This window comes from Rhinoraja longicauda, chromosome 1 (assembly GCF_053455715.1).
Source record: "Rhinoraja longicauda isolate Sanriku21f chromosome 1, sRhiLon1.1, whole genome shotgun sequence".
Taxonomy (NCBI): domain Eukaryota; kingdom Metazoa; phylum Chordata; class Chondrichthyes; order Rajiformes; family Arhynchobatidae; genus Rhinoraja; species Rhinoraja longicauda.
In genome coordinates, this window is record NC_135953.1 from 81,182,722 (window position 1) to 81,466,405 (window position 283,684).

Sequence of the window (283,684 nt, forward strand, 5' to 3'; positions counted from 1 at the left end):
CTATCATATTTGCCTCCACCATCACCCCTGTTCCAGGCACCCACCACTCTCCATGTAAAACACTTGCCCAACACACCTTCTTTAAACTTTTTCTCTCTGACCGTAAAGCTATACCCTCTAATCTTCGAAATTTCCACATTGGGAAAATGGTTCTGACTGTCTATCCTGTCTATGCCTCTCATCATATATAATAATAATAATAATAATAATGCATTTTATTTATATAGCGCTTTTCATATACTCAAAGACGCTTTACAGGGATTTTGAGAACATAGGTAAATGAATAAATAGATAAATAAGTAAATAAATAAATGAACAGAGAAAGGAGACAGAAGGTGAGGTGACCTTCAGTGGTTGAAGGCAGTACTGAACAGGTGAGACTTCAGCGATGTTTTGAATGTGGTGAGTGTGGGGGAGTCTCTAACGGTTTGGGGTAGTGAGTTCCATAGGGTGGGAGCAGTCTCTCCTCAACCTCTGACGTATTAGAGAAAACAATTCAAGTTTGTCCAACCTTTCCCTGTAGCTCATATAGTCCAATCCATGCACCAAACTGGTGAACATCTTCTGCACCCTCTCCAAAGCCTCAGCATCCTTCCAGTAATGAGGCAGCAAGGAGAGCACATAATACTCAAAATGAAGGGCCTAACCAAAGTTTTACACAACTGCAATATTACTTCCCAACTTTAATAGTGTCCTGTCTGACGAAGACAAGCATGACGTTCACTTTTTTAACACTATATGTGCTTGTGTCGTCTCATTCAGGGAGCTCCTGACATTTACTTTAAACTTTCTTCTTACATTTGACCTACAAAATGCAACACCTAATACTTGTTGTGGTTGTACTCCATCTGCCATTTCTTCACCCAAATTTACAACTGATCTATATCCTACTGTGAGAACATTCCTTGCTCTCCACAACTCCATCAATTTTCATGATATCTGCAAACCTACTAAGCAGATGACCTACATTTTCATCCACACCATTGATATACATTACAAGCAACAGAGGTCCCAGAGTGATTCTTGTGGAACACCACTAGTCACAGACCTCTAGTCAGATCTCTCCTCCACGATCCTCTCTTTTCTCTAACAAAGGCAGTTTTGAATCCAGTTTACCAATTCACCTTGGATCCAATGTGAGTTAGACTTCTGGACCAGCCTACCATGAGGGACTTTACCAAATGCTATATTGAAGTCTTTTTGGACAGCATCCTTTGCTTTACCTTCAACAATCATTTTTGTAACTTCCTCCAATAACTCATTTGTGAGATAGGACCTCCACTGCACAAAATCACGCTAACTATTCATAATAAGTCCATGCTTTTCCAAATGCGAGTAAGTCTTTTCCTTAACAATCTTCTCCAGTAATTTCCCTACCACTGACTATATAATTTCCTATAATTTCCTGGCACGTCCCCATTGCACTTCCTAGACAAAAGAACAACATAGGTTATTTTTCAGTTTTCTAGCATCATGCCTGTGGCTAAAGATCTCTGTCAAGGCCTCAGCCATCTCCTGCCATGCTTCCCTCAATATCCTGGGATAGATCCCACCAAGTTCTGAGATCTTATTTCAATGCTTTTCAAGACAGCCAATGCTTCCTTTTTAACAGTGACATGCCCCAAAATATCAACTTACCCCTCCCTGATTGCACTGTCATCCATGTCCATCTTCTTTGTGAATATCAAAATGGTAATTAAGGATCTTACTTTCTACCTCTAGCTCCACGCATAGATTTCTTGCTTTGTCTTTGAGTGGACTTATCCAAGCAACCTATTTGCTCTTAATATATGTATGAAATGCCTTGGAATTCTCTTAATCCTATTTGATGAGGACATTTCGTGGCCCTTTTTAGTCCTCCTGATGTCCTGTTTCTTATTTCCCATTTCCTTTATATTTCTCAAAGGCCTTTTCTGATTTCAGCTTCCAGAACCTTCCATATACTTCCTTTTCCTCTTTGACTATATTTACAATATCTTTTTTTTTATCCAAGGTTCCCGAACCTTGCTATTCTTGTCTTTCATCTTCACTGGAACATGTTGGTCCTGAACTCTAATCTACTGACCTTTAAAAGATCCTTCCATATTATTTGTGGATGTACCCTCCAATAGCTTCTCTTCTTCTGGAGTCTATTTCCTCCAGTTGCTATCTAATACTGTTGTAAGTAGCTTTCCCCCCAATGTAACACTTTTAGCAGATGATCAGTCTTATTCTCATCCATAACCATCTTGAAAACCCAGGGGATTATGGACACTGCTCGCTAAATGCTCCCTCACTGAAAGTCTGGGGCAGGCTCATTCTCCAACCGAAGGTCAATTATGGTCCCATCACATGTTGGTCTATCTAGATATTGTTCAAATAAACCCTCCTGCATGCACCTAACAAGTTCTGCATCATCTAAGATCCTGGCAGTGAAGGGAGTCCCAGTCAATATCAGGGTAGTTAAAATCACCCATCACAATAATCAATTCTTTACTTCTTCCCATAATCTGTCTGTATGTCTGTTGCTCTAGATCCTGATTCTTATTCAGAGGCCTCTAGTATAACTTCATCATAGTGATTGCACCTTCCATATCCCTATCTATGTGGCCTTGCTGGATTATCCCACCAAAATATCCTCTTTTAATGCAACTGAAGCATGGCTTGAACTTATCTTCCTCTAAAGTCCCTCTCTATTTTGTTTCTATGTTCTCTGGCAACATAGAAGGAGGCTATTTGGCTCTTTGAGTCTATGCTGCAGTTGGAACAATTGCATCAGTCCACTTTTTTTCCCTGTAATCTATTCTCTCTCATGTGCCGGTGAGCTCCATCATCCTTATTCAACCACCAACCTACGCCAAGCATCCTTGGAATTTTGGAGGAAACTGGAGCACGACAGAAAGTCCATGCAGTCACTGAGAAAATGAGCAAACTCCAGACAATAGGTCAGGTTTGAATCTGGTTTCTGGGAAGTATAAGTGAGTAGAAGTACTTTCCGCTGAGCTATTGTGCCACCCTTGTTGAGATGTTTAGGCTATGTGATTATTCCTCCACTGGGAGTAAATTAATTGTATTTTACTGAAAAACATGACAGAAATCTGCAAACATTATTGCAGCTGGGCCATCCAGTATTTGTGAGGATCTGCTTGTTTTTGTTTAGCACCACCCCACAGCAATAAGACTGAGATTGGTGATTTTGTTTATGTAGGACGACATTCATTAACCCGTGTTTCACTGCTGCACAATGACAGTTATTTTAAGACAATTACGATCGAATAATTCTAGTTTTCAGCTGCAAGTGGTTATTCATTGGTAAGAAACAAAACAAGTCATTTTTACAGTTTGTTGACTCACACAAGGCACATCTTCGGTTGTATAGAGTGAATATTTTCTCACTGCTCTTGCCTATTTGTGTGCAGCTGTTAAATAATTGATAAGCTAACACTGAAATCCAAAATGCTTAATGAGTCAATGTACAACACCTTGGCCCACGGCCAAGCAGCTAGTTCAAAAGTTGCAGCAGCAGAAATCTGCTTTCAGTTAGTCTGCCTCCCTTCCTGTCTGCATGGACTTAGTGGAGACAGGGAGAGAGTATAATGAATTATCCTAAAGCAGGCAAATGGATTCTATATGCAGATGACATCAGACAGCTAATTGTAATCCTTCAGTAACTATTAGTGTACTCAATATCACAGCTTCAAGGTACCCAACAAGTTAGGGGAGGCATGGTGGTGCAGCGCTAGAGTTACTGCCTTATAGCGCCAGAGACCTAGGTTCAATCCTGACCACGAGTGCTGTATGTATGGAGTTTGTATGTTCTCCCTGTGACCTGCATGGGTTTTCTCTGAATGAATGAATGAATGAATGAATGAATGAATGAATGAATGAATGAATGAATGAATGAATGAATGAATGAATGAATGAATGAATGAATGAATGAATAAGTTTATTGGCCAAGTATGCATATACAAGGACTGTGCCTTGGTGCTCCGCTCACAAATGACAACACAAACATGCAGTTAACAATTAAGAATAAAGCATAACCACATCAAAACAATAAGGATACAACATTACGGTCTAAACATGTGGGTGAAAATAAACCAGAGCAAAAAAGAGACTACAGACTTTGGTTATTGAGTAGAACTATCACTCGTGGGAAAAAAAGCTGTTTTTATGTCTGGCTGTGGCTGCTTTGACAGTCTGGAGTCACCTTCCAGAGGGAAGTGTTTCGAAGAGTTTGTGGCCAGGGTGAGAGGGGTCAGAGATGATCTTGCCCGCTGGCTTCCTGGCCCTTGCAGTGTACAGTTCGTCAATGGGGGGAAGGGTGAGTGCTCGAGTTACCTCCCACACTCCAAAGACGTACAGGTTTGTAGGTTAATTGGCTTTGGTAAGAATTGTAAATTGTTCCTAGTATGTGTATGATAGTGTTAGTGTGCGGGGTTTGCTGGTCGGCACAGACTCGGGGGGGGGGGGCAAGAGCCCAGTTCTGCGCTGCTCTCTAAACTAAACTAAACTAAACTGAGGAAGCTTTTATATCATTTTCATCCTTCTCTGATCTCTACCTTCCTATACCACAAAGATTATTTTAATCAAAATTACCAATTACATTTTCTGTTGCTGTGATATGCTAATCATTCTCATCCTCTAAGAATTGGACATGACATTTGTACAATGTCAATCACACCATCATCTCTGCTACATTGCACAAGTTGGCTTTGTCCTACCGTTAGCTCTTATGAAAGCACAACTTCTCCATTGCTCTTCTCTTCAAATGTGCTCTTGGGACTGTGGCATACAAAAGGTTAAAAAAGAATAGTTAATTGATGGAAAAACATGTTTAGCAGCCATGCAAAATAAGTCAGACTTTGATGAGAGGATGGTGTGAGGATAGTGGTTACAAAGAGCTGGAGTTAGTCAGAAGTGAAAACATGAAAGGAATATCTTCATTAAATCGCTATTTAATCGGGGTTTAATCTCCCCATCGGAGGGGAAATTGCACTGTGAACACAATATGTTCAGACACTTTGGAGCTCTGGGACTGCTCTATTTCAGATACTGCCATGGGACGTTTGAGTTCCATCTGAGTCACAGGGAAAGTAAGATGATGGAACTTTGAAAAGTCAACATTTACAAAATACACTGTTTCCTCAAAACAATATTTCAGTGTTACAGAGGAAAACAAACAAATACGACTTTCTTGAGAAATACCAACAGTTACTAAAGTAGTAACTTCCATGTAAATGTGTATGATAATGCATGTTTTGAACTTCCTTAGAGATGACAACAGTAAGCCTTTTGACTGCATTGCACCTGAGGATTCCTACCACTAACTTCCTGTAGTTTTCCAGCAATTACATTCATATTGAACTTGCATCAAATTAGATCTGATGCAGGATTAGCAACTCCATTTGTTCTACTGGAGAGAAATGCGCCGAAAGAGTTAAGAAAATTGCAAGAAATTAACAGCTTTAAAATGTTTTTAGTTATATTTAATTAAATATAATTAATTGTTGATGCATTTTACAATGAAGTGATAGTGAATTTCAGAGACATTCACAACCATTCAAGCTGTTTGGGGAGGAATGGGTGACGTTTCAGTCTGAAGAAGGGTCTCGACCCGAAACGTCACCCATTCCTTCTCTCCAGAGATGCTGCCTGTCCCGCTGAATTACTCCAGCATTTTGTGTCTACTTTCGATTTAACTAGGCATCTGCAGTTATTTCTTACACATTCAAGCTGTTTCACAGCTTTAATTGCTCATTCAGCTATGACCTGCCCAAAACACTTCTGTGAAATTTACATTCACAAGATATTGTGCCGTGCAGGTTTTCACTGATTGGGTTGGACCCTGCTTTATTCAAGAAGTGTGATTAAGCAGACATAACAGTTAGATAGATGGTTTGGTGTTGTCTGGAGATTCTACATCAATATATATTCAGTTTGCATAATCATGCACATTTATGTGGAAGTAGCTGTTGCCATTTTTTCAGAAAAGTCAGATTTGTTTGTTTTTCTCTGTAACACCGAAATGTTGTTTTGAGGCAAAATTGTAATTTGTAACTGTTGGCTCTTCAAAGTTCCATCAAACTTACATTCCCAATGACTCAGGTGGGGCTCAGGTGATATGTTGAAGGTGTTGTATACACTCTTATCTTTAAGCCCTTGTCCCACTTAGACGATTTTATAGGCGACTACAGGCGACTAGGCTGTCGCCACACGGTCGTCAGGGTGTCACCTGTATGGTCGTGAGTAGTCTCCAAACAGTCGTAGCATTTTTCTGGTTGCCGCTGGATTTTGAAATGTTTAAAAAATTTCGGCAACTGTTGGTTTGACGCCAATGATCGTAGCTTGATGTCTCCTGACATAGGAGCTGTCGTAGGTCGTCGCCAGGTTGTCGCCGATGTTGACTTCGGTGAATTCTATTGGCGACTACCCACGTCAACCGGCGACAGGTACCGGCGTCAAAACCGGAGGCCAAAATGAAATGAATTGTCTTCAGTTGTTGCCGACAGGGTCATAGCTTGTCGTAGCTTGTCGCGGGTTGTCGCCTGTGTGGTCGTAGGTTGTCGTAGGCGTGGTCATAGGTGGACGTCCTAAGTCGTGACGATGGTAGCTTGCCATAGCTTGACGTCGCCTAGGTGGTAAATTGTTGTAGCTTGTCATAGACATTGTCGTAGGGAGGGTCCAGTCGCTGGTTTTTCAGCGACCTGCTACGACTATGACAGTTGCCGGCAGTCGCCTAAAAAATCGCCTAAGTGGGACAGGCCCTTTAGGCTCTAAAAGTTTAATTTAAGAATTATCATATTAAATAGTTTTATTTTGTTTTCTAAGGTAAATAATTTTTAGAATTAAGGTCTTGCCCATTTAAGATGAAGGTAATTTATTTTCTTAAAGTGCTGTGAAAGCAGTCATTCGATATATCCATAGCAGAGACTAACAAACAAGGAATATTGAGAGGGAGCAGTATTTAAGCTAAGGCTAGATCAATCATATTTCCATTGAATGATTTAGCTCACTTCTGCTATTCTTACATTAACTTTTTTGAATATTTGGAAAATAGAGGATGGACCTGTGAATTTAAACTAATGGATTGGCCTCTACTTTTGTTAAATAGAATTAATATAATTACCAGAATAGTTAATTAATGGAAACCAATATTCAGCCTAAGTATCTCATGCTGCTGGTTATGTTCACTCATAACCTTCAATCTGCCTTTTCTCTTCTAGCTCTGTTAGCAAGATCCTCTATTGTCATCTAAAGCAGTATTCCTCATATGTTAATTCCCCCTCTTTAAGTTGTTCCACCACTTGATAGTAACTTTCACATCCTTATCGCTGAGTTTTTCCTCTGAAAGCCATAAACAATATTAATATGATTAATGATGTTTCTACTTTGGCACTTCTGCATATGTGGAAAAACTTGCTTTATGTTTATTCAATCAAAACGTCTTACGTTTCAATAACTTCCATCACATTAACCCTCGCTTTTTTTGTAATAAATAAGTATATCTAATTTCTCCATCTTGTCCTTACAAGTACAGCCTCACATTTTGGGCACCATGCTGGTAAATCATTTTTACACCTTTCCAGTGTCTCTGGCGAGTTCTTTTAAAAATGTGTCCAGAACTTTATGTGACACTCCAACAGTGGTGTGACCAACAACTGATATGTGTTTGGCATCATTTCTTCACTTTTCAAATTTTCCTCCCAAATAATGCTTAGCTTATTTTATTAATGTATTGATATTTCCAGCAAATTTATACTCTCTTATTCCTCCTAGATGCATATTTTTTTTAAAAATTATCATTCTGCTTACTTACCACCATAAATTTAACTGTTGAAATTTTGTAGTCAGTTTTGTACCAAAATATTGTTACATATTGAAATTACAGTTACATTTGAAAATATTGTCACATTTTGTTATAGTTGACCCTGGTATTAAGAATCTCCCATTTTGGTGTTATCTGCAAATTTAGAAAATGATAGTTTATAGGGTAGCACAGAAAAATGCCATTTGGCTCATCGTATTCATGCTGGCTGGAAATTTTCCATAGCTCCTTAGCCACCATATTCTCCAGAGCCTTAAAAACATCAAGCATCAAAGCCGTAAAAAACATCAAACATCGAAGCCTTTGTCATAAAGAACCAACTAAGATGGAGCTGTCATGTTGTTCGGATGGAAGATGAGCGTCTACCAAGCAAATCATCTCCTCCCAGCTTAAAGAAGGCAAACGTAAAAGAGGCGGACAAAACAAGAGATTCAAAGACGCCTTAAAAGCCAGCATGAAGAAATGTGAAATCGACATCGACAATTGGGAAACCATTGCCAAGGACAGGAAACTCTGGCGAATCATCATCCAAAAAGGAACAGCGACCTTTGAAGCTAACAAATGGGCAGAATTAGAAGAAAAGAGAAGTAAATGGAAAGAGAGGCAGCGACAACCAAAGCCCGATCTGACATCTGGAATTATCTGCCCTGAATGCCAAAGAACTTTCAAAGCCAGGATTGGACTCATAAACCACCTGAGAGTTCATAAAAAGAACAGAACGTAGACCATCATCCTCGACTCCGAGGGATAGCCACAACGATTAAGAACCTCCCATTTTGGTGTTACCTGCAAATTTAGAAAATGATAGTTTATCCGGTAGCATAGGAAAAGGCCATTTGGCTCATCATATCCATGCCAGCTCTCTATATGAGCAACTCTTAATTTCCATTTCCTGGAAATTTTCCGTAGCTCCTTAGCCACCATTTTCTCCGTAGCCTTGCAAATATTTAATCACCATATAGTATCCAATTCCCGCTTTAAGGCTACAGTGGGAACTATTCCATCAGATTATAATGCTACAAACAAAAGTTTCCTCGTTCTTGCTCTTACTTCATTTTCCTTTTACTTTCTATTTATGATCTTGAGTCCTCTCACCTTTTCACAAAAGGGAACAGCCTTTCACTATGCATTCATTCAGAACTATCATCATTTTATATACCTCTATATCTAGATTTATCCCTTGAACTTTCCTCATAAATCTTTTCTGGTCCCTCTCTAATGTCTTCAATTCTTTCTTATCGTGTAGCAACCAGAATTAAACACCATACTCCATTTGGGACTGGGCCAATGCTTTTATACACTCTGTCTCTATGATAAAGCCCTTAATTGTATATGTCATTAACCCATTTCTCAGCCTATCCTGCCAATTTCAATGATTTGTGCATCCAGACTTCTGGATCCCTCTGTTCCGGCATTCCTTTCAGAAAGTATCATTTCTTCTATATATTCTCTTCTCAAAGCTGGAGTAACTCAGCGGGTCAGACAGCATGTCTAGAGAAAACGAATAGATGACGTTTTGGGCCAAGACCCATCTTCAGACCCTCTTCTCAATCTTCCTTCCAAAATACATCATCTCTGAATTAAATTTTATCCGTCATCTTACTACTCATTCCACTAAGCTGTTCATATCCTGCTGTGATGTATTGCCAGCCTTTTTGCAGTATTTCCTACTGTTGGGTTTTATAACATCGCAGTTTTATAAATTGTGGCATGTACCCTCAAGACCAGATCATTAATTTACATTTAAAAAAGGCTATTATACTGATCCAGGCACTGTTCACTTCGATTTTCAATCCGGTCCAAATAAAACAGCCATTCACTATAACTCTTTGTGGTATGTTCTTCAGCCAATTTCCATTCTGTGCCATCAATGTCCCTTTTATGACATATGCTTCAACCATGGTTATCAACGCCTTCTGGAAGTCCATGTACATGATATTTACTGCAATGCCTGTAACTCAATCTATTTATTTCATCTAAAATTACTGTCAAATTGGCTAAGCATGATTTTATTTCAACAAACCCATGCTGGCTTGCCTTAATTAACCAATTTACCCCCAGATGACTATTAATCCTATTCCAATTTTTGTAAAAGCTTTCCCACCACCGAGGTTAAATTGCCTAGCCTGTAAATCCCAAACTTATCTATAGCTGGTTTTATGAACAAGGGATTAACATTCATTGGTCTTTGTCATCACTCCCATATCCAAAGACCATTGAATGATAACGCTCAGTTCCCCCCATGATTTCCTCCTCTACCAATCAAACAAACTCCGAGGATACGTCTCACCCAGAGATTCACTAATTTTAAATGCAGCCAACTCTTTTAATACCACCATGGTCTCATTTCTGTAACAAAGCCAATGTTTCAATTTTCTTCTTTTCAGTATATTGAAAACATCCTCTTCCCTGGCGAAGAGAGATGCAAAGTTTTCTTTTAGTTCTATAACAGTACCTTCACCATCCTTGCACATTGCCATTTTTGCCCTTAATGGGCAGCACTTTTACCATAAGTGTACTTGTGGAGCACTTTGGGGTTCCCATTAAAGTTGGGAACTATTCTTTTCACATCTGCTCTCTTTGCCTCTCTATTTTAATTTTAACTTTCCCTCTGATTATTTTGTAATCAATCTGGTTCTTGCAGGCATTTACAACCCAACACTTATCGTACAACCAGTTTTTGCTTTTTCTTGGGAGCTATAGATTTTGTTCTTCTTCCTTTGTCCTTCATGGGAATGTGTTCGAACATCTTTACTTTAAGTCAGCCCATTGTTCCATACAGTTTTACCTGTCAACCTTTAGTTCCAGTTTACCAAGAGCAGAACCAGTTTCATCTTATTGAAATTGGGTTCTTCTAATTATTTATTTTATAGTGGATTGTCCTTTTTTACAGCTAATCCACATTTTATGAAGTTACGATCAATGCCTCCTAAATGTTCCCCAACCTAAGTTTAGTACAACTGACCCATTTCATTCCCCACAAAAAAAGATCTAATGTCTCCTTCTTTTTTGGATCAAGAATTCTGGAAAATTGATCTGGACACATTTCAGAAACACTTCACACTCTTTGCCCTGACAATATTACCATCCCAGTTTATATTTTGGGAATTATATCCCTTAATATAATGCCCCTTATTTTTATACCTTTCTGTAATTACCCTGTAAATTTGCTCCTTTAGGTCTCTCCCTCTCATTGGTGATCAGTACAATACATCCAGCAAAGTGTCTTGGTTCTAAGCAAATAGGTTCTGTCTTTGACTCTGATGCACCAGCCTTTTTATCCTGCACTGTATATTTTTTCAATCAATATTGCCATCCTTTATATTGCCATCAATATTGCCATCCTTTCCTTTTCCTATAATTCCAGAATACCTTTTCAGGAATAATTAACGTCAAATCCTGCCCATCTTTTCAGCCAAGTTTAATTAATCGCTAGCACATCATATTCCAAGCAATGAGCAAAATGCTGGAGGAACTCAGCGGGTCAGGCAATATCAGTGAAGGCAGAGTCCACATGTTGGGTTGAGACCCTGCATAAGGATCTCAACTTACTTCTCTTTCACCGTTACTTTGAAGGCACTCTCTTCCCTGGTGAAGCTAGATGCAAGGTCTCGACCCAAAATGCCAGCTATTCCTTTGCTTCCACAGATGCCGCCTTACTGGCTGAGTTCCCCCAGCAGTTAGTTTTCTGTTCCAGATTCCTGTATCTGCAATCCCTGTGACTACATTATATTCCTATAAGGTAACTGTAGTTCATCAACTTTATTTACCACATTTACACATGGTAAATCAAATTTACTTGCTATTTGACGGCTTGACAGGCAAGATGGAGGTAGTTGAGGCAGGTACATGAAAAAGACATTTGGGTGGATTGGAAAGATTTAGAGGGATATGGACTATGGGATATAGAGGCAGTTGGTGTAGATGGGGGATATTCGTTGACATAGGTAAGTTGGGCTGCAGGGCCTGTTTCCTCGCTGTATGGCTCTTTGACTTGTCAGCCTCACTAGTGCACCACTCTGACTGCAGCCATTGTTCCAGCTCTGAAACCCAGAGAACTTGCTGCTTCACCAGGAGATTTACTGCACACGTGGTTTTCTAGGAAATATCCATGCCTCCCCACATTGCACAATCCAGTTTGCCAGATGCATTACCACTCCTTCACTTTGCAACTTGTATTTGTAAAACAGAAATTGGACAACAGAACATGCTCACCAACTACTTGACAACCAGTAACCTGTCTTCTGCCTGCATCACATCAGAACTCTACATAACACTTTGAATAAGTTAAATGCACGAGCAACTCAGCATGTCAGGATGTATCCCCGGAGAACATGGATAGAAGCATCCCGATCCAAAAGATTACCTATCCATGTTCTCCAGAGATGCTGCCTGAGCTGCTGAGTTATTCCAGCTCTTTTTCTAAACTTCTGTCTATTTTTCTAAACCAGAACCTGCAGTTCCTTGTGTCAACATTAAATGTGCTATTTGAACTCTCACGGGCTCCCTTCCAGCTGGATCTACACTCATAAATTTAAGTTGTGAACGACTGCAACATTGATCTGCAATGCTCCAAGCAGGTTTTAAGGATTTGGATCAATGATGGAGAAGTACACTTCAAGGTTACAAAAAAATCGATGTTTTGTTAAAGTACAGTGAAATACTGTGAAAGGATTAGTAACGCTACAAGCCTCATGCTCTTCTGTCTCTCCAGCGGGGAATCCACAGATGAAGATGGTAGCTACGAGTCTCACACTCTTCTGCCCATTGGATACTCTACGAATGACAGCAAGCCTGTCTCTGTCCTGGCGCTGTTTGGGATCACGGTCGGCAGAGAAGTTCAAAGAATCTTAACAAGGATCTACCCTTATACACCAATACTACACGAAGAAAACAATGTCTCATAACCATATACAAAGCATAGGCATTGAACTGTACAGCACAAGAAGAGGCCCTCCAGCCCACAATGACCATGCCGAGCATGCTGCCAGGTTAAAATAATCACCTATGCTTGCACATGATCCATACACCAAGGGATGTCTCCTCTGGTACTGCATCTATTCCTTATAATTTATTAAATTAAGTTCAATGTTACATGTGTCATCTCTTCTAAAGATTATTTTAATATGTGTGAATTTAAGTCACCCAGACTTGGTTCTTTAACCTCCTTTATTTAAATTAATTTTATATTTCTTCCCTTAATTGCCCGATGTTATGTCTACTTGATGTTTCATCAAGATACTGATCTTAATGTTCAATCACATTCTGAACCGTCTGAGAAAAATGAGTAAAAAGAGTAATATTATTTTTAATGCATTTAGACTTTTTGAATGCGATATTTGTAACAATAAAGAGCGTGTTCTATGCACTTGTTATACTGAACATGTTTTTATAAATTTGTATCCAGATGGGGTTGTTACATCTCCAATAATTGTGCATATTTATTCAGCAAGCATTATCTTGTAGCTTTCACAATAGCAAAATATTTTTAATCTGCAACATACACACGGAGGCTTATGCTCAGTGGACACCTGCTGATAAATATTTTTATAAAATATAAATTCCAATTATATTTGGAAAAAAAAGCTGCGGTTCAAAACAAGAAACAAAAGCATGTACTGGAAGCACTGCTGGATCACCCGGTTGCTAACCATTTTAACTTCCCATTCTGACCTTTCTGTCCTGGGCCTCCTCTATTGCCAGAGTGAGCCTGCACATCACATTCTGGATGGGTAGCTTACAACTTAATGGTATGAACATTGAATTCTCCAATTTCAAGTAATACCTCCCCACAACGCCCCTGCTCTCCCCTTCCCCCATCCACTCACGTGCACATACATTTCTCTACTATCTACCACTCCCCAGTCACCCTGTTCCTTTCCCCTCCTTTGTACACTCACCTTCCATCCCCTAATCTCTTCTCTATATATCTGACACCCTTGTGTTTCCTTTTCACTACGAGCCTTTGTCAAACACTGAATCCATCTGCCAATTACCCCGTCCCTCTCACGTATATCCATCTATCACTTGGCATGCTTTGCCCTGCCCCATCTTTTTTTTTACACAGTTTTCTGCCAACTACTCAATCATCTAAAGAAAAATCCAAAACATCGTCTGTCCATTCCCTTCATTAATGCTCCCTAACCTGTTGAATTACTCCATCACTTTGTTTTTTGTTCAAATATTGGAATGATATTTCTGGAATGATGTGCCTTTGTTGGGTCACAATAACCAATGGCTATCAAGAATGTGATTATGGCAGCTGATCAAAAGATTGGTTTCATCAACTGTGCTGTTATCAGGCAACTGAATCACCCTCCCACAATCAGAGAGCAGTGCTGAATTACTGAATTACTGTCTACTTCTTTGGGGCCTTCAGACTATCCTTGATCGGGCTTTGCTGGCTTGACCTTGCACTGAATGTTATTCCCTTGTCATGTATTTTTATACACTGAACAGCTCGATTGTAATAATGTATTGTCTTTCTGCTGAACTAAACTAAACTAAAGGACAAAAGTAGAGTTCAAGAGGTTTAGGGAGGTAAATTCAGAACTTAGCATTTTACTAGGTTAAATTCCAACTACCATGTGATGGGAGGGCATTACAGAGAGAGGGAGGGCTGAAGCCAAGAGGGTAAATGAAAACAAGGAAAAAAACTTTCAAAATTAGTTGTCATCTAAATTATGCCAATATAAGCACACTGGTGAAGGGTGAATGTGACGATCAGACAGGACATAGGTAATCGAAGATAGACACAAAAAGCTGGAGTGATGCTGGGTCAGGCAGCATCTCTGTTAGACACAAAACGTCACCTATTCCTTTTCTCCAGAGATGCTGTCTGTCCCGCTGTTACTCTAGCTTTTTGTGCCTATTTTCTGTTTAAACCAGGAAATAGGCACAAAAAGCTAGAGTAACCCCCACACATAGGTAATTGACTTGATTTAAATGCCCAAGTAGGTTGAGTGAAGTCTAACTGGAGTGCAGTGGAATGTTAGAGTCTTGAGGCAACAGAGATAGTGAGTGAGGATTTCAGAATAGAGCAGCAGACGCAGGGATCAGGTATTGCAGATATGTACATTGATGGCCTTGTAAATGGTGTGGATATATGATCCAGGGATCAATTTGTGACTGAATTTACATCCAAAGTTTTGAACAGTGTGTAATTTCAGACATTTGCCAAGAAGGATGAATTTGTGCTGCAGATCAAATACAATGATAAATAAAAGAAATATCTGTTCATGCAGTACTGATGCCTGGCAGTGTGAAATAATGAAATTCATTGACAATTTACAATTCATTAAAACAAATTTGCAGTTTCAAATTTTTTTCCAGAAAAATGGGCAGGATCTTCTGCTCGTGAGCCATCCAAGATCATCCTGCATTGAGCTGGGCAGGATCTTCCAGCATGGGCAGCAATGCTGTTCTGCTGGGAAGCAGCTCCCTAAGGGGCAGCAGTTAACTGGAGTTGCCGTTGCTTTTGAATGGAAGTAGTGGTCCAATAATTCACTGCAGCCACGTAAATGTGCTCTCAGACCCCCCGAGGTCGGGACGAAATCCTGTCGGTCTAAGTCAGCGTTTCTCAACCGGGGTTCCCAGGAACCCTGGGGTTCCGCGAGAGGTCGCTAGGGGTTCCGAGAGAAATAGTGATAAATAGGCTAATCATATGTAAATGCATTTTTGAGTCATTTTTGTGTTTTGCATTGTCAATCAACTTGAGGAAAAACGTGTTATTTTTTGCTTAAACCAGTTATCAGAAAAATATATTATGTTTGCCTTATGAACTTTAAGTTTATGAAAGAGAAAGAGGTTAATAAAGATATATAATAATTTTTATGTAGGGGTTCCCTGAGACATGAAAATGATTTCAAGGGTTCCGCAAGGGTAAAAAGTTGGGAAATGTTAGTCTAAGTATTTCACTTGAGATTTCGAACCGTGCTTGTTTCTGTGTATAGGTGCAGCAGGCAGGTGTGGAAGTTGAAACAGGTGGTGTTCTAGCCATTAATGATCTTTCGATCACCTTTGCTGATTAAAAAAATTACAATTACATTATCGGAGGGACATTATCAGAGTGCTTCTAGTGCGAGCTTGGAGTGTACAATTTCGCTAACTTGTTTTCTGCAACATTGCAACAATGTTTAGATTTCAAAAAGTAGTTCATTTGCTCTGGAGGCTAAGAGAGATGTTTAAAAGCGACGTGAAAGGCACGGTGCAAATGAAAGGTTCTCACACTCGAAGCCTTTACACTCCTGGGACCCTCGTGGACTGCTGTGCGTGTGACGTCACCCGCCGGCGGTGGGGTCCGCGGAGGTGCGCGCGGCGCAGATTGGAATTCGGTGCTGGGAGTGCGCGGCGCAGATTGGAATTCGGCACCGGGCGCGCGAGGCTGGATAGACGGACGGACGGACCGGCAGGTGGAGGGCGTGCTGGCTGGGGAGTGAGTATCATCCGCGGCGGCTGCTCTTCCTACATTGCACAAGGATTTCCCAGGAGTTTTGTTTCTGACCATTTTAGAAGATTTAATGAAGAGAGTGGAGTTGAAAAGCAATCTTGCGGGGTCTCGGATCGAGAGGCAGCTAGGAGGCAGTTAGTTGGAGGGTCTGTTTTGCACCGTTGTTAGTTTGCAGCATAAAAAGTCGAGTGAGTATGAAATGAGAGAAAGAAACACAGATAGATGGTGAGTTCACCCGAGAGCCAGAATCGATGCCGGTGAAGCTCGGTTGTCCGCAAATCAATAATTTGTTGAATGTTGCAGTTTCAGTGTTGCAATTTTATTTTGCATTTACAATTTAACTATAGAAGTGGCGTGTTCAGGTTGGAAATTCTCAAATGCAATGAAGCATTCTAACACTACTGGTAAAATTCACTTTTGAGTGCTGAAATATTGGCTGAAATCCCAGCAGCTAGGTCATTTACGGAGATTAGACGATTCCCGCAGTTAGTACGTGTTGGATAGATTCGACAACCCAGAAGTGGGTCATTTGGCTCAGTCTGCCCAGTTGGCACATATGTTCCAGTTGTGCCACCTCAAATTCATTAACTTCATCATCCGTGACCTTCGAATACCTCCCAGTGTTTATGTAGAATTTCCTTAAATTAATAAAAGCACACCCACACCACTTCGTGGCGGCGAGTTCCATATTCCCATTACTCTGGGTAAAAGGAGGCTCGTTGTTAATCCCTCGTTGTTTGTTTTTTTATCTGTCGTCAAATTCCGGAATAATTTTGAGGCAAACATCAGTGAAGAGAGAAACTGGTACTGTTTCAGATTGACTTTTCATTGGAACCAATCAAACTTGGAAATACCATTTTTAGGTAGCAAAGAATGGGGAGGAATAGTGGGAGGTACTGTGGGAATTTCAGGGATAAAATGAGGCTGATGCAGGACATAGCCCACGATGTCAGTGCAGAATATGGTGTCAAGTTAAACTAATCTCTGTGTTCATGATCAATATACCCCGATTCCCTGCATATCCACGTGACTATCCAAAAGCTTCTAAAAGGAGGTTTGTCAAAGCTTGTTTGTGACCTGCCTCAGCATATGTAAATCGGAAACAAATGAAGATGGATTGGGTTTGGAAGTAATTTTTATTTTTTAAACCCAAATGAAATTGGAAGACAACATTGGAGGGACAAAGCACTGTAGATGCTACAAATCTGAATCTAATCTGAAGATTTCCACATCAAACAGTTAATGTTTCATGCTGGATAATATTTCACCAGAACTTACTAGTTTGCTTACAAACTGGAAAGGCTGGTTATCTGAAACTGTTGAATTCAATGTTAAGACCTGGGGCTAGAATTGACCAGATTCTACGATGAGGTGATTCTTGGAGCTTGCACTGGGAATAATTGGTACAGTTTAAAGGCCTAAAGGCAGAGGCCATTGAGAGTGGGTTGAAGAATTCAAGTTTGAGCATTTGGGGCCACAGTTGAGAACTGAACTGGGGTATTAAGCAAAGCAGTGACCCAATTTATATTTGGTGATGCAGCAATTCATTTGCGACACTTCCAGTTTGGAAAACTGCACTGGCTGCTCATGATATGGTGTCTTCCACATCAGTAAAGAGAGAAACTATAGCAGGGGTTGAAATTTGAATCGATCTGTTGGTTTTGAGATTTCTAGTTCTGTTGTATGATGTTTTTGCCATAAATATTGTTGACAATGTTGTCTATTTTCAGTCTCACCAAATTGGCTTTCCTTTTAATTTGTTGCCCTGACATTTTCATTGTACTTGTGTTTTCAGTTATTAAACTTATTGTTTAATGTTTGCTGTCACCTAGATGTCCCCACATTTTCATTCCCTATTACAGAGTGCAGCATGAAGTTCTTTATACATACTGGAAACACTTGGTATGTCTTCCAAGAGAATATCTGTGTATAGGAAAACATTACATGCATATTAAGGACTATATTCCATTTTATAGTTGCCTGTTCAAGGCAATCAATTTTGGTGACATGGATTTTTTGGTAGGTGATCTGTAAAGAACCTTGTTAGTGAGATTGATCCTTTACCATCTCGTATCTGGATTCCATTTCGCATTTGTTTAATGTTCCTTATTACTTCTGTCATTGATATATTTATTCAATATAGCCATATTGTCTCTTTATGTAGGAAAGAGCTGCAGATGCTGGTTTAAATCGAAGGTAGACACAAAATGCTGGAGTAACTCAGCGGGACAGGCAGCATCTCTGGAGAGGAATGGGTGACGTTTTAGGTTGAAACCCGTTCGACTGATGTCAGGGGAGTGGGCGGGACAGAGATGGAATGTAGTCAGAGACAGTAAGACTGGTGGGAGAACTGGGGAGGGGGATGGGATGGAGAAAAGGAAAGCAAGGGCTATTTGAAGTTGGAGAAGTCGATGTTCATACCGCTGGGGTGTAAGCTACTCAAGCAAAATGAGGTTCTGTTCCTCCAATTTGCACTGGGCCTCACTCTGACAATGGAGGAGGCCCAGGACAGAAAGGTCAGATTGGGAATGAGAGGGGGAGTTAAAGTGCTGAGCATCCGTGAGATCAGGTAGGTTAAGGCAGACTGAGCGAAGGTGTTCAACGAAACGATCGCCGAGCCTGTGCTTGGTCTCGCCAATATATAGAAGTTGACACCTGGAACAGCAGAGACAGTAGATGAGGTTGGAAGAGGTGCAAGTGAACCTCTGCCTCACCTGAAAAGACTGTTGGGGTCCTTGGATGGAGTCGGGGGGGGGGGGGGGAGGTAAAGGGACAGGTGTTGCATATCCTGCAGTTGCAGGGGAAAGTACCTGGAGAGGGGGTGGTTTGGGTGGGAAGCGACGAGTTGTTCAGGGAGTTGCGGAGAGAACGGTCTCAGCGGAAAGTAGAAAGAGGTGGAGATGGGAAGATGTGGCCAGTGGTGGAATCCTGTTGGAGATGGCGAAAATGTTGGAAAATTATTTGCTGTATGCAACGGCTGATGGGGTGGAAGGTGAGGACAAGGGGGACTCTGTCCTTGTTATGAATGGGGGGAGAGGGGGAGCAGGAGCGGAGCTGTGGGATACCTAGTGAGAGCCTCATCTATAATGGAAGGGGGGGAACCCCTGTTTCCTAAAGAATGAGGGCATCTCCGATGACTTGGTATGGAAAACCTCATCCTGGCAGCTGATGCGACGTAGACGGAGGAATTGGGAGTAGGGGATAGTCTACAGGAAGCAGGGTAGGAAGAAGTGTTGTAATAGATAGCTACGGGAAAACGAAAGTCATTGAAGAATAAAGTGTCTCTTTATTGTACCTTGCAATATTTTTCACTTCCAGCCTTGATTTTTTTTCCTGGTCATATCTTTGCAATCTAAATGCTGTTCATTGCAATGTATTCTTAAATTAATTCCTCTGCCAATCAAGGTTGGTTCCCTGATTGCAATTAGAAGTAGATCAATTTTATGCACATAATTCATTGGTTATGTACATCTGACTTATGGGCACCCTTAGTTATGAGCGAGCTTCTATAATACTAACATCAAAAGTCCGATGTACATGAATGCAAAGAGTACTACAAATGGCAGACCTAGTTTCCTCTATCTCTTCACTTTTTTAGTAATTGTTCTTCAGTCTTGTGTGCTTTTGATGCCAAAGGCTGTGGCGGTATGGTTATCATGTCAAGTGAATTAAAAAAAATAATCCAAGTTGTGGGGGTGAAAAAAAACCCCCAACGGGGACTGTCGCATATGAAAATTTCCATCACCCACTAATTTTCTGGAGAAACTGTTCATTTACTAGGAGAAGTTGTATTTTGTTTTATTTGCTCCTTCATAGACTGCTTATTGATTAAATTGGCTTTTTGCTGCATAAAAAGGTTATCGGCACCACCTCCAACTCGTCCACTGACGCAGTAACAGCAATGGACTGTTGTAGCTGGTCTTTTACACATTAGCGCTACAACTCCATTCTTGCTCCTTTGTGTGGTACTGTTTTTTGGCTTTGCTTAAATTAAGGCATGTTCTATTTCTTTTGAATCCTATTACATCTGAAAATGAAGATGCCATTTAATTTCTAGTATTCTCTGATTGTGCTGTTCAAACCAGTTACATGAAGTTTTCTTTAAAATAGTACACTTATTTTTTAGCAAAGGCTTCCCTTGTTTTGTTGGAAGTTCACTGGCAGAGTTGGAGGTGCGATGTGCTGTCAACTGACGTTCTCATTTTCAAACTGCAATGGATAGACATGGAGGTTGAGAACAAGCTGAAACTTATGCTGAAGCCAACCTATGGATCTGGCTAATAAAGATGTTTAGTTTGGGCAATCTCATCAGTCAATGAATTTCCCTCCTGGAAATAAATAAAGTTCTATCATATCGCATCATTCAATGATTTATTATCTATAAATGCATGCACTTCGGTATATTTTTCATGACTGTTTCTTTTGTGATGTTTTTTCAAATGATAATCTGACAGATTAGCAATGGTGTTAGTGTGGGCCTGTTGCAGTGACAAAATGCTCACTAATAGTTCTCTGTAAGAGATTACTTCAATTCAGAGTTGTGGGATGGACAACAAACTTTCGAGGATGAGAAACTAGTTATGTGAGGTGAATGGCTGAGATGGCGTGCTTTAGAACCTGGTGCTGAGATTGTTGCTGTTATTAAATGAAAATCTGGATTCTGAAACACCAAGATGTCAGATTTGTGGATAATACAGCTGGGCTGGGTAGTGGAATTGGAGAAGGCACCATTCGGATTACAAAATGAGTTGACAATACCTGTGTAAGTATGTGGAATAAAGCTATTTGTAATTTAATCCAGTGACATGCTACGCATAAAGGAAAATGAATAATGCAGCATAGTATAGTTGAGACTGAAAGAGAGGAGAGACTTTCAATGTTTTGGTGTCTTCCTAATCGGCAAAGCGAAATGTAATTTTTGAATGGATAAACCAGAACAGTATAGTCTAAGTTATAACTGCAGAGTTCCTGGGTTGCCAGAAAATGGAATGAGTCATGGGAGAGTTGCCACACTGATTTGATGTTTTTTTTCTTTCATTAAGAAGAAGGAGAAACATTGTAAATTTGGTGATTGTAAAGGATTATGCATGCTAAATTGCAATCTATTTTCAATTAAAAATAAAGTTAAACTGCATGAGTAGAATCAGAGAGTGTGATCAAGCTGGAAATGGGTAACTTGTACAACTGGAAAATTAGTTGCCTTCATGGTTAAACTCCCTCTACATTGTGGGTATCACAGAGATATGGCTGCAGGAGGATGGGGACTGGGAACTGAATATTCAGGGTTATACGTCCTATAGAAAGGACAGACGGGTGGGCAGAGGAGGTGGGGTAGCTCTGGTGAGGGATGAAATTCAGTCGATGACGATGTAGAGTCACTGTGGATGAAATTGTAAAGGTAAGAAGACACTAATGGGGGTTATCTACAGGCCCCTAAACAGTAGCCAGGATATAGGGTTGTAAGTTGCAGCAGGAGTTAAAATTGGCCTGTAATAAAGGTAATGCCACTGTAGTTAGGGGAGATTTCAATAGGCAGATAGTCCGGGAAAATCAGGTTGGTTCTGGACCCCAAGAAAGGGAGTTTGTAGAGTACCTCCGAGATGGATTCTTAGAGCAGCTTGTACTGGAGCCTACCAGAAAGAAGGCAATTCTGGATTTAGTGTTGTCCAATGAACCAGATTCAACAGGGGAGCGCGCAAGGTAAAGGAGCCGCTAGGAGGTAGTGACCATAATATGATTAGTTTTAATCTGCAATTTGAGAGGGAGAAGGTTAAATCAGAAGTATTAGTGTTGCAGTTGAACAAAGGGGACTATGAAGGCATGAGAGAGGAGCTGGCCAAGGTAAACTGGAAAAGGATCCTAGAAGGAATGATGGTGGAACAGCAATGGCAGGAATTTCTGGGCATAATCCAGAAGATGCAGGATCATTTCATTCCAAAGAGGAAGAAAGATTCTAAGGGGAGCAAGAGGCAACCGTGGCTGACAAGGGAAGTTAGGGATGGAATAAAACTAAAAGAAAAGATGTATAACACAGCAAAGAGTAGCGGGAAGCCAGTGGATTGGGGGGCTTTCAAAGGACAACAGAAGGTAACAAAAAGGGCTATACGAGGTGAAAGATGAAGTATGAGGGTAAGCTGGCCATGAATATAAAGAAGGATAGTAAAAGCTTCTTTAGGTTTGTTAAGAGAAAAAGATTAGTAAAGCCAAATGTGGGTCCCTTGAAGGCAGAAACAGCTGCAATTATTGTGGGTAATAAGGAAATGGCAGAAGAGTTGAACAGGTACTTTGGTGTGTCTTCCTTAGTGAAGACAGAACCGATCTCCCAGATGTACTAGACGACGGAGGATTTAGGGAGACGGAGGAACTGAAAGAAATTTGCATTAGGCGAGAAATAGTATTGGGTAGACTGATGGGACTGAAGGCTGATAAATCCCCAGGGCCTGATGATCTACATCCCAGGGTACTCAAGGAGGTGGCTCTAGAAATCGTGAACGCATTGGTGATCATTTTCCAATGTTCTATAGATTCAGGATCAGTTCCTGTGGATTGGAGGGTAGCTAATGTTATCCCACCTTTCAAGAAAGGAGGTGGTGGGGAAGATGCTGGAGTCAATTATTAACGAGGTAATAACGGTGCATTTAGTGGTAAAAGGATTGGTTCAAGTCAGCATGAATTTATGAAGGGGAAATCCTCCTTGACTAATCTTCTGGAATTTTTTGAGGATGTACCAAATAAAACGGATGAGGGAGAGCCAGTGGATGTGGTGTGTCTGGAGTTTCAGAAAGCCTTTAAGGTTCCACACAGGAGATTAGTGGGCAAAATTAAAGCACATGGTTTTGGGGGTAGGGTGTTAGCATGGATAGAAAATTGGTTGGCAGACAGGAAGCAAAGAGTAGGAATAAACGGGTACTTTTCAGAATGGCAGACAGTGGCGAGTGAAGTAATGCAAGGTTTGGTGCTAGGGCCGATTGATAAAATACATCTCTTGATGCTCCTGAACACATCATCAGTGACGTAACCTGGGGTCATTGGGTGTTTCGGGTCTTTCAACATCAGCATATATTAATGATTTGGATGATGGAATTAGAAGTAACACTAGCAAGTTTGCAGATGACACAAAGCTGAGTGGCAGTGTGAACTGCGAAGAGGATGTTAGGAGATTGCAGGGTGACTTGGACAGGTTGAGTGAGTGGGTAGATGCATGGCAGATGAAGTTTAATGTAGATAAATGTGAGGTTATCCACTTTGCCGGCAAAAACAAGGAGGCGATTATTATCTCAATGGTGTCAGATTAGGTAAAGGGAAGTGCAACGAGACCTGGGTGTCCTTGTACACCAGTCACTGAAAGTAAGCGTGCAGGTACAACAGGCAGTGAAGAAAGCTAATGGCATGTTGGCCTTCATAACGAGAGGATTTGAGATCCTTCTGCTGTTGTTTAGGGCCCTGGTGAGACCACATCTGGAGTATTGTGTGCAGTTTTGGTCTCCTAATTTGAGGAAGGACATCCTTGCTATTGAGCCAGCGCTGCGTAGGTTCACGAGGTTAATCCCAGGGATGGCGGGACTGTCATATGAGGAAAGTTTGGAAAGACTGGGCTTGTATTCACTGGAGTTTAGAAGGATGAGAGGGGATCTTATAGAGACGTATAAAATTATAAAAGGACTGGACAAGCTAGATGCAGGAAAAATGTTTCCAATATTGGGAGAGTCCAGAACCGGGAGCCACAGTCTAAGAATAAAGGGGAGGCCATTTAAAACTGAGGTGAGAAGCTTTTTCACCCAGAGAGTTGTGGAATTATCTGCCACAGGGGACAGTGGAAGCCAATTCACTGGATGAATTCAAAAGAGAGTTAGATAGAGCTCTAGGGGCTAGTGGAATCAAGGGATATGGGGAGACGGTAGGCACAGGTTATTGATTGTGGATGATCAGCCATGATCACAATGAATGACGGTGCTGGCTCAAAGGGCTAAATGGACTTCTCTTGCTCCTATTTTCTATGTTTCTATTTCATTAAGTAATGATTCGATTCTGCTGTAGCGTTTTGGATAGAAGTTTGGCGATTTCTGGATTGTTGGAACAACTGACCACAACTGTTATTTTGTAAAAATAATAAAATAATGAATGTCAACAGAAAGTTGACCTCTATGTTTTGCTTATCATTCTTGGATGTTGCGTTGTGAAGAGCACCTGTAGCTGAGATTTATGAATGAAAAGTGGCTTCTTTCCCAGTTGTGTATTCTGCATTGATTTTTGAGTTGTATGAAAAATGAGTAGTTGTAACGATCATCAAGAAACAAGTTTAAAATATCAAGTAAAGCTCTACTCCATGAAATGCGTAATGTGTCATATTTGCTAATGTTTCACGTTTGTGTGATGGCCTGGAGCTGTTCCCAAACCAAGCTGTGATGCATCTGTTAAAAATAAATCCCGATTAAAATAAAATGTAGCCGATCCAATCTTGATTATCTGTGCTTTTGTAAACCATCCACTTATTAAATACTTCAAATCAGAATAATGTTCCAATAACCCCTCTATCTTTGACTTTCATTTTATGCTTTAAAAATGAGCACGTATTTCTGCTTTGTATGTGATTGAAGAGTTTTGAGGTGAAAAAGAGGTGGGCTTTTCAATTAATTTATCTTGTGAAATTTGCACGAGATGCCTGTTTTTGGTTCGGTCGCACAAAACATTGCTTGGAGAGAGATGCTTCAGTTTGGATTGGAACAATGTAAAGAGTGGGTTTACTTGTTGGCTTTAGTTCCAGAGTATCAACTATCTGAAACACTAAGCACTAAAGTCTGGCAGCAAAAATATTGTGTGCAAAATAGAGAAAATTGTACCTGTGAACTATGAATGTTCACATGTTGCATGCATCATGAATTAATTGATGATAAAGCTCCATTTTGTTGAATTTGAATGTGTTGGGGGCAAAGATGTTTATTTAAATTGCCCGCATGAACATTAGATCACTGGTATTCTTGCTAATGAATTGGATGGCTGTAAGTTTAAGTCAATTTCAAAGATCGAACACACAATCTTGGCTCACACTGCACTACTAAAGGAGTTTTTGGATGTGATGTAAACTAAAGCCTTTCCTGGATGCAAGCCATCCTTCAGCATATTTCAAAGGGCAGGGATGTTCTCTATATGTGCTGGCCAACACTCAACAGCAGATAAACAGACTCTTTACTTTTGGATTTCACTGACTAAACTATTTGGTGCATTTCCTTCATTGTCTTTTATTGAGAAGGTTTGGTCAACCTGAGAATGTGAAATAGCCTTTATCGTCTTCCTCCTTGGATTCTTAGAATGAGGGGAAAATAAGTTGTAAATGTAACTGCTAGGGGAGCAATATTAAAATGTGGACTTGCTGAGAAAGATTGAATGATTTTAAGAATCTTTTTTAAAAAGATTGATTTGGGAAGTAAAATATTGAAGTTCCTTGTTGGGGATGGTCAGATAACAAGATTTTGTGAAACTGGACTTGAATTGTAGGTGTGCTTGGTTTAAGTTTTAATTTTGCACCTGAACAGATCTCAAAGTTGTAATGCCATGTTGATCTTTATTTTTCCACCCCTTGTGGAGCATGCGCACCATTTACCAAGGGGATGAAAAGAGCAATTGGAAAAATGGCAGGTGTAAGGATCATGAACCGTGAAGAAAAACTGGGATTTGTGCATTGTTGAGGGTGATTTTTATTAAAGTGTTCAGTAAACAGAATTGGGTGAATCCTGAAGCTTAGTTTGGTCTTTCAAACCCTGAGATATGGTATGGGTTTATGGAAGCTAGTAAAAGGGTACACTTTCAAATGGATGTTACAGAATCATTACTTGGTGAGATGAAATAGACCAGTGTACGTAGGGTTTTGCATTTAATATTTTTGCAAAACAGCTTGTCATTTGCAATGTGTGTCTGACACTGCTAGGGGAGGTGATAGAAGCAGATGAGACCACTCACGAATGAAGCTTATAAAATGTGATCGTCACTGCTTGGTCTATCAATTCCTGCTGTTGAGGGAGTGCAGTGTAGTTTCACCAGGTTAATTCCCGGGATGGCGGGGCTGACATATGAGGAAAGAATGGGTCGACTTGTATTCACTGGAATCTAGAAGGATGAGAGGGGATCTTATAGAAACATATAAAATTCTTAGAGGATTGGACGGGGTTGATGCAGGAAAAATGTTCCTGATGTTGGGGAAGTCCAGAACCAGGGGTCACAGTTTAAGAATAAGGGGTAGGCCGTTTAGGACTGAGATGAGGCAAAACCTTTTTTACCCAGAGAGTTGTGAATCTGTGGAATTCTCTGCCACAGAGGGCAGTGGTGGCCAATTCACTGGAGGTTTTCAAGAAAGAGTTAGATTTAGCTCTTGGGGCTAACAGAATCAAGGGACATGGAGAAAAAGCAGGAACGGAGTACTGATTTTGGATGATCAGCCATGATCATATTGAATGGTGGTGCTGGCTCAAAGGGCTGAAAGGCCTACTCCTGCACCTATTTTCTATGGTCCATCACAGATAGAAGGTATCTACAAGTGAGCTGCCCCAAAGGCTGGTAGGATTAACTTAAATGTACGGTGGACCAAAAGGCTTATTCCTGTATTGTTTGATGTTCTATAGCCTTATCCTGGCATGTAAGAGCGGCAGTTTAATTTGAGGTCTGTGCATAAATTGGGATGAGTTTGACATCGCTTTTGGCTCTAGAAGAGCAATGTGTGTTGGGTGCAATTATGATAATTTATGATTTACTATCTAAATTTTAGCCCTGCTTCAAGGTATTATCATTGCTTTTTCAATACTCATCGAACAGAAATCGAGAATTTGGTTTCCCCGCTGTTAGCTTTGTGGGTAAGTCTTGCACTGCACACCATTATAACTTGATCTGACTTTCATGTGGTACTGCATATAATATGACCATTATACTTTGCAAATACATGCTCAAAATGGTGGTGTTGTATTGGCTTTGTGTGAGGAGGCCTTTGACTGCTTGCAATTGCAAGGTTGTGTGGGGTAGCTTTTTGATTTTACCCCATGGGGTAGCTTTTTGATTTTAATTTTAAAGTTGTTTTAATTTTAAACTCTTATTCATTTTAAAACTTAAAAAATAAAATGCTGCCTTTATGCAGGCTTGAACAATAGCTTGAAGACTTTTTGTGCAAGTTTTGAAAGAACCTATTGGGAATGCATCTGATGTGTATTTTTTTATGGCCATCCAAGTGGCATCATTGACAGTGCAGCAAAATAGTAGAGCCAAGTGCCTGATGCAGTTTTCCTTTTACAATCTACAGGAAGTTGATGATGCATATAGGTACTTGTATTTGTTCATTAAAAATGCACACGTTTTAGATTTTGCCGGAAAGTTAGTTGGCCACGAGCATCTGTTTTTAATCGTACTGACATTAAAAGCACTTAATGCTAGTGTTGGGATGGGAGCAAAAAAACTAGCTCCGGTTTCTGAGCAAGCTCTCCCAGTGTTTAATTGTCATTTGTACTCTTAATGGAACTATAAAGTTCTTGCTTCAGCTTTACAGGTCCATTAGCACAATAATAAATACATAAATGCACAATAATCAATGATCTCTGCACCACTTCTTAATGCAAGTGGTGAGATGAGAACAAGATATGAGGATCTGATTTAATTTTGATCTGCTTTTTATTTAAAGGCAGTACTTCCTGTCGAGCCCTTTGGGGATTTCGGTACCCGAAATGGACTGGGCAATGTGTACCATACTACAGCTGCCTTTGCTCCTGAGTGTTTGTTACCAAAACAACTTGTGATTCAATCATGATCACCAAATGGCAGAGATGGAGAAACTGCATGAAAGGGGTGGCATTCTTGCAATAGACAGAGTGGGAGGATGTGTCATCAAGGTAACTGTCGGAGCTGGTGGGTTTGTTGTCAATCCTTGAAAATGGATCATTTGGCTGTTCTGTGAAAGGGAGACTGAGATCAAGGATAGAGATTGAGGTGTCAGATTGTCCAAGTGAATTTGAAGGCAAGTTGGATGTTGGTGGTGAAGTTGGAAGACATTGAATCATCATCATGAGATGACTGGACTTATTGCCACAGTAGGAAGGTGTTTGCTTGCACAAATTCAATTTCTCCAACACTGCTAAATTTGTCGGCCCTCTGTTGATCTGCTAACATTTTGGAAGGCTTGCATGTTTTTAAAATTTTTATATTGCACCTTGCTGTCTGGCTTCTGCCAAATGGTTCTCCCCTCATTAATCACCCCATTTCATATTCCATAACTGAATAGTGTGAATAGGAATATGAAGTGAGGCGAAGTCATGCCATTTGTGCTTGTACTGCAGCAATCTCGAAGCTGACATTACATTTTTCAAAGGTTTTACCCTGTGAACACTGCCTTTTTATCCCAATATATTTTCCATCTTAACTCTGCAGCATTCTCCTTCAGTGCAGCAACAAGATACTTTGTTTAACATTCTAGGTCACTTCTGCTTTCTGTCCTTCTGAAAATGTTACAAGCAGGAACATTAAGTTCACAGACTTGTCTGACCTTGAGCCAATTTTTTAATGTAGGTGGTGTAGCACTCCACTCCGCATTAATTAATCAATTAATTTCTGATTTGGAATGTTTTAATTGCCATATCTAATCCTGATTCCTAAGCGTTTGTTTGTTGGAATCTTACTTTTAATACCACCCTCTGCTCTGGTTTCCTTTTTCAGCTTCTTCCAACCCTTTGTTTGGCTTTGCTTTCTGCATATTTGTCCATTCTCTCCCAGCTTCATATCCTCTGCACTTAGTTTACACTCCTGTCCCATGGGAGTTTCTTTCCAGTGAAGATATTAGCTCAGGTCATGCACAGATGAAGCTCAAAGTGATTGTAATATGATCAGAATTGAAATCTTTAATTTAAGAATGGTCCCGACCTGAAATGTCACTTACCTATTCCCTCCACAGATGCTGCCTGACCTACTGAGTTCCTCCAACATTTTGTTTTGCTCAAGATCAGAGCAGTATCATGTGTTTCCTTTAACTTCACACTATTTTGCCAGATTATTTTCCAGTTGTTATCAAAATGGGAGATGGTTTTGTGAATATTTTCTATGCATCGAAAACATACCAATGACAACACAAACATACAGTTAACAATTAAGAATAAAGCATAAACACATCAAAACAATAAGGATACACCATTAAACATGTGGGTGAAAATAAACCAGAGCAAAAAAGAGACTACAGACTTTGGTTATTGAGTAGAACTATCACTTGTGGAAAAAAAGCTGTTTTTATGTCTGGTTGTGGCTGCTTTGACAGTCCGGAGTCGCCTTCCAGAGGGAAGTACTTCGAAGAGTTTGTGGCCAGGGTGAGAGGGATCAGAGATGATCTTGCCCGCTCACTTCCTGGCCCTTGCAGTGTACAGTTCGTCAATGGGGGGAAGGTTGCAGCCAACAACCTTCTCAGCTTTTCGAAAGATCCGTTGCAGCCTCCGGACGTCGTGCTTGGTGGCTGAGCCAAACCAGACCATGATGGGGAAGGTGAGGATGGACTCAATGATAGCAGTATAGAATTGGACGATCATTGCCTGTGGCAGATTGTGTTTCTTCAGTTGCCTCAGGAAGTACATCCTCTATCATATCATCATATATATATACAGCCGGAAACAGGCCTTTTCGGCCCTCCAAGTCCGTGCCGCCCAGTGATCCCTGTACATTAACACTATCCTACACCCACTAGGGACAATTTTTACATTTACCCAGCCAATTAACATACATACCTGTACGTCTTTGGAGTGTGGGAGGAAACCGAAGATCTCGGAGAAAACCCACGCAGGTCACGGGGAGAACGTACAAACTCCTTACAGTGCAGCACCCGTAGTCAGGATCGAACCTGAGTCTCCGGCGCTGCATTCGCTGTAAAGCAGCAACTCTACCGCTGCGCCACCGTGCCGGTAGAGCTCGGTTGGGCCTTTTTGAATGTGGAGTCGATGGTGGCCCCCCATTTAAGGTCCCCGGAGATGATGGTTCCAAGGAACTTGAATGACTCCACAGATGTGACTATGGTGTTGTTGATGGTGAGTGGGGGAGGGGAGGGGGATCTCTTTGAAAGTCTACAATTAGTTCCACTGTCTTGAGAGCATTGAGCTCCAGGTTGTTGCGATGGCATCAGGACGCTGTGTCACTTTGGCCAGTCTTTGCAAACTCCAGCCAGTCTCTGAGTAGGTGTGAATTGCTGCTTGGGGAGGAGTGGGTGGGGACGGATCCAGTCTTTGCAAACTGAAGTCAGTCTTTGGGTACGTGTGAAGTGGTGATTGGGGTTGGGGGGGAGGAGGTCCCAGGGTTATGTTTCTGTTTCTCGAACCTGCAGTAGAACTCGTTCAGGTCGTTGGTCAGCTGATGATTGTCCAAGGAGCGTGGGGTTTTCCTCTTGTATCTGGTGATTTCTTGCAAGCCCTTCCAAACTGAAGAGGAGTCATTAGCTGAGAACTCACTCCAGAGAGAGAGAGAGAGGGAATGCCAGGACTACCTGAAGTGAGAGAAATCGAATTCATACCATTGAGCTGTAAGCTGCTCAAGCGAAATATGAGATACTGTTCCTCCAATTTGCATGGCATATCTTTCATTTGTTGTTCTTTATCTCTGGCAAAACTGCTGAATTGCTTGTATTTGATTTGAATGGTTGACCTCTACTTGGTTGCACAGCTTCTAATCTGGGATTTTTGTGTATCTCAAAGAATGTTGACAGTTTTTTTATCGTTATATGTATTGAGTGGAAGAAGCTTTTTTTATAGCCTGACATTATGAATAAGCAATTGCATGTTGCAAATTTCTTGCCAGTCTTAGCGTCCTCCAACCTAACTTTGATTGCGCACCTTTCCCGGTACTCCCAAAAATGCTTCCGATTCCTCTGAGCTCAAATCTTAGCACCATTTTTTTCACTCCACTTTGTATTAAGTATAAAGTAATTATTGGATAATTCTAAACTTGCAACAGGATGCCAGAGTCTGATAATGTTTCAGCTTTCTTCACTTGTGAAGGATTATAACAACATCTGTAGGAAAAAAAAAACTGCAGATGCTGGTTGAAATCGAAGGTAGACACAAGATGCTGGAGTAACTCAGCGGGTCAGGCAGCATTTCAGGAGAGAAGGAATGAGGTAAACGTTTCGGGTCAGTAGATGGGTCTCGACCTGAAACATCACCCATTCCTTCTCTCCTGAGATGCTGCATGACCCGCTGAATTACTCCAACATTTTGTGTCTACCAACAACATCTGTGATATGTTAAAATAAGTTGAAGGCCATTTGAGCAAAAGCTCATTAAAATGAAAATCATCAGGATGCATCATACGTCTGGTGTTTGAGGTACCCTTCTGACTTCATTGATTTAAAATTGTTCCTGAGAATCTAGATGCTGTAGTTCATGGAAAGAATATCAGTATTTGATCTGGAAATAGGTGAAATTGTAGAGGAAGAGATTGCAGACAACACTGGTGCTTGCTATTGACTTTAAAAAACCTTTGCAGTAAGGATTTCACTATTTATATATTTTTTTGTTGAGCATCCTTTCTAATGGAAAGTAAACAACATCAAGCAAATTGAGCACCTAGCCATAGTGAATTCTCAGATAGATCAAATAAATGCTCTTGAGTTTCTCCTTGGAACTTAAAACTGAGGTTTAGAATTGGCTAAGAGGTACAGTGTTGATTTTCCTTTTGTAAAACATGTTTTCTTTGCATTTGAGCAATTGTACATCTGAATTTCTGTATCGTCGAAATAAAACCAATTATTTTGAGGTGCAATCAATGCAGTTTTTGGAGCAGTAACACTACCAACCCTCCTACTATTCTAACAATCGTTGTTCACAGATCAATAGTTTTGCAGTTGCACAATACAGATAACACTGCAATTGAATTGTTACTTGCAAATCCATCTGTCATCTCCAACGGGATCCCACTACTGGCCACATCTTCCCATCTCCTCCCCTTTCTGCAGAGACTGTTCCCTCCTTAACTCCTTGGTCCACTCGTCCCTTCCCACCCAAACCACCTCCTCCCCAGGTACTTTCCCCTGCAACTGCAGGAAATGCTACACCTGTTTCTTTACCTCCCCCCTCGACTCCATCCAAGGACCCAAACTGTCCTTCCAGATGAGGCACCTCCTCCAACCTCATCTATTGTGTCCGCTGTTCCAGATGTCAACTTCTCTACAACGATGAGACCAAATGCAGGCTCGGCTATCGTTTTTCTCAACACCTTCGCTCAGTCCGCCTTAACCAACCTGATCTCCCGGTGGCTCAGCACTTCAACTCCCACTCCCAGTCTGACCTTTCTGTCATGGACCTCCTCCATTGTCATAGTGAGGCCCACCGGAAATTGGAGGAACAGTACCTCATATTTTGCTTGGGCAGCTTACACCCCAGCGGTATGAACATTGACTTCTTTAACTTTAGATAGCTCCTCTGTCCCTCTCTTTCCCCTCCCTCTTCCCAGTTCTCCCACTGTCTTCCTGTCTCCAACTACATTCTTTGTCCTGCCCCCCTGACATCAGTCTGAAGAAGGGTCTCGACCCGAAACGTCACCCATTCCTTCTGTCCTGAGATGCTGCCTGACCTGCCGAGTTACTCCAACTTTTTGTGATACCTTCGACTGATACCTCTTATGAAAATTTGTGTATTCGTACTTAGTACAAATAGCGTTGCTGAAGATGGATACTGACAATCATTTTGCTTTTGGCTCATTGTCAATGACAGTTGTTTATAATGTCTTCACTTTTGTTCCTTTATGCGTGATGTTACTATTTTGGCATCATTAGTCGAGGTCATTGCATAGAAATTTTGCTGGAATTGTACATTGCATTTAAGTAATTTGCCTTTTCAATTAATGTGAAGCATTGGTGATTTCATCATCCAGGTTGCATTGTCCTTTGAGATTAATCCCATTTTATCGGTATTCTGAAAAACTAAGTTGAGCTTGTCTTTATTTATGAAAATCTTTGTTTCCCTTTATGATTTCTCTGTTGGGTCATCTGTATATATTGCTCAGACGATGGGAAGGCAGAAGTTATGATCTAACCTGCTGAGTTACTCCAGCTTTTTGTCTTATCCCACTGCTTTCAGAGCTCAGTTTCAGGGTTTTATCCTGTTTTGTTAGGGTTTAAGATGTTAAGGCTGAATCATGACTAAAATGAAAATGTATTGAACCCATTCCATCATACTGCAATTCATTGGTGTTCCAATATTGCTGATATGTTTAACTCATTCTGTAATCCCGTTGTTACATGGGAATGTTAATTCACAAAATGCTGGAGTAACTCAGCAGGTCAGGCAGCATCTCAGGAGAGAAGGAATGGGTGACGTTTCGGGTCGAGACCCTTCTTCAGACCGATGTCAGGGGGGCGGGACAAAGAAAGGATATAGGTGGAGACAGGATGTTAGAGGGAGAACTGGGGAGGAAGAAGGGGGGGGGGGGGGAGAGAGGGACAGAGGAACTATCTAAAGTTGGAGGTCAATGTTCATAACCCTGGGCTGTAAGCTGCCCAAGCGAAATATGAGGTGCTGTTCCTCCAATTTCTGGTGGGCCTCACTATGGCACTGGAGGAGGCCCATGACAGAAAGGTCAGACTGGGAGTGGGAGGGGGAGTTGAAGTGCTCAGCCACCGGGAGATCAGGTTGGTTAAGGCAGACTGAGCAAAGTTGTTGAGCGAAACGATTGCCGAGCCTGCGTTTGGATTCGCTGATGTAAAGAAGTTGACATCTAGAGCAGTGGATACAATAGATGAGGTTGGAGGAGGTGCAGGTGAATCTCTGTCTCACCTGGAAAGACTGTTTGGGTCCTTGGATGGAGTTGAGGGGGGAGGTAAAGGGTCAGGTGTTGCATCTCCTGCGGTTGCAGGGGAAAGTGCCCGGGATGGGGTGGTTTGGTGTAGGAAGGGTCGAGTGGACCAGGGAGTTACGGAGGGAACGGTCTCTGCGGAACGCAGAAAGAGGAGGGGATGGGAAGATGTGGCCAGTGGTGGGGTCCCGTTGTAGGTGACGGAAATGTTGGAGGATGATTTGTTGGATACGCTGGCTGGTGGGGTGGAAGGTGAGAACGAGGGGGATTCTGTCCTTGTTACGAATGGGGGGAGGGGGAGCAAGAGCGGGGCTGCGGGATGTAGAAGAGGCCCTAGTGAGAGCCTCATCTATAATGGAAGAGGGGAAGCCCAGTTTCCTGAAGAATGAGGACATCTCTGATGCCCTTGTGTGAAACGCCTCATCCCAGGCATAGATGCGACGTAGACAGAGGAATTGGGAGTAGGGGACAGCTTTTTTGCAGGAGACAGGGTGGGAAGAAGTGTAGTCCAGATAGCTGTGCGAGTCAGTGGGTTTATAGTAGATGTCAGTCACTAGTCTGTCTCCTGTGATGGAGATGGTGAGGTCCAGAAACGGGAGGGAGATGTCGGAGATAGTCCAAGTATATTTAAGGGCAGGATGGAAATTGGAAGTGAAGTGTATGAAGTCAGTGAGTTCTGCATGGGTACAAGAGGTAGCACCAATGCAGTCGTCGATGTAGCGGAGGTAGAGTTCGGGGATGGGGCCAGTGTACATCCGGAACAGGGATTGTTCGACGTACCCGACAAAGAGGCAGGCGTAGCTAGGGCCCATGAGAGTGCACATAGCTATGCCTCTGGTTTGGAGGAAGTGGGAGGAGTCGAAGGAGAAGTTGTTAAGGGTAAGAACCAGCTCTGCTAGGCGGAGGAGAGTGTTAGTAGATGGGGATTGGCTAGTTCTACGGTCGAGGAAGAAACGGAGGGCTTCAAGACCATCCTTGTGGGGGATGGAAGTGTAGAGTGACTGGACATCCATGGTAAAGATGAGGGAGTGGGGGCCTGGAAAAAGGAAGTTATCGAGGAGATGGGAGAGCATGTGAGGTGTTTTGGACGTAGGTGGGGAGGGATTTGACAGGGGGGGATAGGATGGAACAAGGAGATGGCGAGGTCTTAGCACAAATCGCTACATTGTGGGATGAGAGGTTTGGAACAAGGGACTGAAGTTCTTGAGAGCAATTCCTTTCAATTTGATTTGTGTGTAGATTAGTATTTATGGATGATTCAAAAGCAGGTAAGGGGGGGAAAAAGATAGTTTGCCAACTTTAATTGTCTTTCTTCAAATGAAACCATCTGTCTGCATAGATGCATGATATTCCCTTGTTTCTGCATGTGATTTCTCTCAAAACAATGTGTTCATGGTAACGATATGAACTTTTTTTGATCTGTGTTGCGTTACCTTGGTACCTACAATTAAAAGTGAGTGACCAGTTCATTCTGATTTTCACTCTGCTATTTACCTTGTGAGCCAGTGAGAGCTGGTGGGGATTAACATGATGGGAGCAAAGTCCTTGGGTTAGAGATACAGCATGGAAAAATGGCCCCCCTTGGTCCACCGAGTGCACACCGACCTTCAATCACCCATTCACGCTAGTTTTATCCACTTCACTCTCTCGCTTTAATTCCTGCCTAACAAATGTATTCCACTGGGCCAGGGGTAGTATTAAACTCATTTTAGGTCCCGGGCCGGAATGGGCAAAATGCATCTTCATGTGGTTGTGCAAGTATGAGCGCATCTGCTCCCATAGCTTTCGGTGCCTTCATTTTTGCAACCTGCTCTCATGTGTCTCAGTCTCTGCTATAACTACAAAGTGTTTCACTTTACGAATTTTGTTTCTTATGAAGAAGATTGCCTAGCAAGCATTACTTTTATGATTAGTATTAACTTACAGTCGTAGGCTACAAGAAAGTTGTGATGAGAGAGAGAGAGAAAAAACAATGATATTTTGGCTAAGATTGTTTCGGGAGCAACACCATTAATAAACAATTTGAAATCGAACATTAGCAGGCACAAATGTAGACCTAAGGAAAGAAATTGTAAATGTAGGCTACACAACTGCACCTAATTTTTATTTGCCTGCTTCCAGCAATCAAACTCAGGCAATGAACACAGTTAGCCTCTAATTTTTATTGAAGTGATCACATTTACGATAATAGAACAGTCAGAAAACGAATGAATCACAATACTATGACACTCAATATTTCAATAGACAATAGGTGCAGGAGGAGGCCATTCGGCCCTTCGAGCCAGCACCACCATTCAATGTGATCATGGCTGATCATTCTCAATCAGTACCCCGTTCCTGCCTTCTCCCCATACCCCCTGACTCCGATATCCTTAAGAGCTCTATCTAGCTCTCTCTTGAATGCATTCAGAGAATTGGCCTCCACTGCCTTCTGAGGCAGAGAATTCCACAGATTCACAACTCTCTGACTGAAAAAGTTTTTCCTCATCTCAGTTCTAAATGGCCTACCCCTTATTCTTAAACTGTTGCCCCTTGTTCTGGATTCCACCAACATTGGGAACATGTTTCCTGCCTCTAACGCGTCCAACCCCTTAATAATCTTATACCTTTCGATAGGATTCCCTCTCATCCGTCTAAATTCCAGTGTATACAAGCCTAGTCGCACCAGTCTTGCACCATATGACAGTCCCGCCATTCCGGGAATTAACCTAGTAAACCTACCCTGCACGCCCTCAATAGCAAGAATATCCTTCCTCAAATTTGGAGACCAAAACTGCACACAGTACTCCAGGTGCGGTCTCACTAGGGCCTTGTACAACTGCAGAAGAACCTCTTTGCTCCTATGCTCAACTCCTCTTGTTATGAAGGCCAACATTCCATTGGCTTTCTTCACTGCCTGCTGTACCTGCATGCTTCCTTTCAGTGACTGATGCACTAGGACACCCAGATCTCGTTGTACGTCCCTTTTCCTAACTTGACACCGTTCAGATAATACTCTGCCATCCTATTCTTACCTTTCATAATGCATTTTGCTTACAAGTCGCATTGCATCGAACAGTGTCATTCATTTTTCACTTGGTGCTTCTAGACACCTGACATCTCTTGGCTTTAACCAGCCTGTCAACATCAGGGACTTGTTTCTGGGCAGTTATGATTTTGAAAGGCACGAATGCTGTTGTAGTATTCCGTAACAAGTTTGTTGCGGCCCTGCATGTTGACATTAAGCACATTTAAGTGCTCTGTTTCCACCAACAATGCAAGATCATGAAGCCAGTCTGGGTCATCCAACTCTGCCACTGGCTTCCCTTTCTCGTTCATGAATAGTCCAATTTCCGCAAGTAATTGAAAAAGATGTTTGAGCACATCCCCTCTGCTCAATCAGCGGACTTCAGTGTGGTAGGGTAGGCTGTGTCCAAAATTACTTTTGGACAAAAAAAGTGTCAAATTGCCGATGGTTGAGTCCCTTGGCTCTAATAAAATTAACTGTTTTTATTACTACATCCATGACATTGTTCATTTTCAAGCTCCTGCTACATAACGCCTCGGTGTATAATACAGTGAAAATTCCAGAATTCCTGCTCTGAATTCTCTGTCTGAACTTTCTCTGAGTTTCGCAACAACACCTGCCTTTTTCCCGACCATGGACGGTGCTCCATCTGTTCTCACGCTGACAGCGTGACTCCAGTCAACCCCCAGTCTGTCCAAGGCCTCGACGAGGCTGGAGAAAACATCGTTCGGCGCTGTGATGTTTGTAGCGGAAGTGGCGGCGCCTAACGGCTGCGGCTCGCTAGCAGTCTGTTCGTCTTTTTTCCTTTTTTTTTTGTTGTGTGTCGGTGTTGGGATGGTTTTTGTATTTTTTTTGGTTGTGTATGTGTGGGGGGTGGGGGGGGGGGGTGGGGGAAACTTTTCTCTTCCTCACGGCGCGCGGTGCGGCTCGGCTGCGGGGCCTAACATCGCCCGGTGCGGCTCGGCCGCTGGACTTTACATCGCCCGGTGCGGCTTGGCCGCGGGACTTTACATCGCTGGTGCGGCTTGGCCGCGGGACTTTACATCGCTGGTGCGGCTCGGCCGCTGGACTTAACAGTGCCCGGTGCAGCTCGGCTGCGGGGCCTAACATCGCCCGGTGCGGCTCGGCCGCGGGACTTTACATCGCCCGGTGCAGCTCGGCCGCGGGACTTTTCATCGCTGGTGCGGCTCGGCCGCGGGACTTAACATCGCCCGGTGCGGCTCGGCCGCGGGACTTAGCTGCGCAAGGCTTGGTCGCGGGGCCTTTCATCACCCGGCTCGGCCGCGAGACGTTTCAGCACCCAGTGCGATTCGGCCGCGGGGACTTCCACCCCCTTGCGGGGACTGTGCGGGTCGGTCGGGGACGAGCTGTCTGTCCGTGGGCGTGGGGCAGAGAGTGGAAGTTTTGTTGCCTCCATCACAGTGAGGGGGTGTTTGGAGTCACTGTGATGGACGTTTGTGTTGGGGTTATGTGTCTTGTGTTCTTTTTTTTTTGTATGACTGTTATGTAGTTTCGTTCGGTACCGAATGACAAATAAAGCTCTGTTATACTGTTATACTGTTATCTCCACAAACTCCTCGGTGACGGTCATCAACACCACAAAATAAATATTCCCAATTGAATATTTTATCACGTCGGTGCTCTCATCAATTGCAGTAGATGACTTCACTTTGTCTTTTAGTTGACTGTTCAAATCTCCTGCAAGGTCCCTGATTCTCTCTGCCATAGTATTTCTTGACAAGCTGTAATTACAAAAAGCCTGTCTCTTCTCAGGGCACACCAGCTCAGCCGCCGACAGCATGCGTGCATTGATGAATTCCCCCTCTGAGTATGGCTTTGACGCAGCAGCTAATTTGTTGGCAATAATATAGCTGGCCTTGACAGTTCCATCATGAGTCTCTCGACTTTTGGTGAACACTGCTGTTTTTTCAGAGCTGCTTCAAGCTCGTTTACCTTTTGCGTTTTGAGTTGTCCTGCGTACTTGTCATATTTTTCACCGTGTGACGTTTCATAGTGTCGTTTGATATTGTACTCTTTTGCCACAGCCACTTGTTGCGAGCATATCAGACACACAGGTTTGCCGTTGACCTCGCAGAAGAAAAAAAGATCTTTCCAATTATCGTTGAATATCCGACCTTCGATGTCAACTTTTCTTTTCTTGGAAAGCATTTTGAACCACAGCAGTAATCAATCTCAGCCTTGCTACAGGTGTTACTTACCTGAGTACTCTGTGTTTATACTGTGTCTGCCAATGTAAGTGGGGCCCTATTGGTCTACAGTGCATGGCGTTAGGTGCATATGCACAGCGGGTGGTTAACTGCCGCCTATTGTTTTCTAAGTACACACAACAAGCTGCCGGCTGTGGAATTCTGTGGAATTCTCTGCCTCAGAAGGCAGTGGAGGCCAATTCTCTGAATGCATCCAAGAGAGAGAACTAGATAGAGCTCTTAAGGATAGCGGAGTCGGGGGGTATGGGGAGAAGGCAGGAATGGGGTACTGATTGAGAATGATCAGCTATGATCACATTGAATGGCGGTGCTGGCTCGCAGGGCCGAATGGCCTCCTCCTGCACCTATTGTCTATGGCACAGACAGTGGTTGGAGAGAGAGTGACGAGAGAGAGCGGCTGTTGTACAGATACATAATAAATGGTCATGAATATACTTTTTGTTCCCCCAAAGCATCCCGCGGGCCGGATTGGACTCCTTCGCGGGCCGGATGCGGCCCGCGGGCCGGTTGTTTTGACACCCCTGCACTAGACCTATCTTCAGTCCCCTTTGGTTCAAACTATAGCTGTTGAAAGGAATTGTACTCCAGACTGTCATACCTGCTGACATTGTGCTGGTATTATCCTTGCATTTAGAAATACAATTGACATAATCTCTTCAAATTGCCCGACGTTAACACTGGAGTCAATGGCCTTTAATTGCCAAATGTACCAGGAATGAAACGATGAAATTATTGTTTGCTGCAGCTTTGCAGGTTTATTAATACAATAGCACAATAAATAAATATGTGATAATCAATAATACAATAAATTACTAATTGGTAACCAAACCATAATAGTGCAGAACCAAAGTACCTAGTGTAACCAAAACCAAGTTCATCGTAGATTGTTGCTGAGATAGGGTTGTGGTTGATGTTGTGCAGTGTGGTACAGGATCCTGATGGTTATTGGGAAAGAGCTGTTATGATACGATAGAACTTTATTTATCCCTGGAGGGGATTATTTATCCGGGAGTTCCTGGAGGGGATTATTTATCCGGGGTTCCTGACCCCTGAGGTCATTATTCTTTGGCTCCTGTACCTTCCCGCTAGTAGCAGCAAGATGAGTGTGACTGTGGTGTGGTCTTTTTGAGGAAGCTCTTCCTGTACATCCCTTTGATGTGGGGAGGTCAATACTTGTGATTGACTGCAATATCTATCATTATCAGCAGCCGCCTCTTTGTTCCTGGCGTTTGAGTTATTTGTTTACTCTATTACTATTTTATCTCCAATCTTCCTTTTCTGGTTATGTTCTCTCTATATTCTGACCTGTCAATGCTAAGCTCAACTTTTTTACGATTTCTGTAAAATGTTGCAAGCAATATTGGAAAAAGTCGCAAGCAATATTGTTAGAACAAGTTGGCTTCTATCTCAGCAATGATCCACTGTGGACTCGCTCATGATACCCAGCCACAGGCCTTCATCATTTCCTTTGGCTGCATAGAGCAGCTGTTTAGTTGAACTGATTGAATCATCTCTATTCGCATGGGTAATGTACTCAATAACTTGTATTTTCATAGGACTGTGGATGTGGGAAGAGCTCGCTGTTTCACAAACAGTTTGTGAAGGAACTGCAAGGTGATAGTGGGGCATATGACCATTTAATTGTGTTTTAAGGAACTTCTTAAAGGGGAAGTGAGGGTGCAACGATTGGAGAGTATTAAGGAGGCAATTCAGGCAAGGAGTTTTGGTAACTGAAGGCATGAATGCCACCAGTGAGGCAATTTTAATAATGTGAGGATGCCTGAAAGATCCTAATGGAAGAATATGTATTTTAGGTTTAGTTTAGAGGTGCAGCATGGAAACAGGCCCTTGGGCCCATCCTGTCCACGCCGACCAATGATCCCTGCACATTAACACTATCCTACATATATTAAGGGCAATTTACATTCTTACCAAGCCAATTAACCTACAAACTTGTACGAAATGGCAGAAGAGTTGAACAGGTACTTCGGATCTGTCTTCACTAAGGAAGACACAAACAATCTCCCAGATGTACTGGAGGACAGGATCTAGGGGGATAGAGGAACTGAAAGAAATTTTCATTAGGCGAGAAATAGTGTTGGGTAGACTGATGGGACTGAAGGATGATAAATCCCCTGGGCCTGATGGTCTGCATTCAAGGGTCCTCAGGGAGGTGGCTCTAGAAATAGTGGACGCATTGGTGATCATTTTCCAATGTTCAATAGATTCAGGATCAGTTCCTGTGGATTGGAGGATAGAAAATGTTATCCCACTTATCAAGAAAGGAGCGAGAGAGAAAACGGGGAATTATAGACCAGTTACCCTGACATCGGTGGTGGGGAAGATGCTGGAGTCAATTATTAAAGAGGTAATAACGGTGCATTTAGATAGCAGTAAAAGGATAAGTCCAAGTCAGCATGGATTTATGAAAGGGAAATGATGCTTGACTAATCTTCTGGAATTTTTTGAGGACGTGACAAGTAAAATGGATGAAGGGGGGCCAGTGGATGTAGTGTATCTAGACTTCCAGAAAGCCTTTGATAAGGTCCCGCACGGGAGATTGGTGACCAAAATTAGAGCACATGGTATTGGGGGTAGGGTGTTGACATGGATAGAAAATTGTTTGGCAGACAGGAAGCAAAGAGTAGGAGTAAACGGGTCTTTTTCAGAATGGCAGACAGTGGCGAGTGGAGTGCCGCAAGGCTCGGTGTTGGGGCCGCAACTGTTTACCATATATATTAATGATTTGGAAGAGGGAATTAGAAGCAACACTAGCAAGTTTGTGGATGACACAAAGCTGGGTGGCAGTGTAAACTGTGAAGAGGATGTTAGGAGGTTGCATGGTGACCTGGACAGGTTGAGTGATTGGGCAGATGCGTGGCAGATGCAATGTAAAATAGATAAATGTGAGGTTATCCACTTTGGCGGCAAAAACAAGGAGGCAGATTATTATCTCAATGGAGTTAGGTTGGGTAAGGGGGAGGTGCAGCGAGACCTGGGTGTCCTTGTACACCAGTCACTGAAAGCTGGCGTGCAGGTACAGCAGGCAGTGAAGAAAGCTAATGGGATATAACAAGAGGATTTCAGTATAGAAGTAAAGAGGTTCTTCTGCAGTTGTATAGGGCCCTGGTAAGACCACATCTGGAGTATTGTGTACAGTTTTGGTCTCCTAATTTGAGGAAGGACATCCTTGTAATTGAGGCAGTGCAGTGTAGGTTCATGGGATTGATCCCTGGGATGGCGGGACTGACGTATGAAGAAAGATTGAAAAGACTAGGCTTGTATTCACTGGAGTTTAGAAGGATGAGAGGGGATCTTATAGAAACAGAAAATTATAAAAGGACTGGACAAGCTAGATGCAGGACAAATGTTCCCAATGTTGGGCGAGTCCAGAACCAGGGGCCACAGTCTTAGAATAAAGGGGAGGCCATTTAAGACTGAGGTGAGAAAAAACTTTTTCACCCAGAGAGTTGTGAATTTGTGGAATTCTCTGCCACCGAGGGCAGTGGCAATGTTTTGATGGCCTCCACTTTAGGAGTGTAAAATGAGCAGGATTGACCAGATGATTGATTGAAATTATAATTTAGAAGTAGTGGGCAAGTAGGAGGTTGGCAATGGAAGAAATGGATCTAGTGTTTATAGCTACTCTGTCCTTCCTTAGTACTTAACTCTTGTAGTCCACCACTTTTTTTTACACTATATGCATTGTAGCCATTAATATAATCTAGCGTTTTATTTTTGAAGTATACAAAATTATTTTGTTGGTGAAATTATTTTGTTGGTGACAGCATCACCTGAGGTTATTGCGCATTTTATTTCATTTTAGTGTTGGGGCACTGATTCCTTTGCATCGTACTTCCAGAGGGACATGGTTGAGCAATCGCACATGTACATTAGTGCAATTTTTGTTGATGTAAACATGAATATTTGTACCTTCCCATTTCCTAGATGGTGCATCAATAGGGTTAGATGATTAATCCATAATAAATTAGGTGATTAATCCAAAAATGTTGCTTTTGTTGCTCCCTTGGTGGGAATTTTATTCTGACAAAGGCATAAAGCCATAATGAAATGGCATAGAAATGGGACCTTCAGCCAACCAGTCATTCCATGCCATCAATCAAGTACTCCACTAATCCCACTTTCCAGCATATAGTCCATAGCCAAATGCACTTTGGCAGTGCATTCCAGATTGCTCTGTATAGTAAAAGAAAGTTATTTCTCTGATCTTTTATTCTGTACTTTAAAACTAGTTTTGGATAGCTCATTTCAGAGGATAAGTTTCTTATCTGTGATCCGCTCTCATTTTCTATCAGATTCCTATTTTACTAACTGATTTATATCATCGTATGGCCATCCTCCACACAATCACTCTGTAACAGGCCTAAGATGGCTGTGCTGATCATAAAGCCAAATTGAACTGACTCCCTCTGTCTGCACATGATCCACACCCCTCCATTCCCTGCAGGTTCATGTGTTTGGCTAAATGCCTGCTAAATGGCAATATCCATCTGCTTCAAGAAGCCTTGTGGCCCCTGTAATCTATTATATAATGTATATACACGACTTGCCCTGCACTTTAAACATACTCCATCTCCCCTTTTTATAACTATGTAAGCCATCCAGCATTGGACACTTCCACCATGTCAAAAAGGTTCTCGCAGTTTGAACCTGTCTATGCCTGTCATAATTTTATAAATTTCTTTCAGGTTGCCCCTCAGCTTCTGATACTCCAGGTAAAACAATCCAAGTTTGATTAACTTCTCCCTTATAGGTAATACTTTAATCCAGACCATATCATATTGAAGTTCTCCTGCACCCTCTCCAAAGGTACTTCATGTTTAGTGGTGACCAGATTGCGCACCAAGTTGTAGTGTGAATTTGCAACTGTGATCTTTCACTAAACTGCTGCCACATTGTTCACACGTGATCTTTTATCTATTTTAGGTAATTGAAGAAACAAGAACAACTTGGCGTTCAAGTGAGTAAATCTTCCTTTTTCTGAGATAAATTATGGTAGTGAAATCATTCCTGATAGGAATTTTCTTTCCTTCAAGTTGCTTGTGTAGTATTTTAAGATGCAATAGTTATTTAGTGCACAACCACATCTTTTGGTCCAGCCTGTCCCTACCAACCAGGGTTTACAACTGGGGGGTCCCATTTTCATGAGTTTGGCTTATATCCCTCTAAATCTTTCCTGTCCATGTATCTGCCTAAATGTCTTTTAAACATCATTGTACTCTTCTAGTTTTTTTCTGGAAGCTTGTTCCATTTATGCACCACCCTCTAGTAAAGAAACTGCCCTTTGGGTCTCCTTTTAAATCTTTTCCTTCTCACTGTAAATCTTTACCTTCTAGTTCAGGACTCCTCTACCCTATAAAAAAAACAACTCTCTATTCACCTTATCTATGCCTCTCATGATTTTGTATAGGGTTAGCTCTTGGCCTACTGTTCTCCAAGGAGAAAAGTACCGGCTAATCCAGCCTCTTTATAACTTGATCCCGAGTCTATATCCTTTCCAGTTTAATGACATCTTTCCTATAGCAGGATGACCAGAAGTGCACACGATACCCTTAATGTCTCATTAATATCTTGTACAGCTATACAAAACGTCCTAACTCTTGCACTTGGTACCCTTGTCATGAACGCAAGTATTGCCAAACGCTACCTGCACCACACTGTCGATCTGTGTTGTCTTTTTTGAGGTAACTGTGTATCCATATCCCTAGGTTTACTGCCTCTATAGTACTCTCCAGGCCCCTACCATTTGCTGTCTCAAGTCCTGCCCTAGTTTGATTGACTCGACTGCATCACCTCACACCTCAGAGTTGAATCCCATCTAGTTTATCCAGATCATTTGTGCCCATTTAACCCTATAAATATTTGAAATGTAACATAATTTACAATAAAATTACAATCTACAAGAATCCCACTTATCGTTAAAAAGGTTTATTATATTTCGGGTGACATTTTAATTTGTTGAATGTAAATGGAACATTCTAGAATTTTAATGTTATGGTTTACAGCTGATTATTTTAATAAGTTTTTTACTTAAACTGAAAATGATCACAAAAATATATTCTAAGTTGCTGTATTTTCTGTTACAGATAAGCATCTATAAAGGCATTTTCTGTGTGCTTGTGCAAGCTAATACTCAACAGTGGGCGGATTAACCTACTCATTGCTATACAGATGCAGCTTCCTACTGAGCATTAGTTCAGGGAGCTCAGACGGCAGGATCTTTAACCACCTTTCCTGCTGTTACTTTCTGCTATGCCAGAGATGGTGCACTAAATCAGTTTCTGAAGAAGGCTTGTCGTAATTTGCTTGGAATTGGAGTGCTGTCTGAAGACTCGATGAAGAATTGAGCGATCGCGATGCTTTGTTACTTGAACAGCTTGAAATGATGCTGACACAGAGGCAGAGAGACTGAAGTGGTTCACCAGTCTCCTGGTTGCCTTGAACTGCTCTGCCTTCAAGATTGTTCTTTCTCTCTAAATTTGGAAAAATAGAACTCCTGAGATTTTCTTCTCCGAATTGAGAGTTTGCAATCATGGTCATCATGGTAACAATGCTTTTATTGATGCTTTGTAGTAGCGCTGGAAGTAACGGTCAGCCATGGGGCTACACAGCTGAAATGAAAGCATTGGAGTTTGGGGCTGTACCTGCTGGCAACTATGTGACTCAGGTATATTACGATCCAGGATTTATAGGAATCCTGTTCCAGCTGGCACGTACATTTCTACATCTCGTACAACCAAATCCTTTTCCTCGAGGCAAGTATGATTATCCAATTACCACATTGTGCAGAAATCTATATCGCTGAAATTGTTTGAACATTCTACTAATTACTGCTTTCATCAATACTGTAATTGTCTCATTCATTCAGGTTAGGCTTTTTTTTAGAAAAAAACTTCTGAATTGCTTTGTCTATATCTAGCTCTAGTTATTTGTTTTCATTCAAAACATTTATTTTTGCAGACTTGTTACATATTTGATTGCAGGTGTAGTATTTTCACTACATGTTGTTATTTGCATGGATATTCTCGTACTAGAAAGGCACCCGTTGTTTCTGTTTATTCTCTTTTCAGAACTTTGAAAGTAAGCTGTTTTAACAAAAATAGCTGCAATACCCAAGTTATACATTAACTATATTGCAAATCTGAATCTTTTTTCTTCATGTACTGTATGTTCACCCATACCTATACAGGTTATTTTAGTAGATGACTAAAACTCTTGCTTCTGCAAATGATCGATAAATCCAAGGATCAGGTGAGGTATGGCCTGTTGAATCATCTGATCTAATTAGTAAATCCTATAAGCTCTTCCACCATATGTTGCTTTAGTTGTAATGAATATCTTAGCTGGAATCTTCAGACTGACAAATGACAAAGAGCCTTCCTCTGAGAAATAAGCTGTTGGTTCACTTTACTGTAACACACAGATTTGCACCATTGTAATGACAAAAATTGTGTAAAATGCTACTTTAATGTAATCTATGAAAGACTAGTACTAGTTACAAAGAACTGCAGTGAAGGCACATGGACAGTAGTAAATGCTTGCCATTGTGTGAATTATGAATGCAGGATAATGCATTTATAAAATGTTACATGCCTAACAAGCATCTATTTATGGGATCAAGGGAAAATCAGAATATTATTCTTCTCTCTTATTATGGTAGTTTATCTGCTGTTTCATCTAAATAAAAATTAGTGGGGTAAATTGCAAATGCTGTAAGTTGGACAAAAGCAGAATGTTGGCAACACTCAGAGTCAGGCAGTACCTTTGGAAAGAGTAATTTGAGCTTGACTGTTTCAATTCAGGGTTTTAATTTATTGTTTCAGTCACTTGAAGTAAAATATAGAAAAGGGGTACATTTTAATGGCCTGAAGCAAATGATAAAATTACTTCCCTCCCCTTTTCTGTCCTCTACTGTAACCATTTGCTATGGAGGCCAAGCATTGAAGAGTTATATCTTGAATTCCACTTGGGTTGATTATAACTCAGTTGGAAATATGCAATTTCAGGTAACCCATTCTCCCTGGTGTTATTCACTTGCACGCACTCACCTGTTCACCTGGATGGCTTCTCTCTTTGTTCATCTTTGCGATCCTCTCCAAACAATAAAGAATATTATCAATTAAACATTATCCCTTCCCCATCTGGTTCCACCCATCACCTCGCACCAGATTCAGGAACAGCATCTTCCCCTCCTATCAGGCTTCTGAGCAGTCCTCCCATATGCTATGGTTTGATTTGATTCACCTCTACTCCATTGTAGGCATTGGACATGTCATACAATCATAAAAACATGAACAGGCCTTTTAGCCCAACTTGCCCACATTGACTAATATGCCCCGTCTAAACTAGTCCCACCTGCCTGCTTTTGGCCCACATCCTTCTAAACCTATCATAACAATGTACGTATACAAATGACTTTTAAACATTGCGATTGTACCTGCTTCAACTACTTTCTCTGGCAGCTTGTTCCATATACCCTTCGCCTTTTGTGTTTAAAAAAAAAAAAAAAAAAAGTTGGCTCTGTGGTTCCTATTAAAACTTTCCCCATCTGATCTTAAACCTATGGCCTCTGTCTCTTGATTCCCCAACTCAGGCCAAATGCAGTCTTTTACCCAATCTATTTCATCTCTTTGTCTATGGAACTGATGCACTACAATGCTGAGAACTATATTCTGCGCTCTGCATCTTCCCCTTTTGGTCTACTCTGAGTTTGACGATTGTATGTATGTGTAGTATATCTGATTTTGGCTAGCATGTAAAGCAAGGGTTTTCACTGTACCTCAGTGCATGTGACAATAATAAACTTAAACCAGCCTCTGTTACATATCCCCCTTGTGGTGTTACGGACTGTCAATCATCCCTGTCAGTCCCCATGCAGAGTCTCAACCTGAAAGAAAAATCCTCGGGCATTGAATTATTTCGACTATCCACGACTTCTGTGCTTTCTAAATTATTAGGATTCTCCTGTCCACTATTCCAGCCTATGTAATGTTTGAACTGCCACTTTGTATCAAGTGAGCCGAGTGTTTAATTGTCATATGTACCCACAGTGGCACTGAAATTCTTTCTTGCTGCAGCTCAACAAGCCCATAAATGCATTAAACAGATAATACTATCAAAAAATCGATAAATTAATGACTTTGGGTGCTTTTGATTGTTTGATCTGGGGAAGAAATATGAAACCCCTTTTGTATGGTAATATTTCTTTTATATTTGTGAGTTACCATGATATGGGACTAAAGGCGTTTTCCAATTTATATGCACATGACTTCTGCATTTTCTCTGTCATGAATTATTGGAAAGAAGAAGCCACTCCATTTCTGGATTGGTAGAAAAATGTTGTGTGTCCTCTTTTAGGCTGCACTTTTTTTAGAAGTATAAACAGCAGTCGACTGCATACTCTACATGGCCAGGTCTCCTCAAGTCATGGTTTCAGAAATCCAGGACCACCTGCATGTCAATCAATTTCTAACGGACATTTATTTCATAGTATTTCAGAATGCATTTATTTCATAGTATCGACCTTCAGGAAGGATGTCCACACCCCCTGAGGACTGAAAAAAGCTTTGACAGTGTGTGAATAGGTGGATGCCATTCTAAGAAAATCTGTGTGCCAAGATATTGAATCTTCAAACAGCAGAAACTGTTTCTATCCATCCTGTTACTTCCTAACAATATTTGGGAAAAATTCAATCCAATCCATTAACTTTGTAAATTTCAGGAAATGTACCTCTGATTGTAGTCTTTCTCATCATTTAAACTGTTGTCACTATTAAATGTGTGTGTTCTCTCCAAAGCCAATGATATATCCTACCTAAAAAAAAAAAAGGTTCCCCAGAACTGCAGTGTTTCAGGTGTAGGCTGCATAGGGGTTTGTCTACATGCGATGGGGGTTCTGATGTAAAGTAACTGAGACCATTACATTTAAGCTCTTCCCTCCAGAGGCCATTTTTTTTCGTAAGTTGCAAAGTCTTGATTTTTTTTTCTCTTTCTGGCATTGAGGGGAGAATATAACATGTAACACGTTCTGTGTTTGCACTACAGTGGTTTGATATCTGAATAAATCTGATTTAAAATGTAGTATTATGCAAATAGAGCAGTGAGCCCAATATGGTCATTCTGAACATTGGACGCTGTGCTGTTGACACCTGGAATTATGCCACAATCTGAGATGACACAGAAACGGTCCATCAGCCCACCATGGCTGTACTACTGTCAAGAACCCATTTAGACTAATCCTGCCCTGACCCATTTAATTCTCTTCATCCCACCAGTTGCTCCCAGAATCCATCACTCACTCATGCATAGTGGTGCAATAGCCAATTAACATACCAATCTGCATGTCATAGCGTATGTTTGTTATTCATCACAACTCCCAGTGATTTTACTTTCTATAAGGTAATCTTAAGAGAAGCTTGTAAATCGTGCATGATATTAATAGACAAATTAATTGTAGGGCTTTGAGTATGCCCTGCATGCAAAATAATTGTACGTAGTCAGAAATATGGTGCAATTCTCACCTTATCTTGTGACTTTTGAGAATGGGACAAGTGGGATGATGGCTTCATACGTTTGTTCTTCAGATGAGTAGTAAGCCATGAATTAGAATAATGCATCTGAAAAGAGCAGTAAACTCTTTTGAAAGACAGGGTGATACTCTGGTTATCCTCAAGCAGTCAGTTACTAAACTTGCGTAACTAGGTTCATTTTAAATGGGACAAGATTGCCGTAATGGGCCAAGGAAACCATTTTTGCATCCATTTACAAAAAAATCGAAAGATTTCAGGATCCGACACTATTTGATAGCCTCTGACTATCCTTGTGTATCCCAAACAACTTTGCAGTTGAAATATTTTGAACATATTTTTAGCAGAAAAGATGAAACTGAGAAAGCGATCTGTCTCCTACCTTCTCTACCTGATTTATTCCAAAAGCATTTTAGCTACATGTGGGTTCTTGCAGATATTTATTTGTATCAAATGCTTAAGATGTTTGAATTTATTTGTACCAAATGCTTAAGACGTTTTTTCTTAACACTCTTATTTATAACATTTTATTTTCTATCGCCAACTTGATTAGACCAATCATAGTGTAGGCCATAGATCAGCATGGCTTTGTGTTAGGGTGACATTGTGGATACATTGGTTTTTCAGTCTGGTTTTACCATTTCCATGAGCAAAGCTTCCAATTCATGTTTTTGATTTGTTTTAAAATATTAATGTGATAAGTTGGTGTAGTGAAATCTCTCGGCCGCTTATTTAAAATCTACTATGGGATCCCCTACTCAACAAGTGTGATTGGATATTGCTGATGTTGCACCATATGTGGTTGCTTCATTATCAAGAGTATTTTGACATCTGTTTGGTTGTGAGCTCAGCTGTGACCAGATGGAGAAGAATTAGTATTTTGTTTGCTGCAGGTTGCTGAGAGTAGCTTATTTATAGAGTTTTCTGTCTGTTGCTGTGGAGACCAGGTGTTAGTTTCAGTAAGCTGATAATCTGGGATTCATTGGTTAGCTTGATGTGCACAGCAAATCTTGAGCTTTATTGACTGCATCTCGCAGCTGAGTCCAATGTTCCAGTAGATTAAGCAGAGCTGTGCATATACAAAAGTGAGGCAAGACTATCACTACATTCCAGCCACTGCAAAGGCTGGAATGTCAAGCTGTGGCAGAGAAGTCTGCATTATTACCTGCCGTGAACTCGTGTTTGAACATTTCACTAATGATGACAAGAAGCGCTTACTTATTGTAACTTCCTCATGTGGATTGGTACTATGTGCATGTACTTCAGAAGCGGGTACCAAACTGATGCTGCAAGTGTATTTTGGAGCTTGCAAACTTGGTTGAGCAGATGGGTCCTTTTTTCATTTTAAATTGTACAGAAATTTAGGAAGGTATTTTGAAAGAATAAATAACAGCTGCAGGAAGAGCAAGCCAGCAAAGGGCACTGATGTTTCGGAAGAAGCCTACCTTATAAGGGCTAAAGTGGAGCAGCAGTCATTTTGATCTAATTAAGTGTTATTGTTTAAGATATGAAAATTTTCAGCAGGTCTTCTGAAACAATTCAATCTGGTGTTAAACTGGTAGTCTTAGAAATTTGGAGGTTATTGTCAAAGATGGTTTGCAGCAGTATGAATTTTGATGTTGCAGTATCACAGCTGACTGGGCATGTGCTCGATGTTGCTAGGTCTGGCCTACCCTATTCTAAATAGCCCTTTTGCCTTTCAAATATTGATGTAATTTATTTTCTAAAGGTTACTGCCAAATCTGCTTCGATAATCATTCAGTGCATTCCAGGTTATCATTTTTAACCCAAACATTTCGTACTGTTATCAGCATTCAAACTTTTATTCTGTTTTTGCTTATCACTGACCCAAAATGTACTAAATCACACATTTTCATTATTGGTTTATTATTGTCATATGTACCTAGATATAAATCTTTGTTACTTGTGATATATAGTCAAATAATGCCATATAGGCGTAGAAAATGTGTCTAGATTTTGACTTTCGTGACCCATCTCTGGTATCTACTTGAAATTTGGCACAGATTTAGATAAAAAATCATTGAGAAGGAATTCATAACTCGTCACTGCAAATAGTTGCACACTAATTAAGCTAATTAGACAAAGTCAGCCACCGGTTCTGTTGATCCGCAAGAGCCCGCTCTGGCCTACTCCGGTCCCGGCTTCTCCGTGGCTTTCCGGAAGCTCAGAGAAAATTCCGATCACGCACTGCAGGGTTTTGCCAGGATTTGCTGGAGAGATATTTTGTTTGTTGATATGAAAACTAAATTGGACAGAGAACTTCTTAATCTGTGAATTTGCGTTCTTAAATTGGTATCAGTGAATGCACTCTTTATTTAAAACATTCATTCGAGGGATGTGAGCATCACAGACTGTGCAAGCATTGAATTACTCATCTCTGGATGTTCTTTAGAAGGTGCAGGTGAGCTGCCGCCTTGAATCGCTGCAATCCTTGTGTTGTTTGTGAGTGAGTTCCAGGACTTTGACCCATCAACAGTGAAGGAACAGCGACACATTTCCAAGTGGGGATGGTGTCTGGCTAGCAGGGCAACTTCCAGGCGGTGGTGTCCCCATGCTTTGGCTGCCCTAGTCCTTCTTATGGATTTGGAAGGTGCCTTCTCAAGAGTTTCAATGACTTGCTCCAAAGCATCCTGTAGGTAGTGCAATCTGCTGCCACTCTGTGTCGGGGATGGGGTGAGTGGATGAATGTTAATGGGTGTCAATTAAGAGAACCACTGTGCCCTGTTTGGTATCAAGGCTCTTGAGTATTGTTGATGATGCGCTCATCTGTTGCAAAACATACTTGGCTAATAAAGTTTTATTGTGATTGTGATCTGGACAAATGGAGAGTATTCCATCACTTCCTGACGAGCTTTGTCGATGGGGGACGGATTTTGGGGAGTTAGGAGGGGAGTTGCTTGCTTTTAGTTTAGTTTAGAGATACAGTGTGGAAACGGGCTCTTCGGCCCACAGAGTCTGCACCGACCAGCGGTCCTCACTCCTCAACACCATCCTACACATACGAGGGACAATTTACATTTATACCAAACCATTAACACTATCCTACACATACAAGAGATAATTTACATTTATACCAAGCCAAGTAACCGACAAACCTGTACGTCTTTGGAGCGTGGGAAGGAACCAAAGTCAGAGTTATTTAGATGACTGGAAATTGTGAAAGAAGGATAGGTGTACACTGCATGTCAGATGAAAAACTTCAGTGAGAGCCAGGTTGAAGATAGTGAGCTGAGGGGTGAAAAAGAAAACAAAACTACCAAGAGAGAATATGAGGAATTAATGGCAGTTTATGAAAGGAAATTCAAAATTCTTCTACAGGTGTGTAAAAATTACATGGTGCCACGGGATAAGTGATTGATGAAACGGTACCATATGTGGCTGGATTCCTTAGAATTTCCTTTGTTTTACTCTTCACTGTGAAAGAGAATATTGCAAAATATCAGCAGTAGACAGGAAAGTATCGCTGTAATGGATGTGGTAAAAATTGAGGAAGTATAACTTGTCGAAAGGCTCGCCATGCATAAAGCAAACAAGTCAGCAAGCCAGGGTTGGAATTGTCCCAAGTCGCACAGAAAAATGAATGTGGAGATTTCTGAAAGACTTGCTATAATCTTCCAATCCTCTGTTCCATCATGGCCTCGGGGCATTGTGAAAGGACAAATGCAGCACATGCATTGTACACTTGTTCAAAGGACAGGTAATTCTGTGTGGATTTTCGTAAGTTGCCTTGGTAAAAGTCCCATAAAGAACATGGAAGGTGCAAACAAAACTAAAGGGTCACGACGAGCATGGTTAGGATATGATGAAAGCAGAGTAGGGGTAAATGGTTGTTTCGAGAACGGAGGATGAGGGAGGATAGTGTTCCCTGTTTCCCTGAGGCTAATGCTTGAATATTTAACAGCAAGCATGGGTGTTCAGGTAAAATTTCCCAAATTTTGTGGATGTAGCAAAGCGTGGAAAGGAATTTAGTCACGTGGAATTGTAATAAACTTCACAAGGAAACCAACCAGGCTGCATGGGAAGATAAGTGTGGGGTAAAAGTGGATGCAGAAAGGTGTGAAATGATGCACGTTAACAAAGAATGAGTCCAATACAAGAATAATGTAGTGTAAGAATAATGTACATTCAATTATAGAATTCCAAAATAATGCTTGAACAGAGTGGCTGGGATTTATTTGGATTTAATCCCTGAAAATCGCTATTAAAGGCTATGGAATGTGACTTGTAAGGATGAGGTTCTGAGGAGATGCAGCAAAAATGTTTTTTGAATGGTCCTTGAGATAATGAATTTTAATCACAAGATTAGACTGGAGAAGCAGGAGGCCATGCCTGAAACGAGAAATTTTGAGAGCAGGATTGATAAGGGCATACAGCATCACAATTGCTTTAGATATGCCAACTGGACCTCTGTTTGGTTATTTTACTTTTCTTTGCACTACTTCAGATTGCACTGTAATCTTTGCATTCTTCTGTTTATTGTTTTACCCATCGATATTGCATGAGGTTTATGGAGTTATGTGAACAAGGAATTTCATTGTAGCTTTGTGTGTATGACAGAAATCAAATCTAGAAGGAAGCTCCTCTTATCGGTCACATTCAAATAGTGGGGAAGCATTTTGAAATTCTAGACTAAAGGTGTTGTGAAGGAAAATTCTTTATCTAGACCAGTTAAGATTTGGAAATCACTGCCTGCAAGACTGGTGGAAACAAATATGGTTCTTGACAAAGGAAATGGTGGGTACTTTAGTGAAAGTATGTGGTATTGGGAAAAGAACGTGGGATGGGACAGACTGAGGATCCAGTATAGACTTGAGAGGCTTGGCCTCCTTTCATCTGTAACAGTTCCATGGACTTGTTACATTTGTTGTTTCAGCCTAAACGTCACAGCCAAAGGAAAAGCTGCCCACTTGGTGGTTTCCCTAAGTCCTGCACTACTTGAAATATAAAATTATTTTCCAGCTCTCTAAAAGTAATTGGAAGATTGTATAGTTTTCAAAGGTGATCTATCATTTTATTGAAAATCCTCCAGCAAGTAGCTATGCATGAGTGGGTTTTTATTCCTGATTTTTTAAAAAGTTGGTGTAATTAAGTTGCAACCTTTTTGGATAAACTCTAATTAGCATAACAAATACTTCTGAAGAAATAATTTGTAACTACGATGCAATAAATGTGATTTAAAAAAACAAGTTGGGCCTGTAACCAAGCTTTAAGTAGACTGTCTGCATCAGTTCTATAAATGAATTTCTTCTGAAGAGGATGCAGAAATTGTTCAGTGATTAAATTGTGCACATCAAATGTTTTGTTCAAATCAATGACAGGGTGAGCACGGGTGAATTAACAAGCCTAATCATTGATAGAAGTAATGTTGATAAGTTGGCCTGCTTTTAGTAAGTGGGTGTTTGATAGCAGTGTTTGTACACTACTAGTTGGGTTCCTGGCTGACTCTACCTCTTAAGCTTATGACGGTTGGCCTTTTTATAATCCCTTTTACTGTAGATGCACTTAAAACTAGACTTTGATTCCTTTGTTGCTAAAAAAGAGCCTGTTCTGTGACATTGCAATTGAGTGCTAGTGAGTGTTTCGAACTGTCGATGCAGGTATATCAGACCCACATTTAACTCGCATTTGGAAAGAGAACAGTGATGTGAGTTGGCATAGGGAGTTACTTGGATTTGCGTTACAACATGATGTTCTTTTATTCCTGTCTTCAGAATTTGAGATATTACCTTAGTGACTTGGAATTGCTTTAACTATGTACTGGCAAATTTAGTATGTGCTATTTGGGGACTTGAAGTTCCCCAACCTCATTAATGTGTCATCTTAATGTTCTGGTCCTCTAAACAGAAGTGCTGACAGTTGAAAGCTGCAACTGGCAGAATATCTAATTAGACTTGAGGGTCACTAAATTTGGCTTGTTCACCACAATTTATGTTCAAACAATTGATTCATGTGGATAGAACTTTTTTTGCCTGTCACTACGTCAGAGGAACCAGTTACAACCTAACATGCCCTAGAATTTGAGCATTGGAGTCTTTGAAATTGAAATTTGAAATTGGTTGTTTGCTTTCTCCTTCTTTCCTTCCTTCCCTCTTTGATAAAGCTCTGAGTAAAAATCCTTCTCATTGCCCTTCCTCTGACCCAATGTCACTACAATTATCATAATTCTTGGAAATCTGGTTTTATTGTAGCTACCAATGCATTAGACAATTATTTTCAATGTTATGCATGTCTTGTGTGCTGTATTGTTCCATAGAAACATAGAAACAGAAAATAGCTGTGGGAGGAGGCCATTCGGCCCTTTGAACCAGCACCGCCATTCATTGTGACCATGGCTGATCGTTCCCAATCAATAACCTGTGCCTGCCTTCTCCCCAAATCCCTTGATTTCACTATTCCATAGAGCTCTATCTAACTCTCTCTTAAATCCATCCAGTGATTTGTCTTCCACTGCCCTCTGGCAGAGAATTCCACAAATTCACAACTCTCTGGGTGAGGTGAAAAAGTTTTTTCTCACCTCAGTTTTAAATCCATAACATTTCATGGAAAACAATTTGTGCCTAGACACCTGCAAGCTCTAATTTACTATCCAATGTAAAGCAGCGGTGGATTTGTGCAAGTGTGATTGTAGTTTATTTAGAAATAGAGTGCGAAAACAGGCCCTTGGGCTCACCACTTCTGTCCTGACCAGCAATCCCCAAACATTAACACCATTCTACACACACTTGGGACAATTTACAATTATACCAAGCCAATTGACAAACCTGTACTTTGGAGTGTGGGAAGAAACTGGAGAAAACCCACGCTAGTCATGGGGAGAACATACGAACTCCACATAGACAAGCACCTGTAATCAGGATTGAACCCAGGTCTCTGGTGCTGTAAGGCAGCAACTCTATTGCTGCACCACCGTTTTACTCATACAGGGCATACTTGGGTACCACATGGTAGAGTGACTATTTGTGTGTAAACAGAAAGCAGTTCCTACCCTTGCTGTGTTATTGGATGAGTGTGCCTCCTAGACTCTACCTGGATGCTGTGGCCAACTTTGTGCATTGGATAGCACTTGTTATGAGCAGAATCCTTGGAATTTATTTTGACCAGATACAAGTCCAGGACTTCTGAAGCACATTGACATACTAAAGCCAGTACAAACAAGATCACAAGTTAGGGACAGAGTCCTATAAAACTGCTGTTCTGCAGCCAGGGTATGTACAGTGCCCTCCATAATATTTGGGACAAAGACCCATCATTTATTTATTTGCCTCTGTACTCCACAATTTGAGATTTGTAATAGAAAATCACATGCGGTTAAAGTGCACATTAATAAAGGCCATTTTTATACATTTTGTTTTCACCATGAAGAAATTACAGCAGTGTTTATACATTTCAGGGCATCATAATGTTTGGGACACATGGCTTCACAGGTGTTTGTAATTGCTCAGGTGTGTTTAATTGCCTCCTTAATACAGGTATAAGAGAGCTCTCAGCACCTAATCTTTTCTCCAGGCTTTCCATCACCTTTGGAAACTTTTATTGCTGTTTATCAACATGAGGACCAAAGTTATGCCAATGAAAGTCAAAGAAGCCATTATGAGACTGAGAAACAAGAATAAAACTGTTACAGACATCAGTCAAACCTTAGGCTTACCAAAATCAACTGCTTGGAACATCATTAAGATGAAAGAGAGCACTGGTGAGGTTACTAATCGCAAAGGGACTGGCAGGCTAAGGAAGACCTCCACAGCTGATGACAGAAGAATTCTCTCTATAATAAAGAAAAATCCCCAAACACCTGTCTGACAAATCAGAAACACTCTTCAGGAGTCGGGTGTGGATTTGTCAATGACCACTGTCCGCAGAAGACTTCATGAACAGAAATAAAGAGGCTACACTGCAAGATGAAAACCACTGGTTAGCCGCAAAAATAGGATGGCCAGGTTGTCAAGAAGTTTGTCAAGAAGTACTCGAAAGAGCAACCACAGTTCTGGAAAAAGGTCTTGTGGACAGATGAGACGACGTTTAACTTTTTTCAGAGTGATGGCAAGAGCAGAGTATGGAGGAGAGAAGGAACTGCCCAAGATCCAAAGCATACCACCTCATCTGTGAAACACTGGTGGGGGTGTTATGGCAGGGGCGTGTATGGCTGCTGAAGGTTCTGGCTCACTTATCTTCATTGATGATACAACTGCTGCTGGTCGTAGCATAATGAATTCTGAAGTGTATAGACACATCCTATCTACTCGCGTTCAAACAAATGGCTCAAAACTCATTGACCGGCGGTTCATTCTACAGCAAGACAATGATCCCAAACATACTGCTAAAGCAACAAAGGAGTTTATCAAAGCTAACAAATGGTCAATTCTTGAGTGGCCAAGGCAATCACCAGATCTGAACCCAATTGAGCATGCCTTTTATATGCTGAAGAGAAAACTGAAGCGGACTAGCCCCCAAAACAAGCATAAGCTAAAGATGGCTGCCATACAGGCCTGGCAGAGTACCACAAAAGAAGATACCCAGCAACAGGTTATGTCCATGAATCACAGACTTCTAGCATTCTTTGCATGCAAAGGATATGCAACAAAATACTAAACTTGGGGGTGGGGGTGAGGAGAGACGGAACGGGGTGCTGATTTTGGATGATGAGCCATGATCATATTGAATGGTGGTGCTGACTCGAAGAGCCGAATGGCCTACTCCTGCATCTATTTTTCTGTTTCTATGGAAGGGCATGCATTAATTGATGTGTTGAACGGTAATCTGTATTAGACATGGATGGACTTTGATGTGCTTGCTTTCATGGCTGTGATTTATTGATCAGCATGGCACTAATAGTATTATAGATTTTCTTGAAACACTATTCAAAATCACTTTAATGAAAGATCAGCATACATATCGTTTTAATTTTGATGTTCACACTGCCGCTCTTCCTTCTGCTTACACTTTTTTGTTATTTTACACCATGTTTTAGTTTTTTCCCCCCTATATTTAAGATGTCCTGGGCACTTTACAAAAAGGTGTTCTGTAATTTTAAAGTAGGCAAGAAAACATTCTGGAATGGTTCCAATCATTTGATCTCTTACAGATCCTTGAACAATCCACAGCCGATCCTTGACTCACGATCCATGGCCAACACTGAATCCTCTTCAGCAACAATTTTATGTATCATAAATAGTTCATTTTCAGATTGAGAAAACAGCTTTTGATTATAAAATGCAAGTTTTGTGATTCAATTATTTATTGGGAATTTAAGTACAATTATTTTGTAGATTTTAATTTTCCACTAGATCAAGTGGACCCGTTTGGCCCAAACCTCCCCTGCATTGGTGCACCACCCTCTCCTCCCCCTCCCCTCCCCCTCCTCCCCTTTTTTCATTTTGCTGTTTGGAATCCTATTTTTGGTTGTTAAAATTATCTCTGTCTCCACTGTCCCTCATGCTACCATCCTCTTGATTATAAAATGGGCACAGGGTACACCATCAAATGTTATGCCATGAAAATGGTGCAAAGCTTCTACTTGGCATCTGCTGTTTGACATTCTCCTATGAACTTACGACGACCACGATCTATTAGAATTTTGAGTATCTTTGAATCTAATTTTAAAGATGGCGGACGGTGCGGATCATGGATTTGCAGCTCCTGGTTTTAACCACCGGCCTCGAGAAAAACCTACAATCTACAAAACTGTTGACGATCAAGTTATTGTAGAGGATGAGTTCCTTAATTTCCTTGCGGTTAAAATTAGGACAATGACCCAGGACGAACTAGTCCTTGTATCCTCGAACACCTTTGGCTCTGAGTGGATTGAGTCTTCTAAAAAGGTGTTGTTTGATCTTTGTCCTGATACTAAACAACGGTACGTGGTCTCCAAAGGCAACCATAAGGACGCGAACAATGTTAAAAGCTGCTTAAAACTGCTGAATGAGTGTGGAGAAAATATCCCCCATTTTGTTTCCCATTACTTGGACGAGCTGCCACCTGTGACGTTTAACAACCTGGATGTCTCAAACCTGCTCAGCAAGATGGAGCGGCTGCACAGTGAGGTTTGCGTGCTAAGGCATGCCGTTAAACTACAGGCGGCTGTCGGCGAGGACCTGCGTTCTGTGGCTGTGACCATGGGCTGCAGAGTTGCTGCTGTTGAGAGCCGGCTGGAACCGAGTAGTGGTGGAGGGCTGGTTGTCTCGACTGATGCTGGAATGACCTTCGGGATCGCACTGCGCGATCCCCCGGCTGGGGGGAATGGTGTGGTGCTGGCTAATACGAGTGCCCCAGGCTCTTCTGATGGTGGTGATTCCAACTGTGGGTTCCTGGCTCCTGCATCATCTCGCACGGAGTTGATCCTGGGCGTTTCTGACGGGGCAGGTGCGGGGAGTGGGGTTGGGCATGTTGGTCTGACTCCTGGAGGAACTGTGGAAAACTCCACGAAATTGGAGCCATGTGGTGAAACATGGCCAAGTTCGAAAGAATCATGCCGAGGGCCAGCCTGCCTTGTCCAAACAGCGTGCTGGAAAACCTGTACGGAGGGTGTCCAAGCCTATTGTTGGTATTCGTGCGCAAGGGAATATAAGAGTGGTTCAAACGAAGTTGGTGAGTGTTTTTGCTACCAGATTCTCACCAGACCTTGATGCAGAGACGTTGTCTATCTACTTGGCTGCTCAACTTGGCCGTGTCGTTAGATGTGAACGTATTGTCACTGCGAGCACCAGATATAGCTCGTTTAAAGTGTGTGCTGAGTGCAATGAAGTTGCGGACATGTATAACCCAGAACTCTGGCCTGAAGGCTCTGTTGTGAGGCGATATTATGAACCACGTAAAGCGGGAGAGACGGGAGCAAGAGTGCTGAATGGGGCTGCCACCCTGCCCAGTTAAACTTTATGCGGGTTGGATCATACAACTGCCGCGGGCTATGCCTGGGTAACAACGCAGGAGACAGAGCCCGACGTATAGTAGTTGACAACCTGCTGAAAAGCTGTGACATTTTATGTTTACAAGAAACGTTTTTATCGAAACAGGACTTGGGAAAATTGAACTCTTTTAATGACGATTTCCACGGGGCTGGTGAGTCCACTACTGACCTATCTATGGGAATAGTGAGAGGAAGGATAGCAGGGGGAGTGGTCATCCTTTGGCAGAAAAGGATGGACTCTGCTATTAATGTCATTAGGCTAGAAGTTGACTGGTGTATCGCAATACAGATAAAAATGAATAACAAAGAGGTTACTATCCTCAATGTATACACACCGTATGAGTCGCAACAAAATGAAGACGAATATCTGATTAGATTAGCTTTTATAAATTCTTTTATTTCTGATAATCATTCCACAAGTATCTATGTAGTGGGTGACATGAATGCTGACCTATCAGACAAAAGTTCCTTGTTTGCAAAGCATATGCTGCAGTTTTGTGTCGATAACACTCTTATATTATCCAGCCAAAAGCTCCTACCTGCAGATAGTTATTCTTACATAAGTGAGGCCTGGCACTCTACATCATGGCTTGACCACTGCATTAGCACTGCTGATGCTCATGATATTCTAAGATCTATGGAGATTGTGTATGAGGCATCTATGTCTGATCATGTTCCTTTTGTTATGGCACTCGATTGGGGCAGTCTCCCGGAGATATCTCAGGAGGTTAATAGTGCCTGTAAGGCTAAACTGGATTGGTCTAAGCTCTCAGATGAGGATGTGATGTTATACTATGGGAGAACTGATGTCCTTCTAAGTAATGTATATCTACCTAGAGATGCGATTATGTGTACTGATGTGAATTGTAATAACAGCGCTCACTGTAAGGACCTCTGTGCTATGTATAATTGTATTGTGGGTGCTGTGTATGAAGCTAGTAGGCCATGCTTTACTCACTCTGATAAAAGACACAGCATTAAGCCAGGGTGGAATAAACATGTGGCTGCTCATCATGCTGAAGCTAAGGATGCCTTTAAGGCTTGGGTCCTGGCAGGTAGGCCCAGAGAGGGGCCTGTCCTGGATCACAAAAAGCTTAGTAATGCTCGGTATAAATATGCAGTTCGTTATATCAGCAAACACGAACAATTAATGAGAGCAGACTCTATGGCTGATAAGCTCCTTGGTAACGATGTTACTGGCTTCTGGAAGGAGGTGAGAGCTCTGAACAGAGGCAGTACATCGTTACCATGTACCATAGAAGGAGTCTCAGGAGCCGACAACATAGCTGATTTGTGGAGGCAACATTACTCTGAGCTATTCAATTGTATTAAAAGTGATCCCTACAAAGTGGGCAACATTGCCAACAGTGACAAAGTGGGAATCACAGCCAATAAGGTCTATCAAGCAATCACACAGCTAGCTGATAACAAAGCTAGCGGCTTAGATCAGATCACTGCAGAGCACCTCAAACTTGCAAGCCCGAGGGTTGCTGTCCTTCTTGCAATCTGTTTTACTGGCCTTATGAATCATGGTCTGTTACCGGACTCCATGTTGACCGTTACTCTGGTGCCTGTCATCAAGGACAAAGCGGGCAAGGTGGGGAGCTTGGATAATTACAGACCGATTGCTCTAGCCAGTGTGTTATCCAAAGTCCTGGAAAGAATTTTATTAGATAGATTATGTTTTTATTTGGGTACTACAGACAACCAGTTTGGCTTCAAGGCTAAGCATGGTACTGATTTATGTATCTATGCCCTGAAGGAAATGGTTGAAATGTATAGAAGGCAGAATTCCTCTGTGTTAATTGGTTTTATTGATGCCTCTAAAGCTTTTGATCGAGTCAACCATCATAAGCTGTTCCAAAAACTGAGTCAAAGAGGAGTGCCTAACAGTATAATTAGGGTCCTGGCATATTGGTACGCCAACCAGAGCATGCAGGTCAAATGGGGTAATGCAGTCTCTGTAACATTTGGTGTTGGTAATGGGGTTCGCCAGGGGGGGGCTACTCTCACCAGCCCTCTTTAATGTGTACATGAATGATTTATCTGAACAGCTTAGAGGCTGTAAAACAGGATGTATGATTGGTAACACCCTGGTAAACCATTTTATGTATGCCGATGATCTGGCGGTTTTTTCTCCTAGCAGTGCTGGGTTTCAGCAGATGTTGAATATATGCTCTGAGTATGGTGTCCAATTTGACGTGAAATACAATGCTAAAAAGAGCGTTGTCATGATTTGTAAAGTAAAAGGGGACAAAGATCTAGTCTTCCCATCATTTTACCTGTCAGGGCAGGTTCTATCTGTCTGCTGTAAAGCTAAGTATCTGGGACATGTCATCACAGATCAAATGTCTGATGATGAGGACATGTATAGACAGCGCCGCATGTTGTATGCACAAGCTAACATGTTGGTTAGGAAATTCCACTGGTGCTCAGGAAATGTCAAGATAAACCTGTTTAGAGCGTATTGTACTCCTCTTTACACTGCTCCTTTGTGGATAAAGTTTAATAAGTCAAGCATCCATAAACTTACGGTTGCCTATAATGACTGCATGCGCATATTGCTTAGAAAGCCAAGGTGGTGCAGTGCAAGTGAACTGTTTTGTAGTGCAGGAGTCGATACGTTTCATGCCCTGTTGAGGAATCTCATGTTTAAATTTATATGCCGATTGAATGGTTCTCAGAATTCCAACATTGTGCTGCTGGTAAATCCTGGTTTCAGTGCCATGAGATACCTATCACCTATGTGGAAACATTGGTATTGTTGCCTTTTCTAATTTAATTTAATTTTATATGTATATACTGTGTACTGTATGTGTATTCTAATGGACCATGAGTCTGCTTAATAAATTTAATAATAATAATAACTGACTTTCTAGCATTTTGTTATTTCAGATTTGCAACATCACTTGCCACGTTACTAACCCTTGTAAGCTGCGTTAATCATAGGTAAACTAGTGCCAGATTTTAATCGTAAAGTTGCCTTTCAACTTGATTTTGTAATTTGGTGAAACCCCTTTCATTATGCATTTGTGCACAAGTCCTATGCATAACCTTGTGGTTCGATCAAAGATTAAAATAAACTTCTATTTGATGCACAAGGACTGATTTAAATAAGTTGGAAAAGATATGCATACTTTGCAATTTCCTTTGAGACCCACACTGCTCTGTGGCACTTCATTTAGTGCCCTTGCTGATAAAACCCACAGTTTGTGGATAGAGTACATTGGGACATAAAATGTTGCCAGCAATATAAATTCCTGAATTTCCTTTCCTGAAGTCCCAGAATTTCCTGTCTCAAGAGTCTGCGGATATGTTGCCAGCAACGCCTCTAGGATATCCTTTGGTTTAACAAGGAAAATGTCCACACCATGGCCAGTTTCTTCTCTGAAGCTAATACAACCAGCTGCTTCTCAGGCACCATCTCTGTTGGGCAGGTCAGTGTGTGTGGATGGCAAGTTCTCATCTCCCTAACACCTTGTACTGATAAATAACCAAAGTTGCCAATTCTGTGATGGTCTCAAGAAAACATGTGAATATCCACCAGTTGGAAAACGCAAAGCATGCACTATTGGGACGTAGCTACTTCAAGGAGAAATATTCTGCCTTCACAGCTGAAAATGAGGTAATAACGGAAAGATCCCACGCAGTAGAAAATGGGCGTGCAAGGAGCTGTCTCTACTGTGGGTGTCTTACAGGTTCCACGATTGGATTCCTGAATCATCACTGTAATTTTCTTGCAGAGATGGTCCTCTGATAGATCATCAACAAAGATGCCATGTGTCTCTGAACTGTCTGAAACTGGTATTTTTAATGGATTGGGATTTTGCATTGCAGCAAGATGTGAAGAAACCAAATGTGTCGAGCAATGATTCTGTTTATTGTTATATGCACTATGATGTAATGAAATTTGATAGATACAACAAATGTACTGAAGAATGCAAAGGTAGAATGGTGCATAGATTGTAGTGCAATAAAAATTGAGTACAATGACAGAATAACTGATTTAAAGCTATGAGAATCTCTTCACATTTGTGCAAGTGAATGTGACAGCCAATCTGTGTACATCAATGTCCACAAATTGCAAATTAGATTAATTGCAATATGATTATTTCACAATTGTGGGATGCCTGTCTCCCCCAGCACTTGTAACGAAGTTCAACACAAGCTGAAGTCTCATGCAGCAGGAAGCCGATTGGAGGCACTTTGGTCTTGTGGATGTTGGATGAAAGGCTATTCCCCTTGCATGCTTCGTTTGAATGAGTTGATTGCATCTTGGAGTGTGGCCTCGGAGTGTGCCGAAAGCTTTGTTTATTTTCTGCAGCTTGTGATTCTTGAGTAGTTGGTAGTTGAACAGCTTCCTATTAGTTCTGAAACTTTGTTCCACTCCAAGGGATATTAGTTGGAGGTGGGGTGCAATACTATGGGGAGGAAGATTTGAAAACAATCTGGGGAATGAAGCGATATTGGCTGACTAATTCTGAGGATGTTTCTTTTCCAGACCTGCTGGTTGATATCATGACTTGCATATTGTCAAGGAGCAAAGTGAAAGGGGAGACTCATTGCTCTGGATAGCTAAATCTGAGGGTGTTCCACAGTAATAGCTGATTTTAAAGTCTGGGACTTTAGTGAGGCAAAGTAGTTAATGTATAATAAGTGATGGTACACTTTTTTTGAAGTTGTCATGTGGGGCATTCATATCTGTTGTCTCCAGATGGATGGAATTTGTTCAGACTGGGCTGTAGCTTTCTTGCAGATGGTCGCGATTGTAGCATCTTTCAAGTTCCAGGTGCACATTCCTCTTTCCCAGATATGAGTAATGAGATTGTGGGTTGCAAATCAAGCTTGGTGATTGGTAATTTTGGTGATTTCAGTACTGATGCCGCCTGCTTAAGAGTCCCTGTTACTATTAAGTTTCTTGTAACTGAAACTGACTTGTAGGTTGAGGTAGCAGCACATGTGGCCTTGGGATGGAGTTCAGGGTACCTGTGAAAAGACCAGTTGTAGTTATGAAGGCCAAGAAATGCTTTTTCTTCCCACTGTGTCTCCTGCAAAAAATCTATCCCCTCCTCCCAATTCCTTCCAGGATGAGATGTTTCGCACTAGGGCATCAGAGATGTCCTCATTCTTTAGGAATGGGGGCTTCCCCTCTTCCATTATAGATGAGGCTCTCACTAGGACCTCTTCTATATCCCGCAGCTCTGCTCTTGCTCCCCCCCCCCCCCCCCCCCATTCGTAACAAGGATAGAGTCCCCCTTGTCCTCGCCTTCCACCCCATCAGCCAGCGTATACAACAAATTATCCTCCAACACTTCCGTCACCTCCAACGGGATCCCACTACTGGCCGCATCTTCCCATCTCCTCCCCTTTCTGCTTTCCGCAGAGACCGTTCCTTCCGTAACTCCCTGGTCCACTCGTCCCTTCCTACCCAAACCACTCCATCCCCGGGCACTTTCCCCTGCAACCGCAGGAGATGCAATACCTGTCCCTTTATCTCCCCCCTCGACTCCATCCAAGGACCCAAACAGTCTTTCCAGGTGAGGCAGAGGTTCACCTGCTCCTCCAACCTCATCTATTGTATCCGCTGTTCCAGATGCCAACTTCTCTACATCGGCGAGACCAAATGCAGGCTCGGCGATCGTTTCGCTCAACACTTTCGCTCAGTCCACCTTAACCAACCTGATCTGGTGGCTGAGCACTTCAACTCCCCATCCCACTCCCTGTCTGACCTTTCTGTCATGGGCCTCCTCCAGTGTCACAGTGAGGCCTACCGTAAATTGGAGGAACAGCACCTCTTATTTCGCTTGGGCAGCTTACAGCCCAGTGGTATGAACATTGACCTCTAACTTTAGATAGTGCCTCTGTCCCTCTCTTCCCTCCCCCTTCCCAGTTCTCCCACTGTCTTCCTGTCTCCACCTATATCCTTTCTTTGTCCCCCCCCCGACATCAGTCTGAAGAAGGGTCTCGATCCGAAACGTCACCCATTCCTTCTCTCCTGAGATGCAGCCTGACCCGCTGAGTTACTCCAGCATTTTGGGTCTACCTTCTTCCAGCAGGTGTCCTTTATCTTGTGTCCTGATGAGTTCAACCCATTGGGTCAGTAGGAAAAGGCCATGGGAGTTTGGACCCTTGAGAGCTTTAATTTTGCTTTTGCAGCAATGTTCCAGCTGATATCTTGGGGCCAACTCTGGAGGTTGAAGTGGATTAGGTGATGGCCAGACACCACTTGTGGCATGGGTAATGCAGATTTTTGTAGTCCCTTGTTTAGACAATGATGCAACATAATAAGTGTGAGGGCTTGTACTGTGGGTGCTGCCATGATCTTATCACGCCTAAAGGTGATCCTACTGGGCCATTACTGCAGGCCAGCATTGAACAAATCTATTCTGTCCGTATGTTGACTTGCATGTGGCACTGGAAACAATCCTGAGATTACTACTTTTGAGGTCCTGCTCATTAAGCAACAACTAGCTACCTGAACTAGTCCCATCACATCTACTTCTGTCATTGATAAGTAGTTTTAGATTGTTGTACGGCTACTTGAAGACAGATTGCAGTTTCAGGAAGGTGGAGCACCTGAACTGTAATTGAACCTGGAAGTGACAAAAATAATTTGAAGAGTTCAGGGGCAAAAATGAACAATATTGCATGTTACCAATCTCTTGCTAGCTGGCATTCAGCTTTGCTCTGGTTGTTGAGAAGCAAGAATCATCGATGAAATGTTTTGCGAGAATGAACATGGATGGCTTGGTTACAAAGAATCTGTTCCTTTAATTTTTCCATTGTTGACCTGAAAAATATAGCTGCTTCAATGATTGAGTAAAATGAAGGGCAACCGCAGGGCTTCATTGTGTGTGTGTGTGTGTGTGAAAACTGTTTTGATGTTTGAATAGTATGGAGAAATGTGGATAGGAAGGGGGGTTGGGGGTAGTTCAGTCCAAGGATTAGTTGCAGAAGCAAAAAGGAAACCCCTGCTGCATTTGGCTGGTCAGGAATGCTATTGCACAAATAGTCTCGCAGAACAATGATTTGAAGGAGACAGTGCAGCATGGTTCATCAGTTGTCTAGTTCCATTGAAATTACAGGATTAATGGCAAAGAACGAGAAATATGACTCGTTCACAGAACTTGCAGGGCGCTGTCTTTAGGAGAAAGCACAATAGTTGGAGAAAACATGAAGATACTGGGAGAGTTTTGAGAATGGATTAAAGCAGTTTTTGAAGGAAAGTGCAACATGAATCATGTCAGCTGGCATGGGAATTGGGGAAGGGAGTTTATTTTGTAATTGAGGTCACCTGAGTAAAATTAGATTGACAATGGATTTTTGTCTTCATCTAATTACTTTTTATATATGAGCAGAGGATGCTTGAATAATATACATAGGTTTAGTAAACTAGTGAGAGGATTCCTTGTGTTTTTCACATTGCAGTGTATGCTTTTTATTGTTTTGGAGGTATTTGAAAAATTTGCTTTTATTTGAGAATCCTATCTCGTATTCTTATTGGTCATATTGTTCAACCTGATTTTCATTTTTTTTACTATAGCTTCCTTGTTCATCCCAGAGGAATGTGGTTTAATTTGGCAGCATGAGCAGGACAGTGCATTGGTAATTATGCAAGCTTAATATTGAAAAGAAGATTGCTCTTCGAGAAGATGTGCTCGGCATTACAATTTTAAGGGGCATTTTTCTTCTCCAAAGCCCTTTGATATTTGAATATATTGAGGGAGGGGGGGGGGGGGTGTGTTGAAGGGAAGAGTAAATTTAATTTCATCAGGACTTCGCAAGAATTTTTTTTGCTTTAGAAAACATTTGTATTGGAAGAAGTAAATTTAATTGCAGAGTTCAAGAGACTGGAGTTTTGTGCAGCTGAATATTTGGTACAAAGAGCTTGACACACTCGTGGCTAATCTTAGTTGTTTGGTCCTGCAGCTTAATGCAGTTGTCATGGTAATTCTGAGAGAGAATGTTGTTGCTTCATGAAAACAATATGCTTTTTTTTTAGGAGTGAATGATGCCCAAGATGGTTTAGCTGTATCAAATTATGGAATAAAACTTTATTCTCCAGCATGCTGTACCCTGCACCATGTACAACCTCACCAGAGGCCTTCTGAGAGAAATTTAGGGGGAAAAGAGACACTGTTGCAAAATGCTTATAATGGTTTAAAAACTGCAATTCACTGGATGTTTAGGCAAGTTATTTGTTTCATCCATTTTGTTGGCACCAGATCATATTTTTAACTTCATTTTTTTTCTTCCTTTGCCACCAGTACCAGTTACTTTTTTCTGTTGCACAGTCCCTTGCATCTCGTCTGCCTAGTTGTGCAGATATTAGTCAGTCAAGCTATCCTCTCCGTTTATTGTCATTAGCACAGGTATGCCAAGGTACAGGTACAATTGGAATCTAGCTTGTACCATCACAGATGCAGAGACTAAGACAGCACACAAAATACATAAATTATACATGACACAAATTCTACAAGATTGTGAAAAGAAAAATGCTGTGCCAAAGTAAAGACATTAGTGCAAATGTACTCAATTGGAAAATAGGTCATTGGTAGTGCAAGAGGTGTTCTGTTGTCGAGTTAGGATTCAGGTTGTTCAGGTCTGTTCAAGAACCTGACATGGTAGGAATGTCATTCCTGAGCTTGGTGATATGGGACCTCTGGTTTCTGCACCTCCTGCCCGATGGTAGCAGCGAGAAGAGGGTGTGGTGCAGATAGTGGGGATTATGACAGATGACACCTTGAGGCAGTGCCTCATGCAGATGCTTGCGAAGATAGGGAGCATAGTGCCTGTGATAGATGGGGCTGTCCTCCACTCTCTGCAGCCTCTTGCATTACTGTACTTTGGAATTGCTATGGAGCCCTTGCACGGTTGGTCATAAGGTCAAAGGGCGTGATGCACGGAGTCGCTCAAGCGTTCTGGAGGACAAGCAAGCTTCTGGCGTACACTCGTCACAACCTCAACACGTACGTTCTTGCCTGGAAAATATTGTCAAAATGGTAAGTTTTTGTGCTGCCTGTCCCGCTGAGTTACTTCAGCATTTTGTTTACCTTCGATTTAAACCAGCATCTGCACTTTCCTACACATTTTGTCCGTTCCGCTGCAAAATCTCCTCAAGGTATGTCTACTCTGAAGAAGTTCTTCTCCTCTCTCCGACGAGAGTTAGACAAGACAATAGGTGCAGGAGGAGGCCATTCGGCCCTATGAGCCAGCACCACCATTCAATGTAATCATGGCTGATCATTCTCACTCAATCAGTACCCCGTTCCTTCCTTCTCCCCATACCTCCTGACTCCGCTATCCTTAAGAGCTCTATCTAGCTCTCTCTTGAATGCATTCAGAGAATTGGCCTCCACTGCCTTCTGAGGTAGAGAATTCCACAGATTCACAACTCTCTGACTGAAAGTTTTTTCTCATCTCAGTTCTAAATGGCCTACCCCTTATTCTTAAACTGTGGCCCCTTGTTCTGGCCTCCCCAACATTGGGAAAATGTTTCCTGCCTCTAATGTGTCCAACCCCTTAATAATCTTATACGTTTCGATAAGATCTCCTCTCATCCTTCTAAATTCCAGTGTATACAAGCCTAGTCGCTCCAGTCTTTCAACATATGACAGTCCCGCCATTCCGGGAATTAACCTAGTAAACCTACGCTGCACGCCCTCAATAGCAAGAATATCCTTATTCAAATTTGGAGACCGAAACTGCACACAGTACTCCAGATGAGGTCTCACTAGGGCCCTGTACAACTGCAGAAGGACCTCTTTGCTCCTATACTCAACTCCTCTTGTTATGAAGGCCAACGTTCCATTGGCTTTCTTCACTGCCTGCTGTACCTGCATGCTTCCTTTCAGTGACTGATGCACTAGGACACCCAGATCTCAGCAACATCCTCTCTCACTGGTCCCCCTCTGTGATTCCGCTGTATTATTTTGTCAGGCCAAACCCTTGGCCATCCTTTTCTCCTTAACTTCATCCAGCCTGGCTACACTCCCTGTCTCCATTGTCTTCCAATTCCAGCATTTAAGTGAGCTGATTTAAATCCCTGCACCACTGGTATCCATAACCTCAAAGGCTTTGCAGGAATATCTTTTGAAATCTAACCAGAGGCACTGCAATTGGTCTCCTGGGTACCAAAGCAAGAAAAAGGAACTGTAAAATATAAGTAAGCTCTTTTTCATTAAGCCCTAAGGAAAGACACAAAGTGCTGGACTAACTCGGCAGGTCAGGCAGCAACCCTGGAGAACATGGACAGGTGATGTTTTGAGCTGGGACCTTTTCAGATCAGTCAGAAGAAAGGTTCCAACCCAAAACGTTGCCTACCCATGTTCTTCAGGGATGCTACCTGACCTGCTGAATTATTCTGGCATACGTGTCTTTCTCTTGTATAAACCAGCATCTGCAGTTCCTTGTTATTACAAGCCCCAAGGAACAGTGATTTGTGAGTTTTGCAGCTGGTGTCTGGCTTATCATCTGTCATCAAAAAAGCATCTTAAACTTAAATATCATCTTCATAATAGAAAGAAGTCCCAAAGAACACTACGACAAATGGCACAAAGTAGCACAAGGACAAATTAGTCCACCCAATCAATGAGTAATGGTACAGAGAATATAGGAAAGAAGTTGATGGGGGTATGGAGAAAATACCAGAGCTCAGAGCCAGAGCTCAGAACCAGAGCAGAGAGAACCATATTCCATAAGTCATTTCCAGAAAGGTGGAAACAAAATAGAAAAATGGAATGAAAAAAGGTCTGCTTCACGAGGAGAGAAATATTGTGGAATATATCCTGTCTATTTTCAGCTATGAGATGAATTATTTACTTTGATAGGAAGAATTAAGACAAAAACAGATTTATTTAGAAAAATGTTAACATTCTGCTAAATATCACTAAAGAGTTACAAGAGTGCCGATGCATAAAACATAAAAAATTAAAATGCTGTATGTCAAACGTTGTTTTGGCCTTTATTTCTAAAAGGTAAAAGAAGAAAAACAGAATTTGAAACAAGAAATAAAAAATAGTGAGAACACTCTTCAGTTAAGTAGCATTTCATAGAATCATAGAGGAATATAGCACCAAACAGGCCCTTTGGCCCATGTCCTGCTGATCATCCACAACTTAGCTATATTAATCTCATCTATGGTCTTTTATACCATGGCAATTCAAATGTTCATCCAGCCCTGTCTAATGTCTCTCTGACAATGACCAACATTGTATCCTCCATGAGGGTCAGGCCCTGCAGGAAAGTCTCTCCCATTTTCATTAGTTCTTGCTACCTCTAATTTCAGAAACTTGTCTTCTACAAGAATGAGGAAGTGTCGTGGATTATACTGGGGTGGTGAGATTGACATGGTTGAACAGGCAGTGTATGCATGTTGTGGTATGTAACGTGAGGTTTGCAGCTGTACTAAGTTTATTGGGATGAAGTTAAGCAGCCTGATGTGATTAAGCACTGTAATTATGTGGTGCCATTCATAAATATTTTTGGTTGGGACTGAGGTGTTGCAAGTTTAGTGGTGATTTTGGCTTCAGTCTCTGGCAGAATTCTAGCTGCTGTGACCGGAGACGGCCCCGCTGGACTGGTAGCCATATTTAGTGCTTGCCTCCAGTACACCGCTTGTCCTCCAGAAAGCGTTGCGTGGCAACATTACGGGTCAGGGGTCGTGACCTCGCCTGCTCCATACAAGGCCATGATGCAACCTGTTCTGATTTCTAAATTGCCTCTAGATATCTGTTGAAATATTTGGTGATTTGCTGAAGCTCTTTAAACTACTTTTTAAAAAAAGATATTGGTTTGCAGCTATCATCCTCTTTCATGCCTATCAATTTTTTTATTCCAAGAAACAGTATTGGTTACGTCTCCATATCCTGTGCACCATCTTCATACCCGCATGCGATTTATAGGGAAAGAAAGATTATGTTGACAGTAACGTCACAAAACAAGCATTTTCCGAAGATCTAAACATAATGCAAATCTGAAGGGCTTGGACTACTCTTTGCCAGTACTGAAGTTGTTGTTTAGCAGTAAGATGCCATAGTAACAAATATTTTGGAACAGTTTGAGTGCATAGGTCCTATTGAGTAAGTGCTGCAACTACAGCCATTTGATAATTGGTTCTCTTGATGAAATTTGGATGGAGCAATTGCCTTCATGGTCAGAGCATCTTGAACCACCATTTTCTTTTGCTGTTTATCCATGCCTACGTTTGTGCTGAAAATTGCTATCTAGTTTACAATAAGGTGTTGGGCTTGTTGCTAGTCCCACAGCAAATGGCAGTGCTTGGAGATTTCCATGAAAATTATCTGTTTACGTTTGTTTACATGATGCATATGAGGAGCATGTGAACTGTTCTGTTGTGGATATTGGATCTCTAGGGGGTTATTTTTGCCACTACACAATTAATTTTCTCCAATGCATGCTTATTATTTTCTGAAGGTGAGCAGATGAAGTGCTTGAAGCATTTCGCTGTCAACTGGGCCAGCCACTGGGACCAGTTGGCATGACACTGGGTAACTAAGTCGTGTTCTCCCTTTTTACCTGAATGCACGAGACCGGAGATGTTTTGAAATTTAGTCTTGATCGCCAGTTTTTCCTCTAGAATGCTGACTCACCACAGCTCGAATCTATTTAAGCCGCTCCATTGAACTTGGCATCCAAAAATAAATCTGTATGATTACTTGTTATTTGACATGTTTAATTTGTCTTTTTGTTTGGTTCCCTTTTAAGAGCCTGCTTGCGTTGAGCAAAAGGCATGAATAGTCATTTTTTGGATTCCAAGACGAGCTTGTACTTCTCTCTGGAGCCTACCAATTCTGGATTTAGTGTCTGGATTTAGTGTTGTTCAATGAACCAGATTTAATAAGGGAACTCAAGGTAGAGGAACCACTATGAGGGAGTGACCATAATATGATAAGTTTTAATCTGCAATTTGAGAGGGAGAAGGTTAAATCAGAAGTGTCAGTGTTGCAGTTGAACAAAGGGGAACTATGAAGGCATGAGAGAGTAACTGGCCAAGGTCGACTGGAAAAGGATCCTAGCAGGAATGACGGTGGAACAGCAATGGCAGGAATTTCTGGGCACAATCCACAAGATGCAGGATCATTTCATTCCAAAGAGGAAGAAAGATTCTAAGGGGAGCAAGAGGCAACTGTGGCTGACAAGGGAAGTTAGGGATGGAATAAATCTAAAGGAAAAGATGTAGAAAGATGTAGCATAGCAGGAAGCCAGAGGATTGGGGAAATTTCAAAGGACAACAGAAGGTAACAAAAAGGGCAATATGGGCTGAAAAGATGAAGTACGAGGGTAAGCTGGCAAGAATATAAAGAAGGTTAGTAAAAGCAGGTAAAATTATTATGGGCAACAAGGTAATGGCAGAAGACTTGAACAGGTGCTTTGATTCTAAGGAAGACACAAACAATCTCCCGGATGCACTAGAGGACAGAGGATCTAGGGAGACGGAGGAACTGAAAGAAATTTGCATTGGGCGAGAAGTAGTATTGGGTAGATTGGTGGGACTGAAGACTAATAAATCCCCAGGGTCTGATGGTTTGCATCCCAGGGTACTCAAGGAGGTTGCTCAATAAATTGTGTAGGCATTGGTGATCATTTTCCAATGTTCCACAGATTCAGGATCAGTTCCTGTGGATTAGAGGGTAGCTAATGTTATCCTACTTTTCAAGTTGGGAGCGAGAGAGAAAATGGTGGATTATAGACCAGTTAGCTTGACATCAGTGGTGGGGAAGACGCTGGAGTCAATTATTAAAGAAGTAATAGCGGCGCATTTGGATAGCAGTAAAAGGATTGGTCCAAGTCGGCATGGATTTATAAAGGGGAAATCCTGCTTGACTAATCTTTTGGAATTTTTTGAGGATATGACAAGTAAAATGGATGAAGGAGAGCCAGTGGATGTAGTGTATCTGGGCTTTCAGGAAACCTTTAAGGTCCCACATGCGAGATTGGTGAGCAAAATTTTGGGGATAGGGTATTGACATGGATAGAGAATTGGTTGGTAGACAGGAAGCAAAGAGTAGGAATAAATGGGTCCTTTTCAGAGCACACGGTTTTGGGGGTAGGGTATTGACATGGATAGAGAATTGGTTGGTAGACAGGAAGCAAAGAGTAGGAATAAATGGGTCCTTTTCAGAATGGCAGGCAGTGGCGAGTGGAGTGCCGCAAGGCTCTTTGCTGGGTCCGCAACTATTTACAATATATATTAATGATTTGGAAGATGGAATTAAAAGTAACACTAGCAAATTTGCAGATGACACAAAGCTGGGTGGCAGTGTGAACTGCAAAGAGGATGTTAGGAGGTTGCAGGGTGACTTGCAGGTTGAATGAGTGGGCAGATGCATGGTAGATGCAGTATAATAATGTAGATAAATGTGAGGTTATCCACTTTGGCGGCAAGAACAAGGAGGCAGATTATTATCTCAATGGTGTCAGATTAGGAAAAAGGGAAGTGCAACGAGACCTGGGTGTCCTTGTACACCAGTCACTGAAAATAAACATGCAGGTACAGCAGGCAGTGAAGAAAGTTAATGGCATGTTGGCCTTCATATCGAGAGGATTTGAGTATAGGAGTAAAGGGGTCATTTTTGCAGTTGTACAGGTCCCCGGTGAGACCACATCTGGAGTATTGTGTGCAGTTTTGGTCTCCTAATTTGAGGAAGGACATACTTGCTATTGAGCCAGTGTAAGTTCATGAGGTTAATCCCTTGGATGGTGGGACTGTCATATGAGGAAAGATTGGAAAGACTGGGTTTGTATTCACTGCAATTTAGAAGGATGAGAGGGGATCTTGTAGAAACGTATAAAATTATAAAAGGACAGGACAAACTAGATGCCGGAAAAATGTTCCCAATGTTGGGGGAGTCCAGAACCAGGGGCCACAGTCTAAGAATAAAGGGGAGGCCATTTAAAACTGAGATAAGAAAAATCTTTTTCACCCTGAGAGTTGTGAATTTGTGGAATTCTCTGCCACAGAAGGCAGTAGAAGCCAATTCACTGGATAAATTTAAAAGGGAGTTGGATGGAGCTCTAGGGGCTAGTGGAATCAAGGGATACGGGGAGAAGGCAGGCACGGGTTACTGATTGTGGATGAGCAGCCATGATCACAATGAATGACGGTGCCGGCTCGAAGGGCCAGATGGCCGCCCCCTTCATGTATTTTCTAGGTTTCTATGAAAAACTCCTTTGTTGCTTTAGCAGTATGTTTGGGATCATTGTCTTGCTGTAGAATGAACTGCCGGCCAATGAGTTTTGAGGCATTTGTTTGAACTTGAGCCGATCGGATGTGTCTATACACGTCAGAATTGATTATGCTACTACCATCAGCAGTTGTGTCATCAATGAAGGTAATTGAGCCAGTACCTTCAGCAGCCATGCATGCCCAGGCCATAACACCCCCACCATCGTGTTTCACAGATGAGATGGTATGCTTTGGATCTTGGGCAGTTCCTACTCTCCTCTATGCCATCACTCTGATATTAGTTAATCTTTGTCTCATCTGCCCAGAAGACCTTTTTTCCGGAACTGTGGTTGCTCTTTTAAGTACTTCTTGGCAAACTGTAACCCAGCCATCCTATTTTTGCGGCTAACCAGTGGTTTGCATCTTACAGTGTAGCCTCTGTATTTCTGTTCATGAAGTCTTCTGTGGACAATGGTCATTGACAAATCCACACCTGACTCCTGAAGAGTGTCTCTGATCTGTCCGACAGGTGTTTGGGAGTTTTTCTTTATTATAGAGCGAATTCTGTCATCAGCTGTGGCGGTCTTCCTTGGCGTGCCAATCCCTTCGCGATTAGTAAGCTCAGCAGTGCTCTTTCTTATTAATGACGTTCCAAACAGTTGATTTTGGTAAGCCTAAGCTTTGGCTGATGTCTAACAGTTTTATTCTTGTTTCTCAGTCTCATACTGGATTCTTTGACTTTCATTGGCACAACTTTGGTCCTCATGTTGATCAATGGCAATGAAAGTTTCTAAAGGTGATGGAAAGACTGGACGAAAGACTGGGTGCTGAGAGCTCTCTTACACCTGCATTTAGGAGGCAATGAAACACACCTGAGCATTTACAAACGACTGTGAAGCCATGTGTCCCAAACATTATGGTGCCCTGAAATGGGTGGACTGTATATAAACACAGCTGTAATTTCTACATGGTGAAGCCAAAATGTATAAAAATACCCTTTAATAAAATCTGACAATGTGCACTTTAACCACATGTGATTTAAATTTTTTTTTTGCAAATCTCAAATTGTGGAGTACAGAGGCAAATAAATAAATGATGGGGCTTTGTCCCAAACATTACTGTACGTCTTGGGGCTAACTGAATCAAGGGATATGGGGAGAAAGCAGGCACGGGGTACTGATTCTGGATGATCAGCCATGATCATATTGAAGGACGGTACTGGTTCAAAGGGCCGAATGGCTTACTCCTATTTTCTATGTTTCCATTGTCAGAGTGAGACTAATCACAAATTGGAGGAACAACATTTCGCTTGGGCAGCTTACTACCCAGTGGCATGCGTATTGATTTCTCTAACTTCAAGTAACCCCTGCACTCCCTCTCCCTCCATCCCTCTCTCTCCATCCCTCCCCAGTCAAGTCGCACCAGGTTCCCATTCTCACCTAGTAAACAGCTAACAATGGCCTGTTTCCTTTATCATAGTTACTTTTTTGCATAAGTTTCAATCATTTGTTCGATATCTCTCTTCCTCACTGTCTATCTTGTTTCCCTTTCCTCTGACTAGTCTGATGAAGGGTTTCGACCCCCCAAACGTCACCCACTCCTTCTCTCTAGAGATACTGCCTGTCCCGCTGAGTTACTCCAGCATTTTGTGTCTATCTGAGGAAGTTCTGGTCTTGACCATTATGCCTTGCCCTAGTCACAATCAAGTTAACTATTTCTAGTATGTTGTATATGACTAACCATATTTATTTTGTAGCATAATTTTTTTAGTGTTTAAAATGCATCCATTTAATTCAATGCAAGAATTCAAGATTGATTTCCTGTGAAAAAGAAATGTTCTGCAAAAGAAAGGAATGGTTGGTGCCAGACTCTGTTCATGCTCTGTCATATTACATGTTTTCCTGATTGCAAAGAACCAACCTTTGATCAGGATTGTTTGAAGGTGCTCCAGTTTGTCTTTTTATCTGAAGAAGGGTCTCGACCCAAAACGTCACCCATTCCTTCTCTCCAGAGATGCTGCCTGACCTGCTGAGTTACTCCAGCATTTTGTGTCTTCGATTGCAACTTCTGTTTATCCATCATTTGTAAAATGCCACCATCTCATATCTTAACCCCAGTAATCCAGCTGTGATTCTGTATCCCTTAATAATGTGGAAAATGTTACAAGGGGGTGAAATGGTGATAAATGTACACCATAAAAGAGAAGATGTATCCGGAGGTTTGTGACAAGGGAAATGGCAAGACGACCATGTGCTGTAAACGAGGCAGAAAATAGAACATAATTATTTTCCCATGCTCCTACCTTGAAAAATAGATATGAACAGTATGAGGAAAGAACTGCAGATGCTAATTGAAATCGAAGGTAGACACAAAATGCTGGAGTAACTTAGCGGGACAGGCAGCATCTCTGGAGAGAAGGAATGGGCGACGTTTTGGGTCGAGACCCTTCGGTCTGAAGAAGGGTCTCGACCCAAAACGTCGCCCATTCCTCTCCAGAGATGCTGAGTTCCTCCAGCATTTTATGAACAGGAGTAGACCATTTGCATCCTTGTAGCTGCTCTTCAATAGAGTTGTGGCTGATCTGTCGATGGTGTCACTTTCCTGCACTAACTTTGACCCTTTGATATCCTTAATATCTTAGAACCTCATTATCCATCTTGAGTATACTTGGTAACTGTTTCTCTCTAGCCCGCGTTTTGAAAAATCAAAAAATTTGCAGTGCTTTGGATGAGAAATTCTTCTGTCTGCCCCGATCCCATATTTTGAAGCTGTCCCTTTGTTCTAGACACTCCTGATGGTAAACAGCGACTCTACATCTACTCTGTCAATCCCACAAGAGTTCAGTTTCTTAAACTACAGGCCAACTCTGCACAATCTTTCCTCGTTTGATAACTATCCAACCCAGGAAATTATCTTATGAACTTTTGCAGTCCCTTTTACAATCCATCCTTAAATGGGAAGATTACACAGTAATCCAAATCTGGCCACAAAAAGGCTTAATTGGAGCAAGATGGCTCAACTTTTCTAATGAAGGCAGTTTAACTTCCTAGTTGCTCACTGAATCTACACTAGCAATCAGTAATTTATTTAAAAAGATGTAAAACTACTTCCGAAAACCAATCTCTTGCCAATTAAAATACTTTGTCTTTTGTATTTTTGTTCCAGGAGATGCATTTTCTACACAAAATATTTGCTCATTCTTTTGTCTGCATCCATTTGTCTATCTTCCTCCTCGTATCATAGCCACACTGCTCCTTTGCTTTGTCTATCTTCCTGGTATCATGGCCCACACTGCTCCCTAGCTTTGTCACCAAACAACTTGGATATATTACACTCTGTCCCCTCCATTGAAATGAAAATGGGAATAGCTGACATGGCAACACTGGTCCCTGTTTATTATAGTTCCAACTGATTCCAAGTTCCCAACCAATTACATCAACTTTTCTATTTCCAAGGAAGATCGCCACTGAGTTGACCCATCTCTAGATTCTCATTTTTGTACTTTTAGTTGGAAATGCATTGTTTTGGTTTTTAAAAATAATAAATTAGAGGATACATAGCTTCCTGGCAAGGGCTCCTATTTATTGCTAATCTGGTTTCCAAGTTTACTAATTGAGAAAGTAAATGCATAAGAATTGAACAGAGCGATATTATTATGCATTGAGCTTCCGCTTCTTTGAGAAATCATTCACGGGAGAATCGTTAACTTGTTTTGACCTTTTTTGTGTGGTCCTCTGGTAGGAGTTAGACCAGAATACATCCTTCACATTACTTGGGCTTTTCAAGAATACGATAAACCCTCGTTTTAATAGACCCTAAGGGGAGGACGGGGGGTGGGGTGGGAAATGGTATCCGTTATTGCTGAGTATCCACTATAACAGAGTAAGGGATTATCATTGTGTAAGTAGTAAAAACAAACAACTGCAGATGCTGGTTAATATGCAAAAGAACACAATGTGCTGAATTAACTCAACAGGTCAAGCAGCATCTCTGGAGATCATTGGTAGGTGATGTTTCATTTTGAGACCCTTCAGTCAGGAAATGGGCCTAAAATCTAGGTGAGTTGATCTAGGCTGCGGGGGGAGGTGAGAATCCACAGATTCGATGGTCACCACCCACGGGCTGCTAGTATGCAGGCAAGGGTCAGGGGTGGTGGCGGCAGCAGGCCAAGGCAGCTCTGTGGGCCGGCGGATGCGGCCAGGGAGGCGATGCGGACAGGCGTCTGCTGCCTGGTGTTGAAGTGGCTGGGGAGGTGGTGTGGGCCGCTGATGGCATTAGCAGCCTGCCCTGGCAGTGGCAGGAAAGGCAGTAGGGGCATTGGCAGCCGTCGGTAGGTCAGCATGTTATAAGCAAAATCTAGAATAGAAGTCCATTAAAATGACGGGAGACATTTCTTGGTTCTTGGTCCTCCCAAATATTCCAAATGGAATTTAAACTGGAGGTGGCGGAGTATGGACTTAAGCAAGAAGGGCTTCTTGGAAAATTTCAACACATTATCCTCGGTTGTGGGGTCCATTGCTGGAACTGCTTGCTGGTACGTCCTTGAGTAATGTGCATACTGTTCCTTCCCCCGCACATTTCATTGACTTGTTCCCTTTTGCGTTCTTTATTGGATGAATGTGGGATAGACCCAGAAACATTTATTGAAGATGGTTTTCAATAACGATTGGCATTTCTTGATGCTGGCAGGCAGCTGTGAAGGGAACATTGAGGTTAAATATTGCAGATCATGTTTAAATGATGATGAAAATGTTGAAAGAAATTTTTGAATGGGAAAACTGAGCATACCACATTATTAAGTTGTATGAAGCTGCACATTTTCTTAATTGTTAAACTGCAAAGTAGAATTCCTGCTGCATTCTAGATTTATGTGTGGTTGATCAATTTTGGGATGGAATAGGTATTAAATATTAAACAACTACATGTATGGAAAAGTCAATTATACTGTTTAAACCTGAAAAGGGAATCAGTTGAACATAGAATTTTGTAGCAGTTTCATTTTAATGATTCAGCAGAAGTACTGAATTTATTAAATCTATAATATGATGCACATTGCATAATGAATTGCTGATGTGTACATTCAAAGTGTTCTCTTTTAGACAAAATATGAATCTAAGATGACTGAAGCAAATGGATTTTGTACTTCTATGAAGTTTACCCTTAAATCAGTTCTTCCTCCCCCTTCTTTAGTTATTTTGAAGGAAGAACTGCCCTCTTATTAATACCAACTTGCCCAAATGGGAGTAGTAATGTGACATCTTCTGATGCGATAAAACAATTAAGAGTTAGAATTGCAGAATGCAATCTGATTTAGAGATAGTTTGGTAAATGTACTGCAAAATACAAAGTAATCTTAGATACACGAAACAATGCAAATACTAGAATCTTGAGTTTAAAGTGCTAAACTAAATGACCTTGGATTAACCCATAAATTGCATTTTTCCAGTTTAAATGGTTAGTTTGAATCCAATGGGTAGGAAAAGATAATGCTGAATGTATAATGTTATTTGAACACAAAACTAGTCATTGTTATACAGCACAGAAATGAGCCCTTTCGTCCATTGTTCACCAAGCTGCCTTCCTTGACGAACATTTGCCTGTATTGGTCAAATGACTCAAAGCATTTCCTATCCATGTATTTCAAATGTTTTTAAACATTGCAATAGCACCCACCACTACCACATACAACCACACTGTGAAAAAAATTGCCTCTTTGGTCTCCTTTAGATTTTTCCATTCCCGCCTTAAATCAATGCCCTCTAGTTTTACACTTGTCTGATCTGGGAAAAAGACTGATATTCTATCATGTACATGCCCTTCATGATGTGTGATCTCCATAAGATTACCTTCCAGCCTCCTTGGTTCAAGGAAAAACAATCCTATCCTTTCCAGTCACTCCTTATCTTGTACACATCCATGTAAATATTTCTCTGCACTCCAGCTTAATCACAATTTTCCTATTTGATTATGGCCAGAATTGCACACAATACTTAAGTATACTCGCCAATGTCTCGTATGGTTGTAACAACGTTCTGCCTTTTGCACTCTATGCCCTTATCAATGAAAGCCAGTATATGCTTCACGTTGTCTACCTGTGTCACCAATTTCAGGGAGCTATGTAGTTTTAGGGGTCTCTGTGCTACAGCACTCCCCAAGGCCATGCCCTATGTGTGTCCTACAACAGTTTAACTGATCAAAATACATCAGTTCACATTGAGTTAAATCCATCGGCCATTTCTTGGCCCACTTTCCCGATTGAACTAGATCCGATTGTAACTTAAGACAAATTTCTTTGTAAGTTACAGGGCCTGAAGTTGAGAGACAAAGGACTGAGGAAAGATTCAATGGCTCCACATAGACTGCCCCTCTGGAACTTAGTAGAAACATTGTTGCAACCCAGAGAGCAGGTAGTTCATGACAAACCTGTAACATTATTGTGCACAACCAATATTGCATGTGTGTGCTGCATATTGATAGTCAAAGGGAAATACAAATGTTTAGGTACTGGAGTAGTCTGAGAATATTTTTGAGCTTTTTGTTACAGTGGTGTAACTGAATGCCTCCAACATTTCCATCTGGACAATGTACCTCTCTGGTCTAGTCTCAAGTGTCTCTACGTGCTCCTGCTTGGTATACAATGCCATTCTCAAACTTGGTACTCAAAACAACATTGGCTTCTCTTTTTAACCTTCCTAATCCTTGTTGATTTCTTAATCTTTACTGAGACCAAATTGTGCATAGAGAATTAAGGAATCGGTTTGTGGGCGAGGGGTGGGATTAGCAGTCCTAATGCTCAATTACAGCGTGATGGATATAATAAAACTTAACTGAGAGTGACCATGGGCAAACCAAACTGACCCGACCTTGGGACTTGCAATTCTTTCAAACCAGACCCGAATCCCCTGTAAATGTAATATCAACCATAAAATTGATTATTTAAGGGTGAAACACTAATTTATCAGGAGTCTCTAATACAGAGCAAATTATCCTGATGTGTGTGACACTGAGCCAGATCAGGGCTGAGCATGGCACCATTCCTAAGCTTGCGTTTTGCCAATCGAATTGAAGCAGTAATCCGATGAATCATAACGGGCCACACATTTCAGAGCAGCAGCATTAAGTTGGTGGGGGTTGGGCTGGTTTTCTTTAAACATTGCTCCACAGGAATCAAGGCCAGCAAGTTGCGGAGTAGCTGAGCGGTAGGCAGTTAGGTTGGGATACTGGTGAGGAGAGAAGCCCAATGTTTGCCGATAGCTGGGGATTAGAGGTGTAAAGGCCCTTCAAGGAAAAATTGATGTAGAACAATAAACATGAGCTGTACTGGGAGAGGATGGTGCTGTAAGCATAGATTTCAATACCTCAAAGCAGCAGATGGCCAGAATTACTTCAGCATAAGCTGGCCCTTTGGTTAGCAGGTGTATTTAATAGTTTTGTTTTAGTTTAGTGATAGTGTGGAAACAGGCCCTTCGGCCCACCGAGTCTGCACCAACCAGCTATCCCTGCATATCAACACTATCCTACACACACTTGAGACAATTTACACTTACACCAAGCCAATTAACCTGCAAACCTGTGGGAGGAAACCGAATATCTTGGAGAAGCCCCACGTGGTCACGGAGATCATACAAACTCCGTACAGACAGCACCTGTAGTCGGGATCGAACCTGGGTCTCCAGCACTGCAAGCGCTGTAAGGCAGCAACTATACTGCTGTGCCATCGTGGCCTCGAGGGAATTATGGCAGGCAGAGAAACTCATGGAAATTTATGGCAGCTGAGGCTTGTCTGCTGTACATGGAATGTGGGAGAGAACGTGCTTAAAAAGGCAGAACGTGATCGCTTGCTGGGTAGATTTTCGGATGTGGGCAGTTCACAAGTTATAGGAGTAGAATTAGGCTGTAGAATTAGGCCATTTGGCCCATCTAGTCTACTCCACCATTCATTCATGGCTGATCTCTGCCTCCTAATCCCATTTTCCTGCCTTCTTCCCATAACCCTTGACACCTGTTCTAATCAAGAATTTGTCTATCTCTGCCTTAAAAATATCCACTGACTTGGCCTCCACAGACTGCTGTTCCACAGATGAACTATCCTCTGACTCAAGAAGTTCCTCCTCACCTCCTTTCTAAAAGAGTGCCCTTTAATTCTGAAGCTATGGCCTCTGGTCCTAGACTCTCCCACCAGTGGAAACATTCTTTCCACATCCACTCTATCTATGCCTTTCATTATTCTGTAAGTTTCAATAAAGTCCCCCCTCAACCTAAACTCCAGCGAGTAGAGGCCCAGTGCTGTCAAGCGCTCATCATATACTAACCCTCTCATTCTTGGAATCATTCTTGTAAACCTCCTCTGGACCCTCTCCAGAGCCAGCACATCCTTCCTCAGATATGGGACCAAATTTGCTCACAATACTCCAAATGCAGCCTGACCAGCGCCTTGCAGAGCCTCAGCATTACATCTCAGTCCTCTTGATATAAATGCTAGCATTGAATTTGCCTTCCTTACTACCGATTTGACTTGCAAATTAATCTTCCACCAGCACTCCCAAGTCCCTTTGCTCCTCCGACTTCTGGATTCTCTCTCCATTTAGAAAATAATCTACTCCTTTATTCTTATTACTAAAATGCATGACTCCGCACTTCGCGAAACTGAATTTCATCTGCCACTTCTAACATGTCCAAGTCCTTCTGCAGAGTCATTGCTTCCTCTACACTGCCTGCCCCTCCACCTATCTTAGCATCATCTGCAAACCTGGTCACAAAGCCTTCAATCCTCTTATCCAAATCATTAATATACAACATGAAGAGAAGCGGCCCCATCACCGACCCTTGCGGAACTCCACTAGTCACTGGCAGCCAACCTGAAAAAGTGCCTTTTATTGCAACTCTTTGCCTTCTGCCACCCAGCCAACCCGCTATCCATGATTGTATCTTCCCTTTAAAACCATGGGCTTCCATCTTCCCCGACAGCCTGATTGAAGGGTTTCTGAAAATCTAGGTAAACAACATCTATAGCCTCCCCTCTGTCTGTCCTGCTATTAACTTCCTCAAAGAACTCCAGCAGATTTGTCAGGCAAGATTTTCCCTTCACAAAACCATGCTGACTTGTTAGTATGGCACCGGCCTATTTTATCGTGAACTTCTAAGCACTGCGTAACCTCATCCTTTATAATTGACTAAAATATAGATATTTTTAAAGTCTTTTTTTGGACCCTTCACGGGCTAGCAAATATTTCAGGAACATTTTATTTGCTTGCCCGTGAAGTATCTGAAATAAATCTAACAGGTTAAACAGCTCATGTTGATGAATGCACCATTAAAGTTTTAGTATCATTGAGAGATTGAGAGATTTCCATTGAATTGCCTGCCTCATTCATGCACGAGATGATCAATTGGTGCACTACTCCAGTTGTCAAAACTCTGGAATACACCAAGATCTTTGTATATTCCCCTCTTTAGATCAATTTCAAGTACACAATTGAGGGTGCTTCTCGCTCTACAGTTTGATAAGCTTGTAAGCTTCAATGTCAATCTCCGTGCTGTTGGCCTGGGCTGTGCAATGCTGTTTGTAGACTTCACTCGTTGCTTCTTCTCTGGTCATCCTCATTAGGTCCCATGGTTTTGGAAACTTCATTTATGCACCGATCCTGGCTGAATTTATGTTGGCTAAAATTGTTTCTAGATTTCAGCCGTGGTGGAATTAATGAAACTGGATAATCCTTTGCAGGACATTTCAAAGATCCTGTACAGGCATGATGGGCCACTGGTGCTGAGGCATTCTTTCTGTTGTGCATTATCAATGCCTTCAATCGAAATGCATTCATTTTGTTATAATCATTAGTGAAAAGTGAAGCTAATAGACACAAGGCCACACTTTGTTAAACGAAACATCATAGGCAGTTCTATTAGCTTCACTTTTCATAATTAGTTGGCACATTTGGTTTACATTTTTCATTAAAACCAAGTATTTCGACAGCAAGTTATCAATTATATACAAATACAATGAGCTAAAGTTATTAAACAACAATTTAAGTCTGGATTACAAAAAAGTGATATTTAATTCTAAACAACTGAAACTGTATGAAGAACATTTGCATGTTCATCCTGACTACATGGGGGCTCTGGTTTCCTCCCACCTCCCAAAGTAATGCAAATTGGCAGGTTATTTGGCCAATGCAAATTGCCCCGAGTATGTAGGCGAGTTGTACAAACTGGGGAGAATGTGAAGGGAGTGTGAGATTCATGTAGGAATAGTATAAATGGATGGGCTGAAGGACCTGTTTCCCTGTTGTATACCTGCCTTCCTGCATTTGAAATAGCGCCCAGCAATCAGAATTTACTAACATAACACTTTATTGTTCTTTAAATTTTGGCCAAAATTGTTATAGATACACAAAAACCCTAATCTTGTACTATTTTAGGCCTTGATTCCCAAGTAACATGTAGGATGAGTTTAATTCCCTGGAGCCCCTGAAGTGAAATTTGGTGTTGGCTGTAAAGTATAATTTTCATCTCTAGCATGAGCTTGGTTATCTTCATTTTCCAGACTGGGAATATTTCGAAAGCAGAGATTAACACACTGACCAAAAGCTTTGTTTTGCTGCTCTGTGTTGCCTAAATTAATTGGTCACCCTGTAGTTCATCATTTAATGTATCAGTAAATCATGTTATGATTAAAAGGGGAGAGTAAATACATGTTTCCATGTTACTTTCATTTTGCACCGCCGTCTTTTCTGTCATCGTTTTTTGCAAAACGGAGCCCATTTCATGTGTGCTCTGGGCAATCCCAGGTTAAGTTTTAGAATATGTTGTCATCCCTTTTTATATGCGAAGTAGTAACAATGTTCTCTATGAAACATCACGAGGTTTATAGTGATGAGACTGCCTGCTATGCCATTGACTTGGCTAGTTAGCTTTTCTCTGCTTCTTGGAGACTTCTCCCTCTGTCATACATACCATCTTAAAACGGATTCTTGAATTACAGGTGGTTTAACATTTTTTTGAAGCTCTCATGGGCTTATTTAAAAGGTGAATTCTCATTTTGTCACTGCTCCTAATTTTAAAATGTGAAATAATGAAAAAGTTGAATGTCGTCTTTGGACTGTGAAGTATGTAAATTGTGTATCATCTCTTAGCGCTAGGGAATTCCATTGTTGTTTTACCCCAAGAGTTAAACATGTTTTCTACCATATTTGTGTTAAGGAAGGCTAGTATTAGCTTCAAAAGCTGTAGAGCAGTATCATCTATCCGCTCTAGTTCATCGTTCTTGAGTATCGCAGTTGTCTTTGGTTGTTCCATTTGCATGTAGAAGTAGCCATTGTATATTCTCCAAAGAATCAGTGATTACAGATCACTGCTCTAGTCTTCAGTGTTCCTTTGGTCATGGTGAATGAAATCTGTTGGAGCAGTTTGACAAACTGCTATTTGTTTATATATTGCTCAGAAATCAAATTTGATCAAAGTGCAAGGATTTCTGTTTCAGGATTAAATTTGTTGAAATTTAGATTTATTTTGTTCTGTGTTTTGATTTACATCAGCCTTACCCCTCCTCACCCACCCAAGCACACAAACTCTTCAGTGCCATTTTGGGTATAGGCTGAACATTCCATATGTTGTTGAACTTTCCTTATTCATGCTTATTTTTCTGGCCATGATTTATTCTTATAATTATGCATTCTATTGTTCCATGAGCGCAAATGTGTAAGGGTCATCTCGTCAAAAAACTTCCAATGCGAGAGCCATGTTAACATGGACGCCTTTCGCAAACTATTACTTAACATCTTGCATGTTTATTCATTGTCCCCTTTCCACCTCTTTTATTCTCTCCCCCTCAGCCTCTCTTCAATCCTTTCTCCCTTTCATTCTGCCTTCCTCTCTTCCCTTCCTCTTTACTCTATCCCCAGGAGAAAGTGAGTCCATGTGTTTCTGTGCAGTTTTTCTTTCCAACTCGCCATGACTATCTGCATATCTTATCTTTTGTTTCTCAGCTCTTAGCATTTGTAGTTGCCTGCTTTTCTGTCTTTTTTTTTCTCTGCCCCCATGACTTCATTCTTTGCTTCACTTTTGCTTGCTCTCCAGAGTCATGCTGCATGGAAAAAGGCCTTTTGACCCAACTTGTCTATGCCGTACATCTAAGCTAGTGCTTTTGCATGCTTTGGTCCATACCCCTCTAAAACTTTCCTGTCCATGCACCAGTCTAAATTTCTTTTTGAAATATTGTGATTATACCTGTCTCCTCTGGCAGCTCATTCCATATGCCCCCTACCCTCTGAGTGGAAAAAGTTGCCCTTCAGGTTCATATTAAATCTTTCCAATTTCACCTTAAACCTATGTCTTCGGGATGTTGAATACCCACCCATGGTAAAAAAAAAAAACCCTCTGTGTTAATCCTATGAATTTTCTTCCTGTTTTTATACATTGAAGAAATTAACTATATGGCAAGTCATAGTTTGCCCAATCTCTCTTGAGTCCTGGTAATATCTTCTAAAATCCTTTCTGCACTCTTTCCAGCTTAAAGACACCTTCCTATAGTAGGGTGACCAAGACTGAATGCATTACTCCAAATGTAGCCTCACCAACGTCTTGTACAACTGTTACAACCTCCCAACTTCTATACTCACTAGCCTGACTAATGAAGGCCAATGTGCCAAAAGTCACCTTAACTACCCAATCTACTTGTGACACCACTTTCGGGGAACTGCGCAACTGTACTCCTAGATCCCTCTGCTCTCCATCCCTCTTCCGGGTCATTGTAAAGGTTTTGCCCTGGTTTGACTTCCAAAAACGCAACACCTCACACTTGCCTGCATTAACCTCCATTAGCCATTTTTCAGCCCACCTGCCAAACTGGTCAAGATCCAAGTGCATATCTCTTGTATCCCTCAGAATCTTCTTCCGTAACTTAGCTACTCCAGTTGTTTGGCTTGCTGATCTATAGCTCCCGGGGTTTTCGTTGCTGCCCTTCTTAAAATAGAGGGTCAACACCCTTCTGGCACCTCATAAGTGCCTAACGATGATTCATATCTCCCTGTCGGGGCTCCTGCAATTTCCTCTGATATTTCTGATCAGGCCCAGGGGATTTGTCTATCTCCAGCTTGATTGCACCTCGCCAAATACTTTGCTGTTCTCTCTGTCCCTTTCACTCCACTGTTATTCTGCATCTCATTTCTTGTTTCCTCATTCTCTGGTTGTTTTTCTTGCTCTCTCACGTGCACGTGCTACTTGGATAGGAATTTGCAGTGTTCTTCCCCCGTGCACCTTGCCCGTGCCGAAAATGGTGCAGATAAACTCTACGCTCATGAATTATTGTTATGATATTACCAGTTTGTATTAATTGATGATTTTAACATTTTTCTAATCTTTTTGTGTTAGTTTTTGTGTGCTAAACAATTCTTTTCGTCAAGGAGTAAAATGGCGCCTCAGTTATACTTTCAAGTGCTTGCATTATAATTGTATACTTCATCTTGCCGCCATATGGGTTTCTAAATGTACCCATGTTTAGAAAATGTTTGTTTAGAAATTAATTTAACAAAATACAACATTTTCAAGGGAACAAAAGATTTGATATTTAAAATTACACAATTCTTTGTTGCAGAATTGATCATTGAGGTAATAAAGCAGAACTACCAACAAGTTCTACAGCAGTATCAAGAGGTAATGTTTAATGAGGCAGTCTAACCCATTCTACAATATTTGACCATGCTACTTCTTCGTTGTATTTATACTGGTTTTAAATCTTTTTTTTTGCATTGTGACAATTCTTGGGTCGGAAATTGTGTTTTGATTGGTTGTCATTGTCCCGTTTTTGTTTGTTTTTTAAACTATTTCCTTAGCAGATTTGCGTTTGTGTCCATGCAGTGCACTTATAGTTGGATATTTGAATTTTGCTTGTTTCTTTTTGTTCTGCATGCATCATTACACCTGTTTACATGCATCTACTTTGGCTGCACAGCCAGAAAATGTTGTTCTGACGCTACAGGTACATTTATTCCTTTGTGAATTTGTTTTTTAAATAGATGGTAGATGGATTTAAAAAAACAGTATACTGATCCCTCTCTATTTTGACATGAAGTGTTGTGATAAATTTTACTATTATTTAACTGACCTGCTTATTTTCAGATTGATTTAAGTCATTGATTTTTTTTTTGTGTATAAACTGGAGAAATAACTGGTGAACGGTGTGGATACTGGGATATCTTGAGGGAAATTAGTATTAATCTGTTGGACCACAAGTCTCCAAGGTCTGACCAAGTAAGTTCTCTGACATTGTAGGACGCTAGGGAAGAAATTTCTGGGACCCTGGCAGAGATTTTTAATCATATTTTGTCATCTGGAAATACTTGAAGATTGGGGATTAGCCAATGTTGTTACTTATATTTAAGAAGGGCTGCGAGGACAAGTGTGGAACTATAGGTCAGTGAGCCAGAGACATCATTGGTGGACAAGTCACTGGAGGGGATTCTGACAGGTAAGATTTACCAGCACTTGGATAGGTGGGGATTGATTAGGGATTTTTCAGCATGGCTTTTTGCAAAGGAAATCATGTCTCACAAATTTGATAGTTTTTATAAGAGATCACTGAGATAATTAAGGACAGGGTGGTGGGGGTTGTCTTTTTTGGACAAGCAAGATCTTAAAGTTCTTGTGTGATAGGCTAGTCTAGAAGGATGGATCACATGAGATGAAGGCTAAGCTAGCCAATTGGATTCAAAATTGGCTTGGTGGAAGGAGTCAGAGGGTTGCAGTGGAGTGTTGTGTTTTCTGATTTGGGTTGTAGTGGAGTGTTTTGTTTTCTTAGTTGCGTTGCAGTGCGGGAGGAGTGTTTTTCTGAATCGAGTCCAGTGACCAATTGTATGGCACAGGAATCTGTGCTGGGTGCCCTGTTTGTCATCGATATTAGCAATTTGGTTGACATAATTAATGTGGTTAGTAAATTTTCAGATGACACCCAAACCGTTGGTGTCGTGGACAGTGAAGAAGGCTATCAAGTTTACCAAAGGATCTGGATCAATGGGGGAGGTGGGCCAAGGAATAGCAGATGGATTTTAACTTTGACAACTGTGGAGTGATGCATTTTGGTAAGTTAAACCAGGGCAGATTGCATAGTAAATCGTAGGGGACTGGAAAGAGACTGATGGTTGCAGTTATACACTTAACTGATAGTGGCAACATAGATAGACAGTGTGGTGAAGAAGGCATTTGGCATACCAGTTGTTGGGCTTGGACTCTTCCCCTGGAGCTAAGGATGATCAGGGTGACCTTTACAGAGGAATACAAAATCACGAGGGGTATAGGTAAGGTGCAAGGTCACATTAGGATAGATGAGCCCAGTACTAGAGAGCATAGGTTTAAGATGAGAGGACAAAGACTTAAAAGACCCAAGGGACAATTTGTTCTTAGGGTGCTGTGCAAATGGAATGCGCTGCCAGAGGGAGCTGTGGAGGGGTGTAAATTGACAATGTTTAAAAAAAATGTTACTACAGGTACATGGATAGGATAGGTTTGCTAGGTTAATACCCAAATTAGTCAAATGGGCCAGCTCAGTTGCAATACAGTCTATTTGAATGAATTGGTCTGAAGGACATGTTTTTGTGCTCCAACTCTAGTACGCTTGCTTCTATTATGGTAACCGCTGCTTAAGCCCATGAACTGTGTGATCGCTCATTTAAGACCAAGAGGAGGGGAAATACTTTTTTTTCTGAGGTTCTAGAATCTTTGAAACGCTCTTCCTGGAAGAGCAGTGAGCGCAGAAGTAGAAATGTACTGATCAGGGGATGAAAAGGTCATGACTTGGATGAAGGGATTAAAAGTACCATTAGCAAATTTGCAGATGATACAAAGCTGGGTGGTAGTGTGAGCTGTGAGGAAGATGCTATGATGTTGCAGGGTGACTTGGACAGGTTGTGTTAGTGGGCGGATGCATGACAGATGCAGTTTAATGTGGATAAGTGTGAGGTTATCCACTTTGGTGGTAAGAATAAGAATGGTGTCAAGTTAGGAAAAGGGGACGTACAACGAGATCTGGGTGTCCTAGTGCATCAGTCATTGAAAGGAAGCATGCAGGTACAGCAGGCTGTGAAGAAAGCTAATGGAATGTTGGCCTTCATAACAAGAGAAGTTGAGTATAGGAGCAAAGAGGTCCTTCTGCAGTTGTATAGGGCCCTAGTGAGACCGCACCTGGAGTACTTTGTGCAGTTTTGGTCTCCAAATTTGAGGAAGGATATTCTTGCTATTGAGGGCGTGCAGCGAAGGTTTACTAGGTTAATTCCCGGAATGGCGGGACTGTCATATGTTTAAAGACTGGAGCGGCTAGGCTTGTATACACTGGAATTTAGTAGGATGTGAGGGGATCTTATCGAAACATATAAGATTATTAAGGGGTTGGACACGTTAGAGGCAGGAAACATGTTCCCAATGTTGGGGGAGTCCAGAACCAGGGGCCTCAGTTTAAGAATAAGGGGTACTCCATTTAGAACGGAGATGAGGAAAAACTTTTTCAGTCAGAGAGTTGTAAATCTGTGGAATTCACTGCCTCAGAAGGCAGTGGAGGCCAATTCTCTGAATGCATTCAAGAGAGAGCTAGATAGAGCTCTTAAGGATAGCGGAGTCAGGGGGTATGGGGAGAAGGCAGGAATGGGGTACTGATTGAGAATGATCAGTCATGATCACATGGAATGGTGGTGCTGGCTCGAAGGGCCGAATGGCCTACTCCTGCACCTATTGCCTATTGTCTGTCATTGAGGATAGCTAGGAATGCATAGTTGAAGTTACAATCAGACCATCTTAATGGCTAAATAGGCTCGAATAGTCTCTTAAATTTAAGAGATCTATCAAAAATATGGTTAAATGAAGATGAGATGTCTATTAGCTGCAATCCACTAAAATAACAGGAAACCATGGAAAGAGACAAAGTGCTGGAGTAACTCAATGGGCCAGGCAACAGTTCTGGAGAATGATCAGAGGTGAAAAGACAAAACATATGAGATAACGAGAGAATGTGAAATGAGGCCAGAGGAAAGAATATATTTGGAATGCGTGTTGGCAAGGGGAGGGGAAAGGGAGAAATGGGTGCAAATGGGCACAGGTAAGCGGGAGAATAAACTGGGGTGTGGACGGGGAAGGTGTTTGTTGGTTACCTAAAATTGGAGATTTTGATGTTCATGGGTTATTTTCCTCCATTCCTATCTTTGCATTACATGGTATTGAATAATTGCTCTTCTCATTTGTTTATAATGAAGTGCATATTATTTAATATTGGTAACAAGCTTCTTTGACATATTGAATCTAATTGATGTGCCCTGTGCATTTATTACATACACAATTTTAAGTGTATTCTTCAACTTCCAGCTAAGATAAAGGTTTAAGTGTTCTATGATTGTTGATGTGACTTGTCTATCAAGATAAACCTGTCAATATTTTCTTTCTGAAACAGATAATCTACTATGAGATTGGTTTCATCATCTGTGCAGCTTTGGGAATTGTGTTTATATTGCTCATGCCTATTTTGGGCCTGTGTTTCTGCATGTGCCGTTGCTGTGACAACTGTGGAGGAGAGCTGCACCAGCGGCAGAAGAAAAATGCAGATTGCAAAAGAAGCTGCTATGCAACATCCTTGCTGCTCGTAACTGTAATCATAACGTAAGTTCAAATGTCAACACGGTCTTGTGGAGAATGTTGATCTTTGCATTGATGGGACTTGGTTGCTAAGTCGGAAACCCAAGTGGAGCAGTTGATGCTCTTTCCCCTCTGGTATCAACTTAAAGAATAGCACCAGGAGTAGGCCCTGTGCCTCTTCAAATCTCCTGTGCTATCCGTTAGATCACGGGCTCAACTACAAAAACCTCTCAATTATTCAATGATTCAGGCTCTGCATTTCTGGAATAGAGAATATCAGATTCATAACCCTAAATGAAAACAAAATCACCCTGATCTCTGCAATCTGATATTCTCACCTTTGGTGGAATGATGGAAAACATCCATTTCACATCTTTTTCTATTTAGTCCACTCAGAATCATGTATGTCTCAATAAGATTTTTCGACAGATTGAATGACGTGTTCTTCCAAAGCTAAGTGAGAATAGGCTTAACCTGCTCATTTCCTCTTCATGGCAATCCATTAAATCCAGGAATGAACTAGTGAACGTTCTCTGATCTGATATCAATCCAAGTAAATCCCTCTAAGGAAACCGAACTCTGCACGATTTACTAGGGGTGAAAGGTTGCAGTTAGACATCCCAAGTCCAGAGAACTTGTTTGCTATTTGCACCATCAATTTGTTAATATTTAAAGTGTAGGAAGGAACTGCAGATGCTGGTTTAAATCAAAGATAGACACAAAATGCTGGAGTAACTCAGCAGGACAGGCAGAATCTCTGGAGAGAAGGAATTGGTGATGTTTTGGGCCGAGACCCTTCTTCAGACTGATTCGGGCTGAGACCCTTCAGACTGATAATTAATTCAGACTGATGATTAAATAGTTAATATTTTAGGTTTTTTTTCCCATCCCCTCATTATATATTGATTTTTATCCAGGTATGCTTTTAGTTTTCTAAATTTTTATTAGCTTTACGAAATCCTTCCTATTTCAGTAATAATTTCTTTACCAATGCAGAAACTAGAGGTTGAAGCTTGATGCTTTGTGCCAGAGCTGCACATTGTTACAATGTGATGTGCAATATCACCTTCCCCTCGGCTAACAATGTACCATTCTACATTTCCTTGGTCATCATCCCCTTTGATCTATGCTTTCACACCCTACTCTTCCATATTTGTCCTCCTTTTCCCTAACTCTCAGTCCGAAGAAAGGTCTCGACCCAAAACATAACTCATTCCTTCTCTCCAGAGATGGTGCCTGAGTTACTCCAGCATTTTGTGTCTGTCTTCAATAGAAAAACTAAAGCTTCCCCGAGCAATACAAAAATGTGAAATGGGAGCAAGATGAGACTACTTGAGCCTGTTGAGTCATTCAGATGATCTGATTGTAACCTCAACTATGCATTCCTACCTGTCCTCAGTGACCTTTTCATCCTCTTATCAATATCTTTCCACTCTGCGATTCTGCTCTTGGGTTCTACTTCCACTGCCCTTCCAGGAAGAGTGTTTCAAAGATTCCAGACCCTGTGAGAGAAAAATATCTCCCCTTGTCTTGGTCCTAAATGAGTGATTTATTTTCTTAACATTGTGGCCGTTGGTTGTAGATTCTCTCTCCACGTTCACCCTGACTAACGACCATGGATCTTTCTTTCAATCAGGGTGCCTCTCATTCTGCTAACTTGCAGTGCTAGCATTTATTTTGAAAGGACTAGAATACAAAACCAGTGGCTTTAGGTTCTGATCAGACCGCATTTGGAGTATGGTGAGCAATTTTAAGCTCCGTGCCTCGTGACCTTCTTTGAACTGCTTCCTTATAAAAGTGACCAGTGCTGTAAATCGTACACACTATGGTCTCACTAGTACACTATTTAACAAAAGCACAGTCTCCAATTTGGGTGTTCAATTTCCATTGCAAAGAACACTATTTTGGTTTTCTCATTTGCTCAGCCTGCATTCCAGTCTTTTGCAAATCATGCATTGGTGGACCCAGATCCCTTTGTATCCCACAGCTTTGCCATCTCTCAACATTTAAGTAATGTATCTTTTCCTGTCAAAACACATTTTCACACTTTTCCACATAATCCTCCATCTGCCAAATCTTTGCCCACATATTTAATATGCCAACACTTTTGTGAACTATTTGTGTGTTCCTCAGGACTTGTTTTCCTACCAATCTTTGTCCAGCAAATTTAGCAACTATACTTTTGGTGCCATAATCTAATACGTTTATAAGTCGTAAAAGTTGAGGCTGCATCTTTTTTATCTTGCCAACCTTTAAAGACCTATTTATGCATACTCTTTTCCTATTAGCTAGCTAATCTTCTACTTTTGCCAACTTGAGCATTCACTTTCCACAATAATTTGAAGTGGCACCTTATCAAATACCTTTTGGAAATTGGTATGCACACCAGTTCCTTTTTCACCTCGGTATGTTACTTCAAAGAACGCCAATAAATGGATCAAACACCATTTCCTTTCCATAAAACAATGTTGATTTTGCTTGCAGTTTTCCATGAGCCTTATTCCAGCATCTCTAATAATAGTTTCTAACTGCAGTTTCCTGCTTTTCTTGAACAAAAGAGTTCCATTTATTATTTTTCATCTAACGGAACCTTTCCCAGAGTTCTAACGGAACCTTTCCCAGGAAGAATATTCTTGCTATTGAGGGCGTGCAGCGTAGGTTTACTAGGTTAATTCCCGGAACGGCGGGACTGTCGTATGTTGAAAGATTGGAGCGGCTAGGCTTGTATACACTGGAATTTAGAAGGATGAGAGGGGATCTTATCGAAACATATAAGATTATTAAGGGGTTGGACACGTTAGAGGCAGGAAACATGTTCCCAATGTTGGGGGAGTCCAGTACCAGGGGCCACAGTTTAAGAATAAGGGGTAGGCCATTTAGAACGGAGATGAGGAAAAACTTTTTCAGTCAGAGAGTTGTAAATCTGTGGAATTCACTGCCTCAGAAGGCAGTGGAGGCCAAGTCTCTGAATGCATTCAAGAAAGAACTAGATAGAGCTCTTAATGATAGCGGAGTCAGGGGGTATGGGGAGAAGGCAGGAACGGGATACTGATTGAGAATGATCAGCCATGATCACATTGAATGGTGGTGCTGGCTCGAAGGGCCGAATGGCCTACTCCTGCACCTATTGTCTATTGTCTATTAAGGAAGTTTGGTAAATTAAAACTAATGCATCAACTATCTCATCTAGCCACAAGATTATTTGAAGAAGTCCAGAAGGGCCCAGGGACTTATTAGCTCAGTACCATTTCCCTAATAATTTGATTTTTTTCCCCTCCCCACGCTTCCTTGTCTTCCAATTACTGATTGAGAGCTAATTCTGGGATATTGCCTGTATCCTCTCTAGTGAAGGCTGATGCAAAATACCTGTTTAATTCATTGCCAGCTCCTTATTTTCCAGATTGGCCATTATTGTAATGGTGATGGAATTTTGTTAGAACATACATGTTGTTGGTGAGGCCACGCTTGGGGCAGTGTGCACAGTTTTAATCTCCTTAACGTTAAGGATCTAATGGATTTGGAGGCAGTCGAAAGAAGATTTATCAGGTTCATTCCTGGAATGAGAGTGTTGCCCTATCAAGAGAGGCTAAACTGATTGGGTACACATTGTTTGGAATTTAGAAGATTTAGCATTGATCTTAATGAAACGTACAGGATCCTAAGGGAGTTTGGTGCAGTAGTGGTTGAGTGTTTTTCACGAGTGGGAGTGTCTTGAATGAAGGGACATGGTTTCAAGATAAGAGGTCATTTAGGGTAGAAACCTCTTGCAGATAGTAGTGCATTTCAGCCCCAGTATGTGATGGGGAGCAGATCATTAGATATATTTAAGATGGAGATAGATAAATGTTTGTAAAATTGAGGACCACGAGGAATTGGCACAGAAGAGTTGAGGCCAGCATTGATCGGCCTTAAGGGCTGATATAACACTCCCCAGGGTCCTATTGTTCACTGTTATTATCCTTCCCTGGTTTGACTTCCCAAAATCCAATGCTTCTCACATTTGAATTAATATCCATTAGCCAATACTTCAGTCCAGCTGATCAAAATCCTGCTATAATTTTTGATAACATCTTCACTGTCTATGATACTACCTATTTTAGTATCCTCTTTAAACTTGCGGATCATGCCTGTTACATTCTCATAAAAATTGTTGATATAGATTATGAACAGCAATGGACCCAGCACTGATCCTGAATCGCAGAACAAGTCACAGGCCTCCAGTCTGCAAAACAACCTTTCACCACCACTCTCCCTCCTACCCTAAAGCCAATTCTGTATCCAGTTAGCTAGCAGTTCCCTGGATCCCATGCAATCTGTCCTTACAGAGCAGCATACCATATGGAACCTTCTCAAAGGCCTTGCTCAAATCCATGTTGAATACTGTACATCTGCAGCCTTGTTCTCATTGCCTCAAAATTCAATAACATTTGTAAGACACAATCTCTCATGTACTTAACCATGCTTACTATCCCTAATAACCTGTCCTTCCTATTGCATGTATATCTTATCCCTTTATCACCAGTTACCTTCCTACCACAAATGTCAGGCTCATTGGTCTAGATTCCCAGATTTTTCTTTGCAGCCCATGGGGGTACAAAATTAGCCACCCTACAGTCTTCTAATACCGTGCTGTTGTCTAATGATGATCCGTGTATCTCAGCCAGGACTCTGGCAATTCCTCTTTTAGCTTTCCACAGAGTCCTTCGATATATCAGATTTATCTGCCCTTCATGCATCTTCAGATGTCCAGCATCTCCCCTACTGTCATCTGGACTGTCCTCGAGATAACTCCATTAGCTTTCCCAGATTCCTTAGTTTTCATGCCTTTCTCCATGGTAAAAACAGAAAAAATATTCTTTGATATTTGTCATGTAAATCATGTTGGCTGCTTACCACTTTCTTGTACACAGTGTAGCTTATTATTTAATTATAAGACCATTTAGTTGCATTTAAAATTGTGAAATTCCTTGCATCTGGTGTATAAATATTGTATTGGAGATTGCACCATAATAAGGAACGAAGGAGGATCCGGCATGGGGGACCGTCGTGAGGGAGGGGAAGAACAATGGGGACCTGACATGGGTGGTGGGGGAGAACAAAGGGGGACCTGGCGTGGATACTGTGTTTACTTTGTAACTTTGTCAGTGCCCTAATGTGGCAACTATTTGCATACCTTCTGTATGCAAGCAAAGGATTTCACTGTGACTTGTCGTATGTGACTCAGTATTCATTCAATATCTTAGAAACATAGAAAATAGGTGCAAGAGTAGGCCATTTGTCCCTTTGAGCCAGCACTGCCATTCAATATGATCATGGCTGATCGTCCAAAATCAGTACCCCGTTCTTGCTTTTTGCCCCCCATATCCCTTGATTCTTTGAGCCCTATGAGCTAAATCTAACTCTCTTGAAAACATCCAGTGAATTGGCCTCCACTGTCTTCTGTGGCAGAGAATTCCACAGATTCCCAACTCTCGGGGTGAAAAGGTTTTTCCTCATCTCAGTCCTAAATGGCCTACCCCTTATTCTTAAACTGTGACCCCTGGTTCTGGACTCCCCCAACATGGAGAACATTTTTCCTGCCTCCAGCTTAGTCCAATCCCGTAAGAATTTTATGACTCCAGTTCCTTTGTACTCGTGTGCTTCATTAATATGAAACATGATTTGTTCCCCTTTCCAACGCCGTCACGCATTCTTAGTATCACATACATGCAAGAATTTTCAATTTGTTTTTTCAACCCAGGTGAATGATATTTGCGGTTTTTGGCATGCTAACTAGTAATTTGCCAATGTTCTTACTAAAACGGTCAAACATGTTTGATTTGCTTAAATTTGAAATAGGATTAAGTGATTTGGATGTTGACCATTTGGCAAGTATGTGGCATGTATTAAAAAAATTGCACTTTTCTTATTTTTAAAACCAACCCAGTTATATCCCAACTTTGCCTATCCAGTTTGAGTGTATAATTTTTCTGGTTATAAGTGAGATTTGTTTGGCTGGTCCGTGTACCCAACACCCACTTTTCACTATCGATTGCATGAGAATGGCAATCTAAAAATAAATAGTTTTTGCTGTTCTGTGTTTCGTATTAGATTTCTTATTGATATGATACTTTTGCGGTTAACATTGGTTACTGTGGGTGTTCTGCAAAACTGAGGTTGCGTTTAACTTGTCTTTAATCGTGTAAAGAGTGGCGCACATTGTTATTTTAAGTGATTTCTAAGTATGGAAATTGGATAGGAAATCAGCCGGCATCTGGATAAGGTAAATGAGAGGCCAGACAATTTTTTGTTGCAGTTGTTTCAGGCAGGATGTTGTCCCAAATACTGTATTAGGAGAATGCAATTTAAAGAAAAATCAGCTTTTGACCTTTGAAATCTCTCAACAAATACACTATTCCCTGCTAAAGTGTCCCTAACTTCACTAGCTTGTTTTAAATTTTAATGATTGGGTGCTTTATTTGACCCTAGCTAGTTTTGAGCAATGGCTTCTCTTCCCATTGACAATAATTTATGCTCTCCTGTGTTTCAACCTTGTCGTCTTTCTCATCCGTCCTATATTCTACATGTGCAGTCTATTGGATGTGTACCATGATGACACCTCTGTGCACTACCTATGTCAACACATCGGCCCTTGTGTTGTTTGATGTCTAATTCTAGGCAACATTTAACCACTGGCCAAACAGTGATGCACTGACCTGACCCAAATCTGCTGTCATTCCTGCCAGCTTTGAGCTTCTAACCTGACATCTTCGATATTACAGGCTACTTAATTCTAGCTCAATAAAATTATCTGTCTGGTTCCATGCCGATCTCAGCACAACTTTCAAAATGTTGAACTTTGTTTTTTCTCTGGGCTCTTGTATTCCACTGCTCCCAAGGCTGCTCTCCCATTCTTCACCTTGCAGCTCATCAAAAACTGCTTGCTGGCAGCATTATTTTTGCCTGTTGTTCCCTATTATTTTTAGCCTTTGCTAGACCAAGTGGACCCGTTGGCCCCAAACCTCTCCTGCATTGGTGCAGTACCCTCTCCTCCCCCTCCCCTCCCCCTTTCCCCCCTCCCCTACTCCATCCCCCTCAACTCCCCTTATCCTCCCTCCCTCCATCCCCTCCCTCCCTTCCTCTCCCCTCCCTCGGAGATAGATTTAAACCTTAAAATGTGAATAACTTTATATAACACCGATTTCAATGAAACTTCCATTAGCACCAAAGAGATGTTAGTGAGTAAGGTGGGCATAAAATTGCCATGCTATCGTGTACCGTTTTGGCTGCAGTTCAGGAACAAACAAACAAACAAGAGTTTTAGTATATAGATTTCAATATCTTACCAAGGCAAGAGATTGCAGGTGCTGAAATCTGGAACAAATCGGCAGGGTCAAGAAACATTTGTGGAGGCAAAATGTATATGTCAATGTTTTGGGTGCAGATCCAGCATCAGGACTGAGGAAATAGTGCCTGCTTATAGGAGTACGGCAGAGGGGTGGGCCAGAGGCTGGTAAGTGGAATTAGATTGGTGTTTGGGGAAGAGATGGTCAGCAATTGTTAGCTCATTTACTCTTTGTGTGTCCATTCATTAACTCTGATGCCACCTCCAGCAGTAAATGCACGCCACAATGGAATCATTTAATTCTCATCTTTCACCCTTCCCTTGTTGCCTCTCCTTTTTTGATGTATACAAGAGAGTTGGATATAGCTCTTGGGGATAATGGAATCCAGGGATGGGGAGAAGACAGGAACGGGGTACTGATTTTGGACGATCAGCCATGATCATATTGAATGGTGGTGCTGGCTCGAAGGGCCTACTCCTGCACCTATTTCCTATGTTTCTAGTTTCCTTTAATCTAGATTATCTTCCGAAATTTAAGTGGTCTCTCTCCTCTCCAACAAGACTTCAGTTGCAATAACCAAAATGTCCTAAAACCTTAATTTTTGAAATGGTTGTGGAAGAAAGTAAGCCAAGCATTTTGATTTTCATTTAATTTTAAAAAAAATGGATTTTGTATGACCGTGTAAATTTAATGCTTCCTTGGGCAATGGCAAAAGAATAACTTGGTAGCTAATCGAAAAGTTAAATGCATTCAGAGCACAAGAAGCAGGTGTGTTTTCTGTATTAAGCAAAAGTTATTGCTACGGCAAAATAATTTAATACAGAATACATGGGAATTTTAATTTCTCTGAAAGAGCCTTTGTTGTTTTTACATCTCTCTTGTCTTCAAAGACCCTTTGTCTGTTCCAATGGTGCAGATGACCTTGAGAGCCCATGGATACTGTCGATCCTTGCTTTACAAAACGGGAACAAAGAGGTCTTTCTAAGAATTTAGAATTGATTATGATTTACCTAATTTTAATCTCATTGCGCGAAGCTCATTGAATTAACAGTGCAAGCATTGTATCCATCCATTTATACCCAACTATCAGTTTCCCTTTGAGGAGGTTAAATAACATATTAAGAAAAGCATATAATTTGATGCTGATCCTCCGGGCATTGAACTGGAAATGGAGCACACTGTTCAGAAGCGAAGATAAATGCAACTAGGGTAAGATGTCCCTTGGTAGAAAAGATGATTAATTTTTTCCAGGAATGATTAACATTTGTATGTTTGACATTGTATCATCTCATGGTCAGATTGGCTGAACCATGGAATTATGGTTTAAATAGTAATTATACATTTTACTGCTTGGGAAACTTATTTGAAGGGAAACATGCATTTTGTAAATGGCAACATGTTTGGTATACACGTAGATTCAAAGGCATGTGTGTGGTGTATGTTTGCAGAGTGATGCTAAACATTTGTCCACCATGACGAAGGATTTCTCTATTCCCCTATCCCACCACCAATTACTTTGCTTGGCTTGAAGTCTTTTGTGTTTTTTTTAATGTGGCAAACAGTGGAACAACTCTGAATATTTCAGCTGCATAACTCTGAAATAAGGGGAAAAGGGAGAGAGAGCTTGAGGTGTGCATTGCTGTTGCCATGGTAATTTGTAAACTACTGGAACGTTGTTTTGGAGTGCGAGAGTACAAAAGTATGGAAAAATGCTGATGCTGTCTGAACGATAAGCTCCATCGGTTTTGCTGTGGCTCAAAGTTGCAATACTCATACTTGTAGTCAAATTGATAATATGATCATTCTTCAGATTAAAACAGCATCTGCAATTCCAACCCACACAGCAATATGATTGTTGTATTGTAAGGAAATTGAGAATATCTAAGGTAGATAATTGAAAATGTATAAGACAGAAATGATTGTACACAGCTGAATAAGTGTGCATACTTTGTTTTACACCACGAGTGTAGGCCAAGTATATTACTGCTTGTCTCCAGAGGATGAAAGCAGTGCTGTGATAATTCAAGGCATCTTTGTGTTCCTTGTTGCAGTGCATCACATACCTTCTTGTTCAAAAGCATGAAGGAGTTGTTTATGTGGTGTGGTTGATGTTGCCTTAGAATGTTAATTTTTTGAGGCCAAGGATGTGTTAAAATGGATTCCTCAAATGAATAATGCAAATAGAGTTTTGTTCCAAAACGTGAGAAAGCTGTTGAATTGGAACTGCTCTTACCACTCCATGTTCAATTCATCCTATTCCTCATCACAATACCTTGGCTCGATGCACTTTTGAATGCCACCATCTACAGTTTTTATTAAGCATGGAACGGAGATGAATTGAGCTGTTCTTGCCTGCACCCTATTAAATTGGGGTTGTTCATTATGCCTGTCCACTGATCTTGCTGCTAGGATTGAGGTGGCATTGCAGAATTCTGCAGGGCTACTTTGAGGAATAACCAATTTGAGGAATAACCACAAAAAGCTGGAGTAACTCAGCGAGACTGGCAGCATCTCTGGAGAGAAGGAATGAGTGACGTTTCGGTCGACACCCTTCAGACTAAGTCAGGATATTTTCAATTGGCACTAGTTATCCTTAATGAGTTTCAACATGGTACCAGTCGAAACATTATACTTTCAAATGCCACAACTGGACATCGTTTAGGTTCAACCTTGTTCAAATGTCTCAACACTAAATCCATAATGATTGTGGGTGGGAGTGGAGGAAGTGAGTGACACAGTCTTTTTTTCCCCCCAGGACAAGGCATATCCAGGGCATTCATTGGGTGAGGTGGTGAATAGGACAGTTGCATTATCTGAGAGGAGGTAGAAGTGTTGGTTATGTGAGAATGGGGAACATGCTTCTCAAATTTAGGAAAAGATAGAGGGGGACACAAGTCATATTTCTGTTTAAAAACATGCATATCAGGATTAAGGGGATTTAGTATAATCTTTTCTTGCTTCCACTGAGCACCATTTGGTAAAACTAGCAAAATACTCCACTAACAGTGACCTAGTTTGGTTTTGTGTGTGTGCATTAAGCTATACGCGTGCAACATTTAAACATATTAGCTATCACTGAACTACTTCAATCTGCTGAAATAACTATTTTGGGAAGCGTTAATACTGATTTCAGAAGTGCACTTTTATTCTATTTCTCAGTGCTCTTAGTTATGGAAATATCATTCATTAGAAAAAGAGCTGATGTATGTATATTTTCCAATTCGTAGCAGTTATTTTGTGGAGACCCAAGTGTAATGTATCCAGCTGTTAATCTGGCTTGCAGTCTGGAATGAGGATGATGAAAAGAGCATTAAAGAGAAAATAATGAATGACCAAATCTGTGACTGGTAGAATACAATATGGAAAAATTCTATCCATTACTGAAAGGCAGAATACAAGATAAAGACATTTATTCACTCAAGGGATATAGTGCATTGAAGAATGAACCAGCAAATCTCCATGCCCTAGAGAAGATGGTGGTGAACTGCCTCCGTGAAATGCTGCAGGCCGTGAAGTGTGGGTAATATTATCATTCGGCAATGTAAAGGTGGCTGCACTGGTATGAAGTGAAGGATTGGTGAATGATATTGGAGCAGCGAGTTGAGTTAACTTTGACCAGCAGTTTGCAGACTAGTAACCTTCAAGAGTAATAGCAGGGCTGGCACTTACACAGATTTATGCACTGATTAATTTGAGTAAAAGGGAAGTCTCGCCCACCTCTTTTGATAACATGCATTAAAACCAGTGTTGGACAAACTATTATTGGGCGTGAGTTGCACAGCTGATATTATCACGGGTTACTCACCTGTGATGCCATGAGGGAGGGAGGTCAGGCTTTTGACCCAGTGGTGAAGAAAGGATGATATATTTCCAAATCAGGATAGTGTGTGACTTGGAGGGCAGCTTTGAAGTGATATTCCCATGCTTTTGCTTCTTTTATCCTAGCTGGATCTTATCTAAAGAGTTTTGCTGAGTTGCCGCAGTGCATTCTGTAGTCAGCACCATTGCTGATTCTGTGCATTGGTGGAGTGAGGGAATGTGTTTATTAAGCAGGCTACTATGTCTAGGAAATTAACTGCAGATGCTGGTACAAATCAAAGGTATCACAAAATGCTGGAGTAACTCAGCGGGTCAGGCAGCATCTCAGGAAAGAAGGAATGGGTGATGTTTCGGGTCGAGACCCTTCTTCAGACTGATGTCAGAGGAGGGGGCGGGACAAACAAAGTACCTGTTCAACTCTTCTGCCATTACCTTGCTCCCCATAATAACTCTACCTGTTTCTGCCTTCAAGGGACCCACATTTGTCTTTACTAATCTTTTTCTCTTAACATACCTAAAGAAGCTTTTACTATCCATCTTTATATTCTTGGCCAGCTTACCCTCGTACTTCATCTTTTCAGCCCATATTTCCTTTTTTGTTACCTTCTGTTGTCCTATGAAATTTCCCCAATCCTCTGGCTTCCTGCTCTGCTATGCTATGTTCTACATCTTATAGATTTATTCCATCCCTAACTTCCCTTGTCAGCCACAGTTGCCTCTTGCTCCCCTTAGAATCTTTCTTCCTCTTTGGAATGAAATGATCCTGCATCTTGTGGATTATGCCCAGAAATTCCAGCCATTGCTGTTCCACCGTCATTCCTGCTAGGATCCTTTTCCAGTCGACCTTGGCCAGCTCCTCTCTCATGCCTTCATAGTTCCCATTTGTTCAACTGCAACACTGACACTTCTGATTTAACATTCTCCCTTTCAAATTGCAGATTAAAACATCATATTATGGTCACTCCCTCATAGTGGTTCCTTTACGTTGAGTTCCCTTATTAAATCTGGTTCATTGGACAATGCTAAAACCAGACACTAAATCCAGAATTGCCTTCTCTCTGGTATATTGAAATCTCCCATAACCACAGTGGCATTACCATTGTTACATGCCAGTTTTTACAAACTGCAGAGGCATCTCCCTCTTCAACAACTACAGAGGCAACAACTGCAGAGGCATCTCCCTCTTCAACATCCTCGGCAAGGTCTTTGCTCGGGTCATCTTGATCCGCCTGCAGAAGCTGGCAGAACGTGTCTATCCAGAGTCACAGTGCGGTTTCCAAGCTGGAAGGTCAACAGTAGACATGATTTTCTCCCTTCGCCAGCTCCAGGAGAAGTGCAGAAAACAGCGGATGCCCCTGTATATTGCTTTCATTGACCTCACCAAGGCGTTCGACTTTGTCAGCAGAGATGACCTATTCAAGGCTCTACCAAAGATTGGCTGCCCACCAAAACTGCAGAGCATGATAGAATCCTTCCACATCAACACGAAGGGGACAGTGCAGTTCAATGGCAGTTTCGACATCCGCAGTGGCGTCAAACAAGGCTGCGTCCTCGCTCCCACACTCTTTGGGATTTTCTTCGCTCTCCTCCTGAAACATGCCTTCAGCACCGCTACAGAGGGGATCTACCTGCGTACTAGATCAGACAGGAAGCTCTTCAATCTCACCCGCCTCAGAGCCACGACAAAAGTACGTGAAACTCTCATCAGAAACATGTTGTTCGCCGATGACGCAGCAGTTGTGTCCCACACCCAGCAGGATCTACTGTCACTGATGGACCGCTTCTATCGGGCTTGCAAGGACTTTGGGCTGACCATCAGCCTGAAGAAGACGAACGTCCTGGGACAGGATGCAGAGGCACCGCCTGTCATCACCATCGACGACTACGAACTGGATGCCGTCCATCAGTTCACGTACCTCGGGTCCACAATCGACAACTTCTCCTTGGACACAGAGGTTGACAAGAGGATCGGGAAGACAGCTACAACTCTCGCTCGCCTCACAACTCGATTGTGGACCAATCCAAAGCTGACAGTGAAGGCAAAGATAGCAGTCTACAACGCTTGTGTCAACAGCACGCTGCTGTACGGCAGTGAGACATGGACTACATATGCCAGACTGGAGAGAAGACTCAACACCTTCCAGCTTGGAAGCATCTGCCGTATCCTGGGTATATCCTGGCAAGACAGTGTCCCACGCCGCGATTCTGTCGCAAGCTGGCCTTCCCAGTATGTACACTCTACTCAGACAGCGCAGGCTGTGGTGGCTGGGCCATGTCCACCACATGGAGGATGGCTGTATTCCAAAAGACATCCTATATAGAGAGCTGACATCTGGGAGGAGAACCATCGGCCGCCCCCAGCTACGTTACAAAGATGTCTGCAAGAAAGAATTGAAGGTGCTCGACATCAACGTGGAGTCCTGGGAGTGCCTTGCAGCTGACCATAAGAGGTGGAGAGGTACCCTGAACCAACATCTCAAAATGGGAGAAGAGAAACTGATGAACGCAGCGGCAGACAAGCGGGCACGCAGAAAGGAGCGCAGCAACTTCAACAGACCAGAGACTGTCACTCCCGCTTTGGTCTCTTCAGACACAAGCAACGCTGCTCTTGCCGAGGTGTGGAGCAAGCAGCCAACTAGGATGCATCACCCATGGTCAGCCATGACCGAGGGGGCCTAAGTAGGAATTTCTACATGGTGAAACCAAAATGTATAAAAATGGCCTTTATTAAAATCTGACAATGTGCACTTTAACCACATGCGATTTTTTGTTCTCTATTACAAATCTCAAATTGTGGAGTACAGAGGCAAATAAATAAATGATGGGTCTTCGTCACAAACATTATGGAGGGCACCGTATGAGGCTGCAGGATGACTTGGATAGGTTGGGTGAGTGGGCAGATGCATGGCAGATGCAGTATAATGTGGATAATTGTGTGGTTATCCACTTTGATGGCAAGAACAAGAAGGCAGATTATTATCTGAATGTTGTCAGATCAGGAAAAGTGGATGTGCAACGAGACCTGGGTGTGCTTGTACATCAATCACTGAAAGTAAGCATGTAGGTACAGCAGGCAGTGAAGAAAGTCTCATTGCGAGAGGATTTGAGTTTAGGAGCAAGGAGGTCCTATAGCAGTTGTACAGGGCCCTGGTGAGACCGCACCTGGAATATTGTGTGCAATTTTAATCTCCTTGAGGAAGGACATTCTTGCTATTGAGGGAGTGCAGCGTAGGTTCACCAGGTTAATTCCCGGGATGGCGGGACTGACATTTGATGAAAGAATGGGTTGACTGGGCTTGTATTCACTGGAATTTAGACAGATAAGAGGGAATCTTATAGAAACATATAACATTTTTAAAAGGTTGGACTGGCTAGATGCAGGAAAAATATTCCCGATGTTGGGGGAGTCCGGAACCAGGGGTCACAGTTTAAGAATAAGGGGTAGGCCATTTAGGACTGAGATGAGGAAACATTTTTTCATCCAGAGTTGGGAATCTGTGGAATTCTCTGCTACTGAAGGCAGTGGAGGCCAATTCACTGAATGTTTTCAAGAGAGAGTTAGATTTCGTTCGTGGGGTTAAAGGAATCAAGGGATATGGGGGAAAAAGCAGGAACGGGGTACTGATTTTAGATGATCAGCCATGAATCAGCTATGATCAGCTACTGAATGGCGGTGCTGGCTCAAAGGGCCGAGTGGCCTACTCCTGCACCTATTTTTCTGTCTCTAATACTAGCTAAGCATAATAGTGCAAAGCAAAAGTCCCATAGTGCAACCAAAAACGGTCCATTGCAGGGTGTAGTTGCTGAAATAGTGGTTATAGTTGTGCAGTGGCAAAAACATGATGGTTGCTGGGAACAAGCTGTTCTTCGTGATTTTCATGCTCCTGTACCATTTCCCGATAGTAGTAGCAAGAAGAATGTGGCCAGTGTGCTTTGTGTCTTTTTGAAGCAGCTAGTTTTCTTTATGATGGGAGATCGATACCTGTGATGGACCAGTAGAATGTTTTCTACTCTCTGTAGCTTCCTTTAGTCTTGGGCGTTCGAGCTGATCAGTTATCTCTACCATGCCGAGAGTATTTGGCAACATACTGAATATTTTCCATCTCCGAAGGAAGTGAAGATGGTGATAAACTTTCTTTGTGATTACATCAATGTGTGTGCCCCATGCTGGATCCTCAGAGAGAAGCTTGAGACTGTTGACACTTTCCACTGCCACCCTGTTGATGAAGACTGGTTCATGGATTGACAGTCATAAATATTATTGGTGGAATGGTGTTATGGCCCATTGCATTTACCTCATCCTTTGTATTTAGACATTTCTTCATCTTATGGAATGAATCTATTATGTTGGGCACCATTGGAATTTGTTGAGATGCACCATCTATGTGGCACTTATGGCTGCAGATACTTGCAAGTGCTTCATCTTTCTCTTCTGCACTGATTGCCGAGTTCCCTTCCTCCCACCCAACTAAGAATAGTGCAATATATGGAACCTGCTCCTGCAGCAAGTTGTTTAATTGTCCATCACTATTCATGACTGGATGTGGCAAGACTAAACAATGGTAGACCAGGGGACATGCCAATTTCAGTTGAGTGCAATTTTGTTGCTGATGGTCCACAGAGGCTCAGCGATGCTGAGTCCTGAGTTGCATACAGACTTTATGGAGATTAAATCCTGTCTTTGGTGAAAATGCATTTAATGTTGCAAGGCACTACTACCATGCTGAATAGAACTATTTGCAGCCCCCCCCCCCCCCCCATTCAGCATGGTGGTGGTGCCTTGCAACATGAAATGTATCTTCACCGAAGACAGGATTTAATTTCCATAAGGTGTGTATGCAACTCGGGACTAGGCATCTCTGAGGCACTGTGGGCCATTAGCAACAAAATTGCACTCAACTGGAATTGGCAACCTCACAGGAAATGTATTTTCACTGAAGGCAGGATTTAATCTCCATAAAGTGTTTGGGGTCACTCCTACTGCGATTTACGTGGACAGATTCATCTGAGGTGGGTAGTTATGCAAATAAAAGATCAAATGGGCTTGTCCCCTCTTTTGGTACCCCCTCCACCTACCGCCGTGGCAATATATCTTGGCCCTTGATCAGTTGTTCTACAGAGCCACTGGGGATGGATGTTTGGTCCCCCCCACCCAGAGAACATTCTGTGCATTTGCTGTCTCCGTGCTTCTTCCAGCTGGTTAATGGAAGGAAGGTTCTGATTGTCTATCCTATCTATGCCGCTTATGATTTTATGTACTTCTATTAGGTCTTCCATTCTTCAGAGAAGACAATTCAAGCTTGTCCAACCTCTCCTTATAGTTAATATCCTTTAATCCAGGCAGCATCCTGGTGAATTTCTTCTACACCTTCCCCAAAGCCTCAATCCTTGACACGGGGTGACAACTGCACAGTGCTCCAAATGCAGCCTAATCAAAGTCCTATAAAGTCGCAACATGACTTCCCGACTATCGTTCTCGATGCCCGTTCTGATTGTAGGCAAGCATACCATACGCCGCCTTTACCACTCTTACCTAGGGTGAAGAAGGTCCAGGCAGGAAATGTCATCTTTCCTTTTCCCTTCTCTTCATTTGGCACGTTCAATAAATGGTAGTTGTAAAGCAAACTATTTCTGTTTCATGGAAGGGAATAGCATGTTGATGTATGTTACTCATGAGAGAGTACGGCCGTGACATCTGGCCTATAGCGTAGCAATGTGTAGAGGGTGACTGATTACATTAGTTTTGGGTTAGAAAGCTCGTTCCCCTGGGGTGACAGGTGTAGGGATGCTGTAGCATTAGTGCTGCTTGTTTATCGAGATTCTCACATGAGCGAGGACTGCATTTTCTGCGTGATGGTCCAATGCTTGTTGTTTTCTGTGATATGTGTCAATGTTGAAACTCTTCAGGGATGTCCTTTGAATCTCATGTTCTGCCTATCGCGTGCTTGTTTTCCCTCTATCAGCTCTCCTTAAAGTAGCTGCTTTGTTATTCTGACTTCTGACATGTCCATGCCACCTGATCTGTGATACTTTTAGCAATTTGTAAATTCTGGGGAGGTTTGTTTGGGACAGAATCTGTGTTTCAGGAATTTTGTCTTACCACATGAAATGAAGTATTCTGGCATGTCGGCTGCACACTGTCTATGTCTCTGGCATTGTGGAAACAACAGCACAGTATACCTTGGACTTTCGGCTGATTTCGCTTCTTCCCCATGCTTTTCAGTCTTCCAGATGCAGAGCTGGCTTGTGCTATCCTCTTGTTAGCACATAATCACACAATCACACTTTGGATACGAGTCACATTACCCATGCTTTTAAAATTGTGGAATTTTGCTGCTAATTAATATTTTAAAATTCCTTCAGCTTTTTGGAATGCTAATTGGTTTAAAAAGCTTCAATAAAATAGGAATGAATAAATATTTGATCCTGAAGTGTAATTTACATTTAATCACTGTAATTCATGTTGATAAACTTAGAAATGCATCATTCAACAGATTTTGTCGCATTGGTAATTTATGCATATAATTAATTTTGGCATAATTATCTCTGGAAACACATAGCCATTTGTTTATTTTAAAACAATGTCTTTGTATCTTTATAATAGGGCAGGGACCCTATGCATGTTTGCAGCAAATCAAAATCTTACCAACCATGTTAAAGGTGTTAAGAAGCTGGTCAACAACAACTTCCAGGATCTACACACTTTGCTCAATCAAGCACCAACTGTAAGAAAGATTTTGGCTGAATAGAGAAGGAAAGCTTAAAATGTAGTGAACTTCAGCAAATGTTTTTTTTTCTTTCAGCAAATAAATTATATCATACACCAATATGATACAACCAAGAACCGAGCATTTTCTGATCTTAACAGTAAGTAATCCTTTCTTCGTTTAATTTACTTCAGATATGTAGGTTAATTGGCTGGGTAAATGTAAAAATTGTCCCTAGTGGGTGTAGGATAGTGTTAATGTGCGGGGATCGCTGGGCGGCACGGACTTGGTGGGCCGAAAAGGCCTGTTTCCGGCTGTATATATATGATATGATATATGATATAAACACGTGTATATTGGCTATTACCAATCACTTACCCCGTCAAGCAATGGACAATGACAGCTGGGCAAGGTGCTTCACAAGAAGGCATAAGAGACAAAATGCTGTCATCTGGAGCAAATAACGCTGCTGGTGGAATGGTAGTTACCTGGCAACACATATGGAGGGAGAGGGATAGCAGGCATTTCAAGTCCCTACAATGGGAACATTCTTCTACCTCCACAGATGCTGCTTGACCTGCTGGATTTTCCAGCAGTTTGGAACACAAACTGACGAATGTATGTGTTTCAAGTAATTTATGGTTGCTGCAACTGTCCGTGCCGCTGAAGAGGAAAATAGCCAAGAAATGTACTAAATTGTCAGAGGTATTTCTGTGTGGAACCTGGTTAGGTGGGGGAATGATGGGTAGATGGAACCAGGTAGGGAAGTGTAACAAATCCAGGTAACTGGGTGGAGGGGGAGAGGGAAGGTGAATGGGGTGGTAGAAATGGGAGATGGACACTGGGTATAGGTTTCTTGAAATTGGAAAATTCAATGTTCATATCATTTAGGTTGTGGGGTAGCCAAGTGGAAAATTAGGTTATTTTACGAGTTTGCTTTTGGCTTCAACATTGCAGAAGAGAAGATGAGGACAGACAGCTTGGTGTTGAAGCAATTGAAATGATGTACACCAGGAAGCTCTAGTTGTGCATTGTAGATGGAGGGCAGGTGCTCTGCAAAACATGCACCTGGTCTACATTTAATTTTGCCGGCATAGGTTGGCGGGGGGAGGGGGACACACATTGAGCATGGAATACAATAGATGAGGTTGGAGGAGGTGCAGATGATTCTCTGCCTCTCTGCTTAGTTTCCTGGATGGTGATTGATGTGGGGAGGTGTAGGGACAAATGCCAGTGGATGAGGGGCAATCGGAGAGTCACAGAATGAGTTGTCCCCGGAGAGAGCAGAAAGTGGAGAGTAGAAGAGATCCTGAATTTAGGTCTAACAATCTATTGATAATTAAGGCATGTTTTACACCAAAACGTAATTATTTAGCATTCAGCTTAAAATTATAAGGGAATCTGGAATTCTCTGCAACAAAATGGAAATATTAGGTAACCAAATGAATAGAATACCCAAACATCTTATTTTCCCTTGCAAATGCTGCCTGGTCTGTTGCATTTCCATCTAATTGTAATTTTTATTTTTTTGTCTTTACTAATCAGTACACATTGATTGGCAAACATCCAGCAGTATATGTTGAGGTTCAAAATGTCTATATTGCACCTTTTTAGTACTGTGTGCAATAGGATCAAAGGATACTTAAAAACAATTTTATTACTTGCATTTCTTTTTGATCACTTAATTGTGCCTGTTGCTTCTGTTAAAATTGACCTAATCAATTGAGGTGTTTAAAAATAAAATGAATTATATTGCAAAGCGAAGCATGGGGAGTGGGATTATCTTGAGGTATATTGAACTTTACATCATTATAATCTGCTTTATTTCATATCATTTAATATTACAAATTAAAATTTTAACTCATTCCCAAGAGATCCATCACTTAAAAATGACCTATTTCTGTTCAAGGAGACTTTAGTCTATTCTTGAGATACTCCGATTATAAGTTTTGGGAAATGGGCTCTCCCTTACCCGACACTTGCATGACTTGAATGCCAAGTGACTCCAGAATGCTTTCCTCCATTTACTATGGATATCTTGTATTCCATGACATTATTACTGGATGTGACTGGGGTGGGGGGTCATTGGAAAGAAACATTTTGCCAGCACTTGTGGAACCTGTGGGCTGTTTTTCTGCACAAAAGCATTTAAAATTTGGCCACAACCAAGATGATGACAATAGATCACTTTTAAAGTTTTATGGAGCGCAACCTAAAGATTGGAACATGAACATAATTAATAACTACAATTCAACGGACCATATTCTCTGGATGCCTTTGCTCCAGCATCTGTAGTTAGACTGAAGCCAACACACTCACAGCTGATCACCAAATGCCAGAATGATCTGGTAACCTCCAGCAGGAAATTTTCTTTTTCCAGCTTCTGTTGCTGCCAACTACTTCATTTCTGACATGTGGCATCCTCTGTCATGAAACTGGTTGAATAAGCTCTTGCATCAAATCAGGCAGCACTACATTTGTGTGGAAAAGGGTGGATTGACAAGCCAAAGGTCATGTTTAATTTGTGCAAAATGTAGTGCTGATGTATTTAGATGTTATTGTTTGTTAGCCTTAACTGGCAGTTAATACTGTTTGTTGAAAATGATCCTGCAGCCCAAAAGCAAATCGTTCTAAAGAGTCCACATATCAAACTTGGATCAAACGTGTCTCTCCTCATTCTTGCACAATTGCATTCATGACTTCCTCATCAGCACACTACAATCACTGGAAATTGGCAACAATGCCTACTTCTCAATGATCATCATCATCATCATCATCATCATCACAAGCGCACTGAAGGTTGTGTGTGCAGTCCTCTGCTCGATTCATGCTGTGCCAATGACTGTAGCCAGACACTGCTCCAGCACCAGTTTTAAATTCACTGACTATACCATTGTTGTTGGATGAATAACAGATAACAATGAGTCGGAGAGCAGTAGGGAGAGTGACAATCTAATGGAATGATATCAGAACAACAATCTTGCTCTCAACATTAACAAGAATAAGGAACTAATTGTTGACTTTAGAAGTGGAGTGCTGAAGATCCATGAACCTGTCTTTATTGACATGATGGCAGTGGAGACAGTCAACAACCTTAGATTTCTGGCCATTCATATTTCTGAAGATCTGTCTGGGAGCTCAGTATATTGATGCAATCACTAAGAAAGCTCATCAATGCTTCTAATAAATTGAGGAGATTTGGCATGTCGATGAAGACTCTATTGAACTTGTACAGGTGTCTGATAGAGAGCTGACTGATGGGTTGTATCACAGGTTTTTTAAAATTCCGGCAAAAATAACTTGGGTGTAATTGCATTTCTTAGAACTGTCTCATTCTTTCTCCCATGCAGATATTGACCGTGTACTTGGTGGTAAAGTTAAAGCTCGCTTTGCAAAGGATGTTATTCCTGCACTGGATGCTTACTTCCACATGGCCAAAGGTTCGTTGAGTGCATGATGTAATGCTTACGTGTAGAGTAACGAGTGTCATGCTTCATTATAATGTATTTTAAATGGTAACCGAATAGTACAAATCTCTATACTCTGTATTGGTGGGGAGGTGGGGTGCAGGAAGTGTGATTGGAAGATGCACAGATTTCATAACTTGCAGAGAACATTCTATGCTTGGCAAACACCATGTGCAATTTGGAATTTAGGATGAAGCATCATATGATGAACTGGAGTCCTCGTTATTCTAAATGAAGATATTAAATGAAAATCTGCTGTAAATTAGACTGATTATACACTAATAGCTGGACTTCTGCAAGATACACACCTATTGACAAAGATGCACGGAAATGTAATTGTGTTGCAGATTTTATTCAAAGAAAATTCAAATCTCTTTTTGGATACATTTTATTAATGCTCCTACTTTAATTATTAAAGTTATTGCTATAAGCTTCCACATTTGTATTATAACCATGTAATTTGAAAGAAAACAAATTGAGTGCTGAAAAAAATTTCTGATTAGTTTTATTATATCTCTTGGAGAAGTGAAACAGTTTAAAGAACAATATGTAATGAACATCTTTAAAGCAGGGGTTAAAACGTATTTGAGAAACATTTGAAATGTTATTGTTCGTTTCATTCATTTTAAATAAACACTAAATCTCTGTAGAAAATTGCAGCGTGCTTGAATTTCTGGCTATCCTAACCATGACCACTGTTGGCAGTCAGTTGAAAAGGCAACCAGTTTGGGTGGCAAGTGTGCCATGACTGGATTTTCTGTAATTAAGCTGTTTTATTTGCCTCCATGTATGATCTGAATTTTCTACGTTCACCATTGCTTTTATTATTCTTCTAAATCCTGTAACTTTTACTGTTTTTAATTCTATTCTTGGATACCATGCCCAGCTTCCTGTTTCATGGATAGTGTGTTTGGCCAGTCTATTAAAATGTGGAGGGGAGGGTGTGACAGTTAATCTCAACCCCATCCTTGTACATTGTCCACACTATCCAACAAAGTTTGTAAGAGCTTTAGGTGCAAAAGTTGTCAACAGATTAGATTTCTTCCTTCATATTATTCTGCCTGGGAACAGTTGACATAATGATCTGATCTGGAATCATATGGGTCAGCATCATGTGAGAAACTGGATGAAGGATGTGCTTTAGTTTAAGCACTGTAATGTGAAACTGTTTACCAATAACCAGAGTTCATTTTATGTAATGTAGTGTACCCACGCTAAAAAAAAAATCAAAAAAAGGTTTAGCAAGATCTTTCTTCCTCCTATGTTCTGCACTTTTCTATTATCTTTCTTTGCTTTATTTCTTGCAATGAAGCCACAGTGAAAAGGGCTATTAAAGGTAACTTTGGCATCAGTGATGTGAAGTCTTGTTTGTTCATGATCTTTTTGTTTAAATTCAAATTTAATCGTTGTACTTGGCCTTGTTGTGGATTTTACTCATTGGATTGTCATACATTTATTTAATTTATCTTGGAAATTATTTAATTGCACAGAATCCACCAGTCTGCAAGAGTTCTTTGATCATGTTATTGAAATAAAAATTATATTTTAATAAATTTGAACAATATTTCTGGATAATTTTTTAAATATTGAATCTTTTGAATTGGTATCGGCATTTAAAAATGTTTGCCGGAGTCATTATGTGATCAGCCATGAATGGCGGTGCTGGCTCGAAGGGCCGAATGGCCTACTCCTGTATCTATTGTCTATTATTTAAAGAAAAATAGATTCTAGACATGCTGTATACAAAGGAGCTTTTGTAACATGAATTTTACAAAAACAAAATTAAAATCTTGTGATAAATGGTACAAAATTCTCAGTTTTGAAATGCTATATTTCATTTCTGTATGCTTTAATATTGGGTTTTCTGACGCTGCATGCTGTGTTGCTAAATTATGTGGAAACAGGTAGCCATCTAGAGGTGATGAATCAGTACTTCACATTTTGCCTAGAGCACAAAGTGCTGGAGTAACTCAGTGGGTCCGGCAACATCTCTGGAGAAAATGGATAGGTGACTTTTCAAGTCAGGACCTTTCACATTTTGGGTTGTTTTCCAGGAATCTTCATATATTTGGACTTTTGAGGCTTTTAAGATCTTAATACAAAACTGCACCCAGAAATGGATCTTAATGTTTCCAATATATACTTCAAATGGAAGATTGAACAAATTTTAAAGAATCCAGAAAATGCCTTTTTGCTGCCAATAAACAGCCCATGCATAAAGCATGTGAATTTCTTTGAAGCCAAAAAAATCAGATTTACATACATCTGCTGCAAGATCTTCCATGCTTTAAAAATTGGCTGTCCTCTCTTGTACTCCATCTCTAACAGTTTAATCAAATTAATGAAATTCCCTTCAGTTCAAAGTTGGAAGGATATCTTCCACTGACCAGCAAACTCCCCGAGCCTCCTACTGGTGTGTTTCTTCCAGCCTGACCCTCGAATGACTCTCTTGTGAACCTGCTGATTATAGATGAACATGGCACAGGCATTCTTCAAATTCATGTAGCCATGTAGCTCTTCAACTGCAATGGATGCGGTAGCTAGTGTCGCCATGCCCCAAGGTTGCCACCTGTCCTTGTCATTGAATATGTGAAAATCTTTGACATTCTGACAATTAACCTATTAAAATTAACAAAAACATTAAAAATTGTAACTCGTGCACTCTACAATTTTATTAAATTAACTTAAATGCATACTTCATTCTGCAATGGCTGTTGTTCCAGTTGTCTTAAGTGAGGCACAGTAGGCAGATGGAAATTGGACCGACTGCACTGTATAAACCTACTGACTCCCGCAGCTATCTGGACTACACTTCCTCCCACCCTACCGCCTGCAAAGACTCTATCCCCATCTCCTAATTCCTCTGGCTACGCTGCATCTGCGCCCAAGATGAGGTGTTCCATACCAGGACATCTGAGATATCCTCATTCTTTAGGGAATTGGGGTTTCCTTCTATCACAAATGAGGCCCTTACGAGGGTCTGATTAATATCCAGCAGCTCTGCTCTTGCTCCCCCTCCCCCAGTTGCATCAGGGACAGTCCCCTGTGTCCTCGCCTTTCACCCAATCAGCTGTTGCATACAGCACATAATCCTCTGACATTTTCGCCATCTCCAACTGGATCCCACCACGCGCCACATCTTCCCAACTCCACCCCTTTCTGCAGAGACCGCTCCCTCTGCAACTCCCTGGTTAACCTTCCTATCCAAACCGCCCCCCTCCCCAGGTACTTTCCCTGTAACTGCAGGAGTTGCAACACCTGTCCCTATACCTCTGTCCAAGGACCCCGATAGCCTTTTTAGGTGAGGCAGAGGTTCACTTGCACCTCATCTACTGTTTTCACTGTTCCAGGCGTGGACTTGTATATCGGCGAGAGCAAGCGCACGCTCAGCAATTGTTTCGCCTCCCCATAAAATTGTCAAACCATTAAGTCTATAGCATTTCATCAAGTTTTTAAACTTAAAAAGCAATCATTAGTATAACAGACAATAGGTGCAGGAGTAGGCCATTTGGCCCTTCGAGCCTTCACCACCATTCAATGTGATCATGGCTGATCGTTCTCAATCAGTACACCGTTCCTGCCTTCTCCCCATACCCCCTCACTCCGCTGTCCTTAAGAGCTCTATCTAACTCTCTCTTGAATGCATTCAGAGAATTGGCCCCCACTGCCTTCTGAGGCAGAGAATTCCACAGATTTACAACTCTCTGACTGAAAAGGTTTTTCCTCATCTCAGTTCTAAATGGCCTGCCCCTTATTCTTAAACTGTGGCCCCTGGTTCTGTACTCCCCCAACATTGGGAACATGTTTCCTGCCTCTAACGTGTCCAACCCCTTATTAATCTTATGTTTCGATAAGATCCCCTCTCATCCTAAATTTCAGTGTATACAAGCCTAGCCGCTCCAGTCTTTCAACATAGGACATTCCCGCCATTCCGGGTATTAACCTAGTAAACCTACGCTGCACGCCCTCAATAGCAAGAATATCCTTCCTCAAATTTGGAGACCCAAACTGCACACAGTACTCCAGGTGTGGTCTCACTCGGGCCCTGTACGATTGCAGAAGGACCTCTTTGCTCCTATACTCAACTCCTCTTGTTATGAAGGCCAACATTCCATTGGCTTTCTTCACTGCCTGCTGTACCTGCATGCTTCCTTTCAGTGACTGATGCACTAGGACACCCAGATCTCGTTGTACGTCCCCTTTTCCTAACTTGACACCATTCAAATAATAATCTGCCTTCCTATTCTTACCACCAAAGTGGATAACCTCACACTTATCCACATTAAACTGCATCTGCCATGCATCCGTCCACACACAACCTGTCCAAGTCACCCTGCAACCTCATAGCATCTTCCTCACAGTTCACACTATCACCCAGCTTTGTATCATCTGAAAATTTGCTAATGGTACTTTTAATCCCTTCATCCAAGTCATTAATGTATATTGTAAATAGCTGCGGTCCCAGCACCGAGCCTTGCGGTACCCCACTAGTCACTGCCTGCCATTCTGAAAGGGACCCATTTATTCCCATTCTTTGCTTTCTGTCTGCCAACCAATTTTCTATCCATGTCAGTTCCCTACCCCCAATACCATGTGCTCTAATTTTGCCCACTAATCTCCTATGTGGGACTTTGTTGAAGGCTTTCTGAAAGTCGAGGTACACCACATCCACCGGCTCTCCCCTGTCAACTTTCCTAGTTACATCCTCAAAAAATTCCAGAAGATTAGTCAAGCATGATTTTCCCTTCGTAAATCCATGCTGACTCGGAACAATCCTGTTACTGCTATCCAAATGCTCTGCAATTTCGTCTTTTATAATTGACTCCAGCATCTTCCCCACCGCTGATGTCAGACTAACTGGTCTATAATTTCCCGTTTTCTCTCCCTCCTTTCTTAAAAAGTGGGATAACATTAGCTACCCTCCAATCCACAGGAACTGATCCTGAATCTATAGAACATTGGAAAATGATCACCAATGCGTCCACTATTTCTAGAGCCACCTCCTTATCAGCCTTCAGTCCCATCAGTCTACCCAACACCATTTCCTGCCTAATGTGAATCTCCTTCAGTTCCTCCGTCAGCCTCAGATCTCTGGCCACTAGAACATCTGGGAGATTGTTTGTATCTTCCTTAGTGAAGACAGATCCAAAGTACCGGTTCATCTCGTCCGCCATTTCCTTGTTCCCCATAATAAATTCCCCTGCTTCTCTCTTCATGTGACCCACATTCGCCTTGACTATTTTTTTCCTCTTCACATACCTAAAAAAGCTTTTACTATCCTCCTTTATATTATTGGTTAGTTTACCCTCGTACCTTATATTTTCTCCCCATTTTGCTTTTTTAGTTATCTTCTGTTGCTCTTTAAAAGAGTCCCAATCCTCTGGCTTCCCACTCTACTTTGCTATGTATGCTGAAAGAAAATCGTATTTTACTATTTATTGCCTCAGTTTAGTTTCCTCAGTGGTATCACAGAGGCGCATTGTCTGTGCCAGGTCCAACCTTGTGCAGGATGTTCCTTTGCCTCATAGTAAGTAGTGCAGGCTGCTACCACTTCCTCACGTGGAGAAATTGGTGAGCTTCCCATGCAATTTTGCATGTTTATTAGTCATGAGGAAATTTAATTAAAAATTCAATTGATTGGCGCATTGTAAACAATTGTCCTGCAAGATCTGAGTGTTTTCTACAGTGGAAGACACAGCAGAATGAAGAACTCTGATGTATGGTGGGTTTTGTCGAGCCAGATGAAAGTTAAATGTTTTACTGGGCAGTCGGATAACTTTTAATCAACCCTCTAACTCTGCAGCCATCGAAGTAAGCAAGGAAGCTTTAGAGAATGTGATTGTCTCCAAGCGAACATTAGAGGAAGCAACCAGCAATCTCCAGGGAAGCCTGACCTCTGTGCGAACAGATCTTGGCAGCACACTGAATGACGCAGCTTGCAAAGCACCAGGAACTGTTGACCACTGTGATGACATAAGGGCTTCACTGGACACTCTCAGCATAAACGCAAACTTTAGCCAGGTAGGTCCTTTTTCATCACCCTTCACTGCGCCTATTAATGTCTCGTTTGTTTGGCTTGTAATTTGCACTTCAGCAATTGTTGTGCCTGATCACCACTCCCAACCTACTCATTTTACTTTGGCTATGAAGATTCTCCATGATGGCACATTTATTTACTGAGCACAAACCAAACTACAACGAAATATGAAAACTCGGAAGCAAGTTTGACTTGGGAAAATATTTTCATGAAAGTTATTTAAAGGCATACAGCACATGAACAGGCCTTTTGGCCCACATGGCCATGAAGTCACGTGGGCCCATATATATTAACCCTATGCCAATTTATACTAATCCTGTCCAGATACTCCTAATATTGCAAGCTTATCTGCCTCCAGTGGCTTCAGTGTTTCCGATAAGGCAACAGTGCTCTTTGAGAAGTGCTTTCTGGACTGTTCATATATTTATCTTAAGTGCAATGTGGTTTCCAAGCTTTTGCTAATTGTTTTTAATTTTTTGCTTTGACTGCTTTAGTTAGATGATGTGGATTCTGAACTTGCCAAAGTGAATGATGTGTTGAAAACTGACTTTGAAGACTTGATTCAGAAGGTAAACAGAACTCAATACTTTACAAACCAATTTTATAATACTTCCAGCTCTGTGAACTACACAAGTATTTTGTGCTCTTGGTGGTGTGACTCTTTAGTTTACAGTTTCGAAGGTATAGTGTTGCATTATTTCAAATTAATGACTGTTTTGCCTATTTTTGAATCAAATGTAAAGTAGATAAAAGATGAGTCATATGTTCCAAATAATGCAAATTCTGGTTGTAAGAGAACTCAATTACTTATTTAGATGACATGAATTTCAAGGGAATCTGTCACATGTTATGTTGGGCGTGGATTGGCAGAGGAAAATGTTTAAAACAAAATGGTTGCTGTGACAATGACAGTAATTTAAAGTTAGTTAACGAGGATCTGTGCGATGTAGTAAAATGCAGCTTGTGGAAGCAGAGATGAATGTCCACGAACTTGTGTTACCTTATGATCTGTCTCATAACTTTGAGGAGTGATAGTGATGTTCATAACTTCCTCCACAAAAAATAAAGTTGGATGAATTCAGAGTGGAACTGAAGTGTAACGAACAATTTGCACAAGAGTGGTAAAGGTAGCTGATTACATCTGATTAATCTGAGTTATAGCATTTGATTGAAGGTCTTGACTATTATTTCTGTTTCAAAGATGAGGGGGAGAAAGCAAGGCTTGTTTGCCCACATGATCACTTGCCTCTCGGGCATGTTAACTCCAAAACAATTAGTACAGTATTTGCAAATAACACTTAAATTAATACGTTGTTATTTTGCATTTGTGTAATCATTAATTATGTATAATTGCATATGTGAGCTCAATGTACATGAAGCAGGTCTAATAATCTGATCAAACTATATTTTAATTTCCTTCAAATATGTGCAAATTAAATGTCAAGCCTTTTTTCTTATAATGGTCTTGTAATACATTTGAATCAGATGCAAGAGGGTGAAAGTTTAATGGAGATGTGCGGAACATCTTTTTTTTTTACACAGTGGAGGCCTGGATTGCATTGCCAGGAGTGTGGTGGGGACACATACGATAGTTTATGAGGCTTTTGGATAGGCGCATGGAAGTGGAGGTAATAGAAGGATATGAATTATATGCAGGCAGATGAGATCAGTTTAGTTGGCATCATGTTCGGCACAAACATTGTGGGCCGAAGGGCTTCTGTGTTGTACGGTTCTATGTTAATCAGCATGCTACATCAATGATTAGTCATTGATTTCTAATGCAAGATGTTTATAATGCCAGTTGTCAATGCCATTCTAACTTGTAGCTTTTTGAGGAAATTAGGTTACCAGCACCATTTCATCTATTTGTCCTCGCCAGTTCAGAATTGCTACTGTTACTTTATTACCACTTTCCCACAATCGTTTCCTCTGAAGTCAAGTTCACCTGTGATCCTTTAAATGGATTTTAATGTATTTTAATTTTAAAATGGATGATAAAGATTTGTATTTATGGTAACAGGATTTGGGATTTGGTGGCTACAATTAGGGGGAAATTTAATCAAAGTTAATGAATGGAAATGGGGGACACAATTTCTGTGGGGAGTGTTTACGTTTATATAAAAGGGGAGGGGAAGAGGGGGAAGGAGAACAATTTGTAGTTTATAATTTGATTCCTTCCCTCTCTATTCCCAATCTTCTTGAGCATTGTAACTTGGTGCAGTATCAACACACTAGCTGTATCACAAAAACAAAAAATACGAAGGTGCCGGTTAGGTTAGAGAGCATCATTAAAAAGCGAGAAACAGGGTTGATTTTTGAGGTCAATAATCTTTAATCAGAACTGGAAAAGTTTCAGTAACTTTGAGAATGAAGATAATTAGATGGAATGTATGTGAAAGGGTGCAGACCAAAGTTATCAAGGTATTCATTTAAATTGCCAGCAAATAGAGGCAGAAGACCCGAAGAAGAAACTAAAACTTTATCATCCAGTATAAAGTCTGGCTACCTGAAATCAAGTCCTGGAGGCTGCAACATGGACTGAAGGATGATGAAGCGCAGTTAATCACGCTTGCATTAGGCATCGTTGGCCAGTGTATGAGACTAAGTACAGAAAGGGCAGAGTGGGAATGAGATGGAAATTGAAAATAAAAGGCAACTGGAAAATGAAAATAAATGGCTGTGAGTCACCCCTGTGGACTGAAGAGGAATTCTAAAAAGTATCACTCTGGTTTCTGTGAAGGAGGCCACATTCTGAGTAATAAATTCAATATACGTATAAGTGCAAGTAAATTGCTCACCTGGAGTTGTTTGGTCCCAGTATTGTGGAAAGGGAAAATGTAGAAGGGCAGTTAATGCATCTCTTGCAATTGTGTGGTAAAGTGAAGTGAGAAGGGGAAGGACTGGTGGAAATGGAAGAACGAACCAAGAGGTTTCTCCTGGTCTTCCAGTCCAACCATCCAGCAATCTACACAGTACTTCCAAGTGAAGTGGCAAATTACTTGCTCTTCCAATTTAGTGCACCAACCACCAAACTTTGAACTGTCCTAAAATCTTTTATTGGCTCTGTGCATTACATTATATACATTATTATGAATGTATATAAATTGAGGAAAAATTCAGGATTTCTTGTAAATCTTAAAGACTTTTAAAAGTTTTTGTTTCATTCTTCATCAATTTAGTCTCAACTCGGCTGATTTTCCATTCGGTTGTTGGTTAAAGTCATCATAGCTTGCCCCGTTCACTTAGGTCCTCGGAGATCTCACTGCAATCTTTTCATCTTGTGCTTCCAACAATTTGCAACATGTAAAAACATGAAAAGCTTGCTCTGTAAAGGGAATTCTGGCTAGCAGAAACCATGAGATCACACCAACGGTAAAAATGATAGCTGACTATGCTGAACAGACCTTGGAACAAGTCTCCTTCACTTTAGAATGATTGTTGTGTGAACTTTACTGCTGTACAAGCTCTACTCTGGGAAGTGTCTTACTTCTCACCACAAAATAATACCAGTGTTTATCCGTATAGAAGTTGGATGAGTCTGAGCCTTCGTGTTGTGATATGCTAATCTGTCACTGCATTAAATACAGTTGAATCGTGCTGATATAATTTGAAAATATTCTGTGTTTTTATGTTTGTGAGGTTGAGAAAGAAAGTTGGCAAACATGGTTGGGGCAAAACACTTCAGGCACAGTCATGGTCCAGCTTGTGGAGCGAGCAGGTTTCCTCTTCTCATACAGCAAATTCTATAAACCCAGGCTTTCTAAAATCAGATTGGAGGATATGTATCTCTTCACGTTAAAAAAATTGTCACTCTTATTAACTCAACGGATTATTTTTGCCTCGAATAAGAATGGCAATAGCTTGACTTATGAGTGTGATTGGCATTTTTGCAATGTGTTGGCTAGCTTTGTGGTAGGGACTGATAGCCTTTTGGAAGCGAGTTACGTTTGACTGAACTCATTGGTAGTGAAGGAATTATGTATTTCTGTGTGTGGTTATTGATTGAAAACACAGATATCATTGTACGTATTGTTTTTTGAAGTTCCCAACACTATAGGACATTGGATTCCACATTGAAAGAACTGTGACGAAAAGAAAGCAGCTTTCTCCCAAATATATTATGATAAGTTATATCAAATGTTTAACAGCGCCATTATATTAATGATAATTTATTTGTATATTTCTAGGGACATGCATCATTTAACAAAACTCCAGAAATAATTGAAAATGAAACCAAGGCAGTTTCAGCAGGTAGAGTTACAGAAAAATCAACTTTTTATACTATGCATTTTCTAAATGTCTATTACTACAAAATTAGCCAATAGCTTTAGCCAATGAATGAAAAGTTTCATTGGATTGTTTATTGGTTGGATTTGGTTGGATTGTTTATCCAATTAATGTCTTTTTCCAAATTGTCAAAGGTCTTTTATTGTCACATGTACCAATTAAGGTAGTGATATGCGAATTACTATACAGCCATATAAAAGAAAATGCAACGAGAGACACAACTACATAAAAGTTAACATAAACATCCACCACAGTGGATTCCTCACTGTGATGGAAGGCAAAAAAGTCCAATATTCTTCCTCTTTATTCTCCTGAGTTCGGGGCAGTCGAACCATCAGTCGGGGTGATCGAAGCTCCGGCAGCCGACGATGAAACTCCTGCATCGGGGCGGTCAAAACTCCCGCATCAGGGCGGTCGAAACAATTGTGGCTTGGAGTTCCCGAAGTCTGTCTCTGACCAGAGACTGCGGGCTCCATGATGTTAAGTCTGCAGGCACCCACGGTTGGGGCTCAGAGATCAACCCCAGGAAAAAGGGATCGCGAGCTCCGCGATGGTAAGTCTGCAGACAACCGTGGTGGAGCTCTCAAAATCGGTCTCCAGCAAAGGCCGCCAACTCCTCAATGTTGGGCCGCAGTGCGGACAGAGATACGATACGGGAAAAAATCGCATCTCCGTCGAGGTAAGAGCTTAGAAAATGTTTCTCCTTCCCCCCCACATAAAACAAGCTAAAGAATACTAAAACCATACATTTAACACATACAATTAAAATAAAGAAGGAAAGGACAGACAGACTGTTGGCGAGGCAGCCATTGCTGGCGCCACTCTTGTGGTATCTCTTCATTTCTGCAGCACTTCCATGTAAGTTTGAGCAAATATTATGCCCAGTATGTAACATCTGTGACATACTGTGTTTTTTTGTATTTGTCTGTCATGTGCCAGTGTCATTTTTCTAATTCCAATCTGTTTGCTGAAGTTATACCTCCTTTGTACATTTTCTAGTCTCAAACTGAATTTGTATAGTATTTAAATATGGTGAACTGCTAATTTGAGATGGAAAATGAAACTGTGTACTCCAGGGCAGTTCAACAATTTGTTTTTACCAAGTAGAAATTGAGACCTCATCAATTCCAATAGACAATAGGTGCAGGAGTAGGCCATTTGGCCCTTCGAGCCAGCACCGCCATTCAATGTGATCATGGCTGATCATTCTCAATCAGTACCCCGTTCCTGCCTTCTCCCCATACCCCCTGACTCCGCTATCCTTAAGAGCTCTATCTAGCTCACTCTTGAATGCATTCAGAGAATTGGCCTCCACTGCCTTCTGAGGCAGAGAATTCCACAGATTCACAACTCTCTGACTGAAAAAGTTTTTCCTCATCTCAGTTCTAAATGGTCTACCCCTTATTCTTAAACTGTGGCCCCTTGTTCTGGACTCCCCCAACATTGGGAACATGTTTCCTGCCTCTAACGTGTCCAACCCCTTAATAATCTTATACGTTTCGGTAAGTTCCATAGAAACTTTACGTAAGACACCCACCTACATTGTTTCCAGAAATAATGTTTTGGCTTCTAACTTTCTCTTCCAAAAGTGTGTATTGCCACATGTTATGTGCTCTCCATATAAGGTGCATTTCACGAGTCTGTTCCATTTTTAGTAGTTTCAGTGATAGAAAGTGTGTGCAAGTGCCATGCAGTTTGTAATATTTTTATTTTCCTTTCAGATGTAAAGAAAGTGCTCAATGATGTTGGTGATATGGTTTCGGATTTCAGTAAAAAACCAACTATTGATGACGTGATCAATACTTCTACTGCATATCTCAATCAGGGTCAGAGATATTTTCTTGAGTATCTTCCTTACTTGGAAAAGTATGATTTCTACAGGTTGGTTTTATTTCAGAAAAGTAATGCTGAAAATTTGATATAAGCAGTTAGGTTGTTTGGCAAGCAGAGCTTAACTTCTACATCAATGATTGATGATTTGATCAATTCTGAATAAATGTCATCTAGTTGAAACAGTAACTCCTACTTCACAGACTGTTTGGGTATTTTCCTTAATCATGATTATTTCTGAAATGTTTGTAATTTAATTAACTTGCACATGGTTTGGTTTTTGCAAATGTGGTTGTGCCGTACATGAAGAAAGTAATCGGGTAAATCATATTTATGGTCACAGCATGGAAGATTACAAGAATGCACTTTAACAATTGCGAGATGTCTCTTAAGTTTAGTTTAAAGACGTTTATCGCCTTGAATGCCACCAATTATGTGATATGAACGTCTGCGCAAATGTTGAAAACAGAACTGATTTCTGACCTATATGTTCAGTACGAAGAAGGGTCCCGACCTCAAATGTCACTTATCCATGTTCTCCAGAGATGTTGAATTACTTCAGCACATTGTGTGTTCTGTAAACCATCATCTACAGTTCCTTGCGTCTATCCTTTTTTTTATAGATGGCTCGGTGGAATTGCACTCTGCTGTTCAGTTGTGCTTATCCTTGCGTTCAACTACCTTGGTTTGCTGTGTGGATCCTGTGGTTTTGACAAGCACGCTTCACCAACCACCAGAGGCTGTGTATCCAACACGGGAGGCACCCTTCTTTTAGCGTAAGCAAAATGTCAAAAATATTGCTGTCCCCTTAATTGCCAGTACATGGCACACATCTTTGTTGTAAAAATGTTGTCTTTAAGATTTATTTCCAATATTTATTAAGAACTTTACAACCTCTTAACTCTAATTCTGCCATTTCCTTTAGTGGTGTTGGAGTCAGCTTCATCTTCTCCTGGCTTTTGATGCTGGTAGTTGTGGTCACGTTCCTTGCAGGAGGAAATGTAGAAAGACTCAGCTGTCAGTCTTTTAAAGACAAGAGTTTATTTAAGGTAACGTTTAATAACTTTATTGTAAGTGAAAAATATAGAAAAATAAAAGTAAAGAAAATAAATTGTAATGGCAGTTTCTGTACCTTCTCAAAGTCCAACTAAGATAGCCATTACTGCTCGGGAATGTGGTGGAGATATAGCTTACGCACACACCGCACTCTGTGATAGCAAAAACAAATCTTCCAAATGCTGTTTCTTGATTAATTGGTCTTTATTAAAGTTGCACAAATCAAAAGAATAATTCATAGCTTATCGTTCTTATCAACTGCTTCCTCTTCAAACAACAAAGTCATTGCCGTGTGGTTATAACCGTGTGGTAAAAAACTATATTCTCTCCATCCTCCGAGACTAAACGGACCCCCAATCTCTGTGGCTACGCTAGCCTCCTCAGATATAGACACACCTCACTACATATCAAATCACATTCACAAGCATGCAAAAAAGACAAAAACTAGAAATATTAAACATGGACATAATATAATGACAGTAACTAATTTAAGCGTAGATGGCTCCTTCATCGAATTTTAAAATTCACTTTTCATTTTTTTGTTGAGTGTTTTATTAAACCAATTTTGAGCTCATATTGTATGAAAAACCTAGTTGCTTCTGTAGATCTCCATTAACTGGAGGCCATATCAGAAGTCAAGACATGGAACTTTGCAATGTCTTCCATAACGCCATGACCATTCCTGGTTAAGTTGCTTCTTCAGTTCTAACTCTTAACCAATCTTTTTCCATGTGCCCCTTATTTGGATCACCAGCTGTGTTTCCTTCCCATTTCCGGGCAAATTGAGCTGGGACTTTTCCATGGTTGTGGCAAAGCCACAAAGGCAACCAGGCCTCTGCAATAGCACCTTTTGGGTCCTATCCTCAACTCCCCAGGAGCCTTTGAGGGGAGGAAAAGCTGGTCACAGAATCTCACAGTCTGTCAAAGTTGTCTCCAGATTTTGTTGTTATCCCTACTATTCAGAGAATAGTTAAAAATAAACAGTTTGTGCTCATTTTAGAAACATGTTTTAACATTTTAAAATTAAAACACACTAGGAGACTTGCAAATACAGACATGAAAATAAGTAAAGGAGACAGCCATCACATGATGAGTGACATCACATACAGAATAGTGAAAGGCCTGGATAGAGTGGATGTGGAGAGGATGTTTCCACTGTGGGAGAGTCTAGGACTAGAGGTCATAGCTTCAGAATTAAAGGACGTTCTTTTAGGAAGGAGATGAGGAGACATTTCTTTAGTCAGAGGGTGGTGAATCTGTGAAATTCTTTGCCACTGTAGGTTGTGGAGGCCAAGTCAGTGGATATTTTTAAGGCAGAAATAGATTCTTGATTAGTACAGGTGTCAGAGGTTATGGGGAGAAGGCAGGAGAATGGGGTTAGGAGGGAGAGATAGATCAGCCATGATTGAATGGCAGGGTAGACTTGATGGGCTGAATGGCATAATTCTACTCCTATCCCTTATAATCCTATGCGCCTGTATCCTGTGTTTACATCCAGATTGACAATCTGACCTGATGCCCGGTGTGACAAGTGTGGTATCGTAGCGGCACACCTCCTGTGGATTTTCCAATGAAAAGGGAATGCCAGCTGCTCTGGCCTTTGTCACTTGGCACACCCTAGCTTGATGTCAGGTTTTGCTTGATTGTTGTAGCAGTGTCGCTGGGACACTTCACAAATAAACCTGAGTGTTTAAATGAGCTCAAATGTGGTGTAAAATGTGATAAAATCATTTGAGTTATTGCTAATGTTAAGAAATTCATGGTTGCAAAGTTTTCAAAACCCTCAAAATATGGAACTTTGAAGTGGCTTGTATCAGCAGATGTTATGTTTCTGTCATGTTTTCATTGTTTATTTCTTAAACTTGATCTTGGTCTTTTAACAATAGTAAGGTAAAGTGCTTAATGTAAATGGGCCAAATGCAAGAGGTATTTGGGAAAACTGGCACAACTGGTATACAGTTTTTGCTACTAAGTTGATCATCTTTGTGTTTTCAAGCTTTTAGATACTCCTTATTTATTGAACTCGCAGTGGAAGAACTTCCTTTCCGGATATCTGTTTTCTGAGCACAACGTTAACCTCACTTTTCAGAGCGTGTACAGGTCAGATACTAACATTTAATGCAAAGTCTTGATATTTTGTTTCTTGGGGAATAAAAACTGTTCTTTTCTGTTTATCTCTTGACTGCCATATATCCCCCTGGTGATTTTTGTACTGGGGTAGGGATCCAGGTTTGCCACATGGGTAAGTTAGCAAGTCTGGAGAGAGCTTTGGTCTGTTTCTTCAAAATATTGAAGCCATTCCCAAACCTTTGGTGCCTACATGAATGACAATTGGTAGTGGCTTTAATACTCTCCATAGTAAACACCATTTGATTTATTTTCCTGCTCCCCTAGTCATTCAGACAGCTTTGTGGTAATACTGAAGCTATTCCCTCTGTCTCCCTTTGAATGCTAAATCAAATTCTATTTTTAATTTCTCTACAGCAAGTGTCGCAGAAATGAAGGAGTATATTCAGCCTTCCAGCTACAACATATATTCAATATTAATGATGTAAATTTCAATGCAGTAAGTAAAAGCAGAGATATTTGTCTATGGATGAAAAAAAGTGGTTTCCTTGGTAATGCATTCTAAGTCGAAAAGAAGAACTTTGCAGTTGCAGATAGAGGCACTGAAACGCTGCTTATTGCTTTCGTGTTTATGTTCTACTTGAATCAATTCTACTTGATTCAAGAAATGAGATATTAACCAAAAGTTGATCAAACTCTGCAATCTTATACCAGCTCAGTTTTGTCTTTAGGGCAAATTGACTTTGTTGTTGATAATTGTTTTTTATGCCTCTTGGGTTTCCTTCTCTCGCTCGGACTTTGGCTAAAGAGGGCAAGTGTTGAAGCTGCTGCAGTCTTGGACAGTCCCACTCTGGTCAATTTAATAGTCGCCATAACACTTTCAGTTGTGTTGTTTTAACTTTCCAGCAAAAAAAATGATATACGCCTTCATCACCTCCCGTCTGGACTACTGCAACAGCCTCCTCTATGGCGCACCCTCAAAAATCATCAATAAACTTCAATACATTCAAAACTCCGCTGCCCGTCTACTCACACACACCTCGATCCGTGACCATATCACCCCCGTCCTTTATAAACTCCACTGGCTTCCCATCCCCCAGAGAATCCAGTACAAAATCCTCCTCATAACCTACAAAGCCCTCCATAACCTGGCCCCATCCTACCTGACCGACCTCCTCCACAGGCACACTCCCACCTGCACCCTCCGCTCTGCCGCTGCCAATCTCCTATCCCCCCACATCCGGACTAAACTCAGATCCTGGGGGGACAGGGCTTTCTCCATCGCTGCTCCCACCCTATGGAACTCACTACCCCAAACCGTTAGAGACTCCCCCACACTCACCACATTCAAAACATCGCTGAAGTCTCACCTGTTCAGTACTGCCTTCAACCACTGAAGGTCACCTCACCTACTGTCTCCTTTCTCTGTTCATTTATTTATTTACTTATTTATCTATTTATTAATTTCCCTATGTTCTCAAAATCTCTGTAAAGCGTCTTTGAGTATATGAAAAGCGCTATATAAATAAAATGTATTATTATTATTATTATTATACTTTCATTTCACACACTTTGTAGTAATTCATCATATAATGAATATTATTTTCCTCAGATTTTGACCTTGTGTGCTTTCCTGTATAAATTTGAAAAGGCTGTTTGAGCACAGTATAAAACAAAATTCTGGAGCAAATCGGTGGGTCAGGCAGCATCGCTGAAAGATGTGGATAGGTGATGTTTCAGTTCGGGATCCTCCTTTGGATCAGAGTCTGAGCATGAAGAGGTGTTTGGACCCGAAACATCGCCAGTGCATGTCTTCCAGAGCTGCTACCTGACCCGCTGAGCACCTGGTACTCGAACACTCTGTATTTTGCACAATATTTCAGCACCTGCAATTCTGTTTTTACAGAATAAATATCTGTGTACTTTCCCTAAGGAATGTACACTGATTTGCAAGCAAATCTTGATTTAGAAAAATGGTTGTGTTCCGATAACATTTTACAGCTCCCTACTTATTTTAAAACAGCAGCTCAATTTGTTCAGAATAATTTTCCATTTGGATTTAGGAAGTGTGTATGATTTGGTTTAATTCCTGCATGTGTGCTGCAGCAGTTTTCTCAATGCAATGCAATCAAAGTAATGGACTTTTGAAGGAAATGCAGAAGATTGCTGTCTGAAAGTCTAATAAAAATGGTGCTGATTTTGAATTGAAGTGAGCTGGAACACTCACTGGCTGAACAATATATCTGAAGCTCAAGGTTATAATCTTAGACTTTATTTTAATTGTTTGGCATTTCCAATAAGGAGACCATTTTGAATTGATCCTGCTTGATTAGGATACTGGAGGGACATGTACTAGGACTGTTTATGCAGCTGCAGGCTTCTAATTGTGTACAATTTGGTATGTAACTGGAATAAAATAATATAGTAAATGCAAAAGTTGTTTGAATATACACTTTTAATGGCACTATCTTTTTCAGTATACAGCTAATGTGACAGACAAATTCAGCAAAGTTGAAGTGAACTTTAGTAGTATAATAATACTGGAGGAAGAGGCTAAAAATGGTCTGCGTGATTTCGCTGAAACTGGCATTGACAAGATTAATTTTGCCGCCTATTTCAATGAGGTATCACTTTTTATTCTTTATACACCGAAATGTAGTTTACTAGAATGTTTACTAGATGTTTACTAGAAATATTTTCGTAATCAAACCTAATTATGCTATGTGAAAGCAGAAACTATCTCATTGTGCATAAATTTCATTTGAATTATATAAATTACAAGTGAACCTGATACGAATTTGTTTTTCTTGATTATATTTGAGCACAATTATCACCAAGTCTGATTTACCTTATCCTTGCGGTGAAGTTTTAATTAAAGATATTTCCATATACAAAGGAGTTGATTGTATAATAAAATAACATCACTTCTTTTCTGTTACCTCCCAATACAAGTGCTCCAATGCTTCCAGTGTAAAATTCTCAAACTGAATTTTTCCATCTTCCTTGTTTTCAACTTATTTCTGTGGAGCTGCTTTCCAATGTCAGAATCTCTGATCCAGGCTCTGACCGCAGAACAAACAGCAACTGGGTCCCAAAATGTGGAAATGCTCCCTATTCCCATCAGATTACAAAGATTTTGTTTACACCTAATATTACTTAACACATTTTTATATACTCTTTACATTTCTGTAATTGGAAATGTTATATTATTGGCATATTATACATGCACATTGCTATAAAGCTTCTAAAAAAGAAAACTATTTAATCAACATGAAATCTGAAGGGGACAATAAATCTGGCAGATAGAAAAAAATAAGTAACTGTTTGGAACTGAAGGGTTGTTTATAGGTTGAATGTGCTCCAAGTCCACCATCCCTACGCAAACATTCTGCTGAATGTATAAAAGTGGATGTCACGGAGACCCTCTTCTATGTACCTAATGCATCCTTAAACACGTTTGCCCTATAATAACAATGTCCTGCAGTAACTCAGCGGGTCAGGCAGCATCTGTGGAGTTACTCCAACACTATGTTTTACTCAAGGTCCCAGCATCTGCAGTTCCTTGTGTCTTCATTTGCCTTGTACCATTCCACAAGCGTTACTCAATTTATAAAGTGTTTAAATACCCTAAAAGGAATGACAAAACAAACAACTTCCTCTGACTATATTGCAACTTACAAACAGTGGTTTTGGAATTGCCAGCTGTAGTTTTGTATGCAAGCTCTATTTTAGAACAGCACACGATGGGAACCACGTGACGGGACTGGTCTGGGAACTGATCACTCTACTCTACACACTTGCCCAACGTGTACATGTATGTAGACAATAGACAATAGACAATAGGTGCAGGAGTAGGCCATTCAGCCCTTCGAGCCAGCACCGCCATTCAATGCGATCATGGCTGATCACTATCAATCAGTACCCCGTTCCTGCCTTCTCCCCATACCCCCTCACTCCGCTATCCTTAAGAGCTCTATCCAGCTCTCTCTTGAAAGCATCCAACGAACTGGCCTCCACTGCCTTCTGAGGCAGAGAATTCCACACCTTCACCACCCTCTGACTGAAAAAGTTCTTCCTCATCTCCGTTCTAAATGGCCTACCCCTTATTCTCAAACTGTGGCCCCTTGTTCTGGACTCCCCCAACATTGGGAACATGTTATCTGCCTCTAATGTGTCCAATCCCCTAATTATCTTATATGTTTCAATAAGATCCCCCCTCATCCTTCTAAATTCCAGTGTATACAAGCCCAATCGCTCCAGCCTTTCAACATACGACAGTCCCGCCATTCCGGGAATTAATCTAGTGAACCTACGCTGCACGCCCTCCATAGCAAGAATATCCTTCCTCAAATTTGGAGACCAAAACTGCACACAGTACTCCAGGTGCGGTCTCACCAGGGCCCGGTACAACTGTAGAAGGACCTCTTTGCTCCTATACTCAACTCCTCTTGTTACGAAGGCCAACATTCCATTGGCTTTCTTCACTGCCTGCTGAACCTGCATGCTTCCTTTCATTGACTGATGCACTAGGACACCCAGATCTCGTTGAACTCCCCCTCCTCCTAACTTGACACCATTCAGATAATAATCTGCCTTTCTATTCTTACTTCCAAAGTGAATAACCTCACACTTATCTACATTAAACTGCATCTGCCATGTATCCGCCCACTCACACAACCTGTCCAGGTCACCCTGCAGCCTTATTGCATCTTCCTCACAATTCACACTACCCCCCAACGTAGTATCATCTGCAAATTTGCTAATGGTACTTTTAATCCCTCCGTCTAAGTCATTAATGTATATCGTAAATAGCTGGGGTCCCAGCACCGAACCTTGCGGTACCCCACTGGTCACTACCTGCCATTCCGAAAGGGACCCATTTATCCCCACTCTTTGCTTTCTGTCTGTTAACCAATTTTCTATCCATGTCAGTACCCTACCCCCAATACCATGTGCCCTAATTTTGCCCACTAATCTCCTATGTGGGACCTTGTCGAAGGCTTTCTGAAAGTCGAGGTACACCACATCCACTGACTCTCCCTTGTCAATTTTCCTAGTTACATCCTCAAAAAATTCCAGTAGATTTGTCAAGCATGATTTCCCCTTCGTAAATCCATGCTGACTCGGAACGATCCCGTTACTGCTATCCAAATGTAGATCTTCTTTGAAAAAAAAGAAATGGGGTCTGTAGCCATACTAATGAGTATGCAGATCCACAGGTATCAAATCAGCAGATAATGTTGGTGGAATGTTATTGGTAGCATTTGAAAAGTGTCTGATAAACATCAATGATGTTGAAGTCCCTCGTCCATGCAACTACCTCATCTGCAACTTTCCTTGCCAGTTCCCTTGAAACTTGTTGCCTTGCAGATTGATGTTCATTTTTTCCATGGCTGAATCTCTCGTAATGTCACATTAGAAAAATATCCCCAAATTATAATAAAACAAACATTTTGTAATTTGTGCCCATTTTACTGTTATTTTGCATGTGCTGCCTTTATGGTCAACCTTACTGTATCCTTTGGTGAATATTGCCTTTACTTGGGCAGTTGCTGTTCTATCTTTTCAATTGGATCTCAAATGTAGTAAAGAAGTAACATTGACTGATTTTCTGCAATTGTACATTTCAACCTTTTCCGACAAGTTCTTCTCAGAGTTTATTTCTCTCATTTCCAGATCAAAAAAAATGTGACTAAGGTGGACCTTAGGGTATTTGCAAATGATCTAGTAGCAAACGCAAATTCACTGGTAAGTTCTTTGGGGAAATTTGGTCTCTGATACAATGTGCTTTCTCCTTGCCCTCTGCTCTCAGCAAACACATCTACAGTGGTGGGGAAGCCACATTATGTATAGTAGAAAATCCAACATGACTCGCATTTGTGTTTTTTGGTGCTGTGCTAGCCTAAAAATGAATTATGTTATTTCCCTCACACCAGTGCTCTTTTAAAAAAACAAAAAAAAACAAAACATTAAAATAATGCACCACAAATTCACCAAACATATGTGTCACATTGCCAGAAAACAAAATATTGATGTTGATACCCACAGACTTTGATGTTACAGTTCAGGCGACACTGTGAGCTGCTGTACATCAAACAATTATGACCCAGCTGCTACTATGGCAGAAGATTGATACAAAATGCTGGAGTAACTCAGCGGGTCAGGCAGCATCTTTGGAGAAAAGAAATGGGTGATGTTTTGGATCAAGACACTTCTTCAGACTGAGAGGGAAACTAGAGGTGCTATGGCCACCTGTAAGCTGCTGAAGGTGTTTTAGGGACTGGCTGCATAATTAATAGACTCTATTTTTCAAACTTTAGTAATTTAATTTGAAAATCTAGTTTTTGAGGTTCTGGTATACTGTACCGACGTAAACTCTTAAAAGCACTGTCTCGCTATAATGAAACTAACCTGATTTGAATAAACACTGATTATGCTCCGATTTGTTGCTCATGTTGATCAAACCCTGAGGCGCTCTTTTTTTTGTGGTCAGAATTAACCTAAAATTTCTGCGAGTTAATACTTTGTTGCAAACCATGAAACATAGAAAAGAGGTACAGGACTAGGGCATTCGGCCCTTCGATCCAACACCGCCATTCAATATGATCATGGCTAATCATCCAAAATCCAGCACCCCGTTCTGGCTTTTTCCCCATATCCCTTGATTCCCTTAGCCTGAAGAGCTAAATCTAACTAGCTGTAGCAAGAGAGCAACAGAAGTGCCTCCTGAAAATCCATTCAATATCTGTGGCAAGAAATAAATGTTGCCAGTGCATGTTTTGTTTTGCAAAATGCCAGTTATATTTGTAAAACGATCAAGCATTAAGGGGAACCGAGATGAGTATCTATTTCTCGTGCACTCTCAATCTTGGTGTTTTAATCCATCAGCACTTGCCTTTCCTGAAAGTGGCAGTTTATGCTTAGTAAATAACAACTTAATTCTCCGATCACTTCTGTGCGTTGAGCAAAGACAAGTTTCTTCTGAGGACACACAATCATGTTGCTAGATTACTACCATGCCATCCACTTGTGCTTGCAGCTGAGAGGGATGATCCTATTCAAAGAGATTGTAGATTATATGGCCAATGTATAGAAAACCGTTCAATCAAATATTTGATTGCATTATAAATAGTTGTGGGTTCAATATAGAGTACTATATTGGCAAGCATGTCTTTGTAATTTATTGGTATGTGACTGTCTATACACAACTTATTCAGCCTGCAGGAGCCTTGGCAAATGCATTAAGAGGACATGCAAACAATATTTGGGAAATATACAGGCAGCAAGTGATGCCTCTCGAAGCAGGAATGGTAAGAAAAGTGCAGAAAAAATGTTTGCTAGATCAATTTTGTATATTATTTAAGCCTGTTTAAGAGGTGCTTTGAATTGGCATTGTATAGCCATATTCTTTGCTATTGATATCAGAAATGGCCAGCTATCATCTTCTTGCCTCAATGTTCTATGAAAGGATTTTTGCCCTTTAGCCTTGCTTTTGTTCAAGTCAAAATGCAGGCTCTATAAACAAACCAAGTCCCCAGGGTGGCACAGTGGTGCAGCAGTGCAGTTGCTGCTTTACAGCGCCATAGACCCAGGTGCTGTCTTTACCGAGTTTGTACGTTTTCCCTGTGACCGCATGGGTTTTCTCCGGGTGCTCCCGTTTCCTCCCACATTCCAAAGATGTACAGGTTTGTAGGTTAATTGGCTTCTGTAAATGGTCTGTCGCGTATAGGATAAAACTGGTGTGCGGGAGATCGCTGGTCGGCGTGGATTTGGTGGGCCAAAAGGCCTGTTTCCACATTGTATTTCTGAACTAAACCAAACTTTCAATCAAAATCAATTCTTATTGTTACTGCTGTTAAATGGTTGAACAACTGCAAGTAAACTACTTGCTGGAAAATAGGTAGAAGATATTTTCCTCCATCAAAGGTGGAGCCAAATGTTTACATTAGAATTGGACGATGTAAACTAATGAAATAATGAATTAAAATAATGAAAACAATTGGACAGACAATTCCCAAAAAGGCATAAACCTAAGAACAATAGAAGAATAATCAGACCATCCTGTTTTGAAAGGTGTTTTGGAGATACTGCTTCCAGCCAACTCCTGGAAGATCCAATCCCATTGATTGACTGGCAATAGACTTCATGGCTCTGGCAGTTTCAGCTGTCAGCTAAAATAAGACTGAATAGAATTTCTTCACTTTACAGCCTTTTTTGGGAAAATTAATTTGTTCTTCCATCAACAAACTTCCCCTGATCCTTGTTTACAGTTAGTTGTAGATACAAGTTTCTATATTGTCTCAAGATTTTGAAATATCTCTTTGGGGCAAGTAAAGAAAATATGTTATACGTCTTGTTACCCACTTCAAAGGAACTATTTCTTTAAAAAAGTAAGCTTTCCACATTTTATTAATCAAAATTTCAGGCCCCTTTTAAAAATTGATGTGTGCAGCTGCTGAACTGAGACTGAATGGCACTGCTGCTCCAGTTATGACACCATTGACGTTACTGACTCACCTGGGTAGTTGAAATATAATCCTGCAAATAATTTTAAAATGTATTATTTTAAGATCAAAAGCCTTGACCAGGTTACTATTTGAAGCAGTTATTATGATATCACAAAAAACAGCATCTGGAGGGTAATCGGTTTTTGAAAACCAACCATCTTGATTCACGTGTTTGCCTTGCACATCCTGCTTTAATTAACTGTAGATAAAAATGTACTTCTGTATCAACTTTATACCTTATAAATTCCTATGAATCTGCAATGCCTGTTTCCATAACCTGTGTAATAGTGACAGTTCAATTTTGAAATCATGCCATGGGGTGGCGCTGTGTTCACTGTGTAGAAATTGCTTCCACTTCCAACACAAACTCTGATACCTGGTGATTCTTTCCTGTCTGAGATAGCTTGGTTAACATTTATGAATTTTGTTGGTTATGTTAGCATTTAGTTGAAGGAAGTCTTTGTCAACAATTATTGATCATTATAAGTTAGGACTTTGGGCTTGATAGCTGGAATGCAGCTGAATTAGTGTTTTCACTTAATTATTACAGTTGCAGCTCTGCTTATCAACCATATGTTTGGGCTGCTGAACAGTTTTAGAGTAATTACCAAATGGATTAATATGTTTGCCACGCATTCCACATCTTGAGCCATGGCAATTTGTTTCATTTCCTCCAAAGTGAAATTGGTTTTAAGGCTTTTGCATATAACATGTAAGCTATATAGGTTTATGATACAATAGTGTTTATTGGAATCAGAAGACTTCTCAAATTAATTTCAATTGCCTTTTGTTATTTAATATTTGGTCTTTGATTTTGAAACTTCAAACAAATTTGTTTACATTTGGTCAAAATTTAATCAAAGGTACAAGGGGTTTACAGCAGCATCTAATTTCTTTAAGGTGTTTCTTCAGTTGTTATTATTGTTTGTTACACATCTTGAGTCTTTCATTAAATGGTTTCTTTTCCATTAACCTTGTGTCCCTTTTTTAAAAATTAATTCCAATTCTTGCTTTTTTTAAATGCTTACCAGAGATATGTTGAAGCACGGGTAAGATTTCCTTGTTTCATGGCCATTGTGAATGTATTTTCTGAATGATGACCATGGTTATGTTTGTTGAGAAGTTCATTGGGACTTTTTAGAAGCAGGTAAACCTGCTACGTTTAAAAAGCTTGAAACCTTTCTACTATGCTTGTGGCCTTAAAAAGAAGGGGTACATTCTTAAATAGTGTCACGCAGGCACGCACAAGTTTTCAGTTTTGGAACTTTATTTTCCAGTTTGAGCAAATATGGATTTTCTAAGCTTGATAAAGTACTACACTTTATCTAGTTTTAATAGCCACAAATACAAGTGCATTCATGCCAAACATATTTCACATTTTTCATGTGTTTTGCCTTTTTATTTATATGTGTGTGTAAAAAATGTGTGCCCACATGAAATTCAAATATATTCTGCCTTCCTGTACAAAAGAAACACTTTGTTCTTCTGGGCACTGAAATAATACAGTTAAATTAAAAAAAACAGCAACTAAAAATAGCCCCTAGATTTTTTGCTTCTGCAATAAAACAGCCCCAATGGTGTTGGGCCCAAGATCAAGTTATGTAATCCAGCAACTAATTGGCTAGGAGCCAGTTTGCATACAAAACCAGTCAGATGCAATGGCTGTTTTTCTCCATTACAAGAAAATAACACTAAAAGATGGGAATGTGAGTAAACCATCAGGCTTCTCAAGCCTGCCCAGCTAATCAATACGATCCTGGCTGAGCTACACCAGGCCTGAACTCCTCTGTTCTGAGACCCCACTTAATACCCTGATCTTTCAAAAAACGATCTAACTCCATTTCAAATATTTCTAACATGTTGGTCTCTACAACTCTAGGGAAGAGAATTCCAGAAATTCAACTTTCTGCCTTCATGTCTCTCTTTAACTGAGATCAAATAAATGTTTCTGGCCTGAGGCCAGCGTTTTTTTCATTTGATAAACTCCTCTAATATCATCTGCATGGATCTGTGTAAGATGACTTGTTTAAAGCACCAATCTCTTTTTAACCTTTTTTTTAACTTCGTATCAGGAATATGCAGGCATTTCTCTGAGCGTCTTAAGCAAAACCCATCAAATAACCCATTACGTCCTGTATTATTAGCGCTATTGAACAAATGTTGCTACTGTATTCTTTGAGTAAAGGAAAGGGTTAAATCACTGATTTAAAGGTGGTGTGAGTTACAGGTGGATACTAATCAACAATTACTTGTGTAGAAAAAATCTTTCTGTTGTGTCATTGTGCTAATATATGCATGCAATCTTGAGAACATTTGATTTCAGTATCTTGTACTGTATTTGAAAATACTGATTAGAATTGGTATTGCTTTATTGTCATTTGTCCCACGATAAGGTAAATAAAGTTGCATGCTGTTGAATCATACTATAAATTAGTGCAATCAAGCCCTACGCAAGTATAAAGTGAAAAATACCAGAAGCAAAATATAGTGTTATTGCATTCTAGTTAGAGGGAGTGCAGATAAAGAAAAAAAATGTAAGCTTTGCAAAGAGGTAGGTTGGAGGTTTGGGCCCACACCGTAGTTTATGGGAGGGCCATTCAGTAGTCTGATAACAGCGGGGAAGAAGCTGTTCCTGAATCTGGTGATATGTGATTTCAAACATTTGTACCTTCTGCCCAATGGGAAGCCGGAACAACCAATGGTCCTTGATTATGATGGCTGGCTGCTTCCCCGAGGCAGTGTGAAGTGTAGATGGAGTTGATGTTGAAAGGGGAAAAGGGCCAGTCTGTCTGATAGACTGGGCTCCATGACTTTGACCAATTTCTTGCAGTCCTGGGCAGAGCTGTTGGCAAACCAAGTTTTAATGCATCCCGAAAGGATGCTCTCTACAGTGTATCTGTAAAAGTCGGTGCGAATCTCGGGAGAAATGGTAATCTTCCTTTTACTTCTCATAAAGTAGAGGCGTTGGTGTGCTTTCCTGGTTATAGGAATGCGGTTGGTCCAGCTCAAATGATTGGTGTTCAAATATGCTGTTCTGTGTGCGACAAGCAGAAAAGATGGAACTTTTTAAAACCCTGGCCAAACAGTTAAGCAAACAGGGAGCAAATGGAATCAACTTAGAAAAACATGTGTATTTTATATAATCTCTTACTGAGGTCGGGTAAATGTATAATTAAAGCTCCAATAATCCATCACTTTTGTGTCTGTTGCTGTTCAGGTAGAAGTTCTGGCTATTTATTGCAAGTTTACTTCTATTAATATCCTGTCAGATTTTTTAAGTGCACACAGGAATAATACATTTTCTATTAATCTGGTTAAGTTTAATGAGAACAATAGGAAACGGGAAATAGAAACATAGAAACATAGAAAATTGGTGCAGGAGTAGGCCATTCGGCCCTTTGAGCCTGCACCGCCATTCAATATGATCATGGCTGATCATCCAGCTCAGTAACCTGTACCTGCCTTCTCTCCATACCTCCTGATCCCTTTAGCCACAAGGGCCACATCTAACTCCCTCTTAAATATAGCCAATGAACTGGCCTCAACTACCTTCTGTGGCAGAGAATTCCACAGACTCACCACTCTGTGTGAAGAAATGTTTTCTCATCTCGGTCCTAAAAGACTTCCCCCTTATCCTTAAGCTGTGACCCCTGGTTCTGGACTTCCCCAACATCGGGAACAATCTTCCCGCATCTGGCCTCTCCAACCCCTTAAGAATTTTATATGTTTCTATAAGATCCCCCCTTAGTCTTCTAAATTCCAGCGAGTATAAGCCTAGTCTATCCAGTCTTTCTTCATATGAAAGTCCTGCCATCCCAGGGATCAATCTGGTGAACCTTCTCTGTACTCCCTCTAAGGCTAGAATGTCTTTCCTCAGATTAGGAGACCAAAACTGTACACAATACTCCAGGTGCGGTCTCACCAAGGCCCTGTACAACTGCAGCAGAACCTCCCTGCTCCTATACTCAAATCCTCTTGCTATGAATGCTAACATACCATTCACTTTCTTCACTGCCTGCTGCACCTGCACGCTTGCTTTCAATGACTGGTGCACCATGACACCCAGGTCACGTTGCATCTCCCCTTTTCCTAATTGGCCACCATTCAGGTAATACTCTGCTTTCCTGTTCTTGCCGCCAAAGTGGATAACCTCACATTTATCCACATTATATTGCATCTGCCATGCATTTGCCCACTCTCCTAATCTATCCAAGTCACTCTGCAGCCTCCTAGCATCCTCCTCGCAGCTAACACTGCCACCCAGCTTCGTGTCATCCGCAAACTTAGAGATATTGCATTCAATTCCCTCGTCCAAATCATTAATATATATTGTAAATAACTGGTGTCCCAGCACTGAGCCTTGCGGTACCCCACTAGTCACTGCCTGCCATTCCGAAAAGGACCCGTTTATTCCTACTCTTTGCTTCCTGTCCGCCAACCAATTCTCTATCCACCTCAACACTGAACCCCCAATACCGTGTGCTTTAAGTTTGTACACCAATCTCCTATGTGGGACCTTGTCGAAGGCCTTCTGAAAATCCAGATATAACACATCGACTGGTTCTCCCTTATCCACTCTACTAGTTACATCCTCGAAAAATTCTATAAGATTCGTCAGGCATGATTTGCCTTTCATAAATCCATGCTGACTTTGTCCGATGATTTCACCACTTTCCAAATGTGATGCTATCACATCTTTAATAACTGACTCTAGCATTTTCCCCACTACCGATGTTAGGCTAACTGGTCTATAATTCCCCGTTTTCTCTCTCCCTCCCTTTTTAAAAATCAATGAGTTTAAAAGGAATGTCAATCTCTTTTTAATTTTAGGTTTAAATTACAGGGTGGGGAAAGGGAGGAAGAGATGAGTACCCTGAATGATTTCTGTCCAGTTTATACTGCTACTCATAATTTTCTGTCCATAGTTTCTTGGCTGTTTCAAGGGTTTATTGAATGCCCAGTGTTCTTTACCTTAATATTTTTGCATGGAACTTTTGTCCTCAAAACTATTTTGGATGCCATTCTTCAAAGTCTGGATGAATGATCAGGCAAGATCTTTAAATTAATTCTAGCATTCAAGTGGGGTATTGCAGCTCATCTTCTTTCTTGTATTCCCAGTTAATAGTGGTTTATGATGTAGCCAGATTTTCCAGGGTATTTCTCTAGTGCGAGGAGGGAAAGCTATTACAAACTAACTTTTTTTTTTATCCAGCCACTCTTCACAAATCGCAAATTCATCAGATCTTGTTATTTCTCAGTTGTAGCTCAGTGTCAATAGTACATTGGCCATCATCAATCATGTTGTCTTTTCCAAAATCCTTGGAAATTCAAACAGTGTAAATGTCAAAGTTGAAAGCAGGATAAGGTGAATGTTTAGATATAGCCTGCACAGGTGAAACATTTCCTTTGCACAGTAGCAGATATTGACATTTAACAATTTTGCTATCTTTTATAATTTACATGACCTGTTTACTTTAATAGAGTACGTTGAACCACAGTATTGGATCACTGCAGACCATAGCAGCAGGCTTAAAGGTAAATCTTTTGATGTCTTGTTGAATTTTAATAGATTTATTTTGTTGGCATTTGCTCATGTTTTGTACGTGGTTTGGTGTTGTACAAAGAATGTAATGCAAAATGAGGATATTTTTTATCCTGTTGTAATTGATCTGGCCATGTCAGCTTTTCCCAGTGGGTATGAAATGGTGCCTTCCATAAACTATCATTTGATTGCTTATTGTTTCAATTTTGACTCCAGTGCAGACTTTACTCTAAACCTCTGAACAGAGAGAAACCTTAGCTGAGAAAAACAATCATTAAATCTGTATCCCTCCCATTGATGAAAGTGTAGTTAGTGTTGTACCATGACTGTGTTCTACATGTCCTCATGTTCTTCCAAGAACGCGGTCATAGTGCATGAACAGTAAATTATTTCAGATTTTGAGCTGATCCAGTCCATGCACAATAATCAATGTGCCATATTTAAATTTAGTGGTGCTCCAAGAACTTACTTGAGTGCAGGAAGCAACTGTGTGGTAATTCTTGCAGTTTTTGATACATGTTCGTAGTTCACTACAGCACATTGTTACTATCCGTTGCTGCTCCACAGGTGAAAGTGGAAGGTATAATTACTGCTGTTGAATCTGCTCAGTATCTAATTCACCACAACGGCACTGAGATCGTAAAGCAGGTAATAACTTAATTTATCATTCAATAGATAATCTCAACTTTGATTTATGTCTCGTGCCTTGTACTTGATCTACTTCACCTAAATGATGGCATGTCTAAAATACATTATTTTCTCCAGGAAATCTATCACTTCATGAATAATCTAATTGGCCACTTCACAGAATATTTAGAGTGGACCAAGGATGTTGTAAGTATTGCCGGACCTACATTGTAAGGTAACCTAGTAAAAAAAAATGTTGATTGAACTATTTATTTAAATAACGTCCAGTTATGTGACCTGTGTAATTAAATTTGAATCTGAAAAAAGAGAGACAATGTTTTGAAATACTGAATTAAAAAAGTGCTGGAAATACTCAGCAGGTCAGACGTCTGTAGAGAGAGAGGGGGAGAAGGAGAGAGAGGGGGAGAAGGAGAAAGAGGGAGAGAGAGAGGTTTAATGTTTCAGGTCCATGGCCTTCCAGCTGGCAAATAGAAAGTTCACTTAATTTGTTGTTTGCTAACCAACAGGCATCAAGCCTACAACACCAAATATCCTGATCTAATTAATCACCGTCCTCCCACCACTACTGTCCGAATGTCAGTTCTCTTTTATTGATTTGCCTTTCCCCAAACACATTTTAACAATGATGCTTCCTATTCCTTTCCCCTGCCCTCCCCTCCACCTTCTAATGCTGCCCAGTTTACTTTCTCTTATTGCCTAGGTTTTCCTCCACCATAGTCCCATGGCAGACCTAGCTAGCTTAATTTGCCAATCTAGGGGTCCTTGTCTATCTGTCCACATGGTAAAGCCCAATGGCCCTACCAACCACCTCTTGTTTTTGGAAGATAGGCCTCCCCCTTATTTCCAAGTGCTTCAGTCTGGCCTAGGCTTCATTGCTTTAGGCTTGCTTTTCATCCATAATTAATGCCTTTCTCTATCTTCCAGCAACCTGGTTCTACCATTCTGAACTTGCACAAAAACAAGAAGGAATAGGTGCAGGAATGGACCATCAGGCCCTTCTGAAAGGGCCCCACTGTTCAATATGATCATGTCTGATCTCTAGCTCTTCTTGTGGCAAATCCCCTTGAGTGTCATTTCTTTAATCTTTTAAATATTTGTCTTTGTCAATCTGAAATGAATCTAATTATCTGGCTTCTGCCACCCTCTGGGAACTGAGAGTTTTAGATATTTGCTAACTTCGGAGAAATCTCTTCACATCTCGGATTTAAATGACCAGTGCTTTACTTTGTAGCTGTGACCCCTTGCTTGTGACTCTGCCACTGGTGGAAACATCTCAACATCTACCCTGTCAAGCCCCCTTAGTGCCTTGTATATTTGAATGAGATCACTCTTCTAAACTCCAATGACTATAAATCCAAACTGTCCAGAGAATAACCCTCTCATCTCAGGAATCAGCTTAGTGAATCATCTTTGGACTGCTTCAACGCAACTGTATAGGGACCAGAAAGATGAACAATATTCATGATGTTTGAGACAATAGACAATAGGTGCAGGAGTAGGCCATTCAGCCTTTCGAGCCAGCGCAGCCATTCACTGTGATCATGGCTGATCATCCACAATCAGTACCCCATTCCTGCTTTCTCCCCATATCCCTTGACTCCGCTATCTTTAAGAGCTCTATCTAACTGTCTTGAAAGCATCCAGAGAATTGGCCTCCACTGCCTTCTGAGGCAGAGAATTCCATAGATTCACAAGTCTGAGTGAAAAAGTTTTTCCTCATCTCTGTTTTAAATGGCCTACCCCTTATTCTTAAATTGTCAATAATCGAAGAGACAATGTCTAACACTCTGTGCAACTAACAAAACCTCCCTAGTCCTAGAACTCCAATCCCTTCAAAATAAAGGCCAAAATGTTGTTTGCTGCCTTAACTATTTGTTCACCTTACGTGATTCATTCACTAAAATACCTCGATTCCTTTTGAATCTTTCCTATTCAGTCTCTCACCACTTGCATAATAGTCCACCTTTTGACCTCTTACTGATGTGCATTACCTTGGACTGCCCCACTTTTAACTCTTGTCAGGTTTTTATCCAATCGCTCCATCTATTCCAATTGAAGAATCATAATGTCCTTAACAACATCACAAAATGCCCTTTCACTGTTTTCATACCATTGGCCAACTTGGAAGCCCTGTGCTTTGTTCCCTTCTCCAGGTCACTTATATAAATTGTAGTCAATTGAAGGCCAAGAACTGATCTCTGGGATGTTCTATTAGTTGTAACCCTCCAGCCTGAAAAGGACCCATTTATTCTAAAGATAGACACAAAATATTGGAGTAACTCAGCAGGTCAGGCTGCATCTCTGAAGAACATGGATAGGTGACTGAGGAAGTGTCCTGACCTGAAATGTCACCTATCCATTTTCTCCAGAGATGCTGCCTGAATCTGAATGTGTGTTTCTTTGGTATAAACCAGCAGCTGCAGTTCATTTTAATTACCCATTCTAGCTTTGTTTTCTGTATGACAGCCATTCGTCCACACATCCTCCATCGCCTTGGGCTCTTAATATTTGCATGATTCTCTTGTGTTACACATTGAGTATCTAACTACACTACATTTACTCTTTCCCCAGTTTAACTCTCCCTGACACATCTTCAGAACTCAAACACATTTGTCAAGCATGAACCGCCTTTCATAAATCACCAAGTTGACTTGGTTTATTATATTCAGCTTTCCAAATGCTCAGTTATTTCCCCTTTGATTATTGACTCTAGCATCTGGCCAAAAAATGGTGTTCCACTAAATGGTTTTCAGTTCCCCACTTGCTGTCTTTCTCTATTTTTGAAGAAAGAAGGAAGTCGCATTGGCTGTTTGCTAATCTTATAGCATCCTCGTGGAATTTGAACATTCCCAGCCAATCTATATGCTATCTATGCAATTACTCCCTTGGGTACAGGGCATTGTGTTTGGCAATATATCAGCCTTTAACCCCATGAAAGTTTTAGTGATACAGCATGGAAATGCATCTTTTGGCCCAACTTGCCCACATCGGCCAACATGTCCCAGTTACATTAGTCCCACTTGCCTGCATTTGGCTCATAGCCCTCCAAACTTGTCCTATCCATGTGCCTGTCTTAACTGTTTCTTAAGAGTTGGGATAGTTCCAGCCCCAACAACTTCTTCTGGCAGCTTGTTCCATACACCCACCACCCTTTGTGTGAAAAAATTACCCTTCAGATTCCTATTAAATCTTTTCCCCTTCACCTTAAATATCATATCATATCATATATCTACAGCCGGAAACAGGCCTTTTCGGCCCTCCAAGTCCGTGCCGCCCAGTGATCCCCGTACATTAACACTATCCTACACCCACTAGGGACCTATGACCTCTGATCCCCGATTCACCTACTCTGAGCAAGAGATTCTGTGCATCTACCCAATCTTTTCCTCATGATTTTATACACCTTATACGATCACTCCTCAACTGCCTGCGCTCCAAGGAATAGAGTCCCAGCCTACTCAACCTCTCCCTATAGCTCATACCCTCTGGTCCTGGCAACATCCTTGTAAGTCTTCTCTGTACCAGTTCCAGCTTGACAACATCTTTTCTAAAACATGGTGCCCAGAACTGAACTGAACACAATACTCCAAATGCGGCCTCACCAACGTCTTGTACAACTGCAACATGACCTCCCGACTTCTATACTCAATACTCTGACTGTTGAAGGCCAATGTGCCAAACGCCTTTTTGACCACCTTATCTACCTGCGACTCGACTTTCAAGGAACAATGCACCTGCACTCCTAGATCACACTGCTCTACAACACCACCAGAGCCCTACCATTCACTGTGTAGGTCCTGCCCATATTAGACTTCCCAAAATGTAACACCTAACATTTCTTTGTATTAACTTCCATTAATCATTCCTCAGCCCACCTGGCCAATTAATCAAGATCCTGGTGCAATTTTTCACAACCATCTTCACTATGCAAAACCACTCACTTTTGTATCATCAGCAAACTTGCTAATCTTGCCATGTATTTTCTCATCCAAATCGTTGATATAGATGACAAACACTAATAGGCCCAGCACTGAACCCTGAGGCACATCACTATTCACAAGCCTCCAGTCCGAGAAGCAACCTTCTAACATCATCCTCTGCTTCCATGAAGCCAATTTTCTCTCCATTCAGCTATCTCTCCTTGAATCCCATGTAATCTTACCTTCCAAAGCAGCCTACCATGCGGAACCTTGTTGAATGCTTTGCTGAAGTCCATATACACCTCTGCCTTTAACAAACATTTTGGTCATGACTTCAAAAAAAACTCAATCAGGTTTGTGAGACATGACCTCTCACAACAAAACCATGCTAACTATCCCTAATCAGCCTATATATTACTAAAACCCTTATCGTGTTTGTTCTGTATCTTTGTGCCTTTGTTTCTGTGTGCGGTTTTCATCCACACAAAAAACGGCACACGATAGCACGACAATTTTAGCACCACCTTACTCACCTTTGTCCTGGGGACACATTCAAGTTTCATTCAAATTGGTCTTATATTTTTAAAGTTAGAGAGATTTCAAAGTTAAAAAATTACCTTATTAAACCGATGCTTGCCATGTTCAGGTATGAGGGAGGGGGGGCCACGATGACCACTGGGGGCGGGACCCGCCAGAGTGACAGGAGTGGCGGCCAATGAGGGGGAGGGGCTGTGGCCCGACGAACTGCCGCTAACTCACCCAGCATCCCTCCTCAACCCCCCCTTATCCCTCACCCTCCCTCCCCCACCCATTCACCAATGCAGGAGTGGTATGGGGGTTGAGGGGGGATTGAGTGGGTGAGGGAGGAGAGGGGATAAGGGGGGTGGAGGAGGGGGGTTTGAGGAGGGATCGAGTGCGTGAGGGGGGGATAAGAGGAGTTCAGGGGGGATCGAGTGGGTGAGTGGGGGGGAGAGAAGGGGGGATAAAGGGGGTTGAGGGGTGATGGGGAGGAGTTGGGGGAGTGGGGGAGGAGAGGGTGCAGGAGAGGTTTGGGGCCAATGGGGGGGCTGCTGAGCCCACGAGCTGCCGCTAACTTTCATAGATGCTCCCCTCCCGCCGGGAGGACCGGCGCCTGTCCCCCGGTGTGCCCCGTGTCTGACCTTCCTCCTGTGGTGCGGCGCGGTGGCAGAGGGTCCAACAAGATGGCCGTCGCCGATGATCGCCACTGTGCTGCAGGAGAGGCTTTGGGTCTACGGCTCGCTCTGGCTGCAGCGCTGGCGGCACGGGGCCGAGGTGAGTGGTTCCCTCTTCCCTTCCTTGTCCCCCTTTGCCCACCCATGGCCGCGGGGGACACTCCCCACCCGGCAACGGGCTTCGTCAGTTGGAGAGGGTTGCCAGGCTTGCGGGATCGTCAGTTTGGGGAGGGTTGCCCCTGGAGAGGCCTGCAGGGAGATTTAGTTTGGTGTCCATCTAAAATTGGTGTTGGGATTTTTGAAAATCCCTTCATGTTATTTGAAATTAACCTGTCTGATATCTTGGAAATGTTTGCAGTGTCTGCCTCAGTGAAGACTAATGCAAATAAATTGCCATTCCTTTTCTTCACCACTCTAATATTCCTAAAACCTTTAAGGGATTGGACGTGCTAGATGCAGGAAACATGTTCTCAATGTTGGGGGAGTCCAGAACCACTGGCCACAGTTTAAGAATAAAGGGTAGGCCATTTAGAACTGAGATGAGAAAAATCTTTTTCGCACAGAGTTGGGGAATTCTCTGCCTCAGAAGGCAGTGCAGGCCGATTCACTGGATGCATTCAAAAGAGAGTTAGATAGAGGTCTTCGGGCTAGCGGAATCAAGGGATAGGGGGAGAAGGCATGAACGGACCACTGATTGTGGATGATCAGCCATGATCACACTGAATGGCGGTGCTGGTTCGAAGGGCCGAATGGCCTACTCCTGCACCTATTGTCTATGTATCTGAGGTCTCACACTTGCATTACCTGCCTTCCTATCTGTATGTTCATTACAGTATTTATTGTTCAGAGTCATATTCAAACAGCATGAAACAGGCTCTTCAGCCCAACATGTTCATGCTGAACAAGATGACCCATCTAAGCTAGGTCCACTAGCCTGCATTTGGCCCATATCCCTGAACCTTTCCTATCCATGTACCTGTCCAAGAGTTATTTAAATGCTGTTATAATACCTGCCTAAACTCCCTCCTCTGCTGCCTTGATCCATATATCCACTGAGTGCTGCCCCTTGGGTTCCTATTAAATCTTTCCCTGCTCATCTTAAACCTAGATTCTCTGGTTCTTAATTCCCCTACCCATTTGATGTCTCTTCTGTCCTTACCTGTCTTTTCTCTTCCCATCACGAGCCATTGTATAGTATCTGCCAATCAAACCCCCCTCGCCTGTCTCCACCTATCACTTGCCTACCTTTGTTCTGCCCCTTCTCTCTTTCCACTTACTCCCCCCACTACAATCCGTCTAAAGAAGGGTCCTGTCCTGAAATTTTGCCTATCCATCTTCTCCAGAGAATCATCCATCTTCTCCAGAGAATCTCCCTGACCAGCTGTTATTCTTGTACTTTTTTGTAAACCAGTATCTACAGTTCCTTGTGTCTTCGATACTTAAAACTGAAACTCCTTCCTTAAGCCCCTTATACTTGCATACTCTCTCGCCCTCACCTACAATCATCCTGTTACTGGAACAGTTCAATTTGGTTTAATGTGAGATGCCCTGGGACTTGGTAAATATTTTGTTACAAGTTATTGTCCTGCACCTATCTCCTTCACTACCCCCACTTATGGACTGGCCACACAGGTAACACGCTGGCTTTGAACGGATTTTAAGTTGTTTGTGGGATGTTATCAGAATTACCATTTATTGCCCACTACCGATTACCCTTCAAGCTGCTGGCAAGCTGCTGCCTTGAATTGTTTCTTCATTTGGTGAGTGTGCTGTGAGCTGGCGAGCTCCAGGATTCTAACCCAATAACATTGAAAGATTCTGTCACAGTCAGGATAGTTTCTGACTTCATTCTCTTTCCATCCTTCCTCCCACCCTCTACCACATACCAAAAAAAGCATCTAGTGCTTCTTTGCAGTTTACTATAATTAGTGTGGCTATTTATTCCAAAATAATTAAACAGCTATGTTTCTGATTGGGAGAAGTGAGATTTGTGTTCCTCGGAAATAATGCATGTTCTTTTTTGCAGATGAACAATGAGGTTGCAATCTGTAAGCCCTTTGCTAATGTGGTGGATACAGTTGATATGATACTATGCGATTTTATTGTGGATTCCTTGGTAAAAGAAAAAAAAATCCTCCATTTTATGATGCACAGTGCTTTTATTTTGATAATTTGTTTGACTGTCTTGGAATAACTGGTTTCTGTATTTTGTTTCCTTGCTGCTTTTAGAATGGATTTTGGTTTAGCCTTGGGTGCTGTACAATATTTTTAATTCCAAGTATTATAATTGCTGTGAAGTTAGCCAAATTCTATCGACGGATGGATACAGAGGATGTATATGATGAGTGAGTATAAGAAGTTTGCAGAAGTAATTTCTCCATGTTATTAGTGTTCTACTTTTGTCAAATACAAGGAATTGTGAATCCATTACTAATTGTTATAATTATAAAAAATTCTATGCACAGCATTGATTAAAATTGATTTTCCTGATAATTGATGTTTATCTTTAGTTGAACGAATGAATGCATAAGATGAGTGGGGAGGAGAATTTATTAGTTTTGTGTACATTGTATACGAAACAAAATCTTTCCAAATTTTATGATTTCACGACAGATTAAACCAAATGAACTAGACTTGAGCGGCTGTTCTCAGACAATGGTTGTTCTTGTTCTTATTCTATAAATTAGGTAACATAAATCAAGCATCGTTGTTCATGAACAACTGATAATAGAGTTGCTGTTTCCTAAAGCTTGGTTTGGTCCCAATAAAATGTTTTCCTTGTGTTGGACAAAAGTAGTGCTTTGCAAAATAGTAATATTCTTCCACTCTCATGTTTCTCTTGAATTTCTTGCCTCTTTATAAGTAATGGAGAGTGTTAATTTAAACCTTCACTTGTTATACTAATAGTTAGAATCTAAATCCTACATATTCCTTTTCTCCTTTACAGTTCCTCTGTCTCAGGGACTTGGCATTTTACTTTGTGATAACCATTGATACCCTTTCCACTTTCAGTTCAGCTTTTTTACTTTTTTTATTCTGCACATTTATGACCACTACTCTTGTTTTTGTTTGCATAAAAGTTAAAAGCTGATGAACAGAGTTGATTTAATGCAAGTTGAAAAGCACCCAATAAAATTATCAAATAAGACATTGTTCATGGTAAAAGTATACCTGCTGCTTTGATGTTGTCTGTTCATCTTAACATTATTCCCATTTCTATTCCTGTGTAGCATTGAGAATATCCCTATGAAAATGTAAGAATTGATTTTATATTGGTGCACATTGGGGAATAAATTTGTAAGTCTGATAGGGTAATTGTTTGTAAAAGGTTGCACTAATGGTGGCACGTAAATGTAGGAATGCAGTGGTGTGTTTAAACTAATTTAAATTGCATTTAAGTGCAAAATACCTCAGCAAATATTCGGGAGGGGAAAAAATTGGAACAAAAATATTGCGTCATGCATTTTAATTGTTTGCATAACTTTTTTTGAATTATTTTTGCCTGCTTGAAAGATAAAGCTGCATGTAAATATTAACAGCTTTTATTAAAAGAACTTAATTTGATGCAATGTATTTAGGGTTAATTAGGTATTTTCTAATATAGGATAATACTGCAGATCTGGAAATGGAAGAAGTATAGCTTTGTTTTGAAATGGGTTTAGCAATGCAGACATACTTCACTTTTCATTTTGTCATGGATTTTTTTTAAACTTGAAATCCCAAGCTTTGATTTCCTTTCCCCTGTGCATATTGTTCATCTTTTGTTGCAGTTTGGAAAATGGTAGTAATGGTTATCATAATGAGCATTCACATGATAATCAAAGTCCAGTTTTAATAAGGTAAATGCCTTGAAGTGAATCTATGCATGCTACTATTTCCTCAAGGTATAGATTTATCTATAATCACTGCAGATGTTTCCTTGCTCGAGTTAATCACTGAAAATCCTCTTAACGTTTGCATGCTTCTTTAAAACTAACCAGCACGAATAGTGTGTACATTTATAACTATGATAATCTGTCAATTTACTATGCTCCACAACAAATGGAATTGATTACTCAAACAAAAAATTGGCATGGATATATATTAAAAAACTAAAATATTTACAGACTAATACTACTTTCATCATAAAGGACTTTTAATTCTGTAATCTCATGAAAATCTACAAAACGCATGAGTTAAACGTTTGCGGCACCATTGCTGATCAGTGCTAGATGGTTTACTTGCATTTGATATAGATTTCTGCTTGGCAGAAATGGTGGAAATTTACTTTCGGATATATTTGTGCAGTAATTTCTTCACAATGCGTAATCTGAAATAAAGATAAATAGGAGATGTGCATTGGCTTAATGGCATCATGCGTGATTTATGGAGCAGATTCTTTACATGAGGCATGATCACTGTATGGTCAAGTTGGTTATCGCTTTGTTAATTTTTCAGTATTCCATTTGGTGTCTTTGATAATCATACACCGGAGAGCTGCAATTTCAATAGACAATAGGTGCAGGAGTAGGCCATTCGGCCCCTCGAGCCAGCGCCACCATTCAATGTGATCATGGCTGATCATTCACAATCAATACCCCGTTCTTGCCTTCTCCCTAGACCCCCTGACTCCGCTATCTTTAAGAGCTCTATCTAGCTCTCTCTTGAAAGCATCCAGAGAATTGGCCTCCACTGCCTTCTGAGGCAGAGAATTCCAGAGAATTTCAGATCTGTGAATTATTTAGGCTGCAGTGCAAAAATTCAAGAGGCTTATTTTTTACCTGCATATCTGGTGGGTAGCGGAGGATAACAGAAAAACTGTTTTGCTTGTGGTAAATTTTGGCTTTGAAATGCCTCTAGTGTTTTGTGCAGGGTTGCAAACTTTGTTGCTTCAGACACATCTTGTTTGTTAAAATATAACCAATTATTTCCACAGTTTAGGATAATAACAATAAGAGCAAATCTTTAGATTAAGTGAAACGTGTAGGATATGTGCACTGTGTTGTTCAAAACCCATTAAAAAAATAATGTTGGTGTCTTGTTTTAGACTAATTTGAGCAGAGCAAGGTTCTGAAGTTTTGGATTTAAATATTTCAGTTAACGGTAGTTACAAAACCAGGTAGCTTGAGCATAAAACACAGCACTGTCAGAATTTGAAAAGTTGTATTATACTTTTAGAAGCTTTACAGGAAATAATTAATAAAAAATATTAAGCTAATTCCAATGTATAAACTGGTATGGATAATAATAATAATAAACCCATTTCATTGAATGGCTTAATACTATGAAAGAGTGGAAGTTTGTGCATAAACATCAAGCTCCAATCATTTTTATTATACACGAGCATGCCGGCTAATATTTTCATGAGATTTGTAGTTTTTCATACTCTGTGCCACCTTGCTGATATTTTAAATGCTGGTCAAAGGCAAGAAAGCACTTCTCTCAACACACGATTCCAGAAATTAGATAATTTCTGTAGTAACTTGTCTCAATCTACATTCAGCAATTTATTTTGATATGGTCACTTCCATTTGAACAAAGAGCACGATAACAAAAAATACATGCCTGCTGATTTATTTTAAAAAGTAGAGTCTCAAAACAGTTGAATAAATAATTGTTTAATTGTTGTAAAATACCACTTAATTGCTTCTGGGTTTTTATTTTGTGACAATAGCGCTCTACCCTATGATACTTTGACCAGATTTCCCAGGGCTTCTGCTCCGCCAAAGCATTCTGGTTGGTGAGACACATCTATCTTTGGGTTTAAGGTACTAGATATACTACGTTTTTCACTTGTATATTTAAAAAAAAATATTGTGGAACAGCACACGATAGGAAGGAAAGACCAATGATCCCTTTTCGTCCTCAGTGCTGTACAAACTGAAGAGTAGGAAGCTTAACAGCAAGATGGCAACGTGATCATGTTCAGATAATCTGTTCTTCAATGTTCATTGAAATGGGGAGTAGGATTGCCAACAGTACTACATTGTAGGGCGATTGCCAACAGTACTACATTGTAGAGGTTTCCCTGTGTCTAAAAGGAAACTTGGCCATCCTGTATGATTCTAGATACAAAAAAAAAACTTTTTAGTGGCCTGTGGGGCAGTGCCAAGTATTCACAGAACAACCCAAGCAGCATGAGCAGCATCTTATTGGGTTTATGCCAAACGGAAACTACACATTATGGTAACCAGGGTTACTTGTCTTTCATGAAGATGTGACAACAGCCAGAGATGGGAAAGCTTTGTTACTTTATTATTATAGTGGCAACTTTAGTCTTTCCAATAAAGTCCCAAAGCTTACCGTTGACAAAGGAGGGGAGCGAAATTTCTTGACGCAAATAACAACAGAGAGATCTTCACGACGTGGCAGATGAGTTAGTCGTTTATTGAAGTAGAAATACAAACAGATTAGTATATCTCCCATCGTTTACTTGTTTGTTTGGTAAGAACGTAATATCTCACCGTCACTCCTTTGTTTCCTGTTACTGACTTACTAAAATGCTATGGTTAGTAGGCTTGGCTTGTATGGCTACTAAAACCCTATGGTTAGTAGCTCCTGGCTGGTATAACCTGCTAAAACTCTATGCCTAGCAGACTCCTGGTTTTACTGAAGAATTGCATCAGTGCTGGGTGAATTATACTCATAATTCTGGCTCCTCCCAGTCCATATACGTAAGCCTAGTATCTCACGACAACCCCCTGGTGTCCAAAAAAAACAACAGGATACAAAATAATATGCTAAGATAGCTAATAAACACAAAATGGCTCCCACACACCAGCTCCTAATTGTTCTAAGTATATAACGAAACAATTACTAATAAACATTAAAAGGAGCCATAAAAACTTAATACATAATCAAAAAAGCATGCACTACATATTGGCATCTAATCTACTATAGTGATTCTTCAATCTTCAAGGCACCAGTCTTTACTGTGCTCGGATATCAGCTTCCAGGAGCAGACTTTCCAAGATGTTGCTCTTAGTCTGAAGTCGAACAGTACGCACAAAACCTTGTGCATCTGGTTTAGTCTCCAATATTCTGCCCATTGGACTGGATCTTTTTCTCTTCCAGCTTCGGAAGCGATCTGCTGTCAGTCCTCTTGATGCTTCACCTTCAGGATATTCCATTGTGCTAACATATCTCCATTGTGATACGTCAGTAACATCCCTTATGAAGGAGATTCTGTTTGCTACAAATGTTTGAAAGTGTTTGGTTTTGTTGTTGATGTACTTTAGCACCATTGTGCGATCGGTTCAGAAGATGGATTTGTCCAGTTGAAGCTGTAATTCTTTTCGCAGCAGTGTGTCAACTCTGGATTTTCCCATTATGAAGTCGTAATTGTATTGCTTGACCAGAAGCTCCTCTGAGCTTGCACTGGATATTCGATTGACGGCTGCAGTAGGGCAACCATTCCCATCCCCCCTGTTGTGGTCTCTTCTCAGTTCACCATGCAGGGTAGTTCCATTTGTAACCAATATTTCTGGATGGTCATCTTCGGTTTCGCTAGTGATGGATTAATTTAGTTTTCCACCATCGACAAAAACTAGAGTTCTCTGTGGAACTAGTTTTTTCAGCAATTACTTTGGTTGAAACGTCTTCAAGGTGTGCTGGGTTTTCTGGTGCAGGATCCCCTGAAGTTTCCAATTTTATCATTTCTTGATCCAAAGATTCACGATTTTCTGGTGCTAGTTCAGAGTTGGTCTCAGTCATCTCTGTGCTCAGACAAATATTTTCAGGACCAGATTCTCCAGCCAATGGATCAGCTTGGACTGCTTTGGTGGAGATGCATGTTTCATCACCGGCCCCAATATGCCCATACGTTTGAGATGGGAGAACAGCATCACTCACACTTGGCTTTTCCTTCTGTTCTGGTTTCTTTTCCTTGTCCTTTTGTTCAATATAAAGTATTTCAGGATGATCTTCTTGCATCTGTGATTCTACAGGTTCTGTAATTGTTGCCAAACTGCTTTTGGCTGTTTGCAGCTTTTCTCTTGCCTTATCAAAGGTAGGGCATTTGACAGTTCCTGTTTTCAAATAAGAGTTCATCCCATCAGCTACTGTCGAGCTGTATTTTGATTTCCTGGTCTCAAGTACACTGAGTTTTATCTTGGTTGCTGTCATTGCAGCAACTAGTTCCCATCGTCGTCTCAGCTGTTCCTCCTCTTCCAATCTTCCTCCACTTCCAATCTTCCTCCATTTCCAATTGTCTTCTCTTCTGTTCTTCTTCCATTTCTTGTCCCTGTACCTCAATCTCATGCCTGTCTTCCAAAAAGGCAGCCTGTTCATGGCTCCTCCCAGTCCATATATGTAAGCCTAGTATTATCTCACAACAAACCCATGGTGTCCAAAATAGTACAACAGGATACAAAATAATATAATAACATGCTAAGATAGCTAATAAACACAAAATGGCTCCTATAATAATTATATATATATATATATATATATATAATAATTATTACTATTATTACAACCTTATCAAGTAGGATATTTTCTTGATTGCAATTCCTTGCCTCTGTTCATTCCGCTCCAATGCTTATGTTGCCAATTTGGTTCGCTTTGGCGGTGGTTTGCCCTGGTGTTGGTTAGGTCCGGACTGGGATGTTGGAGCCTCACTTTATGTCTAAGAAAGCTGGGTGGTTGGGGCTTGGGGAAGGTGGGGTTGGAGAGGATGGAAGCTATTGAATAAAGGATGACGGTTGAGAGGGGGCTTAACTTTGTTGGCACCTCAAGCCATGGGTGAGTTTCTTGACAGACCGGGTGCAGGGTTGCATTGTTGACAGTACCTGGATCATTGGTCGGGGGCCATAGGCTGAAGCAAGGGCTGGAGATGCTGCTGGCACATAATGTTAAGCAGTCAGTAATGTAGCCGAGGCCTAGGGCAAACAGTGAGCCTGCAGCAATACAAACATATTCTGATCAAAAAACGTCTTTGGTACTGGGAAATCAGAGGTCACAGCAGGCAAGCCTTCAACAGATTTGGTCTTTGGGAACAGATACAACTGGATAAATTCTTGCCTATAACATGCCCTTTATTCTTAAAATAGTGTTGGCAAACTTAGCATTGGTGTTGCCAAGGGCACATGGGTTTTTGCTTGGTTGTAACTAGTAGAGTGGATAAGGGAGAACCAGTCGATGTGTTATATCTGGACTTTCAGAAGGCCTTCGACAAGGTCCCACATAGGAGATTGGTGTACAAACTTAATGCACATGGTATTGAGGGTTCAGTGTTGAGGTGGATAGAAAATTGGTTGGCGGACAGGAAGCAAAGAGTAGGAATAAACGGGTCCTTTTCGGAATGGCAGGCAGTGACTAGTGGGGTACCGCAAGGCTCAGTGCTGGGACCCCAGTTATTTACTGTATATTAATGATTTGGACGAGGGAATTGAATGCAACATCTCTAAGTTTGCGGATGACACGAAGCTGGGTGGCAGTGTTAGCTGCGAGGAGGATGCTAGGAGGCTGCAGAGTGACTTGGATAGATTAGGCGAGTGGGCAAATGCATGGCAGATGCAATATAATGTGGATAAATGTGATGTTATCCACTTTGGCGGCAAGAACAGGAAAGCAGAGTATTACCTGAATGGTGACCGATTGGGAGAAGGGGAGATGCAACGTGACCTGGGTGTCATGGTGCACCAGTCATTGAAAGCAAGCATGCAGGTGCAGCAGGCAGTGAAGAAAGCGAATGGTATGTTGGCATTCATAGCAAGAGGATTTGAGTTTAGGAGCAGGGAGGTTCTGCTGCAGTTGTACAGGGCCTTGGTGAGACCGCACCTGGAGTATTGTGTGCAGTTTTGGTCTCCTAACCTGAGGAAAGACGTTCTTGCCTTAGAGGGACTACAGAGAAGGTTCACCAGATTGATCCCTGGGATGGCGGGACTTTCATATGAGGAAAGACTGGATAGACTGGGCTTGTACTCGCTGGAATTTAGACGACTGAGGGGGATCTTATAGAAACATATAAAATTCTTAAGGGGTTGGAGAGGCGAGATGCGGGAAGATTGTTCCCGATGTTGGGGGAGTCCAGAACCAGGGGTCACAGCTTAAGGATAAGGGGGAAGTCTTTTAGGACCGAGATGAGAAAACATTTCTTCACACACAGAGTGGTGAGTTTGTGGAATTCTCTGCCACAGAAGGCAGTTGAGGCCAGTTCATTGGCTATATTTAAGAGGGAGTTAGATGTGGCCCTTTTTGCTAAAGGGATCATGGGGTATGGAGAGAAGGCAGGTACACGCTACTGAGCTGGATGATCAGCCATGATCATATTGAATGGCGGTGCAGGCTCGAAGGGCCGAATGGCCTACTCCTGCACCTATTTTCTATATTGTTACAAATGGTGTTGTAGGGTCTTTTGTATCTTGAGAGGACTGATGGGATTATGGTTTAATATTTCATCAAAAAGATAATTTCCCTGACGATGTAGGAATCCTTCAGTGCTACACTGTCTTTATTTTTTTAATAGACCTTCAGTCTTTATTTTTGTGATTGATTATTTGGAAAGGAACTTAAAACCTTCACCATATGATTCATGACACCAAGAGTATTACTCAATGAGCCATGATGATGACCTAATTGTTAATTTATTGTAATATTATAAACTGCAAGGTCAGTAATCAAGACTAATATAAATTATGGAATTATAGCTCTGTTCATTTTTGGACAAATACAAGTGAGACATGAAGACCCTTCAGTCTTAGACCCATCTCATTTAAAATGGCGATGGTCATGCACCTTCAATTTATCTTCTTTCATACCTAAAAAATCTGTTGATCTTGGTATAAAACACATTTAACTACCTTTTGAGTGTAATACTACAATTCCACAACTCTTTGTAGGGGGAGAAATATGTTGTGATATGTAGTCAAAGAATGATACATTGTGGAAACAGGTCTTTCGGCCCAACTTGCCCCCACCGGCCAACATGTCCCAGCTACACTAATTCCACCTGCCTGCGCTTGGTCCATATCCCTCCAAACCTGTCCTGTCCATGTACCTGTCTAACTGTTTCTTAAACATTGGGATAGTCCCAGCCTACTCAACCTCTCCTTATAACTCGCACCCTCTAGTCCTGGCAACATCCTCGTAAATCTTCGCTGAACCCTTTCAAGCTTGACAATGTCTTCTCTATAACATGGTGCCCATGGTGTTTATTGATTGCATGCTGTTGGAAGTTCTTATCTATTAAAGAATTTTGCTCATTATTGATTCTTCTCAGTAGCTGAGTTCTTCAGTTGATATGCGCTACTCCTTTCAATGTTGGGCTGTTAAAGTATTCGCCATACGATATTTGCCAAGCACTGCTTTTATTTGAGGAGTTCTAAAATGTTAAACTATTATTTCCATGATTTTACATGTGTCTCATTTAATCGTTCATATGTTTTTAATTTTTCCATTTCAATTCGTATATGATCTGTTAATTTGATGTCAATTTCCTTGGACTTAAAGATTAACTCTTTGTTTTTCTACAAGATTTCATTGCATATCTGCTGTTTCCTACTTTCCCACCATTAAGGATATTTTTGTTAAATATTCTTAGCTACAAGGTGTATTTTAATTGGCTTTGCAAAGCTCCTACAATTTGTGTGGTGTAAATGTCAATGTTTTTCTATTTGCACAAAATATTACAGAAATCAAACTGCTTGAATTTGGGGGGCATTTCTGGGATACTTTTTCACCATGTCTGCTTTAAGGGCCTGTCCACTTAGGCGATTTTAAGGTGACTGCTGGCGACCAGGATGTCGCCGAACGTTCGCCGGGTGTCGCGGGCATGATCGTGAGGAGTCTTCAAAGAATCGTAGTGGATCTTGGCGGGTCACTGAAAAATTTTCCAGATAGAAATTTCTTGGCGACAGCTGGCTTGTCGCCAGGTATCGTAGCTTATTGCGGGCGCTGTCACATGCTGTCCCCAGGTTTGCAGATGCATTTAGAAGCACATAATATTAAATTTAAAAAAGGCATTTGAAGATACCAGAAGATAGTTTTGTTTAGCCAATTTATTTACCGTCAGGACATTTGACAGGTAGATTGGAGGCGACAGTTTGACGGTCAGGTAAGGGTGGGAATTTTGCGATGTTTCTGAAGACGGTGTAATCTCTTAGCCAGGTGCTAGTTTCACAAAAAAAGTGACATTCAACCACGGGGCTCTTTACACCTGAATTTACATTTGTAATACCACGTTCTGGCTGAGCTGCCATCCATTTGTTTAATTAGGGCCGTAAAACTATGCATATTAAACTAAACTAAAAGCTGCAGGTAGAACAGATGCAACAGTTTTGAACGAACAGATGGCGGTTCAAAGTTGCGCGCTAAATAAAAGTTTAACACTTTTAGCTCGACCTGCAATTATTATTTTTTTTAAAAGGCAAGACGACTATTAAGAGATTTTTTTTTCAACGTAATTAAAACTCGAGCTTCCAGCCAGAAATTAAACATTGTGAATTTAACACCTTAAGCGGTTAACAGTAGTTCCAGCGAGGAGCCTGACTGGTGAATCTGGTGTGTGTTACTGACGGGAAACCTTCACCCTGAATCCAATAGGGAGGTTTAAATAAAAGGCGATAACTAGAAAATGCTACAAAATAAAATATTCAAAGCAAGATTTTTTTTTTTTTAAACATGTGGAGGGAGGAACTGCAGATGCTGGTTTACACTGAAGATGGAATATGTGAATTTCGGTCGGGACCCTTCTTCAGACTGAGAGTCCGGGGGAGAGGGAAACTAGAGATATGAAGTTCAAAGAAGCTCTTAAATAACTTTGCACTATCAAACCACCGTGCCTCATATAGAAGTGGTGAGGTGTAAACCGGCATAAGGAACTGCAGATAGATGCTGGTTTACACTGAAGACAAACACAAAATGCTGGAGCAACTCAGCAGGACAGGCAGCATCTCTGGAGAGAAGGAATGGGTAACGTTTTGGGTCGAGACCATCGAAATCAGTCTGAAGAAGGGCCTCGACCCGAAATGTCACCCATTCCTTCTCTCCAGAGATGCTGCCTGACCCACTGAGTTACCCCAGCACTTTGCATCTAAAAGAAAAGCATAGGTATAGTAGGCACAAGATGCTGGAGTAACTCAGCAGGTCAGGCAGCATCTCTGGAGAAATGGAATAGGTGGCGGTTCGGGTCGGGACCCTTCTGACTGAGAGTCAAAGGAGAGGAAAACTAGAGGTTCAAAGAAGATCTTAAATAACTTCCCACTATCAAACCTCCCTATAGAAGTGGCGAAATGTACACTGGCAGGTTATCACATCTCTGGGGAGAAGGAATGGGTGACATTTTGGGGTCAACACCGTACTTCAGACCAAGGATCTCGACCTGAAACGTCATCCATTCCTTCTCTCCTGACACGCTGCCTGGCCCGCTGAGTTACTCCAGCTCTTTGTGTCTATCTTCGGTTGTCACATGCGTTCTGTACGACCTGACTCGGCATTGTCGTAGGGTGAAAGAAGATTTCGCCGATCTGCTACAACTTTGACGGTCGCCGGCAGTCGCCTTAAAAATCGCGTAACTGGGACAGGCCCTTTAGTTTAGAGACACTGCATGGAAATAGGCCCTTCGGCCCAGCGAGTCTATAATCGATCAGTGAACTCCCTTTCCCAGATTTTTGAATGGTTTTATAGTCTGAGGATTTTTGCCTATTTAGTCATCCTGAAAAAGTAAATGCTAATCTGCTTTAAGCAGTTAATAATAAACAAATAGTTTCTCTTTTGTAGAGGTAGAGACATAGAAAAATAGGTGCAGAAGTAAGCCATTCAGCCCTTCGAGCCAGCGCCGCCACTCAATATGAGCATGGGGGATCATCTAAAATCAGTACCCCGTTCCTACATTTTCCCCATATCCCTTGATTTCTTTAGCCCCAAGAGCTAAATCTGACTCTCATCATCAGAAAGCTGCTTTCTAATAAATTCCAATAACATTCCCTTTCCCTTCATTTGTTAGCACAAAACTGCAGCAGTTATTTGCCTTCTTCTTGTTTTATAAAAATGAGAAGAATAATTCAAAATATTGATGGAGAAATAAGGCTTCTTTCTCCTTATGAAGACTTGCCTTTATTGCTTTCCTCTCCATAATGTTCGACTTCCTACCTGTTTTAGTTTTTCATTGTGTCGGCTTCGGATATAATAAATTAGTGCACATCCCTTCCCACACCCCTTAAGTATACATGCAGAATTTCAATTTAATAGAGTTCTGGCATCTAATCAATTCTCTGCATTTATCTTTGGAAAACAGTTGCATGCAGGATCTGCTGGTGTTTGTTTTCCTTCTTCCCATTATGACCCAAACCCTGGGGTTACTTAAGATCAAAAAAATTGTTCCATCTAAAATCAGAAATAAAATTACAGCTCGGCAAGAAGCCACCCTTTGTCCTTGACATTTTGAATAAAAGAGATATCCAACCTCTCAGCCACTTGTGCTGTCCAGGGTCTTTCACTCTGCAAGTTGAGGCTCTTCAAAAATATGTGCATTTTGTTAACTTGGTGCACAGATACCAAACTTAAAGGATGCTCAAATCTGATTGAAAAGCTGGTACTTGGAAAGAGCTGCCTAAAGATGGGCGAGATCCACGGAGTGAGAGAGAATGAATGTGTAAAATCAAAGCCTAGTTGACAGTGTGAATTAAAGAAGGCTGGCCCAATAGCAGAAAATTAAGATACGGGTTAGTTTGTTGTCATACACCATTGTGTAATGAAATTACTTATTTGCATGAAGCTTGTAGAGAAAACAGTATAAACAAAGTAATGATAAGTACAACAATATATACAAAGACGAATAGAAAAACAGCAGAATGTTGCAAAGATTGTAATGTATTCTTTTCCGATTATAAAAATTCTTGTAGTATTCCAGTAATTGAATAAGTAAGGAACGAGTTAATGGCTGTATTTATGTGTGAAAAATTCTGATATACAAATTGGATCAGGAAATGCCTCTGTATCCTCCAACAAATGATTTCAAATGTTATTAATGAATTATGTTTGAAAGTAAGGGTAGTTAACTTTCATTCCATTTAATGCCTTTGCAGCAATATTTTTCTCTGAGGTTTTGAACCTTTCGTACCAATAATAGTATTCTAGAGGATTTTAAAAAATTTTAATTCATTTAAAGTGAACAGCCAGGAGTTGCCTGAGACAGAAACAATGCATAAAACTTCATTCTGTCTTAAAACGGAATGAGTCTCTAAATGTTATCAAGCTGTGTTGAAACCCTTTTGTGTGGCTTAGTCTGTAGATTCCTTTTCGTTGTAAAGTGCTGTGGCTTTGCTTTAATTTCAGACCTGTGAAATCTGTCGTATAAAACTGCAGTTTGTTGCATTCAGATCTGTTCTAGTATTAAAATGTTTGACTTTGCTCAAATTTAATATTTTGTATTGATTAAATGTCATTGGAGATAAATATGTAGAACTGTTAATGTGTCAAAAATAATTTGACCAATAAAATGTTAGAATTTAACAAATGAAATTCATATGAAATGTTTTCACTACTAAATTGACAATCCATTATTTAAAATAAATAAATAGTTACAATGCAGACATTGATTAGTGGTATTGAGTTTAACCTTATTTCTTTCTGACATTGTAGCAGTATAATGGAATACTGGTAGATGAGCTGGGCGGCTTCTTGGAGGTATGTTTCTTCACCACCATCATAATTATTTTGATCTGTAGAATAACATTTCTTTCAAAGTCTGAATGCAAAATTGAGATGAATGTGATGAACATGAGTCATTTAGTTTCTGATTAATTTTTAGTGTGCAAATTGAATTTCTAAAGTTCAATGCAATTAGATATGTTAATGAAATACTAAGCTAAGAGGAAACTTTCTGCACAGTTCTCAGCAATGAATTGTGAAACCTATTCTTTGTGTTATAAGACATTCAGAAGACAAGATTTCTTGATGTTCACTTCAGAATTTTTCACTTTCTATCCAGTTTCCTTTCTCTTTGCTTCTCAAATTCAACTTGTTCTTTTGCTTCATTCTTTGCCCCTCATCAATGTGGTTTCTTCTCCCACCATTAGTTCCCTGAACACATCTATGCTACTTGTGATGTGCTGGAACTGGAATGAAGGACCTCCCAGCAGCCACAGCCATCTTCCTTTGTGCACGGTACAACTCAAACCATTGGCATGTATTCCCTTTGAAGCCCATTGACTTAAATTCTGCCAGGGCTTCCTACTACCTCATTTGGTCAAATTTTGCCTTGTAGTTGAGAGCAACCGGGAGATCAGGTAGATTCAGGCGGACTGACCGAAGGTGTTTAGAGAAACAATCTCCCAGTCTACGTTTGGTCTCGCCGATGTATGAATCGACATCTAGAACAACAGATACAGCAGATGAGGTTGGAGGAGGTGCAAGTGAACCTCTGACTAACCTGAAAGGATTGTCGGGGTCCCTGGACAGAGTCGAGGGAGAAGGTATAGGGATGGGTGTTGCATGTCCTGTTGTTGCAGTAGAATATGCCTGGAGAGGGGGTGGGAAGGGATGAGTTAACCAGGGATTTGCGGAGGAAACAGTCTGCAGAAGGCGGAAAGGGATGGAGATGGGAAGGAATTTGATTTGCCATACAGTCATACCAAAAAAAGCAGCAAGCCACACAACTACATAAAAATCACCATGAACATTCACCATGAACTGCGCACTGTGATGGAAGGCAATAACATATTATCTTCTTACCTCCTTTTCTCCTGCAGTCGGGGCGATCAAAGCTTCTGCAGCCTGCGATCAAAGTTCCCGCGATCGGGACGGTCGAAGCTCCCGCGATCGAGGCGGTCGAAGCTCCTGCGGTTGGAGCTCCCGAAGCCAATCCCCAACAAGAGGCTGCCAGCTCCACAATGTTAGGCCGCAGTGCGAACGGAGATACAACACGGAAAATGTTGCATCTCTGTGGAAGAAAGAGATAAAAAGTTTCCACCATCCTACCCCTGACCCCCCCACATAAGACAAAACTAAAGATACACTAAAACATACATTAAACAACAAACTAAAAGCAACAAAAGAGGTAAAGGACAAGACAGACTTAGCGAGGCTGCCATTGTATGGCGCCACCTGGCCATCTGAGATATCCTCATTCTTTAGGGAGGAGTCAATGAAGTTGTTAATGGCGAGGACCAGCTCCGCTAGGCGGAATAGAGGGAAATTGGCTGGTTTGGTGGTCGAAGAAGAAACTGAGGGCTTTAAGGCCTTCCTGAAGGTGGATGGTGATATAGTGATGATATAGAACATAGTAAAGATGAGGGAGTGGGGGCTGGAAAGCGGAAGTCATTAAAGAGACGAAAGTGTGTGAATTATCATGGACATGGTCGGGAATTATCTTGGACATGGGGATAGGATGGAGTCGAGGTATGTGGAAATCATTGCAGTGGGACAAAAGCAGGCAGAAACGATGGGTCTGCCAGGGCAGTTGTGTTTATGGATTTTGGGGAGAAAGTAAAACCGGGCAGTGCAGGGCTCGGGAACGATAAGGTTGGAGGCCCCGTTTCTGTTTTAACCTGTCTGGAGGTTCGGTTTTAACCTGTTTCTGATTACACACAGGATTGGAAAATCGGGACCAAACTGAGCAAAGATTAACCTTTAAAATATAGAAACATGAAACTGTGTATACTGAATTACCAAGAAAAGAGACAGAGGAACTCAGCAGGTCAGGCAACATCCCTGGAGAACATGGATAGGTGACATTTTGGGTCGGGACCCTTCTTCAGAACATTTGTTTAGAAATGGAGGATAGGGGTCTGGTGTACAGTCATGTAACGCAGAAACAAGTCCTTTGGCCCACCCAGCCTGCCTGACCATTGAGCGCACATTTACACCACTGATTCATTTTTTTAATTCTCCCTACATTCCCATCAACTCATACAAAAAGGATATTTTGCAACTGTCTTCACAGATAGGGATGATGCAATTACTATAGTTAAGATGGGCAAGGGTGGAATACAAGATAAGATAAACACAATGAAAGAGCATGTGCTCTTTTGAAATGGGTAAATTATCAAGTTCAGATGGAATGAATCTTTAGCTGTCAAAAGAAGGAAATTGCAGAGGCTTTGTTTCACTATCCCCTCCACCATTCATGTAGTCAAAGCTGGAGGGTTGCTTACATTGTTGCATTGTTTGGTAGGAAGAAAGAAAATAAAATAATTAATCACAAGCCACTTACCCTGGCAATAGACAATTATTGGAATCTCATGTTTAACCAAAAACAAACTTTCATTTAGCAAACTTTCATTTCATTTCAATCAACATTGATTATTATGGGCAGTCAAAATGGGGTTGTGAAGGGAATTTGTCCTTTAAGGCCGTAATGTAAGTTGATGAGGATCGTGTTGAGTTGGTAAGATGTCTATGTATGTAGCAATGCTAATAGGTATTTGGTCCCACCTAAAATGTGCATTTTGTATACACTTTAGTCACAGTGCACTGAAAGTTTAGAATGTCGTGGAAATTAAATGAATTACCTGGTCCTGGATGTGAAGCTCTTAGCTGATTGTTGAAGCTGCATTCGTGCAGAGAAATGTGAAATATTCCTTTGTATTCCTGTCTTGTGCTTTGTTGGTGATGGTTTTTCATGAACAGGAGGATGGCCATTCATCACAGTATATCCAGCTCCAGATGTGCTGTGGTAACACTATTTATGCGTCCAGTTTCAACAGTCAGTTATGTGGTCATTTGTGACACCCCAGTAGTTGTTGATTTGGCCTTGATGATGTACTTGAAAGCTACGGGCAGAAGGCTCAACCCTTCAATTTTGAACAGGGTCATTACTTGGCACTTGTGTAATGTGGGTTTTTTTGTAAGGCCATGCCTCGATTTTCCTTCCGTCTGTATGCAGTCAGACTTAATTTTCTGATGGGATTTGAATGGAATTAAACATTCTGCTTTCAATAGTAGGCATGCATTGATCTGATCTTGTGATAAAAGGAAAGCTCTAAGGAAGAAGATTGAGTCTACAAATTTGTATCTGCTTGTGTATTTATTAAGAAATTTGCTATTTATAAGACATCAGTTTATTCCATCTGTGAGTAAGTAATTTGTATAAATTAAAGCTGTAACATATTCAAAACTGGTGTACAGAGGGCATTCTTTCTAGAGAAGTAACTGCAGCTTTTCAATGAACAGTATGCAAGAAATTAATTTATACTCAAACATATTTTGATTATAGCCTGATATCACATCATTGTTTTGTTTGTCACCAATAGGAGGAACTTCAGCATTTTATGGGTGCAACAACAGCTTCACAGCAGAAGGCCTTCAAATGATTTCAGCCTCGTCATAGTCAACATGCACCTTATTAACCTCGTGTTAAGATATATTGGGAATAAACTATTGAACTTACAGTGTACTTACAAAAAAAATGGCCTTGGTCTATGGTCAAATGGTATCAACATAAAGACAAGTCTTGTTCAGTGATGGTTGAAAGATAATCAGGTACTATTTTTCCATATCACAGAGTATAATTTTCAGTTTACGATTCCACAACGACTGTCTATCAAACCATTTTCTTTTTGGCTTACAACTTGTTACTTTAGCACTTGTACTAACCTTTTTGTTACATGTTTGTTCATGAATAATTTAAACTGAGCAGTTTAAAACTGTTTTTGGATATCTCAAGCTGAGTGAATTGCATTTTGTAATTTTGAAGGTAGATTGTTTTCTATACATAAACTGGATTGGGTTAAATATTTTAAGTGAAACAAGTTTAGAAGTGTTAAAATGCAATAATACACTAAAATTGGATTTGTGCTGTTGTGTTGTAAGGACGGCTGTTCAAACTAATGAAGAGATTTCTTTTATGTGAAAAGTAGTTTATGAATCCTTTTGTTAAATACATTGATAACCACTCTTAAAGCCTGCAGTAAACTACTATAGAAGAGATTAAGAAAACTTCTGATTTGGACTTCAACTGTTTTCTTTGAAAATATTAATACCACTGTAGAGTATTTCGGTGAAATTGTTCAGAATATTAAAGTTACCATGAGGTTGCCATAACCTAACAATCATGTGCAACAATTTAAAGGATACAGTATTCAAAGTATTTAAGAATTTATCTCTGGTATTGTGTTGTTCAGTTGCTTCGTTGTTGGGTAGAATGTGCAAATACTGTACACTTTAATCATAACTTTTTTAGAATTTGTAAATAATGTTCAAAGTTGTAGATTTATGGGATTTCCTCTATTTTGAATATTCAATAAAATATCTTGGATATTTGTGTGTTTTTGTCTATGCTCCGAGCAAAAGATGCAGGCATATGACATGAAAATGTCTGTTGTCGACTGTGCATTACACCACAACACACAATTGGATCTCAAGTAACGAACTGAAAAATGATGTTTTTGTATTGTAAATTTGCTGTTATCATTTCTCTACCTGCCAATCCACCTTGACGCCTAAATGAGTTCTGCTGTACATGATCTTGGACTTCTATCTTTCTGCTTTCTGTTCTTTGATTTGCATACTGGAAGTTATCTAAAAAGAGCCATAGCTGTTCTTCAATCAAGTTTCCCCCTGGTGAGTAAGTCTTTGGGGAGGTTAGAACAATGTTGTGTAAACTTGTGCTGTGCCACTTTTGGTGGCCTTCACTGGTATTTCCTTTCACTCTTGCTCAAGGTTTTGCATGTGTTTATGATCTTTGCTTTTCTATTATTTGAGCACGGTTGTGGTAATTTTCCATGCATGTGTTAATAACCTAGTTTGTTGAGTGGACCACAACTGTTTGTATTTGCCCTTCAGGATTGAACTTCAATTTGGCTACTTCCTGAATGATGCCTTTGTGACATATTCTGGTTAACACCTGACCTCGCTTTGCTGCACCATTGAAGATAGCAAAGACATCAAGCTTTCAGGATGCTTCCGAATTGTCCTGGCATTAAGACAAATTCAATGTTTGTTAATATTGATAATCAAAAATAAAAGTATTAAATCTGAATCACTAATAAGCATTTAAATACTTTAAAATAATGTTGCAGCAAGCTATTTTTCTGTATTGTTATTTGTGCTGTTCTTTCTTGCAGTGATAATGCCTTCAATAACTAAGTTGGTCGAGTGTACGTGGTCAGGTTTATGACGAGTGGACTTGTGGAGTTCAATTTTAGTTTTAAGATTTGGCAGATAGAATCTGTCAGCAATTTGCAACTTGCTCTCTCAACCCCATTCTCCTGCCTTCTGCCTGTAACCTTAACCCTAACGAATGAAGAATCTATCAATCTCCATTGTAAATTTCTGCTCATTGGGGATAGGAATGGTAGGCCTGCTGATCCTTCGAGTCTGTTCTGCCCTTCATTGAGAACACTGCTCTTCTCCCTCATGCCATCTTCCAGAACTATCTTCACATTCTTGGTGTCCACAAATCTTTTGATCTGTGTTTTCAATGAGCTGAGCTTCCATAGCTCAGAGTATCAAATCTCAACAGTTTTACCACCATCTGGATGAAGACAATTCTCGTGATTACAGCCGCAAATGGTCTATCCCTTGTTTTGAAACTCTCTTCGGTCGTATACTACTCTGTCCGGGGAAGGGCTTTAGCCTGTTGTTGAGATGTCAATGTCATGAGATCTTTTTTAAACTCTCAAGAATGCAGTTGTAATTTACTCCTTTCATGACAATCCTGTCGTCCCTGGAATCAGGTTAATGAATCTTAACTACATTCCTTCTATGGCAGTACATCCTTCTGTAGTTGGGAATAAAACTACGACAAGCTGTTCCACACAGGCCTTTTGCAAATGCAATAAGAATCTTTGCTGTATTCCTATTAATCATTTTCCAATGTTCTATAGATTCTGGATCAGTTCCTATGGACTGGAGGGATGCTAATGTAACTCTACTTTTTAAGAAAGGAGGGAGAGAAGAACGGGGAATTATAGATCAGTTAGCCTGACATCGGTAGTGGAGAAGATGCTTGGGTCGATTATTAAAGATGTCTTTATCTTCAATGGTGCAGCAAAGCGTGGTCAGGTGTTAACCGGCGGAATATGTCACAAGGGTATAATTCAAGAAGTAATTCAACGAACACCCTGTTATATGCACCTGAGTGGAAAACTTTTATATTTTTCCAAATCTGCTAAGTTCTCGCAGTTGTTTCGCTTATTTCTATCCCTTGCAGACTCTGTACTCCTAGTGTCACCTAGTTCAGTATTATTGCATGTAGTTCCTGCAGCAAAACCGTTAACTGTGCAGTGAAAAGCTTGGTCCTAATCACCAGTTCCTGCAGTGTCCCATTAGTTGCATTCTGCCAAGCAGAGAAATGATCAGTTCAGTTCCACTCTTTGCTGTCTGATTAAACAATTCTGAATCCATGTCAGCATTAGTATTGTGTTATTGTTGTCACCGGTACTGATATACAAAGAAAAGCATTGTTTGGCTGCTGTCCAGTTAAATCATACTATACTTGAGTGCAATCAAACCATACACAATACAACAGGTGGTGCAAGGAGAAAAATACTAGAGTGCAGAATATAGCATTACAGCATTACAATTAGAGTAAGTGCAAAAATATAACCAGTGCAAGGACTGCAATGAGGCAGGTTGTGAGGTCAGGGCTACACCCTCAGCTTATAAGAGATTTTTTCCGTAGTCTTATACTGTGGGAAGAAGCTGCCACTGAATCTGGTTTTGCTTTCCAGCTGTTCTATCGTCCATCTAACAGAACAGGGAATGAATGGGGTTCTTGATTATGTGCCTGCTTTCCTGAGGCAGTGTGAAGTATAAATAGATTTGATGCGGTTCAGGCTGGTCTGCATGTTGCACTGGGCTGCATCCACAACTGTACAATTTTTTGCAGTGTTCTGCAGAACAGTTGTCACACCCAGCTGTGATGCAGCTGGATGGGATGTTTTCTGCGATGCATCTGTAGATGTTGATGTAGGTCATGAAACAGTACATCACAGGAACAAGTCCTTTGGCTTTGGAATGTTATTTTTAGTTATTAATTTAATTTAGAATTGATATCTATGGATTTCTGGCAATTAGACGAGTCTAGGCATACGGCTACAGGGCAAAAAAGTGGTGTGGAGGTTAGAAAATCTGGCAGCATTAAGGGGTCAAAAGGCTTACAATTCCAATCTCTTATAGTCCAGGGAATCTCGACATGAAGTTTTGCTGCTGACCTTCATGTAGAGTTCAATAATGTAGTGAACTAACGGTATTTTAATGAATACGTTTAGGATTCCACCATTGATTAGCAAGATTGTAGAAATTTATCTCGTACAATAATAACTTCAAATTATCTTGCACCATTTTCTGATTATGTTAAGGTACAGTAGTTAGCTTCACAAATCTATATAAAACTGCCTATTAATGTTTTATACTGATAGCAAACAAATGTAAAATCTTTTGGAAAAGACCTGCAAATAGTTAAAATTAGTGAGATGTAAACATGCCACAAGTTCAATTCACCCAGGACAATTTCCTGCATGGATCAGTTTACGGAAGAGATTTTCTAATGTAACTGAGAACTTTGCAGAAATACTATTGGTACTGTCAAGTCAAGTCAAGTTTATTTGTCACATACACATACACGATGTGCAGTGAAATGAAAGTGGCAATGCCTGTGGATTGCGGTTACAGTTAAAAATCCCCACATTTCAGGTAATTTAGGCTGGAAGTAGCAGGCTAACCCAATGGAAGCTCTAGCCCTAAATTTGTTGAGAACTCTGTTCTGTATTTTTGGCTCATGAACAAAACCTACAGGAAATCAGAAATATTTCTGAAGCCCAAGAGCAACCCACTTGAAATTCTGTATTTGATGTTCCACACATTAGCAGCAGATGTCGCTCTAAAGTCCTTATTCCTTATTCATTTCTTCATGGGTATTTTGTTGAAGATAAAAATCACAACTATAATGTATCATAATTTCTTGCAATGCAAGGTAAAGTAATACAAATCAGAGGAACAGAACAAAATCTACAGTTATTTTTATTTTGGTGATATTCACTAACTTAGTTTTCTTTCATTCTTGCAATCTGAAAAAATATTATATATAAGACAAACTCGTATGAACACCGCAAAGACAATTGTCATTGTGTTTAATAACCAAAATGTAGCACCATCAAGGAGTGTTTGATTTTCCATTCACTGGAACTGTCCAATGTTACAGCAGCAGAGGGTGGTTACAAATACAACTATTTAGATCTTTAGAGAGAATTATATGAGACCAGTCATCCAATCAGACAAATTTGTGTCATTTCTGAGGAAGATGGGAAGTTAATTTGATTCTTGCAAGTGTAATGATGACTATTTTAAAACTTTTTATTAAAAGCAATTAATTTGCAGAACCAAAAGAACGTGGAATGACATAGAATAGGGAGTCACGGTAACTCTGCAGGCAAAATGATAACCACATTTCTCTGTCCAGGCATTAAAATCCTGCAATGTTTAATCAGCACTCCAAGGATATTTTTGAAGTTCCTTCAAATGATTTGTATCTAGTCTTTGGTACTTTCAGACAGAAAGGAAACTGCTGGATATCATAATTGTAATTAAAGTAAGATTGTTAAAGTCAACTTTTTGGGGCCAAATTAAATGAAATTGCAAATCACCAGTGAGTTTTGTAATAATGCAGACATAGAAATTATTTCCAGCTAGATTTTGAAAGAAATAAATGAGAGGGAGGGAGAGTTGGAAAGACTGATCACCTAGCACATGAGCAGTTATAATGTGATCCTCTTCGGGGATGTGAGCAAGGGAATGGAAGAGCTTTAGGAGTTGAGTAAATCAGGGGAGGGGGGAGAATTGGGTGGCCCGAGGGGAAAGTGAATATCTCTGGTTAGAATTTTCTCTAGTCCAGAGGATACAGATTTCCATTTGAGCAACTGATGGTGAAACTCAGAAGATCCAAACCAAGAAGGGTAAAATCGCCAAGATTAATAGTAGTAACTTTTGTTTGATTTACACGTTTTTCTCCCTTCCTCGGTGAAGCGTATGTTCTCATTATCCTTTCAAAAACCTGCAAGTGATTAATGTAGTTAATCTACTAAAGCATTGAAAGAATACCGATTGCATATAGTTTATCTGATAAGCAAATTATGATATTTTGCACTTATCTATCAAGTACATGGATAAATTAATCCTTATGGAATAAAATAATAATTTTTAATGTGTTCGCTTATTAACTCCGCAGAAGAAAATAAATAACCTGTTGCAGATACTGAAGTCAATCTATTGGAACTATAAAATGCCAATAATTTGCTTTGTACCATTCCATGGATTTGTGGAGAACAAAGATTCATTGAGAATTTTTTGTTCATAATGCCTATAACATACAGAGGGATGTAATGCTAAGACTTCATAAGGTCAGACCTCATTTGGAGTATTGTGAGCAATTTTGGACCCCCATATCTGAGGAAGGATGTGCTGGCACTGGAGAGGGTCCAGTTTTACGAGAATGAACCCCAAAATGATTGGGTTAACATAGAATGAGCATTTGACAGCACTGGGCCTGTACTCGCTGGAGTTTAGAAGAATGATGGGCGACTTCATTTGAAACTTACCGAGTAATGAAAGGCTTGGATAGAGTGGATATGGAGACGATGTTTCCACTAGTGGGAGAGTCTAGGACCAGGGGCCATAGCCTCAGAATTAAAGGAAGTTCCTTTCGGAAGGAGATGAGGAGGAATTTCTTTAGTCTGAGATTCATTGCCACAGAAGGATGTGGGGACATCAATGGATATTTTTAAGGTAGAGATTGATAGATTCTTGATTAGTACGGGTGTCTGAGATTATGGGGAGAAGGCAGCAGAATGGGGTTGAGAGGGAAAAATAGATCAGAAATGACAATGGTGTAATAGACTTGATGGGTCGAATGGCCTAATTCTGCTCCTATCACTTATGAATGTAAAAGCAATTGGATAGCATCCTTTGTGATCTGAAGTCATCGTGTACAGTTTTGGATGTCACATTATGGAAAGGATGTGGAAAGCAATAAAGGGTGCAGAAGGGTTTCACTAGGATGTTGCCTGGAATTGCAGTTTTAAAGAGTTTGGCTTTATTCTCTCTCTGGTGCATGGGCCTGATGGGTGACGTTGTAGAATTTTATAAAATTGAGGAGCATATATATGGTTCACAGCGCCTTTTCTCCCACTAGAGCAGGGGAATTTGGATCTAGAGGACACAGTTTAAGGTGAGAGAGGAAAAACTTAAGAGATTTGAGGATAGGTTTTTCCACATAAGTGTGGTGGTTATCTGGAATGAGCTGCCAGAAGAGGTAGTAGAGGCAGATACAAATACAATATTGAAAAGACATTTGGACAGATACTTAGAAATAGCTGAGAGAGGTATGCCTAATGCAGGCAAAAGGCAGAGGTGGGCCAAAGTGGACTGGTTCTGTAGTGTATAATTCTGTGACTCACTTCAGATTCAGAATCATTGTACATGTACTTTTACTATTAATTTTTTGCTTCATGGACAATTTAGAAAAGAAAACATTAGATAAGCTAATCAGACTCTCTTTAATAAAATCAACTATGTAAGCAGTTATCAGGTGAGGATCAGACCAGGACTGCAGTTCTTCCAATGAATTAATAGTCCTTCTAAATTCTCCCCTACCCCTTCTTCAATAAATGGAGCAGAAGATGATTCAGGATGCCAGTGGTAAGGTTCTGAAATTAATGATATATTTTAGTGGTTGGAGGTGACAATGGCATGGGTTAAAGATTTTAACAGCCAGAGAGAGGAAGAACACTGTAATATTAGGGTCCAAAGCACAAATATGGGAGTTGCTCTGCACAATCTGGTTTATTGAGTGAGTGGTAAATGAAATGTTTACAGCAGAGGCCAGAAATGAAGGCTTGGGCTTAGATGTTCATTTCGAACACTTTCTATTCTGTTCCCTACTCTCTGGTTATATCAAAGCTCTGAAATGTGACAGTCAAACTTCAGCTATTTTTCAGGTACTCTGCCAATGTAGTCATGTTCTCCTTAATCCTCATCACATCCACCACTGAAACCTTGTAGTGGATATTAAAATTATTTTTATCAATATCAATGCCCTCCCCCTCCCAACCAATAAAAAGCCATCAGAGAATAACTTCCTTTGTCACCTCATTTTAAAAGCATTTGCACTATTTATAAAATAAGTTGCTTTTACTTACCAGAGAACAGAATGCCTTATTTTGCTAAGTTCTTGGGGTACCACAGTCACTTGAAATATTTCTCCATTGGATCAACAATCTCCACTTTTAAGCCAATTGCTTCGTCTTAAACATATCTTGCAATTGTTATGCTGGTTGACTAAAGATATGTAATTGCCCATTCTGTCTGGATGGAATTTGATGGACCTTTGTTAGTTCCAGTTTTGTGCAATAATAGATTCTAGTCTGCCTCAAGTGGGAAGCCATTTATAAATTGGGCAATGGCATTTACTTTTCCTCAAATGTCATAACCCGAGACGATCTTCCTCATTACTTAATGATAGATTCACACGAATTGACGTTAGGCACTGAAGTTGCAAGTCATGATGACACAGTTTGTATGCTAATTACACATGCTGAACCGGAAGACACACAAGACTGTTTTTGGATTGGTACCTTTTGCAATTTCCAGCATCCTTCAGAATATAAATACTTCAAAGCATTTTTTTCTTTGAATAGGCACTGTCCATAGGACAAGTGCTAATTTTCATTTAGACCCTGAATCATTTACAGTCTTTCACAGACCTATATTTTCATGTACAATATAATAGATGGGGTTCTGATGATCATGTTCAAAGGCCTTTACAATGAATTTTGCAATATCATTGAGCAGTATATTGGGTTGAGGTTGCGGGTGCAAAAAATGAAGGCAGAGGACCTGGTGGGGAGAAGGCATTGGGAAGATTCCAGGGAATGGGGGAGAGGATCTAGGGGAGTATGGGCATCTAGCACTTGATTTCCTCAACTGCACCAAATATGTTTATCTGATCATCTTCAAGTCCACTGAAGTACAGATTCATACTAGAACATCCGAGATGTCCTCATTCTTTAGGGAACGGGGGTTCCCCTCTCCCATCATAGATGTGTCCCTCACTTGTGTCTCCTTGGTACCCCGCAGCTCCACCCTTGCTTCCCCCCTTAAGAGGTTCTTCTGCAGTTATATAGGGCCCTGGTAAGACCACATCTGGAGTATTGTGTACAGCTTTGGTCTCCTAATTTGAGGAAGGACATCCTTGTAATTGAGGCAGTGCATCATAGGTTCACGAGATTGATCCCTGGGATGGCGGGACTGTCATATGAGGAAAGATTGAAAAGACTAGGCTTGTATTCACTGGAGTTTAGAAGGATGAGAGGTGATCTTATAGAGACATAAAATTATAAAAGGACTGGACAAGCTAGATGCAGGAAAAATGTTCCCAATGTTGGGGGAGTCCAGAACCAGGGGTCACAGTCTTAGAATTAATGGGAAGCCATTTAAAACTGAGGTGAGAAGGAATTTTTTCACCCAGAGAGTTGTGAATTTGTGGAATTCTCTGCCACAGAGGGCAGTGGAGGCCAAATCACTGGATGAATTTAAGAGAGAGTTAGAGCTCTGGGGGCTAGTGGAATCAAGGGATATGGGGAGATGTTGGGCATAGGTTGCTGATTGTGGACGATCAGCCATGATCACAATGAATGGAGGGTCGGAGGGCCGAATGGCCAAATGGCATCCTCCTGCACCTATTTTCTATGAAATCTATAAAATTCCCCTAGTCGCAACAGAGTCCCCTAGTCCTTGCCTTCCACCCCATCAGCTGTCGCATACTACACACATTCCTCTGAAATTTCCACCCCCTCCAACGGGGTCCCACCACGAACCACATTTTCCCCTTTCCACCTTACGCGGAGACTGTTCCCTCTGAAACTCCCTGGTTAACATCCCTTCTCACCCAAACTATCCCCTCCCCAAGTACCTTCCCCTGAAACCGCAGAAGATACAACACCTGTTGCTATATCTCCTCCCTCAACTCTGTCCAGGGACCCCAACAGTCCTCTCAGGTTAGGCAGAGGTTCACCTGCAACTCCTCCAACCTCATCTACTGTATCCGTTGTTCAAGATGTGGACTCGTACATCGGCGAGACCAAACGCAGACTGGGCAATCGTTTCGCTGAACACCTTTGCTCAGCCTGCATGAATCAACCAGATATCCTGGTTGCTGGACACTTCAATTCTCCTTCCCATTCCTACGCCGATCTATCTGTCCTCGGTCTCCATTGTCAGAGTGAGGCTAAATGCAAATTGGAGGAACAGCATCTCATATTTCGCTTGAGCAGCTTACAGTCCAGTGGTATGACTCTTGATTTCTCTCACTTCAGGTAGCCCCAGCATTCTCTCTCTATCCCTCCCCCACCTAAGTTGCACTTGCTTCTCATTTTCATCCTACAAACAACCTGTTTCCTTTATCATCATTACTTTTTTGCATATCTTTCATTCATTGTTCTTTATCTCTCCACATCACTGGCTATCTCTTGTTTTCTTTATCCCTAACCAGTCTGAAGAAGGGTCTCGATCCGAAACATCACACATTCCTTCTCTCCAGAGATGCTGCCTTTCCTGTTGAGTTATTCCAGCTTTTTGTGTCTATCTGCTGATTAGGTAAACGTATCTTTGCATTCCAGCATAACAAAAGTACCCCTACCCTTGTCATTGTACTAGTTTCACTGTCGTCCGGTTAAGTTTCACTGGCTGTATAACCTTACCATCTACCCCACAGCCAACATTGGACCATGGTGAGCTCCATCTTTGCCTTGATCATTGTTTTTTACATAACTTTCACTGATTTGTTCTATGTGCCATCTATATCTTTTGTTTCCATTTCCTAAGACTCTTAGTCTGAAGAAGGATCTCGACCTGAAATGTCACCTATTCCTTTTCTCCAGAGTAGCTGGCAGACCTGCTGAGTTACTCCAGCTTTTTGTGTCTAAAAGCAAAGTGGTGTTTTGTTAGATGAAAAGAAAAATATCTCTGTTGAATCATCCTGCATTAGGGTTCTAATCAGTGACTTAGACAGATTTATCTAACTTAACATCCTTTCTCCCCTGAGTTGAGCTCCAGCTGCTGTTGTTTTAATCACCAAAACAACTGTTGTGCCATTGCCTGGCTTAGTCTGCTGCTGCTAAAGCCCTGCATCTGTCATATCATATCATATCATATACAGCAGGAAACAGGCCTTTTCGGCCCACCAAGTCCGTGCCGCCCAGCGATCCCCGTAGATCCCCGTACATTAACACTATCCTACACCCACTAGGGACAATTTTTTTAAAAACATTCACCCAGCCAATTAACCTACATACCTGTACGTCTTTGGAGTGTGGGAGGAAACCGAAGATCTCGGAGAAAACCCACGCAGGTCACGGGGAGAACGTACAAACTCCTTACAGTGCAGCACCCGTAGTCAGGATCGAACCTGAGTCTCCGGCGCTGCATTCGCTGTAAAGCAGCAACTCTACCGCTGCGCTACCGTGCAGAGAATAATCATCTCTGGGGTTAATTATTCTAATACCCTCTCAACCAGCTTTGTCCCTTGAATCAATCCTGAGAACAAGGTTAATGATATATCTTAACTGGCGTTAAATTCCTTTTAGCCACAGCTATTCTAATTAACCAGCATCACCTACATGAAAAAACGGGTTGGCTGAGCTTGTATAAGAAAATAACTGCAGATGCTGGTACAAATCGAAGGTATTTATTCACAAAATGCTGGAGTAACTCAGCAGGTCAGGAAGCATCTCAGGAGAGAAGGAATGGGTGACGTTTCGGGTCGAGACCCTTCTTCAGACTGAGCTTGTATTCGCTGGAATTTAAAAGGATGAGAGGGGATCTTATCGAAACATATAAAATTCTTAGAGGATTGGACGAGATAGACGTAGGAAAATTGTTCCCGGTATTGGGGGAGTCCAGAACCAGGGATCACAGTTTAAGAATAAGGGGTAGGCCATTTAGGACAGACGAGGAAAAACTTTTTCACCCAGAGAGTTGTGAATCTGTGGAATTCTCTGCCACAGAAGGCAGTGGAGGCCAATTCACTGGATGTTTTCAAGAGAGAGTTTGATTTAGCTCTTGGGGCTAAGGGTGTCATGGGATAGGGGAAAAAGCCAGAATGGGGTACTGATTTTGGATAATCAGCAATGATCATATTGAATGGTGGTGCTGGCTCGAAGGGCTGAATGGCCTACTCCTGCACCTATTTTCTATGTTTCTATCCGTGGAAGTAGATCAGATTTAAAAAAATCATTCTCTCTACCTTTTATGAAATCATCTCGTCTAACAATGCTCTGAAATCTCTATGCTCCCACAATTATTGCCTCTTATTCATCTCTGATATTAATCGACTTGTCACCAAGAATTCTGATTTCCATTGCTAAGACTAAACTCTGGAACCGACATCTACCTTTCTCTCCTTACTTGGGATGATCCTTATCCTATCTCTTTGATCGTTGTTTAAACCTTTTTTTCTGTTGTAATAACTCATTTTGTGACTAAGTCAAGTTTACTCTGGGATGTCATTTCTATATAAGTGTAGATCATTGGTGCCTCAAAGGACGAAGGCTTGTAATTCATAGTCCTCAAACTAATGCGAAGATAGATGTAAAAAAGCTGGAGCAACTCAGCGGGTCAGGTAGTATCTCCGGAGAAAAGGATTAGGCGACGTTTCGGATCGAGACTCTTCTTTGGAAATGCAGTCGTGCAAATGCATACTCTTTTTCCAAAGACTTCATGCAGCTTAATTTTTCAGCTCATCCGCCGAGCCACTTGATAACCTATCTTCCATTGAAGAGTCCAGAGAAAGTGCAGATTCTAAGAACTCACGTGGGAAATGGATGGAACCAAAGAGGTATTTGAAGGGAAGAAGGAGCAGTGTGAGTAGTAAATATTGGGTCTCGAACTTCATATTGCGATGTAGGAGGTGCCTGTGTGTGGTTTATCTTAACATGGCGTCACCACTTCACACCAGTTACTGCGTGGTTTCACGGTGCAAGGTATCAAGCCAATGGCAAAAGGACACAAGGTGACTGGAGAATAGGTTCAGACACGTTACCTGGCACCAAACGAGAATGTGTCATTGTTCCATACTCTATCTTCTTTGCTGTAACTTTGCACCTCATCCCCAACAAACTTCCTGCAGAAGTACCCCTTTGTAGGCTTTCGCTGTGAACATTCGTTGTTTGAAGAAAGTGTGGTAGTTAGCTAGTCTTCCGAACTAATGAGACCCATGACGAACAGATTGTCCAAGTTTTAATCAAACTGCAGTATGTAACCACACTTATGTTGTGCACATTCAGAGTCTGAGCTTGAAGCTGTTGTTGACATTTCACTGAAGCTTAGGAGAGAGGATGTGCCTCTACTCAACACCTGGACGACAAAATGTCTTCTCCAATTTGAGCAATCGTGGATCTGAGATGCCTGGGAGGCGGAAGGTTGTTGCATTTCTCCAAGACAGCTTTGGCAACCCTTTGAATTATTCCTCCGTCGCCTGATAATCTCTTCCTTTGACAAAGATCAGTGTCATTTGGGCAGCCTGTTGTCAGGCATGCAAACCGTGACCAACCCAACATAGCTCCCCTTGGTGTACTACACTATCTTCAAACAGCGGAAGTTCACAGTGAAAGCCTACAAAAGGGCAGCAACTTCCCTTCTTTCAGTCAAGGGAAACATCAGTAATGGAATCCACCAAAGCAGCTTGTTGTATTTGAAGATGAAGACCTCAATCCTGGCACAAAACCAATAATGGACTGAGCAGCAGAGATTCCGACCTTCCTAGTTTGTTCCGAGACCTAAACTACCCGTGGCAGGCATATCAGAACTACACCATTGCTGTCTCTGCAAATTCCCTGGAAGAACAAGTGAAATAAAATCAGTGCCGACTCCTTGGTGTATATCCCCAATGTTGGGGAGTCAATTGCAATTAGCCAGTTGGACTTGCACTTGCACTGAACTTTGACATAGGAATAGGTTTCAAGGCAGACAGTGGAAAGACTGAAGGATGTGTTTAAAGCTGACTCGAAGAGATGCAATATTTCCACCAACTGCTGGGAATCTCAAGGCTGCAATTGCTCAAGGTAAAGATAGCTTTTGGGGTGATATCGAGAACTTCCAAATCAGGAGCAAACGAAGACCCTTGGTAAGGGATTGACGGCACAGAGCACATCGCAGTCTACTCGCTTACCTTTTCTCTCGGCCACCACCTCCCTCCCCCATTTGTGGCGCAGACAGCGGCTCTCGCAGTGTCCCTGGGGAACCAGAAGTAAGTGATCTTCAACCCCACGAAAAAAGTAATGACCAGCAGAACCAGGGCGGGGAATAAAGAAGTTATCAAATAATGTAGAAGTGGGAGGGTTGGGATATAATTGATTGCATAATTTCAAAGAGAAACGATAGGTTTGATTTATAAGGAGATTAAAAAAAATTTTTTTTAAGGTGGAGCTAATGATGGCAGTTTTAAAAAGATGATATACTCTGTTCTGGGTGAAGCAGCCATAATTAGGGTTGATACTGCAGTAACGGTGTTTCATACTGACAGGAGTGAAAAACACAACACACTCCAGGCAGCCTTCGCATTCTGTGTGAAAACCTTGTCCCGCACATCTCCTTTTAAACTTTAACCCCCACTCACCTTCAGGTTACGCCCCTCTACTCTTTGATATTTCCAGCCCGGGAACAGGGGTCTGACTTATTCTTTCTTCTTTCGTGTCCATCATCCATGTTTCAAATGTTACATCGCTGTCACCGTCCGTCCTGAAAAGGGCGCAAGCTTCTGGCGACAATCAGTGGGAGCCACGATAGATGATCTCAGGTCTGACTGTCAGCGTTCCACATCAGTATTGCTAAGATGTCCTCCTTTTCTGTAACCATTGCACTTTTCAATCCAACTGTAGGAGATGCAACACCTGCCCTATCTTTCGAAACACAAAGTGCCGGAGTAATTTAGCGGGTCGTGCATCTGTTGAGGGAATGGATAGGTAACGTTTCAGACTTTTCAGTCTGAAGAAAGATCTGGGACCAAAACGTCACCTATCAATTCCCTCAACGTATGCTTCCCGACCCGCTGAGTTACTCCAGAACATTGTGTTTTGCTCAAGATTCCAGCACCTGGAGTTTCTTGTGCCTCCATATCTGTCATCCAAGGACCCAGATACTCCTCGGTGAAGCAGTATGCAGATGATACAAAGCTGGGTGCCAGTGTGAACTGTGAGGAAGATGCTATGAGGTTGCAGGGTGACTTGGACAGGTTGTGTGAGTGGGCGGATGCATGGCGGATGCAGTTTAATGTGGATGTGTGAGGTTATCCACTTTGGTGGTAAGAATAGGAAGGCAGATTATTATCTGAATGTTATCAAGTTAGGAAAAGGGGACGTACAACGAGATCTGGGTGTCCTAGTGCATCAGTCACTGAAAGGAAGCATGCAGGTACAGCAGGCAGTGAAGAAAGCCAATGGCCTTCATAACAAGAGGAGTTGAGTATAGAAGCAAAGAGGTCCTTCTGCAGTTGTACAGGGCCCTAGTGAGACCGCACCTGGAGTACTGTGTGCAGTTTTGGTCTCCAAATTTGAGGAAGGCTATTCTTGCTAATGAGGGCGTGCAGCGTAGGTTTACTAGATTAATTCCCGGAATGGCGGGACAGTCATATGTTGAAAGACTGGAACGACTAGGCTTGTATACACTGGAATTTAAAAGGACGAGAGGGGATCTTATCGAAACGTATGATTATTAAGGGGTTGGACAGGTTAGAGGCAGGAAACATGTTCCCAATGTTAGGGGAGTCCAGAACCAAGTGCCACAGTTTAAGAATAAGGGGTAGGCCATTTAGAACGGAGATGAGGAAAAACATTTTCAGTCAGAGAGTTGTGAATCTGTGGAATTCTCTGCCTCAGAAGGCAGTGGAGGCCAATTCTCTGAATGCATTCAAGAGAGAGCTAGATAGAGCTCTTAAGGATAGCGGAGTCAGTGGGTATGGGGAGAATGATCAGCCATGATCACATTGAATGGCGGTGCTGGCTCGAAGGGCCGAATGGCCTCCTCCTGCACCTATTGTCTATTGTCTAAGCTCTTCCAATTTAGCGGTCAACAGTCTGCGGTCATGAATATTGTCTCCTCTACCCTGCTGAAACCATATGCAGATTAAGTGACTGTGCCGCAGACCACCTCCTTTGGTCTCCTCAGCTTCTTGGTGAGAGTCACTTAATTCCGCCATTCCACTCTGTCTTTGGCTTCCAGCATCGTTCACTTTTCAGGGACAGCATCGCATCTTGACTGGGTATGATGCAATCCCCAGGGCTCAGTGTTTAAATTCAAAGTATTAAAAAAGAGCCCGTCTAATGAGAACTGGTCTCCACGCTGTAATGTTAACTCACTTTTACCTCTGTAGAAACGCCGGCCAATCTGCTGTAATAGAAACAGTACCTTCCGCCCATTTTGTCCACAGCTGTGGGTCCACACCTATTGTATCATGTCCAATTGCCTACCTGAGCTAATCCTGCTTGCCCATTTTTAGCTAATATCCCACTAAACTTTTCCTAGCCGCGTATCTGTCCAAATGCATTTTAAAGGTTGTAATTGTATCTGACTCCACCACTTTTCCTGACGGCTTGCTCCTTATACCTGCCGCCCTCTGTGTGAAAAAAAATGCTCCTCGTGTGTCCTCTGTCACTTTAAACTATGTCCTTTAATTTTCGACTCCCCTACCCTGGAGAAAAAAAACCTGTGACCCTTCACCTTATGTACTCGCCTTTCTTGATTTAATAATCGTCTATAAGGTCACCTCCCAGACACTTGGGCTCAATTGGGGGAGGGAGGGAGCAGCTGTGTGTCTACAACATTTCTCTTTATTTCAACCATCCAGCAATTGCAGTGCTTCATATTTCAAGTTCCAGCGAGTGTTTTCTGATTGGCAATCTCCCTCTCACACCACCCCTGCACAGATGGGTTGGGCTGTGACCAACCTTTGCGATTCATTCACAGCTGCGCCGCCGCCTTCCGTGTGTCATTCACTCTTTCTTGTTCTTCTCCCCGTCACCTATTTTCCCCGCCTTGCCCAAAGTCCACAGAGCATGTTCGATATCTGACTTTTCCCATTCCAGATAAAAAGCAATTGCCCTTAAACGTTAGACGTTGCAACAAGCAGATGCTTGTTTACAACAAAAAAAACCCCACAAAATGCTGGAGTAACTCAATGGGCTAGGCGGCATCTCTGATGAGCATGGATAGGTGACGTTTCGCGTCGGGACATTTCTTCATACTCTCAGTCCGATGTTGCGCGAGTCGCTGAGTTCGTCCAACACTCTGTGCCCTTAAACGTTAACCCTGGATACTGCCCGAAACATCAGCGTTCCCAGCATTTTTCTTCATATTTAAGACTTTGAAAGTCCTGCTGTCCGCAGTCGGTGGGAACGGGATTTCAAAGAGCATCTATAAAAGGGCAGAAATGGAATTGGGGCAATAGGAGGCTAAATAAGCTGTAATCAAGAGTTGGTCGACATCCTGCAGCATGAGAGAGAACTGTCAAATGGAAGTTCAGCATCACCCTTGGGGACAGAAATACGGGGAGACCTTTGGCGAATGAATTGAAGGGAAATCACTTAGGATGCAGAGTCAGTTCGTGACAGGGGAGTGCCGATTATAAGAAAAAATAGTTCGTATTTGATGTTATTTTTGAATCTATCACTGCCCAGAAGGATTGAGCATGCGTTGTCCTGTAAGCATTTAAACCGTGACAGGTAAACCATGCGTTTAGATCTATCACATGGGGCTGGACGCAATCGTCTGCCTTTGTCCAGTCATGGAATGATCTGCAATTCGTTTCCCTGTCATTGAATGTAAAGGTGCCGATCGCCTTGACCTGCCCTTGGGCTTCTCCCCGGAGGTCTCAGTTGCGCAAAACGCCACAAGCCATAAGCTATCTCCCACGCTCCTGAAACAACAAAAATAAGTCTTAGTGCAAAGTCCCGACACCGAGAGTTGGTCGAAAATGGACATTTTAATGCACCGTCACAGGCTCAAAATAACCGTGTGTTTGTAACCGGGTGAAGTTTGTGCGCCCGGAGAATAGAGAGGCAGATACCCAACCCAGCGATTCCTGCTTCAGCAACTATCCCCAGCTCGGAGCACTCCGGACAATGAAGCGTCCTGGTTCATACTCAACTACAGTACTCAGCGCAATGCAGGGTTCGCAGAAAGGTAGAGTACAAAACACAAATCACTAATCACCCCAAACCACAACAAGGAAATCAAACGGGCTTTCTCGTGGACAAGATTTTTCTCGCTGTCAATGAGGATCATAACGTATTATTTTGTGACAATCCTATTATCTGCATTTATGTTGCGGGCCGGGCCTCCGTTGATCTAAGTCATTTATGGATGTTGTGAGTATTTTCCAATTACCCCAAAAATTCAGGTGGCGCTTCCCATTAACCCTGATCCCAAGTAAAGGATTTAATCAAATGAAGCCAACAGCCAGGTTCAGACTACCCCATGATCCGCGATCTTTTATTCCCAGCCATTAAAACCATCGCCGACTCCGCACCTGAATGGGAGAATGGGACGTGAATGCAGGATGTCGATGCCAGTTTCTCACCGGGCGCAAACAAAAGTATCGCTGGCCGATCAGCCGCCCGTTGGGCGCCGCATCCGATAAACCCCATACAGTGGCTCAACTATAGAAATGAACAAACGGCCTGTGATATGTAATACACATCCCAGGAGGAAATCGTCCAAAGTGTTTTGCTGTCCGCTGTCCACGTCCGCTTGTGGCCGCTTGCGGTTCTTAAAAAAAAAATTATATATTTTTTAAATAGGTACAGGAGTAGGCCATTCGGCCCTTCGAGCCTGCACCGCCATGCAATATGATCATGGCTGATGATCCAACTCAGTATCCTGTACCTGCCTTCTCTCCATACCCCCTGATCCCTTTAGCCACAAGGGCCACATCTAACTCCCTCTTAAATATAGCCAATGAACTGGTCTCAACTACCCTCTGTGGCAGAGAATTCCACAGATTCACCACTCTGTGTGAAAAAAAACTTTCTCATCTCGGTCCTAAAAGACTTCCCCCTTATCCTTAAACTGTGACCCCTTGTTCTGGACTTCCCCAACATCGGGAACAATCTTCCTGCATCTAGCCTGTCCAAACCCTTGAGAATTTTGTAAGTTTCTATAAGATCCCCCCTCAATCTTCTAAATTCCAGCGAGTACAAGCCGAGTCTATCCAGTCTTTCTTCATATGGAAGTCCTGCCATCCCAGGATGTTCATTGGACAGCGGGTGCCACCGCCTTTTGGCCCCACCGCTGCTCAGCCCTGCCAAGTGTGGTGGCCTGGACCTGCGTCAGGCTGAGTTGAGGTATTCTCCGGAGATGCCCCACCCATCGTAGGCGTCGCCCAAACGTATAAATGGCCAAAGACCGAGGCTGTCGGCAGTGACGGCGGGACCTGCCTGCCAGCGGCATCTCAGAGCTCAGCCTCCAAGGTGCTTGGTTTACTTTACAGAGTCGTGTATCTCGATTTAAAATAAAACCACAAACAGGCTTCTCCTGTCTTCGCTTTCCAGTCGCCCCTCTCCCGGGAGACATCAGTATGAAGTTGGCGAGGGTTAGCTTGCTCCTGTTGGTCCTGTTGGTCACGCAGTGTCTCCTGGCCGGTGCCCACGATGACCAGGAGAAGGTGAAGCGGAGGAAAGGCAGCGGGCGTAACCGAGGGGAGACCCGGGACAAGGACGGCCACGGGAAGGCAGAGGCACCTCCAGCCGAAGGGAGGAAGCAGTCGAAGGGAGGAAGCAAGAAGAGCTCGGCTCCGAAAGGTGGCAAGTTCGTGGGCAAGAACAAGGAGGAGTGCAAGTGGACATTGAGAGGGGAGGAGAGCGGCGAAAGGAACCTGCGCCTTGAATGCAAAAAGGGTCACAGCGATTACTGGTGTGAGTTCACGGGGCATCCGTCCACCTGCCAGAAGTACGGCAGCAATGTAAAGACCTACTGGAAACAAGTGACCAGGGCACTGAAGAAGAAGGCTGACTGCAGCGACCCGTCGGCGGTGCTGAAAGCAAGTTTGTGCAAAAGCACCAAGACAGCACAAATGAAAATGAGCCGCTCCAGTCTGCTGCCCGCGGCCGCTGCCGCTGCCGCTGCGGAGGACAAGGTCTCCAACCCCCTCCACGACACGGGGGAGTCCGAGAGTCCCGACATTGACAAAATAACCGCCGAGAAATGCGGCGAAAAGTGGGAAACCCTCTGCAAGTTCATGATGATCGCCTTCGAAGGCTAAAGCAAAGGGACTTGCAACACCTCTCTGTCTGTGTCTGCGCTGCGGTGTATTTTCTACCTACTCTGGGACTACTGTTTGTATAGCTGATAAATTGTATTAAAGTTCCACGATTTATAAATAAGCCACTAAGGTGCAAAGTGTTTCTAATTTATTAACAGGTGTTCGGAACATAGTTTCGCCCAAAACGAGTTGTGAATCTGTGGAATTCTCTGCCTCAGAAGGCAGTGGAGGCCAATTCTCTGAATGCATTCAAGAGAGAGCTAGATAGAGCTCTTAAGGATAGCGGAGTCAGGGGGTATGGGGAGAAAACAGGAACGGGGTACTGATTGAGAATGATCAGCCATGATCACATTGAATGGCGGTGCTGGCTCGAAGGGCCGAATGGCCTCCTCCTGCACATATTGTCTATTGTCTAAAACTCTTTTAAGACGCGCCGCTGTCCAGAGCACAGTGTCCCGACTCCCGGGACTGCCTCGCCGCTTAAACCACACACCCTGCCCTTGCTGCCCGTTATTGAGCCAGTCCAAGACATACATGCTCGGGGTAGCCCCTCTCCCGGACAGCCAGGCGGACTAAACACTTCAAGTTGTGCTTTGTCCAGTGTCAGTGAAGGGAAAGATATTCCCCACTCACAGCACGGCGTCTGAACCTTCAAACGCACTGTCGCTTAGATTAACCAGCGCGCATTGTGAATAAAACTGTTTATATATAATACTAAAACGGATAATAAAAACATTTTGAAACACAATGTAACTGTGAGAGTGTTGGTGTAAGATCTCTCCGTGGGTGCGGGTACTGAGATTGGCCGGGGCCGCCAGCGAGGATGCTCGGTGATTTAAGTAGCGATCAAAACCCCCAAAGTGTTTGGTTTACACAGACCCTGGCAAATTCAAGGAGCCCGCGGGGTTGATCACGAGTGATGTGTTGAGGATCACAACTGCTCTGCTCTAACCGCGAGTCTGGGACCCGCGAGTCGTATCGTTGGGTTAAACAGCACAGTGATTTCTCTGAGCGAAAGTGACCGGCGCTGGGGCTGAGGACGGTGCCTGGAAATCTTAGCTGGACAGTGGAAACATATATCCATCCCAGAGAGGCGGTACTCACTCTGCCGTCAAACCGTGCGAGACCAAACTCATTTAACCCAAATAATGCATTAAAAAAATAACATGACTCTTTTCTTTGGTATCACAAAATGCTGGAGTAACTCAGCAGGTCAGGCAGCATCTAGGAGAGAGGGAATGGGTCGAGAGCCTTCTTCAGTCTAAAGAAGGGTCTCGACCCGAAACGTCACCCATTCCCTCTCTCCTAGATGCTGCCTGACCTGCTGAGTCACTCCAACATTTTTGTGACACCTTCGATTTGTACCAGCATCTGCAGTTATTTTCCTACACTACTTCCTTCAAAATTTTCAATTTAAAATCATTTTGTAACAACATCGAAATGTTAACCCCACCCAAAACTAAATTTGCTGTTACTAAGCAACCCGGCTCTCTCAAAAATATTTCATCTCATTCAAGTCTAGATATTTCGACAAGAATAATAAAAAAGACATTTAAATGAAAGGCAGGGTGCTGGAGGAGTCACTCAGTGGGTCAGGCAGCATCTCTGGAAAAAAGGCGACAGGTGACTTTTTGGTTCGACAACCTTCTTCAGACTGAGTCAGGGGAAAGTGAAACGAGAGATGTCGACTGGGATATAGAGAGAGGTAGAACAAATTAATGAAACATATGTTTAAAAAGGATGCGAGTGTGGGTTAAAACGTGGTGGTAGGGTGGAGGGGGTGCAGAGAGAGAGAGAGTTGCACAACTCTCGTCGGAGAGAAGGCATTGGGTGGTTGACCACTGCCAACTATCATTAGATATGTCCCAGCTCCCGCCCATTCATTGCGCGGTTGCCCACAATAGACAATAGACAATAGGTGCAGGAGGAGGCCATTCGGCCCTTCGAGCCAGCACCACCATTCAATGTGATCATGGCTGATCATTCTCAATCAGTACCCCGTTCCTGCTTTCTCCCCATACCCCCTGACTCCACTATCCTTAAGAGCTCTACCTAGCTCTCTCTTGAATGTATTCAGAGAATTGGCCTCCACTGCCCTCTGAGGCAGAGAATTCCACAGATTCACAACTCTCTGACTGAAAAAGGTTTTCCTCATCTCTGTTCTAAATGGCCTACCCCTTATTCTTAAACTGTGGCCCCTGGTTCTGGACTCCCCCAACATTGGGAACATGTTTCCTGCCTCTAACATGTCCAACCCCTTAACAATCTTATACGTTTCGATAAGATAGTTGGCCCACTGCCAACTATCATTAGATATGTCCCAGCTCCCGCCCATTCATTGCTCCGTGCCACTGCCCACCACACGGACCACCCGCCTCTCCTGCCCGCTGTCCGTCCCTCCCTCCCTCCCTCCGGCTGTGGGCGGCCCTGCTGCTCCCACTCGTCAGCCTAGCGCTCACCCCACGCCCGGGGAACCAACCCGCTCTGAGGCCGCTCCCTTTGCTTCGCCCCTCCCCGCCCGTCAGTGCGAACCCCGGGGCGTCCGGGAGACGTGCAGTGGGCTCAGTGCTTCTCCGTTCACAGTTCACCCTCGCCACTCGCACGCTGTAGGCTGTTTGCTGAGATGTCAGCGAGCTCTGAGCCTGGGGCGCTTGCACTCCATCCCCCCTGGTGTTAAATCTGACAGTTTCATTAACTCTAGTGCTGTTCCAATGCAGCTGCACGTCCACAAGGACAGGACAGGCTTTCTTATTCTCATTTCGTAGACCTTGAATAAAAATCTGAACACCTTATTTCCTCTGCTGTCATCATCTATCAAGAGCGAGTTAGATTTCGCTCTTAGGGCTAAGGGAATCAAGGGATATGGGGGAAAAGGAACGGGGTACTGATTTTAGATGATAAGCCATGATCGTATTGAATGGCAGTGCTGGCTTGAAGGGCAGAATGGCCGACTCCTGCACCTGTTTCTATGTTTCATTGTGTTCCTCCATGCACCGATGTGTTACTTGATTAACTTGCTCCTCCAGTCGGAGGGATGTGGCCCACCGTGTTTATTAAAACACTGTGCCAGGGATCTGTGTGCCCGCAACTAGTGTTTAATCCATGACCAGAACTGGACTCCACGACCCCCTCCCCCTGCAATGACCGTCTGGAGAGGTTGCTTGTCTGGAGAGGTTGCTTGTCTAGAGAGGCTGCTTGTCTGGAGAGGCTGCTTGTCTGAGGCCAGCCGTGCCACAACTCAGTGCTCTCACGCAAAGTTGCCCTGGTCGGCGTTGCATGGGTGGAGCATTGCTGGGGTCGGGCAGCTCCATGTGTTGGCTGACCACCCGGATCCTATGGTCTCCCTCATCACCTCTTGCTGAATCTGATGGAGGTTGTGTGCTCCGCTCTCTCTTGGCTGCACAGTTCCCTTCTCCATGGTAACAAGCTCACTGATGAACACTGGCCGTTTCTTTCTGACTATTTACGATAGTGGCTACAGTTTGAAAAATAATTAATTGGTTTTCTAGTAGGGATATCCTGGGGTGTGAGCCTCACTATAAATGTTAATCCTTCCTTATCCTCAGCCTTTTCCCTCTGATTTATTTTTATGAATCTTTACGAGTTTTTTCAATCTTCCTCTCATCCTCCGTTTTTCTCCCCATCAATAAATGTCTTATCTTCCCCAGCTGTTGTTTTTTCCTCCAGCTTTTCCCTATATTGTTGAAATTTCCACATTGGGCTTCATCCAATATTTTTTTCCACAATGTCTTTTTCCATATAATTCAATTTTCATTCATTGGGGCAGTCCAACTGAGGAGAAACTGCTACAATGGCAAACTGCTGGAAATTTGGTTCCACAAAAGTAATCATCTATATACTAAAACTTGTTGGTTTGTTTGTTTGTTCCTGAACTACAGCCAAAACGGTACACGATAGCGCAACAATTTTAGGCCCACCTTACTCACCGTCGTCCCTTTGGTGCTAATGGAAGAAGTTTAATTAAAATTGGTGTTATATTGTTAAAGTGATTCACATTTTAAAGTTGAAATATATCTCCTAGGGAGGGAGGGGAGAGGGGAATGGAGTGGGGGGTGGAGGGAAGGGGAGGGGGAGAGTAGGGAGGGGGGAGGGTGGGAGGGGAGGGGAGGGGGAGGGTGGGAGGGTAAGGTTGAGAGGGAGGGAAGGAGGGGGAGGATAAGGGGGATTGAGGGGGATGGAGTGGGGGGGAATGGGGGGAGGGGAGGGGAAGGGAGGAGGGAAAAGGGGGGAGGGGGAGGAGGGAGGGGGAAGGATGGAGGGGGAGGGGGAGGAGAGGGTGCTGCACCAATGCAGGAGAGGTTTGGGCCCAACGGGTCCACTTGGTCTAGTACATTTTTAAATGTTGGCTGAGGAAAGGCTGATGGACAATGAAGGTGGAATACATAAACGTACAGATATGCAAAAAAAGGGTTGGGTAAAGTTAATGTAGATGCCCGTATATTGTGACTGGTAAAATTAGATTTGAGTATAAGGAAACAATTGAGATATTAATTTAAATATTCTGTGTCTGTTTTCATATATAAAGACGCAGACAACCTCCTAAAGAAAGAGAACAACAGTAAATGAGCTAAAATAAATTATAATTGGTAACTTTTTATAATTAATTAAGGATAGCACAGCTCCACAGCTGATAGAGACGCACATTGCCAGACACCCAGAGTTGATCCTGACCTCAAAAGCTGTTGTGTGGTCTTTCAGCCCACCGAGTCCAGGCCGATCATCAATCACCTGTTCACACAAGTTCTATGTTATCCCACTTTTGCATCCACTTCCTCCACACTAGAGGGAATTTACTGAGGCCAATTAACATAAATGCACAAACGAGTTTTTGCTGTATCATTCAATTAATCAATAACAAATTAGTAATGGGGCTGACGGGACTGTTTCCTTTCTGTTTCTTTCAATCAATCAATTGATAAAGAAATAATAATGGGTCTGTGAACTAATGGGTCCTAGGACCTGATGTCCTACTCATAAGGTTTTGAAAAAATGTGAAATGGAGATATGGATGCATTGATTTGCCCTTTTAAATTTTTTTTCCATTGATTGTAGATTTATTTTCTGTAGAATGGATGGTTGTAAATGTAATTTAATCCCACCATTTGCAAAAAAAAGGAGGGAGAGAAAAATTTGGAACTAAGGTCAGTTAGGTTTACATCAGTGTGGAGCTAACCTTCAGAATTAATGTGAAACTGTTCAAACTATGCAGAAATAAGTTGACGACTATGGTTATATTTGCATACAACCGGAGGCTGAGCAGCAAGACATTGTTTATATTTTCCCGGGTGGTGTTGGAGAGGGACTATGCGCTGTCCACAGGCAGCCTGGGGGATTTCCGGGACTGGTTAGGGATTGTAATATAGATGTATAATAGTTTCTTTTGGTATATTTGTATGTATTGTATTCTGGTGGTGGGTTCCGTTTCATTTTATTGTATTGTAAATATTGTTTTAAAATAATTGAATACATTTTTTGATAATTAAAAAAAAGCTTATATTTTCACTGTAGCACGTAAGAGAATGTGCCGTACACTCAATGCCTGCAAGGCAAGGTCTTCTCTATCAATCTTCCTCTGCTCAGGGGAAATAAATATTTTAAAGAGTGAAGCGATTGTAATGAATGATAGTAGATCCACTTCAAGGACCAGCATGCAAAGAATTGCTTCAATAAGTGTCTACATAAGGTTATTTAATAACATCAGAGCATGGGAGGTGTACCACTATGGACCAGTGGCCTTGTCATCCACCATTATGAAAGGCTTTGAGAGGCTATTTATGAAACGCGTTAAATCCAATATACCAAGCAGCCTTGACCCACTGCAGTTTGCCTACCGCCACAACAGGTCCACGGACGAGGTCCCTGGCCTGATGTCGAGGCAACAACCTTCCTCTCATTGTCCTCAAGACAAAGAAGATAGTATTCGACTTCAGGAAGCATCGCAGTACAAATTGACGGCCCTGAAGTAAAGGGTCAAATTTCTAGGAGTAAATTTCACTAACAACCTCTCTCCTGGACCACCCATATTGAAGCAATGTCCAAGATAGCACAGCAATGACGCTACTTCCTTAGAAGGCTTAGGAAGTTTGTTATGTCCCCTACAACTCTCACCAACTTCTACAGGTGCACCATAGAAAGCATTTTATAAGATACATTACAGCATGTTTTGGGAACAGCTCCATCCAAGACCGCAAGAAATTGCAAAGAATTGTGGAAGCAGCCCAGACCATCACACAAACCAACTTCCCTTCCATTAACTCAATTTATACCTCACGCTGCCTTGGCAAGGCCAGTAGCATAAACAAGGATGAATCACACCCTGGCCACTCCCTCTTCTCCCCTCTCTCATTGAAAACGTACACCTCCAGATTCATGGACAGTTTCTTCCCAACTAAACCATCCTACCACAACTAGAGAGCAGTCCTGAACTACTACCTACCTCATTGGAGACCCTTGAACTATCTTTGATCTGACTTTACTAGCTTTGTGTTGCACTAAACGTTATTCACGTATCTGTACACAGTGAATGACTCGATTATAATCATGTATTGTCTTTTCCCTGACTGGTTAGCATGCAACAACAGTTTTTCACTGTACCTCGGTACAGGTAACAATGAACTAAACTCAAATACAATAATGTACTGGTGTTTTTGGAGATTGCCTACATTTTTAGTTTTCGAGGTACAGCATGTAAACAGGCCCTTCGGCCCACTGAATCTGCACTGACCAGCAATCACCCCGTACACCAGCACTATCCTACATACTAGGGCCAATTTACAATTTTTACCGTAGCCATTTAACCTACAAACCTGTATGTCTTTGGAGTGTGGACGGAAACCAGAGCACCTGGAGAAAATCCACTGTCCCAGGGAGAAGCTCCACACAGACAGCACCCATGATCAGGCTTGCACCTGCATCTCCGGCGCTGTAAGGCAGCAACTGTACTGATGTGTCATTGTGGTGCCATAACCGGCAAGAAACAGTGTGGAAATCCCTTTTTGGTGTGGGAGGTTTTGGCTATTACAACACTGAAGGACTGACTAGGTGCTAGGACTTCAGCTGCTCGTAACCTATATCAAGGGAACCAGGAGTCATATATTTGTGTCTGAAGAAGGGCACCAACCCGAAATGTCACCCATTCCTTTCCTCCAGATATGCTGCCTGGCCTGCTGAGTTACTCCAGCACTTTGTGTGACATCTGTGTTTGTGATGATACTAAGGTAATGGCATTGTGGGTTGTGAAGCAAATTAAAGGAAATGGAACAGGCTGAGTGAATAGGCAAAGGAAATGGAAAATTGAATATCTTGTGGAAAAATGTGTGGCTATCTATTTGACAGAGAAAACTGAAAGGCAGTCTTTTTTTTTAAAGAGATTGAAAAGGCTTGATGCTTAGGGGGATCTGTATGGTTTTGATCACAAAGCTTTAAAAGTTAACGTTCAGGTCAGAAAGCAATTGACCTTTACTGCTAGAGAAACTGAGTGAAATAGTAAAGATGTCTTACTGAAATTTTTCAGGGCATCAAAGATTACATCTGGAATATCCTGTGCGGGTCTGGACCTGTGGCAATACAATTAACCCAAGAGCATAAGAACTTAGAATGGGAGTGTGCCATTTGTCTTCTTGATCCTGCTCAGCCCCAGCATCATAAAATGGGTATATTGATTGGCAAATGTTGATATGGGATGTGGGAGAAAACTGGGGCACCCAGAGGAAATCCACATGATCACAGGGAGATCACAGGATCCACATGATCCACACAGACAGCACCCGAGGTCAGGTGAACCTTGGTCTTGGGCAATGTGAGGCATCAGCTTCACCTGCTGAGCTACTGTACTGCCACTTATTCTTCTAAATTCCAGAGAATATATGCTTATTTTAATCTGGGTCATAGCCTTTGCCAATGTTGTCAATCTAATGAACTTTCCTTGAGGAAGGAACCAAAATGCTGCACGTACTGCAATTGTTGATCTTATAGAGCCATATAAAGTCATGAGAGGAATAAATTGGATAGATGCACAGGGTCCTTTGCCCAGAGTAGGTGAATCAAGGTGAATCAAGGACCAGAGGACATAGGTTTAAGATGAAGGGGAAAAGATTTAATAGGAATCTGAGGGGTAGCTTTTTCAACACAAATGCTGGTGGGTGTATGGAACAAGCTGCCAGCTTTCCCCACTGTTTAAGAAACAGTTAGACAGGAACATGTATAAAACAGGTTTGGAGGAATATAGGCCAAATGCGGGCAGGTGGGACTAGTGTAGATGGGACATGTTGGCCAGTGTGGGCAAGTTGGGCCGAAAGGCCTGTTTCCATGCTGTATCACTCTATGAAAGTATAACTAATTATGGTCTCACCACAGTGCTGCACAATTTGCAACAGCTTTGCTTTAATCAGGAGCCTTCTTGCAAATACGATTAACATCCCATTTGTATTCCTAACAGCAGGCAACACCTGCACATTACAGAAATTATTAGAGCCTATAATTAAGGTCAGAGTGAACACCTTGTAAACAAGACTTAAGGAGAGCATCACTGAGTTGTAGAAAGTAGATTGTGTTTGAGAAATCTGATTATGTTTTCTGATTCTCCTGCAATTTAGCAGATTTGAAATGATATTAACATTTTCTCCATATTAAAGAGAATCGATATGATAGATGGAATAATTTCTGCTACATATCAGCTTATGCCAGGGGCCTTAGTTTAAGTGCAGAGTCAGGTTTACGAGATTGAGGCTAGTAAAGATTTCAACATAGAAAGGGTGTTAAAAGTTTGGAATTTGGTTTTGGAAAAAGTAAATACTGTTTAATCAGATACTAATTTCAAACCTGAGATTGATAGAGATTTGTTAACCACAGTTTACAAGAGATGTGAAGCAATGGCAAGCATTTGGATTTGTGTCACAGATGAGACTGGAGCCACTCTGGCTCTGATTCTCTTGTACCACATTTAGTTGATACATTTAAAAGTGGAGGTGGGTGTAAAATGTTGCAAAGGGCATTTGTTGGTCAAGTGAGAAGACAGTACTTTGTCAGCTGCATTTCTGCCCTGGCATGTGTGTTTATCCAATATTGGGATGATAAATTACAGTATTTTCCAAATAGCCAGAAGCTGAGTAAATTGGAGAGTCTGAAGGATTTAAGGAGTCAGAAACAAAATAACCCAAAGATTGATTGAAAATAGTTTTAAAGAACAATTTAACATTGGATTTTATCTCAAAGGTAAAATATATATTTTAATTCCATTTATACTTCTGTATTCAGTTCTAGGCACCAGTTCTCAGATGTAGCACCCATTCACCAGAAAGGTGGTGGGACTCAAGTAATTACATAATGAGGACAAACCACATTCCTGAGTGTGGAATAATGATGGGAACTACAATATGGACGATGAATATAAGCTTAAGAGTGACACAAAATGCTGGAGTAATTCAGCATCTCTGGAGAGAAGGAAGGGGTGACGTTTTGGGTCGAGACCCTTCTTTAGACTGATGTCAGGGGAGAGGGAGAGGGAGGTCCTTCCTTTCGTGCCGTGAAAGTGAGGAGGGACCCGCGAGCAACCACGAGGTGGGCTGTCGGAAGCTCCCACCCGGAGAGCAGTCCAGGAGAGAAGCTGGACGCGTGCGGCCAAGGACGGGCCTGTTGTGGGTGCCGGAGGTTGGATGAGGACGAGCCGCCAAGAACATAGAGGGACCCGGTGTGGGGACTGGAAAGAAGATTTTGCAACTTTGTGGCGCCCTATTGGTGGCAACTCTTTGCATATGGTATGCAAGCAAAAAATGTCACTGTGACGTCACATGTGATAATAAAGTATCTATTTATCTATCTAAATGGAGGGCCTGAACTATAAAGAGTGAAATCAGCAAAAAATGACTCCAGTTTGCGCTGGGCCTCACTCTGACAATGGAGGAGGTCCAGGACAGAAAGGTCAGATTCGGAATGGGAGGGGGAGTTGAAGTGCTGAGGTTGGTTGAGACGGAATGAGCGGAGGTGTTCAGCGAAACGATCGCCGAGCCTGTGCTTGGTCTCGCCGATGTAGAGAAGTGAACCTCTGCTTCACTTGGAAAGACTGTTTGAGTCCTTGGGTGGAATCCAATAGAAGTACTATTGGGTAGACTAATGGGACTGAAGGATGATAAATCCCCTGGGCCTGATGGTCTGCATCCCAGGGTCCTCAGGGAGGTGGCTCTAGAAATAGTGGACGCATTGGTGATCATTTTCCAATGTTCAATAGATTCAGGATCTGTTCCCATGGATTGGAGGATAGCTAATGTTATCCCACTTTTCAAGAAAGGAGCGAGAGAGAAAATGGGGAATTACAGACCAGTTAGCCTGACTTCGGTGGTGGGGAAGATGCTGGAGTCAATTATTAAAGAGGTAATAACGGTGCATTTGGATAGCAGTAAAGGGATTTATGAAAGGGAAATCATGCTTGACTAATTTAGATTTTTTTAGATTTAGAGATACAGCGCGGAAACAGGCCCTTCGGCCCACCGAGTCCGCGCCGCCCAGCGATCCCCGCACATTAACACTATCCTACACACACTAGGGACAATTTTTACATTTACCCAGTCAATTAACCTACATAACTTCTGGAATTTTTTGAGGATGTGACATCGACGCTTGCAGCGTAGGTTTACTAGGTTAATTCCTGGAATGGCGGGACTATCATATGTTGAAAGATTGGAGCGACTAGGCTTGTATACACTGGAATTTAGAAGGATGAGAGGAGATCTTATCGAAACGTATAAGATTATTAAGGGGTTGGACACGTTAGAGGCAGGAAACATGTTCCCAATGTTGAGGGAGTCCAGAACAAGGGGCCACAGTTTAAGAATAAGGGGTAGGCCATTTAGAACTGAGATGAGGAAAAACCTTTTCAGTCAGAGAGTTGTGAATCTGTGGAATTCTCTGCCTCAGAAGGCAGTGGAGGCCAATTCTCTGAATGCATTCAAGAGAGAGCTGGATAGAGCTCATAAGGATAGTGGAGTCAGGGGGTATGGGGAGAAGGCAGGAACAGGGTACTGATTGAGAATGATCAGCCATGATCACATTGAATGGCGGTGCTGGCTCGAAGGGCCGAATGGCCTCCTCCTGCACCTATTGTCTATTGTCTATTGTCTATAAAATGGATGAAGGGGAGCCAGTGGATGTAGTGTATCTAGACCTTCAGAAAGCCTTTGATATGGTCCCGCACGGGAGTTCGGTGACTAAAATTAGAGCACATGGTATTGGGGGTAGGGTGTTGGCATGGATAAAAAATTGGTTGGCAGACAGGAAGCAAAGAGTAGGAGTAAACGGGTCCTTTTCAGAATGGCAGGCAGTGGCGAGTGGAGTGCCACAAGGCTCGGTGTTGGGGCCGCAACTGTTTACCATATATATTAATGATTTGGAAGAGGGAATTAGAAGCAACACTAGCAGGTTTGCGGATGACGCAAAGCTGGGTGGCAGTGTAAACTATGAAGAGGATTTTAGGAGGTTGCATGGTGACCTGGACAGGTTGAGTGAGTGGGCAGATGCGTGGCAGATGCAATATAATATGGATAAATGTGAGGTTATCCACTTTGGCGGCAAAAACAAGGAGGCAGATTATTATCTCAATGGTGTTAGGTTAGGTAAGGGGGAGGTGCAGCGAGACCTGGGTGTCCTTGTACACCAGTCACTGAAAGTTGGCGTGCAGGTACAGCAGGCAGTGAAGAAAGCTAATGGAATGTTGGCCTTCATAACAAGAGGATTTCAGTATAGGAGTAAAGAGGTTCTTCTGCAGTTGTATAGGGCCCTTGTAAGACCACATCTGGAGTATTGTGTACAGTTTTGGTCTCCTAATTTGAGGAAGGACATCCTTGTAATTGAGGCAGTGCAGCGTAGATTCACGAGATTGATCCCTGGGATGGCGGGACTGTCATATGAGGAAAGATTGAAAAGTCTAGGCTTGTATTCACTGGCGTTTAGAAGGATGAGAGGGGATCTTATAGTAACATAGAATTATAAAAGGACAAGCTAGATGCAGGAAAAATGTTCCCAATGTTGGGCGAGTCCAGAACCAGGGGCCACAGTCTTAGAATAAAGGGGAGGCCATTTAAAACTGAGGTGAGAAAAAACCTTTTCACCCAGAGAGTTGGGCGGCACGGTAGCGCAGCGGTAGAGTTGCTGCTTTACAGCGAATGCAGCGCCGGAGACTCAGGTTCGATCCTGACTACGGGTACTGCACTGTAAGGAGTTTGTACGTTCTCCCCGTGACCTGCGTGGGTTTTCTCCGAAATCTTCGGTTTCCTCCCACACTCCAAAGACGTACAGGTATGTAGGTTAATTGGCTGGGTAAATGTAAAAATTGTCCCTAGTGGGTGTAGGATAGTGTTAATGTACGGGGATCACTGGGCGGCACGGACTTGGTGGGCCGAAAAGGCCTGTTTCCGGCTGTATATATATGATATGATATGATATGATATGATATGAATTTGTGGAATTCTCTGTCACAGAGGGCAGTGGAAGCCAAATCACTGGATGGATTTAAGAGAGAGTTAGATAGAGCTCTAGGGGCTCGTGGAGTTAGGGGATATGGGGAGAAGGCAGGCACGGGTTATTGATTGGGGGTGATCAGCCATGATCACAATGAATGGCAGTGCTGGCTCGAAGGGCCGAATGGCCTCCTCCTGCACCTATTTTCTATGTTTCGACGTTTATGTTTCTATGAGTTGAGAGGGGAGGTAAAGGGACAGGTGTTGCATCTCCTGCGGTTGCAGCGCTTGCAATAAGTAACGATACCTGACGACAAGCCAGCTGTCGCCGAGAAATTTCACTCCGGATGATTTCTCAGCGACGCGCTGGATGAGCATAGGTGAGTGCATAAGCCTCCCATCACTACCGGGAGCAAATTGACATTTGGCACTTTGGATTTCTAACATCTTGTCCTGTATATTTGGAAACACTACGATTCGTGGAAGACTCCTCACGATCATGCACGTGACACCCGGCGAACTGTCGGCGATAGCCTAGTCGCCGGCAGTCGCCTTAAAATCGCCTAAAGTGGGACAGGCCCTTTAGCCTTAGATCAGTAGTGGGGAAGATGCTTGAGTCAATTATTAAAGATGATATAGCAGTGCATTTGGAAAGCAGTGCCGGGATTGGTCAAAGTCAGCTTGGATTTATGAAGTGGAAATTATATTATGACTAATCTTTTGGAATTTTTTGAGGATGTAACAAGTAGAATGGATAAGGGGGAGCCAGTGGTGTGGGGTATCTGGACTTTCAAAAAGCCTTTGACAAAGTCCCACATAAGAGATTAGTGTACACAATTAGATCACATGGTATTGGGGGTAGGGTATTGACATGGATAGACAACTGGTTGGCAGACAGGAAGCAAAGAGTAGGAATAAGCGGGCCCTTTTCAGAATGGCAGGCAGTGACTAATGGGGTGTTGCAAGGCTCGGTGCTGGGATCCCAGTTGTTTACAATATATATCAACGATTTAGACGAGGGAATTAAATGTAACATCTTTCAGTTTGCTGATGACACAAAGCTGGGTGGCAGTGTGAGCAGTGAGGAGGATGCTGTGTGGCTGCATAGTGGCTTGGATAGATTGGGTGAGTGGGCAGATGAATGGCAGATGCAGCATAATGTGGATAAATGTGAGGTTATCCACTTTGGTGGCAAGAACAGGAAGGAAGATTATTATCTGAATGATGTTAGATTAGGAGAAGGGGAGGTGCAACGAGATCTAGTTGTGCTTGTACATCAGTCACTGAAAGTATGCATGCAGGTACAGCAGGCAGTTAAGAAAGCTAATGGCATGTTGGCCTTCATTGCGAGATGATTTGAGTTTAGGAGCAAGGAGGCCCTACTGCAGTTGTTCAGGGCCCTGGTGAGACCGCACCTGGAGTATAGTGGGAAATTTTGCTAAGGACATTATTACTATTTAGGGATTGCTGCGTAGGTTCACCAGGTTAATTCCCGGGTTGGCGGGACTGACGTTTGATGAAAGAATGGGTCGACTGGGCATGTATTCACTGGAATTTAGAAGGATGAGAGGGGATCTTATAGAAACATATAAAATTCTTAGAGGATTGGACTGAGTAGATGCAGGAAAAATGTTCCCGATGTTGGGGGAGTCCAGAGGCAGGGGTCACAGTTTAAGAATAAGGGATCAGGCATTTAGGACTGAGATGAGGAAAAATGGCCTACCACTTATTCTTAAACTGTGACCCTTTCTCCCAACTACCAATGGTCTATTCTATATTTTCCTTGTTCTCCATTCCCTTTGTCCTGTTTTCACACCTTACACTTCCTTATCTATACACGTCCTTATCTCTGTACCTCCCACTCCCCTGACATCAGGCTGAAGAAGGGCCTAAGGATTAGATCCCTAACAGTACCCCTGTTTGGCCATCTAAACAATCGTCCCCCGAACGGCAATGCTTTATCTGTTGTCGCAGTACACGCTCTAAAATAATAACAGTCAATAAAATAATCAGCTGTACAACAACAATAATACGAGAGATAATTCGGATCCAGGGATGGATTTATAAATTCAAGCCCCAATTCCAAAACTGTCCCACATGGAGGGGTTATCCTTGTGGGACCAATGTTTGCGAGCTTCTAGTTTTTTTGAAAGTATTCTGTGTTTCTCAAAATGAAACAACTCATATTTCATTATCTATTTGACCAGTCACCTTGCTTGTCTTGACTAAGTACATGGGCATTCTCCCAGCACTTTGCCTTCCCACTTAGCTTCGTACGATCAGGAAGCTCTGATGCATTTCGGAGTTCCAGGAGGGGGAGCTGTCAGTCTGTCAGTATAGTAAATTAATATTAGGTACTGAATTAAAATATAGCTCTTTCACAGTGGAGTGACCAGACCATATGGATCCTGTTATCTGTGGGAATAAAACCTCCTCCCCCCCCCTCCCCCCCCTCCCCCCCCTCCCCCCCCACTCCCCCCCCCCCCCCCCCCCGTCATTACCACAAGTAGTAAGATACCTTAATGAATGGAGATGTCCTTTAGGAGCATCTTTTACTGAAGTAGGATGTATTCTATTAGCAATTTTGCTCAAAATAGAACCCAGAGAATATCGTTACATAAAACAAAATCTCCTGGAGACAAAGTTAAAAGTCTGAGTGATAATAGGAAAGGTAAAGTTTTAGGTGAGGATTTTTCAAGACATATTACTGTCAGAGACTCCCATCTCCAAAGGAACAGTGGTACCTCATCAGAGATCTGCTCAGCATCTCCATTGATCTGGGAGATGCCAAGGCTAGCAGGTCACTGCTGCCAATGCACACAGGGATGGTACCCTTGAGTAGCTTGCAATTCTCCAGCTCCTCGCATGCCTTTGTGAGCAGAGCATTGCTGAGATTGTACAGAGAGCTGACACCAAGAAGACTGAATGCAGCAGGGATCAGATACCTATGATTTGGAATCTTCACCTGCGTTATGCCCAAATCTACAGACCAAAGCAGAAGGAGTACAACCTGAATGCTGGCAGATCATTGCACCTCTGTTCACTCAGTCCTTCACCAAGTTGAAAGATGTACAGGTTTCAGGACACCAAGCCACCTCTTAATGTGACTTGTAGGCAGAATGCTCACTCTTACTCTACAGCCAGCTAACCTAATCTACTCCTGCAAACTGGAAAGAGCACAGAGAAGATTCATGAGGATGTTGTCAGGATTAGAGGGTGTGAGGTATAGGGAGAGGTTGAGTAGGCTGGGACTCTATTCCTTGGAGCGCAGGAGGATGACGGGTGATCTTATAGAGGTGTATAAAATCATGAGAGGAATAGATTGGGTAGATGCACAGTCTTTTGCCCAGAGTAGATGAATCAAGGACCAGAGGACATAGGTTTAAGGTAAAGGGGAAAAGATTTATTAGTGATCCGAGGGGTAACTTTTTCACACAAAGGGACAAGCACTATGTTTAAGAAACAGTTAGACAGGTACATGGATAGGACAGGTTTGGACAGATCTGGGCCAAACGCGGTCAGATGGGGCTAGTGTAGATGGGACATGTTGGCCGGTGTGGGCAAGTTGGGCCGCAGGGCCTGCTTCCATGCTGTATCACTTTTGGTCTCTAATTGATCCTGGGGAGCAATCTGAACCTTCAGGTGACTGAAAATTGTTCTGATTTTCATTAATGTATTAATTGATTTGTCACTGCTATAAAATATCCATGTCGCATGGCCACTGTTAACTTGCAATCTCATATAATGCAAATTACTCACTTAATTTTGATGAGAATAAATCACACTGCTATGGCAGCTGCTGTCGTCATTACATACTTTATCGTGCCTCGTTTAGAAAGATTGCTAATGCCATGTGCATGATGCAAATGAGCTTGAGCAAAGCCTGGATTACAACATGATGTTGAATAATATTATAACCTTAAACATTATCGTCAACTGTAACAAACAAAATGAATGCAAGATATTTATACTCATGCCACTAATTTTGTGTTTTGTACAATTCACAATATAGTAAACTCTCATTATTACAAACCTCTTTATAACAGATTTTGGTTAAAGTGCACGGAGTGTGTAAGAAGGAACTGGTTTAAACCAAAGATGCTGGTTTAAACCAAAGATAGACACAAAAAGCTGGAGTAACTCAGCGGGATAGGCAGCATCTCTGGAGAGAAGGAGTGGGTGACGTTTTGGGTCGAGACCCTTCTTCAGAGTGTTCCCACAGTAATCAGACACCATTGACTCTTTAGAAACACAGGCTACTAGTTACACTGCAGGATGTCATTGAAATTGACAAGGAATGGCTTCAATTGAGACTTGTGCAATAATGAAGGACACAAAGTGCTGGAGTAATTCAGCAGGTCAGGCAGCATCTCTGGAGAGCATGGATAGATGGCGTTTCGGGTCGAGACCACCCGACCACCATAAGGCCGAGACCCGCATTCAACTAAACCATGCCTTGATGTGAAAGGCAGCCACTGAGGTCATCTTGAGGTCTTGCGTAGTGTGGTCCCAAACCTGACCTTATTGAGTAAACTACAGCTTAATGGCATTGTCCATGGCAGTTTTCATCACTGTTCTGCTGATGAAAACTAACATGGATGTTGCTATCAAGAAGTAATTACTCAATAATATGAGTAAGATGATTGGTGGCAATTAGTCAGATTGGATCTGTCTTGACAGGACATAACTGGGCAATTTTTCTCATGGTTGATGAGATAACTTTATTGTAACTGTAAAGGAACTGCTTGGTTGGAAGCTCAGCTCGTTCTGGACTGGATGTCCTCAGCGCCACAGCCAAGACGTTGCCTGGTTTCCTAGCCTTTGCTGTGTCCTATGCTCTTCTTGATATCATGTGGAATAAAGCAATTGGGCTGAAGACTGCCTTCTGTGCTCGTGGGGTTGAGCACCACTAGCCAGGTCTTGCAAATTATTCAGCCATTTCTTTAGCACTTACCCACTGGGACCTTGCTTTCTTTGAGAAGGTGGATGCTCTTGAACCTTTCTCCACTCGGTAGGTGATTAATCACTCATCGTGGATGACACTGGTGCAGCTTATAGTGCAGCTGCTTCACAGCTCAAGCCACCTGGGGTCATCTGCCTGTGTTTGCTCTGGGTGCTCTGGTCTCCCCCCACATCCCAAAAGGTATGCAGTTTGATAGGGTAATGGCTACTGTTAATTGTCCCTCGTGGTAAAATCGGAGGGTGAATTGATGGGGAGGTGTTGAGAATGAAATAAGATTCGTGTAGAAAAAAGGACGCAAAGCGCTGGAGTAACTCAGCAGATCAGGCAGCATCTCTGGAGAACCTGGTTAGGTGACGTTTCACCACGTTGGTGCAGGGATGGTGGGTCGTAAGGCCTGTTCTTAGTGTAGAACTGGGTATTTGAAGATTATCACTGATTCAGTTAGTTGAGAAGTCTGTAACCATGCCGAATAACTATGACTCATTGACTACTCATGATGAGATGTTGTTGGATCAGATTATGACGTTTTGTGAGATTAATTAGATGTCTCTTGCGTATTGTTTCACTGTTTCACTGTTTCACACGCATGTATCCCTGTGCCGTAGCTTCATCTCTTGGTGAAGAGCTGGCAGCTCTTTTTTCGGTAAGCCTGCCGCTGTTCCCTTCTATGGTCCTCATTAAACCTACAGTTGATTCCCTGGTTTGATGGTGATGGGAGAATGAGGTACATACCAGGTCGTGAGGTTATGAATTGTGATGATGTATATTTGGGGAGTCCAGAACCAGGGGCCACAGTTTAAGAATAAGGGGTAGACAATTTAGAACGGTGACGAGGAAAAACTTTTTCAGTCAGAGAGTTGTAAATCTGTGGAATTCTCTGCCTCTGAAGGCAGTGGAGGCCAATTCTCTGGATGCTTTCAAGAGAGAGCTAGATAGAGCTCTTAAAGATAGCAGAGTGAAAGGGTATGGGTAGAAGGCAGGAGCGGGGTACTGATTGTGAATGATCAGCCATGATCACATTTGTGTGCAAAAGTTACCCCTAAGATTCCTATTAAATCTTTTCCCCTTCACCTTGAACCTATGTCCTCTGGTCCTCGATTCCCCAACTCTGGGCAAGAGATTCTATGCATCCAACCGATCTATTCCTCTCATGAGATTTTATGTACATTTATGCAATGGTCATGACTGGGTAAAATTAAGTGTCGGTGGCCCCTTCATTGTACACAGCTTTTTATGAGGATGATAGATTTTTGAGATGCAGCGGAACCAATGGATTCTGGTCTCCTGGATAAACCTATTATATAATTGGCATATAAAGGCTGCCTTTGTTTTTCAAAGCGCACTGTTTTGTTTTTCCCGCCAAGATATTTGCATGAAAGAAGCCTCCATTGGGAAAGCATGTGATCTGATGCCTGAAATTATAAAATGTATTTAAAAAAATTCTGGTGCATTTATCGCTGCAGAACAATGGTTAGTGAATTCATATATGGGGCAACTCATCAAATTCTGGAGACAAAAACTGCGGGACAATTGGATTATATCAGAATTATCCATTAAGGAAGTCGAAATTTAATAATTAACAAATGGAAATATGTCTAGCTGTGGAATAACTGATGTCAAACATATTCCAAGATTAATCACCAGCGCTCTCAAAAGTTTACCTTTCCAATTATTATTACAAACCCACCATTTCCTTTCCCGAAGCTAGTCATTCCATTGACTTGGCTAAAATGGTACACAGTTAAAGATATGTGCTAACTTTATTTTATCTTACCCGAGCGATATTCATTCACCAGATGTGTCAATCCATTTTAAAACCTGGTAAAACGTATTAAATTCAATTTGGACACGGTCCAGAACAAATCATGATGAATATTTTTTCCGAGTGCTTAAATTTATTTTGTTATTCATTAACAAGAAAAATGTCAAGAATTAATGAACCAACTCTACAGGTTTGGTACTGGCATTTCCAGATTTGCCATTAGCTTTCTTCACTGCATGCTTACTTTCAGTGACTGGTGTATAAGGACATCCAGGTTTCGTTGCACTTCCCCTTTACCTAATCTGAAACCATTGAGATATTAATAACCTTCAGACCCATCAGTCTACCCAATACTATTTCTCGCCTAATGCAAATTTCTTTCAGTTCCTCTGTCTCCCTAGATCCTCTGTCCTCTAGTACATCTTGGAGATTGTTTGTGCCTTCCTTAATGAAGACAGATCCAAAGTACCTGTTCAACTCTTCTGCCATTTCCTTATTACCCATAATAATTTCACCCGTTTCTACCTTCAAGTGACCTACATTTGTCTTTACTAATATTTTTCTCTTAACATACCTAAAGAAGCTTTTACTATCCTTCTTTATATTCTTGGCCAGCTTCCCCTTGTACTTTATCTTTTCAGCCCCTATTGCCCTTTTTGTTCCCTTCTGTTGTCTTTTGAAAGTTTCCCAATCCTCTGGCTCCCGGCTACTCTTTGCTATGTTAGGAATCTTTTCTTTTAGTTTTATTCTATCCCTACCTTCCCTTGTCAGCCACAGTTGCTTCTTACTCCCCTTAGAAGCAGTTATTCTAGGATCAGCTGAGATATGTCCTAGTTGCTGCAGGAAATTTCATTGGCTTTGGACAAATTCATTCACACATTTATAGATTCACTGGTGATGACTGGCAACTAGAAATATGTAAAGATTGCAAATATTACACCTTTCTGCAGAAATGTATTGGGATAAAACCAGTGATTGCAGACCAGTTAGTTTAATCTCAATGGTGGAGAAATAATATCAAGATAGAGGGAGGAAGAGGCTGGAGGATAATAGGTAAAAACAGATGAAGGGGAGGCAGTGAGATGGGCGGAGAGAGGGAGTGGTAATTATTGAGGCAGATGTTGGTAGGTGAGAGGCAGAAACATAAAAGGATGGAAAGAAACTGAAGACAAATGGAGGGGGGAAGGGCGAGGGAGAGACAGGAGCTCATGGGTGATATGTGTAACCAAATAAATGAAGGATAATGGGAAGATAGAACCAGTTGGAGGAGGAGATAGAAAAGGTGACAAAGGGAAATAAGGGGGTGATGAGTCCGGGTAACAAGTGGGGGAGGGATATGTGATCAAAGGGAGCAAGAGCCTGGATGGACTGTTATGGGTGGGAAAGGGGTGTGGGGTACCTGAAATAGAAAAATTAAATGCTTATACCATTAGATTGTAGACTGCCCACGTGCAGCTCTTCTAGTTTGTATTTGGCCTCTCTATGCCAGTGGAGAAGGTTGAGACCAAACACATTGTTGTGGGAATGGGAAAGAAGGGGATTGAAATGACACATGACTGGACTCAATACGGCCATTTGGACCGACTGCAGGTGCCCTGCAAAACGGTTATCTAGTCTACACTTGGTCTCGCCAATGTAAAGGAGACCACATTGCAAGCACTGTATGCTACAGACAGGTTGGAGGATGTGCACCTGAATCTCTGGAAGGATTGTTTATGTCTGCGGATGGCAGTGAAGGAAGAGGTGTGGCAATATGTATTTCACTCCCTACTGCTGCATGAGGAATTGCCACAGGACTGGGAGGGGGAGATGGGAAGGCATGTTCAGATAAGGGAGCTATGAAGAGATATGAAGAAGGGTGTGGGGGGGTGAGGCAAATATGGAGGTGATGAGACCTTGTTGAGCTGGCAGAAGGGATGCAAGTGGATGCAGAGGATGGTGGGGAGAGAGGTGAGGACCAGGAGAACTCTTTGTCCTCTCTAGAGAGAGGAAGCATGAGAGCAGGTGTGCAGGAAATGGGGGAAATGCGTGTGAGGTCTCATTCAACTGTGGTCGTGGGTAAGCTGCGTTTCCTGAAGAAGAAGGACATTTCAGAAGTGACGGAGTGGAAAGCCTCATCTTGTGAACAGGAGCGGTGGAGTTGGAGAAACTGAGAGAAGGTGAAGGCATCCTTACCTGGAGTCAGTAAATGAACGCTACTGACTGGCACCTGCAGGGTGTAAGTGTTCATGCTGAGGGACGTACTGAAGCTTGACACAGCCACTGCAAAGGCATGGTGAGGAAGGATTACAGTCTAGGGTTCTGCTGCCCGCTCACTGTGGAGCTGGGTCCTGTGTGACTGCCTCTCAAACACTTGTGTTCTGCTAAACGTCTAGTTTGGTTTAGTTTAGTTGGTCGTCACATGTGCGGACGTACAGTGAAAAGTTTTTTATGGTGTGCTAACCAGTTAACAGAAAGACAATGCATACCTACAATCGAGCCGTCCACAGGGTACAGATACATGACAAACATGAGAGGTACTGATGCACTGTAAAAGAATGTACTGATTTGAGGACACAATTAATACAAAGGGAGGCATGCACAGATTGTATTTCCTGTATATATTTTTAATGAATAAAATATATTTTCCAATTTAAATAAATGGTGGACAGTTGGTAAGAAGTTATGCTGGGAACTTCAGAGTTAACTCTGTTCTCCATTGATTGTCATGGCTTCAGGGCCATGCAGCCAAGGAGCTCCATTTTTGGTTATCATTGTGTTTTCCCTTAACAGGCAAAACAGTGCAGGTTCATGGTGATGTTCACTTGAGCGTACAAGGCATTGGAATAGGACAGCGCCCACTCTGGATGGGGACCTCAATGTTGATCACCAAGCACCTCTACTGTTCCACCTCTACACAATTCAGTAATGTTGTGCTGGCCGAGACCCAAAGGATCAAACTTCTCGAGATAGACACAAAATGCTGGAGTAACTCAGTGGGAAAGGCAGCATCTCTGGATAGAAGGAATAGATGACGTTTCAGGTCGAGACCCTTCTTCAGACCGTCTTCAAATTTTTGGAATGGACCTGCATCAGATGGTGAGAACCGATAGTTTAAAGAAGAAATGGGATGGTTTCTGACAGGCTGATATCTGCCTTTTCTAGTGTGGGTGGCATTCTTTAAGAACTCGGTGTAGTACCCCACACAGCAACACCCAGACTTTCCCATTATTATTTTAACCCACATATCATGTAATTCCAGCAGAATTCACACGGGCCTGCATCGGCAACTGTAAAATTGATTGGCATTAATATTGCAAAGGCGTGTTTTTGTCCTTTGGGCTCTAATTATACAAGTATTTGGGATGATACATTGCTGCGGAAAATGTCAATCAGAATAGCAATAGTAAAAAAATGTTCGATATAATTAGGTCAGGAAATGTGTTTAACTCAAAACCTCAGATAGTTCTCAGATATTTGCTCTTGGTGGAGGACATCTTATTCTGATCCATGTTTATCTCTCCTGAAAAAATGTAGGGAAGCAAAATGTAGATGAATTTAATATTTTATCTGATCAGAGTTGATTTCAGAAATGCCTAATATTACCTACACATTCGGGGAACCACTCCTGATGAGCTTGTATAGATTATAGAACAGTGCAGCACAGGAAATGTTCAAACATGAACATTGTGCCAAACATGATACTAAGATAAAATACTTCTCTCCCATTCCCACACATTGTCCCAATGTGCCAAACATGATACTAAGATAAACTAATTTCATCTGCCTGCACATGATCCATATCCCTCCATCGCCTGCACACCCATGTGCCTCTCTACAAGCTTCTTAAACACCACATTTGTCTCCACCACCATCTCTGGCAGCATATTCCAAGCACTCACCACTCTCCGTGTAAGGGTACCATATGCCTTCTTTACCACGCTATCTATTTGTGTTGCCACTTTCGGGGAGCTATGGACTTGGACCCCAAGATCCCTCTACACATTAATGTTGTTATGGATCTTGCATCAACTATATACATTCCCCTTACGTTTATCCTCCCATAGAGCAACATCTGACTCTTGCTTGGATTTTCCATCCGCTGTTTTTCTCCACCCATTCCTGTAGTTGATCTATATCCCGTAGTTGATCTATATCCCGCTGTATCTTAAGGATAGCGGAGTCAGGGGGTATGGCAGGGACGGGGTACTGATTGAGAATGATCAGCCATGATCACATTGAATGGCTCGAAGGGCCGAATAGCCTACTCCTGCACCTATTGTCTATTGTCTATAGTCTATTGACTGCCTTCCTCGCTGTCTGCTGAGTTATGGTGTCAAACCATTTGTCATAACAGCACTCTAATATATGAAGTTATTCAAATTTGTGTGAAAAATAATTATTTTCATTTTTAGTCAAATTATTAGTCTTACTCAATGTTGTAATTGGGACAAGGATAACATATAAAAGGACCGTTTGTCTAATTCAAAAGCTAATTTGGATAGCAGTAACAAGATCGTTCCAAGTCAGCATGGATTTATGAAGGGGAAATCATGCTTGACTAATCTTCTGGAATTTTTTGAGGATGCAACTAGGAAAATGGACAAGGGAGAGCCAGTGGATGTGGTGTACCTGGACTTTCAGAAAGCCTTTGATAAGGTCCCACAATTAGAGCACATGGTATTGGGGGTAAGGTATTGACAAGGATAGAGAATCTGTTGGCAGACAGGAAACAAAGAGTAGAAATAAACTGACCCCTGTCAGAATGGCAGGCAGTGGTGAATGGAGTGCCGCAAGGCTCGGTGCTGGGGCCGCAACTATTTACAATATATATTAATGTTTTTAATGATGGGATTAAAAGTAACACTAGCAAATTTGCAAATGACACAAAGCTCGGTGGCAGTGTGAGCTGCGAAGAGGGTGCTTGGAGGTTGCAGGGTGACTTGGACAGGTTGAGTGAGTGGGCAGATGCATGGCAGATGCAGTATAATGTAGATAAATGTGAGGTTATCCACTTTGGCAGCAAGAACAAGGAGGCAGATATTATCGCAATGGTGTCAGATTAGGATCTCCAAGAATGGCAGGCAGTGACTAGCTGGGACCGCAGATATTTACAATATACATTAATGATTTAGATGAAGGGATTAAAAGTAATATTAGCAAATTTGCTGATGACACAAAGCTGGGTGGCAGTGTGAACTGTGAGGAATATGCTACGAGGATGCAGGGTGACTTGGACAGGTTGTGTGAGTGGCCAGATGCATGGCAGATGCAGTTTAATGTGGATAAATGTGAGGTTATCCACTTTGGTGGTAAGAACAGGAAGGCAGATTATTATCTGAATGGTGTCAAGTTGGGAAAAGGGGAAGTACAAAGAGATCTGAGTGTCCTTGTTCATCAGTCACTGAAAGGAAGCATGCAGGTACAGCAGGCAGTGAAGAAAGCTAATGGCATGTTGGTCTTCATGACAAGAGGAGTTGAGTATAGAAGCAAAGAGGTCCTTCTGCAGTTGTACAGGGCCTTAGTGAGACCACACCTGGTGTACTGTGTGCAGTTTTGGTCTCCAAATTTGAGGAAAGACATTCTTGCTATTGACGGAGTGCCGCGTAGGTTCACTAGATGAATTCCCGGAATGGCTGGATTGTCGTATGTTGAAAGACTGGTGTGACTGGGCTTGTATACACTGGAATTTAGGATGAGAGGGGATCTTATTGAAACATATAAGATTATTATGGGATTGGACACGCTAGAACGGAGATGAGGAAAAACTTTTTCACTCAGAGAGTTGTAAATCTGTGGAATTATCTGCCTCAGAAAGTAGTGGAGGCTAATTCTCTGGATGCTTTCAAGAGAGAGATATATAGAGCTCTTAATGATAATGGAGTCAGGGGGTATGGGGAGAAGGCAGGAACGGGGTACAAATTGTGAATGATCAGCCATGATCCCATTGAATGGTGGTGCTGGCTCAAAGGGCCGAATGGCCCATTCCTGCACCTATTGCCTATTGTCTATCGTCTATTGTCTAAATGGAATAAACATTAAAACTAAAGGAAAAAAACAAAATGTAACACTGGTCATTAATGCCATAACATGCTTTGGTTCTGTGAACATTTCAATGATTTCTGCTCACACACCTTACATTCCCTAGGAAAAGATACATTTTGCAAGTGAATTATTCAGACCTCCACGCACTTAGGTTAGCTCAAAGTTTTAAAGGGCTGAATGTCATGTCAAAAACACCGTGACATGTTGAAAACCATTAAGAACGAGCTAACTGGAAATGATGACCATACATGAACAAATGCAAGAAAATATTTGCGCTGAGGTTGTTATGCTAAGGCCCTTTCAAAAACATAATAATACCAGAATTTTGCAGGAAAATAAATCAGAATGGCAGAAATTAACCTTTGGTTGCTAGCATTAAGAACATAAAACATAGAACAGTACAATGTCTGTGTTGAACATGAAGCCAAATTAAACTAATTCCATCTGCCTGCCCATGATTCATATCCCTCCATTCTCTGCCTGTTCTTGTGCACGTCAAATTACCTCTTAAATGTTGCTGTCGTCAGCACTTCCACCACTACCCCAGGCAGTGCATTCCAAACATCCACCACTGTAAAAACTTGCCTCGCAAATCGTCTTTAATCTCTCCCCTGTCACATTAAAGCTTTGCCCTTTGGAATTTGCCATTTCCATTCTGAGAAAACAGCCTCTGACTGTCTACCCTATCTATGCCTCTGATAGTTTTATATATACTTAAAAACAGCTAATGCACTCCAATAAAGGCAATATAGTGGTGAACCTCTTCGACACTCTCCAAAGCCACCACGTCTTTTGCAGTGCGGTGACCAGAACTGCACAAAATACTCTAAATATGGCTTAACCTAAGTTAAACTAAAGCATAACTTGTCAACTTTTATATTCAATGCCCTGACCGATAATTGCAAATATGTTGTACACCTGCTTTACCATCCTATCTACTTGTGTTGCCACTTTCAGGGAGCTATGTACTTGCACCCTATGATCCCTCTGTACATCAGTTCCTAAAGATGGTGTAATTTACTGTATACTTTCCTCTTACATTTGACTACCCAAAGTGCAACACCGCCCATTAATCCGGTTAAACTGTTAATTCTTGGTGAACATTTCTAACCAATCTATATCCTGTCCTGTGCTTGACTGCAACCCCTGCTATTTACAACTCCAGCAATTTTCACGTCATTTGCAAAGTTACTGACAAACCCATCTACATTTTTGTCCAGTTCATTTATATATATTCTATGGAACATCACTGGCCACAGACCTCCAGTCACAGTAACACCTCTCCACCACTATCTGCTTCTTCCCCTCTGTTATCAAGCTACTGAATGGTCCTTCCATAAACCAGGGTACTGTCCAATTCACCTTTATCCTTTGCGGTCATTAGACTGTCTCTGGAACAGATGCACTACAATGCGGAGAACTGTATTCTGCACTTTGTATCTTTCTCTTTGCTCCACCTTTTGCACCTAAAATTGGCCTGATTGTATTTAAGTATAATATTATCTGATTTGATTGGATGGCGTGTAAAACAAAGCATGCTACTGAATCTCACTCAGTACATGTAACACGAATAAGCCTAAACCTATCTCCATTTATTCTTAAAACAGAGTCATAATCAGAGCTCTCAGTTCCCAGAGCTCTCTCCCACTTGAATTGCAATCACTTGGCCAGACTCGTAACTCATTGTAAAGGTTAGTATTGCCCCGTCTCTGATTGGACTATCTGCAAACTGTTTCATGAAGCTCTCCAGGATGCACAGACTGTTTCAAGAGATCCTTGTGGATGTTATGGCATCATCCGACACTGGATGTACTTACACTGGATCAATGGAGGTTGAGGGAACAAAATGCCAAGAGATACGAAAAAGCTGACTCCAATACTCAGGACTATTTTCGTGCTAACAACCAATGATTTTTTTTTCTCTTGGGTATGCATTTGATAGCCAATAACAGTTTTATGTAAATGATGTAATCCAGTCCTTGAGTAAACGTTTCATTACAAGCATCTATTCCGCTGTTTCCAAATCAAATCTGTATTGGTATCATAATATTCAAACTTTCATTTACTTCAAAAGATACGCTTGTTCTGCACTAACTTCAGAATTCATACATTTTCACACACATTCTCTTCATTTTAACCTGATTTTAACTTGACATCATTTTCATTTTTGTTGCCTATTATTATATTTATTCCTCCATAATCATTCACTTGCATGAGTTCCATATACATTACAAACAGTGAATCAGTTCTTCATTGCATTCAGATATATTATTTTCTTCGACTGGATCATATACAAATAAATGCTGTTCACAGAACCTCGGTACCCCTGACAATAATAACCTAAACTAAACTAAACTAAACTAGACTACTATCCTTAACTTTCCATGCCATGTTTAACTGGCAATAAATTGTAGCAACTTTTATAAGCTATGGTTGAGATGGCAGAATAGTTTTCCAGTGTGAATGCTGGTACATCCAGCAATGTAGCAATTTACAATTCACACGGCATCTCTTCCCATCCTGGTTGCTGGGAGATTTAGTCATTGCCAATGATATGCATTGTTTACCAGCTGTTCCTGTTTTCAGCAATTTCTCGCCTGCTGTTTATTGCATGCGAGCCTTACCTTGGGTGTTGCACAAACAGTTTGAAAGAAAATCTGGAGAACACACAGATCTGACAAGAAGCAGAGGTGATATGTAGATAATATATAGAGGGTGTTACAAGGGAGAGGGCAAAGCTCAGTGGTGCTTTTCAATGGTGTTTTTATTGTCACATGTGCGAAGTGCTAACACAGTGAAATTCTTTTTCTTACAAACAGTCCAGTGCAGCATTGCCATATCCCCGATCCTCGATTAGCAAGTGTACTGCCATTGGCCTCTGAGCTTGCATGCCATTTTCAAAGTTCACGTTCCAATTCTTACGAATGGCGCCTGTTCCAGGCAGGTCTCAGGCTGTTGTGGGCCTCCACCTATCTCCTTCCTTGAATGCCACATCCCTCTCCTTGCCCATCCACCTTTGTTCCCTGGGGCAGCTTCCCACAGCCGACCATGTGGGTGCGGTAGGCCAGACCCTGGTTCCCGCTCCTCTCCTGCCGGCCTCGCTTATTGTCGGTCACGTCCGTTATCGTCACTGGATTCCTGCTCCCGATCTCTGGTATTCGGGGGACAGGCAGGGGCCGGCTTGGCGGGCTCCCCCTTCCAGGCCGGCGGTCCGCCGGGTCCAATGAGCCGGGCACTGTCTCAGTGGGCTGCCTCTGAAGCCGCGATCCACCACTCCAGGTCTTGAGATTGGCCGTGCAAGGGCCATGGCCTTCTCGGAGCCATTTGACCACCTTGTAGTGAATTGGACAAGGCAAGGCAAGTGACTGAACTGCCAGTGAGTGGGCATCCTGGGACCAGCAACAGATGTTCTTCCAGAATAGTTATAGATAACAACAGGGCTAGTTTTCAAAATTAAAGTTCTAAATGCGGGCAAGGCCAACTTAGATGGCATTAGACAGGAACTTTAAAAAGTTGACTGGAGTAGGTTATTAGTCGGCAAAGGTTCACCTGGAAAGTGGGCTGCTTACAAACGTATGACAGTGAAAGTTCAAATTATGCATATTCACATTAGAGTGAAGGGCAGGGCAGGCAGGAGTAAAGACTCCTGGATGAGAGGAATGAGAGACTCTTGTCATGGAAAGGAGGCATGGATCAGGGTAAGGGGATCAAGTGTATCTTTGGAGGAGTACCGGGAAATGAGGAGCATACTTAAGAAGGAAATCAAGAGCAAAAAGGGGACGTGAAATAGCTCTGACAGATAAGATTATGAAGAATCCAGAGATATTATAAGTACATTCAGGTGATTTATTGAGGTGTATAAATCACGAGGGGAATGGATAGGGGTAATGCACAGAGTCTTTTGCCTAGTGTAGCATAATCATGAACTAAACGGCATAGGCTTTCAGTAAGAGGGGGATAATTTAATAGGGACCGGAGAGGTTTGTTTTTCACATAGAGGATGGTGGGTGTATGGAACAAACTGCCAGAGGAGTGAGGTAGCATGGAGGCACAGCAGTAGAGTTGCTGCCTTACAGGGCCAAAGACCCGGGTTCAATCCTGACTGTAGGTGCTGTCTGTAGAGTTTGTATGCTCTTCCTGTGACCGCGTGTGTTTTTTCCGAGATCTTTGGTTTCCTCCCACACTCCAAAGATGTACAGGTATGTAAGTTCATTGGCTTGGTATAAATGTAAAATTGCCCTTATAATGTGTAGGATAGTGTTAAAGTGTGGGGATCCCTGGTCGGTGTGGACTCGGTGGGCTGAAGGGACTGTTTCTGCACTGGATCTCTAAGCTAAACTAAAAGAAAATACTCTGATTGAGGCAGATACAATAAAAACTTTTAAAAGACATCTGTTCAGACACATCGATATGAAAGGCTTAGAGGGATATAATAATAATAATAATAATAATAATGCATTACATTTATATAGCGCTTTTCATACACTCAAAGACGCTTTACAGGGATTTAAAGAACATAGGGAAGTGAATAAATAGATAAATAAGTAAACGAATGAGTGGCCAAATGAGTGGAAATGGGACTATTCTAAATGGGGCATCTTGATCAGAAGGACAAATTGAGACAAAGGGATTGTTTCTACGCTGTATTATACCAAATCTCTGTGACTCTATAATATCTGAAAACTCCACCCAGAATTAATCTCTCTGCTGGGAGCAATGCTGGAAGACATTCCATGACCTGTTAAGATTCGTCCAGGTAAGTAATTTGATATTTTGTGTACCTAATTATGCTACTACCAGCTGCACCATTCACTGCTGATTTCAGCAAACATATAACCATGCGCATACATACATATTTGAAAGCATGCATATTTGTGTATGTATGTCTGCATGTTTGTGCATGTGAATGGATTCTGACATTTTGAGAATCTTATTAAGCTGCTATCAACTCAAGCAATCACTGCAGACATAAACAAGAACACACATATAGCTTTGAGTGTGCATTTTTGAGTCAGAGGGGGGTGGGTATATGGAACAAGCTGCCAGAGGGGTTTGTTGAGGTAGATACTATAACAGCATTTAAAAGACACTTGGACAGGTACGTGAATAGGAAAGATTTAGGGGCATATCAATAGTCAATCAATAGTCGTTTATTTGTCACATACACATAAATGTGTAGTGAAATGAAACATTACCCGCAGTTGAAACACTAAGACCAATAAGAATAATCAATAAAAATGCAATAACACATACAATCATACACTAACATCAAACAAAAGAAACATCCATCACAGTGAGTCTCCTCCAGTCCCTTCTCACTGTGATGGAAGGCCAGAATGTCTTTTCTCTTCCCTGCCGTCTTCTCCCGCGGTCAGGCTGTTGAACTTGCCACGTCGGGGCGGTCGGGGCTCCCGACATTGGAGCGCCGCGCCGGACGGTGAAAGGTCCGCGGCCTATTTCAGGCAGCGCCGGACAGTGAAAGGTCCGCGGCGGGCCGACCCAAGCCCCGCGATTCGGGGCGGGCGAACACGCTGCCTCTGCCGCTGCCGGTGCTCCCGATGTCGGTCCCCACCCAGGGGTCTGCGGGCTTCCGACGTCCACGCGGCCCGCGCCGGAGCCTCCGGAGACGAGTCGCAGCCGCTCTCGCAGCATCCGCAGGCAGCCAGCGCCGCAGGTTGGTCCCAGGTGCATGGCCGCTGGTAGGCCGCAACGGGAACGGAGACACGACACAGAAACAAAGGTCGCGTCTCCGTTCGGGAGAGAGAATTTTTTACAGTTCCCGTCCCCTCCCACCCCCTCCCCCCCACATAACATACAAACACTACACCATATTAAAACTACAATTCATACAAAAACAACAAACAACACAAAAGACAGACGGACCGCAGGCAAGCTGCAGTGGGCCAAATGTAGGCAGATGGGACTAGCTTAGATGGGGTATCCTAGTCCGCATGGACAAGGTGGATCTCTTTCCATGCTGTATGACTCTATGACTCGAGGAAATTGTGTTTCCATTATGCTTTGCACTTCAGGGCTGGCTGCAAAAGGCACTTCCAGATTGCAGCATCTCATGGAGCAGGTTTCTACTTCATAGAGTCGTACGCACAACACAAGCAAAGTACCCGTTCCTCTCTGATTGTAATACCTAAGGCTACTCCAGTCAGAGTCCTGCTTGCTGTCACCTCGGAACAGATTGCATTCTGCATGGAAGGATACCAGTGGGCGGAAAACCAACAGGATTGCTGCACAACACAGCCACCATGTCTGTCTCGTCCGAGAGTGTTCCAGGCCATTGTGGAAACTGACAGTGCTGATTTGTCTCAGAATTGCAGCATTTTAATTCCTACCACTGGCTCTCTCGCTATGGCCTCACCAACCTACAGAGCCAGCTTACCTCAGACTGCTGCAATGCTGCAATTGCCAGCCTGCCGTTACAAGGCAAAGATGTATAATCCTTCATCATGGACAACAGGAGTCTCTGCTGCAGTTGTACAAGCTCTGATTGAACTGCACTTAAGATCAGGTTTGGCTATTGGATCTGGGAAAGGTACATTGGAGGAGGTTACAGTGCAGATTCACCAGAATGGCATCGGGACAAAGAATAAAACCAAGAGAACACACGTGCAAGCGAATAACCTTCCATCAGCTTAGCTGCAGGCACAAAGAAAGCAAACAAATCAATTCAGCGAGAGGAAGCAAATGGTAACAGACATTGCTGTCTTAGTGACTGGAAGGTTATGTAGAGGAAGGTTCCGTCAGGTTCACTACTAATACCTGATTATTGTGATATATTTTAGTGATTTGGGCTTAAAAGCCAAATCTCTCCTTGGATCCCATGCAATCTAGTCTTCCAGAGCAGCTTACCTTGTAAATTTCCCTGGTGTGGGACGAATAAAGGAATATATTATTATTATTATTATTATTATTATTGAAAGTAGGGAACATTATTATGAGTAATTTATTTTCATAGAGGCATAGTTATACAGAATGAAAGAAGGCCCTTCGGCCCAACTTGCCCATGCCAACTAACATGCCCCATCCACATTAGACCCACCTGTCTGCGTTTGACCCGTATCCCTCTAAACTTATCCTATCCATGCACATGTTCAAATATTTTTAAAATGTTTTGATAGTGCCTGCCTCAAAACTCTGGTAGCTTGTTCCATATACCTACCACCCTTAGTGTAAAAAGTTGCCCCTCAGGTTCCTATTGAATCTTTCCCCCCTAAGCTTAAACCTATATCCTCTGGTTCTTGATTCCATACTCAGGGTAAAGGACTAAGTGCATTTACCTTACCTATTCCTCTCATGATCTTATACACCTCTATAAGATCACTCCTCACCCTCCTGCACTCCATGGAATAAAGTCAATGCCTGCTAAACATCTCCTTACAGCTCTGGTCCTTGAGTCATGGCAATATCCTTGTAAATCTTCTCTGAATCCTTTTCAGCTTAACAACATCTTTCCTATAACGAGGTGACCAAAACTAAACAAAATAAATGTGCTCTCACCAACTCCGTGTACAACTGTAACATGGCCTCCCAACTTCTATACTCAGTCCTCTGACGAGTGAAGGCCAATGTGCCAATAGCCATCTTGACCGCCCCATCTATCTGTGATGCTATTTTTAAGGAACTAAAATGTGCCTGAACTCCTAGATCTCTCTGCTCTACAATACTTCCCGGAGCCCTGCCATTCACTGTGAAGGTCCTGCCCTGGTTAGACTTCCCAAAATGCACCACCTTGCACTCTGTATTAAACTCCATCAACAATTCCTCAGCCCACCTGCCCATCCAATCAAGGTCCTGCTGCAGTTTTTTGCAAACCATTTTCACTATCTACAATACCACCCATTTTAGTGGCATCTGCAAACTTACTTTTCATGCCTTGTACCTTCTCATCCATATAATTGAAATAGATAACAAACCACAATGGGCCCAGCACCAAATCCTGAGGCACACCACAAGTCACAGGCCTCCAGTCTGAAAAACAACCTTCCACCTTCGCCCTCTGCTTCCTTCCTTGAAGCTAATTTTCTATCCAGTTATCTATCTCTCCTTGGATCCCATGCAAACTAGTCTTCTAGAGTAGCTTACCTTGCGGAACCTAGTCCAATGCTTACTGAAATCCATATCTACAACGTCTACAGATCTACCCTCATCAACCTTTTTGGTCACATCGTCAAAAAATTTACTTTCCTGTGTGTTGACTTTGTCTATGTGCCTGTCATACTGCTACAAGCAAGATTTTCATTGTAAAGTACTGCACTTGTGACATATACTCAACTTGACTTGAGAAGTTTGTGACTGATACCGGGGTCAGCAGTGAGACTGATAATGAGGAATTAGGTTCTGGACTGCAGAAAGAAATCAACAGATTGTTAAAATGGACACAAAAGTGGCAATGCGCAATAAATCTGAGGAACTATCAAGCAATGAATCAGGAGTCAAGAGTCAAGAGTGTTTTATTGTCATACAGTATGTCCAGATGGAGCAATAAAATTCTTACTTACAGCAGCACAACAGAATATGTAAACACAGTACTCTGTTTACAATATAATAAATGAGAAAAAAAGTTAAGTGTGTATATATACATAAATACACACATACATACACTTAAAAACAAAGAAACAATAATAGTGCAAAAAGACAAAACTAATGCCCCCAAGTATATGTAGTTCAGAGCTTATTCGGAGGTTCCCTGATGGCTGTAGGGAAGAAGCTGTCCCTGAACTGTTTTCAGGCTCCTATATCTTCTTCTCGATGACAGGAGTGAAATGAGTGCGTGTCCAGGGTGGTGTGGGTCTCTGATGATGCTGGCTGCCTTTTTGAGGCAGCAACTCCTGTAAATCCCTTTGATGGTGGGGAGGATGGTGGAAAAGATAAACGAGGAGCAGAGTTAGGCCATTCGGCTCATCAAGTCCATCCGCCATTCAATCATAGCTGATCTATCTCTAATCCCATTCTCCTAATCCCATTCTCCTGCCTTCTCCCCATTACCCTGACACCCGTACTAATCATGAATCTATCTAAATCTGCCTTAAATATATCCACTGACTTTGCCTCCACAGCTCTGTGGCAAAGAATTCCACAAATTCACCACCAGAGGTGAAGGAATTTACAGTAAGTAAAAGGGCACTGTGAAGTGTAGAGGATCTGAAGGATCTTAAAGTTGGTGCCAGATTCCTGATTGTAATGAAATAGTTATGATGGCCAAGAAGACAAGCAGTTAATCATCAGTTAATTGCCTTTGTCAGTTAATATAATGAGTACAATACCAGGGTTGTGTCAAGCTGTATAAAATAGTTAGGCCCGAGCATGTGCAATTCAGGTTGACAAACCACAGCTAGTATGTGATAGTGCTAAAGAGGGCTCAGAAGAAATTTAGACAAAAGTTGGAGAATTACAGTTTGGAGGAGGGGCTAGCCAGGCAGAGCTTGTTTCTTTAGAAGAAAGAAATTGAAGGGGAGTTGCAGCAAAGATAGAAAGGCTTGGAAAGCATGGTTGGTAACAAGGGGATGTAGTTAAAAATTAATTGGATGAGGTATTAGAGAGGAATTGATAAAGAACAAATTTCATCTAAGGGGACTGAGAGTTACTGTCTGAAAGGGTATTGGGGACAGAAACCATCACCACATTTATAAGGTGCGTAAACGAACACTTGAAGAGCCATAGCATACAAGGTTATCGACTAAGATCTGCAAAGTAAGAGTAATGCAAATATTGTTGCTTCTCAACTATGGAGTGGTTACATCCTATTTACAATGTATTTATTGGCTAACCTGATCGACAGCTTGAGATTTTAAAATGTCTCTTCCATGCTAGAGGTCACACATTTTTTACTACTGCACGCAACAAATCTATTCTATAATTTGACTTAATTCTTACTGCTCTGGAGGTGAACGTCATTAGATTTCCTAATGTATTTATGCACTGTATGAGAAGGATTAAATTACGTGCAGCTGCAGAAGGTAATGGAAATATAATATTTCAATTAGTACGAGTGCCTCTATCACGTTTTTTTTCTGGGGATTTTATTTTATTGTCTCATTTTAAGAACTTCTGATTTTTCCTTTCATGAACTTAGGCATTAACTGTTTGCTTTCCATCTGTGCAGGAATGAGCTGCAGATGCTGGTTTAAACCTAAGATAGAAACAAAATGCTGGAGTTACTCAGCGGGACAGCCTGCACTTCTGGAGGTGGAGTAACTCAGCGGGACAGAAGCACCTCTGGAGCACTTCTTCCCCCTTCCCCAGGGACGCTGGCTGTCCTGTTGAGTTACTCCAGCATTTTGTGTGTGCTTTCCATCTGTGTTGGATTCTGCTCATGAGAAGTATTAAAGGAAATCTTTACTTTATTTTTATTCAGGAATACTGAATAAAATCCATGGGGTGTGGAAATGAGGGGTGGTGGTGTAGAGGAAAGTGGGCCTTCATCATTAACCTGGTCAAGTCTTGGAAGACCCTTTACTTCCATGGTAGAGCAATGGTGGAGAACATCGACATATCGCCTTTCCAGGCTCACCCCTACAACACTGATCCAGTGCCGTTGTGAGGATGACAGGTCTTTATGGCCAAGTTAAGGCTCTAACATTTTTTTTTAAGTTTCAGACTTGAAGGGTACAAGATGGTGCCTAAAACATAAATATCTTTAGAACTAATACCTTCCGTAGAAGGCTTAAGATGTTCAGCAAGTCCCCAACAACTCTGACCAACTTCTGAAGATGCACCATGGAAAACATTTTTTGGGGATGCATCACAGCATGTTTTGGGAATGCTCTATCCAAGACCGCAAGAAGTCACGGAGACTTGTGGACGCAACCTAAACCATCACACAAACCAATGTCCCTTCCATTGACTCCATCTATTTTTCATGTTACCTTGGTAAGGTCATCAGCTTAGTCAGGGACGGGCTCACCCTGGTCACTCCCTCTTCTCCCCTCTCCCATCAGGGGAGAGGTGTAGAGGTTTCAAAACACCTCCAGATTCAGGGACAGTTTCTTCCCAGCTGTTATCAGGCAAGTGAATCATCCTAACAACAACTAGAGAGTGGTCCTGAGCTACTATCTACCTCATTAGAGATCCTTGGACTATCTTTAATTGGACTTTACTGAACCTTATCTTGCATAAAACTTTATTTTCTTTATCATGTTTCTACACACTGTGGATGGATCGATTGGAATCATGTACAGTCTTTTTGCTGACTGGTTCGCACACAACAAAAAGCTCAGTACACGTGGCGATAAACTAAACTAAAACTAAAAATATTTCTGTAGCTGATTTATACCCTGCTATATACTTTGACAGCCTTCCTCTTTGTCCGTATGTTTACCAATTTTGGTGTGGACTGCAAACTTGCTAACCAGCCCATCTACATTTATATCCAAGTCAATTATATGTATCACAAATCAACAGAAATCCCAACACAAATCCTTGTAAATACTGATCTCCAGCCAGTATTAATAGTGAGGTTGCAAGATGGATTCAACAATGGCTGAATGGGAGATACCAGAGGGTAACGGTTGACAATTGTATGTCAGGTTGGAGGCCAGTGTCTAGTGGAGTACCCCAAGGATCTGTGTTGGGTCCACTGTTGTTTGTCATTTACATTAATGATCTGGATGATGGTGTGGCAAATTGGATTAGTAAATATGCAGATGATACTAAGATAGGTGGTGTAGTTGATAGTGAGGTAGATTTTCAAAGTCTACAGAGAGACTTGGGCCTTTTGGAAGGGTGGGCTGAAAGATGGCAGATGGAGTTTAATGCTGATAAGTGTGAGGTGCTGCATTTTGGTAGGACAAATCAAAATAGGACGTACAGGGTAAATGGTAGGGAATTGAGGAATGCAGTGGAACAGAGGGATCTGGGAATAACTGTGCATTGTTCCCTGAAGGTGGAATCTCATGTGGATAGGGTGGTGAAGAAGGCGTTTGGTATGCTTGCCTTTATAAATCAGAGCATCGAGTATAGAAGTTGGGATGTAATGTTAAAATTGTACAGGGCATTGGTGAGGCCGAATCTGGAGTATGGTGTGCAGTTCTGGTCGCCAAATTATAGGAAGGATGTCGACAGAGGAGATTTACTAGAATGTTGCCTGGGTTTCAGCACTTAGGCTACAGAGAGAGGTTGAACAGGTTGGGTCTTTATTCTTTGGAGCGTAGAAGGTTGAGGGGGGACTTGATAGAGGTTTTTAAAATTTTGAGAGGGACGGACAGAGTTGACGTGGGTAGGCTTTTCCCTTTGAGAGTGGGGAAGATTCCAACAAGGGGACATAGCTTCAGAATTGAGGGACAAAGGTTTAGGGGTAACATGAGGGGGAACTTCTTTACTCAGAGGGTGGTGGCTGTATGGAATGGGCTTCCAGTGGAAGTGGTGGAGGCAGGCTCGATTTTATTATTTAAGAGTAAATTGGATAGGTATATGGATAGGAGGGGATTAGAGGGTTATGGTCTGAGTGCAGGTAGATGAGACTAGGTCAGGGAGAATGGTCGGCGTAGACTGGTAGGGCCGGACAGGCCTGTTTCCATGCTGTAGTTGTTATATGGTTATATGGTTATATTACATCCTTTCACCACAACTGTCCTCAGTGAGGAAGTTAGTTCTGAATCCAAACAACCAAGACACCTTCAATCCCTTGCATCTTATTCTTCTGGATCATCTGCCATGCCATTATCAAATACCCACATATCTTTTAACAAAACATTAATTGCCCTTTCCTCACCGATCACCTTTGTCACCTCCTCGAAAGCCTCAATCGTTCGTAAAATACGTTCAAGGACGAAGTCATGCCAACTGTCCCTAATTAACTCTTCCAAATGCGAGTAACTCTTATCCCGAAGAATCCTCTCCAATAGCTTCCCCACCACCAATGTGAGGTTTAGCAAACTAAATTTCCTGGATAATGTTTCCTGCAGATGTTGCATAGATTCCCATTTTCCCATTCACCCTGAGTGCACCTGTTCTTCATTCACCAGTCATTTGGACTTATTTCATGCTGTCTTAGTCTTGTGTTTCCAAGATCTCAACCATTATAATAAACTCTGTTCTTGAAGAATCTGAGGAAACATTTATGCCCGTATATCTTTTTAGAGGGATTTTAGACTGTCAAGCAGACTTGTGGAGCCATAGCATTCATTTTAACCCCATCAACATATCAGTCATGATCTCCTCTGCACAATTGATGTGGAGTTTGCCAACGTAACTTCCAAACTTACAGGGGAGCTTAATGGATGTGTTGAACGTGGCCAAGGCACAGATCATGGCTACAATCTGTGACTGTTCCGCAGACTCACGTTAGAAGATCCAGCCCATTGACTGCCTTCAGTCATTGCACAACAGACCTGATTAAAATCTTAAAGGCCTTCTTTTGTTGAAGAAGTTAAGATTAACTCATTACTTCCTCAAGTAAAATTCATTTTCTCAAGTGAAATGGTACCAACCAATGACTTTGTGGACATTTGCGGTGCCAGCAACATCTAAGATTAGCTTCAAAATATTGGTGAAACAGCACAGAATGCTCTGTTTTGATTACTATTTCAAGCCTTGGGTCACCAAACAATGGGCACCCAGGATGGGAGTTTTTATGTGAGCAATAAAAAGTAGGTTGTCAGTCGGGCACTATTATCATATACAATGAGCATACAATGAAGCCATTGTGCATTGCTGTATGGGTGATTAAATATCAATTAAACTGAAGCAACGTGGTCTGAATGTTCCATACAGTATTGGAATTGCTGAACCCATTAATGTTTTTTGAGTCATTCCTAGTCACATTCTTTCAACCAGAGTAAACACAAACGCACAAGTAGCTGATGCTTTCAGTGCTCATTTGAAAGCATTTGTCAATTAAAACTTTTAAGTATTTGGCCAACTGAAAATCTCATATCATTATGTTAAAACAAGCACCATTTTCCCGAGTTACCAGTGCAATACCTTGGAGATTGTTCAAATTGTTCATTTTAATTAGATTGCTGGATAGATTTCAATGAAAGGTATTAAGAAATTTGAAGCAAAGGGTAGATAGATGCATAGAATATCGAACATACAACATAGAACAGTGCAGTTTACATTATAATTAAAACACAAAGTACTTGTGCTATAACACCGGGATAAGTGCTTAACTAAGAAAACCATGCCCAAAGCCAAAGTACTCTTGAAACTGATTATACCAACATGCTGAGGATGATAACTAACTGCATATGCAATAATCAGCAACTTACATGTTAACAAGCACATTAAAAAAAACTGATTGTGTAAATGCAAGTATATCATTGGAGTTATTAAGTGGGCACCTCCTTTCATTGGAGTTTCGTTGAGTTAGGCCCATGAAGCCTCGGGAAGGCTCAACAGTTAATTCTGGCGTCCCAGAACCACCCCCCTCAATACCTGCTGTCACCACCTATGCTACAAGTGTCTAAATACCGGAAACTACAGATGATGAATTCACTCTAACAAATGCTAAACACTCGCATCCTGTCTTCCACTTATCCTAACCCATCGTAACGCCACAAATATTAACCTTGCATAAAACCGGGATACACTTACACAGACTACACTTACAAAGAAATACACATACCACGTGTTATACATTTCCTTTCTGCCCCCAACTGACACTACTTCTTATCCACCAAATCCACCTACTGCCTAGCTCTGCTGCCTCTGACATGTCCTTTACGGCCTGACGCAAACTCTGTCCTCAAATTCCGGGCACTCCAAATAGTGATGTGGTCGATCTTGCTATGAAACCTCTACAACCCACCTCTACCGAACGTACTGTTGCTCTCCATCCTCACTGCTCAACTTCTGCTGCCAAATCTGAATATCTAAGTTTTTTCCTCATCCATTAAGTTCTCCCAAGGCACTGTCAGTTCTATAAAATACACTATCCGCTGACTAACTGGCCATAACACAATATCAGGCCTCAAACCAGTGATAATTATTTATTTACTGTGGAACAACATGCTTTCCTCCCAAATCTACCTGCATCTCCCAATCATTGGCTCCCCTTAACTGGCCTAACTCACACCTGTCTGAAAACCTTCCTCCTCTACCATTCTCTCCCTCCTGGACAAAATGAATAGCTACTCTCTCAGTCCTGATGCCCACTGAATTCACTTCTTTTGTTTTACTGTTTTTCCCCCTCTCTTTATGTCTACCTTCCTTAATCCCAAGTGTATGTATGTCCCTATCTTTATTTTATTTCCTCTACAAATATTTAAATATAATTTATTTTTCCTGTTTTTTTTTGCCATCTGGTTGAAGCCTGCAGGCCAGTGAGAAACCTCATTCTAAATGTTTGAACAGCTTCTGTCATTTAATCCCACTCAAACTTTCCTACAGGGGGCAGGTGCACTGGTTCAGAACTTGTGATGGAGAAAACATTGGCAGACAAACCTGAGAGAAATCTCAGTGGCACTCTGCACCAGGGGGCAACTTGCAAACCGTGTTCCTTCATTGCTCGGAACTAACCACATTGGGACAGGTAGAAAAAATAAACTTGGACAATGCAAAGCAGTTTTAAAGGAGGAGGGAAATGTTACCAAAGTTTTTTTCAGAAACTAGGGCATGGAGGCTGAACGGGTTCAAGGGATGGGGAGAAAGCAGGAATGGGGTACTGATTTTGGATGATCGACCATGATCATATTGAACGGCGGTGCTGGCTTGAAGGGCTGAATGGCCTACCCTTGCCCCTATTTTCTATGTTTCTATGTTTCTAAATGTTGTGAAAGAAGAAATGCTGACTAAGTGCATCCTATTTTTAAATCCATCACCCTGAGCTTCTGGTGAAGGAACTAGAGTGGAGGAGGATTGGCAATTTTGATCCCGTGGTAGGAAGGTTGAAAAAGTCTTTAGATGCCAGGCATGCCGAGAGCTTGTTGAGGTCGTCAACAATACTGGTAGTGTTCCAAGAAGATGGCTGTAAAGGTCAAAGAAGTTGACTATCTTACTAGTCTTCGACTTAAGAGCTGTACATCAGCTAGCCTCTGTTTCCTTATGCTCAGTGTAACAGTCTAGTTAGAATAGTATCATGTACGTTTGGTCCAACTTCATACAGTAAAGGACAATTCAGTGGCTTCAACTCAAACTGGATCCAAACGAAAGCAACACCAGTCACACAGTACAAGCAAGGAACTGCAGATGCTGGTTTACAAAAAAAAAGCCACAAAGTACTGGAGTGAATAGGTGGCATTTCAGGTCAGGACCCTTCCCCAGACTGATTGCAAGGGGGGTGGGGGGGGGGGGGGGGGTAGTGAAAGAAAACTGGAAGATGTAAAAGCTCTGTCCTGAACAAGCAGTTACAGTACGAGGACCTTTTACAGTCTGAAGAAGGGTCTCGACCCAAAACGTCGCCCATTCCTTCTCTCCTGAGATGCTGCCTGACCTGCTGAGTTACTCCAGCATTTTGTAAATAAATACCTTCGATTTGTACCAGCATCTGCAGTTATTTTCTTACAGGACCTTTTATAGTTAATTACCACTTCGCAATCCCCCACACTTTGGAGCAAGGGACAGAGCTCCAGAAATGAAACACAGGCTGAATAAAATAACTGACTACTGAAAGTTTTCATTTATTTTCTCCTTTCTATTCAAGACCTTATCAAACAGGTGAACTAATGAAGCATGCAGATAGACACAGGTACTGTAGATGGAAAGTAGATGCAGGTACATGCATGATAGTTATAGAGTATGAAGGAAACACTGAAAGACAGGGAAGAAGCTGATTCAGCCTCCACGTACAGATGTAGAGGCAGTGAACCCCAATCTCTGCAGTCTTCTATTAAGAGGGTGAATGAATGCTTTCAGAAGATGAGAGACACTTGCAAGCACTGGGTAATATGTATCGCTGAGCACACCATGGCAACAAGTCTGGAGAAGCCTGTGTCCTGCACTTGTGAGAAACTGATGTGCAGGACTGAAGGCACAGTGTCTCTGGCAGCTTCCAAGGCTCCCACGAAGAGGCAGCCTCAGTTCAGCTCACAAATCGTGTTCATTTTGTATAATACAAACAGATCTGGGGGAAACCAAGTTAGCGTATACCTTTCACATTACTTAGAAACTCACTTGTAAAACATAATTTTAAACTGCCCCTCCATTTCTGGCAGCTGCCTCCAGTTCCTACAGTAAAACTGTGGTCCACAGTAATTAATGTCCCACCTCTCAGCCCTGCCACTTACCATTTGTCTACCCTCCCACCTTACCACGTCACAGGTCCATACACCCCATTCCTAACTGCACTGCTGCCACAGTCCCGCATTCACACATCCGAAGCTGCCAGGCTGGTACAAGTTAGAAAAACAGGTCTGAAGAGCAGTGTACTGTCCGTGTGGAGTTTGCACGTTCTCTCTTTGACCACATGGGTTTCCTTCGGATGCTCCAGTTTCCTCCCACATCCCAAAGATGTGCAGGTTTGTCAAAGAGTCATAGAGTGATACAGTGTGGAAACAGGCCTTTTGGCCCATCTTGCCCACGTCAGCCAACATGTCCCAGCTACACTTGCCCCACCTGAGTGCCTGGTCCATATCCCCCCAAATCTGTCCTATCCATGTACCTGTCCAACTTCTTAAACGATGGGATAGTCCCAGCCTCAACTACCTCCTCTGGCAGCTAGTTCCATACACCCACCACCCTCTGTGTGAAAGAGTTACTCCTCGGATTCCTACTAAATCTTTTCCCCTTCACCTTGAACCTATGTCCTCTGGTTCTCGATTCCCCTCCTCTGGGCAAGAGACTCTGTGCATCTACCCGATCTATTCCTCTCATGATTTTGTACACCTCTATAAGATCATCCCTCATCCTCCTTCGTTCCATGGAATAGAGACCCAGCCTACTCAATCTCTCCCTCTTGCTCATACCCTCTAGTCCTGGCAAAATCCTCGTAAATCTTTTCTGAACCCTTTCAAGCTCTTCTACAACTGCAACATGGCCTCCCAACTTCTATACTTAATACTCTGACTGATGAAGGCCAAAGTGCCAAAAGCCTTTTTGACCATCTTATCTACCGGCGACTCGCCCTTCAAGGTCCTACTTCAAGCACCTGCACTCTGCTCTACAATACTCCCCAAAGGTCTACCATATACTGTATACGTCCTGCCCTTCTTAAACGTCCCAAAATGCAACACCTCACATTTGTTGGTTAATTGATCCTCTTTAAATTGGCCTAATGTGTAGGGAATGGCTGAGAAACTGGAATAAGAGAATGGGTGATTGACAGACTGCGTAGAGTTGGTGGGCTGAAGGGCTTGTTTCCATGCTGTATCTTTGAACAATAATGACATGGCTGACCTATGATGGCCACTTCTCTCCTCCTGTGCCAGTTCTTCAAAACATCTTCAAAAACGTTTCCACTAACCTGGACAGATTGTGAAATTAGAAATTACTCCTGAATGCGTGATCCAATTTGCTCTCAAGCCTGTGCTTGACAAATGACGTGACTCCTTATTCAATCAATGGATGAAGTATTCATAAAAAATGCACACTTCCTGTGGTGGCAGATGTTGCCAGGAACTTTGTTCTGGCACACCTATTAAAGTTTGATAAGATTTAAATACCAGCAGCTCTAATGACTGATGTTATGATAAAGAGCACTAATCTTTAAAGCATTTTCACTCCCTGAAATCAATATGAAATATGTTGAGCTGCTGGTCTCTCCACAGGCTTCCTGGATTAGAGATCTGGGTGTCCTAGTGCACCAGTCACTGAAAGGAAGCATGTAGGTACAGAAGGCAGTGAAAAAAGCCAATGGAATGTTGGCCTTCATAACAAGAGGAGTTGAGTATAGGAGCAAAGAGGTCCTTCTGCAGTTGTATAGGGCCCTAGTGAGACCGCACCCGGAGTACTGTGTGCAGTTCTGGTCTCCAAATTTGAGGAGGGATATTCTTGCAATTGAGGGCGTGCAGCGTAGGTTTACTAGGTTAATTCCCGGAATGGCAGGACTGTCATATGTTGAAAGACTGGAGCGGCTAGGCTTGTATACACTGGAATTTAGAAGGATGAGAGGGGATCTTACCGAAACATATAAGATTATTAAGAGGTTGGACACGTTAGAGCCATTGTTGGGGGAGTCCAGAATCAGGGGCCACAGTTTAAGAATAAGGGGCAGGCCATTTAGAATGGAGATGAGGAAAAACTTTTTCAGTCAGAGAGTTGTAAATCTGTGGAATTCACTGCCTCAGAAGGCAGTGGAGGCCAATTCTCTGAATGCATTCAAGAGAGAGCTAGATAGAGCTCTTAAGGATAGCGGAGTCAGGGGGTATGGGGAGAAGGCAGAAACGGGGTACTGATTGAGAATGATCAGCCATGATCATATTGAATGGTGGTGCTGGCTCGAAGGGCCGAATGGCCTACTCCTGCACCTATTGTCTATTGTATATTGTCTATAATCTCTCCTTATCCCAGTATCCCAATATAATTTTCTCTTGTATTAGTTTGTCAGGGACTCACAGTAGCTTTTGCAAATGTTTTACAAATCTATTCTAATGCAATCTGTTTTTATGTTTCTTGCCAAATACTCTCACATTATACTTTTTCTTTCCTTATTGATGATTTGCAAATCCTTTGCACACGTCTGAAATCTTTCTGATCCTCAGATTTATGGCTTTTTTTATGGCAATGCTACAAATCTTTTCCTTTGTTCTAATATAATATTTAAATACGTGTGATAGTCACTGCAGGAATCCTATTCCCTGTGAGTTTTTGTGCCTCAAAGGGATATATAATTTTCACTTTGGATGCAGGCAATAATGGCATTTATGGATCATTATTTATTATTATTTTCTTTTTCTTCTATTATTCACCTTGTTCTCCTTTCTAGTGGCTTCAAGTAAAAATCATTCTCATTATAATGAAATATTAAAAATTCATTTAGTGGTGAATTTTTAAAGCTATATAAATTTACAAGAACACAATCTAAAAGGATTTTGTGCCTTTTGTTTTATCTTCACTAATTCCTCAGTTGGTCCAAAGCCCAGACACACGATAATCTTCATGTTTTTAAGTTTACCAAGGATTTTCTTTCACACTGATGAAGATGATTTACTGCAGTAGGAAATTCTCTATGTAGACTTCATGTGGATGGACTTTACAACAATGAAATTGTCTGTTATTGCCTACGTTTCATTTTCTACTGCTGTGTTCATCCTTTCATGTTGGATACCTCACAATGCCAAGGGAGTTACAGGTGAATGATACTTACTCATCTAAACTGGCTGTTCTATCTCAAGAAATGCTTCCTAAATATTTTGCCTGCATTATTCTATCCTGATTGATGAGTAATGTTCTGGACTAATATGAAGCAATGTTCCAGATTCTGGTTTTCTGAAGATCCCTCTAATTAATGTCTTCCACGATTCAGAAACTCATATTTTCCCGATTTCTATTGATTCAGTCCTCAACATTCTTATGCTTCTTTTCTCGGTTGCTTCAATTGTTCCTTTGATAATCTAGTCAAGTACTGGACCCAGCGGGTGTGAATTTATGTTGACTGTTACCCCTTTGATATTCGGCCGGGCCAGAGTGTGGTAAAATATCAACGAGATTAGGTCGATGACTCCTAGTTGAACATTATCCTCTTGGCGTATTGAGGCCGAATCTTAAATCTTCTGAAAATTTTCACGAACTCAGATTTATGGCTTTTTTTAATGACACTCTATAATCTTTTACTTTGTTCTAATATAATATTTCACATCTCTTAATAGCCATGGCAGGACCCCTTGTGAGTTTTTGCGCCTTAAAACAATATAATTTTTAAATTGTGGATGCAGGCAATAATGGTATTTGTGGGTCATGTCATTACTCAATTGCAGGCTTGACTATTATAATAAAATGGAGGTTTTATGGTGGGGAAAGAACCCATATATTGGTTTTAATAAACAAATTTCTCTCAAGACCCTTTGCCATTCACTGGCATTGCAATCGCCAAATTCTGCTTTATCAACATCTTAGGGTCATTATTAACCAGAAGCTCTAGTGGACTACCCATACTGTATATATACCATATATATACTATATATATACCATATATATACCATGGCTAGACGAGCATGTCGGCGACTCAATTACTGGCACCCCAAAGTCTTACCACCATCTCCAAAGCATAAGTTAGGAATGTGAGGCAATACCTTGCACATGCCATGTTAACCGCAGCTTTGCAATTATTCACCTGTGCTAATCTGACAACACCTCTCAATCTCTATAATTAATAAGGACGAGGCAGCTGGCGTATGGAACACCACTGCCTAGAGGTAGCCTATCAGAACATACACCATCCTAATTCAGCAAATATTCAACATATTCGTAGAACTGTCTCTACTAATTGATTGGGCAAACCGCTAAAAAGGATTGAGGTTATTTATTATCACTGAGTCGAAAATCTGCACACACCGACCAAACGTACTCTGGAAATACCTTCAGAGCAAATGTAATCCAGGATAGGGGCCAATAGTTTCAATGTTAACGAAACAGGTATCGTCTCATTCAAAACATTGAAATATTTGATTGCCTTCTGACGCTTCAGTATTTTCAGTTTACACATCACGTGTTGCAATGGGAGGCTGGTCGTAATATATCCTAAAGGATACTGACCACAAGAGGACAATAGACAATAGACAATAGGTGCAGGAGGAGGCCATTCGGCCCTTCGAGCCAGCACCGCCATTCAATGTGATCATGGCTGATCATTCTCAATCAGTACCCCGTTCCTGCCTTCTCCCTATACCCCCTGAATCCGCTATCCTTAAGAGCTCTATCCAGCTCTCTCTTGAATGCTACTTTGAAGCTAGTACAACGACTTGGGTGCGGGAGGGACGGAGAGAAATGGGATGCAAGGGTTATTTGAAGTTAGAGAAATCAATATTCATACCGCTGATTTGTAAGCTGCCCAAGAGAAGTATGCGGTGCTGTTCTTCCAATTTACTGTCCTGGCTGCACGGGGCCCTTCTTGGTTAATGTTTGCGCTCTGGTTTGGCCTTGTTTTGGGTTAGAATTTTCTTTCCCTTCCACTGCTAGACATCTTTTTGAAGCTAGATTATGTAGGTAATGTTGAAGGCCATTGAGTTGGCCAGTTTTGCACGCCATCCTTACAAAAATGAGGTGACCTTGATCTGTGGAGGTGTCTGAGTTCCATTTCACGATACCAATAATGCACCCAATAATGCAGCCAATAATGCTTCTGCTAGCTGCATGGTGCTTGCATTTTACAGCTACCTGTGGCCTGCACCAAGCTGCAGCTAGCCAGAATTCAAGAAGAGAATCTTTGTATCTCTTTTAAAATTCTTGCTATTGAAGGAGTGCAGCGTAGGTTCACTAGGTTAATTCCCGGAATGGTGGGACTGTCGTATGTTGAAAGACTGGAGTGACTGGGCTTGTATACACTGGAATTTAGAAGGATGAGAGGGGATCTTATTGAAACATATAAGATTCTTAAGGGATTGGATACGCTCGAGGCAGGAAACATGTTCCCAATGTTGGGGTAGTCCAGAACAAGGGCCACGGTTTAAGAATGGGTAGGCCATTTAGAACAGAGATGAGGAAAAGCTTTTTCACTCAGAGAGTTGTAAATCTATGGAATTCTCTGCCTCAGAAGGCAGTGAAGGCCAATTCTCTGGATGCTTTCAAGAGAGAGTTAGATGGAGCTCTTAATGATAGCGGAGTCAGGGTGTATGGGGACAGGGCAGGAACGGGGTACTGATTGTGGACGATCAGCCATGATCACATTGAATGGCAGTGATGGCTCGAAGGGCCGAATGGCCTACTCCTGCACCAATTGTCTATTGTCTATTGTCTATTCAACATTTCTTTTATAGAGAGAGAGCATGGAAACTGGTCTTTCGGCCCACTAAGTCCTTGCCAGCCAGCAATCCCCACACACTAACACTATCCTACACACACTAGGGGCAATTTGCAATTTTACCGAAGCCAATTAACCTACAAACCTGTACGTCTTCAGAGTGTGGGAGGAAACCAGAGGATCCGGAGAAAACTCTTGCAGGTCAAGGGGAGAACGTACAAACTCTATACAGACAGCACCCATCCTCAGGATCGAATCTCTGGTGCTGTAGGACAGCAACTCTACCGCTGCGCCACCATGCTGCCCTCAACAATTAATATCATAAATAATTCTTATGATTTCCTTTTACCTCTGGCGATCTTTAAAATAAAAGTATCTTATAGTCTGTGTTGCTGTGAAATGAAAACGTAATTTGTATTCACATAACATTGTTTCTTGTGATATAATTGGCTATTTGGACACCATTAACGTGCACTCAGATTTGGTCACGGAAGGAAGCCATTTGGCTCATTGGATCCATGCCAGCTCCCCCCACAGAGCAAAGCCTTCAATATCATTCCACTTCTTATTATTTCCCTGTAACCCTCCACATTTCAATAATGTGATAGTGAGATGAAATTGTGCAGACAAGCACACATTAGAGTTCAGTGAAAATGAATGAGGAGCGTTATTCTATTTTAATAAAACTTGCAGCACCCATTTAATATTAATATAGTTCCACCATTATAAGTACTTTACAAATGCTAAATATGCTTACTCCCTCTCAAGCTTCAGTTTTCTATTGCGCTTACCATCTGTTGAGTCTGGGAGCTCTTTCCCTTTAATCTGATCTAAATCTATTTCTGAAATGAAGTGATTGCTCCCTGTTTTCCATTTATTCAGGTTTTAAATTGGTATCAAACCTTCACTGCAAATACTTTTATGACTGCCGGATCATCTCCATGTGGTTGGGTGGTTGCTTTGTTGAATTACTCTTGTGTATCTAGGGTAAATAATGAGTTGAAATCGTTTGAGGTTTGTGCACTTGTTTGAAATCTTCATGACTCATAATTGGCAAGTGAGAGGGCGGCAAATTGCTGTGAACAGCTGCCCTTGCAAGCGGCTTGTAAAGGCAGACTGATTTGTAAGGAATGCATGTGCTCCGAATGAATCAAAGTTGCTGCTTAGGTCTAAGTCGCTATTTACTCTTGTGTAATAAATATATTGATACAAATCAGCCATTAATTCACAGTCATGTTCCTTTATTTTGTCACAGTTCAAAGAGTGTTTAGTGAATGAGAATGTATTTTAGCAGGAATTCCTTTAAATGTCCTTGGGAAGAAGTTAAAAGTCTGGCAGAACCATGTTTCATTCTGAAGAAGAGTCTGAAGAATGGTCTCGACCCAAATCGTCACCTATTCCTATTCTCCAGAGATGCTGCCCGACACACTGAGTTACTCAGCTTGTTGTGTCTATCTCATGCTTCCTTACTATCCATTGGCCCATTATGTTGATGCCAGCTCCCACAAGAGCAATTCCATTAATTCCATTCCCCTTCAGGCCACCAAGTCCACACTACGGTATCAAAGGGCAGATACCAGCATGGATAGCAGGTTGGCTGGATGGCAGAAGGCAAAGAGTGGCAATAAAGGGGGCTCTTTCTGGTTGGCTGCCAGTGACTAGTGGAGTTCCGTAGGGCTCGGTGCTGGGACCGCTGCTCTTCACATTGTATATTAATGATTTGGATGAGGGGATTGAAGGCTTTGTGGACAAGTTTGCAGATGAGACGAAAATAGGGGGAGGGGCAGGTACAAGACTTGGGTCCTGTCTGTGTGGAGTTTGCACACCCCCCCCTGTGACCACTGAGGTTTTCCTCCGGGTGCTCTGGTTTCTTCCCAAATCCCCAAAATGTGCGAGTTAATAGGTCAATTAGCATCTGTAAAATTGCTCAATGCGTAGGGAGTAGATGAGAAAGTGGGATAACGTAGAACTAGAATCAGCAGATGATCGATGGTCAGCATGGACGAGCTAGGCTGAAGGACCTGTTTCTATGCTCTATCTGTAAATTACTACTGATCATCGGAGATATTTAAAAAAACAGTTTAAAGACCCACTGACGTGATCAGGACAGTGTTGGGGCAGGGTTTCAAGGCCGCTGTCTACGGCCCGGTTACTACTTGCAGACCGTCCAACATCATGGGATAGCTGCAACAGTCAGGCCTCAGTTTGACCAGTCCCACAGGAGTGCAAACGTTAATCGTAGCCCTGTGGGAGGCTGGAGGTAGAAACAAAGTGCTGGAGTAACTCAGCGGGCCAGGTAGCGTCTCTGGAGAAAAGGAATAAGTCACGTTTCGGTCGAGACGCTTCTTCAGGCTGAGGGTCAAATCTCTCAACCTGAAATATCACCCATTCCTTCTCTCCAGAGATGCTACCTGACCCGCTGAGTTAATGCAGCATTTTGTGTCTATCTTCGGTGCAAACCAGCATCTGCAGTTCCTACCTACACACTGTGGGAGGTTGGGTTGACCATGATCTGACTGGCTAGTTCAAGACCTATAGTGTTGGTCCTTGCATCAGCTTAATGCCAACAATCGACCAACCCATCCTCGGTTACAAAAGGGTTCCATTTTTTTTAAACAAAAACCTGAAAATCGATTTTCACCATAAGGTATATATACACAAAATCACTCATGCGATTACCATATATCCCCAGTGTTGGAAAACATGGTGTTGATGAGGGTGAATTAACATGAATATGAAAGGGTGCAGAAAAGATTTCTCGGGATGTTGCTGGGACTTGAGGGCCCAAACAATATGGAAAGGTTGGGCAGGTCTTTATTGCAGAGATATAGCATGGAAACAGGCCCTTTAGCCCACTGAGTCCACGCCAACTAGCGATCAGCCGTACACTAATGCTATCCTACACACTTTAGGGACAATTAAGCTACAAATCTACATGTTTCTATTTCCGTTTCTGTTTTCTACTACACAACTGCCAACAGCGGGGCTATCTCGTGCAGGTTGGGGTTTGGGAGGAAACCGGAGTACCTGGAGAAAACCGATACATTCACAGGGAAACCATACAAACTCTGCACAGATAGCACCAGTAGTCAGGATCAAAGCCGAGTCTATGGTGCAATGAGGCAGCAATTCTATCGCTATACCACTGTGCCAACCAGTTCTCTCCCTCTTCAAAAATGAAGGCAACAAAGCAGACTGTGGTACTGCCCCGGTATCTCACTTACCCAGGGCTTTAAAGATTCTTGCATGGGTCACCTTCAAACTCCTGATTTGCTCTGTCATAGAGCCATACAGTGTGGAAACATGTCCCATTGACGTGAGTTGTGTCTGCCTGCTTTTGGCCCATATCCCTTTAAACCTATCCTATCCATGTACCTGTCTCAGAAGAAACTCTACCACACACTCAGTGTGGCTTCAGGCCAGGCCATATCACTGTCAATGTGGCATTTTTGGTGAGACTGGCCCAGGTGGAAGGCACTAAGCCACACACTAGGGTGCACAGTGGTGCAGCAGTCGAGTTGCTGCCTTACAGCACCAGAGACTCAGGTTTGATCCTGATTATGGGTGCTGTCTGAATGGAATTTGTACATTCTCCCTCTGAGGAGGAGAGGGAGAGGGGGAGAGGGGAGGAGGCGGTGGGGGGAGAGGGTGGGTCAGACGGGATGGAGAGAGAGAGAGAAAAGGAGAGGGTCAGAGAGCGAGGAGGAAGAGTGAGGGGAGAGGGTGATAGGACATGACCGCATACAACTCTCCCCATGCCTGTCCCACACACACCCCACCCACACACCCAGGATGGATAGAGCTACTGTCATATAGCGCCAGAGATCTGGGTTCCATCCTGACTGCGGGTGCTGTCCATACAGTTTGTACTTTCTCCCTGTGATCGCGGGGTTTTCTCCGAGTGCTCCGGTTTCCTCCCACACTCCAAAGACTTACAGGTTTGTCAGCTAATTCTCTTGGTAAAATTAAAAATTGTCCCTCGTGTGTGCAGGACAGTGTTGATGTATGGGGATCGCTGGTCGGCGTGGACTCGGTGGGCTGAAGGGCCAGTTTCCCTGCTGTATCTCCAAACTCAATTAAACGTGGGCCTCAACCGTTTTCATTGACCTGACAAAGACTTTTGACAGGATCAATGGGGAAGCACTCTGGGTCATCCTCATGAAATCCGGCTGATCCATGATGGCATGGTGGGTCTCATCCTCTCCAGTAGTGGCACTATCACACATTTGACATGGAGTGAAGCAGGGCTACACACTTCTTCCAGTCCTGTTCAACCTATTTTTTTACGTGTGTCCTGAACCGTGCCTTGTGTGACCTTGAAAGAGGAGTGTGCTGGACACAGACTGGACAGCTCACTGCCCGGCCTCTGGAGTCTGAAGGTAAGGACTAAGGCGCTTGAGAGATTGATCTTCAAGGCACTGTTTGCTGACGATTGTGCCCAAATGGCACATTTGGAGCTTGACTTTCAAGATATCGATGACAAGTTGCTGAAGCCTCATGAATATTCAGTCTTATGATCAGTCTGGACAACACTGCTCTAGGCTCTGTTGCATTTCCTTTCAGAACAAGTGCCAATGGCACCGAGCTGAAGACAGCCGAACACTTCAACTGCCTGGGCAGTGTCATTCCTTCCGATGGCTCCCTCGTCATGGAAATAGCGGTACAAATCAGCGAGTTGCCTGGTTGCCTACACTCTCGTAAGATGAACCACAGAAACGTCAAGCTGTTGACCAAGATTTAAATGTACAAAGCAGTTGTATCCACTGCCTTATGAACAGCCGTGAGACATGGACCTTTTACAGGAAACACGAGAACCAGCTCGTGAGATCTCTGGGTCATTAAATGACAGAGCAGGGTGACAAACATGGACAGGGCTGGCCTGGTCAGCATCGAGGCCATGATCCGCAGGGCTCAGTTATGCTGGATAGGCTACGTATTCCATATCGACAGCTCCCGTATACCAGAACCGGCTGATTTATGGAGATGATGCCCAGGCCCAACGGGAGCAGCAACAACCAAGGATACAATGCAAGTATTATACCAAAGACAGGCTCAGGCAGGGAGTTGCTTTGGAAATTGACAAGCGATTGCTTCTATTGATACTTGTACATTCTTGCACTGGAGTCTGATGCTCAGCACAGAAAAGGCAGCTCTGCTTTGACCATAAAGGGCTCTATCCAACTTCGAAGGCAGCTGACAACCGAGTCACCAGAGCCAGACAATGCAGAAATTTCAGCAACAATTGTTCCTGCAACAGTTTTTCTCCTATCCCCACTGTCCCCAAGTGTGCATGTCCACAACTGGTTTTGCCAGTCACACTCGTTACCTAACAATTTTTTTAAACCTCAGAACTGTGCGTAAACTCTGTTCTCCAGAGACGCTGCCTGACCTGCTGAGTTACTTCAGCACTTTGTGTCCATTTGGGATATGCTACAAGATGCATGTAAAGAAATATAGCCTTGAGTTTATGCAACATTTTTCATAATCTCTGAAAGCAGTTTACAGCCAATTATGTTCTTTGAAAGTGTGGTCACAGTTATAATCCAGGAGTTTGCATCACTTTAACTTTCTACTGCAGTGGTTCGTCACTTCCTTCTGCACTAGTGGGATTTTTCCATTGTCGGAAGAAACTACAGGTGCTGGTTTACACAGAAGATAGACACAAAATGCTGGAGTGACTCAGTGGATCAGGCAGCAGTCTGGCGGAAATGAAAAGGTGATGTTTCGACCCGATACGTTACCTATTCCTTTTCTCCAGAGAAGCTGCCTGACCCGCTGAGTTACTCCTCATTTTGTGTCCATCTTCAGTGATTTTTCCATTGTTTGTTCTATTGATCATTTTGCTTTTGCACTGCAGGTTTCTAAAGTTTTTGTTTGGCTGTATTTGGAGTATTGTGTGCAATTCTGGTAGCCTCATTAAGCAAGGCCGTGGAGGCTTTGAAGACGGCACAGAAGAGGTGTATCATAATTTTGCCTGGAACAGAGGATATTAGCCATTAGGAGAGGCTAGACAAACTTGGGTTGTTTTCTCTAAAGCATTGCAGGTTGAGCAAAGACCTGATGGAAATACAAAATATTATGAGAGGCATTGTTTAGAGATACAGTTTAGTTTAGAGATACAGCGCGGAAACAGGCCCTTCGGCCCACCGGGTCCACGACGACCAGCGATCCCCACACATTACCACCATATTAACACCATACTTTTATGTTTACCAAGCCAATTAACCTACAAACCTATACGTCTTTGGAGTGTGGGAGGAAACCGAAGATCTCGGAGAAAACCCACGCAGGTCACAGGGAGAATGTACAAACTCCGAACGGACAGCACCCGGAGTCAGGATCGAACCCGGGTCTCCGGCGCTGCATTCGCTGTAAGGCAGCAACTCTACCGCTGTGCCACCGTAACCGCCCTAATAGATAGGGGTAGATAGTCAAAACCTGTTTCCCTGGTGCAAAATGCTAAAGACTAGAGTACATACGTTTAAGGACAGAGGGGGAAAGTTTAAAGCAGATGAATGGTCAAGTTTTTTTACACAGATGTTGGTGGGTGCCTGGAATGGGTTGTCCTGAGGGTGGTGGAAGCAGATATGATGGTGGCATTTAGATAATCACATGGAAATGCAGAGAATGGAGGGATATGGATCACATGCAGACAGAGGAGATTAGTTTAACTTGGCATTATGTTCGGCACAGACGTTGTGGGCTGAATGGTCTGTTCCTGCACTGCACTTTCCTCTGTTTTCTATGTTCTTTGTCACATTGAAAAAGGTCTAAGCTGCTCTGACAAATATTGAAGAACTGTCCCAGCATATGACCTGAAGAACCCTCAGTTCATTTACTTAAGTCTCTTATAGTGGCTGTGGGTACAATTTTAACTGAGAATTGAAAGGGCAGAGATCTAATGCGGCGGCACGGTGGCGCAGTGGTAGAGTTGCTGCCTGACAGTGAATACAGCGCCTGAGACTCAGGTTCGATCCTGACTACGGGCGCCGTCTGTACGGAGTTTGTACGTTCTCCCCGTGACATGCGTGGGGTTTCTCCGAGATCTTCGGTTTCCTCCCACACGCCAAAGACGTACAGGTATGTAGGTTAATTGACTGGGTAAAATGTAAAAAATTGTCCCTAGTGTGCGTAGGATAGTGTTAATGTGCGGGGATCGCTGGACGGCGTGGACTCGGTGGGCCGAAGGGCCTGTTTCCGCTATAAAAATCAACAAAAAAATAAATCTAATGCAAGCCTTCTTTAACATGGAAGATTTAAGTTTGTATTGTAAAATGTATTACAATAAACATTTTTTTTCTACTTTCTTCAAACTTACTGAACACAATTCCAGTCACTGGCTCACCAAATTCTAAATGAGCTAATGTAAAAATACAATCTGAAGTTGTGAAAAATAAAAAATAAAAAATAACCATGTAAATTATTCCAGATGCCCATATTTTTGTTGCCTTAGTGATTGGTGTGCACCATTGAATTTGTTTATGCATAGAACTTGCATTAACAATGTTCACTGCCTTTAACCTGTAATAAACGAGCATGCCTAAGATAAATATGATGTCTCTAAAATGATGATATCGAATTTAAACCATTTTTTTTAAGCTGGTTTATTTTTTTGTAGGTCTTAGTTTTGTAAGAAACATTCATTTTTCTATATAAACCTGGGTGCTGCTTTGTTCTTAATGCACAACAGTTCCTGAATTGGAGCCAAAAGTCTACTGATTTCATCGCCTTTCTTTTACCCTAAACCCATTATCTGAATGTCTCTCCTGGAGCAGGCAAGTCTGCACCAGTTTTGGTAGAGTGGGTTTTTACATGATGTGAATAGTACTTAAAATTACAAGCCATATGTTGTGATAGGTGGATTAAGATCACCCTGTTTCCCCAGTACCAATTGCAGACAAGCTCGACTTGATCTCCTGATGTATGTTAACACCCAGTTGCATTTTTGTGCAAATGACAGTGTCTAGCAAATCAACGTTTCTCAGGCAAGCACACTCCCAGTAGCAAAGTTTAATTTATGTTCAATCTCAATTATGAAATTGTTTTGTGAAAGGGAACACAAATGCCAACAGTTAAGGTTGGTGACTAACCAAGCATATCAGCAAAATAAATAAATACATTTTAAACAAATTTGTTTTGGTAATTCAGCGGGAATGGGCAGGCAGATAATTCATTTTTAAAAACAATTTATGTTTGGAGTTAAATAACATAGTTCAGATCAAAGAGCTTTTTTGTGCCAAAGATATTCTGACTGTAACTATAAATCAAAATAATTAATTGATTGTGCTTTGGAGTTGCTTCTCGGGGATATGCTGGGGGATTAAGAAAATGCAGGTTTTTCTTTCTTATGGATTGATAATATTTACATTTTGCTACAAAAGCTCTCCCAAAACAAGGTTAGATCTTCTGACTGAGTGTACATTAGGATTTCAAATTCTTGGACAGATGAGCTACAATGATTTGAAATTTTCCGTTAATATTTGCACCATAAACACTGTATCTGGTCCGAGCAGTAGTATTACTTAGTACAGCAGACTTCTTTTAACAGGTATTAATAGGCTGGAGAATGACTTGGATGTATTTTTATTGTTCAGAAGGTTGTTATAACCCAGTCATGGTTCTACATGGAAAACTGTTGGTAGTGCATGGTAGTGCAGAGATTGATTTGTTGCCTTTGTTCTTCATTGTTAGCAATCATGTCACTGGGCAATTTGTATCTTATGGAGACCATTTGGCCTATCTGGTCCATGCACTGGAAAAAAACCATTGGTCCCATTCCTTCCTTTCCTTTTTTTCCTAAACCCGTGCAAGTTAATCTCTCTCAAACTTATCCATCAACTCCCCTTAACTGATTTTGCCATGAACTGATTTTGAGGGAAAATTTAAGGGCCTGTCCCACTTAGGCAAATTTTTAGGCGACTGCCGGCGACTGTCAAAGTCGTAGCAGATCGCTGAAATTTTCTTTTACCCTACGACAATGACCACGACAATGCCGAGTCAGGTCGATACAAGTTACTTTTTTGTGAAACTAGCACCTGGCTAAGAGATTACACCGTCTTCGGAAACATCGCAATATTCCCATGCTTATCAATGCTTCTCCGGCGTTCTAATTTTCGCTGAAATCACTGACAAGCCTGTAATTATTTGAGAGTTTTGAAATATAACATCTTGCCCGGGTTACTTGAAAACCAAGCTTCACAGTAACAAGGCATAAACTGGATTGACTTCCAGTTTACTGATAGCTGTATTAAGAAATTTTATTTTAAACATGGTTAAATGGATTTTTGTGCAAGGGTGGGCATTCTATGAAAATTTACGGGAGATGCATATCTGGTTTCTGGGTTGCATATTTGGGTTGGGAGCCTACTTTAAAAGTAATCGCTGATGGCCATAAACATCGCAAAATTCCCACGCTTACCTGACCGTCAAACTGTCGCCTCCAATCTACCTGTCAAATGTCCTGACGGTAAATAAATTGGTTAAACACAAGTATTTTATGGTATCTTCAAATGACTTTACTTAATTTAATATTACGTGCTTCTAAATGCATCTGAGTCAACCTAGCAAACCTGGGGACAGCATGCGACACTGCCCGCAATAAGCAACGATACCTGGCGACAAGCCAGCTGCCGCCGAGAAATACCATGCACTACCGACAGCCTAGTCGCCGGCAGTCGCCTTAAAATCGCCTAAGTGGGACAGGCCCTTTAAATGTGTCGATTAATTGATCATCGTATCTTTGCATATAAGATTGCATATGTTAGAAAGATGTATGCAGGGTTATCAAATTAACCCAGTTTAAAGGAATTAGTTACTCCAGACACAGAGAGAAAACAGATACTAGAATTTTGGGCAAAACACAAACTGCTGGAGTAACCCAGCAAGTCATGTAGCTTCTGTAGAGGGAAATGCAAATTTTGGGTCAGGACCCTTGTTCACCTAGCTCCATCTACCCATCATCTCCCTCCTCACCTGGTTTCACGCCTCCCTTTCATGTCTTAATGCCAGCTTTCTCCACTTTACAATCTCAGAATCTCAGTCCTGATGCAGGATCTCCACCTGAAATGTAATCTGTCCATTTCCTCCACAGATGCTCCCAGACCCGCTGAGTTCCTGTTGCTGCCTTTGTTGTAAAAAGAGTTCTATTTATAACAAGATTTTATTGGCATCTTTGAAATAATTAAATTACTAGATTTGGTTCATGTGAGCAGGTTACATTGGTCGGATAGATTTAGGAGCTGCAGAGGTCGTGGATCTAAATTAGATAATCGTACATGAAGGTTAGACGTTCAGAGGGTTTATTTTAAGCAGAGCTTCTTCTATGGAGAAATTTTTCGACTCTGGCCTTGCGAGAGTTGGCTGAGTTCCTGACCATGGTTGACATCACCATCTTTAAAAGCCACTAATGACCGTGCAGGTGCAGAACAATTTGTTAATGCCTTCACTTGAGAAGATTAATTTCACCTCAACTTCTCACTAAAGTTTTTTTTCTCTCTCACAGCTAAACCAGTAAAAATATTTTAATGCTCTGAATCAAAGATTTTGTGCTTTCAGAATTTTTAGCTTAGTCTGGCAAGACGTTGCTCTCCTAAATTTCTGTTATGTTCATCCTTGGAAAGTTTTTTTTTGGTTACTTACAGCATGTCAAGCCCAATATTATAATACATTTGGACCTGTTTAGTGGGCTTAATAAGAGATATGTAGGAATGAACTGCAGATTGTCAGTACAACATTATGGAAAGGATTGAACATCTGACTGACTACTGTTGCAACATCTATTGGTGTTCTTTGAGGAAAGAGCAGTGCTGGGTAAGAAAGGGAGCACAACAGACTATGGTTTTCTGTCCCTTATTGAAACCGTCCGTCTTAACCGTCCGTATCTTCCTTCTAACTCGTCCACTGTTTTGTAAGTGTTAAGCCACTGTTAAAGTGACATTCTCTGCTGTTTCATTACTTGGTGTCCATGCGACTCAAATGTGAAGATGTCAGCCACACTACCATCATTAGTTCTATGGACTTGTTCTCTGCTTAGACTTCTGAATTGTGGCTTGACAATTCTGCAGCAGGGTCCCAACCTGAAATGGCACCCATCCATGTTCTCCCCAGATGCTGCCTGGCCTGCTGAGTTACTCCAGCACTTTTTCTGACACTTTTAAAGCTGCCTACATAGTAACATAGAAAGTAGGTGCAGGAGTAGGCCATTTGGCTCTTCAAGCCAGCACTGCCATTCATTGTGATCATGGCTGATCGTCCAAAATCAGTACCCCGTTCCGGCTTTTTCCCCATATCCCTTGATTTCCTTAGCCCTAAGTGCTAAATCTAACTCTCTCTTGAATACATCCAGTGGATTGGCCTCCACTGGCTTCTGTGGCAGAGAATTATACAGATTCACAACTCTCTGGGTGAAAATGTTTTTCATCATCTCAGTCTACCCCTTATTCTTAAACTGTGACCCCTAGTTCTGGAGTCCCCTAACATCGGGAACATTTTTCCTGCATAAACCCTGCCCAATTCTCTAAGACTTTTATGTGTTTCTATAAGATCCCCTCTCATTCTTCTGAATTCCAAAGAATACCCTTTATTGAACACATTAACTTTTCCAAGTTCCCCAGTCTTACAAACATAAAAAATAGGTGCAGGAGGAGGCCATTTGGCCCTTCGAGCCAGCACCGCCATTCATTGTGATCCTGGCTGATCATCCAGTAACCTGTGCCTACCTTCTCCCCATATCCCTTGATTCCACGAGCTCCAAGAGCTCTATCTAACTATCTTTTAAATGCATCCAATGAAATGGCTTCCACTGCCTTCTGTGGCAGAGAATACCACAAATTCACAACTCTCTGGGTGAAAAAGTTTTTTCTCATCTCAGATTTAAATGGCCTCCCCTTTATTCTTAGACTGTGTCCCCTGGTTCTGGACTCCCCTGACATAGGGAACATTTTTCCTGCATCTAGCTTGTCCAGCCCATTTATAATTTTATATGTTTCTATAAGATCCTCTCTCATCCTTCTAAATTCCAGTGAATACAAGCCCAGTCTTTCCAACCTTTCCTCATATGACAGTCCTGCCATCCCGGGGATTAACCTCGTGAACCTAGGCTGCACTGCCTCAATAGCAAGGACATCCTTCCTCAAATTAGGAGACCAAAACTGCACAAAATACTCCAATGTGGTCTCACCAGGGCCATGTACAACTGCAGAAGGACCTCTTTAGTCCTATACTCAAATCCTCTCGTTATGAATGGCAACATGCCATTAGCTTTCTTCACTGCCTGCTGTACCTGCATGTTTAATTTGAGTGACTGGTGTACAAGGAGACCCAGGTCTCATTGCACTTCCCTTTTTCCAAATCTGACACCATTGAGATAATAATCTGCCTCCTTGTTCTTGCCGCCAAAGTGGATAACCTCACATTTATCTACATTATACTGCATCTGCCATGCATCTGCTCATTCATTCAATCTGTCCAAGTCACCCTGCAATCTCCTAGCATCCTCTTCGCAGTTCACACTTTCACCCAGCTTTGTGTCATCTGCCAATTTGCTGGTTACTTTTAATCCCCTCATCAAAATCAATAATATATATATATATAGTAAATGGCTGCGGCCCCAGCACTGAGCCTTGCGGCACTCCACTCGCCACTGCCTGCCATTCTGACAGGGACCCGTTTATTCCTACTCTTTGTTTCCTGTCTGCCAACTAATTTTCTATCCAGGTCAATACCTTACTCCCAAAACCATGTGCTCTAATTTTGCCCACTAACCTCCAGTGTGGGACCTAATCAAAGTCCAGATACACTACATCCACTGTCTCTCCTTCATCCATTTTACGTGTCACATCCTAAAAATATTCCAGAAAATTAGTCAAGCAGGATATCCCCTTCAAAAATCTATGGTGACTTGACCAATCCTTTTACTGCTATCCAAATGCGCCGTTATTACTTCTTTAATAATTGACTCCAGCATCTTCCCCACCACCGATGTCAGGCTAACTGGTCTATAATTCCCCGTTTTCTCTCTCGTTCCTTTCTTGAAAAGTGGGATAACATTAGCTACCCTCCAATCCACAGGAACTGATCCTAGGCCTATTGAACATTGGAAAATGATCACGAATGCATCCACAATTTCTAGAGCAACCTTCTTGAGTACCCTGGGATGCAGACCATCAGGCCCTGGGAATTTATCAGCCTTCAGTCCCATCAGTCTACCCAATACTATTTCTCGCCAAATGCAAATTTCTTTCAGTTCCTCTGTCTCCCGAGATCCTCTGTCCTCTAGTACATCTGGGAGATTGTTTGTGTCCTCCTTAGTGAAGACAGAACCAAAGTACCTGTTCAACTCTTCTGCCATTTCCTTGTTCCCTATAATAATTTCACCTGTTTCTGCCTTTAAGGGACCCACATTTGTCTTTACTAATTTTTTTCTCTCAACATACTTTCAAGAACCTTTTACTATCCTTCTTTATCTTTCACATCTTTCTTCACTATAAACGCCTAGTGGGAGCTTCGATCGCTCCGACTGCGGATGATTCGACTGCCCCATCTGCGGGAGAATAAAGGGTGAAGAGGATTAGACTTTATTGTGAAGCGAGAAAGTGATGCGATAAACTTTGTGCGCTAGGCCCCAAGGAATAATATATCCTAACTCATGAAAGAATCTTAAAATAACATTTTTACATATTCTTAAGTCATGAAAGATGCTAAAAGAGGTTAGATAATAAAATATTAATCCTTCCTTACTAATTTAGAATTCCACGGGAATGCTCATTAATCCTGGTGCAATTTATTTGGTACGTCAATGTCAGGATGTCTATGGAAGGTTGAAACTTGCATTAATCTCTACTGGTTATACAATTGCTGGGCTAGTGCGAAAATTTAAACTTTGCTGAACTACATAGAACTCAGTAAATCCCAGGCTAGTTCTGCTTCTGCTTTCCACCTTACTGTCTTTAAGAGGAGAATTGGGTACAGGGTTAAAGTTACATTAGAAAATGAAGCATTAAGTTATCCAAACTCCGCTCTAAATTAATCTCTGCACGCTATCGATATATGACAAATGAGATAAAACTCAGAAATTGAGGATGCTGAATTACTTTAGTGAAACTTACTGCCCGAGGCAAATGTAAAATAATTTGTCCCTTTGTGCTCTTTGTGAGTCATAAACTGACTGATATTTGTAATCAGTGTTAAAGGAGAAGGTGTGTCTGCCTGTAAATTGAACTAGTGTTGAACAATTATCTGGCAATTGTTTCCAAATGTTCATTTTTAAACACTTCCAAAATTCTGGTTGATGCCTTAATGTGCTTCTCTTGGATAGGAGGTATGGGGAGAAGGCAGGAACGGGGTACTGATTGAAAATGATCAGCCATGATCACATTGAATGGTGGTGCTGGCTCGAAGGGCCAAATGGCCTACTCCTGCACCTATTGTCTATTGTCTATTGTCTATTGTCTACTGTGTTACTTCTCTTCTCTCCTGCTGTTATTCTTTTTCTCTTGCTGTTTTGAAAATTTTAATTCATCATTTTGCTTCCTGTTAGCTATCCATCTGAGAAAGATGGGATGGGTGAAGTGGTGTATAATAGGACACGTTTATCAGATTGTCTGAGTTGTAGAGATAATGTGAACATCAGCGATTTCCAATTACCCTTTCCTTCAACTCTCAGTTTAATAATAAATAATATAATAATAAACATTTATTTTATATAGCACTTTTCCAAATGCTCAAAGACGCTTTACAAAAACAGTCAAGACATAAAAACAAACAAACAAACTGTCCTGACGGAGAAGCGGTGAACAAATAGCGCCAGTGTCCTCTCACGTCAGTAGTCATTCACCTCTGAAACACTCCATCCCTGCTCTTTCCCTTTGAATCATCTATTCAAATCCTGTATCCTTCTCTCCCCTTGCATTGCGCACCCTTAATCTAACCCTAACCCACTCCTAACTGCTGCCCCAGCAAAGTACTGAGGTGTCAATACCTACTCCACTTCTTTCTTCTCCTCTACCTTCTTGTTTTCCCTCATAAAAGGCTTTGTTTGCCCATAATCTGATGTTGTGAAAAATTAAAAATAACAATATAAATTATTCCAGATGTCCATCTTTTAGTTGCCTTAGTGATTGGTGTGTACCATTGAATTTATTCATGCAGAAAACGTGCATTAACAATGTTCACTGCCTTTGATCTGTAACAAAAGAGCCTGTCTACAAAACTAAGATAAATATATCTCTAAAATGGTGATATAGTATTTAAAGCTTTTTTTTTAAAGCTGGTTGATTTTTTGCAAGTGTTAGTTTTGTAAGAAACATTTATTTTTCTACTGTATATAAACCTGCATTGGAGCCAAACATCTACTGATTGCATGATTACTGAAGTTGACCTTACCATTAAAAATAATAAAACTAAAATCTGGAATGTTGCAGTCTGCCATTGTCTTGATGTTCATGTCAATTTCACATATATTAGAAATCTACATTTCTGTGGAAAATTTAAATCTTAGTTTATATTGTGCCTTCTTTTAAGATGTAAATGTAAAAATTGTCCCTAGTGGGTGTAGGATAGTGTTAATGTACGGGGATCACTGGGCGGCACGGACTTGGAGGGCCGAAAAAAGGCCTGTTTCCGGCTGTATATATATGATAAAGGCAGGGGGGATAAGTCAGTGAAATATAGGCCGGTGAGCTGGGGAGTGTTGTTGAACAGAGAGACCAGAGAGGTGCAAGTGCATAGATTCCTGAAAAATGTGAACGCAGGTAGATAATGGTAAAGAAAGCATGTATATTTTTATCCTTTTATAGTCAAAGCATTGAGCACAAGAGTTGGGACATCATGTTACAGTTGTGCAAAACATTAGTTCGGCCACACTTGAAGTATGGTGTGCAGTTCTGGTTACTCCACTTGAGGAAGTATGTGACTAAGCTAAAGGAGGTGCAGAAAAGATGTGCATGTACTTTGCCTGAGTTAGAGGCCTTACAGTAAATAAGAGAGATTGGATAAACTTGATTTATTTTCCCTGGAGTGAAGGAGGCTAAGACGAGACATGATAGAAGTGTGCAAAGTTATAAAGGGCATAGATAGTGTAGATAGCCAATGACTTTGTCCTATAGTAGGGGTGTCCAAAACTAGAGGGCACAATTTTAAGTTGCGAGGGAGATTTAGAGAGGTAATTTTTCTCACACAAACAGTAGGTGTTATCTCGAATGAGTTGCCTGAGGAGTTGAAAGTGGCAGGAAAAGTGACAACATTTAACAGCAATCTGGACAGGTACTTGAGTGCATGGGGCATAAAAATATATGGAATAAATTAATTAGTATAGGTTCAAGGTTTGTTTATTGTCACATGTACCAATTAAGGTACAGTGAAATGCAGATTACCATAGTCATAGAAACATAGAAAATCGGTGCAGGAGTAGGCCATTCGGCCCTTTGAGCCATTCAATATGATCATGGCTGATCATCCAACTCAGTATCCCGTACCTGCCTTCTCTCCATACCCCCTGATCCCTTTAGCCACAAGGGCCACATCTAACTCCCTCTTAAATATAGCCAATGAACTGGCCTCAACTACCTTCTGTGGCAGAGAATTCCACAGACTCACCACTCTCTGTGTGAAGAAATGTTTTCTCATCTCGGTCCTAAAGGACTTCCCCCTTATCCTTAAACTGTGACCCTTTGTTCTGGATACCAATACCAATTGGTCATACCAATAAAGAGCAGTAAGGCACCCAAATAAATGTTTAACATGAACATCCATCACAGCGACTCCCGCACATTCCTCACTGTGATGGAAGGCAATAAAAGCTCAAGCTTCTTCCCTTCTTTGTTCTCCCACGGTCGGGGCACTCGAACCTTTCATTGTCGGGGCAATCTTGGCTCCCGCAACCGGCGGTCGAGTCCTCCGCATTGGGGCAATTAAGCACCCGCAATGGGGGGACCTCAGCTCCCCGCGCCGGGCGATCGGACTCCCAACTCGGGGCTGGTCGAACCTCCTGCGGCTTGGAGTTTTCTGACATCAGCCTCTACCCGAGACTGCGAGCTCGATGTTGAAATCCGCAGGCCATGGTTGGAGCATCGATCCCAGGCAAGGGATCGCAGGCTCCGATGGTAAGTCCACGGCCTGCGGTGGGGCTCAAAGTCAGTCTCAAGCAAGGCCGCCAGCTCTATGATGTTAGGCCGCAGAGTGACCGGAGATACAATCCGGAAAACAGTCGCATCTTCGGCAAGGTAAGGGATTGAAAAAAGGTTTCTCCCCCACCCCTCACATAAAACAAACCAGAGAAAGCTAAAACATATCCTTTAACACGTTCGTAAAATAACAAAACAGAAGAAAGGACAGACAGACTGTTGGCGAGGCAACCATTGCCGGCGCCACCCGGTGGCTAGGCATGATGGTCATTGTGGACCTGGTGGGGTACAAGACTTGTTTCTACACAGTAGAACTCTGAGACTCTCTGACTCTTTTATGACTTTGCTAGATGGTAAAATCTGATAGCGTGTAAATGAATGATCACTGTCGTTTATGGCAGTTTCCCTGCAGGTGTTTTAGTTAGAATGTCTCACTCCCTGTTGTGCAAGTTGATGCATGTTTGATGAAGAAAAAGAACAGAGAAAAATAATTGAGTTGAAATTCCAGCTTCGCTTGAAAAATACTACGATTTGTCTCCCTCTACTATGTGGCCCAGCATCCATCCCCCTTCTCTCTCCCTGTCTCTCTGGCAGCAATCTGCAGAGGTGGGGTTAAAACCCATTCCAGGCTCAGCAGGAAACCAGTGCTACCTTTTGGACATTTGGGATGAGTGATTTAGAAGTGTACCCGAATACCTACAATATTTCGTGTGGGGTTGTGGATAGGCAGTGGCCAGATGAACTTTATTGCTAAGTGAAGTGGAATGTGGATATTAATCATTTACCACCGAGCATTGGTTGTGCTGGAATGATGTGACTCAGAATCATCTCTGGAATTGGCCTTAGGAAAAGTAAAGAGATGTGATAGATGTTGAAAGATTAATCTTCCACTTTAACTGACAGGGTTTTTTAAGAGGACCACTTTAAAATGTAGGATTAGTGTAAATGGATGGTGGGAGTTGGTGCGGACTTGGTAGAATGAAAAGTCTGTTTCTACAGGGTAACTCTCTATCACTTTCTGACTTGATTGAGCCATTGATAGTGTAAAGATGATTGTTCGGGAGGGGGAGATATGGAGGCATTGAAAGCAGCTATCCAAGTTGGTCAGAAATCTTCACCCAATTGACATGCTCGGACATAGGGTGAGCCGAACAACTGATACGGATCTGCATTCACTCTGCGATAAAAAAATCCTATAAATAATTCCTATAACTGAATTTTAGGATAGCACAGTAGTGCAGCTAGGTGAGCCGTTGCCTTACAGCACCAGAGATCCGGGTTCGATCCAGATCTTGGGTGCTGTCTGTGTGGAGTTTGCAAGTTCTTTCGGTGACCACGTGCATATCCTTCAGGTGCTCCAGTTTCTTCCCATATACCAAAAACATGTGGGTTTGTAAATTAATTGGTCTCTATGTTCTCCCTAGTGTGCAGGGAGTGGATGTGAAAGTGGGATAACATCAAACTAATGTAAATAGGTGAGTGATAGTTAATGGGTGAGACCCGATGGGCCGATACTTGTTTCTATTCAGTACCTTTAAACTAAACTATTACTACATTCATTGTGCAACTTCAGTATGCATCCATTAATTAACAGATAAACTCATCCACTGCATTTAAGGTAGATAACATCTAAAGATGTTAATAAATTACATAATTTAACCATAATTTTCTGCCAAAAAAGCAAGTTCAGCAGATATGTGAATTATCGAGCAACCTGTGGTGAGGAAATGATTCACCACAAATTGTTGTTGGATAATTTGTGTTGCTCTACTGTTTGCATCCCAAAATCAAAACCTGAAACAGACCTTAATTTTCACCGAGTAGCAGCATTTACAAATTAATTTTCAATTGAATTTTCCACAGATTAGGATTTGTGTATAGCAGTGCATGGACTTTTTTTTAATTGATGTTAATATGTCCTTGAAATCTCATGCTCTTGGGCCTGAAAGTAAACTATTGTCTAATCTCTTCAGAAAACAAATTGATGCTACAGACTTTTCACATTTGGAATACCATTCTTCTTATTTTCCTCTCCGATTCCCATTCTCTTCCATAATCCAATTTTTATTCATTCTATGTCACTTTCTGTATCTAATTTGATTATTTTTCATCCTCGTGCTCATTCACCACTTTAAGTAGATCTACCAAGATTCTCTGAAGTCTCAGATGTCTATTGCTGTACTTTGGTAGTATTGGCTTTAAAATAGGAAGATGAGGGAGTAAAATCTAAAATATTTCAATGCAGAACGCACTGGATCTCTTGAGAGTACTTGTTGTTTATCTTATCATATCATATCATATATATACAGCCGGAAACAGGCCTTTTCGGCCCACCAAGTCCGTGCCGCCCAGCGATCCCCGTACATTAACACTATCCTACATCCACTAGGGACAATTTTTTTACATTTACCCAGCCAATTAACCTACATACCTTCCTCTGAACATGAAGTGAATTTGCTTGTTTGAGCAAGGAACAATCTGGCCATAGAAGGAAACATTCACAAAAGTTTAAAAGGTAAAGGTATTTTCAAAAATCTGATAATAGGAAAATAAACTTTTCAAAGGATAAATAAGAAGCTATGACACCCACGTATTTCCCACCCTTATGCAATAGAACTTTATTTCTATGAGATAGAGTACCTCCCAACAGCTGATAATTACTTTCTGATTTCCCTTGTGTAATTGGTTGAAGCCATGAGGCTACATGTCTCGTCTCATGGTCTGATTTTATTTCATTTGCATTCTTGGAAAGTTTCCTATAAAACTTTTGTTCATAGTTTACTGAAGGATTGGCTGTATAATCACTGACCTTCAGGAATTGTTTCCTTTTAGTGTAAAAGGGATTATTCTATCGTACAAAAAAGAGCCCAGTGTGATCGCAGCAGTATAGGACAGCATTGCATGTTTACTGGAATTGCTAATTATCAGTAAGCTTGTCAACGTTTTTTCTCACATTATTTAACTTCCATGCTCCATTCATACTTACAAGTATGAATAACATTTCAGGGTATCAATTAAAATATTGTTGTGATTCTTAAGTGTAAAAGTATCTTGTTTAGTTAAACGTGTAGGAAGGAACTGCAGATGCCGGTTTAAACCGAAGATAGGCACAAAAAGCTAGAGTAACTCAGTGGGTTCGACAGCATCTCTAGAGAAAGGGAATATGTGATGTTTTGGGTGCTTCTTTTTTATTCTCGCTGAACATCATTCTGTCCACTGTTTCTGGTGATGTTGGATGCTTTATGACTCTACAGGGCGGCACGGTAGCGCAGCGGTAGAGTTGCTGCTTTACAGCGAATGCAGCGCCGGAGACTCAGGTTCGATCCTGACTACGGGTGCTGCACTGTAAGGAGTTTGTACGTTCTCCCCGTGACCTGCGTGGGTTTTCTCCGAGATCTTCGGTTTCCTCCCACACTCCAAAGACGTACAGGTATGTAGGTTAATTGGCTGGGTAAATGTAAAAATTGTCCCTAGTGGGTGTAGGATAGTGTTAATGTACGGGGATCGCTGGGCGGCACGGACTTGGAGGGCCGAAAAGGCCTGTTTCCGGCTGTATATATATGATATGATATGATAATATTCTCATCTTTGCTTTTGAGTCCTTCTGTTACCTTCACTCCCTTTGCCTCTACAACCTTGTCCATTTCTAAGATCCCGACTTTGTTAATTTTGCAAAACATTGTATCCATCCAAACCTCTGTGCGCCTTAAGTTTGTACGCTCTCCCCGCATGGCTTTTCTATGGGTGCTCCAGTTTCCCCTCACACTCCAACGATATGCAGGTTCGTAAGTTAACTGGCCTCTGTAAATTGGCCCAATGTGCAGGGAGTGGCTGAGGAAGTGGGATAACATAGAATCAGTCGAATGGGGGATTGACAGTCGGCATGGACTGTGGGCTGAAGGGCCTGTTTCCAAGTTGTATCTTTAAACAATGATGTGTAAGGAATGGCTAAGAAAGTGGGATAAGATGGAATTAGTCCAATGGATGATCGATGGTTGGCATGGACGGTGGGCCGAAGGGCCTGTTTCCATGCTTATGTAGTGGGTCTGGACGCAGTAGGAATCAGGCAAGATGCCAGGTAGGTATTAACAGTAATTTTAATGCAGCAACAGAACATCCACACTCTATTCAGTCTCAAGCACGAGTTATCTCTCTAGCCCCTTCAGGCAAACCCCCTTAGCACTAGTCCCTTCCCCAGCCCTGTCCAACCCATGCCGAGGGGGAGGATCCAGGGAGTGGCCTAATCCCCGGGTACCGCCACAGGATCCCCCCTAAGAACCAGAGGCAAGAATCGGACAGGGGGACGTATGAGACGACCAGCCCGTGTGTGCACCACGGCGGTCGCAGGAACCGGAACCACACTGTCAGGCGAAGAAAGCTGTGGGGACTCTGGGGGTAAGGGCCCGGACGCAGGACGACCTCGAGGGCGAGGCCGCACCAGTAGGACCGGCTGGCTAATGTCCACGTGGGCCGGCTTCAGCCGCGCAATAGAGACCGTCTCAGGACGACCCCCCATGTCCAAAATGAAGGTGGCAGAGCCACGCTCGAGCACCTTGAATGGTCCTTCATACGGACGCTGAAGGGGCATGTGACCGCACCGAACCGTGGCGAGACGTCGGCACCGGCGGTACGATAGGCGGACATCTCATTGTCCGTCAGCATGGCCGCCTCCAGAGCTGAGTAGTCGATGCCATCGGCCACCTGCAGGGCGGCGTGGACCGAGGGTCAAGACAAGGCATCGGCCACTCTGTTGTCTTTGCTCCCGATGAAATGGATGGAGGTAGTGTACTCCGAGACGAAAGCTAACTGCCGCTGCTGGCGAGCTGACCACGGGTCGGACACCTTGGCGAACGCAAAGGTGAGGGGCTTGTGGTCCGTGTACGCGATGAAGGTTCGCCCCTCGAGGAAGTAGCGGAAGTGGCGGACTGCGAGGTAAAAGGCGAGGAGCTCGCGGTCAAAGGCACTGTAGTTCCGCTGTGCGCTGCTGAGGTGCCTGCTGAAGAAAGCGAGAGGCTTCCAACACCCATCGATCTGCTGTCCTAGCACCGCCCCAATCGCCACATCCGAAGCATTGACCGCCAGGCTGGTCGGTGCATCTGCCCATGGGTGCACGAGCATCATGGCCATAGCCAGGGCTTCCTTGGCGTGTTGGAACGCCGCCACCACATCGTCAGTCCATTCAACCTCCTTGCGCTTGCCCGCCATGAGGTGGAACAGCAGGCGCATGATCCGGGCCGCAGACGGCACAAATCGGTGGTAAAAGGCCACCATCACAACGATCTCTTGGAGGCCCCTCACGGTGGTCGGGCGTGGAAACTGCCGCACTGCATCCACCTTGTCCGGGAGCGGCAGTGCCCCATTCGGAGTCACATGGTGGCCCAGGAAATTGATGGACGTCACCCCGAAACGGCATTTGGCGATGTTAATGGCCAGCCCATGATCGCTAAGGCGCTGGCATTGCTGGCTGAGATCGGTAGCATGCTCCTGTCTCGAGCAGCTTGCCACCAAAATGTAAATGAGGTAAACGTAAACAAAGTCCAGGCCACGGCACACACAGTCCATAAGCCGCTGAAAGGCTTGCGCCGCGTTCTTAAGTCCGAACGGCTTACGGAGGAATACGAACAGGCCAAATGGCGTCACGATGGCTGTCTTGGGGACGTCGTCTGGGTGGACGGGAATCCGATTGTAGCCACGCACCAGATCGACCTTGGGAAACACCATGGCCCCAGCCAGGTGAGCGTTAAAGTCCTGAATGTGGGGGACCGGATACCTGTCAGCGATGGTGGCATCGTTAAGCCGACGGTAGTCTCCGCAAGGGCACCAGCCACCATCTGCCTTGGGGACCCTATGGAGCGGGGACGCCCACGGGCTGTCTGAGCGGCGCACAATACCCAGCGACTCCATAAGGCGGAACTCCTCCCGAGCGAGACGGAACTTGTCCGGTGGAAGACGACGCGCCCAGGCGTGCTGGGGTGGGCCAGTGGTGGGAATGTGATGCTCCACCCCGTGCTTCGGGGCAGAGGAGTGGAACTGGGGGTGGTGGATTTCGGGGAACTCGGCCAGAATGCGCGAGAACGTAGCGTCCACGGATGACAGGGGCCCATCAGGCAGCACGGCCGGGTCGCCCACATGGAGGGAAACAGGCTGCAAGGTGACGGAGTGCACCAAACGCTGCCGCTTGATGTCCATGAGCAGGGAACGTGTTCGTAGAAAGTCCGCGCCCAGCAATGGCTGGGACACATCCGCAATGACGAATGGCCAGGAGAAGCGGCCCTCTCCGAAGTTGAGGGAGAGCGTGTGCAACCCATACAAGCGGATTGGTGTCCCGTTTGCCGCAGCGAGGAGGGGGCCGCGTTTACCATAGCGGATGTCATCATTCGAAGGGGGAAGATCGCTCACCTTAGCCCCTGTGTCCACAAGGAAACGAGTCCCGGTGCGGCGATCCCACGCTAAAATGCAATGAATCTGGCCGGCCGCCGAAGCAATCACTGACGGCCGGCCTCTGCGTTTCCGGGAACGAGCAGGGCTGCCGGCATTGATAGGCTGAAGGTCCCCAGCGCCGGTTAAAGTAGCACCAGCCCCCTCTGCTGGCATCTGTGGAAACGGGCGGCTGTGCGGGCTGATCCGACCACCAGCGACCTCTGGTGGCGTGCGGAGGAACTGACGGCAGGCTGCGCGGGAAAGACGCGCTGCCGGCCAGGTGTGCCGTTGCAGCCGGGTCCCGCCGCGAAGGACGTCGAGGAGCGGTGAAGATGCAGTCGATCGAGGCACCGACCTGCAGATCGTCGTCGGACATCGGAGGAACGTCCAGCGCGTCGAGGGCCAGCTGACGGGCCATCCAGAGTTCATCGGCGCACTCGCCCACCGCCTGCATGTTGGTGAATGGGTCATTGGTGAGCTGCTGGTGGAGATCGGACGGCAGCTGCTGCAGGTAAGAATGTTTAAATAAAAAGCAGGGCTCGTGGTCAGCAGTACCGACGGGCGGCGGTCACCCAGCCCAGTCATCCGTAGGATCTGGGTCACCTGCTCGGCCTCGCTGAGGCTGAACTTCCTTAGGAGAAAGGCCTTGAGGCGGGGGGCGCGGAGGAAAGGTCTGACCCCTCGCGCAGTGGCCTGGTCGAGGGCGCCGATAACATTAAAGTACTTGGTGGCGTCGGCTGTCACTCCCCGCAGTGCAAACTGCGCCTCGGCCTGGTCAATCCAGAAATCAGGGTCGTCGGTCCAAAAGGGAGGCAGCTTCAACGCCACGGCGTGGAGAGCGGCGCGGTCGGCAGGGTCCACGGGGTGGGGTCCGGCAGGGTCCTCGGGGTAGGGTCCGGCAGGGTCCACGGGGTGGGGTCCGGCAGGGTCCACGGGGTGGGGTCCGGCAGGGTCCACGGGGTGGGGTCCGGCAGGGTCCTCGGGGTAGGGTCCGGCAGGGTCCACGGGGTGGGGTCCGGCAGGGTCCACGGGGTGGGGTCCGGCAGGGTCCACGGGGTGGGGTCCGGCAGGGTCCAAGGGGTGGGGTCCGGCAGGGTCCAGAGGCGGCTGACCGTCAGGGCCGGGTAGTGCGTGTTGATGAACGTTCGGGTCCATCGAGACTTGCGAGGAAATGTCGAGGGTCACCAGTGTAGTGGGTCTGGACGCAGTAGGAATCAGGCAAGACGCCAGGTAGGTATTAACAGTAATTTTAATGCAGCAACAGAACATCCACACTCTCTTCAGTCTCAAGCACGAGTTCTCTCTCTAGCCCCTTCAGGCAAACCCCGTAGCACTAGTCCCTTCCCCAGCCCTGTCCAACCCGTGCCGAGGGGGATGATCCAGGGAGTGGCCTAATCCCCGGGTACCGCCACACTTAATTGGTTAAAAAAAATTGTAAATTGTCCCTAGTGTATAGGATTGGGCTCATGTATAGGGTGATCGCTGGTCGTCGCGAACTTGGTGGGCCGTAGGGCCTGTTTCCGCGCTGTATCTCTAAAGTCCAGAGTATAAAGTAAAGCCTCTATCTCCACTCTTCCCCCCAAACTCTATGGCAAACCTTTTCCACAGCTCCATACCAACCTCCGACCTCGCTTCATTACTTTATTTGGCCTCTTTCCATGACTCCCCTGTATATGTCCATCCCAGAGTCTGTCCCTAACTCCCCTTCTGCCTCCAATACGTCCTCTTTCCTTAATCATCCCATGTCTTGATGTCACGACCCTGACCTGACCTTGCATATCTATCCACAGCCTTTGACCCCCAACCTTGCTCTACCCACAGTTGTCTGTTCCTTAAGTCCTGAAATTCTCTCCAGCCACCCCCTGCACTAAATATCTAGTGACAGACCCACACCACACAGAAACAACACCCTTGGCCCACTGAGTTCTTGCCGGCCATCAAGTATCCCTCGGTTTAGTTTTTTGTCACGTGTACTGAAGCACAGTGAAAAGCTTTTGTTGTGTACTAACCAGTCAGCAGAAAGAGAATACATGATTACAATCAATCCATTTACAGTGTATAGATACATGATAAGGTGATAACGTTTAGTGCAAGGTAAAGCCAGAAAAGTCCGACCAAGGATAGTCCGAGAGTCATCAAAGAAGTAGATGGTAGTTCAGCACTACACTCTGGTCATGGTAGAACGATTCAGTTGTCTGATAATAGCTGGGAAGAAACTGTCCCTGAATCTGGAGGTGTGCGTTTTCACACCTCTATACCTTTTGCCTGATGGTCGAGGGGAGAAGAGGGAGTGGCCAGGGTGCTGCTTATCCTTGGTTATGCTGCTGGCCTTTCTGAAGCAGCTTGAGGTAAAAATGAAGTCAATAGAAAGGAGGTTGGTTTGTGTGATGGTCGAATTCACAATTCGCTGCAATTTCTTGCGGTCTTGGATGGAGCTGTTCCCAAACCAGGTTGTGATGCATTTTCCATTTTCACTCATCCCATACAAATTCCACTTTCTTTTAAAATCTCCCACCCTGCCCAGATTCATCTTCTCACCTACACACTAGGGACAATTAATCTACCAATTCCCATGTCTGGGAGGAAAAAGAGAGCTCTTGGAAGATTCTCATACGGTCACAGGGAGAACATGCAAACTTCACACTGACAAGACAAGAGCTGTGAGACATCAGTTCTACCAGCTGCACCACAGTCAAACACCTCACTTATTTCAACACCATTCCTTAGATTGTCTCAACTCCCCACAAACCATAGAATTGGTGATGGATTGGGACAGATTGGTGATTGTTTTTACTTGGTATCGTTGCCTCAAGGCACTCAATGAATATTCTGCCTGAGTAACGATGTAAGGTACCTTATTTACCCACTTACAGGGATCATTGCTCGGACCTACATTGCTGGGCCGAAGGGCCTGTTTCCATACAATATCTCTAAACTAAACTAAGCTAAGCTAAGCTAAACTAAACACCATGCCCCAAGTTCCCGTGCAATGCTTAATATGGAACCTTGTGTGGATAATGATGTTATCACATGTGTCTCAACAACGTAGTTGTGTTTTGAGCATTAGGCTGGGAATGGACCCACTTGGAGGCAAACGTGTGATTGAATTGATTGATTGGAAGATACAACATCAAAACAGGCTCTTTGACCCACTGAGTTGACGCAGGCCATTGATCACCTGTTTACACTATCATATCATATCATATCATATCAGCCGGAAACAGGCCTTTTCGGCCCACCAAGTCCGTGCCGCCCAGCGATCCCCGTACATTAACACTATCCTACACCCACTAGGGACAATTTTTACCTTTACCCAGCCAATTAACCTACATACCTGTACGTCTTTGGAGTGTGGGAGGAAACCGAAGATCTCGGAGAAAACCCACGCAGGTCACGGGGAGAACGTACAAACTCCTTACAGTGCAGCACCCGTAGTCAGGATCGAACCTGAGTCTCCGGCTCATAACTCAGAACATAACTAGTTCTATGTTATCCCACCTTTTCATCCACACCCTGCAGACTCGGGGCAATTTACAGCCATTTAACCTAAAAACACACAGGTCTGTTGGATGTGGGCGTAAACCGAAGCCCCTGGTAGAAACCCACCTGGTCTTAGGGAGAACACGTAAACTCTACACAGATAGCACCCGAAGTCAGGATCGAACCCGGGTCTCTGGTGCTGTGAGGCTGCAGCACTACCAGCTGCACCACAGAGGCACAGCAAAATCATTGTTACGTCAATTTTCAAATCACAGCACTGAAGAAAATAGCAGGACTACGTCTTCTAATCTCCAGGCATAAGAATCCACAAAAATGAATACTTTGCATTGTAAATATAAATTTTTATTTGTTTCAATTGGCCAAGATATTTTCCTGGTGTGATTGTTTCCTTCCCAGAAGCTTTCCGTGTATTATCAGTGATGGTTGTCAAAGGAATGGCAGCTTATATAATTTCTGACAGCAAGTGAATAATGTTCTCAGTTGCTTCCACAGTTATATTAATCGTATGATCATGTCTTTTGTAAGCAAAAGATAAATCTGCATTTCAACGTTCAGGAAATGAAAAAATGTCCATGTGCTTTCTACAGCTGTTTGGATTTGACGATATGTAAGAGTACTATTATTATTATTCACAATCAGTTCAAAACTGATAGAACACCCTTTCCAAAATATAACGAAAGATGATTCCGAACAATGAGAAAAGAGATCCTTCAGTAGTTGTACAGGGCCCTAGTGAGACCGCACCTGGAGTACTGTCTGCAGTTTTGGTCTCCAAATTTGAGGAAGGGTATTCTTTCTATTGAGGGCGTGCAGCGTAGGTTTACTAGGTTAATTCCCGGAATGGCGGGACTGTCATATGTTGAAAGACTGGAGCGACTAGGTTTTGTATACACTGGAATTTAGAAGGATGAGAGGGGATCTTATCGAAACGTATAAGATTATTAAGGGGTTGGACATGTTAGAGGCAGGAAACATGTTCCCAATGTTGGGGGAGTCCAGAACCAGGGGCCACAGTTTAAGAATAAGGGGTAGGCCATTTAGAACAGAGATGAGGAAAAACTTTTTTAGTCAGAGAGTTGTGAATCTGTGGAATTCTCTGCCTCAGAGGGCAGTGGAGGCCAATTCTCTGAATACATTCAAGAGAGAGCTAGATAGAGCTCTTAAGGATAGCGGAGTCAGGGGGTATGGGGAGAAAGCAGGAACGGGGTACTGATTGAGAATGATCAGCCATGATCACATTGAATGGTGGTGCTGGCTCGAAGGGCCGAATGGCCTACTCCTGCACCTATTGTCTATTATCTATTGTCTTTAAAACCTATTGTTTGATTTTAAATAACTGTCTGTTCTCAACGACAAATGCAGTTTTCCAGAGCAGCTATTAACACAGGAAAGCTGCATTAACCAACTTGCTTTGTTTGCAGAACTAAAGTTGTTTCTTATAAAAGACTTGAAGAAGTTTTAGTCTTCTGTGTGTGTTAATGCATTTGGAATTTTACATTTTCTCACCGTTCTCTGCCATGGGATTGGAAGCTCTGGGCAGGGGGCAGTGGTGGATGTAGGGGAGGTGGTGATACTCTAATTTCATTTCCAGGGCAACTGACAGAATTTTCTGAACATTCAAGCATTGAAAGCTATTATTACATTTCAGTACCCCCGAATAAATCTTTACACTTGTACACTGTCACATTTCAACATGTGCTTCAATTACACTTTATATTCCAACCAGAAGATAAATTGTAAGTAAGACAAAGGCTACTGATCACATTGTTTCACACCATGACAACTACAAAAAATTTGCTGTGTCAATTAGCTCACTGTGGATTATAGTAGTGTAAATCTTATCCCCAGGTAATGAAAGACAGTATAGTGGATAACTTAGCAACGCAGGCTTCAATGGCACCATCCAAAATCACTTCTTGTCTTTTGTTGGTCAACAGAGCCCTCTAGTGTCTGATCTACAACTTGCAATTTAAATCTGGTCTTTACAAATTCATCACAAAACACCAATCAATATTTCACAATGGCAAGTAAAGAATGTTACAAGTGTCGCAAATATCAAACCTGGACGGCTATGACTAAACCGGTACTGACATCATTTAAAAATGAACAACCCTTCGACAGCCAGAACCTTTCTCCCAGGGTGAACATATCCGACACTAGAGGGCACTGCTATAAGGTGAAGGGGGGTCAAGTTTTCTATACAGAGGCTGGTGGGGGTTTGGAAAGCACTGCCAGTGGTGCTGCTGGAGGCAGATTCCATGGTGGCTTTTGAGGGGCTTTTAGATAAACACATGGAAGTGCAGAGAATATAGAGATATGGATCGTGTACAGGCAGATGAGATCAGTATAACTTGGTATCATGTTTGGCACAAACATTGTGGGCCGAAAGGCCCGTTCCTGTGCTGTACTGTTTTATGGACTAACTTTGTTCTTGTCTTCTTCCTCTCAAAGAACTAGTTCTCCTTCAACTCCACTCGCTTTATCCAGATTGAAGTGTGGCTAAGGGTGTTCTTATTAGAACCACTGAAGCAATTAATCTGTGATTTTGGCTCATTTTTTCTCTCCCTATTAGTATCGCCTCTCCTGCTGGGCATGACTCTCAGCCCTATTACTTGCAACACATCACACAGACCAAGAAGCTTCTAATTGCTACCTTAAATCTTTGGACTCAGCCTTAAAGAGATATCCCCTTTGTTCCACTCATCCCTCCCCAACATTCTCTGCTGCTAAAAGCAAACTTGTTTTCTCTTTTACCCAGTTCTGATATCAGGTCCAAGATCTGAAATGGTAACTCTTTGGCCTGCTAGAACTTTCCTAAATTTTCTGATGTTATTTCAACTTTGCTCTTCCGTTATATCTATCAACTTTACCAGTGTATTATTTATGTTTGAAATTACATTATACACGTACTACATGATTTTCAAAAGAGAAGAACAGAGCCTTTGAGCACCCAAAGAAGCCATTCACCCCAATAAACTGGTACTAGATCCATATATTATGTTAATAGGCATTATGGCCTGGTTCAGTGACTCGAATGCCTTTGAACAAAGAGATTGCAAAAAGTGGTGAACACTGCCCAGTCCATCAGGGGTATTGACCTCCCTTCCATTGAAGGGATCTATAGGAGGCGCTGCCTCCAAAAGCAGCCTGCATCATCAAGGACTGACACATCCTGGCCTTGCTCTCATTTCACTCCTGCAATTGGCAAGAAGGTATAGAAGCCTGAAAACTATAATGTTCAGGTCCAGGAACAGCTTTTTTACAATGACTATCAGGCTATGAAACAATATGATCTCTAGCTAAACTCTGAAGTAAGAACTGCTTTGACTGCATTAGGGACTTTGGGCCTTTTTTTTTTGTTGCATTATATTGGTTTTTTTTAGAAAATCTCTTGTTGTTTATTATGGTATCTACTGAGTTCTATGTTTACATAGTACTGACATAGTCTGAAGAAGGGTCTCAACCTGAAACGTCTCCCATTCCTTCTCTCTGAAGATACTGCCTGTCCTGCTAAGTTCCTCCAGCATTTTGTGTCTATCTTCGGTGTAAACCAGAATCTACAGTTCCTTCCTACACAAGTTTATATACTTGTTGTGCTGCTGCAAGTAAGAATTTTATTGTTCCACTTCGGTAAATATGAGAATCAAACACTCTTGACTCTCTTGGCTCATGACTCTTGACTAATTGCATTCATCAGGTGAGTGAATGGCAGTTGTGACCGGTGTCCACAGGTATAGTCTGCTATGTTGTGATGAGGGAGACGGAGAGTGTATGATTTTCCCTGTATTATGATGATGTGAAAAAGGATAGACGATCAAATAATTGGGATGGTTGGAAATAGAAAGGAGGGAAATGAGTGGTGGAATTATTGGAAGGTAATGTGGAATAATGTTTGAAAAGATTGATGGAGAAAAAACTGAAGAGACCTGCAGATAGCGTCGCTGTTATGACTACAGCCATTTTCAAAACTGAATGGATGAAGAATTGCTGAGAATTTGACTAATTTGTGAGTAACTTTTCAGTACATACTATGGTCAACATGCAATATTGCCCTGGTTAGATCAAGATATATGGTTCAAAGACGTGGTATAATATATCACATTTAATTGGCTGCTGTTAATTGCATTTCATGTGTAGGTATGTACTGGAATCTGGGAATATAGTGAGACTAAATTAGAATTGGTGCAGGGAATGGCGAGATATGAATAATTTGCAGGAAGATGAGATTAATTTATCCTGGCATCATGTTTAGTGTAGACATTGTGGGAAAAAGTGTCTGTTCCTGTGCTGTACTTTTCTGTGTTCTGTTAGTGTAAATGTGTACTTGCTAGTATGTGGGCACTAGGACCGGTTTCTGAGCTGTGAAGCTTCATGATCACACCCAGGTATGAAGCAGGAAGCATATCGCAATGGGGTATTTGGGAATGATAAGACAATATGCAAGTCTGCACTGTCATCTTGCTGCCTTGCATGTTGCATCTGCCAGTTTTAGTGTCCTGTGGGCACAGAGGAAATGTATCAATTAATTCCCCCCCAATAATAATTAATTATTTAACCTATCAATTAACAGGTTTAAGGTGTGAGAGGAAATATTTAATAAGAACCCGAGGGGCAACTTTTTCATACAGAGGGTGGTGGGTATATGGAACAATCTGCTAGAGGAGGTAGTTGAGGCAAGTACTACAAAAATATTTATAATACAATTAGACAGGTACATGGATAAGAAATGTTTAGAGCCAAATGCAGGCAGGTGGGACCAGTGTAGACAGAGCATTTTGGTTAGCATGGGCATGTTGGGTTGAAAGTCCTGTTTCTGTGCTGTCTAACTCAATGGTTCTATAATCAAGAGCTGTGCAACATATCTGACATAATATATTCATTCTTAACGTGTTTTTCTTGTTTTCTCCCACTGGCCGTGGCTCAATGACTCCACCAAAGCCCTAAGAAGGGAGTGCAGAAAATCAGAAAGAAGGTGGAAATGTGACAAGCTTCAAATTTCCTTCGAAATTCTGAGAAACAATCTTCTCAAATACCAGGAAGCAGTAAAGTCTGCTAGAGCACAATACTTCTCCGACCTTATTTCCAAAAACTCTCATAACTCCAAGGTCCTATTTAGAACAATTACCTCTGTCATATGTCCCGCCCCCAGTACCAGCTTAGTTGGGTCCCCTGCTAAGTGCGAAGAATTCGCTAAATTTTTCACCAACAAAGTTGAGAATATTAGAATGAACATTTCCCCTCCCACCCGTGACCTAGCTGCCTCACTAGTCTGTTCATCTAAATTGGACTGCTTCCAACCCGTCACTCTATCCTCCCTTGCAAAGCTTGTCTCCGCTATGAAACCTGCAACCTGTCCCCTTGATCCTGCCCCCACTGCCCTTCTAAAGGATGTCATTGCAATAGCCGGTCCCAGCATCCTCTCTATTATCAACAGTTCTCTGGCCACTGGCACTGTTCCAACCAGTTTCAAGCACGCGGTGGTCCAGCCCCTACTGAAAAAACCTAACCTAGACTCCACCTTGCCTATCAACTACAGACCCATTTCCAAACTGCCATTCCTGTCAAAAGTCCGTGAAAAGGCAATTCTAAACCAATTAGTGCCCTACCTGCACCAAAACACCATCCTGGAAAGTTTCCAGTCAGGTTTCAGAGCCCACCACAGCACAGAGTCTGCCTTGTTGAAGGTACACAACGACCTGCTTCTCGCCATCGACACCGGCGACTGTGCAATCCTGCTCCTTCTCGACCTCAGCGCAGCGTTCGATACAGTGGACCACACCATCCTTATTGACTGTCTCCGGTACGCGGTTGGCATTGATGGCACTGCCCTGAGCTGGTTCGCTTCGTACCTCAAAGATAGGAGTTTCGCCATCAACATAGGCAGTTATTCCTCTGCTCCAGCTAGCCTCTCCTGCGGAGTTCCAAAAGGCTCCATCCTAGGCCCCATTCTCTTCTCTCTATACATGCTCCCCCTTGGCCAAATCATTCAAAGGCACGGCATTTCTTTCCACTGCTATGCCGATGACACTCAGCTTTATCTCCCCCTGAAATCCAACAACCAGTCAAATTTAAACAGCCTCTCACACTGCCTTGAGGACATAAAATGTTGGATGGCACAGAACTTCCTCCAATTAAATGAGAGCAAGTCTGAGGTCATCCTATTCGGCCCCCCCGACTCCATCAAATTGATAACAGGCAGTCTTGGAAGTCTATCCTGCCTAGTCAAACCGCATGTCAAAAACCTCGGCATGATATTTGACTCTGCATTAAAATTTGATAAGCAAGTCAACGCTGTGGTAAAAGCCAGCTTCTTCCAACTTCGAACCATAGCTAAAATCAAACCTTTCCTCCAATTCGACGACACAGAAAAAATCATTCACGCTTTCATTTCCTCCCGCCTAGACTACTGCAACTCCCTATACACTGGGATCAGCCAATCTTCCCTGTCCCGCCTGCAACTGGTCCAAAACGCCGCAGCGAGACTCCTGACGGGTACCCGTAAAAGGGACCACATCACCCCGATTCTGGCCTCTCTCCACTGGCTCCCTGTACGGTACAGAATCAACTTCAAGCTCCTCCTATTCACGTACAAAGCCCTAAATGGACACTCCCCCCCCTACATCAAAAATCTTCTAACCCCCCTCTCTAACTCCAGGTCCCTCAGATTGGCCGACTTGGGGCTACTCACTATCCCGCGGTCTAGGCTTAAGCTCAGGGGTGACCGCGCTTTTGCGGTTGCAGCTCCTAGACTGTGGAACAGCATCCCTCTCCCCATCAGAACTGCCCCCTCCATCGACTCCTTTAAGTCCAGGCTCAAAACCTATTTCTACTCCCTAGCGTTTGAGGCTCATTGAGGAGGGGCTGTGAACTGTTTGCGTGCTACTGTATGTTTCATTTTTTTCCCCCATTGGAACCTAATCAGATGTACAGCACTTTGGTCAACGTGGGTTGTTTTTAAATATGCTATACAAATAAAATTGACTTGACTTGACTTGACTTGACCTTAAACCGCTATCGTCTAGCATTTGACATTTCCACCATGGGGAAAAATAGACTCTTTCTATGTTCCTGATCTGTGCTTTTCATAATTTTATATACTTCTAAAAGGTCATCCCTCGGCCTCCGATGCTCAAGAGAAAACAATCCAAGTTTCTCCGAACGCCCCTTGTAGCTAATACTTTCTAATGCAGGCAACATACTGGTGAACCTCTTCTGCACCCTCCCCAAGATCTCCACATCCTTCCTGTAGTGTGGCAACCAGAAATGGCCACTGTACTCCACAGGAGATGTGTGGAGCAAGTTATTTATACAGAGAGCAATGGGTGTCTCAAACGAGGCTACCAGGGGTGGTGGTATTACCATAGTGACATTTAAGAGGTTTTCAGATAGGCACATGGATATGCAGAGAATGGAGGGATATGTAGAGACGATTAGCTTATCAAGACATCATGTTCAGCACAGACATTGCAGGCAGAAGTGCCTGTTCGTTCCTATGAATATGTTCCTTGTGGCCTAACTAAAGTATTATATAGCTGCAACATGACCATGACTTTTATACTCAATGCCTCGATCAATGATGGCAAGCATGAAATGTATTGCCACATCTTGTCGACCTGCATCAGCCACACCTGCTGAATCACCAGGACATACTTGGAGATGGCGATGGAGAAGAAATAGATCAAAGTTGAGTGTGGCTCTACAGCTTAATGCATGTCTTCACTGTAGGTCAACTACTCACATTTTTTCAATGGTTCTGAGATGTCATTGAAGGAGACTTTGTTGGGCCAAGTGTATTCCTTGTAACATCCAGTGATACGTTTTTCCCATACATTTCTCCCTTTCTCCTTCCCCTGATCCCCATCCCCCGATAATCCACAAACCTGTAGACATGAGGAACTGTAGTTGGTGGAATCTTGTGTAAAACACAAAGTGCTGGACTACCCCAGAGAGTCAGGCAGTATCTGTGGAGGACATTGATAGATAGTGTTTTGGGTCAAGCATTTTGGGTGCAACTCTTTTGGATTTTCAAGCCTCCCAAGTCTACTTGCATTTACTGTTTTGTTTCTGATTTCCAGCATCTGTAGATTTTTTTTAGATTTTCATTTTCTGATCCTGCCTAATACCTTTCCCTTGCCCCTCCCTGATTTGCACATCAACCTGCATCTCGCCACTTCTAATGTTACCTGGCATCCCTCACCAAACACTGGGCTCTGGTGCCCTTTTGGGACAGAAGTATTGGGTGGCATATTTTCAGTGCCAAATGGTTCCGAGATGTCAGTAAAGCAGACTTTGTCTGATGACATGTGCCTAAGGACTTGGGCAGAAACCTTTTGTGCAGTTTATAAACATCACCATTGTAGATGACACTCCCCATAAAACTGGTTAGGCTACCAGGACAGGTTCCCTCCTTTGGGTGGTTCTAATAATTGCCTTTGTTTGTGAACATCTAAAGAGTTAGTCATGAACGTTAAGCTAGATGGGATGAAATGTTTTCAATGCGTGCCATAAATGTAGAAAGCAACTGCGAAATAGGCCCAATATAACCAGAAAATAGATTTGTATATCATTTAAATGTCATTTTCTGTCATTTAAAATGAAGGGGCTAGTGGGCTATATATTCAAAATGATTATACTTTGTTGTCAAACCCACTTCCAGCTATATTTAGCACCAATCATGCTTTGACTCTCTGAGCAATATTTTTCAAAAGAAAAAAAGAATTTAGTTTGAAAAACATGTTCTACTATGCTATCTGATATCCTGACTTTGTGAAAAACTGTAATTGGTGATATACTAATGAGATTTAATGGAAATTTGGAGTTAAACAAGCTTTAATGCAGGGTTTGCACCAGAATCTATTTTAGGAACAGCATTTGGTGATTAAATAACAATCTGCCTCTGCTTCTACTTGACAGCTGTAAAGACAGTTTCCTTTAACTTAAGATCTTTGTGGTAATTATTTTCAGCTCCTTCTGGGTGCTCTGATTTCCTTCCAATAGACAATAGACAATAGACAATAGGTGCAGGAGTAGGCCATTCAGCCCTTCGAGCCAGCACCGCCATTCAATGCGATCATGGCTGATCACTCTCAATCAGTACCCCGTTCCTGCCTTCTCCCCATACCCCCTCACTCCGCTATCCATAAGAGCTCTATCCAGCTCTCTCTTGAAAGCATCCAACGAACTGGCCCCCACTGCCTTCTGAGGCAGAGAATTCCACACCTTCACCACTCTCTGACTGAAAAAGTTCTTCCTCATCTCCGTTCTAAATGCCCTACCCCTTATTCTTAAACTGTGGCCCCTTGTTCTGGACTCCCCCAACATTGGGAACATGTTTCCTGCCTCTAATGTGTCCAATCCCCTAATTATCTTATATGTTTCAATAAGATCCCCCCTCATCCTTCTAAATTCCAGTGTATACAAGCCCAATCGCTCCAGCCTTTCAACATACGACAGTCCCGCCATTCCGGGAATTAACCTAGTGAACCTATGCTGCACGCCCTCCATAGCAAGAATATCCTTCCTCAAATTTGGAGACCAAAACTGCACACAGTACTCCAGGTGCGGTCTCACCAGGGCCCGGTACAACTGTAGAAGGACCTCTTTGCTCCTATACTCAACTCCTCTTGTTACGAAGGCCAACATTCCATTGGCTTTCTTCACGGCCTGCTGCACCTGCATGCTTCCTTTCATTGACTGATGCACTAGGACACCCAGATCTCGTTGAACTCCCCCTCCTCCTAACTTGACACCATTCAGATAATAATCTGCCTTTCTATTCTTACTTCCAAAGTGAATAACCTCACACTTATCTACATTAAACTGCATCTGCCATGTATCCGCCCACTCACACAACCTGTCCAAGTCACCCTGCAGCCTTATTGCATCTTCCTCACAATTCACACTACCCCCCAGCTTAGTATCATCTGCAAATTTGCTAATGGTACTTTTAATCCCTTCGTCTAAGTCATTAATGTATATCGTAAATAGCTGGGGTCCCAGCACCGAACCTTGCGGTACCCCACTGGTCACTGCCTCCCATTCCGAAAGGGACCCATTTATCCCCACTCTTTGCTTTCTGTCTGTCAACCAATTTTCTATCCATGTCAGTACCCTACCCCCAATACCATGTGCCCTAATTTTGCCCACTAATCTCCTATGTGGGACCTTGTCGAAGGCTTTCTGAAAGTCGAGGTACACCACATCCACTGACTCTCCCCTGTCAATTTTCCTAGTTACATCCTCAAAAAATTCCAGTAGATTTGTCAAGCATGATTTCCCCTTCGTAAATCCATGCTGACTCGGAATGATCCCGTTACTGCTATCCAAATGCTCAGCAATTTCGTCTTTTATAACTGACTCCAGCATCTTCCCCACCACTGATGTCAGACTAACTGGTCTATAATTACCCGTTTTCTCTCTCCCTCCTTTCTTAAAAAGTGGGATAACATTTGCTATCCTCCAATTCACAGGAACTGATCCTGAATCTATAGAACATTGAAAAATGATCTCCAATGCTTCCACTATTTCTAGAGCCACCTCCTTAAGTACCCTGGGATGCAGACCATCAGGCCCTGGGGATTTATCAGCCTTCAGTCCCATCAGTCTACCCAAAACCATTTCCTGCCTAATGTGGATTTCCTTCAGTTCCTCCATCTCCGGCCCCTAGAACATTTGGGAGATTGTGTGTATCTTCCTCAGTGAAGACAGATCCAAAGTAACGGTTTAACTCGTCTGCCATTTCTTTGTTCCCCATAATAAATTCCCCTGTTTCTGTCTTCAAGGGACCCACATTTGCCTTGACTATTTTTTTTCTCTTCACGTACCTAAAAAAACTTTTGCTATCCTCCTTTATATTATTGGCTAGTTTACCCTCGTACCTCATCTTTTCTCCCCGTATTGCCTTTTTAGTTAACTTTTGTTGCTCTTTAAAAGAGTCCCAATCCTCTGTCTTCCCACTCTTCTTTGCTATGTTATACTTCCTCTCCTTAATTTTTATGCTGTCCCTGACTTCCCTTGTCAGCCACAGGTGTCTCTTACTCCCCTTAGAGTCTTTCCGCCTCTTTGGAATAAATTGATCCTGCAACCTCTGCATTATTCCCAGGAATACCTGCCATTGCTGTTCTACCGTCTTCCCTGCTAGGGCCTCCTTCCAGTCAATTTTGGCCAGCTCCCGCCTCTGTAATCCCCTTTGCTATACTGTAATACGGACACTTCCGATTTTCCCTTCTGCCTTTCCATTTGCAGAGTAAAACTTATCATGTTGTGATCACTGCCTCCTAATGGCTCTTTTACCTCTAGTCCCCTTATCAGATCAGGATCATTACACAACACTAAATCCAGAATTGCCTTCTCCCTGGTAGGCTCCAGTACAAGCTGTTCTAAGAATCCATCTCGAAGGCACTCTACAAACTCTCTTTCCTGGGGTCCATTTCCAACCTGATTTTCCCAGTCTACCTGCATGTTGAAATCTCCCATAACCACCGTAGCATTACATTTTTGACTCGCCAATTTTATCTCCTGATTCAACTTGCACCCTATGTCGAGGCTACTGTTTGGGGGCCTATAGATAACTCCCATTAGGGTCTTTTTACCCTTACAATTTCTCATTTCTATCCATACTGATTCAACATCTCCTGATTCTATGTCACCCCTTGCAAGGGAATGAATATCATTCCTTACCATCAGAGCAACCCCACCCCCTCTGCCCTCCTGTCTGTCTTTTCTATACGTTGTGTACCCCTGAATATTCAGTTCCCAGCCCTGGTCCTCTTGTAGCCATGTCTCAGTGATCCCTACAACATCATACTTGCCCATGACTAACTGAGCCTCAAGCTCATCCACTTTATTTTTTATACTACGCGCATTTAAGTACAACACTTTAACTTCTGTATTTACCTCCCCTCTCACATCGGTCACAATTGGCCCTGCCCTTAATTTCTTTTCCCCTCTAGAACTTCTGTTCCCCTTCTTCCGAGAGTCTTTTGCAATATCTCCTGTATTCCCTTTTTTTTACCTCATCTTCATATTCACAATTTGTCAACCCCTCCCCCCCACTACTTAGTTTAAAGCCACAGGTGTCGCACTAGCTGCCACATCTGCTGGTAGATTTCTTGGCTTCTATAAATTAGTGCGGGTGAATGGGATAAAAGAATCATTGGGAGTTGATGGACCGGGCTGCAGGAAGATCGGAAGAGGGGGAATAAAATGAATGAAACTTATTCCCTAGAAGCCAGCATGGACTTGATGGGCTGAATGTTTCCTTATGAAAAAGGACATGCATTTCTATTCCAGGATTCAAATTTCCGAATTCATCCAATGGAGAAGCCTATGACTATGAATGAGACGTCTGGTTTGGATGTTGGTTCTTGCCGGCTATTATGCTCCACTTGAACCTCCTCCGTCTTTCCACATTTAAATGCATCAAATATATACTTATACATATATACTCTTCTCAAATGCATCACCATCATTCAGCACAACTATTCTCGGAGTAAGTTCTGCAGTCATAGAGTCATAGAGTCAAAGAGTCATAGAGTGATACAGTGTGGAAACAGGCCCTTTGGCCCAACTCGCCCACACCGACCAACATGTCCCAGCTACATTAGTCCCACTTGCCTGTGCTTGGTCCATATCACTCCAAACCAGTTCAATCCATGTACCTGTCGAATTTCTCACAGCTCTTTGTATAATTTTTAAATTAGATTTCTTGATGACTATCATGTGCTTCATATCCTCTAGTTACATAGAAACATAGAAATTAGGTGCAGGAGGAGGCAATTTGGCCCTTCGAGCCAGCACCACCATTCATTGTGATCATGGCTGATCATCCACAATCAGTAACCTGTGCTTGCCTTCTCCCCATATCCCTTGATTCCGCTATCCTCTAGAGCTCTATCTAACTCTCTTTTAAATTCATCTAGTGAATTGGCCTCTACTGCCTTCTGTGACAGAGAATTTCACAAATTCACAACTCTCTGGGTGAAAGTTTTTTCTCAACTCAGTTTTAAATGGCCTCCCCTTTATTCTTAGACTGTGGTACTGGATCTGGACTCCCCCAATATTGAGACCATTTTTCCTGTATCAAGCTTGTCCAGTCCGTTTACAATTTTATATGTTTCTATAAGATCCCCTCTCATCCTTCTAAACTCCAATGAATACAAACCTAGTCTTTCCAATCTTTCCTCATATGACAGTCCCGCCATCCTGGCGATTAATCTCGTGAACCTATGTTGCACTGCATTACCAAGGATGTCCTTCTGCAAATTAGACCAAAACTGCACACAATACTCCAGATATGGTCTCACCAGGGCCCTGTACAACTGCAGAAGGACCTTTTTACTTCTATACTCAAGTCCTCTCGTTATGAAAGCTAACGTGCCATTAGCTTTCTTCACTGCCTGCTGTACCTGCATGTCTACTTGCAGTGACTGGTATACAAGGACACCCAGGTCTCGTTGCACTTCCCTTTATACTAATCTGAGATAGATTGAGTTAATAATCTGCCTCCTTGATCTTGCCGCCAAAGTGGATAACCTTACATTTATCTACATTATCATACTGCATCTGCCATGCCTCTGCCCACTCACTCAACCTGTCCAAGTCACCCAGCATCCTCCTAGCACTCTCTTCGCAGCTCACACTGCCACCGAGCTTTGTGTCATTTGCAAATTTGCTAGTGTTACTTTTAATCCTATCATCTAAATCATTAATATATATTGTAAATAGTTGCGGCCCCAGCACCGAGCCTTGCGGCACTCCACTCTCCACTGCCTGCCATTCTGACAGGGACCCGTTTATTTCTACTCTTTGTTTCCTGTCTGACAAAGAATTCTCTAGCCATGTCAATACCCTACCCCCAATACCATGTGCTCTTATTTTGCCCACTAATCTCCTGTGTGGGACCCTATCAAAGGCTTTCTGAAAGTCCAGATACACTACATCCACTGTCTCTCCTTCATCCATTTTACTTGTCACATCCTCAAAAAACACCAGAAGATTAGTCAAGCAGTTGAACTCTTCGCAGAAGTGGAAATGTTCTCCCTGTATCCATTCTTAATTTTTCCTAATTTTATAGAAAGACAAATCCATCAAAAAAGCAGCATATGTCAGATTTAGGCAGTAAGGAACAAACAAATCTCTCCACCAGTGTAGGAAGTGTGGGGGTACTCTTAGTAAGGCAATCAGGAGAGCAAAAACAAAAACATGAAATGTATTTGGCAGGTAAGAAAAAGCAAAATCCTAAGAGATTGTGCAGATATATTAAGAGTAAAAGGGTGGCTAGGGAAATAATAGGTATCCTTAAAGTTTAGTGTGGCAGTATTTGTGTAGAGTCACAAGATGTGGCAGGAAAGGGATTATTAAATGAACATTTCTCATCCATTTTATGGAAGCTGAGGAACTGGGGGACATGAGTACTGCTCCGTTAGATCATATACAAATGACTAAAGAGGAGATATTGGCAGTTTTAAAGTGAAGTAAGGTGGATAAATCCCCAAGGATTTTCACACAGCCTCGGACTCCACACTTCACACAGCCTCGGCAAGACCTCCAGCATAATCAAGGACCAGTTTCACCCCAGTCACTCCCACTTCTCCCCTCTCCCATTGGGCAGCATGTATAGAAGTTTGAAACATATACCACCAGGTTCAGGAACAATTTCTCCCAGTGGTTATCAGGCAACTGAACGGTCCTCTCACCCTGGTGTGGTCCTGACCTCCCATATAACTCATTGGAGACTGTTGGACTATCTTTAATTGGACTTTATCAGACTTCAGTGTTATATATTTGCAGTAATTGTTGTAGCGTTTATCCCTTATCTACACACTGTGGATGGCTTGATTGTAATCATGTATAGTCTGCTTTGACTGGATAGCACACAAACAGTAGCTTTTCACTGTACCTCAGTACACATGACAATAATAAACAATATTAAACTAAACTAAGGCCTGACCAAGAACACCCTCAGACCTTGTGGGAAGCTAGGGAGGAAATAGTGGAGACCATTGCAGAGATATTGCATCATCTTCATCACAGGTGAAGTTCTGGAAGATTGACGGGTGTCTAATGTTGTAGCGTTATTTAAGAGGAGCAGCAAGGAGAAGCCATGGAACTATAGGTGGATGAGCTGTTGTCAGCATGGGAAAGTTGTCAAAGAGGATTCCTGGCGACAGGATTTACCAGGATTTGGATGGGCATGACTGATTAGGGTTGGTTCACCATGGTCTTGTACAGAGGTATTATGTCTCACGAGGTCACCAAGTAGTTTTATGAGAGCAGGGCAGTGAATGGTGTTGGCATGGACTTTAGCAAAGGCTTTGACTAGGTCCCACATGGTAGTCCAGTCTGGAAGGTTAAGTCACATGAAATCCTAGGCGACCTAGCCAATTGGATTAAAAACATAGAAAGATAGAAAATAGGTGCAGGAGGAGGCCATTCGGCCTTTCAAGCCAGCACCACCATTATTGTGATCATGGCTGATCATCCATAATCAATAACTCATGCCTGCCTTCTCCCCGTATCCCTTGATTCCACTAGCCCCGAGAGCACTATCTAACTCTCTCTTAAATCCATCCAGTGATTTGGCCTTCACAGCCCTCTTTGGCAGAGAATTCCACAAATTCACAACTCTCTGGGTGAAAATGTTCCTTCTCACCTCAGTTTTAAATGGCCTCCCCTTTATTCTAAGACTGTGGCCCCTGGTTCTGGACTCGCCCAACATTGGGAACATTTTTCGTGCATCTAGCTTGTCCAGTCCTTTTATAATTTTATATGTCTCTATAAGACCCCCTCTCATCCTTCTAAATGCCAGTGAATACAAGCCTAATCTTTTCAATCTTTGCCTCAATTACAAGGATGTCCTTTCTCAAATTAGGAGACCAAAACTGTACACAATATTCCAGATGTGGTTTTACCAGGGCCCGATACAACTGCAGAAGAACCTCTTTACTCCTATACTGAAATCCTCTCGTTATGAAGGCCAACATGGCATTAGTTTTCTTCACTGCCTGCTGTACCTGCACGCTTACTTTCAGTGACTGGTTTACAAGGACACCCAGGTTTCGGTGCACTTCCCTTTTTCCTAATCTGACACCATTGAGATAATAATCTGCCTCCTTGTTCTTGCCACCAAAGTGGATGTTGTGTATAAGAATATGATATGCATATTGAATGACTTGCGCGATTGTACGCATGAGCGGGGGAGACTCAAGATGGCAATAACATGACAACAGCACGTTTAAATACTTGTGTGTTCCGAGTTTTATTCTGAGTCTGATTCCAGCACAAATACATAACAATTTGGCGACGAGGATGGGATTCCTCTAACAGGAACAGTAGAGGAATCTAACAGGAACAGTATTGCGGTTAATTTGAAGCTTTTCTCACGACCGGACATAAAGTTAATGACGCGTTATGTATTTGGAAACTTTGCCGCAAATTTTGGACTGGAATCATGGAACGTCACTCCATCGATGCAACCTACCGTACAAGCAGTACTGCAGCCGTGCAGCGCAGCTCATCGAATCAGCCTATAGCCAGCAGAACATCAATCGTGTTTGCTTGCCAGTAACGTGCTAAACTTGCCAGTAACGAACTATACGCGACACTGCCAGTGAATTGGCAGAGCATGAGAATTATTGAGTTTCCAGTGCTGTGCAGCCCATGGCCCAAGTCCAGCCGCCGCCATCTTGTCACCAGCAACCGCCACCGACGACGAGAAGCCGAGTATCCGAGTATCCGAGTATCCGAGAGCAGACCAGCGCCGGTGATAACGTTAGAACGACACATCTTTAAGCGGTGCAGCCCTGATGTGGTCAACTAGCCCAGCCGTAGGTCGACTCTGTCGCCCAGCCAGTAACGTCGCCTAGCCTGAAAGTGAGATGGTGCCAGCAGTAGCATCAGCCAGCAAAGCCAGCCCAGGAGGCCAGCCTGAGAAGTCACAGATTCACCTGAGTCCAGAGACAGTTTGGTCTACAGTCAAGTCGACCGGTGAATTCATCGTAGCAAGATCTGGACTTAATGAACTCAGTTGGTATTGATCATTGATGAAAATAAATCGATGTGACATATTTTGTGCATGCATGTATATGGCGTGAAATATGATAGACTAACGTTAGAATTGAGAATATCTCAAATAAGCTATTAGAACCAAGATTTGGTCCTAAGTTAGTAATCGATCTAATGGTTGAGTTGATCGATTGTGCAGTGTTATATATGAATGAATGTTACGCCAAGTAATTGGTCAAATGCATGTGAAGTGGTGACTGTATTGAGTTACATAGTGTTGTTGTGTAACCGAGTATTAATAGTTTAACCACGGCTAATCCAATCGTTGGGAATGTGCCCCAGTTAGAATCTGGTTATACTTTTGAGGAATGGACTGAAGTCTTAGAAGCTTGGTTCACTTCAAACGATATCACATCAGAAGAGAAGAAAAGAGCATTGTTCTTTACAGGTTTAGGAAGCAAGGGTTACCACACCCAACATGCATTGCTGCAGCCAGCTAAGCCTGCAAGTAAAACGTATCAGGAATGTAAGGATGCTTTAATTGCTCATTTCTCGCCAAAACCAACAGAAATAGTGCAAATATATCGATTCTATACCTGCACACAAGCAAATGAAACAATCCCTCAGTTCCTAGCAAAGCTTCGGCAGTTAAGTGATGGGTGTAATTTCAAGGAATTACAAGCTAAGTTTTGGAAAAGAAATGTCATAAGTTTTGGTGTCACAGAGTATGGATTTGTGTAAAAGATCATATATATAGTGAAGATGAAATTGTGTTACCTGCATCCAAGTTAAAGGGGGAGGAGTGTTGCGTATAAGAATATGATATGCATATTGAATGACTTGCACGATTGTATGCATGCCCGGGGGAGACTCAAGATGGCAATAACATGACAACAGCACGTTTAAATACGTGTGTTCCGAGTTTTATTCTGAGTCCGATTCCAGCACAAATACATAACAGTGGATAACCTCACATTTATCAACATTATACTGCATTTGCCATGCATCTGCCCACTCACTCAACCTGTCCAGGTTACTCTGCAACCTCCTAATATTATCTTCGCAGATCACACTGCCACCCAGCTTTGTGTCATTCACAAACTTGCTAGTGTTACTTCTAATTCCTTCATCCAAATCATTAATATATATGGTAAACATATATATTGTGCCCCAACACCAAGCCTTGTGGCACTCCACTCACCACTGCCTGCCATTCTGAAAAGGATCCGTTTACTCCTACTCTTTGCTTCCTGTCTGCCAACCAATTCTCTGTCCATGTCAACACCCTACCCTCAATACCATGTGCTCTAATTTTGCTCACCAATCTCCCGTGTGGGACTTTATCAAAGGCTTTCTGAAAGTCTAGATACACTACATCCACTGGCTCCCCTTCATCCATTTTACTTGTTACATCCTCAAAACATTCCAGAAGATTAGTCAAGCATGATTTCCCTTTCATAAATCCATGCTGCCGTGGACTTATCCTTTTACTGCTATCCAAATGCACCGTTATTACCTCTTTAATAATTGACTCCAGCATCTTCCCCACCACCGATGTCAAGCTAACTGGTCTGTAATTCCCCGTTTTCTCTCTCGCTCCTTTCTTGAAAAGTGGGATAACATTAGCTATCCTCCAATCCACAGGAACTGATCCTGAATCTATTGAACATTGCAAAATGATCACCAATGCGTCCACTATTTCTCGAGCCACCTCCCTGAGTACCCTGGGATGCAGACCATCAGGCCCTGGGGATTTATCAACCTTCGGTCCCATCAGTCTACCCAATACTATTTCTCGCCTACTGCAAATTTCTTTCAGTTCCTCTGTCTCCCTAGATCCTCTGTCCTCCAGTACATTTGGGAAATTGAGAAACAGGCTTGGAAGAGGGAGTGAAAGCTTAGTTGCATTTCTGTTTGGAGACCTATGTCCAGTGGAATGCCGGAGGGGTCAGTGCTGGGTCCACTGCTGTTTCTTATCTACATTAATGATTTGGATGACAGTGTAGTTAACATTGCTTGTAAATTTGCAGATGATACCAAAATTGGAGGCATAGTGGACAGTGAAAAAGGTTATCAAAGTTTACACCAGGATCTAGATCAACAAGAAAGGTGGGATAGGGAATGGAATTTGCCGAGAGTGAGATGTTGCACTTTGGTATGTCAAATCAGGGCAGGACTTATAGTAAATAATAGAGCCCTGGAGGGTGTTGTAGAGACCTGGGAGTACAGGTGTATGATATTGTGACCATTTGAACTGAGTTATTTGGAGGCTGGTTGAAATAAAAGTCTTTATTTGTCAACAGAAACAGACATTCACTTGGAGATACACTCGGCTGAATCTCCCAATCTCAAAGTATATCAAGATTTTATACTTTTCAGATCAAAGATAACATCAAGTGGTTTAATACATTTTCAATACCTAGAACAATATTGTTTATTTAGATATTTTGAGTTTGACAAAAGCTTTGCATTGAATTACAAACTTGCAATGTGGCTGGCCAGACACCTCTG

The 283,684-nt window shown here is 42.1% G+C and overlaps 2 protein-coding genes and 1 pseudogene across 14 annotated transcripts; 2 read left to right on the forward strand and 1 right to left on the reverse strand.

Moving 5' to 3' along the window:
• Positions 1-16,125: 16,125 nt before the first annotated feature.
• prom1a (prominin 1a) lies at positions 16,126-170,153 on the forward strand. Of its 13 annotated transcripts, none has more exons than XM_078401098.1 (31): positions 16,126-16,241; positions 44,232-44,265; positions 45,392-46,060; positions 89,534-89,592; positions 93,371-93,576; positions 111,301-111,421; positions 111,500-111,563; positions 114,754-114,843; positions 116,183-116,206; positions 120,674-120,891; positions 121,402-121,476; positions 125,095-125,158; positions 126,916-127,075; positions 127,648-127,800; positions 127,950-128,073; positions 130,077-130,180; positions 130,565-130,646; positions 132,625-132,771; positions 135,824-135,895; positions 137,365-137,457; positions 139,686-139,703; positions 144,136-144,189; positions 144,764-144,844; positions 144,962-145,030; positions 151,984-152,073; positions 152,187-152,302; positions 153,188-153,211; positions 153,728-153,796; positions 155,611-155,704; positions 165,519-165,563; positions 169,130-170,152. In XM_078401098.1, the coding sequence occupies exons 3-29, from the start codon at positions 45,838-45,840 to the stop codon at positions 155,678-155,680; spliced, it is 2,670 nt and encodes an 889-aa protein (XP_078257224.1). In that variant the 5' UTR covers positions 16,126-16,241; positions 44,232-44,265; positions 45,392-45,837; the 3' UTR covers positions 155,681-155,704; positions 165,519-165,563; positions 169,130-170,152. The 13 variants fall into 13 exon arrangements, with proteins under 13 accessions (XP_078257224.1, XP_078257262.1, XP_078257243.1 ...); XM_078401109.1 differs by lacking the exon at positions 16,126-16,241 and adding an exon at positions 16,395-16,481; XM_078401136.1 differs by lacking the exon at positions 153,188-153,211 and having other exon boundaries at positions 16,127-16,241.
• LOC144591913 (general transcription factor II-I repeat domain-containing protein 2A pseudogene) lies at positions 37,176-38,857 on the reverse strand (annotated as a pseudogene).
• An 18,139-nt stretch (positions 170,154-188,292) lies between the features above and the next one.
• Positions 188,293-189,813, forward strand: LOC144599721 (fibroblast growth factor-binding protein 1-like). Its single transcript, XM_078410983.1, has one exon. It carries the CDS (start codon positions 188,440-188,442, stop codon positions 189,121-189,123), a length of 684 nt encoding a protein of 227 aa, XP_078267109.1. The 5' UTR covers positions 188,293-188,439; the 3' UTR covers positions 189,124-189,813.
• The last annotated feature ends 93,871 nt before the right edge of the window (positions 189,814-283,684 follow it).

Bases quoted from the DNA above. Each gene is read 5' to 3' on its own strand.
- prom1a (XM_078401098.1), top strand. From the start codon at position 45,838: ATGGTCATCATGGTAACAATGCTTTTATTGATGCTTTGTAGTAGCGCT. The intron at 46,061-89,533 runs GCAAGTATGATT...TCTTTGTTGCAG, and splicing joins ACCAAATCCTTTTCCTCGAG to AATTGATCATTGAGGTAATA. The intron at 144,190-144,763 runs GTAAATCTTTTG...GCTGCTCCACAG, and splicing joins CCATAGCAGCAGGCTTAAAG to GTGAAAGTGGAAGGTATAAT.
- LOC144599721 (XM_078410983.1), top strand. From the start codon at position 188,440: ATGAAGTTGGCGAGGGTTAGCTTGCTCCTGTTGGTCCTGTTGGTCACG.